At 34.1% G+C, this 288,358-nt stretch overlaps 3 protein-coding genes and 1 long non-coding RNA gene across 12 annotated transcripts; 3 read left to right on the forward strand and 1 right to left on the reverse strand.

Moving 5' to 3' along the window:
- Positions 1-25,296: 25,296 nt before the first annotated feature.
- Positions 25,297-121,556, forward strand: LOC143226329 (myelin regulatory factor-like). 2 transcript variants are annotated; one of them, XM_076457147.1, is made up of 24 exons: positions 25,297-26,063; positions 55,091-55,178; positions 95,550-95,852; positions 96,245-96,309; positions 97,670-97,863; positions 99,514-99,713; positions 105,631-105,764; positions 106,180-106,363; positions 107,394-107,589; positions 108,749-108,825; positions 109,610-109,811; positions 110,383-110,463; positions 110,696-110,815; positions 111,067-111,291; positions 111,629-111,795; positions 112,425-112,562; positions 112,879-112,959; positions 114,384-114,514; positions 115,929-116,126; positions 116,646-117,068; positions 118,123-118,291; positions 119,445-119,568; positions 119,736-119,819; positions 120,096-121,556. In XM_076457147.1, exons 1-24 carry the CDS (start codon positions 26,051-26,053, stop codon positions 120,174-120,176), a joined length of 3,678 nt encoding a protein of 1,225 aa, XP_076313262.1. In that variant the 5' UTR covers positions 25,297-26,050; the 3' UTR covers positions 120,177-121,556. The 2 variants fall into 2 exon arrangements, with proteins under 2 accessions (XP_076313262.1, XP_076313263.1); XM_076457148.1 differs by lacking the exons at positions 25,297-26,063; positions 55,091-55,178 and adding an exon at positions 81,593-81,750.
- LOC143226333 (uncharacterized) lies at positions 110,997-126,324 on the reverse strand. The gene is made up of 3 exons (XR_013014549.1): positions 126,183-126,324; positions 115,927-116,030; positions 110,997-111,220 (listed from the first exon to the last, which is right to left on the reverse strand). It is a non-coding gene; the product is annotated as an uncharacterized LOC143226333 (long non-coding RNA).
- A 100-nt stretch (positions 126,325-126,424) lies between these two features.
- On the forward strand, positions 126,425-191,256 carry LOC143226331 (uncharacterized). Of its 5 annotated transcripts, none has more exons than XM_076457151.1 (2): positions 126,425-126,498; positions 190,560-191,256. In XM_076457151.1, the coding sequence occupies exon 2, from the start codon at positions 190,587-190,589 to the stop codon at positions 191,019-191,021; it is 435 nt and encodes a 144-aa protein (XP_076313266.1). In that variant the 5' UTR covers positions 126,425-126,498; positions 190,560-190,586; the 3' UTR covers positions 191,022-191,256. The 5 variants fall into 5 exon arrangements, with proteins under 5 accessions (XP_076313266.1, XP_076313268.1, XP_076313264.1 ...); XM_076457153.1 differs by lacking the exon at positions 126,425-126,498 and adding an exon at positions 141,674-141,748; XM_076457149.1 differs by lacking the exon at positions 126,425-126,498 and adding an exon at positions 141,994-142,292.
- Positions 191,257-226,303: 35,047 nt separating this feature from the next.
- On the forward strand, positions 226,304-268,778 carry LOC143226334 (LIM domain only protein 3-like). 4 transcript variants are annotated; one of them, XM_076457158.1, is made up of 4 exons: positions 226,304-226,409; positions 260,586-260,822; positions 265,063-265,188; positions 267,837-268,778. In XM_076457158.1, the coding sequence occupies exons 2-4, from the start codon at positions 260,605-260,607 to the stop codon at positions 268,039-268,041; spliced, it is 549 nt and encodes a 182-aa protein (XP_076313273.1). In that variant the 5' UTR covers positions 226,304-226,409; positions 260,586-260,604; the 3' UTR covers positions 268,042-268,778. The 4 variants fall into 4 exon arrangements, with proteins under 4 accessions (XP_076313273.1, XP_076313272.1, XP_076313270.1 ...); XM_076457157.1 differs by lacking the exon at positions 226,304-226,409 and adding an exon at positions 236,507-236,701; XM_076457155.1 differs by lacking the exon at positions 226,304-226,409 and adding an exon at positions 249,749-250,035 and having other exon boundaries at positions 267,837-268,548.
- The last annotated feature ends 19,580 nt before the right edge of the window (positions 268,779-288,358 follow it).

The following is a 288,358-nucleotide window of genomic DNA, read 5'->3' on the forward strand; positions in this document are numbered from 1 at the left end:
TGCCTGTTATGAGTGAAAACCCTTTTGTTTTAGCCGCGGTATAGTGCCTCAAAGAATTGCTGTGAATTCTTCAAGTAGAAACGATTAGCTCACAGATTCATAATCTCGTAATGGATTTCAGATATAATTACAGTTTTGTACTCAGGATGTCAGATTCTTTCAACTTCTGTATTCAACCACGCCCAATGGCTTATGGAATAATTTACTATGATCCTGCCTAAAATAATTTCAACTTGAGGGTCGGCTGATAAAGGTCCTGATGAATAATGACATCAAACCGGTAACATCCCCCCACCCTACATTTGGTATTACTGACGCAAAAATATATAATTAGTAAAAAGTAAAACAAGTCTCACAGAGTAATTTACAGATTTCAAGGATTTCCTCTTGTATTTAGTCCTTTAGGTTCTGAGAGGTGCACATATCATCTTTGTTATGAATTGTGACGAACTCTTTTTTGTTTTTTCATTCTTGTACAGGGGGGGGGGTCGCAACCATGAAAGCCCGTTCGTGGGAATCTTTTGGTAAATCCTGTTGGGAAACACTGATTTAAGAGATAACAATGGTTTTGCACTCGTGCTAAAGGTTTCCACAAAAATTCGTCGAAATGTGTTTATGCGAATTGATGAAGCAAATAGGGACCCGGCATGTCCAGGTGCTTAAGGCACTCGACTCGTAATCTGAGGGTCCCGCTTTCAAATCATCATCACATCAAACATGCTCGCCCTTTCAGCCGTAAGGGCATTATAATCTGAAACTGAATCCCACTATTCATTGGTAAAATAAAAACCCAAGAGTTGACGGTGGTTGGTGATGACTAGCTGCCTTCCTTCTAGTCTGCACTGCTAAATTAGAGACGGCTAGCGCAGATAGCCCTTGAGTAGCTTTGCGCGAAATTGAAAATAAACGAACAAACAAAGCTAATAGTTCGTAGTTACTGTTTCTTTAGTTAAGTTATATTTATGAGTTCCTAAATAGTTTGAAAATTTCTGTATTTTTTTTTTTCTGGAAGAAGAAATTGTTTTATAAAATACGTGTTATGTTCAAATATTTCACCTTAGGAACAATTTAACTAATTACAAGACGATAAACACTAGTTGTGTTTCAATTCACCTCAACTAGTCATACGACTTCTTCAGTTACGTGAGTTTTATATACGATTGCGGTATGAACGTTACCGATGTAATTGTAAAGCCTGTTTCACTTTGGTTCATTCTATTCATAAAGTACAGCAGAACCCGTGATAAGCCTATATGCGTATTAATAGAGTGAGCTACGTAACAAATCTAAATAACACGTTCATACACCAAACTGTGATATAAAATTGTGTTAGGTTGTCTAGGAATAAACTAACTCTATAGCAAGCGGAAAGAAATATATGCACATTTAACGTGCTTTTATGTCACTTAATTCTTGTACGACTACAAGATCTCACTAAATGTGTGCATGAATAACAAAACAACTAGAACCTACACGAATATTAAGCTGGAAGTAAAAGCGATAAGTTATCGACCCTTGTTAAGCATGTGGGACGCAAGGCCTACGAAGGCCATTGTTTTCGCGTGTTTCTCTTTCTTTTCTAAAAACATTTGTACCATGGATATCGAGTACCATGAAAAGAAGTTGGGCTATATTCTAAAACTGGTCATACTGCACGAGGGAAGATTGACATGATATACTGCGACAAGGCACTTGTCCTTTCAAGCCTACAAGTCGTCAACCATGAATTTCTGTGAAACACCTATTTATTCTAGACTGTGCTAACTCACGAGAGAAACCCGGTTATTTTTGTCACACTGCGTAAGAAAGAAGAAATGTTTTGTCAAACTTGTGTAGAGCAGGCCTCAGTATGCAGGTGTTTAACGCATGAATGCCTTTGTTGGAAAACAGGGTGCGAAAAAAAACAAAAAAAACAAAGCCAATCTGAGAGAGTTGTTAATAATAGCGTATGCACAATAACTAAAAAAGTTGGGAGGGAGTCATTGTTTTACATGACAAACTGTGTGAAATTCTTTTTTTGTGTGTAAGCACAATGGTATAATAATTTTTTTTTACTTGTGAGATTTGATAGTTTTATTTGTTTGTTTTGGTTTGCTTTGAATTTCGCGTTAAGCTACTCGAGGGCTATCTGCGCTAGCCGTCTCTAATTTAGCAGTGCAGACTAGAAGGAAGGCAACTAGTTATCACCACCCACCGCCAACTCTTCGGCTACTCTTTTACCAACGAATAGAGGGAATGATCGTGACATAATAACGCTCCAACAACTGAAAGGGCGAGCATGTTTGGTGTGACGGGTGGAATTGAAAGACATTGCTCAGGATTAACTTTGGGTTTTATACACGCTGTCCAAAGTAGTCTCATATTTTTTGTAATTCGTGGGTAAAATGTAACATTTTATACCTTATTTTTATTTGTCATGTAGGAGAATTACTGAATGTCCCCCGCTAGTATAGCGGTGTGTCTCCGGATTTGCAACGCTAAAATCAGGGGTTTGATTCCTGGCGGTGGGCTCAGCAGATACCCCAACGTGACTTTGCTATAAGAAAACACACACACAGAATTACTGAATCGAACTCTGTTTATATGCTTTAAATTAATTTTGTCAAAAGGTTCAAACTTTAAAAATGTATAATTTACCTAAGTGCCATCTAGTGGTCAAATTCTTTGTAGTGATGATTGACTGATTAAAGTTATATAAAATTTCAAGATCTTTAACTACTGAATTTTTAATATTAACAAACCGTTCACTCACGTAACACCTACTTTTAAGCACTTTTTTTTAATTTTACATTACCTTAGAGTTTAGACCATTGAAGGTTTTGAAGGTTTATTGAAGGTTTCATTAGCACTGGCCCGTGCTATGGTGATAAACCTTGAAATGGCGAGTTAAAAGGATTTTTTTTGGCTCAAAGCTACACAACGGACTACCTGTGTTTTGTTCACCTTGAAAAACTTCATCCTAGGTCTAAGCGTTGCAAGTCTACAAACTTATCTTCTCGGGAAACGAATTATTGATTTGAAGATGGAGAAATTCATTGAGAACTGAACTTTTTAAAAACGAATCAGATGAAGTATTTTTTACAGGAAATGTCTAGAAATACTCATTTAACCTGTTATTAAAATTCGGTAAATATTTTTGTGTCCTTTAATAATTAAACTTTTATCAAACTGTACAGTTATTTTTAATTTTTAAAATGCTGTGTTACAACACATCACAGTGGTTCAGCGGAAAATCTTAGGGTTCATGCTGCTGTGAGCCGAGTTTCGATGCTCAAGGAAGTTTGGTTCTTTATTTGTTTAAAATTGAGTATAAAGCTACACAATGGGCTATCTGTGTTCTGCCTACCACAGGTATCGAAACCCGGTTTCTAATGGTGTGATTCCGCAGACATAACACTGTGCCACTGGGGGATACTCAAGGTGGTCAAAGTGCTACACAATGGGCTCTCTGTGCCCTGCCCACCACAGGTATCGAAACCCGGTTTCTAGTGGTGTGATTCCGAAGACATACCACTGTGCCACTGGGGGATACTCAAGGTGGTCAAAGTGCTACACAATGGGCTCTCTGTGCCCTGTCCACCACAGGTATCGAAACCCGGTTTCTAGTGGTGTGATTCCGCAGACATACCACTGTGCCACTGGGGGATACTCAAGGTGGTCAAAGTGCAGATAGCCCGTTGTAGAGTTTATTTTGCTTAACACTAAGCAAGCAAATAGACTATATTACGACGGCCGTGAAAGTTATTAAACGAAAGCCTACACAATCTACATACAGTAAAATAGATATATTTAATTTTAAAATCAATAAAAGGCACGTTATTTATATAAACGTAACTTAGTATTTCTTTATAAACTACTTCAAATGTACTGGTGAAACAAACGTCGTAATATTATGTGTACTTTTACTGTCATTATGTATTAGGGTTTCTTCTGCTAAACGTCAGATGGAGTATTTCCTGAGGTTATGTGAAATGTTAAAAATGTCCACTTAACAATAGCAACCGAACGCAAAAACAATAATTTTATACAGGCATTCATTGTATAAACGTAAAGACTCATACAGTTGAGTAAGTTAAGTATATTTTACACTTGAAAGTGTAAAACGTTGTGATGTAAACACTGTTGGGTGTATATTAATGTAATCATCGGCTAGTTAGCACCTTTGTTTTATAATGAAATATATGCTATATAAAGCCTAAAATCCATAAATACCCGATATAGCTGGAGCAGTTTGTTACTCGGGCATATGATGTGATAATCCCTATAAAAGCCTTTCTTGTAAGAGTATTCCCAACCCAGAGAAGCATAGTGTTGTATTTAAAGATGTAGTAACTAAATTAGTTATACCTGTTTGTTTAAGTTAAATCCATGCCAGCTTTCATGGCAGCTCGTACATCAAGTCTGTATTCAGTAATATTCAGGCATGATATAGTACGTGATATACTTGGCTCAGAGGCAAGTCTGAGAGATTATGATGCTAAAAGTGGAGTTTAGATATCTGCAGTGAAGAGACCACAGATAGTCCATTGTATAGCTTTTTGCTTAACAGCAAACAAACGTATCGTAACACAGAGACGATTATTTTAAATATGATGTTGGTGAAAATCACCTATAAATTGTATAGTTAATTTTATTAGGTTTACAGACTATTAAGTTTCAGGATTTTAAATGCCTATAAATAAAAATCACATGGATAAAATATTATGTTATATTATTATTAATAGTGATCGCTTATTTTTCTCTCTTTTTAGTAAAAGTCATTTCGAAGTGTGATTTAACAACCATGTTATTATTGTTAAAACAGTAAAGTTTTGAAGTTTGTGTGGATAAAAGCAGTTTTAAATTTTTCTTTCCCTAATTGGTAAGTTAACTATTGCGTACTGTGTGACGTAAAAATCCTTTGAACTTACAGCCCGGTGAGAATAGTTTAATCTGTGTTGACAGTTTTATTCTCAGTGGGCCTGGCATGACCAGGTGGTTAAGGTGTTCGACTCGTAATCCGAGGGTCGCAGGTTCGAATCCCCGTCACACCAAACATGCTCGCCCTTTCAGCCCTGTGAGCGTTATAGCGTCACGGTCAACCCCACTATTCGTTGGTAAAAGAGTATCTCAAGAGTTGGCGGTGAGTGGTGATGACTAGCTGCCTTCCCTCTAGTCTTACACTGCTAAATTAGGGATGACTAACGCGGATATATAGATGCAAAAATGGCTCGTTTGGGTTGAGAAAATATTTTACAAAGAAGAGCGAACAACGTTTCGACCTTCTTCGGTCATCGTCAGGCTCACAAAGAAAGAAAGAGGTAACTGACCGGAAGCTGACCACATGTTTGGAAGGGGTTGTGTAACTGAGTGTCGGAATGTAGAGGGCGGTGTTAGATGTTTGAATATATAATTTTATTTATTTTATTATATTAATATAGGTATAAAGGCGTTCCTTTATATTGGTTTATTTTGGGTTTACGTTGTTGTATAAGTAAGGCTTCTTTAATTTTGCGTTTGTTTATGTTTGTTTCTTTATTTAGTATTTGAGTGTTTTCTATGGTTATGTTGTGTTTATTTGACTTGCAGTGTTCGAAAACGTGTGAAGGTGACTTTTTATGTTTTTTGAATCTTGTTTCCATTTTTCTACTTGTTTCTCCAATATAGAAGTCGTGGCAGTTATCACATTGTATTTTATAAATAATGTTGGTGTGGTGTTTGTCATTGTGGTTTTTACATAGTATAGACCTCAGTTTTGTGCCTGGTTTTTAAATAAATTTGGTATTAACTGGAATGTCATATTTTGTTACTAGTTTTTGCCAAATGTTGGTTATTTGCCTGCTGATGTCGGGAATATATGGTATGCAGCAGTTAATACCAAATTTATTCAAAAACCAGGCACAAAACTGAGGTCTATACTATGTAAAAACTACAATGACAAACACCACACCAACATTATTTATAAAATACAATGTGATAACTGCCACGACTTCTATATTGAGAAACAAGTAGAAAAATGGAAACCAGATTCAAAGAACATAAAAAATCACCTTCACACGTTTTCGAACACTGCAAGTCAAATAAACACAACATAACCATAGAAAACACTCAAATACTAAATAAAGAAACGCAAAATTAAAGAAGCCTTACTTATACAACAACTTAAACCCAAAATAAACCAATATAAAGGAACGTCTTTATACCCATATTAATATAATAAAATAAATAAAATTATATATTCAAACATCTAACACCGCCCTCTACATTCCGACACTCAGCTACACAACCCCTTCCAAACATGTGGTCAGCTTCCGGTCAGTTACCTCTTTCTTTTTTTGTGAACCTGACGATGACCGAAGAAGGTCGAAACGTTGTTCTTTTGTGAACCTGACGATGACCGAAGAAGGTCGAAACGTTGTTCGCTCTTCTATGTAATCCTTCCTTTTGATTTTGTTTTATCTTACTTGACGGCCCAGCATGGTCAGATGGTTAGGGCACTCGACTCGTAATTTGAGGGTCGCGGGTTCGAATGCCCATCGCTGTTTCAGCCGTGGGAGCGTTATATTGTCACGGTCAATCCCACTATTCGTTGGTAAAAGAGTAGCTCAAGAGTTGGCGGTGAATGGTGATGACTAGGTGCTTTCCGTCTTGTCTTACACTTCTAAGTTAGGGAGGGCTAGTGCACACAGCCCTTGCGTAGCTGTGCGCGAAATTAAAAAACAAAACAATTATTCTTAACGCACATTTCGAAATTTGCACTGTCCACGGACAAGATATATTTTATTTAAAAATTAATGTTAAAAAACAAAATCAGATATTTTTTATCGTTAGAAATGTAACAGAATATTTTTTTATGGGCACTGTCTTTAATCACTTCACAGTAGAGCAGCTGAAATTTTTATTGGACATTTTCCACTGACTGTAATTATCTGAATGGCTTTTTTATATAACAACACAGGTACATACTCACCCATGCAGCACGTGATATGATGTGGAAAGCTCCTCGTGTCTAGTAATTTTTAATATTCTTCTTCTCTTAGTATGGATTGCGTTTTCGTTTTCTCTTTTTCTATTCGGCTGGATTGGTTGCGCGGTCTTTTAAGTACTTATGAAGAAAGCTAAAGTTGAGAAGAATGAATGCAGGAAAAAACAAACACAAAACAAGCAAAATGAATAACACATTGAATGGTTACTTTGAAATTGGCACAAGACGTTATGACCATCGTAACCCCGGAAATTTACATCGCGTTTATTGTTTATGGAGGTTGAGTAGAGGGAAACGTCTTCGTAAAAACGCTGAAAGCGTGGAGGTGTTAAGTTGGACCGAGCGCTGTCAAGTGGTTAGTGTGACGGACTGTGAATCTGAGGTTACCTATTTTGCGCCCCTTTCCCACGAAAAAAATGGGGAATAGCACTTTTTTATATTCTGGAACCGTGGTTGCATTATAAGAGCGATGGTTAAATATCACTATCTGATTACAGTAGCCCACGAGTTAGCTGTGGGTGTTTTAATTAGCTGCCATCTCTTTGTTCCGCCACTTCAAAATTAAAGACGGCTAACGTACATATTCCTGATGGAGTTTTGCGCGAAATTCAACCTTTGTAATACACATATATGTAATAAAGTAAAGACCATTTGGTGAATTTCCTAAAATATATCAAGAAGCCCAGTTGAACTGATTACTTATAGTTTCACCTGTAGCATCTTATAGTGTTTTCGATGATATGATGTAAGGTTTGGAACACTCAAAACTGAAAAATAACCAGAATTATTCCTGTTAAATAACTCTATCAGTTAATAATTATTAACTGATTTTTTTTTATTATCACCCTTACTTAGATGAATGGATTCAGTTTTGTTTTTTTTTTTTCTGTGAAGGCAACAGTCCTTAAAGATAGTTAATTTGTGTCTGTTTTATTTGCTTTGGTGGTATTTATTTAATAGATGAACAACTTGTTTAATTAATCACACGAAACACTGGGGAACGAAAATAAGAGGCACATGTGGAAGCAGGTTACAGAAAGCACCAGGCCCGGTATGGTCAGGTGGGTTAAGGCATGCGACTCGTAATCTGAAGGTCGCGGGTTCGAATCCCCATCGCACCAAACATGCTCACCCTTTTAGCCGTGGGGGCGTTATAATGTAACGATCAATCCTACTATTCGTTGATAAAAGAGTGATGACTAGCTACCTTCCCTCTTGTCTTACACTGCTAAATTAGGGATGGCTAACGCACATAGCCCTCGTGTAGCTTTGCGCGAAATTAAAAAACAAACAAACAAAAACAAACAGAAAGCACCCTTATCGTCACTAATTTTCCACTACCTCTTCCTACAAAGTCACCCTGTCCATCGTACATGTATACCATGTTTTAAGTACATACATACTTAGTTCTTAAAATTTATACGAAACTGTTGAAGTAATAATGAACACTGTAATAATAAGCTATGTTATAAATTGAGTTAGGATTTTTGTTTTGTTTATCATAGCATCCACCCACACATAACCCGAACAAAAGACTTGTACCTCAAATTCTCTTCTTTGTTTTATAACTATTGTTTGTTTTTGAATTTCGCGCAAAGCTACTAGAGGGCTATCTGCGCTAGCCGTCCATAATTTAGTAATGTAAGACTAGAGGGAAGGCAGCTAGTGATCACCACCCACTGCCAACTCTTTGGCTATTCTTTTACCAACGAATAGTGGGATTGACCGTAACGTTATAACGCCCCCACGGCTGAAAGGGCGAGCATGTTTGGCGCGACGGGGATGCGAACCCGCGACCCTCAGATTACGAGTCGCACGCCTTAACTCACCTGGCCATGCCGGGCGTTTTTTTTAATCACAAACTCCTGTTTGTTTAGTTTTCAGTGTTTCGTATCATTAATCCCTGTTTGTTTTATTTTTTTAGATTTTGTCTAGGTAACTCCTGTTTGTTTGTTTTTCCTGGTTTTCGACGTAAGTAATACCTGTTTGTTTGCTCTTTTTAAATTTTTATCTATCTAGATGTAGTTTTTTTATTTCGTGTTTCATATGGATAACAACTTTTATTTGCCGTGTTTCATCTTGGTATCTTCTATTTGTTTTATTTTATAGAATTCATTTGGGTAATTCATATGTGTTAGATTTTGTATCTTTTATATCTGGGTAAAGTTTGTATTTTTCGATATTTCCTGTGTTTACCTGGATAACGCGTGCTTGCTTTACATTCTGTGTTTATCTGGGCAACTTCTGTTTACTTTATTTTCTGTGTTTATCCAGGTGATTTCTGTTTTATTTATCTTCTATATTTACTCCGTTTAGTTTCGGTTTGTTTAGGTTTTGTGTAGACAACCCCTGTTTATGTTTCGCTTGGATAAATCTTGTTTTTTTATTTTTCGTATTACATCTGGGTAATTACTTTTTGTTTTTTGCTCTTTTTCAGCTGTTTAGCTTCTGATTTTTTATTTGCCAAATTTCAAATGAATAACTCCTGTTTATTTTGTTTACTAGTCTTCATTTGTGTAACTGTCATTTTTATATTTTCTGTATTTTATCTTAGTAATATTACTGTTTGGTTTTATCTTCTGTTTTACATCTGGGTAACTTCTGTCTGTTGTATTCTATATATTGCATCTGGATAATTTCTGTTGATTTTATTTTCTAGTTGTGGTGCTCTTAACTCTTGTTTGTTTTATTTTCTGTATTACATCTGGGTAACTTATGTGTGTTGTATTCTATATATTACATCTGGATAATTTCTGTTGATTTTATTTTCTAGTTATGGTGCTCTTAACTCTTGTTTGTTTTATTTTCTGTATTACGTCTGGGTAACTTCTGTCTGTTGTATTCTGCATACTACATCTGGATAATTTCTCTTGATTTTATTTTCTAGTTGTGGTGCTCTTAACTCTTGTTTGTTTTATTTTCTGTATTACATCTGGGTAACTTATGTTTGTTGTGTTCTATATATTACATCTGGATAATTTCTGTTGATTTTTTCTTCTAGTTGTGGTGCTCTTAACTCTTGTTTGTTTTATTTTCTGTATTACCTCTGGATAACTTCTGTTTCTTTTATTTACATTTTTGTGTCTGAGTAACTCATATTCGTTTTTTTTTTTGGTATGTTTCATTTTTGTGACTCCAGTTGCTTTTATTTTCAATGTTTCATGCAGGTAACTTTTGTTTTTATTTTGTATGTATGTTTTATATAGTTAACTCTTGCATGTATTATTTTCTGCATTTTGGTAGAGCGGTTAACACCTGTTTGGTCTTCTGTTGCTTTACAAACGAACTTCTAATTCATTTGTGTTATATGTTTATGAATTCTTGTTAACTTTGTTAGCAGAACAGCAAACAACCAAAGTTATGATGGCATGGACAAAAAATAGGTATTTTGTTGAGTTTCTTTTTATGTATAATATTAACTAGATTCAAAAGAAATCAGCTTGTGATAACAACGCAGAAAAATCCTATGTAAATTACATTACCACTGCTTATCCATTTTTATGTTAAATGTGGTTGTTGCTAATTTCTTCACAAAAATATATTTTACAGAAACGCTACAAATAATGATACTGTATATGAATTAGGACTAGCGAAGTTAAGAAACATTTAAATAAGTTTGGTAGCTAGTTATATCGTATCAATGACCTGTTTGATTCAAAGGAAAAAAATTGTTAAATAAGTGGCCAATTACTCCACGATTTACAACTATAATAACACGTCTGGTTACGATTGTGGAAGAGTTTGAATGGATGTTCGGCTGTCTGGTTGTGCAGCCTATGACAATCAAAGAAACACTTATCAATGTATCATGTTATACAGTTACACTTGATAGGTTCTTATTTTATCTTCACAACCGCATTAAACGATTATGTCATTTATAGACACTGAATGTGTGTCGACGATTAATGTGAGAAACATGAATGTGTTCACACTCGACAACTGTTGGTCGCAACAAATCATTGCATCTATTTTACAAGTTCCTGTTCAACAACAATAAGCGAATTAATACAGAAATGTACAGATCCATTCTTCAACTTTAACATTGTGCTGTTGTGACTAGAATTACAGATCATTGAGTAAAATATTAGGGAAATTTTCTGTCTGTTATATAAATGTGTATAACCCAATATCAGTCTAACTTGAAACATGTGACACACAGACCTCGTTCAGCAAGTGAGTCAGTAACACTAGACAGAGAGAATAAATGAAAAAAAAACACATGAAACTATTAGAATTCGTTTTTACTGAATAAATAAAAAGTATATGTGGTTCGCTAGTGTATCTAGTGCATACCTAGAATATTTTTTTACATTGAATATATTTTACCTGCTCAGACTGAAGCGAATTTTATTATAAGAAATGCAACATACAGTGTAATTGCTATGTTATATGTGTCTTTGTGATTGTTTCCAAAACGTTAGACGTTATGTGTTAAATACTTTCACGTGTGGTTATGCACTTTGTCGAAGGTTGTTGTTCGCTCTATTTAAAATGTATACTTCTCCAACTTTAAACGTGTACGTGAGTTATTGTTTAACACGTACAAAAATAACTGTTAATTTAATTGGCCATAAATATCCGCGTCTCATTTGTAGCAGCAGATACACTGAAAGTAGAAAACGTTTTTGTTTTTTTGCTGCTAATAATAATATGAAATATTATCATTAGTAGAAGTTAAATATATGCATTGTAAAAGTTGCTGTATGTGCAAAATCTATATTCTGAAAAATGAGGTGGAGCAGGGTTCAAACCCAGGTATATATGGATATTATTTAAGTACCAATGACTTTATTCATTTCTTAGTATAAGCCAGGTTTGAAGCAGTCGCAAAATAAAGTCGAAGTTGATATTATAATTCATATTATTTTTTGGTTTTAATAAAAATTGGACTTATTCATATGTTTTTTTACAGATTTAATTTATTCATATGAATGTGTTTTTTACAGATTTAACTTATTCATATGTTTGTGTTTTTACAGATTTAACTTATTCATATGTTTGTGTTTTTTACAGATTTAACTTATTCATATGTTTGTGTTTTACAGATTTAACTTATTCATATGAATGTGTTTTTTACAGATATAACTTATTCATATGTTTGTGGTTTTTACAGATTTAACATATTCATATGTTTGTGTTTTTTACAGATTTACATATGAACAGACTATTAGCCCATAGGGAACGAGAAGAGTTTATATTAATGTTTACTATCTCCACTGTATATTTTAGTTAAATTTTATTATAAAAAGTAAGAAAACATGAACTTAACAAACATAAATGTGTCTGACCAATCATGGCGAAGTGGTCAAGGTACTTGACTCCTATTCCGAGAGTCGCGGGTTCGAATCTTTGTCATGCCAAACATTCTCGCCCTTTCAGCTGTTGGGGCGTTATAATGTGACGGTCAATCCCACTATTTGTTGGTAAAAGAGAAGCCCAAGAATTGGCGGTGGGTGGTGACGATTAGCTGCTTTCCATCTAGTCTTACATTGCTAAATTAGGGACGCATAGCGCAGAAACAACCAAACCAATATTGTCATTGAAACGAGCAAGAAGGCGGAAGTAAAGTCTATACTTGAAAGTAATTTCACCGATGAAATTTTTAATTCGAATATATTTTCATAAAGAAAAGTCTAACATTCGTTTAATGGTAGGTTAGGTGTAATGAATTTGCTTTACGATCAATTTCAGAGTTCGTGATTCGATTTTTCAGAAATAGTGAGTTGATAGAACACAGAAAAAACGTTGTGTGACCTTCAATTAAAAAGAATCACTCAAAGTTATAAGAAATAAGTTCACCTTTAAAACTTTGGGCCAAAAATAGTTTCGACTTTTTTCTTACAATGTGAAGAGGAAATGAAATATTGGTGACTTTCAACAATAATAAAAACATTTTCACAAGAATACTTCATTGTTGATCAGCAATAATGTCCGAAAAGTGTAACTATGGGAAGATCTTTGTTCAATCTCAACATTATCATGATTTATTTCGGTTCCAAGATTTTAAATTTGTATTGTCATTGTATAATTTTTTGTGGTTTAGTCTCTATATTTTAATGCAATCTACTATCATGTATTTTCCAAAAGTTTGTAATTTTGTACCACAAAATATACACAAAACTTGTTCATTGTGGACATAGAAATTCTTAGTTATCTGACAGAAGTAGGAAACCCACTCATTTTTTCATTGTAGTAACTCAACTAGAGTTATCAGACATACATTTTATTTAATGTACCAATTCAAATGTGTTACAGAAGTAAAATTTACTGTTTTATTATAGTTGTACAAACCTAAAATATTTATCATCCAAGTTGAAAACCCAGTCCTATCCTGGCGGGAGAAAATTGTACTTCATTATCAAAAATATTAAACGATATCCTCTATATTTATATTAAAAGCATTTTTCATTTCTTCTGCAAAGTGTATGAAACAGTTGTTCTATTATACAATTTAGCAACCTGTAGCTCTGTTACTAAAGTAGAACACTGTAGTTTGATTCTATAAAGTGCACTAAACAATTGTTCTGTTACATAACTTAGGAACCTGTAGCTGTATTATAAAATTAAACAATTTAGTTTTATTGTACAAAATGGACTAAACAGTTGTTTTGTTACATAACTTGCAGCTGTATTATAAAAGTGGAACAATTTACTTTCATTCTGCAAAGTGGACTAAACAGTTGTTTTGTTACATGACTTATAGTTGTATTATAATTTTAGAACATTTAGTTTCATTCTGGAAAATGGACTAAACAGTTGTTCTGTTACATAACTTAGGAACTTGTAGCTCTATTATAAAAATAGAACAATTTAGTTTCATTCTACAAAGTGTACTAAACAGTTTTGTTACATAACTTAGGAACTTGTAGCTCTATTATAAAAATAGAACCATTTAGTTTCATTTTACAAAGTGTACTAAACAGTTGTTTTATTACATAACTTAGGAACCTGTAGTTCTATTATAAAAATAGAACACTTTTAGTTTTATTCTACAAAGTGTACTAAACAGTTGTTTTGTAACATAACATAGGAACCTGTAGCTATGTTATAAAAGCAGAATACTTTTAGTTTCATTCTACAAAGTGTACTAAACAGTTGTTTTGTAACATAACATAGGAACCTGTAGCTCTGTTATAAAAGCAGAATACTTTTAGTTTTATTCTACAAAGTGTACCAAACAGTTGTTTTGTAACATAACATAGGAACCTGTAGCTCTGTTATAAAAGCAGAACACTTTTATTTTTATTGTACAAAGTGTAATAAACAGTTGTTTTGTAACATAACATAGGAACCTGTAGCTCTGTCATAAAAGCAGAACACTTATTTTTATTGTACAAAGTGTAATAAACAGTTGTTTTGTTACATAACTTTGAAACCTGTAGCTCTGTTATAAAAGTATATATCTTTTTAGTTGTTGTTTTTTTCTGGAAAGTACGATTTTCTATCATATAATTTAGGAATTCTTAGTTACATCGTACATAGAAATAAAACTTCTAGTTTTGTAATGCTGGTATAAGGAGTCTTTCGTAATAATAATATAGTATAATGTAATTGCGCATATAGTGTAAAGAACGTGAGTTTGAGCTGGGTGGTATATAAAAAAAAAATGGTTGAATTTTGTGTGTAACTCTTATTCGTACTGCGATGTGGTTTATGTGTATGAAATGTTTAGATGATACCAGCTGTATTGAGCACCGTTAAAACGTTAACCACATGGTGTCTTACTCGTCGCATCTACTTACACTGTTTGAGGACTGGTTTTTTGTTACACTAAGGTATCAAAACATGATACTAGAGAAAAATGATTTTAAACAGCTGCGTGTTTTGTACAGGACCAGGTTTTTTTTTTTAGTATTAAATAAGAACAGTTCTAAATAGATTGGCTGATACAAGTATCACCATAACCATTCGAGATAGTACCAGGAGTTTATTATATTGTATTCTTTCAGCTGCTTAGTGGGATGGCACAAGTACTTTAACGTCTGTTTTATGAGATTATCGGATAGGCCTTCTTACGCGTTAACTGTCAACTTTCCCTCTATGACTTATATATATAAATTGTATATGTGAACTCGGTACTCTCTATTTTTGTTTGTTTTATAATTCATTCCAATGTTATAAAATCGGGATTACTTTTAAAAACACAATGATTAATGATATTTTTTATGAGAATGTAAAATGAGGAATTAAAAATTCAAGAAATTTGGAAATTAAAAACATTTGTTTTGCTGCTACTACATATATGTTAGAAAATGGACGGAACATAACGTGATCCCAAACTTGATTGTAAGTTTCTCAGAAGCCAGAGAATCCTAAAATGGTTTCACTTTTGTTTTGGTTTTTTGAGGTCTATATACGCTCGACTGTTATCGTAAATTGGTATTTAACCTTTTATGACATCCACAAAATAAAGTACAATAAGTGCAGGTGAGGGTCGATAAATGTAGAAAATATTCTCGTTACTACTGTGGTTTGGACATCATTTCTTCATCTTCTAATTAAATAAAATGTTCTTTTCTTCCCCCATTTGGTTAGCGTTGTAACATTGAATGATGTTTCGGTTCACTTCACATACATTAGAGCGAAACTGTGAAAGCCTATTGTTATGGTGTGATGCTTATTCGTTACCTATCTGGGTCTGCGAGTATCATGAACATATACCAGCCACGTGGAAGACACAATTATTTTTTTAAGTTACGAAGAATGATTTTTTTACTTTAAAGTCTTAATTATTACCATATGTTATTTTTAACTACTTGCAACCATAAGTAGGCTATGATATGACAATATGTATTTATAGTATCACGTTTTCTATGAAATAATGGATATTTCTTCTTATCAATTTTGTAGAACGTACTTGTTGAAAATTACAAATAAATGATCTAGGTAGCTAATGTTTTTAGGTTATTGTGAAATATTTTTTTCTCCTTTTTAATAGTTATTGATTTTTACTGTACTGGTCTGTTTCAGTCAGTCACTTGCGTTAATAAATGATGTTCAATCTGACAACACTAATTATTGTGTTAGTTAGTGTTACATATCGAAATAACTGGATATATTAAACCTTTAATATTATTAGGATTTATTTCATTTGTGCCATAAACGTGATGAACGGATAAACTAACATTTTGGTTTGGTGATAAGCGAAAATCCTTAGATTAAATGTAAGCTTACCCTTAACATACATTTACGGTATTGTCGTAGACAAAAATAAATAAAAAATATAACATTAGAAATTACGATTAAGCAGTCTGTTTTTGTATGTTTTAGATATCATTTGTAATTAAGGACTATGTTTCTTCAAAATTAAGCAGTCTGTTTTAGATATCATTTGTAATTAAGGACTATGTTTCTTCAAACATTTCTACTTCTTTGTTCTCAATTATGACGTAAATCACGATCGTATGACGTCATGCGACCTGTCCGAGTTTTAAAGCTTTTGTTATTTTAGAATGTATTATGATCTGTTTAGTTGAGTCACCATATATAATTACGTTATGTGGAGATCTATTCACAGTATAAATATATATTTATTTTAGCATACTATGTACTTAAATTTCTAATAGTGGTGATTGAAAGTACACGTCGAATTTCTAATGTGAACTCTGTGGCCAATTTTTACTGACTTACTTGATTTCTGATAAGCTAAATTGGCACCACACCTTTTCCTTATATGTTTTAATAATCCTTTTATCTGAAATCGCCTTCCTCTTTTCGCAGCTTTGATAAAAGGCTTATAATTTTAAATGAATCTGCCGTGCTCACAATACCATAAGTTCAAGATTTTAATCTTTTGGTTACACCTAGTTGTGCTAGGCAACATTATACGGTAACTGTTTTGAGTCTCTGCGGCTAAGCCATTCATTTTCTGTGTTCATAGTTTCTTTCGTCAAGTTGTGTTTGTGTTTTCTTACACCAAAGCCACATCGGGCTATCTGCTGAGTGTCAAGTTGTAGTAACACGGCAATCAGTAGATGCATCAATACATGCAGCATTTATAGGTGTATCACAGCTTTGTTTGAGTGTTTGGATATAATTAAAGTTAAAAATTTTGCAATTGTTGATTAAACCTACTTTCGTTACTAACCTCAATTAAGGTTTTTCATTTTTCTTCGAATCTCCGTCACACCAAACATGCTCGCCCTTTCACCCGTGGAGACGTTATAATATTATGGTTAATCCCACTATTCGTTGGTAAAGGAATAGTCCAGTTGGCGGTGGGTGGTGATGGCTAGCTACCTTCCCTCTAGTCTTACACTACTAAATTAGGGACGGCTAGCACAGATTGTCCTCGTGTAGCTTTGCGCGAAATTCAAAACATTTTTTTCTTCAGTCTTTACATAAACTTACGTACATAGGTCTATTGGAGCAAACCCATACCTCATTTGATTTTGATTTTTTTTCATTTTTTGTAAGGAATATTAGAACTGTTCAAGAACTGGCAGTGGGTGATATTGACTAGCTGCCTTCCCTGTATCATTCAAAATTATGAGCAGCTAGTGCAGATAGCCTTAATGTATCTAGGTGTGAAATTGACACATAAACAAATCACAATCTTTTAATGATTCTATGTGTCACAAATATTGAATTAAATTGGTATTTGCAAGAGTAATACTTTATTTTATACATTTTAATTCATCTCATTTATTACGGGCATGGCGTGGCCGAGTGGTTAGAGCGCTCGGTTCGTTATCTGAGGGTCGCAGGTCATTCCCACTATTCGTTGGTAAAAGAGTAGCCCAAGAGTTGGCGGTGGGTGATGATGACTAACTGCCTTCCCTCTAGTCTTACATTGCTAAATTAGGGACGGCTAGCTCACGAAATCCAAAGCAAACAAACTAATTTAGTACACTTTACGGAAACGTTCACAAAATCCATCTTTGACAGTATGATTCCTCCAGTTTGACAAATACATAGAAAATAAATGGTAATGTTTTAATAGTTTTGACTGCTCACTTAACGTCCTAAATGTTAATTTTGTCATTAATAACGAAAAAAAAAAAGATATAAATATCAGTGTTAGCAAGAGCTTACGTCTGACTTTGTAATACATGGTGGAAAGTGTACATGCATAGAAAATGTACGTATTAAATATATAACGTATCTACTTGTAACACGTATCTTGTCTTAGGTAAATGTAACTTATAACTACCTTTAGTATTGCTGTATGTGCATGCGTATTTTTGCTACATAAACTGTAGTTATTGATCATCAAACTAAACAGAACTAACGCAATCAGCTCAAATGATGTTACTTCGTATAGATGATCTTAATGAGTCAATCAAAGTATGTTTGGTATTTCGTGATGACAAATAATGTCACCTAACGACATCTGGAAATGTTCTGGATATTATAACGGCCTGATGGAGCAGTTTTCCATTTATTTTAATGCCTGTCATTTAGGAATTATATACAGTAGAATTTAGATTAATGAAATCCATATTTTTTTTGCGTTATGAGCATGACTAATAGAAAAAAAACATTTAGCTGAAATTTTAAAATGAAACTCACTTATCTAGAATCCATTGGTAAGTACTGTAATATTTTTGTAGACATTAAAAACTGGTTATTAATATGATTTTGTTGATCTAAAATGTCTCCACTAACTTCGATCGTCAAAAAGCTAACTTGTTTATACTGCAATATTGCTAATTTAATTTGATAGGCTCTTAACTTCTCTTCTGTGTAAATATACTTGAAGGTTTTTTTGTTTGTTTGTTTTTTGTAGTGGTGATCTAGCCTGAAGTCATATTCGTTAAATTCAGGTATTTAAAGAATGAACGATGATGTTTCAACTATAGGTATCAGTATCAAATTAGCTATTCGAACTGCACGTGGCATCCGTTCGTAAGGTGTAAGGTGTTCGTAAAGTAAGGTGTTCTGTTTACAAGGCCATATGCATTTTATTGTCTTTATAGATGTATTTTACGCTTGAATATTAATTACTCGGAAAAAATACGAGAAGATACCGAAAGAAATTTAACAAGTAACTATTTAGTTTTATTTGTAAAACTTCTAGGACTTTCTATTGGAGAAATAAAACGCTTTTGTAATTTTGGTACTACTGATTTATCTGATTTGAATTATTTTTTTGTTAATGTTGCTAAATCTACTTGCTCCAATCCTAAATTTTGTTCTCAGGGCATGCCTCCTGCTCCTTCTTCTTCTTGTTACCTATATCCTGTTACTGTATCTGAAACTATGAATAATATTTTCTCCTTATCAAATTCAGCTTCTAATGGTGTAGATGGTGTTTCGGTTAAGATTTTGAAAGCTAATGCTAATCTTTTTGCACCAATTTTGACTTTTTTAATTAATTTATCTTTTACTCAAGGGAAGTTTCCTAATGCTTTAAAGTTATCATTGGTCATTCCTATTTATAAATCTGGTAATATTTCTGATTTTACGAATTATAGACCTATTTCCTTATTAATACATTTCTCTAAACTATTTGAAAAATCTATGAAGATTAGAATTTTATCATTTCTTGATAGACATTCAGTTTTGTCTCCTTCTCAATTTGGCTTTCGGCCTGAGCTTGGAACGGAGGTTGCTGTTGCTAAACTTGTGGGAAGTATTACAGAAGCTTTGGATTCTGATCTTCATCCAATTGCTGTTTTTCTTGACTTAGCCAAAGCTTTTGATTCTGTTAATCATAAAATATTGTTAAATAAATTATCTTATTATGGTTTTAGAGGCATTGTTTTTGATTGGTTTTTTCTTACTTTCACAATAGAAAGCAATCGGTTTGTATCCATAATAATTATAGTGATTGGCTTACAATTAATGTTGGAGTACCACAAGGTTCTGTTCTGGGCCCTTTATTATTTCTCATTTATATAAATGATATTCTTTACCAACAGTTTTTGGAGATATCCAAGCCTATGCCGATGATATTGCTGTTGTTTATAGTAAGCCAAATCTAATTAATGAAGCCATTATTTCTAGTGATCTTAATAAAATTAAAATTGGCTTTTCTGTAATGACTTATCCTTAAATATATCTAAATCTTTTCTTCTTCAGTTTAACCTTTATGGTGTCATTCCAGCTTTTCCTTCTATTTTTATCATTCTAGTGATTGTTATACTTACCCTAATTGTAAGTGTCCCAAATTGACTCAAGTTTCCTCTGTTAAATATTTAGGAATTATTTTAGATCGAAAATTAAATTGGCAATTTCATATTAATTCTTTAGTTAATAAATTAAAATATAGTTCTATGCTAATTTTTGAACTTAGTCATTGTGCTCCTTATCATATTTTGTTAAGTGTATATTATGCTCTCTTTCAATCTTTCTTACAATATTGTATTTCAATTTGGGGTGGCACATATAAGACTTTTTAATTCCTATTCACAAGTTGCAAAAGTGTTTTCTCTCTTATTTTTACTCATAGGCTTGATACCGATTTCAGTAAATTTAACTCCCTCTTTCATATGATAAACTTTATTTATATTTTTAGCTTTATCTACACTGCATGTTTCTTTTAATAGGCCTTTTAAAGTCACTTCATATTTTACACGACTTCAATCTTTTTTTCCAATTAATGTACCCACACCACGTAAAACAGTTACACTTCATCAATATCTTTATTTGGCACCTCGTATTCATAATTTTATTCCTTATAGTATAAGATCTTCTATTAATCGTGTTAATCAAAAGAAATACTTAAAACAATGGATCTTAAATACTGATGATAATATTCTGGGAACTTTATATTGATTTTGTAAGTTTTTATTTTACTTTATTATGTGTTTAACCATCACAGGACGAGTTAACTCTTTGTTGATGGTTTTATATTGATATTTGATTTTTTGTGTCTAATTTATTGCTTAATAAATTTATTATTATTATTATTATTATTATTTCCATTTAGTAATACCGGCTGGATTTTACGTCATTGTTTTTACTAAATAATAATAAAAAAACATACCTGCTCAACGATAGAAATCATTACAACAATATTATTGATTTTATAAAACGTCTTTTTTTGTTGTTATACCAGTCGTAAGTGTTTCAGAATTTATATTGATTTCGCATAACCAAACATTCAGCCGCAAAAAAAAAAAAAAGATAAAAGCTGTCCTAAGTTTAGGAGGCAAGTCTATTCAAATTTGATAACTGTCTTCGTGATTCATATTTTTGGTGTAAGTATCGACAAACAGATTTTGCTGTTACAATGAAAATTCGAAGTTCGTTTTGTCATTTTACGTTATTTAGTAATAATTCAACATTTGATAACAATCTGTGTAGCAGTCTTTAGATAAACACCACAAATATAACGTGTTATTCACCTAACAGCAAGGTGTTTAAAAATATATTTTGGAGAAGTGGTCCTTTTTATCTCAGAGAGTAAATACGATTTTTCGAAAACTTGTTGCACGTTTATGTTCTGAAACATAACGTAAACATTTGAGAACTTACACTATTGTCACACAAAATAAAAAGGACAAACGTTAAATTTGAAAAATATTGTATTATAAATGTGAAGTTTATTTTACCCCCTTATTGAAACCACTACTCTGTGCAAAACTGTTATGATTGTTTGTTTGTTTTTGAATTTCACACGAAGCTAGACGAGGGCTATCTGCGCTAGTCGTCCCTAATTTAACAATGTAAGACGAGAGGGAAGGCAGCTAGTCATCACTGCTCACCGATAACTCTTGGACTACTTTTTTAACAACGAATAGTGGGATTGAACGTCTCATTATAACGTCCTCACAGCTGAAAGGGCGAGTTTGTTTGGTGTGACAAGGATTCGAACCCGCGCCCGTCAGATTAAAAGTGGAGCGCCTTAACCACCTGGCCATGCCGAGCCAAACTGTTATGAAAAAATTGTGTAATATGTTATGGCAGATTAACGTTTTTACAAATGACTCTCACCTTCAGTTTTATGTCATTTAGTTTATCATAGCTAATAATTTGATTATTATTACTTGTATTTGTTAGTTTGTGCATTTTCATGGATACATAATGCTTAGTTCTGTGTTTCTTTTTCAAGGCATCAAATATTCTCCGTGCTTGCTCGTGTTACAGTCTCTGTATGAGATGGTTAACTTTTACTTACGATTCTGCTGTTAGGGCTTCTACCTGTATGATATATAGAGACTTTACGTCATGCCTTTATAATATATTGATGTGTTATAGCGTATACTTTCACGGCGTACCATGCGTTGTTTGGTTCTTTAAGTTTTATTTTTGACATAAAACAGTTTGATGTGCTTGAGTTGGAAATGCCAAATCAACCGTGATGTTGTAAAGCATTGACTGAAGAAATTAGAACAATACGTTTCCATATATGACTTAAGAACACGGTGATGAACTTTCAGACGTTGAGATGAAGTAGTTTCAGATGAAATGAAGTGTTTCGTTTCATATTGTCTCTTTTTATCTTGCCATTTGTTCTTAGTTCTTGTAAGTACATGTGAAAGTACAAAGAGCTTTGTTCTATTGGGTTGAGGAATAATTCGTGAGAGTTTTTTCAAGTTAAAAAATATATTCATTTATGAATATCTAATTCATTTATGAATTATCTACCAAATGACATGAAATATTTTGCTCTAATAGATGGTGCGTTTGATTTTCATATGTCTTTAATTTTTGCTATCATTTTCAGCTCATTAAATGGAATGTCAAGTGGACAAAATCGAGCATTTTCGACACCATCTGCTTTTCACATTTAATTTCTTGCAATTTCGTTTAAAACAATGCATACTATATACCTAGGTATTACATGAAATAAAGTATCATAATAAATGTTTTGGGTGTAATGTGTTCATGCATTGAAGTATTGTATAGTCTTGCATGTAATGCTTGAATGAAATTATTTAAAAACGCTCACGAATTATTCCTCAATCTAATATGTACATACGTTCATACATGTTGTCCAAAGAACATAGTATTACAAACGTTGGTAGCACCTTGTACAATAGGCACCCGTGACATGACTTATAGAGTAATAGGTGTTTATAGTTAATGTATTAACGTTTTTAACAGGGGCGGTGTGAAAATAGTAGTTGTTTTTCATTTATATGGATCAAAATGTATTCATGTTTTATGTTGTTGTAAGGACGCTTTTTGTTTGTTTGTTTTACTCTCATATACTTTTTTCTTGAGTGCTTGTATTTGTACTGATTGTTTAAGATGTCGAATATTAATCAGCAAGTTTCAGATTAGACAAAAAAAAAACACCAAAATGTAATTTTACTTTAAGAAACATTGTTGGTCAAGAAATACGTTACTATTAAAAAGTTTTGTCAACACACTGAGTGTTAGAAAGCATTCTTTATTCTTTGACAGTGATATGTTTAAAGGATTTCATAGCAAGTTTACACAGAGAAACAACAATAATGTGTCAGAATAATGACTACGGCTAAGTCATCCTTTACTACCCAACAAACACATACACACAGCTAGAGATGTTGGTGTTTGGTAGATGCGTTTTTGATTATATTAATTAAAGCCAATCTAACGAAAATTTTCTATATCATACACGTTTCCATTATTTGCCTATCGAAACGTAACAAAAGTTTGCGTAATATTTTTTACCCTTATGCCTATTATAGTGTATTCCATGTATACCAATATAGTTGAATATTTATACATTAAAATTAAAGAATAGAAATACAAACTCATACAAACTTTTTAAACTTATGATGCCATTCGAAACATCAGTCAAAATTCAAAATTTTAAAATTAAACTGGCGAACATGAACATACATCGAATATTTTTTTTTTTTTTTATTAAAATAACATTTGATTGGATCAGTTTTTCGTTCAATTTTACTATCTGCTAAACATAAAGGATATAATAATTTAATTCATCACAACAATCTTTCTTAAATCATAAATTATCTTAAAACAATCTATTCTTCGGTCAAGGCCCTAAGAGTTTTATATTTTTATTACCATCAAGACGTCGTGTTTTATGTAATATGTTCAAATACGTAATGTCTGTGTGTTTGGTATTATATTGCTATTGAAATACGTTATTAGTGTCTGAACTTTGGTTTGGGGCATAGTCCAAAGTGCATTATGAACGTGTTTCTGTTTATATATTGTGTTCACTTATTGTAGTAATGTTTTATTAACATCAATAATAGGTAATTGCTACGTTCGTAAACATTTTTGTGTGTGTCTGTTCGTTCATCAGATGTTTGGTATTTCTGTAAATCGACTTGTCTAAAGACTACGTATTATGAACTTATATTCTGCTAGTCTTTTGTGTTTAGGCTATAGCTGAAAAGCAGTTACTTATATGTGGTTAGGGTTGTTATATAATTCTGGTAGCCTTGTAGATTAAACAACAAAACTCTAGGTTTATAAAGTTTATGATATTTTCTATTTCAAATATAAATTTTGTCGTTGTTGTTTTGAATTAAGCACAAAACTACATAATGGGCTATCTGTGCTCTACCCACCACGGGTATTGAAACCCGGTTTTTAGCGTTGTAAGTCCGCAGACATACCGCTGAGCCACTGGGGGCCTCAAATATAAATAATCATATTCATTGTTTAGTTAACCTAAATATGTTTTAGTTTAATATAGATAAGTCACATGTAATTCAATTGTTTCTTTGTGGTTTATATAATTTTTATCCCATTTTTATACCTTTCAAGAGTTGGGTAATTATTTATGATAAAAGTGATTTGGAAATGGTACTTCTAGGACACAGTATTTTGTTATGCATAATGAAATCGGTTTGTCTATTTATTTCTATTCATCTACTCAAAATGTTCGTGGAATTAGAAGAATTCTGAGTTTAAGAGACTTTTATAAAGACATTCCCACTGTGTAAATGTTTGTAATATACTGCATAACGTAGCGTTGTGTTTGCGTATGCTGTTTAAAAGCTTGTTTACAACTTTTGCGTGAACAACGTTATTGCTTACACTGAAGTCGGCTACCTGGTCTTTTATCACTTGTCGCGTGGTTTCACTTGGACGAGTTTCATAATTCAACAGCCAAGTTGTCACTTCGTAATTCATGCTGTGAATAAGTAGTGTTGTCATGGTCACGTTTGTGTTCTTCCAAGTTGACTTGGAGCGCGAAAATCATGTCATCAAATACAAGACGAATATTTTCGAGTAGTTCCGGTTTTCCTTCCATTGTAAGATGCAGTTGTACACATGGAAATCTATACTGCGTACGCATTCGGTTCACCTATTAAATTGATTGGCTGATCTAGTTCCTATGGTAACTAATTCAGCCTCTACAGTGGAGGAAAGGTGCTCCGCCCATATAACGGTTTTACCCAGCTGAAAGCCGCAGGCGGTGATATACAAGTTGTTCCCCTTACAGTTTAAACTTCACAAACTCCGAAAAGTAGGACGGTTAAGAATTTCTGCTTTCTTGGACAGATCGGGTGCGCGGACGTGTAAAGAAACTGAAACCGATATCTGACTTTGTGTGAGCACGTGTATATATAGTTACGTATACTATAATTTACATAGACTGTGCCTTATTTCAAAGCTAATCGAAGAACAATCAGTAAATCCAGTTTTCGAACTGTCTGTAATCTGGGAATGCTTATTAACTTACGTTCAACACGTGCTTTGCAATATAAATATGTAACTGTGAATATTTTCTATTTAATTCGAGCTTTTGTGTTGTAATATTTGGTATAGCATTTGTAGTCTCACAGAAAGCTTGTTTGCATCAAGCCTCTTTAAAATATATAAACTATAAAATATATAGAACTATAAACTCAGAACACAAAAAAGTTAGAGGTAACTCAGCGTTCTTTTATCGCGTATTCTCAGAAACTTTCGCAGCTACCACGGATTGAAATCAAGAATATTCTCCTGACAAATTCCAGTTAAATAAATAGCTACTTGAACGTTTGAAAGTGTATAGAACACAGAAGGACGATCGTAGATGACAATTTATGCAGTTTGGTTAATTTTGGTTTTTTGTACTGTAATGGAAGAAGGAACAATACGATATTAACAGTTTACTTGTTGTTTATACCAGTAGAAGAAACGTTAGTGAGCGAGCCAGGACAACCTTTATTTCCCGCTCTTTACCGTGGTTAGTTTGCCTTTTATCCACTTGCCGCACTCCCTGAGAGCTTGGGAGGATGACCTGATATGTCTTGTCCGGGTACGTACTTATTTCTTAACGAAAGATTATCTATGTTTACATGTACACAGTTTAACAGATGATTACGGTATCTCCTATAATAAAAAAAATCCCAAAACTAGGTTGTTGTTTTTTAACATAAAAGCCTTGGTTGAGAGCGTAAGTTTACAATTAATAATTTAATGTAGTGATTAAATGAGTACAAGTCTGGTCAGAGATGAGAACGTAAGTTTACAGTTATTTATAATTGTCGGTCGGGTGTTGATCGGATAGAAATTTGGTTGAGATTGGCACTGAGTTTTACAGCCATTTATAGCTAGGTGTCGGATTGTATGTAATAGTTCTTAGGTGAGGTGTTAAACGGGAAGACGTTCGGTTGTAGGTGACAGTGTAACTTGACCGTCATTAATAGTTTAGTGTGGGGTTGAGCAAGTACAGAGTAAATTACGATTTCGCCTCAACAATAACCCCATTAAAAATAAAAAAAGAGGGCGAGAGCTTCGCGTTTTTGTGCTATACCTCATTAGGGTTGAGTCAGGGGTTGTTGACGAGGTAACTGGGAGAGTAATGTTGAGAAAGAGTTCCTATTCACTGTTGACACTTAAAATAAATCACAAGATCTTACTTTTTATTTTATTACTTACAAGCTTAATTTTAACTAACACTACACGCTCACGAGCATATGTGGAGAGATGTAAACCAGGGTTGTAGAGGTCAGTGACCAAAATCCTGTGTCAGAGTTGTGTGTCATTGAGAACGAAACACTGAAGGTTTCAGTTTTGTCTGGAAAGGATTATGATGTTATAAAACCATTTTAATATGTTTCACCACTCGAACTATAAGAACATTTCTGTTTAGAATTGATTCTTTTTCAATACTTTGACCTTTTATTAGAGTATTTCTGAAAAACAAACAGAAAACTACCGTTACTGTAAAGTAAACGGGAAATATAAACATCAATTGTTTCGTCATTTACTAAACGCCAAATCTACAGATTTAAGCGTTTGAACTGGTTTTAACAGAAAAATGTCATGTCCTATGTTTTCCAGTAGTAGTTTCTATTATATATTATTTCTATTATATACTATTTCGAAAAATTAAAGTATTCAAATGGAATAATATTCTACCCGAATTTTTTTCATTGGTAGGGCTATTAAATATATTATAAACTGACTTTTTATGTAACAACCGTCTTATTTACATCTGTAAAAAAAAAAAAAAGCTTTTGTATACAAAGTTTAAAAGCTGAGATTTTGTTCGTCTTGATCACACTGACTTCAAATTGTTGTCAAAAAATTCAATTTATTAAAAGTATTTTAATGAGATATTACTTGAATAACAACTTGGACATACACTGATGTTGCCCAGTCCTTTTTTGTTGTTGTTTCTTTCTAATACCAATTGAACTCTTAAAGTAACGTTTATAAACAGTATAATAATTAACATTATATGTATACATGTAGAGTTAAAGATGAGTGAGACGTTATTAGCTTTAAAATCGCGGATTTGATCACAATCTCCTTTAGTAACTGTATAGCGTTCATATGTGAGTGTGTTTTGGATTATTTAGTTATTTGTCTAATTCTCAGATGTTAGAGTCCTCTGTGTTGTTTATCTGTCCTATCTTTACTATAGTTATGGCTACAATTATACATACTACGGAAAAAGATGAGGTGTGTGGAATAACACGTGTGATTTTGAAGCTTATTGGACACAAACTTTATAACGAGTTCTTTTATTTGCAAATAGAAACAAAACTGAAGCTATACCAAACATGTATATAGTCCTACGTTGTAAGTTATGCTGTAGGATTAGCAGACATGGTTACCACATGGTCACAAACATACATTCAGCTGCAGGTTAAAAGAAAAGAAACCTGATTGGTATTTGATATACCCCGGTAGACTAGAGTCAGGTGAGTTTGTTTCCACGTCAGATACTGTTACTAGAGGCGTGTTACTTATTCAGTAGTTCTGTTAGAATAAATATTCTGAGAAGTGGAATTGATGACGTAAAAACTGTTTTTCACATTATAAATTAGAGACGCAGAGCTTGTCTTCGAGAATAACGGACTTTGAGGTCTTGTACCAGAACTAAATTTTATCTGCAACATTGTTACATGTGTTTACTGAACAGCAGTACGCACACTTCTTGCCTAAATACCAGTCTGTTAAGTGAATATTTGAAACGCCTCTAAGGCACTTGTTTGTTGGTTTTTTTTACTCTTTTTAAGAAAAGGAAAAAAGACAAAATACTTACTTTGCTTCCTGTTTCCACTAAAGTCGGTTTTATTTTTTGATTATAAACAAAAACAAAAATCATTGAAATAAGTATCACAAAGGTTATTAGCCTGTATATATATATAAACATATATATTTATAAGTAGTGAAAGTAATGGTATCGGTTACAGAATATGTAGAAATGATATGACATTAAGTTTGAGTATATTTGTAATATTTTAGGAACAGCTAGGTTAAAATATAATTTATTATCTTTACTGATATTGAAGTATATGATATGTAGTCAGGCGCTGAAGTGGTATAATCTAGAAGTTCGGTAACATGCTGCTAGGTGTCACTAGAGTCTATTGTCGCAATGCTGTTAACAAATGACGGACACTGGCTAATGAGAAAATTATGTAAGGTAAATATTTCTGTGTAATAGCGAAACAAGCAATACCAGAAAAAATAAGATCCAATCAAAAATACGCGTAAAATTATTGAATTGGAAACTTACTTCTTTTTAGCGTGGATTTTTTTTTTACAGTTAAATGTAATTTTATTACATTATGTCATCCCAAATACTTCATTTCATTTTCCACTTTCTGTAAAACATTAAGGAAATATCACATCACTCGAATCCCCCAGCATGGCAAAGTGGTTAAGGCACTCGGCGCGTAATCCGAGGGTCACGGGTTCGAATCCCCATTACCCCAAGCATATTCACCCTTTCAGCCGTGGGACGTTATAATGTGACGGTCAATACCACTGTTCGTTGGTAAAAGAGTAGCCCAAGAGTTAGCAGTGGGTGGTGATAACTAACTGCCTTCCGTCTAGCTTTACACTTCTAAATTAGGGACGGCTAGCGCAGATAGTACTCGAGTAACTTTGCGCGAAATTCAAAACAAACAAAAGAAACCTGTTCTGTAATGCCTGTTCTTTATACTATAGAAGTGAAACCTACTATGATGATACGTTGCAGTGTTCCTTTAGCCAACTTCGGTCTTTTTATCACAGTGATTTCGTAAAATATTCTGCCTTGGTATTTTCACATTCTAATTGAATGCATTAAATAAATACACTGTCGTTTTTTCTTTTTTTGCTGTATTTTATGCTAATTTTGAATGTATGGCTCAGAAGCATAAGTTCTGAGTTAATCTGACATACCTAGTACCCCAGTGGTTCAGCGGTAAGTCTGCAGGCTTACGACACTAAAAACAGGGCTTCGATAATCGTGTAGATCTGCTCTTAAAAAAAAAACAAACAAACCTAGAAACACCTAATTTTTTATTTATTTTATCGTAAATATGGAAAGTGAGCAAACCAAGGAGAGGAAGAAAAGTTTACGTTTATTTTTGCTTTGTTTAGTAAAATTGGGAGAGGTCAATTTTATCTTAGTTCGACAAGTTTGGCTTATCTCTATTTATATTTAATAAAACTGGAATCAAGCATTAAGAGGTGCACGTGCAAGTGCACCATCTTGGTTTATGACGAGTCCCTAGCATGTGATAAAGTCGAGTAAACGATCCCAGCAGCTTATTTTAACACAGTCAGTCTCTTTTGGCACATCTCTTTCTGTTTTCGCTTGGTAAAATTGGGAGTGATTAGCCAAGAGGTGCAAGTTTTAACATATTTAATATAATTTTATGCAGTTTTTTTCAATAAAGCTGTGAATGGAAAATATACAATTTGCCCTCTTCCGTCTGTCGGCATAACAAAGATGTGAGTGTTTGTTTGTTTTTGAATTTCTCCCAAAGCTACACGACGGCTATCTGCTCTAGCCATCCATAATTTTGCAGTGTAAGACTAGATAGAAGGCAGCGAGTCATCAACACCCACTGCCAACTCTTGGGCTACTCTTTTACCAACAAATAGTGGAATTGATCGTTACATTATAACGCCCCTACGGCTTAAAGGGCAGCATGTTTGGTGTGACGGAGATTCGAACCTGCGACTCTCAGATTACGAGTCGAAAGGCTTAACCACCTGAGATGCAATGTTAATACATTTTTATTTGGCAAATATTTTGCCTTTATTTATTAAAATTGAGAAAGAATAATTCAGAAGTGTGATGTTAATATGCTGCGATTCGGTGATCCTCTTTGTGTCTGTTCTATACTTAATAAACGCGAAAATAAAAAACCCTGGGGTGTGATGGTAAGACTTGATGTATTTTGATTAGCTAGAATGTTTCTACCTGTACATAATAAAGACTATGAGAAACTCTGTTTTTCTCTTTAAGTGCGGTCGTTCTAGTTTTTAGATATGGTTCTACATAGTAATTGGTGATGTGTTACTTTTATTTAAACACCTACTGTGGGAGAGGGCTATACAGCTGATAAAAACACTTCTGAGCATATTCTGGGTTAGTTCATAGTTGTGTATAATATATGGTACACACTCATCTCGTTGAGCTGAAAAAAACAACAACAAAACAAACAGGCAATTATATAAATTTGTAATCGACCTTGCCGTTTATATAAGATGAAGACAACTAAGGACAATATTTTAATGACAATGTGCGAGCTTTGCACAGTAGTAATTACAGTCTTGTTTCTACATCAAAACTCGTCGTCCTTGTCAGCGCTGACTTGTTATGTGAAACCAGACTTGAGGTAGTTGTTTCTAATATTTGCGCTAAAAGTATTCTTGATAATTCCTTACCTTCATTTATTCGATCACAATTCCTTAAGAATATGTCAGTTATTCACCCAGTTTTGTCTGTCTTTTCCTAAACTACTTCCGTTCGTTCATTTCGTTCCCTGACATTTGAAGTATTTATAGTTGTTTTGTTCCCGATTCTGTATTTATAGCCACTAAAATGTACGTTCAATCTCTGCTTAAACTCGTTTTGGTAGTATTCTGCTATTCGCTTAAAGCTGTATTGATGGTATTCTGATGTTCGGTTAAAGCTGTATTGATGGTATTCTGCTCTCGCTTAAAACCGTATTAATAGTATTCTGCTGTTCACTTAAAGCTGTATTGATAGTATTCTGGTGTTCGCTTAAAGCTGTATTGATGGTATTCTGGTGTTCGCTTAAAGCGGTATTGATAGTATTCTGTTGTTCGCTTAAAACCGTATTGATAGTATTCTGCTGTTCACTTAAAGCTGTATTGATAGTATTCTGGTGTTCGCTTAAAGCTGTATTGATGGTATTCTGCTGTTCGCTTAAAGCTGTATTGACAGTATTCTGATATTCGCTTAAAGCTATATTGATGGTATTCTGTTTTCTCTTAAATCCGTATTTAAAGTGTTCTGCTATTCGCTTAAAGCTGTATTGATAGTATTCTATTGTTCGCTTAAATCTGTATTTGTAGTATTCTGCTGTCGCTTAAATCTGTATTGGTAGTATTCTGATGTTCGCTTAGAGCTGTAGTGATGGTATTCTGTTGTTCGCTTGAAGCTGTATTGATGGTATTCTGCTGTTCGCTTAGAGCTTTATTGATGGTATTCTGCTGTTCTCTTAAATCTGTATTGGTAGTGTTCTGATGTTTGCTTAAAGCTGTATTTATAGTAGGATGTTGAACTGGTCTTCATTTTTATGCATTTATGGCTCAGCAATGAGTTTGAGAGCTTATAAGGCTAAAATCGGGTTTTGATACCCGCGGTGTGCAAAGCATAGATACAACATAGTCGTCAGTTAAATCCACACTAAAGATCATGATGATTTTTCGTTGTGCAGCGTTTTGGTTAAGTCTTTTGTGCGTGTGTGTATGTTTTCTTAGAACAAAGCCACATCCGTGTATCTGCTGAGTCCAGCGAGGGAAATTGAACTCTTGATTTTAGGGTCGTAATTCCGAAGACTAGCCGCTATACCAGCGGAAGACTAAGTTGTTTTTTTTTGTATTATAAATAAATATTTGTTCCGGCATGACCAGGTGGGTTAAGGCGTGCGACTCGTAATCTGAGGTCACGGGTTCGCATCCCTGTCGCACCAAACATGCTCGCCTTTTCAGCCATCGGGGCGTTATAATGTGACGATCAATCCCATTATTCGTTGGTAAAAGAGTACCCAAAGAGTTGGCGGTGGGTGGTGATCACTAGCTGCCTTCCCTCTAGTCTTACATTATTAAATTAGGGACGGCTAGCGCAGATAGCTCTCGAGTAGCTTTGCGCGAGATTCATAAAACAAACAAACAAATAAATATTTATTTATAGATATGTATTTATATATAAGGAATACTCATCAGTTTTCTAAGAATCCTAAAAGAAGTTATTATTTTTCCCTGATTATTTTTTTGGATAATTTTAAGGTGAAGGAAAGTAAAAATGTAATTTTGTTGTTCTTATTTGCTCCAGTGGTCGAGGTAAATATCGTAATACGTTTGTTTTTTTTTAGCATTACCTAGTCGATTTAATGGACCATGTTTAACAGGTAATATAGCAAATGTATGGCAACAAAACGAAACAAAACTTGTGTACTTTGATAACTCACGCTTGTCGAAAACGAAACACTCGGTAAACGAAATTTAAGCCAGAGACGCGAATAGTCAATGTTATTCATAGTCACTTTGTCTTTTTGTCCATATTGTAGTTGTGTTTTGTTTTGTTTTTTCCTTTTCTCTCTCTCCCTATGAATTCCGACTTATTATTTTTATCACTGGAAGACGTTTTGTAGAAAGTTGTAATAGCTCAGTAACTGTTATGAAAACTTGATTCAACTTTTTAATATGCTCACTTTCAAGTGTGTATAGAATTCATATAACTATATCATAATTAATTATGTTTAATATATTATAAGAGTTGACATGTTAGATAAAGGTCGATATATTCATATGTGGGTCTTATTGTGCCTTTCTAATTGATGTTACATCTGTTATGTGTGGCTCTAGTTTTATATAAGAGCGATGTTGTAATATGATGTGATATTATAAACGAGTTAAACATTTTTATGTGTTGTACGCGTGGTTGTAGTTTTGTATCGAAATGGTGTTGTAATATGATATGGTATTATAAATGAGTTAAAATTTTCCACATATGTCCCATATAACTGTAATTTTTTTAATTTAAAACTTACTCCTTACTATCTTGAAATTTTACGCAAAAGAAATGAAAAAAACTCTCAAGTGTACTTTTATAAACCTAATACTCATCAGTCAGAAAAACTATGCTACCGTTTTGATTTAAAATGCATGATTTAAAAGAACGCTTTAAAATATTATGCATCTCCAAGACATCTCGTGGTTTCCAAATGCCAGACTGTTATAGACGCGTTACCCGTTTTTTTTCCGCATGGAACGGTGGTCCTTGTCAAATCGCCAGGATTTCTTCAGTCGATAAATCGTAATAAGGCTGAACGAATTTTATGTATTGTTTAAATAGTGCGTGTTACCTAGAGGCTCCTTTGTATGTCCAACTAATCCTTCAGTTTAATACACTTAGAAATACTTATTTCAGTATTAAGTGATTCAACAAATACAGACTAAGACATCTGGCGAGGACAGTGACATTGTACGACAGCTTCTTCATGTATGAATTGTGCTGAGACGTGTTTCTTAGAAACTTAAAGGACACCTGCTAACTTCTGTTACATAATAAAGAAGGTTATCAACCCAACTAAACCAAGTTTGGAAAGTATCTGGTTGTGTAATCATAGTCGTGGTAATTAGTTAAATAATAAAAAGCCTGCATTGCGTTACACTAACGATCCAGATGTAGAACAGCAACCTAAACTGACTGTAATTTACACCCTTGTGCAAATTAATTGAAACAAGACGGAAAATTACAATTTATTTTCATTTTTTTGCGTTTTATTTCTGAGAATCCAAAGATTACTCATAAATTAATACATGATATGACCACCTTTATTTTTCAGAAGATCATTAATCCGCTTTGGCATCGAGTCCACGAGTTGACTGCAATCTTTACTAATTTTTGGATCGCTGTACCACACCTCAATTAGCTTATCTTTCGTAGTACAGTCTTTTCCCCGAAGTCTTTCTTTACAAATCGCCCAAAGATTTTCAATAGGATTTAAGTTCGGAGAGTTTCCAGACCAGTCCAGCACCTTTATTCGCGTTGTAGTCATAAAATTCTTCACAAGTTTCGATGTGTGGCACGGAGCTAGATCTTGCTGAAAAATGCCAGATCCATCTGGAAATCTCTTTTTTAATTTTGGTACGACTCTTCTTTGCAAAACTTTGATGTACTGTGGTCCTCGCATCATACCTTCTACGATACGTAAGCCTCCGACGCCATAGTAGCTGAAAAAGCCCCAAAACATTTTCTTCAAGGGATCTTTTACGAACTTATTGATGTGAGATTCTCGAAGTTCCTCACCTGGAAATCTGCGAACATGCAAACTTCTTTGACCCTGTACGAAGAAATGAGTCTCGTCACTGAATAACACCTTCTTCCATTGTTCTTGCGTCCAGTTCTTATATTTCAGACCCCATTGATACCGTTTTTTCCTTATTGAGTTGGTAAGAAGTTGTTTTTTGACTGGTCTTCTTGCCCTTCTAACGCAATTTCAGATGATGTAATATTCCTCAAAATTTCGTCATATATCCCAAAAATAGGTCGACCGTACTGCAAAACACAGCTAATGACGCCGTCTGTGTGAAAAAATGACTATTAAAGGAAATAAGTGGGTCCAGCGACCTTACACCGGCCGTGATGCTGAAAATATTGTAAGATGACCATTTGTTTCAATTAATTTGCACAAGGGTGTATATATAGTTTATATTATACATCTTAAATATTGATATCCTGCTTACTTATAATCGTGAACCAGTTGCCTTAACTGGGATCAATAAAGTCCGCCTTATGTTGAACGTTGAATATAACTACTGTAGAAAAAAAATACTTGTTGGATGGTGGCATATACACAGTTTCAAACATGGCTTCTCTAGGATTCTAATGGAGGTCAGAAACACAAACTCCAATGTTAGATTTGGGTCCAGCGACCCTGAGAAACCTATGCTTAGCTTATATCATGCCTGGGTGACTTTCTAGGTGGTGGAACTGCACTGTATACACTCTGGCCACCCGTCGTCCTTCTGCCAAGGTTGCTCTTGCTATTGGGAGTAGTTAGCTGGACATACAAATACAAATAAACTTGATTATATTGACCACAGCTCTCTGTAACTAACGTGAACAAATTTAAAAATATCCTCTTTAGTTTTCGTTTTACATTGGCAGTGTTACTCTTATTACTTTAGTTAATCGTTCACCAACAGTTGTCATCTCCCTGTGTGTGTTAGATTGCACTTATACTTTGGTTTTTGGTGTTGAACTGATGTTTGTTGGTTGGTGAAGATTAATGATATTTTATAAGAACAGTGTCTCCTTGGAAACAGTTACTCCATCGTCAATCGTATACATGATGACGTATTTCTGTCTGATATGACAATTTTTACTGTAAAAACATCTTTTTGAAAGGGTAAGATTAATCATAGACTATACATCTTAAAACATGCTCCACTCTGCGTGTACATCGGTTTCCAATGCCATATTGGCCCGGCATGGCCAGGGGGTGAAGGCGTTTAACTCATAATCTGAGGGTCGCGGGTTCGAATCCTCGTCGCACCAAACGTGCTCGCTCTTTCAGCCGTAGGGACGTTATAATGTGATGATCAATCCACTATTCGTTGGTAAAAGAATAGTCTAAGAACTGGCTGTGGGTGGTGATGACTAGCTGTCTTCCCTCTAGTCTTACACTGCTAAATTAGGGACGGCTAGCGCAGATAGCCCTTGTGTAGCTTTGCGCGAAATTTAAACCAAACCAAACCTGAATGTTCTACACGTTAAACGAATTTTTTTTCTGGAAATTATTGAAAACTTATTTTTCGAAATGCTCTGTACAACTGATCTTTCTCGGAGATAACAGCGACATAAAACTTCCAGATATAATTTTAAGTTGTTCGAAAAATAGTGGCGGATTTTAAATTTTAATTTTAATAAGAAATACAAAAAATCAAGAGCATTTTTATTAATCACAACAGGAACCTGGTGAATCTACACACTTTTGTCAAGGGGAAACAAGATTATTTATGTCATAACAATAAAACTCTGAAGCCTTAGAACTCAGTAATTCTTTAAAGCCATTCTCTGCTACTGGTCTGTTGTTGAATCATTTGTCCTGTAAAAAGTTGTCCAAATGTTTGAAAAAGCCTGGGGAGTAAAGAGGATGAGGCAATGTTTTATAGCTCAATTAGTTGAGCTTCTGGAGCATCAGTTGAGTAACGTGTAGCCGAGCATTACCATGAAGCAAGATTGGTCCTTTTCAACTGACTAATGCTGGCATTTCTTCATACAACTTTCTATGCATTACTTCCAATTCTTGACAGTATACCTTCGCAGTGATATTGTGGCGCAGGATGAGTGAGCTGTAATGGATAATACCAGCTGCAAAGCGCCATACAGTGACCATAATCTTCTGTTGGTGCAACTTCGGCTTTGGGAAGTGTTTTCAAGCTTCTTTACCATTGACGGCTAGCACAGATAGCCCTCGAGTAGATTTGTGCGAAACTCAAAAAACAAACAAACAAATGGAATGGTCAGAAAGTTGCCGTGAACCAAATATATGGGAACTGCATATGTTATCCGTAGTGCTAAGTTTGCATCGTCAGCGATACGCCACCCAATTAAAATATACAAATTCTTCTTGTAACCTTTTGTAAAGATAACTATTGTTCTTACTTCTAGAAGTCACACTTTTCTACAGGTTTTATCCAACAGGTGGCGCATCTATTAACAAACTTTTTTAAAAGACTGTTTATGGAATGGCTGTTAATCTTGCATGACACTTTCATTTCATAAACACTATTTGTTAATTATATTCAGAGATAATTAAACAGAACCTTTTTCTCCATTTTTAAACTTAAGTAGAAGCAATATATGACTTATGATTTTAGTTTATTAACTTTTTATTTTGCGAAGTTACGGCAACGTACAGTGAAGTAATGAAGTGTGTTTGCCAGTTTCCCAAGTAATAACAATGATATTAATTTGTTATACAAGAAAAATTATATCTAATTAAGTTGACGTATAAGAACGCTGGACATACATTCCATGATCTGGAAAATTCATGCCCGTTTTAAGCACATCAAATATCTATCTTGAATAGTATCGGACACAATAATAATTCCTGCAAATGCTTGCCTTTCATGGGAAACAAACAAAGTCAGATTTCATTAAAAGGTTCTCTGGACAGTCAGTATTGCATGTGACACCACTTGAAGTTTTTTTTTTCTCCTTCACGTGTGTTGAAAACAGGAAGGAACAATGAAGTCGTTCGTTGTCCAAATGGAACAAACACCTCACGAAAAGCCAAAACTTGGCATTTTTCCAAGTAAAATAGAGTAGAAGACGTTAAAAGTTGTTGAAGGTAGAGCCACTTCAGAACCGTTTTATCACCAAAATAAGACACGTGCCGTTCTCTAAAGGCACATTATCACGAATGTCAACTAATTATTGATGCTGTCAATGTTAAGTAGAAGCGCATTATATCCTATTGCTTGGCTTGAAACTGATTTGTAGAAATAAACACACGAATTGTTACCGTTTGACCATTTTTTCACCAAAACCTTACTAGGATTTGTCTTTAAATACTCTGATGTATTTGTACCATAATTGCAAAAATTATTTTTGTTGCTTTAATGATGACAAATTCATGGATATACTATATTATTGTCACTCATGCGTAAATGTAATGAAAGTTTCTTTAGTAAACGTATTTTCTCAGCCCAAGTCATGAATATTAAAATCAAGTTTACTTCATAGGGTTTAGGGTTCTAAACCCATATTACTCTAATTATAATCGCTCTATTCCAGACACCACAGAATCGTATGGTTCTAAACTTGATATTTGGTTTATCAGGTGTTATCACAAACTTTCTATTGTTAGCTGGAGATAAGTTTTTTATAACCTGAGGCATCTATGAGTCTCGACAAATATAGGGCAGTCCTGAAGAATCATAACGTATGAACGTTATGAGACCTCATTCATATGCTTTATATGTATTTAAAGTGACCATATTATTATGGTGGTTATAAGATCACACATTTGGAATAGATTTTAAGTGATCATAACCTCTGGTGGTTATGAAAACGGTAGGTTTAGATTTTGTTTCGAAATCCGATTAATTCAAGCCATAGAAGTGATCATAACCTGTGATGCCTGTAAGACCTGATGCATTTATGATAGATATTAAGTGTTAATAGTCTGTGATGCCTGTAAGACCTGATACTTTTATGATAGATATTAAGTATTAATAGCCTGTGATGCCTGTAAGACCTGATACATTTATGATGGATATTAAGTATTAATAGCCTGTGATGCCTGTAAAACCTGATACATTTATGATAGATATTAAATATTAATAGCCTGTGATGCTTGTAAGACCTGATACATTTATGATAGATATTAAGTATTAATAGTCTGTGATGCCTGTAGGACCTGATACATTTATGATAGATATTAAGTATTAATAGTCTGTGATGCCTGTAGGACCTGATACATTTATGATAGATATTAAGTATTAATAGCCTGTGATGCCTGTAAGACCTGATACATTTATGATAGATATTAAGTATTAATAGTCTGTGATGCCTGTAAGACCTGATACATTTATGATAGATATTAAGTATTAATAGCCTGTGATGCCTGTAAGACCTGATACATTTATGATAGATATTAAGTATTAATAGCCTGTGATACCTGTAAGACCTGACACATTTATGATAGATATTAAGTATTAACAGCCTGTGATACCTGTAGGACCTGATACATTTATGATAGATGTTATGTATTTATAACATGTGATGACTGTGAGACCTGTTAAGTATTTATGACGTGTGATGTCTAAAAGACCTAATATATTTATGATAGATGTTAATTATTCGTAATCTGTAGTAATTATCAGACACTACGCCTGGAAAATAAACGTTAAGTATTATAACATGTGGAGAATGTAATCCTGATGAACGATTACTAGACAAATGACCTTTGTAAGGTTCGACATATGTAGAGTTGGCGTCAACTGGTCATAACATGTTTTTCACCAAATAACTCGTCTTTATTTTCCTCTGTTGAAGCTGGGCTGATTACAACACTTTAGTACGGATTTATTTTATATTAAGTAACACCTTTTCGATAATTTATTATATTTTATGACATTCTTTACTATAGCGTTTTCTGTAAATAATAATCCCAAAGAAACGTGTATATATATAAACACACACGCGCGCTAAAGACTGTCTTTCTAATTTCTCTGCAGACGTATAAATTTCACAACAAATTATTGAATAATGTTTCGATAAGAATCTCAGAGTCTGTCTTATTGAACTGTTAAGTTCTTTTTCATCTCTTCGATTCTTATAATGATACTAATTACGTACAGGCGGCACTTAGAGGGCATTAGCCCTTTTCATGATAAGCTCTTCTTCGAGAATTATATTTATTTTGAAGTTCTGACCTAGTTTTATTTATTATTTGTTTGTTTTAAGAATTTATTTTCCGAAGCAGTAACCATCCTTCCCTGCTACTATTTATTGTCGCCAGCAGTCTCGAGTTCAAGTCAGTGTTCCTTGTGTAACTTTTGGGTGAATAAATTGTATAACAGAATACCACAAACTTGGATGAATACCAAACGCAGAAAGGTGTAACGAAGAGGGAAGAAACCTATATGTTATTTAGTCACGAAGTGTGAACACAAACTACGAGAATGTAGAAAATGCTACATATTTGCATATAATAAGCAACTTTTTTTTTCTACTCCACAAATTTTGGGTAACTTACGCATATTTCTGAATTTTTGCCTTACTGCTGTATAACAGTTTTATTGATACATCAAAACATCTTATCCCCCTATGAACCAGATTGGTGGGGGTTTCTATTCAGCACAAATGTGACATGAAAGTGATTTCTGAGAGGTAACTGTCCAATTGACCAGTCAGTCACCACTGAACTCTAATATGAAAAGTTTGCATGTTGCTACTGACTTTAACCGAGAACATGTAGCATACATCTGCATTAATATCCTCAGTTATATTATGTATTTAAACATAGTTCTGTTTTAGTGTATTTTACCTGCAGGAGTCACATGATAACCGTAATTTACGCTCCTGAGTCAAAATATTTAAACCAAACAAGATGTATTAAGCCTAACCATCTTTGGAGGCCCGTCTTGTTTGAACCACTTGATAGCAATGTTTGTATTTGATGTCGTATATTAGATCTCCTGATCTGTGCTTGCAGAATAAAACTATATTCTCCAAACCAGCTGAAGAGATCGAAACTCGTGTATATGTAGCTTGTTGAAAAAAAAAATTCCGTTTGATATTTTTGAAATAAATTAAATATATTATTCATTAAATTTTGCTTGTACAGTAGTTTCACTTCACGAGAAGAAATCGAAGGCTTAAAAGTCCATTGTGTTGTTTACAAAAACATGACTAATAGAGGAAGAATGATTAAGTTGCGTCTACTATTAGTTTATGTTCCCGGCGCAGATAGCCTTCAAGTTGATTTGCGGGAAATTCAAAACAAACAAACAATCAAAGAGTTTATGTTCCCGTATTTATAAGGCCGATATGACGAAATGGTTAAGTTTGCTCGACTCGCAACCTGAGGGACACTGGTTCAAATACACATCCCTCCATACGTGCTCGCCCTCTCAGCCATTGGGGCGTTATGATGTGACGGTCAATCCCCTTACTCGTTAGTAAAAGAGTTGCCCAAGATTTTGTAGTGGTTGTGATGATTAATTGCCTTCCCACTAGTCTTACATTGGTAAATTAAGGTCGGCTAACGCAAATAGCTCTTGTGTAGATTTGCGCGAAATTCAAACCAATACCATGTATCACATCGAGAGACGTGCAAAATTGTCAGTTTTCTCTCTTTTTCTGTTATTAAAGATTTATTGGCATGATTTTGGTTTCTGAGCTGATTTTGATAACTACTTTGGATCGTGCATGAATACTTTTCTAAACTTTACAACTTAAAAATATCCAAATGTTTTGAAAGAAATATTTGTTTTTGTTAAGTTAAACAGTTTTTACCCTCGTGGTTCTATTAGATTTTCATTGAAAAGCCAAAGTATCAGTTATTAGTTACCTCTGTGAAATAAACATCTCAGACATCATATCTTCAGAAAGAAAATAAAGTGAATGTTAACCAGAGTATTTATAAAGTAATATCCGATGTAGTATTATAAGACGTTAGTAGTTATTATGAATCACATTATTTACAATACTTTAAATGAACGTTTCATTTCCTCTCATGTCTCGTCGTATTTTCTTTTCCCTGTTGCATTGTTGAATAATGTTGAAACATGAAACATCGAAATTGTTTGTGTTTGAAGTTCAATCGTGGGGGTGTTATTATGTTTTGGTCAATTCCACTATTCGTTGGTAAAAGACTAGCCCAAGTTTTACACTGCTAAATTAGGGACGGCTAGCGCAGATAGCCCTCGTGTAGCTTTGTGCGAAATTCAAAACAAACAAACCCACCACGGGTATCGAAAATCGGTTTCTAGCGTTGTAGTCTGCAGAAGTACCACTATGACACTGGGGGAAAATATCTAAATGCTATTATTTTATGTTAAACTTACTGTTGGATTGTTAATAAAAGTTAAAGTTCTGTACATTCTCTGTATTGTGGTCTTACTAAGGTTATACTATTAAAACAACATGATTTCTGTCTTACTAAATTTAAGGCGTGCGACTCGTGATCCGAGGGTCGCGGGTTCGCGCCCGCGTCGCGCTGAACATGCTCGCCCTCCCAGCCGTGGGGGTGTATAATGTGACGATCAATCCCACTATTCGTTGGTAAAGAGTAGCCCAAGAGTTGGCGGTGGGTGGTGATGACTAGCTGCCTTCCCTCTAGTCTTACACTGCTAAATTAGGGACGGCTAGCACAGATAGCCCTCGAGTAGCTTTGTGTGAAATTCCCAAACAAACTTACTAAATTTATACTAGTGTGACACGAATAAAGTCCTGATAAATTTATACTAGTGTGAAATGAACAGTTCAACCTTTCGGTTTTTGTTTGTTGAAATTTCGAGTACACTTACCCGAGATATATCTGCACTACCTAACCCTTATTTTGAAGCCATAGACTTACGGGAAGGCAACTAATCAACAATACCAACCGCCAACGATTCCGACTACTCCAGCTGAATAGTGGGATTTGGCCGTCATTCTTATAACGTGTCCACGTCTTAAAAGTGTGGTGTATGACTTTTTTGTTGTTTTTTGTGGCAACGGGATGCAACCCAAGGATCCTCGGATCAACAGACCTGCACGCTAACCGATGGGTTGCGTTGGCTCTCAACACCTCAGTTATGTATATATATCTGTACTGGTTTGATACGTTTTTAAGATACAACTCGGTAATTATTAATATTAAAATTAGTTTTATTGTTAAAGTACTTGAATTGATACATAAATAAACTGCTTTATTCTTTTTAAATTTAATCTACATGTATTTCAAATTAGATCACACGTATAATTTTCAGTTCATGCCCTCAGGCTTGGTGGTTGGAGCTGATAAACGTGAATCTACGTGAATGTATCTCTCTCTCTATATATATATATATATATGCGGGAACAACTGAAAGTACGTAGTCTACATAATGTTAAAGATTGCATATCTGCGTAAACTTAACCATCTTCATAACACCTTGGAAACCTGATGGGCAACTGTTGTTTTATATATAAACACGTCATCGGCGACGTAGATGTTGCCCGTTTAAACTCTTAATGTATTTCACTGCATACACAGACTGTCCAATGCAGTTATTCACGTAAGTAAAACTTAATATAGTTTATATTTATCCTGCAGTCGCAAAGCCTACATTTTACAACACGAATTACATGAACGTGTTTAATTGTGTGAGAAAAAAACACAAAAACTCACCTACTTACACAGACAAATTTAACCGACATTTTTGCCTTTACAGTTTATAGGCATTCGTATAATTGCGGGAATATAATTTCTCTTATTTGATGATTGTAAGTGGGCACGCTAAGAATTATATGTACATCAAAAACCTGTCGTCCTTGTCTTCGAGATCTAAAATGAGCCGAGGTCTGACGCCTCTGTCGGTATCCTTGACAATGACAAACGTTCGCATATCATTCTTTTCCATTTCGCAATATATTTGTGTGTGTGTGTACACATTTGTTTGTATTATCCAGAATTGTTTGTTTCTGCTTAGAAGTTATATGTTAAGAGCAAAGGGAGAACTCTATGGTTTAAATATTTCTTGAGGTCGTCGCATACGTACATATTAATGGACTTGAAACTTTAAACTTCTTTAAGAACAACACCTACGTTATAATGCAAAATATTTGTACAAATTACATGTATTTGTATTTCTGTTTGTAGGGCCCGGCATAGCCAGGTGGGTTAAGGCGTTCGATTCGCAATCTGAGGGTCGCGGGTTCGAATTCCTGTCGCACCAAACATGCTCGCCCTTTCAGCCGTGGAGGCATTATAATGTAACGGTCAATCCCAGTGTTCGTTGGTAAAAGAGTAGCCCAAGACTTGGCGGTGGGTGGTGATGACCTGCTGCCTTTCCTCTAGTCTTACACTGCTAAATTAGGAACAGCTAGCGCAGATAGCCCTTGAATAGCTTTGCGAGAAATTCAAACAAACAAACAATCTGTTTGTAGTTATGTGCGAAGTTACACAGTGGAATGGATATCTGTGCTCTGCCTATCGCAAATAATGAAACCCGGTTTTTCGCACTGTCAGTCTGCAGCTATGCCGCTGTGTCCCTGGGGGGGGGGGCAGGACAAATTATAATTAACATGAAGATACTAGTAGAGATAGAAATGTTTCGCTTTAAACAACAATGTTCAGTTGTTGAATTAGGTTTATATTGGAAATCATATTTAAGTTTGGAAACTGTGCATTATCACGGATTACAGTATTTAATGTAGATAAAAAGCTGTTACTGAGGTTAACGCTAATTTTACAACTTAGTGTTGTCATTAGGAAATAACAGGCAAGAGTTAACTTAAATACACTTTAAAGGCCCGGTATGGCCAGGTGGTTAGGGCGCTTGACTCACAATCTGAGAGTCGCGGGTTCAAATCCCCGTCGCATTATCTACAATACTTTAAATGAACGTTTCATTTCCTCTCATGTCCCGTTGTATTTTCTTTTCCCTGTTGCATTGGTGAATAATGTTGAACAATGAAACATCGAAATTGTTTGTGTTTGAAGTTCAGCACAATGCTACACAATGGGCTATCTCTGCTCTGCCCACTACGGGTTGCGGGTTCGAATCCCTGTCACACTAAACATGCTCGCCCTTTCAGCCGTGGGAGCGTTATAAAGTTACGGTCAATCCCACTATTTGTCGGTAAAAGAGTAGCCCAATAGTTGGCGGTGGGTGGTGATGACTAGCTGCCTTTCCTCTAGTCTTACACTGCTAAACTAGAGACGGTTAGCGCCAGTAACTCTCGTGTAGCTTTGCGCGAAATTCAAAACAAACAAGTAAACACTTTGAACAACAAGGTGAACTTTTAAAGTTAATTTGTTCTCGTAGCCAAATAAGAGAATTGCCATTTCACAAGAATCTGAGCCACTCCATATCTGATCAGACAGTACAGTATGGATTAGTGAATACACTAACTTTAAATTTAACTGATTAATTCCAGAAGAATTTGCAGAACAGTTGCGCTCTGCACTTTTGAGTCGTGAGTGTATTTATTAGGTTGATGGTCAAATCCCATTGTACCGCCAGTCAAGAGTAGCCCAATAGTTGGTGATAGTTTCTATTGACTACCTGTCTTTATTTACTCTAGTCTTATCAGTTTAAAATTAGGGATCGTTAGCGCAGTAAAACCTGGAGTAGTTTTATAGCTAAAGATTTATTTAAAAATTATTAATGTTGTACTCAATCAATAAAATTTGATGAGGTATAATAATTCATTGCATAGTGTTATGTGTGTATGAGATATATATAATATTGTCAGTAATGTAATATATATGTTTGGTTTATTAGATGAAGGTCGATGTATTGTTATCTAGGTTATTGTGATATAGTGACTTTCAGAGTGATATTGTAATATGTTGTGTTATTTATAAATTATTTAAAGATTTTCACGTGAGCTACGTAAGGCCTTTATTTCTACCAAAAACCTCCCATTATTGATACGTAACACCTTGTACCGCTCACAGCAATTAAACACACTTTTAGTCTAAAATTTCTATACAGAAAAAGATGTGTACTTTTTGAAATCAGACGCTCATCTGTTACAAAAACTCTTCTCCGTTTGGTTTCAAATTCTTCGATATAAAGAAGCCGGAACATTTTATGTGGCTTACAGCACAGCGTGCTTGTGCTACGCGATAACACGTAGACGTGTTACTTGTTTGTTCCGCATGGAACGGTGGACCCTGTCAAATTGCCAGAATTTCTTCAATGAGTAAACCATAATTAGGCTGAACTAACTTTTGTGTTTTGTGTTATAAATAATAGTTACCTAGAAACTCTTTGTGTACTAAGTTAATCCCGTGCAACGTCAATCAGTTATAAGATATTTCATTCGATATTCAATTTTTAACAATACTTCAGAAAGATTTCAAATTCAGGTTATATAGAAAGGACAATGACATTGTCCAACGACCTCCACCTATTTGGCTAGAATCGCGATTGGTGTATCTTAAAACGTTTTCTTTTTCAAGTTTATTACGGGTAAACTAGTGAGAAAGATCGTCAACCTATTTATATAAATGATTTCTTTAGAAATTCCTGTTTCTTCCTGCAGAGGACGTAATGAAAGCCTTGGTATTAAGTTACAGAGAAACAATACAAGTATTTGAATGTCGAGTTAGACAGTTTAAAATGTGCTTTGTCATCTGCGTCGATCTGATATTTTACCCCCGCCTAAAAACTGAAAATCTTCGTCCTCTTGCGCGAAATTGCTATGCCATAAAGCTCTAGAACACCTCTATATATTGTATATACTTGTATATAAATCACGGTTTCATTTTGATATTGGATAAATTGAATTGGAATAGATTAACAAAGTACAAGATATTTTATATGGAGTACATTGGGAATTGTCTTATTTTTGTAGCGTGGTTTGTTTGTATTCGAATCGTAATCTGAGTATCACGTATTTGAATCCCCATTACACCAAACATGTTCGCCCTTTCATCCGTGGAAGCGTTATAATGTGACGGTCAATCCCACTATTCGTTGGTAAAAGAGTAGCCCTAGAGTTGGCGGGGGATGGTGGTGACTAGCTGCCTTCCCTCTAGTCTTACACTGCTAAATTAGGGACGGCTAGAGCAGATAACCTTCGAGAAGCTTTGCGCGAAATTCAAAACAAAAGCCAAACTAAGGCCAGAAATGTTAAGCAAACTGATGCAGGATTTAGTTTACAGTCGTAGGAAATAATAATGGTTATAGTGTTATCTGATATAAAGGTATAACAAGACGATAGTGAAAACAGTATTTCTCAATTTCCCGAAATTAATGTATTTTTGTAACATGAAGACAACGACTGGTTGTGGATTTTTTTTTTCTCCGTTACTGGACATGACGTACTGAAAAGGTTGTAGAATAAGGTGTGTTATTTAACACCTAAAAGGAACAACTGCAACAGGCTGACGTGAATGTACTACTTCTGTAATAGAAATTGTTAATAAAACACAATAATATTATATCCAGCGTAGGTTATGCCATGGATGCTTACAGACGTACTCTGGGACTACTAGGGTTATGAATTGTGTTCCTGTTTTTAGAACGTATGTATATATACGAATACGTATTCATTACTTTACTGCTACGGATTATAGTAAATTACTTTGTGAATGTTTTAGAAATTCGCACTTTCTAGCTCCCCATGTTTGATATAAAACACCATTGACCACGTGAAATTAGCAGACGTGTAATGTAATATACCACTCCTTATTTACCATCAAAATACAGAACAGTTATTCTATACTTTAAAGAATGTTTATAATATTTTGTCTTCTTCCTTATCCAACAGTGCGCGCACTCACACGTGTATACACAGAGGCACGATTAATGATTAACCTCCAGTGTATTTAGTATTTGAGATTTGGGTGACATTGTCACATCGATGAAGGATCGTCATATCTCTGATCCATACTCGCAAGACATCACTTATAAAAAGCAACGTGCTGTGTGTGTCGATATATGTTTTGTATTTAAAAATTACTACAATAATGCTTGGCACGAGGAGTTGTAAAGACTCCTCACTGGAATTCGTATCGTCGAAGGTCTGGAGATTGAAATGAACTTGGTCACGTGAAACAGATATTACGAGACACTGAAGTATACATAACCTTAAAAAATAATATATGCAGATTTTATGATTCAGATATTAAGATCTCCAGTGCTTTTTTTTCCCTTCGTCTTTTATACAAATAATGTGTTTTTCATGCACTAGATGGCTAGTGTAGAAAATGATCAATATTTATATGCTCTGTTGAGTCTCCTGGCGAAAAATAACCCTTTGCACTATTCTGTATTCTGCTTATTCTATAAACTGTACGTGGTGTTTCCAATGTGTGTGCCAGTTTCGTTTTAAAACAGTCCTGGGTGAGCCTATATGGAGTAAGATGTTTCACATGTGAGATGGATATACAGGAAAGTTCTGTTTTTATGAGGCGGAACGAATTGGCGTCTCGAGTTATTTTAAGAATTGTTTCTGTATGTTTTGTATAATCGTTCAAAACTTGCACATGAATAGTATACAATGTTTTATCCTGTTATCTATGATGAACATTCTTTGTTAATCTCTTACGTTCAGAGTGTTTGAGATTGGTTATCGTGTTATTTGTGTAATTTATTTTGAAAGCAGAATATCAGGATTTGTATACATATGTTATTCTCCACTATAGGTAAGTATGTTACGTTTTGTTGTTATTTTAGTGTTGTATGTGATAGCACGTAGTGTATAATTATAAATCATTCGTCAATTTCTTCTTGCCTTTAATTTTATATCCACCCTTCCTACTAGTGATTTTATGTTGACATTCTAGTATTGTATCTCTGGGTGATAGTATGTAGTATATAATTATAAATCATTCGTCAATTTCTTCTTGCCTTTAATTTTATATCCACCCTTCCTACTAGTGATCTTATGTTGACATTTTAGTATTGTATCTCTTGGTGATAGTATGTAGTATATAATTATAAATCATTCGTCTATTTCTTCTTGCCTTTAATTTTATATCCACCCTTCCTACTAGTGATTTTATGTTGACATTCTAGTATTGTATCTCTGGGTGATAGTATGTAGTATATAATTATAAATCATTCGTCTATTTCTTCTTGCCTTTAATTTTATATCCACCCTTCCTACTAGTGATTTTATGTTGACATTCTAGTATTGTATCTCTGGGTGATAGTATGTAGTATATAATTATAAATCATTCGTCTATTTCTTCTTGCCTTTAATTTTATATCCACCCTTCCTACTAGTGATTTTATGTTGACATTCTAGTATTGTATCTCTGGGTGATAGTATGTAGTATATAATTATAAATCATTCGTCTATTTCTTCTTGCCTTTAATTTTATATCCACCCTTCCTACTAGTGATTTTATGTTGACATTCTAGTATTGTATCTCTGGGTGATAGTATGTAGTATATAATTATAAATCATTCGTCTATTTCTTCTTGCCTTTAATTTTATACTCACCCTTCCTACCAGTGATTTTATGTTGACATTCTACGAACACTGGACATCAGTACTATATAGAAATGGTGTTAATATTCTTAATGTAAAATAGCTTATTTTATAGTTCACTACAATGTTTTCTGAGCTATCGCATCACCACCACTGTGATATTTGGTTGCTTCATAGTGAAATGAACAAACAGTATTGAAGCAGCGTTTATCACACACATAAAGGTTGTGTTTAATATTCTTCAACGATCTGGGATAACCGAAAGATTTGTTTCATCGGTAAACATAAGCGAAAGAAAAACATCTGGTTGCCCATTTGCTCTATAATTATTACAGATTCGTCAGCTTTATACCTATGTTCATTGTCAGGCCAAAGTTTTCACGTGTTATGCTATTTGTACTTCTATGTCACATATAGTAAGTATTTTCAGTTATGGTTTGTTTGTTTATTTTTAGAATTAAGAACAAAGCTACACAATGGACTATTTGTGCTCTGCCCATCACGGGTATCGAAACCTGGTTTTAATGGTGTGAGTCCGCAGACTTATCGCTATGCCAATGGGGGATTGCTTACGGTTGGTTAGAGCAAAAAATATAGGCGTGTCAACTGTTAAAACTGAACATGTTTTAAAAGTCTCATGTCATATCTGTACTATAAAAGTGTTTTGAAAGACTGATATCATTTCTTCGCTTTAAAACATGTTTTAAAAGTCTCATGTCATACCTGTACTATAAAAGTGTTTTAAAAGCCTGGTGAAATACCTTCTTTAAGAAGTGGGTTTTAAAATTCTTCTGACAAACCTTCGTTATAAAATCATGTTTTAAACGTCTTCTGACATACTTTGTTTAGAAAATCATGTCTTAAAAGTCTGGTGACATACCTTTGCTACTAAAGTATGTTTTACAATTTTGCTGACATACTTTCTTTATAAAATCGTGTTTTGAAAGCCTGATGATATACCTTTGCTATAGATGATTGTTTTTAAAGCTTGGTGACATATCTACAATATAAAAGCATACTTTTAAGACCTGTGTCATACTTTTACAATGAAATGATGTTTTCAAACACTGATTTCAAAGAGGATTTCCAATGTAAAGTGCGTGACTTCTCAAGACGGGATTTTTTGTATCGTTGGATTATATTTGTGTCACGTATGCAACATAAAACATAACAGAATATGAACCGTGAATTAAACATTAGATGGAGGAATGGACTTGAAGTGACGTATAAATAACTGATATTTGGGTTATCAGTCTCTGAACAGTTTTTTTTTAGTGAAACAATTCTGATTTATGTTGGTTCGCTAATTAAGGATGCTGAATGTTGCGGTAACCCAATATTTTCTTTCTGAAAATATCCACTGTTCAGATATTGGTTCAAGTTTTGATTAAAACTTTGATTTGTACAGATACACTTCTGTTCCTTCTTTCAAGTATTGAGAGGTGTTTCAAAAACTACCTTTAAATGTGTTCAACCACTGTGCAACATATCTGTATGTGTTTCTCAACAGAAGCTTTGTGCTAATGTAAGTAAATAGAACTGCAAACAAGGTGCCTCGTTGTGACACGTAGAGAGTCTGTTCTGAATATATCAGGCATAATGTTTGTTTACACTGTGAAAATGGTTTTATTTTTACGTAAAACTACAGTGACAATATGGCGCTTGTAAACTGTAAAGGCTTTTGTTAACAATAGGTTTCGCATATTCTTCTCTGTTCTCGCATATCAAATCGAGATTCCACCCTAATTATGGTGCATAATAACATCTTTTCTGTGCTTCACACCCGACGAGGTCCCCAGAAACTCTTGCTTTCGTGTGTAATTTTTCTAGCAAAAACTATACAGCACGACCTATGACCACCCATCTGTGGTTATTTGGTCGAGTGAGTCTGGAGAAGACAAAAATGTCCTTACCTTATCTTAACGTGTTAGCACCAACTTTACAAGTTAGGTGTTATAACATGCTGGTTGTTTTATTTTGAATATTGCACAAAGCTACTCGATGAGTTTCTTCGCTAGCTGTCTCGAATTTACCTGAGATAGACTGGAGAGAAAGCAGCTAGTCAATATCACCCACAGCCAACTCTTAGAGTGCTCTTTTACCAACGATTTGTTGGATTGACCATTACTTGTAACGTCCTCACGGATGAAAGGGCGAACATGTTTGGTGATGGGGATTAGAACCCGCATCCCACAAATTGCGAGTTTCCTAATCACCAGGCTCTTTTTGGTATTATGGATCCTGAAAAACATAGTTTTTGACGTGAACATAAAGGCAGTTAATATTAAATTATGGCCACCGATAAAAGTACACATTATTTAGAAAGTTAAAGAGTTAGGTGAATAATAGAATGATGGATAGATGGCGCAAATAAATTTAATATTGTTTTGCATAAGAGGCATTATGAAAATTACTATAGTTTGTGTAGAATTACTAAAAGCAACATATTTACTGATTATGAGGCGAATTTTTATAATAGGTTTAAGGATGCAAATTGGTGTAACATAACCGTAAGTGCCATATGCAACATATATTTTAAGAGCAAATAAAGTATTTCGAAACAAACTACAGGTTGATTACGTTTTATTAAAGAAATTTCGAAAATTCAAATTAACAACTTACGTGACAATCACAGTCGATGTAGAGTTACGGTGGAACAGAAGTGCTATGTGACATTATTTGATGTCATGTAGATAATGTGATCTTACCGAAAATTGATGGCTTGTTGGAAAGGCACGTAACAAACCATTCCGAAACATGATATTTATACACTCAAATCATAAAGATGTGTTCAGATCGGGGATTTAGATTTTTCAGAAAGAGGTATTTTTTTATTTAGTAGCATTAAAAAAGCAAAGGAATATGGCTCAGCTATAGGAACTAGGACGATCCAGAAAAGGACCTGCAACATGCTGGGCCCCAACCAGCAAAGTACTGTATCTTATAATAGGTGAGAATCCACAACACAAAGACCAGTAATAAAAACCGTCCACTTGTCCCAGGGAACGGTGCCCAAAATAATAAAAAAAGTTTTCCGTATGGAAAAGCAACATGAGACAAGTATACAAAGGTTGGTTATACGTCATTCGTTCGATTCTCGCATAACTAAATAACTAGATAATGGGCTAGATATTCATGTTATTGTCATACAATTTAAGCCATCAAACACAGCACCTGTAGAATTTTTTGCGATTGGAATGTTGAAATTGGAGCTTATAAATTGCCATTCTCATACAACAGATGGATTATAGAAAGCATGCATGGGGGGGGGGCTTTATATGTTGAAGTCTTAAATACGGAGCTGTTTGCAATAGAAACCAAGGTGAAGAGATATTGCTATAATGCACGGTCGTCTGATAGATCCCGGACTTGGCGTTATAGACTGTAACGACGTGGTAAAGCTCTAAAACCGTTCTAATATGACGTATTAACCCTCTGTGTTGCAATAACAAACCTTAAGCTCATCCTATGCTTAGTCTCCTTTATATACAAACATTATTATATATCAAGCAAGATGTAATATCAGTACATCGAATAATCTTGGTAAAAATAACAACAGGCTACAAATGTTGTTTTTTTCTTGTGTTTTTTAATTAGTCCATTACGGATTTTAAATTAGAGGCGCGTATAACTTGCCAACTTTTGACTATTAAAACCATAAAGAAGATTAATATGACACCAGTTTTATGAAAAAAATAACTGTTTATTTTGTAAAACAAATCGGATAACAAGCCAGTTGTGGTTCTTCGTGCAAATATCTAACAAGTATAATCAAGTCAGGAGCAATCATTCTAAACACGTTCCGTTTGAGGTTTATTTCCACAATCGATGATCTGTTTTTATCAAGTGAATGAATAATGTGTATGTAGTAACTTGTGCGAGTTAACACTAATTGTCACTATAATAACAAAAGATGATTCTTACTTTTTGTAAGGAAGGTGTGTGTATATGGACCCTTGCGTGTTGATGTAAGTACTGTTAAATTTGATAACCTGAAGTGAAGAGTTATATTACGTTGGAGTTTTTACAGTGTCAAGAACCAATCAGCTGAATGTACTTCAGAAATCAAATTAGTTATACAATTAGTAAGAATCTGAACAGTGAAGTGACTGTTGTGTGCTTCTGTGTGTGTGTGTTTTCTTGTAGCAAAGCCACATCGAGCTATCTGCTGAGCCCACCGAAAGGAATCAAAACCCTGACTTTGGCGTTGTAAGTCCGTAGACTTGCCGCTGTACTAGCGGGGGGCTTCTCTGTAGGACAGCTATAAGCGTTTCGGATTTGCAACACTATAATAAAGGGTTCGATTCCCCTCAGCGAACACAACAGATATTTCGATGTGGTTTTGCTATAAAACAACACACGCACTTTCTTTTATCTGTATTTTTTTCCTTCTAGTATAGTTTAAAGACATAAAAATGTACAGTTATGTGGAAATCTAAAGACAAAATATATTTAAAAAAAAGATGTTTTGTTAATTGTTTATAACAGTAGTTAAAGACATATAAAGTGACTTTTGTATTTGAGCTGTAAATGGTTAAATTATTTGTATTATATAATACGTTTGGAAGCATGATTATGACAATCTTTCTTCATGGAAAGAAACAACTGTATAAGGTAGACTTACGTATCAGGTCATACGAGTATTGTACAACGCTTAATCCAAACCGTTTCGTCGTGACTTGGATTCGCCAGGTCTGCAGAAAGAAAATTTTCAAAAACAGATATTTTAATCTTTCCTTTCGCTTGATTAATTCAGTTGTAACGAGCACACTAACAAAGAGGTTTTAAGGGTTTTTCTTTCATTGCAGCAAACAATTCGTTGTAAGTATATTAGATCAACCGGACGAAAACATTTGTACAAGCAGCTTGCTTTGGGGTTTTAGTTTGAGACAATGCAGTTGTAATGTACAAACACCAGATCCTAACGATAAAACCATTCAAAGAAAATAAAAATGTTTAGGCTTTTGTTTGAATGGAACAATTACGTCGTAAGGTATGCTTACCAGATTCGGAAAATAAAAGTGCTCGAACGGTTTTAAGATTTTTCCTTTTCATTGAAATAGTTTATTTGTAACTCGGCCGTGTCAAACCCACTGGTTGAGACTGTAAAATAGACAAGTTAAGAAATTTTACTATTAGAAATAGTTGGTTTGTTTTTTGTTGTTGTTTTTCTAATTCCGCGCAAAGTTACAGGAGGGCTATCTGCGCTAGCCGTCCCTAATTTAGCAGTGTAAAACTAGAGGGAAGGCACCTAGTCATCACCACCCACCCCCAACTCTTGGGCTACTTTTTTTACCAACGAATAGTGGGATTCACCATCACATTATAACGCCCCCACGGCTGAAAGGACGAGCATGTTTGGTGTGACGTGGATTCGAACCCGCGACCCTCAGATTACGAGTCGAACGTTTGAACCTACCTGGCCGTGCCGGGCCGTATTTAGAAATAATAGTTTAATCATATCGTCAGATCCTAGACTAGACAGAGATGTAATAAGGTAAAATTTTACTTGTTTGGTTTAACCGTAACGATGAACTATCGCACCTGCAGGTTGAATACATGCAAGAAAGTTAAGCAATTAAGTTTTAACATGGTTTATACAAAACTGGTTGATAGATAAGAAGAAGAAAAGTTATTTACAGGACATTCCTTCTCGTGCAATGTCACCGGTTTTGTGGTGTGACCGTGTATAATCAGCACTCGTGTGTGTGTTTAGTCGCAAAAGAGACGAAATTGCAGGATGGGCCTATTTCTTATCTACGTAATTAACCTTATGATTGTATTACTGTTATTAAGAAAACACTGCGTGTGCAGACATGCCCATCTCCACTCTTTCTTGCACATCCTTCTATTGAAGCGGGAACTTAGTAAGTACGTATATATATATATACACACACACACATACATCAATCGGGATACTGATAGCATCTGTCAGTTGGTCAGTCAGTATATATGTAGACTTCACCAAGAGCTAGCACTTAACAGACTGTCTACTGGTTGCTTTATCTGCGTATATTTTCACTCACTGTTACTGACCCTGATGTAGATATAATTGATCACACCTAGATGTCTTTGGCAAAAATTTGTATCTGTGATAATGTACAACTTAAAAAAGAGTAAGAGATATCTAGTGAAGAATTATGACTCGATCCCCGCTTCTTAAATAAATCTCTTCAATCTTAATGGTTTTATTTTCGTTTTTCTAGGGCTTGGCGACTTTGGAGGAATTGACAACGAGGCACTTGACTTCAGTCAGTTGGAATATTATATTAATGATGGAGAGGAATCCACCTTGTAAGTCGATTTTCATTTTTATCTGTTGCCGTAGCAACAATTAGGAAAACGATGCACCATAGTTTTAGAGAATTAATGTTTCACTGTTGTTTTCGTTCTCTTTTATCCATTTACTGTGTATCGTAATGTAAGTATCTAATATAGACTCATTAAGGACTTTGGCATGGCGTGGTGGTTAAGGTGTTCGACTCGCAAGGGTCTTGGGATTGAAATACGGTACTGAATATTCCCCCCCCCTTTCAATGTACCAATCAATCTCACTATTCAAAGAGTAGCCGAAGAGTTTGCGTGAGGTGTTGTCGACTCAGTTGCCTTATCGTTAATCTAACACTTCACAATAAGGGACGAGTACCGCAGATAATCCTCGAGTAACTTTACGCGAAATTCAACAAACAACGAACTAATTGAGATGAACTCGAAACATATTTAGCAGTTTTAATGAGCGAAACCGAAAGTGGACAAAATAAACTCTTTTTGAACTTATTTAAAATACTACATTTAGTTATGTAACAAGATGTACTATAATTTTACAATTAAATTGAATTTGGAATTTTTAAACATGTTAAGATTTTATGTAATTAAAATATAAAAAATAAATATATGTTTAATGCGTTCGATAAATACATATGGAAAATTGGAGGTAGGTACATCTAAGTCCTTCTCTGGTACAGCGGCAAGTCTACGGACTTACAACCCTAAAATCAGAGGTTCAATTCCCCTCGACGAACTCAGCAGAAAGCTCAATGTGGCTTTACTGTAAGAAAGCGCATGCACACGTACATCTAATAATGTAATAATAATGTAACAAACATATTCTGTTGTTATATAGGCCCCGGCATGGCCAGCTGGTTAGGGCGCATGACTCGTAATCTGAGGTTTACGGGTTCGAATCCCCTTAATTCGTGGAGGCGTTATAGTGTGACCGTCAATCCCACTATTCGTTGGTAAAAGAATAGTCCAAGAGTTGGCGGTGAGTGGTGATAACTAACTGCCTTTCATCTCGTCTTATACTGCTAAATTAAGGAAGGCTAGCGCAGATAGCCCTCGTGTAGCCTTGGGGCAAATTCAAAAAACAAACAGACAATTATTATATGAGTAAAAGAATTACATAATCATGTCTTTGGTATTCACATATGTATGTTTGCTACTTCTATGTTATCGCATGCGTAACACTTTTATACCCTAATCTGAAATCATTATGCATCCACGTACATAATTTTATAAATATTAACTTGTATCAGAATTAAACACACACACAAGGCATGGTGTACAGGGCCGTTCAATTATGTAAAATATGTAAATATGTACTTGTGAGTTAGGATATTGTAATATATATATTTATATGATTTATTATATCGCTTGTGAAGTAGGAAATCACAACACAAGCATTTATCATCCTACCCTTTCAGCACCTTAATAAAACGATATTCCGAATGTATAGTTTCCTTAGAAACATTTATGTTTTGATAATTTGCTGTTTATTAAAAGATAATTTCGAATGCAAAATGTAAAGGAAACTAAGTGGTGTGTGTGTTTTCTTATAGCAAAGCCACATCAGGCTTTCGAACCCCTGATTTTAGCGTTGTAAATCCGGAGACTTGCCGCTGTGCTAGCGGGGGGAAACTAAGTGGTGAGATAAAATCGCCTTGAGATCTTATTTTTGCGGTCAGTACAATTCCAACAGGGACTACTTGATAGATTTATATCTTGCCATTTCAAATTTTTTAACTTGTCTTTGTAAAACAAAGCTTTAACTCTCTAAATCTTCAAAAACTTGATATTTTAAATATATATCCACAAGAAAAACGAATATTCAGAACTCTTATTGACTTTTATACAAAATATCGTTTTTATTCTAAATCCTTTTGTGGTTCTTTAAAGAAAATATTAACATTTAACTTTAATTCTTTTAGTGTCCTCTAAAAAAACTTTAACTTCCAACTCTTGTGGCCTAGCATGGTCCGGTGGTTAAGTCACTAGATTCATAATCTAAGGACCACGGGATCGAGTCCCCTTCGCACCAAACATGCTCGTCCTTTCAGTCGTGGGGGTTATAATGTGACAGTCAATCCCACTACTCGTTGGTAAAAGAGTAGCCCAAGAGTTGGTGGTGGGTGATGATGACTAACTGCCTTCCTTCTAGTCTTACACTGCTAAATTAGGGACTGCTAGCGCAGATAGCCCTCGTGTGAATTTGAGCGAATTTTAGAAACAAAACAATTATTGTAGCATTGAAAAAACAAACTCTTTTACCCTTCTTGTATGTTCAAGATATGTGTACGTCTGTTAAGATTTGGATCATATTGACCCTATACAATCCTAAATAATTTTAAACAGCCTTAAATTGATAAAATATTTTTTTAGCTAGCTTTTACTCTTTGATATTAAATATAAGAAGTTGATGTATATTTTTGTTATAATGAATTTAAATATATATTTGAGTTTATTATAATGTCACGGAAACCAGTGACGGGTCAAATAGACCCGAAGTATAATAGGAAGGTTAAATCGTTTTTGCCCTTTCAGACAGCTATCTTTATTTCTTGTTTTAATTTAATTGAAAATCATTTAATAATTCTTGAAAATGTTTAATCCAAATGAAGCAAACGTTTCAGAAACTCAAAATGCCTGAATGAGAACTAATCCCGAGAAAACTGGGCGTTTCTTTCGTTAAATTGTAATTAACGCCCGCCTGCTACAAGAGCCACCCAGTATCTTGATTTGGATAAAAAGAAAAATCATTCTGGAAAGGGTTGGGTTGTTTTGATTAGACAAGAAGACGACGTTTGGTGCTAATTTCGAGGTCTAGGTCACTGGACCAGAACCGTGATCTGATTCAAAATTATGAAAGCCATAGATAAGTTAACTTAAATATAAAGAAGAAAACAGTGTAGCAATGAAACATGCTTAAAATATTCTAGATGTGACTGTGTATGTGATGGTTTACGTGTTGCGATTAACTAAACTGTGGGTGCAAGACTGACGAGGGAAGAACTTATTGAAAGATATCCCTATTGACTTGACACACCAGCTGAATCGTAGATAAACCTGTTAATTATTGTATGTGCAGCAAAACGTAAATCAACGGGCAGAGTCGTGCTGTTATCTTGGATTTGAATTATATATAACAAATCATTAATTTTAATATCTTGCAAAACTAACCTTACAGTAAAAACTAAAAATACAGTGTCGAAGTTGAAACAGATGCACAGAAGCAAGATGATTTCTCTGGAGATTCTCAAATTAAAAATACCTTTTGTGTAATGAACAGTAAATATAATACCCAGTCTGGTACTACCATAGTGTAATCCACATAGGTTTAATCGTGCCACATTTTCATTAGTATTTAGTTTCTTTTTTGTTCTAGAAATAACCATAGATTATTGGTTTCCGAAATGACCCCTGTTTTTGATCATTTTTGGCCCAATACTAGAAGATGCTGGACTGGGTCGTGTGGCAGGTGTTGAGTAGAAGCAGAATGTCTGTGTGTGTGTGTGTATATATATATACATATTTATTTATTTATCATCATGTTGGTAATGTTTATGGTATATTTAGCTAATAACACTTCCGCTTTTTTAAATGGTTATTGAAACATGAAAATCGGCTATAAAGATCGTTTAATATATTTTAATAAAGCTCTTCTCCTGGGGTATTAACGTAGTTATCAAATACTATAGGAAATGACTCGTAACTAACACTTAATAACCGGACTTACACCACGTTAAAGCATTGACAACTTTCAACTCTTATAAAGACAGCATTAAGCTCAATGATACCATGGTGGGTGGAATTGTGTTAGTTTGTATATATTTAGTTATTGGTTTTACACATTTTGTTAACGAATCTGTGTGAAGGATTGAGATTGGTGTTTAATGTGAACAGCACTGTCTTTCTACAGGCGCAAGGTTATTTCAACAGCTTAAAAATTGTCTACATTACAGCGATTCTAAAACTTTAGTAACCGGAGGACCTCCTTGTTAATTTTTTGTTTATTTGCAAGAACCCCTAAACATGTCGATGTTTTTGTTTTGAAAAAAAAAAATATATATATATACATGAAAAGCTGTATTCCAAAATCAGATGCTTTAATTCATATAGATTTGAATATTTGTTTGCTAAGAATCATTTGTTTAAACTTTTTTTTTTTTATCAAACATCGGGAACCCAGTTTGAGAAACTCTGGTCTAGGACGTTGCATCTTCAAAGCTGTAGGCGGATTGTACTTGGCAAAAAACGATGCTAAACGATGCATGCACACCAAACATGCCTGCTCTTTCAGCCGTAGGGGCGTTATAATGTGACGATCAATCCCACTATTCGTTGGTAAAAGAGTAGCCCAAGAATGGCGATGGGTGGCGATGACTAGCTGCCATCTATCTAGTCTTACACTGCTAAATTAGGGATGGCTATCGCAGATGGCCTTCGTGTAGCTTTGCGTGAAATTCAAAACAAACAAACCAAACTAACAGTGAAGAAGAATAGTGCAATCGCATTAGTCAAATGTTGGTAAATTTCTTTGCGAGCCAATCAAAACTAAGATCATTCATGAAATGCATTCTTGGCTAATTCATGGAATAACTATGAAAGTTATTGTTAGGTTAACAACTTGTAATATATAGAAAATCTAGTGCGTTTTGTTAAATACTGCGCTCCAGCAGTTGCTTTTATGTCGTTGCATAGTAACAAATTATTACCTAATATTGTTATTAGTTTGTTTACTGAAAATATAAAATGAAATGTATAGTCAATGAAACTAGAAGAATATTTGACTTTTTAATTTAGAGTATTCGTTAATTGTAGTGACAACCGTTTTAGTGATAAACGTTGATGATATTACAGAAAATAGCTTTATGCAACATCGATTTAAGTTTAAAACCGAATCGATAAATCTCATGATAAATTTGATGCATTTGGCTCTAGGCTAAGTGATTCAACGCTACGTATTTAACTTAGTGCTTATTATACCAATGCTCACTACACTTACAAGGTTTCACGACACGCACATCCCTTTTGGCCCTCTTGCACCTTCTAAGTCCTAAGAGGCAGACAGTAATCGAACTGTTTTATCTGTATAAATGCATTTTTTGCTTTAATGACTCCTATTTTAATCGCGACGTGACGTACACTGGTTAGATGGGTATGTGTATATCGGTATTTTCAATCTAAGTTGTACCTCATAAGACTTATGAGCAAAATAGCCAATCAGGAACACCACGATTCAACCAGAAACATTTTTAATTCAATATCTTTGATTAGAAGAAAGTAAACAACTGATAGATTTTATCGTGTGCGCAACTACTTTAATCGAATAGCTCCATTCACTGTCATTTTTATAACGTGCTCACTGATCAATGGGCGGAGCATGTTCAGCGACATATTGCGGTTTCAATCATTGGACCATCTTGTCCTTAGCCCAGAAGGATGCTCCCTCAATAGGGTAAGACTTATAACGCTGAAAACTAATTTCGATACCTGTAGAGACCGAAATGAGGCGAAATAACTGAGCTTCACTTAAACAACATTTTGCAAAACTCGGACGCACTAAAGTGATCAAGTGCTAATGCGATAATAAGACAAGATAAGAATGTGATAGTTCAAAACAAATAAACAAAACCATTATCAACCTTGTTAAAGAATTGTTGTAAACTTGGCTACGGACCTTATTGTATGGTATTTCGCTTTATGTTGTTAATATAATTTATGTATCTAGAAGCTTGTTTTTAGTACTTTCCGAATGAATTTAACTTCGTAATATACTTCAATTAAAGAAGTGTTTTGCCAAATCTCTAGTATTTGTCTTTTTTTCGCTTATTAAATGAGTTGTGGCGACGAGTAACGTTTGTTGCAAACTCCTTGAATTCACCCACCATAATCCAGCTACTGTCGTTGTAATTAACGTCACTGTCGCCGCAAGGGCGTATGCCCTTATCAGTTAGTTGGCCACAGAGTATTTGTTATTCATTACCTTAACATAAGTAAGCCGTTACTTTACCGTTACCGTAACATTACGGTAAAGCACATAATCAGATTGTAGATAAAGTGCAAAGTCCAGCGTGGCCAGGTGGTTAAGGCGCTCAACTCGTAGTTTTAGGGTAACGGGTTCCAATCCCAGTCACACCAAACATGCTCGTCTTTTCAACCGTAAAATGCTTTATAATGTGATGGTTAATTCTACTATTCGTTGGTTAAAAGAGCAGCTTTAGAGTTGGACTGTAATAACTAGTTGCCTTCTCTCTAGTCTTACACTGCTAAATTAAGGGCGGCTAAAGCAGATAGACCTCGTGTAGCTTTGCGCGAAATTCACAAACAAACAAATATAAAGTGCGACTTATTTTAATTAGTAAAAACCTGGATTCGTGATGTAGTCGTTATTTGATTAGCTTTTAATGGTTCATATTTTCTCTACTCGACGACTTCAAGAAAAAAAAAACTTCATTCATGAAAACCACTACTTTTGCGAGTTATGTTATACTTTATTTTTGAAGCAAAGTGAGCTTATGTAACTAATTATTCACGTTTACGTGAAATGCATTCAAATCTTAAGCGAAACGTCTTCAGCTCTACAAATGTCCAAAGATATGCGGTAAAGCTTAACGACGTTTCTTTGTATCTTTTCTAGAACTTACGAGAGATAAAGTATACTTTATAATAATGAGTTCTTCAGGAATCGTGCGGCCACGGAAAGCAGCAATCTATATTGTCGATTTCTGTATCAAGGACTTTGCATGCAGTTATATGGAACAGTCACGAAATTCGCTATTTTCAGTTGGAAGCAATGATATAAACTGTATTTAGAAAACAATCTTTGGGTGTGTCTATCGTTCTCGAATAATATGAATAAAATCATGCTGGTGTCGTAAAGAGTACTATGATTTTAAGAAATTAGGCCTAACAATAGGAAAGAATGGATAGTGTATTCGACGTTCCAGCCCAAGTTCTCTGACCTTTCTCACCCAAATTAGGCTCTTACTCATGATAAGGGAGGAACGTCAGAAAATGCGTAGGTGCTTGTTCATTTAGAAGGGTTACTGGCTTGAATTTTTAAGATAATACGTGCTCAGATTTGGGATTGGGTCAGTTAAAAAGACTGTTTGGAGCAGAATGGTGGTGGGTGGGAGATTTTTTACGTAAATGTTACGGAAAAGTAATGTTTTAAACTATGTTTAACTGGTTATGTTTATGCACTTTAATTCTTATAATAACTGTGGTGGGTTTTGTTACTAAACTTCTCTCTTATAACTACGTACATAACATGTCAAGTAAATATTGCCGAAACAAATCAGTACTTAAAATGAAAGTGGATTTTAAACAATCGAGGGTTCCAGACACTGTATATATGTATATACAGGGTGGCCCGTACGTTCCTACCCATCCATATATCATTTGTATCCAGTGTATCTGTGTGCTGTCCCTCATTCTCGCTACATAATATTATGCGACGCCATGTTCTGCGAGACATTTTCCTCAACACAGCAAGGGTTATTGTTCCAAATGTTTGGTGTGACGAGGATTTGAACCCACGTCCCTCAGATTACCAGTTGAGTGCTTTAATCACCTGGCCATGCCGGGGCCTCATAGAATGCTTTGAGTTTTTTTTTTTTTTCTTCTTCTTCAAGTACAGACTTTTAGCTCATAGCTCCGTAATCTCTTAACCGATTTCAGATCTAATTATAGTCTTGGACTCAGGAGGTCATGTCCTTTCGATTGTTGCATTTAACTATGACCAAGGTCTCATAGATTACTCTAATTCTGTCTAAAAGGATTTCAAGTGTCGCGGCTATGGAGAATTCCGTCTTATTCTACGTGGTCTTTAAACCATTTTTAACTATTCTGACAAGTGTCTACGGAACGTCGCACTTTCGATTGTTTTTGTGTTTTCCTTGGCTAGCTGAAGCTTGGTGGCTTTTTCCAGATTAATGGCTCAACATTCACATCAGGATCCACAGCTTTAGAGAGTTTATAATCAGTTTAACTAAAAAAAGAAGTAATTTGACTTCTTATGTTATATTATTAGTCAGACTATTTTAAATATTAGAGAGAAAGTTGAGTTGTATTTGAATCTTTCCGAGAGGGTCGCGGGCTTGAACCACTGTCACACCAAACATGCTCGCCTTTTCAGCCGTGGGGGAATTATAATGTGACGGTCAATCCCACTATTCGTTCGTCAAAGAGTAGCCCAAGAGTTGGCAGTGGGTGGTGGTGACTAGCTGCCTTTCCTCTTGTCTTACACTGCTAAATTATGGAAGCGCAGATAGCCCTCGTGTAGTTTTGCGCGAAATTAAAAAAAAAACTTTCTGAGATGAGATAGCAAAGCTCCTTTAGTTTAGTCTGTGTTGTGAGTTTGTGTGTATTTGTTTCTCGAATCTTTAGTTATTGTGGTAATTTAATTTACCTTGTCCTTTTGTAAGAAGGATTAATTTAACAGAACGTTATTTTTAGTTTTTTGGGCCCAAAGTAGGTATTTTATTGTAATATATAGTTTTTATTTGGTCGTCTCACTTGTATCTTTAACATAATCAATTTTCTAAAAGTATATGATACTTTCTATCTTATCCTTGAAGACGTAACTCTTTCATAACAGACATTGCGTGAATGAGGTAAATTAGCACTGGTCCTTGGAGCTTTTATATAGTTAAAATCTAAAGAAAAAGCTCTTCAATTTTCTACTACTTTTATATAGTTAAAATCTAAAGAAAAAGCTCTTCAATTTTTCTACTAAAACTCATTTGTTGGTTGCACATTTCTTTCTTATATCTGAAACCACGATTTTAGTTATTCACATTTTTAATGGATTTGTTAGGTGGAACTTTCTTTTAGTATTATTATTTTTCATCCGCTCGTGATCGTAGAATGCCAGCGTCATGTGGGATTGAGCAAGTTGTACATTTTTCATATACTAGTTCGAGTTCTTGTGATTATCCACTCTGGTGATCTTCCGAGTATTTTACGAACATCGTTGAGTAATCCAAAAGCTGTCTTTAGATGTGGCAGGACAAGAAAAATGCCTTCATATTCTTTGTGATTAGTTAGGTTCGTATCAATGAAGAAACCAGAAACAGAGGTAAAACTCAGTAACGAATTGGAGCTATTTATTTTGCATTGTTAGATTTATATAGTATTCATGAAGTAGAACGCAGTGTTATATTACTGCATGTTATCTTTAAAGCTTGAATCTCTTCACTGTAACGATTTTATAATAAATCCGTTCTACCTTTACAAACAGAATTTTATAGCTGGCTAAGCCTGCATAGCTAACAAAATAAAGAATAAAATATTTTATTTTGTATGAAGAAGTATGTCAGATAATTGAATAATGGAAGGAAATATGGTAATGTGTCAAAGCTTGCATGTAATTACTTGGTAAAATTTTTACACGACCACGTAATGAGGACTGATTACTTGTAATATAAGATATTCTTGGTATTCCACGCAGTGACCAGTATATTGTAAATGAACTTAAGGTGAAAACATAGCACAAAGAAAGAAAGAAAAACATTATAAACACCTGAAATATAGACAGAATTTAATGTCAGAAAAGTGTTGGGAACTTTGAAAGCACAGCTGTTACAGAACTTTACCATAATCTTAAAGAACTGTTGAAAACACACTGTATACTCTTACATGCATTTTTACACAATAAAATTGTAGGATCTCACAAACAGGAGGTGGGGGTGTGAGGGCGTTACAGGTAGTTATAAGAATAACTGGAACTTTTCAAGCATGGTGAGATAGACAGTGAAGTAACATTTCTATATAAAAAGTAAACATTGAATCGTGCGAGATCTTAATTAAAATATATCTGTTTTAATAATAATAATTTTTCTTTATAGTTAATTTCAGGTTAACGTCTCTAAAACAAGTTTTGTTTGTACAAGCTCAAATATAAGAATGTGCTGGTTAATGTTAAAGTAATGGAAATTTCTGTTGTAACGTTTAATTCAGAGGAAAGTCTGCTTGAAATTACATTTCTGTACATAGTTCAGGGAACTGCTTCAAAAGTTAAATGTTATAAATATGAACCGACATGACTGTTTGCCGTAAAGAAAAAATGTTTGTAGAATAGTGCATAGCGGTTTATGTATTTGTACAAGGTGTCAGAAGGAAGTATTAGAAGAACTTATTCAATAAGCCATGCCAGTCAGGAGTAAGTTATCCGACGTAGATGAACTGTGATTCCCAAACAGAGCTAAATGTACCAAGTTTTACGGTACGACTGCCACCTAAAAACGTCCATTTGATTTTTCATTTTTATCACTTATGTTTCGATAATAATGTAACAGTTTTATGTACTCGTAACAAGCGATGTTTATTCAACTATTAATCGTCTATCAACAAGAAAACAGTAGTTGTAGTTCTTCCACCATGTTACTAACCTTACGACGATTTGTAGTTTAGCGTGAACTGAAACTGCTTAGTTCAATTAGTCGAAGTCAAATGCATTCGAAACACTATGGTTTGAGGGCGTATGTATATATACATACAGTAACATATTATATTCCAGCAACCAAAGCGCCACGTGAGCTGTGTTTGCTAAGAAACGAGTTATTAGACGAATTGCACCTGCATTATTTGTGCCACCCACAAGTTGGGCCTTTTGTCCAGTTTCACTGATCAAACGTATAACAAAATCATGCTTTCATTTTACATTTACTTACTGATTGTCTAGTTTTATCATTCCCTATTAGAAAACTTGTCAGAATAGGTTAATATACTGTACTTGTTTACTAATTTTACAGTAAGAACTTTAATGCGTAGTTTTGTAAGTACCAATACCTGAAAGATCTCGTCACGAATTTGTTTGTGAGATTTCAACTGAAGCTATATATATCGATGTGTGTCTTTGTAGCATATTTTAGATAAATTAAATAATTACATTTAAATGAAGTTAAATAAGTAAACAAAACCATGAGGAAGGACTGCATTAGAAGCAGCAAATCCCAACCTCTGATTAATTATATTATAACCATAGGTTTTAAGCCTTAAACAAAACACATTAAAATCAAACGAAATATGCTGCATATTTTTAAAACGATCCTAGGGTGCAAGCGTATTTTCTTTAATGTTAATGTGTTTTGTTTATGGCTTAAAAATTATTGTTATAATATATTTGTAGTATATACATAATAAATGTTGTATATCTATTTTTGCCACAGATTCAAATAGTTGTTTATAAATATTATATTCAGTTGTTGGATACCGATAACATTTTTCATCTTTTATTGTTCTAGCAGCTCCCATAATCCTTAAAATTCATCACAAAGATTTATTTGTGTGAGATGCATTTATTCAAAGTACTAATAGTAAGGTTCTAATAATTTACTCAGATGAAGTAATTTACACCTAAGCAGTTTACACAATAAACAATTAATAAGACGTATTCATCTCATAATTGAAATAAAAACGTAAAAACAAAACTTCTGTCCAAAATTAATTTCTCAAAAATGTACTTACGATACAATAAATTGATAAATAAACAAAGAAATAGTCATTTACATGGTGAGTGCTATGATACCAATCGTATGTTTAATCGTTGAAGGATAAAAACGTGCACTAGAGGCGTCAAATTAAAAGTATATTACAAGCAAGTAGCATTGAAAAGTATACATTAAACTAGAGTGCAATAACTATACAGAACATGTAAACTCATTAACTGACATCGTGAATACACTATGTAACGAGTATCCGGGTAATTAGATTTCCTAGATTTTAGTATCACTCAAAGCACTGAAGTGGAAATTTGTAATTCTGAAGTCAACAACTGGTAAAAACCCATAAGAAAAGTCATGCGTGTGATGTGAAGCCATATACTGGTTCACATATATCAAAATCAGCCGTTTTTAAAATCATTTTGTAGAAGACTTTTTAATTGACGTTTTTGTATGGAAAATGTTTAATTTTCGAAATTTCTTTTATCGGTTAAAAATGGCTAGTTATTTGCTTGGTTCACTTGTATTTCTAGAGCGTATATGTGTGCATTTCACTGCTGTATTTCCTTTTAATGGCTGTTTCCTTCAAATGAAATTTGCTGGTTGTTGACTATTTTTAGCACTTTCGTATAACTTGTATTTACAAAAAGAAAATCTAGTGGTGAATTTCTCAAAGTAATTGCATGTAGAATGTAAAGTACGTTTTGATTTACTACTAAGTGTATATACACAGTGAAAAGAAAATTACATATTAACGACAGGTCGACGTCAAAACAGTTACGAGTTAAAAACAGGATAAAAAGACTAAATTTCTTTTTTAATCATTATAGTCTTGACAATAAAACAAACTCAGCATAAGCTAAATCATTCATTTGTTATATTCCATTAGTTTTATCAGACCAGATCATTCATTTGTTATATTCCATTAGTTTTATCAACCCAAATCATTCATTTGTTATATTCCATTAGTTTCATCAGACCAAATCATTCATTTGTTATATTCCATTAGTTTTATCAACCCAAATCATTCATTTGTTATATTCCATTAGTTTCATCAGACCAAATCATTCATTTGTTATATTCCATTAGTTTTATCAGACCACATCATTCATTTGTTATATTCCATTAGTTTTATCAGACCACATCATTCATTTGTTATATTCCATTAGTTTTATCAGACCAGATCATTCATTTGTTATTTTCCATTAGTTTTATCAACCCAGATCATTTGTTATATTCCATTGGTTTTCTTTATCAGGCCAGATCATTCACTTGTTATATTCCATTAGTTTTATCAGACCAAATCATTCACTTGTTATTTTCCATTAGTTTAATCAACCCAGATCATTCGTTTGTTATATTCCATTGGTTTAATCAGACCAGATAATTCACTTGTTATATTCCATTAGTTTTATGAGACCAGATCATTTATTTGTTATATTTCATTAGATTTATCAACCCAGATCATTTATTTGTTATATTCCATTAGTTTTATCAGACCAGATCATTCATTTGTTATATTCCATTAGTTTTATCAACCCAAATCATTCATTTGTTATATTCCATTAGTTTCATCAGACCAAATCATTCATTTGTTATATTCCATTAGTTTTATCAACCCAAATCATTCATTTGTTATATTCCATTAGTTTTATCAGACCAAATCATTCATTTGTTATATTGCATTAGCTTTATCAACCCAGATCGTCCATTCGTTATATGCCATTAGTTTTATGAGACCAGATCATTCATTTGTTATATTCCATTAGTTTTATCAACCCATATCATTCACTTGTTATATGCATTAGTTTTATCAACCCAGATCATTCATTTTTTATATTCCACTTGTTTTATCAACCCAGATCATTCATTTGTTATATTCCATTAGTTTTATCAACCCAGATCATTCATTTGTTATATTCCATTAGTTTTCTTTATCAGCCAGATAATTCACTTGTTATATTCCGTTAGTTTTCTTTATCAGACCAGATCATTCGTTTTTTATATTCTATTAGTTTTATCAGACCAGATCATTCATTTGTTATATTCCATTAGTTTTATCAGACCAGATCATTCATTTGTTATATTCCAATAGTTTTATCAGACCAGATCATTCATTTGTTATATTTCATTAGTTTTATCAGACCAGATCATTCGTTTTTTTATATTCCATTAGTTTAATCAGACCAGTTAATTTATTTGTTATATTCCATTAGTTTTATCAACCCAGATCATTCATTTGTTATATTCCATTAGTTTTATTAAACCAGATCTTTTATTTGTTATATTCCATTAGTTTTCTTTATCAGGCAGATAATTCACTTGTTATATTCCGTTAGTTTTCTTTATCAGACCAGATCATTCGTTTTTTATATTCTATTAGTTTTATCAGACCAGATCATTCATTTGTTATATTCCAATAGTTTTATCAGACCAGATCATTCATTTTTATATTTCATTAGTTTTATCAGACCAGATCATTCGTTTTTTTATATTCCATTAGTTTTATCAGCCCATATCATTCATTTGTTATATTCCATTAGTTTTATTAACCCAGATCTTTCATTTGTTATATTCCATTAGTTTTCTTTATCAGGCAGATAATTCACTTGTTATATTCCGTTAGTTCTTTTTTATCAGACCAGGTCATTCGTTTTTTATATTCTATTAGTTTTATCAGACCAGATCATTCATTTGTTATATTCCATTAGTTTTATCAGACCAGATCATTCATTTGTTATATTCCAATAGTTTTATCAGACCAGATCATTCATTTGTTATATTTCATTAGCTTTATAAGACCAGATCATTCGTTTTTTATATTCCATTAGTTTAATCAGACCAGATCATTCGTTTTTTATATTCCATTTGTTTTATCAGACCAGATCATTCATTTGTTATATTCCATTAGTTTTATCAGACCAAATCATTTATTTGTTATATTCCATTAGTTTTATCAACCCAGATGATTCATTTGTTATATTCCATTAGTTTTATTAAATCCAGATCTTTTATTTGTTATATTCCATTAGTTTTCTTTATCAGGCAGATAATTCACTTGTTATATTCCGTTAGTTTTCTTTATCAGACCAGATCATTCGTTTTTTATATTCTATTAGTTTTATCAGACCAGATCATTCATTTGTTATATTCCATTAGTTTTATCAGACCAGATCATTCATTTGTTATATTCCAATAGTTTTATCAGACCAGATCATTCATTTTTATATTTCATTAGTTTTATCAGACCAGATTATTCGTTTTTTTATATTCCATTAGTTTTATCAGCCCATATCATTCATTTGTTATATTCCATTAGTTTTATTAACCCAGATCTTTCATTTGTTATATTCCATTAGTTTTCTTTATCAGGCAGATAATTCACTTGTTATATTCCGTTAGTTTTTTTTATCAGACCAGGTCATTCGTTTTTTATATTCTATTAGTTTTATCAGACCAGATCATTCATTTTTATATTCCATTCGTTTTATCAACACAGATCATTCACTTGTTCTATTCGATTAGTTTTAATTAGACCAAATCATTTATTTGTTATATTCCATTAGTTTTATCAACCCAGATCGTCCATTCGTTATATTCCATTAGTTTTATGAGACCAGATCATTCATTTGTTATATTCCATTAGTTTTATCAACCCATATCATTCACTTGTTATATTCCATTAGTTTTATCAACCCAGATCATTCATTTTTTATATTCCATTGTTTTATCAACCCAGATCATTCATTTGTTATATTCCATTAGTTTTATCAACCCAGATCATTCATTTGTTATATTCCATTAGTTTAATCACACCAGATCATTCATTTGTTATATTCCATTAGTTTTATCATCCCAGAGCATTCATTTGTTATATTCCATTAGTTTTATCAACCCAGATCATTCATTTGTTATATTCCATTAGTTTTATCAACCCAGATCATTCATTTGTTATATTCCATTAGTTTAATCAGACCAGGTCATTCATTTGTTATATTCGATTATTTTTATCAGACAAAATCATTCATTTGTTATATTCCATTAGTTTTATCAACCCAGATCATTCATTTGTTATATTCCATTAGTTTAATCACACCAGATCATTCATTTGTTATATTCCATTAGTTTTATCATCCCAGAGCATTCATTTGTTATATTCCATTAGTTTTATCAACCCAGATCATTCATTTGTTATATTCCATTAGTTTCATCAACCCAGAACGTCCATTTCTTATATTTCCATTAGTTTTATCAGACGAAATCATTCATTTGTTATATTCCATTAGTTTTCTTTATCACGCCAGATAATTCACTTGTTATATTCCGTTAATTTTTTTATCAGACCAGATCATTCATTTGTTATATTTCATTAGTTTAATCAGACCAGATCATTCATTTGTTATATTCCATTAGTTTTATCAACCCAGATCATTCATTTGTTATATTCAATTAGGTTTATCAACCCAGATGATTCATTTGTGATATTCCATTAGTTTAATCAGACCAGATCATTCATTTGTTATATTCCATTAGTTTTATCAACCCAGATCATTCATTTGTGATATTCCATTAGTATTGTCAGACCAGATCATTCATTTGTTATATTTCATTAGCTTTATCAACCCAGATCATTCATTTGTTATATTCCAGTACTTTTATCAGACCAGGTCATTCATTTGTTATATTCCATTAGTTTTATCATACCAGATCATTCATTTGTTATATTCCATTAGTTTTATCAGACCAGATCATTCGTTTTTTTATATTCCATTAGTTGTATCAGACCAGGTCATTCATTTGTTATATTCCATTAGTTTTATCAACCCAGATCATTCATTTGTTATATTCCATTAGTTTTATTAACCCAGATCTTTCATTTGTTATATTCCATTAGTTTTATGAGACAAGATCATTCATTTGTTATATTCCATTAGTTTTATTAACCCAGATCTTTCATTTGTTATATTCCATTAATTTTATCAGACCTAACCTTTGATTTGTTATATTCCATTAGTTTTCTTTATCAAGCCAGATCATTCATTTGTTCTATTCGATTAGTTTTAATTAGACCAAATCATTCATTTGTTATATTCCATTAGTTTTATCAACCCAGATCTTTCATTTGTTATATTTCATTAATTTAATCAACCCAGATCGTCTATTTGTTATATTCCATTAGATTTGTGAGACCAAATCATTCATTTGTTATATTCCATTAGTTTTCTTTATAACAAGTGATCATTCACTTGTTATATTCCGTTAATTTTCTTTATCAGACCAGATCATTCATTTGTTATATTCCATTAGTTTTATCAGACCAAATCATTCACTTCTTATATTCCATTAGTTTTATCAACCCAGGTCATTCATTTGTTATATTCCATTAGTTTTATCAACCCAGATCATTCATTTGTTATATTCCATTAGTTTTATTAACCCAGATCTTTCATTTGTTATATTCCATTAGTTTTATCAGACCAAATCATTCATTTGTTATATTCCATTAGTTTTCTTTATCAGCCAGATAATTCACTTGTTATATTCCGTTAGTTTTCTTTATCAGACCAGATCATTCGTTTTTTATATTCTATTAGTTTTATCAGACCAGATCATTCATTTGTTATATTCCATTAGTTTTATCAGACCAGATCATTCATTTGTTATATTCCAATAGTTTTATCAGACCAGATCATTCATTTGTTATATTCCATTAGTTTTATCAGACCAGATCATTCGTTTTTTTATATTCCATTAGTTTAATCAGACCAGTTCATTTATTTGTTATATTCCATTAGTTTTATCGACCCAGATCATTCATTTGTCATATTCCATTAGTTTTATTAAACCAGATTTTTTATTTGTTATATTCCATTAGTTTTCTTTATCAGGCAGATAATTCACTTGTTATATTCCGTTAGTTTTCTTTATCAGACCAGATCATTCGTTTTTTATATTCTATTAGTTTTATCAGACCAGATCATTCATTTGTTATATTCCATTAGTTTTATGAGACCAGATCATTCATTTGTTATATTCCAATAGTTTTATCAGACCAGATCATTCATTTTTATATTTCATTAGTTTTATCAGACCAGATCATTCGTTTTTTTATATTCCATTAGTTTTATCAGCCCATATCATTCATTTGTTATATTCCATTAGTTTTATCAACCGAGATCATTCATTTGTTATATTCCATTAGTTTTATTAACCCAGATCTTTCATTTGTTATATTCCATTAGTTTTCTTTATCAGGCAGATAATTCACTTGTTATATTTCGTTAGTTTTTTTTTTATCAGACCAGGTCATTCGTTTTTTATATTCTATTAGTTTTATCAGACCAGATCATTCATTTTTATATTCCATTCGTTTTATCAACACAGATCATTCACTTGTTCTATTCGATTAGTTTTAATTAGACCAAATCATTTATTTGTTATATTCCGTTAGTTTTATCAACCCAGATCGTCCATTCGTTATATTCCATTAGTTTTATGAGACCAGATCATTCATTTGTTATATTCCATTAGTTTTATGAGACCAGATCATTCATTTGTTATATTCCATTAGTTTTATCAACCCAGATCATTCATTTGTTATATTCCATTAGTTTAATCACACCAGATCATTCATTTGTTATATTCCATTAGTTTTATCATCCCAGAGCATTCATTTGTTATATTCCATTAGTTTTATCAACCCAGATCATTCATTTGTTATATTCCATTAGTTTTATCAACCCAGATCATTCATTTGTTATATTCCATTAGTTTTATCACCCTAGATCATTCCTTTTTTGATATTCCATTAGTTTAATCAGACCAGGTCATTCATTTGTTATATTCGATTATTTTTATCAGACAAAATCATTCATTTGTGATATTTCATTAGTTTCATCAACCCAGAACGTCCATTTCTTATATTTCCATTAGTTTTATCAGACGAAATCATTCATTTGTTATATTCCATTAGTTTTCTTTATCACGCCAGATAATTCACTTGTTATATTCCGTTAATTTTTTTATCAGACCAGATCATTCATTTGTTATATTTCATTAGATTTATCAGACCAAGTCATTCACTGGTTATATTCCATTAGTTTTATCAACCCAGATCATTCATTTGTTATATTCAATTAGGTTTATCAACCCAGATGATTCATTTGTGATATTCCATTAGTTTAATCAGACCAGATCATTCATTTGTTATATTCCATTAGTTTTATCAACCCAGATCATTCATTTGTGATATTCCATTAGTATTGTCAGACCAGATCATTCATTTGTTATATTCCAGTACTTTTATCAGACCAGGTCATTCATTTGTTATATTCCATTAGTTTTATCATACCAGATCATTCATTTGTTATATTCCATTAGTTTTATCAGACCAGATCATTCGTTTTTTTATATTCCATTAGTTGTATCAGACCAGATCATTCATTTGTTATATTCCATTAGTTTTATCAACCCAGATCATTCATTTGTTATATTCCATTAGTTTTATTAACCCAGATCTTTCATTTGTTATATTCCATTAGTTTTATGAGACAAGATCATTCATTTGTTATATTCCATTAGTTTTATGAGAACATATCATTCATTTGTTGTATTCCATTAGTTTTATCAGACCTAACCATTGATTTGTTATATTCCATTAGTTTTCTTTATCAAGCCAGATCATTCATTTGTTCTATTCGATTAGTTTTAATTAGACCAAATCATTCATTTGTTATATTCCATTAGTGTTATCAACCCAGATCTTTCATTTGTTATATTTCATTAATTTAATCAACCCAGATCGTCCATTTGTTATATTCCATTAGATTTGTGAAACCAAATCATTCATTTGTTATATTCCATTAGTTTTCTTTATCAGGCCAGATCATTCACTTGTTATATTCCGTTAATTTTTTTTATCAGACCAGATCATTCATTTGTGATATTCCATTAGTTTAATCAGACCAGATCATTCATTTGTTATATTCCATTAGTTTTATCAACCCAGATCATTCATTTGTGATATTCCATTAGTTTTATCAACCCAGATCATTCATTTGTTATATTCCATTAGTTTTATCAGACCAAATCATTCATTTGTTATATTCCAGTACTTTTATCAGACCAGGTCATTCATTTGTTATATTCCATTAGTTTTATCATACCAGATCATTCATTTGTTATATTCCATTAGTTTTATCAGACCAGATCATTCGTTTTTTATATTCCATTAGTTGTATCAGACCAGATCATTCATTTGTTATATTCCATTAGTTTTATCAACCCAGATCATTCATTTGTTATATTCCATTAGTTTTATTAACCCAGATCTTTCATTTGTTATATTCCATTAGTTTTATGAGACAAGATCATTCATTTGTTATATTCCATTAGTTTTATGAGAACATATCATTCATTTGTTGTATTCCATTAGTTTTATCAGACCTAACCATTGATTTGTTATATTCCATTAGTTTTCTTTATCAAGCCAGATCATTCATTTGTTCTATTCGATTAGTTTTAATTAGACCAAATCATTCATTTGTTATATTCCATTAGTGTTATCAACCCAGATCTTTCATTTGTTATATTTCATTAATTTAATCAACCCAGATCGTCCATTTGTTATATTTCATTAATTTAATCAACCCAGATCGTCCATTTGTTATATTCCATTAGATTTGTGAAACCAAATCATTCATTTGTTATATTCCATTAGTTTTCTTTATCAGGCCAGATCATTCACTTGTTATATTCCGTTAATTTTTTTTATCAGACCAGATCATTCATTTGTGATATTCCATTAGTTTAATCAGACCAGATCATTCATTTGTTATATTCCATTAGTTTTATCAACCCAGATCATTCATTTGTGATATTCCATTAGTTTTATCAACCCAGATCATTCATTTGTTATATTCCATTAGTTTTATCAGACCAAATCATTCATTTGTTATATTCCATTAGTTTTCTTTATCAGGCAGATAATTCACTTGTTATATTCCGTTAGTTTTCTTTATCAGACCAGATCATTCGTTTTTTATATTCTATTAGTTTTATCAGACCAGATCATTCATTTGTTATATTCCATTAGTTTTATCAGACCAGATCATTCATTTGTTATATTCCATTAGTTTTATCAACCCAGATCATTCATTTGTGATATTCCATTAGTTTTATCAACCCAGATCATTCATTTGTTATATTCCATTAGTTTTATTAACCCAGATCTTTCATTTGTTATATTCCATTAGTTTTATCAGACCAAATCATTCATTTGTTATATTCCATTAGTTTTCTTTATCAGGCAGATAATTCACTTGTTATATTCCGTTAGTTTTCTTTATCAGACCAGATCATTCGTTTTTTATATTATATTAGTTTTATCAGACCAGATCATTCATTTGTTATATTTCATTAGTTTTATCAGACCAGATCATTCGTTTTTTTATATTCCATTAGTTTAATCAGACCAGTTAATTCATTTGTTATATTCCATTAGTTTTATCAACCCAGATCATTCATTTGTTATATTCCATTAGTTTTATCAGCCCATATCATTCATTTGTTATATTTCATTAGTTTTATTAACCCAGATCTTTCATTTGTTATATTTCATTAGTTTTATCAGACCAAATCATTCATTTGTTATATTCCACGGGCTTTCTTCAGGCCAGAGTATTGAATTGTTATATTTCATGAGTTTTTAATCAGGCCATATCATTCAGTTGTTATATTTCACGAGTGTTTATCAGTTCAGATCATTTATTTGTTGTATTTCATTAATTTTACATCAGACCAGATCATTCAACATATTAACCTCGAATGAGAAAACCTGCTCTGTTTCTTACGACATATGCTGGAGCAGCTAGAAATACAGAAAATAATTTGTTTATAATTTGGTGAAAAAAACTACTTTGTGATAAAAATAAATTATGACGCTGGGTGTGTTGACGAGTTGCCTTCTCATAATCCATCAATATAAAATGAGGTATGGCTAGCGCACCAGTAACTTTTGTGTAGCTTTGTGAGAAAGTCAGAAACTTGAGTAGCTCAGTATTCAAAACAGTAAAGTTCTAGTCTGGTCTGACATAGTCTGGTGGTCATGGTTCGAATCCTCAACACTGAACAAGCGTACCTTTTCAGCTATGGGTCGCTGTAATGTTACATCAATCCAACTGTTTGCTGGCAAAACATTAGCGAAGGAGATGACTGGGGATGATGTTTATTTAGTAGCTGTCTTCCTTCTAGTCTTTCACTGCTATGTGAGGGACGGCTATCTTTCCGGAAATCATTGATTTATATGTTTATATAATTCAGGCAGTATTATACGTGAGAATTTAAATATTGTAGGAATTGAATGGTTAGTGCGCATGTAGTCAAAATATATACGTAAGTCACGTGCCAATGACCAAACTTTTGAATTTCGCCGATGACATGGCAAACTGATGGCTCACTAGCTTTTCGCTCACATTTACGTTGCTGAACGTAATTATACTTGCAGGACCGATTATGAAATTGGAAGATTGGAATATAGTTTAGAATCATTAATCGGGAGTAACTTAAGAGGAAGTCCGCTTATTCACCTTTTCCAAATAATGGTTAGAATATAAATTGTTTCCAGTTTCCCCACTACCACAGACGGGCTTTGTTTTAGATTCGTTCTTTAGCTCAACTTATACATTCCTTATATTAATATGCATTGTTCGTATCAGGTTTCTTCTTTTTGTATGTTCATTGAAAATCCACGATTACTGAATATTTGTTTTCCTTACAAATTTTCTACTGTGTTAATAAAGGAGCGATGAACAAAGTTTGAATAACGTAGTACCGTTAATTCTCACTGGCATCCGAAGACTAGATTCGTGTGTGTCCTCACGATAAACTTGCTATGCTAACGACGAGAGCTAGAATGTTTTTTCCAATTCACACTTCTGAATATGCGCACAAAACATATATAGTTTTCAACAACTCTTCCATATAGATATGTTTAAAACTCGTTGCTATAATTAATTTTTTCACACAGAAGTGCTAGTGCAGTATACATGCAAACAGATGTTAATTAAAGAAACATCCATATTTTTTGTCTTTTATTGCTAAAGCATGGAAAAGTATTATTTCAAGACCACCTTGTTTTGTTATTTTTCTCATAAAGACAAATAGAATGGGGCTGTCCAACTTTTTAAATAGTTCAGGCTAAAGGTTAGAATTTTAATGTAAGAGTAAGGTGAATTTCTATATATGAAAGTAACATGTTTTGAGTAACTACAAATGTAATAGTTAATTCGAAATAGTTGAATATTCCAATTTAAAGTTAGCTTCCGAGATAGAAGTTACATTCCTGTATAGTCTAAGAAAATGACGTTTTATCGAGTCCACGATTCGAGTTCATTCTGTTTCAACATGAACACTGGCCATGTATAACATTATCTTATTACACTACGTTATCATTATAATTTAATCATACACTGGTACTGTAGGTTTCCGTAACGACAGTTTGTGTATCTGATTATACCAGTTCAACATAGCAACTAAATATTAGTGTATTAGATGTTGTAATAACTACCGTATATGTACTACTTTATCACTCTAATCATGGTTTTGGAGGGATTGTCTGTTTTGTAACAGTTATCACAGCTGCAGTATTATTAATAGTCATTTATCCTTGTTTTCTAGAGCCTACTTTTTCAATATAAAAATATTTACGTGATAAATAGGTCCGTAAAATAAACACCTGTAAATAACTAAAAGTATATGAAACTAGTATTTCTACAATAAATACACTGCAGAAAGCTAGTAGTTCTACAAAACAACTTACAAAACTAGTATTTTTACAATACATACACTGCAGAAAGCTAGTAGTTCCAAAAAACAACTTACAAAACTGGTATTTTTACAATACATACACTGCAGAAAGCTAGTAGTTCTACTAAACAAATTACAAAACTGGTATTTCTACAATACATACACTGCAGAAAGCTAGTAGTTCTACTAAACAAATTACAAAACTGGTATTTCTACAATACATACACTGCAGAAAGCTAGTAGTTATGCTAAACAAATTACAAAACTGGTATTTTTTCAATACATATGATGCAAAAAGCTAGTAATTCTACTAAACAACTTATAAAGCTGGTATTTCTACAATACATACACTGCAGAAAGCTAGTAGTTCTACCAAACAACTTACAAAACTGGTATTTCTACAATACATACACTGCAGAAAGCTAGTAGTTCTACTAAACAACTTACAAAACTGGTATTTCTACAATACATACACTGCAGAAAGCTAGTAGTTCTACTAAACAACTTACAAAACTGGTATTTCTACAATACATACACTGCAGAAAGCTAGTAGTTCTACTAAACAACTTACAAAACTGGTATTTTTTATAATACATACACTGCAGAAAGCTTATAGTTATACAAAACAAATTACAAAACTGGTATTTCTATCATACATGCACTGAAGAAAGTAGTTCTACAAAACAAATTACAAAACTGGTATTACTATAATACATGCACTGTAGGAAGCTAGTAGTTCTACTACACAGCTTACAAAACTGATGAGAGCCAGCAGGGAGTGACCTAACACGTCAGTTGTTAACGTTTTTATACAAAATATTTTATTACGTATTTATTTATAACTTCTAATCTGTTATTTTACTCGTCTGATTTTTGAAGACGGCGTCTTCATCGAACTTATTACGCCTGTGTAGACCTTAAACTAATCATTATTACACTGAAAGAAATTTGGTAAACTCCATGTTTTTGTGGTCAGTTCTGTGAGTTTTTCTTCCAATAATTTTGTGTATAAAGTCAATGTAAAACGCGAACTAAACAACAGAAGTTCAGTTTTGTAATAAACTTGAAATACGTGTTTCTTATGAGTTTTCATGCAAGACGGTGTTCAAGTGAACAAATATATTTGTTTCCTCAGTATATACATTTCGACCCCACAGTATACAGTTATTTAGATATTTGTTTGTTTATTACTTCTAGACAAAGCCATAGGAGAGAATCGAACCCCGGATTTTAGAGTTACAAAACTGCAAAGGAAAAGAAAGGGAAAAACTGTGAAACATCTTTTTAAGTTACTTTAAGTTTCAATATTTGCGTTCTTTAAAGCGATAAAAGTGTTTATGTTTTTTTTTTACAAGACATAATATAATTGTTATTTGGTTAACTAGTTTTTATTACGTATAAGATTAGTAGTTTGGCATGAAAATTTTGCTGTAGTCTGTACATTTCCCTCTTATTTATGTAATACTCGTTTCGTGCAATTATATAGTTGTTTATATAATTGTAACATAATTTGATAATAAAAGTATAAATAGCGCGCATTAATAAGAAATCTCAAACTATTATTGGAAGGATATTGACCGTGAGTTTTGTAAAACTTGTATTTGTTCTAGCCATGCATAAAGTGCGTGAAAACCTTTCAATCTAGGTTGGGCGTGGCGCTAAGGTTAGCGAGCTGAGCTGTTTATCGGAGGGTTTTTTTCGTTTACTTCTCGTTGCCGCAATATCACATTTTCACTTTGGGGCAACAGCTGCATTATAAGAGTGACAGACAAATTTTACTATTCGATTAGAGTAGCGCAAGAGTTGTTGGCAGGTGCTTTTGAAAAGTTACCTTTTCCTCGAGTGTATCCATTTAAAAAAATGTGGACTGCTTGTGCAGATAGATCACGTGTAGAACTGCAGACATATTGTATGACACCCAGTAACAATGCTTGCATGATCTGGTGGCTATGACACTCTTCTCGCAATCTGCAAGTGGCGGATTCGAATGTCCGTCACTGAACGTGCTCACTCTGATAGCGACGGAGACTTTACAATGTACGATCAATCCCACTATTCATTGGTAAAAAAAGTAGTTCAAGAGTAGGCGGTGAATAATGTTTGGCTAGTTGACATCCCTCTTGTCTAGCATTGTTAAATTAGAGACGGCTAACGCAGATATCCCTCGTGTATCTTTACGCGAAATTAAAACAACAACAACAAAACACAATCCCAATAACAATCTGCTACGTTTATGTTAAGTTTGTTGAATGATTATCTCTTAAGTAAAATTAGCAAGTGAAGCTAATAATAACTGCATTCGTCCAGTAAATCTCGTGAACTACAAAACATTCTGTTTAAAACTGGCGAGTCGAATAAGGAACGTGAAGTGGAGACCTGGACGCGAAAAAAATTAGTTTCTATACATAGCAGTGTTGATATTTCTATTTACAATCAATTATATAGACAAACAGGCGTAATTAAATTGATCTAATAGAAACTGAAGGATGCTCACTAAGTCCCGTTAGCAGTAGAAACTATCATTTATTTATTGTAATTTTCACTCTACTATCTATCCGCCCCCGCTGGTACAGCGGTAAGTCTATGGATTTACAGTGCTAAAATCGGGGGCTCGATTCCCCGCGGTGAACTCAGCAGATGGCCCGACGTGGCTTTGCTATAAGAAAAAAAACACACACACACTATCTATCTTAAAATAAAGATAAAAGTATGCTGTCTCTTTTCTTGTGTGTGATTACGAGACATCGGACGAGCTAATGTCATTCGTTCATTTATTTCCACTTCACGCCTAATGTATTTTACAATAGGCATACGTTGAACAAATGAAAAATATTTTACGGCGATTGTACTGAACACACGACAAGAATAAGAAACAAACAAACAATAAAAAGCCTCTTCTACTGCCAATGACCTGTTATCAAAAATTACAGCCATCAGCAATAATGTACCTTATGTAGCCAATAAAGTTAAATACAAACTTTTAAGTTACCGTTAAAAAAAATACGGACATTGTTACAAAGCGTTCTTCCGTTGTGTAATAGGTATTGCTTTTCTCGTTAACCTACTTTTATGAGGCATTTGACCCGATTCAGTAGTCCTGTGTTTATTTAATTTTCTTAGCTCTCTGTATGTGAAGGAGCTCAGTTACTTTGTGTTCCGCTCTAAGGAAGGACCTGTGTATGATTCTGTTCTTAGTGTTGAATTTCACTCGTTCTTTACGAAACATGTGTATTTCATGTCGCTGTTAATGTGGAAAGTTTTGTGGTTTAAATGGAGCTTGAAGAAATAGATTCTATGTTCAGTTCGTCAGTCACATACCCAATGACTGGATATTGTGTGTAAGAATATCTTTATTTTTATCTCTAATTTCATAGTTTAGGAAATTAACTAATTATCCGTTTTATTAATTTAAATGTAGATAAAGTGCATAACTTGTGGTAGGTAGGTAGATAAACAAGTATATTGTAATAAGTGTATTAATTAATAAATTATCTCACCTTAAAATCTTTGGCAGTCGAATAAACTTCAGTTAACTGATTCGTTGTTAATAACGACTTCTAAGGATCTCTAATAAGAGAATAATTTTCAATTACTGATTTATTAAGAGAAAGTTTGGTCTGAAAATCTGTGGTATCGTTCTAAGTTCGGTTAATTGACTAGTTACTAGAAAATATTTTATGAAGATTTGCAACATCATGATAAACTCAGATTAACTGTGATTACCAGAAGATGTCAACTACCACATGCAACATCACAATTAATTTACATTAAGTTATTGATTGCAAATAAACGTGACCTGAAGTGCTGTGACAAAAGCACGAACCTTGTTATGTGAAACAAGGGGTCAGATTGGTTATGTAGGGTTTTGTTAAGAATTCATGGTATTTATTCCAAACCCTGATTTTAGAGACATTTAAGTCTCAAGTAGGAGGTATAAGGCAGATGAATTCTCATGATATTCGAGAGTAATTTACGAGATGGAATTTTCTCTTGAGATATTTTATTTGAAATATTTTTGTACGATTATTTTATAAATAGTATACAAAATGTTATTAGCTACTTGATAGTTGTAAATACAGTTTAACAACCTTTGCAAATCTATTGTTAATTCTATCTTTATAACAATATTTATAACACTACGTAATGAACCGTTTTTATTTCAAACAAATCAGCGCTGAAAGAGTTAAACTCAGCCAAGTGTCATGAAGCTTTATAATATAATAAATATATTTTTTTTAACAACAAGTTTGGTTTCCTTACTTCTAAGATATGCTATTGTAATAATGTTTTGTCGAGGTAAATATTTAGAGACCTGATAATTCATCATAATTTAACCTTTTTAAATAATTTTCGTATTTGTTATTACTTTCACAACAACTTTCTGATCAGTTACGCAAGATCTGTGTAATTAAAGGCAGCTAGCAAACGATACGGTACCACCCACCATCCAGAATTACACTGTAACTTCTATAACGCAGTTACAGCTTAAAGTACGGGGAAGTGTTTTTGTTATCGCAAGAAGTCGAACCCAGATCTCTGGGTTTGAAATTCAAGGCTCTGAGACAGGATCAACTGGATCTCTATGTCAGTATGGATAAAGATATATGCGGAGTGGTTGATTTAGAAATAAAATAACAATTTTGTTAATAAGGTTCACTTCTCTGTATAAACTATCCAGCTTACAGATGTATTACTTGTTAGTTGTACCTCAGAAAACATCACCAGCTATAACTGTTTTAAAGTATTCATGTTTGTAAATATCGTGTCACACTGGTTATAACTGTTTTCATTATAGTGTCACACTGGTTGTAAATGTTTTGATTATAGTGTGATATTGTTTCTGACTGTTTTGAGCGTAGTGTGATATTCGTTGTGACTGTTTTGAGTATAATCTGATATTAGTTGTATTTTGTTTTTAATTATAGTACGATATTAGTTGTGACTGTTCTGAGTTTAGTGTGATGTTAGTTGTGAATGTTTTAAGTGAAGTTTGGTATTGATTGTGAACATTTTAAAATGTCGTTTGATATTGTTGTCACTGTTTGTTTTAGCTTCCTTTTATAATTACGGTTTATCACGTTTTCGCGTGTTTATGTAAATCAAATATGGTAGAATATCACTAAATTGGATCTAAATGTTTATATATATATATATATACATGTGTGCAATGAATAAATAAAGGTTAACGAAGATTTCAATGTTATTTTGCGTAGGTTATTGGTAATGATACTTATATATATGCATATATGGTGATATTGAAGCATATCTGTTTTTGCTTTATATTATCCAATTATATATTTGTTTTCAAACGTACTTCCTTATATCAGTGTTTTCTTTTACACCTTTATAGGATGTGTACGATTTTTTAAAATATATAAATATACACACATAAATACGCTGTTATATTGAATAGCAAATGTATCAGATTTCGGGGAATTGGCGGAACTGGTTTTCCATGCATTTGTATGTTATGAATGTGTGTGAGATGATAAAAAAATAGACCATGTCTGAGACTTCATTCGGTAGGAAACCGGATTGTGTGTTGTGCTTAGAAAAAAAAAAGATTTTAGAAGATTACTGACCTCTGTAGATTGTGCGAAGAGTAGATTATACTTAAATAAAATACATTCGGCACATACACTTGTGAGGTGTATACTTACGTACGTACGTAGGATTACGGTGCATGATTTTTGTTTTTAATTCAGTAGTTTACTGTATTTATTTGGCGTGTATCGATTAAACTTGCTTACTTTACTGAATAGTATATAATTTGGTTGTTATTAAATACGAAACTGCACAATGCCCTACCTGTGATGTGCCCACCACGAGTGTCAAAACCTAATTTGTAACTTATAAGTCCTCAGATTTACCACTAAGCCACTGAGAGGATAACATTTGGTTATTTCTGTACCGTTACGTTTTAAGGTTGTTATTCTAGTCTTTGTGCTACCTGTGTTATATAACTAGAGGAATGCGTCTTTAAAGGCCGAGCACAAACAGAGAAAAGCATGGCCAAATGTTATGTCGAATAATTAAACCTTATTGTTGTTTTTAATACATCAGTACTTTGAAATATGAAAGGATTCGTTATGTCAGTTCTGCATAAAAGATTTGGATTGTGTTTTGTTGATGAAACACATATTTAACAATGGCCACTGCTTTTGAAACTGAAACAATCGGAGTTCGTGACTGTTTCATGTTTTTCTTCATCAAAATATTTAAAAACTTTGCTACGAAATTACTTAATCAATTTAGGACTAGAAATCAAAGGTCGTGGTTTGGGGAATAATAATGGGATTAATGCGTGAATCTTTTCGGCAGTTTTAAACAAGAAATAATATATTCCTGTTGTGCTAAGTTAATTTTGAGGGCCGATACTTTGGCAGGCAATTGGAAGATCGCAAGCAACTGTAAGAAATACATTCTCCTCAACTTGTATAACCCCAGTGACAGTTACGATATTGGAAAATAAATGGACTGATTTAATGAATCATTTTGTGAATATAAGCATAGGGGTCATCATTATAAATGAATTTAATGCCCAGAGCCTTATCTGACTAGACACTAGCTTATATGTGAACGGAAAACTGTTGATGGAGGAATTTCAAGACATGAGCTGTATTGTATTTATTAAAGATACCCCCACAGTAATAGGAAAGACGCAAAGAGGATGAGACTTTGACTTATCCCATTGTTTGTTGACTTTCGCGCAAAGCTACATGAGGACAATTTGCGCTAGCCGTCCCTAATTTAAAAGTTATAGACTAGAAGGATGGTAACACCCACCACCAACTCTTTGGCTACTCTTTACCAAAAAAAATGGTTTACACAGCTAGGTAAACACGTTTGGTGACGGATTTAAATCTTCAGATTGCGCGACGTGCGCCATAACCATGAGGCGGCCATGCCACACCCACCTAACCATATGCATAACTTCATTACACATGGTACCTTTTTGGAGCTGTAATTGTAACTATTACCTTATCGTTAAACAAAATATGAACGTAAGAGCACAAATTATTAAATGTTGCAGAATAACAGAATCACACCTTCAGGTTATCGCCTTTAATAGAAAGCTACCACAAGTCAAGAAAGAACAGCCTCAAGAAACCTATTTGAACTGTATTATTTCAGTAGAAACAGTATCTAAGTTCATTGTAATAATTGCAATACTGAGGTAAGGAAGTAAGGAATGAGTAGGGAAAGTAAATGTGGTAGTTTCAATAAATACTTATGGGTAAGTGGAACAAGCTCCGTACAGAGAGGAGTGAGGTTAGTGAACCATACTCTAGAACCATCGTGTAATAAGGTGGAAGATGAAATTAAGCAGAAGAGAGTAGAATTCATCAAATCTATCCCAGAATTCTCGCAAAAAACATTGAGAAGTAGGCAAGCAGTATGAGATAGTTTCCGTCAGCACTGTGATCCAACAGACATCAGCATATGAAATCAATTTTAGAAACTGATAACAACTGTGAAAAGAGTATCAAATGTATGTATGGTGAGACCACAGGAGATAATAGGGCTGAACGGAGAATGCATTACAACTGGTGAATAAAAGATGATCCTTCTTAAAGGGGTATATGAGACAACAATGAAACGAATAGACCTCTGTGAGCTGGGCATGACACAAAATAAATGAAAGGATTCAACGGGAATCTAATCTACGATAGGAAGTGCCAGTGACTGTGAAGAAAGTCGAAAAAATTCATCTAACGACAAAGAAGCCCATGTGGTATGAGATACTCAAGTCAAAGCCCTCTTCACTGAAAAGAAAGCAGAGCTGAGCTTGATAAAATAATTAATTTATCAGTGATGGAAGGATTGAGGGAGGGGAGTGAAACAGAGAAAGATGACAGAGACTGATCAGTGGCAATGGTGCCCGAACCATCATACATTGAAATAAAATAGACTCATACTAATGTGAAATGTATGGGTAAAAGTAATGGAAAGGTAGAAGAAAAACACTTGTGCATACACAGCATCTCGGTCTGAAATTGTTTGAAATCAGCTCTGATTTGTTGCAATGATCACGAGAAGTCCTCTTCATGGTACATACAAATGATCAGGTAAATGCACTGGAAAACTCAAGAATGGCGCAATATACATATGTTGACTATGCAATTGTTGTAAGTACCTTACACACCTCAATGGGAATGGTGAAAAATGTGCAAGAAGTGAGCAAAAAAAAAAACTCTTCTAGTGGATTGTGGGTAAAAAAAGAAAAGTGCGTCCAACCAGATAAAGCTTAGTGGATATTGGCGCAGAAACCTCTCTCCATGCTAACTGACGTATGTTGGTATAAGAGTTTCACATAAGGGTAAATTTTTTTGTTGTTACAACGAACCACAAAACGACTATGTCTTCATGTATTGATTGTCTGAAAGCAAAATTAGTCAAAAAAACCATACTCTTCTTAAATATGCCGCAAAGGAACCTCATCATATAGGCACTTGGGATAAAAGGTATTTTTCTTGATGACAATAAATCCACTTGAAATAAAAATGTATCTCAGAACGGCTAGTATGGGTATTAACACTTTTATTGATATAAACAGAGAACAACATTTCGACCTTCCTAGGTCATCTTCAGGTTAATCTGAATCTTTGATAAATGGTTTAAGTGCATTTAAAATGTAAAATGTTGTGATCACAATATATATATATATATATACACACACACACTGTTTAAATATAGTCACATTCGGAAAAATTTGTTTTTGTAGTTACTCGAATATATAAGCTTCCAATACCCTGATGTACAACTTAATGTGACATCTGTGTTGATAAGGTAGATGGAATTGGTATGGTGATTAGGCCACGTGAACTTGTGTTTTTATACTAAGGTGTTTTAATATAAAACGAAATACATTTCGATGGCAGGGGAAGATACTTAAGTGGAGAAAACGTGAAGGTGCTACTTAGATTAAATTGAATTAGGCATTATTTCCAGAAGGGCTTAGTAAAAAAGCTTAGATATAGAACATGTGCCTAATCTGGCATCAAACCTTCAATTCTATAACAGTAAGATAGGTAATATAATTAAAGTCATTTTCTCTGTATATGTCATGTTAAAATAAATAAATATATAAAACTTATATGTTAAAACATAATACACAGTAATTAATTAAAGTTGTTTCTATCAGTCAGTTGCCTCCCTAGGCCCCCAGTAGCACAGCGGTATTTCGGCGATCTTACAACGCTAGAAACCGGGTTTCGATACCGGTCGTAGGTAGAGCACAGATAGTTCATTGTGTTGCTTTGTGTCTAATTACAAACAAACAGTTTCTTCTCTGTTGGTGGTGATGTTTCGGAAATATGGATGGTGTCATCATACATGGACTGCTCACTGAGAAATATACTGCGATAGGATTTCTCAGCTGGGAGGAGGAAAGCCTGTGCTTTGCTGGCATTAAACTTCTCTAGTGGTTAAATAAAACATCATCATTAGTATAATGGATAAACTGATCTCATTGGTTAAACAAGAAAAGTGTGTTTATTGTAATTTTATTTATTTCACAGTCTGTGCGCGTTATTTATTAAACTTGTCATATTTTCATTTCCAATCATACAGATTCTAGCAGCGAGTTATCTAATTAGAATATTTTTAAAATAATTTATTTATACAAACCAGCTTTTGGAAAGTATATGCCGTATTTTCTGAAATAGTACGTTTATTCAGTTTCTAATAGTTATTTTAAAAAGCTTTTTTTTTTTAATCCAGCATTTGTTAAACTATGCTGTGACTTCTGTCAAACGATTTTGTTGGTACTTGTTGTCGCTTTTATTTCATTAGACACATCAAAAGCTATAAAAATAAGCTGTCTACATTACTTTACAAAATTATCTGCTTCCAGTGTTTAACTCGAAAATTATTTGCAATCAAACCTCGTGAATATATGTGTTAATATTTATAGGATTTCGGGAAACTTTGTTTTCGTGGTTACTCGAATATGTAAGCTTCCAATACCGTGATGTACATCTGTGTTGATAAAATAGATGGAACTGGTATTCTGATTAGGTCACATGAACTTGTGTTTTTATACTAGGGTGTTTTAATTTAAAACGAAATACATTCGATGGCAGTTATGTTTGTAGTAACATGTAATTATTTAAACTACTTGTTTCATCGATAATTCATCAAAATGTCAGCGGTGAATTACACTGTGTTTAACGTACTGAGTCAGCCACTAACATTCAGCCAATCAAACAAAACTAGAATACAGAGCTGGGTGTGTAAGCCTAAAGAAATGTAACCATGTCGTACGATATAAAGTTCATTGATTCACCACTCGGTGATGCCTTGAAATTCATGTTGAAAAAATTAAAAACAAACGGCCTACAGGTAATAGATTAAGTTATTAATTACATGCTTAGATTGTAGCTCACATTACTTGACGACCGTTCAGTTTCTTGTGTTTTAGGCTTGAATGAGCGTTGAAATAACACACCGGAACGACAACCATGACAATAGACAAGTTTGTTAGGGCACGTCTTACCAGTAAACCTAATGGAACACAACTCGGTCGTGCTCAGCTGTTTTCTTAGCTAATAGTCTGTGCTTTTATGCTGGAAATGATTTCCAAACTAGTTTATTTATGTGTTATTTATAAGATGCTCACATTTCTAATCTCTAGTTACTATGGTGATCTAAACTAATATGGAACTGCTCTGAATATTAAAATACTCTCGGCGTCAGTATGACGACGAACTGTGAAATGTACTGTAATTCTATTTAGTGTTTATAGTGTTTAGGCCCGGCATGACCAGGTGGGTTAAAGCGTTCGGCTCCTCCTCTGAGGGTCGCGGGTTCGAATCCACGTCGCACCAAACTTGTTCGTTATGTATGTTATGGTCAATCCCCACTATTCGTTGGTAAAAGAGTAGCCCAAGAGTTGGCGGTGGGTGGTGATGAGTAGCTGTCTTCCCTCTAATCTTACACTGCAAAGTAGAGACGGCTAGTGTTTAATATGTAGCTGTCTTCCCTCTAATCTTACACTGCCGAAGTAGAGACGGCTAGTGTTTAATATAATTTTAGCTCTCAGTTGGAGCGCTAACTGGAAAAGTGTCCGTTTTCCGAGTTTCTTTCATTTGTTTAGCTTTTTTTTTTTATTTCATGCGAAAAAGGGGACACTGGGAGGAAAATGAGTATAGTAAGGTCTATCTATTTAAACAATGTATATATATATAAATGTTGTGAGGATAGCATTTTAAACCAATAGTAAACTTGTCTGTGTGCGTAGTCCGTTTATTAATACCAAAATAAAGTGAATAACCAATGGTTTTTTCTTCACACTGTTCTGTCACGATATGTGATTTTTTTTCTCTTTATTTATGAAGATGCCACTAAAATCGGAAGCTATATAAAACATTTGTCGCATAGGGTTAGCCGCTGTAGCAGAGGTCATTGCTAGGTCATATGCTTAGGTCACTTATAACAAAGGTCAGATTGGTTACGTCAAAATTTATGGTCATTTGTATACAACAGCTGTATATAATTAAATCAAAGTTATAAAACACTGAAATCCAATATACCGTGTAAGTTTAAACTAAAGAAACTATTTTGATTATATCATTCCTATTGTTTGAACTAAAGAAACTATTTTGATTATATCATTCCTATTTCTAGGAGATTAACGGTTGTCCTCGTTTTCATCAAAGCAAAATGAAAGCGCGTTTGAAATCTTTAAAATAACGGAGATGTTTTTGTTTTGTAATTGACACTTTTTGTCAATTGAAATAAGAATTGTTATACTGCATAGTTACAATGAAAACAAAGCCAATATATATATATATAAAGAGAGAGAGGATATACTCCAATATGTTTCATATAGATACTTGGTCAGATTCTGTTTCTCAGTGGGGTTGCTATGTTCTGTTGTGGTCACCTTGCGTGGCTAAATTACAGGAAATATCTGACAGTTGGTTTAGGCAACATGAGGGTTGAATTGTAGGTGTGTTCTGACACAGTTTGATATCATTCCATAATTAAATGTGGATTTGTTCAGTGCACGTCGTTTCATAGCTAATGAAACAGAACGAGCAGCCAAACTACGTGATCAAGTAATTAAGCATTCTAACTCGTACAAAGTTTATTATTATTATTATTTATTGAAACTATAATAAGAAGTTTTAAGGGATAATAATCTCACGGTATACATTTATTTATTCTTAAAAAATTTATCTAATATCTTGGAAAATATAAATATTTTTGGTTCTAAATTTATACATCGAATAAGATAAGAAAGGTTAGATTTATTTTAAGGAGTTCGAATGTGAAACAGTGCATGACGTATTCACACTGCTCGCGACTAAGTGTAACCGTGTAAACAAGTTGGTCTTATATCGAGATTACTTTAACACTTAAAAAAACAACAAAGTAATATCGTATTATTTAAAATAATGTGGACATTTTGGTGTATAGTTAGTTATCACCATTAGATTCCATCTGGGAACATAGGGCCGCAATCGCTTGCGGATTCTTCAACAAGTATTTAAGTGAGTAGGTTGTTAGCCCACTGCACCGAATCGTCCCTAATTTAGCAGTGTAAGACTAGAGGGAAGGCAGCTAGTCATCACCACTCACCGCCAACTCTTGGGCTACTCTTTTACCAACGAATAGTGGGATTGACCATCACATTATAACGCCCTCACGGCTGGGAGGGCGAGCATGTTTGGCGCGACGCGGGCGCGAACCCGCGACCCTCAGATTACGAGTCGCACGCCTTACGCGCTTGGCCATGCCAGGCCATTTTGGTGTATGGATGAATATATCAGTGTTATATCAGCGGACTTAGACATAATTGGCTGATATCAGATATCAACCTCTTATACTTTGCTATTTTCAAGAGGTTTGTCACAACATTGCCTGAAATGTCAGATTTCAACGTATTGTTTATTTTACCGTTGCTGTTTTCACTCGTTATTTTACCGGTTTCATATTACACGGGTATAATAAGTTTGACCTTGTAATATCAGCAGAAATTTCAAGATTTTAGTTAAAGTATTTGACCGTAAAAAATAATTAGTTTTGCTTGGAATTTTATTTGTTGTCAAGCGCAAAGCTACAAAAAGGGTTGTCTACGTTCTGTCTACCACGAGAAATCGAACCCCGGATTTTAGCATTGTTTCCAGTTCCTACGCGAAAGCTCGCTGGTAGCTCATGGTACGTCTGAGGTCATGTGACGCAGAAATTAGGATTACAATACAACGTTATTACGTGCAGAGCACCTTGCTCACTTGATCATTTGTGGTTTAGGTCACCTCCTATAGTTCCCCGCTGGTACGGCGCTAAGTCTACGGATCTACAACGCTAAAATTAGGGGTTTGATTCCCCTCGAGGGACACAGCAGATAGCCCGATGTGGTCTTGCTATAAGAAACACACCCACACACTCGTATCCACTACGTCAATATTTATTTTTACAACTTGTAAATTCGTTTCAGTCAGATTAATACCAGGTGTTTAGAGACTATTGAAAGAGCATTAGACGATGAGAAATAAATCATCGAAATCAATGTGACACGTAAAACGTAATTTAAGAATACGCTCAATTGATTATAAATTTGTGTAATTATGCAGGTGATCCCCCTGCTGATTGGGTACTAAAAGTAACATGATTATTTTATTTGAAGCTCAGTTAAAAGAGTCCCGGATGCCCTCAAGACTGTGTATCAAACCACAGAGGTAGCAAATCATTTTAAACGTTTTTAAAGAGTGCACAGTTATCCTTCGTGTGAATTTTAGGTATGGAAACAAACGTTTGTGTGTTAGAGCGAGTAAAGTTTAAGCCTTAATGTGTGTGAGACGGAAGATGGGCAATGTACCTTTTAACAGCAAGAGGGACATCTTTTTAATAAACACTTGTAACAGTATGAGTTTAAACATTTTTTGTCAACGAATTTTGCGCAGAATTTTCATAATCAGAATAAAAATTCCGAAAGGAATCTAAGAATCAACAGTTAGGACTAAAATTTCGATTTGTTTTAATTATTTTAGCTCATCCCAAACAAATGTTGATGGAAAAGAAAGTATCAACATTTCAATTCTAATATTTTATGTTGTATGAAACATTTTTCCAAAGATGATATCATATGGCGCACATTTCTTTTAATGACTGTGTATATGATCATACGATGGACGACTGAGAAGTGTATCACATATTTACTGTATTTGGGGTACTGTTGGATAGACAGAAAAATACTAAGCAAATAAACTTGATTTCATGATTTACGACGTGCTATGTGGACCACAGGGTATCCAGAAAGGTAGCTATCATAGACTGAATGTCTGTGCACGTGTGCCGAATGTGTTCAAAATGTTCATCCACAAATAGCGTACTGTTGACGTTCAAATCGGATTACCTTCACGCCAGAAAATAATATCTAACATTCTCTTTGTTACAATGGCATCGACTTCTGGGACACCGTTTACAAACGCCGTGATCTTATGTGTATGATGCACACGCAAAACAAACCTTAAAGAATATAAGAAGAAATAATTACTACAATGAGGTTATTTTGTGACTCGTTAAATTAATAACATTTTAAAAACACGTCAACTGATAATGAATTCGGAAATCTTCCGTTTTAGATTATTAGTATTTTTTCCGTTTTACGGTTAAAAATCCTAGAGAGGATAACGACAATTATGAATATTATTAAATATGGGGAACTTGATAGGTGGAATTCAAGAAGTCAAAACGACATTTTAACAATGTGCATTGGAGCGTACACTTCTTTAAAACAATACAAAATATTATATGACTTGAGTAATAAAGGTTTTAATAGGGCATGCATGAGGAACTTGAGATATAAGTGGCTGCGTTCATGAAACACAATCGCTACGAGTTAACACTATATCAAAAATGGTGGACGAGTCACTAAGCGCCACCTGTTTGTCAGTACCACGACTACATTTCATTGCACGACAGTATATTCCGTGCTATTGATAAGAATAAACAAATGAGCAGAACGTATATGATGCACCAAACGTCAAAACTATCACTCGTCACATAAAATTATATTGTGATTATAAGATTTAAATCTTTGGACTGTGTTGTTCGAGAAATATTTATTTTGAATCATATAAATGTTGCTTAACACAAAAAAAGACAAACAAGAATTAAAACTATGCTGTTGTTTTTCTTTCCTTTGCTGATTTTGACGTATTTACGGCTCATAAATTGTTCTTAAAGTAAAAAATATTTAAAGTTAGACCAAAAACAAATGGGATGGATGTGGCCAGGAAGTAAGCATAGCGACTGTGGCTCCGAAAATCTAGTTTGTGTTCCTTTACCACATAAAAAACCAATATAATTTGAAGCCAAAAGTGCGTTATTCAGGTGATAATCAAATCACTCGGCCCGGCATGGCCAGGTGGGTTAAGGCACTTGACTCGTAATCCGAGGGTCGCAGGTTCGAATCTCCGTCGCACCAAACATGCTCGCCCTTTCAGTCTTGGGGACGTTATAATGTGACGGTCAATCCCACTATTCATTGGTAAAAGAGTAGCACAAGACTTGGCAGTGGGTGGTGATGACTAGCTGCCTTCACTCTAGTCTTACACTGCTAAATTAGGGACGTCTAGCACAGACCACCCTCGAATAGCTTTGCGCGAAATTCAAAACAAACAATCAAATCACACTCTTCGGTCAGACAAATGTTTTTGAAATGTTTGCCTTATCATATAATTATGCATAATTAATCTTGTTGCCGTTTCTGTTTTTTTATGTACTCTCGTGTTTATACGTAATTGTTTTATGTAATTTTATCAAGTTCATCTTACGGATGTAAATAAAATGCAGCTAGACTAAATCGACAGACAACTGCTTTAACGTCTAGTTATCAGATGCCTTGATTAAATTTCGCATCATGCTCTTAGGCGTAATGCACTTCATATCTTGTCGTGTGAAAGCCCACCTATCGAAACCTTATTCATATAATGGCATGTAAAAGCACGTTTCTTGATAACACTAGAGCTGATGAAAGAACATTTTCTGATATTCCATACGTATTTATAGTTTAGGTATGTGAAATCATGAAGCTCTTAGAGTGTAGTGGGCATTACTAGGTCAATCGTTGGAGCTACTCTATTCAACAGTTTAAGTTACCAAATCGAAAGACTCAAAATGGAGGGGTATAAGCACTGGAGATACAGTTTGTATAAGACCATGAGTAGCTTTCTAAAGTTACAAAATTTTGTTGTGTGATTTGTATACTTGAAGTGACCGTTATGGCTAGGTGGTTAGGGCGCTCAATTAGTAATAAATAAGGGTGACGGTTTCGAGTCCCTGTTCCACCAAACATGCTCGCCCTTTCAGCTGTGGGCCGTTAAAATGTCACGGTCAATCCCACTATTCGTTGATAAAAAGAGTAGTTCAAGAGTTCACTGTGGGTGGTGATCATACACTGCTAAATTAGGGATGGCTAACACAGATAGCCCTCATGTAACTATGTGCGAAGTTCAAAAACAAACAAGAATCCTTGAAGTGATATTTAAAGAATTTAAGTATATTTTTATCTCTAGCCCATTTACTATTAATTTATCAAAGTAACTGTTGAATTTTATCATATACAATTGGATATATTTTGTTACACAGTTCAATTATTGAATTTATGACAATCAAGTGAAAGCGTGTGTTTTTTGTTAGTAAACAATGTAAATCAGTTAGTCTTTTTCCAAAGATTTGTTTTTTTAATTTAGTAAAGACGTATATTCAGTTGTGATTAAACACAGCCAGGTTTGTATTTCTTGGGAGTATGTTCTATTATGAGTAATTACAGCCAGGTTTCTTTTTTGGGAATGTTTGTTCCACTTTGTCAAGGAGTATGTTCGATGAGTAACAACAACCAGATGTGCCATTTTGGAAGGATGTTACCTGTGGTTTATATGTGTGGGTACACATTTTATTATTAATAAACACTGTGAAATGCCGTACATATTTGTTTGATATCTTGGCAATAGGAGGGTCCAGAAATTAAAAAAATGTAAATAGGTTAGCCTCTGAGTGTTGTGATATATTTCCATGTATGTGTGTTTAATTGCATTTCTTGTAAGCCTACATTCATTTTGTATTATACATATTGAACTATGGCTAATTCTAAATGCAACTGAAAGATGAAATGTTTGGTTTTCAGTGATTTTCCCGATGCCTTGGTTAAAAGTGATCTAAAATTATCAGAAACTTCTGTGGTTAAGTCCTCAACATCCAGCCAACCGACTTTTCATACTGCACCAGTTTATTCAGGGGTCACTACAAGTGCTTGCAACAGCTTCTCAGTCACTCAGCAAATTGCAGATACTACATGTGAAAGTCCAGCTTCAACTTCAGATTTGTATGTGACTGGGACGTTTGTGCCATCTAGTGATCATCCAGTGGAAGTTGACAGTAGCATCAAGAAACAGAAAACCATAACTAACATCACTACTTTTTCACAAAGGTTGGATATATAATTTTCAATGCTTTAGCTTGTTTATTTGTAAAATAATAAGTTGTTTATAATTAGGCATATTTCAGGAAACATACCACAAGTAAACAAAGTTTGTGTACTAGTTATTAGCTGAGCATGAAAATGGTTATGCACTTTTCATTTAATTATGTGTGGCTACTTCTGATATAGTGTGAGTTAGGCTGTTTGGGAGTTGTCATATTCAATATAGATATCTAGCATTTTTTTTTACAAATTTACAGTCACTTTTTTAACATTTGTTTAAAAAGCTGTTCTGTTTTAGTTTTATTTGGCTTGTGTACATTATAAAAGTAGATTGAATTTGGCAATAATTAAAAACTACAAGAAAACCTACAGTTTGACTTAAGTTACTTATATTGTAGTCATCAGCTTCCTGATAGTCCACCAGATTCTGGATCTGAACCACCTTTTTCTCCACCAAATGAGGGTAAGTAATTTTTTAAAATATGTTTTTCAATCATAAGAGTCCACCAGATTGATGATCAGAAACACAATTTTCTGCAACAAATGATGATTAAATTATTTATTAATTTAAATTAATTTCCATCCAGACAGTTAATTCCAGATCCAGGATCAGAACTGCCTTTTATTATTCCAAAAGATGCCTAACTTTTTTCTTTCTCTTTTTACAAATATAATTTTCTCTCCAGATCTTTCTTCAGATCCAGGATCAGAAAGTTTAATTGAAAAGTACAAAGATAAAATCTGAACAAAAGTGTAGTTTAGCTAGCTTGATATATATGATTATAGAACTAGTTATTACAAATAGATTTAGCTAGTAAATTCCAAAATATAGAACATACCAATAAAGGCAGGAATGTCGAGAGCCACCACAGACCCCAGGGATCCCCCCTCTCTCTCTCTTTTTCAACATTTTTAAGAACTTATTCCTAAATTAGGACAACAATGAATTCATAAACAATATAAAATCATAGCAGTAGACATTAATAAAGTAACAACAAATATATATCAAATATATAAAGTAATAAATATGTATTAATTATTACTCAAATTATTATTTCAATCATTCTTAATGTGCCAATCATCTAGGTGCAAAGAAAAGACAAAATTGTGTTTTTTTATGATTAAATGAAGATATAGTCTAAAGGTGCTTAGTGGGCTTTACAGCATAAACAGGCCCAGCCCCTAAGCAGTTGCTCCCTTGGCCCCCCACCTTCTGTTGGTAGGCCTTAATGGAGGCAAATCTCAAACTTTTAATATAGTACATCATTTTACAAGACCTCACTTAAAAAATTAATAGATGAAGCTAATACTAATGAAATACTTTTACAAGACATTCTTCTGGGACCTTTTGTCATTAGAAATATAGTTAGATTACTTCAAAATACAGTTGCATGCAATTTAAAAAATTTTGGATAAAAATGACATGTAACACATAATGTTCATTGAGGTAAGAATTTGCTTTAATGTTTTTAATTGGAAAAAAAACAAGTATTGATGATATTCCCAGAACTTAATAGAGTTAGGTTTTCTTGTGTGTTTTTCAATCTATTAAACATTAATCAAATTTCATAACCTCTGTCAGAATTCCCTGTCAAGATATTATTGTATAATATTTTGTATAACAAATTTTCTAATACAATTAAAGTTTGCATTATATTTTAAACCTGTTTTGTGTTTTAAATGTTTTTAATAGTTTACTAAAAATGAATAACCTGTACATTATATGTGAATGTAGCTCAATGCCATGTTTTGAATCTACAGAATATTAACATTTTGCATGAAAATGGTTGTTTGTTCTTTGCATTTGTTATATTTATTTTCAGACCCTAAGCTCAGTATAAGCAGCAGGAGAACCGTACAGAACGAGATGATGCAATCACAGCAAGAAAGTTTGAAACACTTCATAAACTACAGTAATACTCAGCCCCTCAAACACCTGCCTCCAGAAACTAGCCTGACCATAACCCCTCCTCACCAACATTCAGTGAGCCCAACATATGTTCAAGCCAACTGTAAGGTATGTCTTGAAACTGTTAGTTAAAAACACTTAGCTGACAAACTACTATAGCTTTTGAAGCATTCTTTGCTTATATTCCATCACTGTGTAAGGCCTACTTTGTCTCACTCTTCCAAACAGCACTTATTAGCTATGAATTTGGCAAAACTAGTCCTCTAAATTTAAGCCTCTATGTAAGGTACTTCTCTCTTCTTTACTTAAACTTACTTTATGGTGAAGAAAAGAAATTAAAATATAAATAAACATTATATTTAAAACAGAAAGAAATCAGAAAATATAGAATGAATGACATAAAAGTTTGTGCTTATCATAGAGTATTAAGATAATTCTTTGAGAGGATGTTTACAAAGAAAATGCAAATGGTTAAAAAAAATATATGGATAGATAAGTTCCACAGAAGATATACTGACAAAAATTAATTCATTTTTTTAAGTGCTGCTGATCAAGCAGTTTCAGTAGGTAATACATATTTTCAGAAAATACTTTAAGTACTTTGAGTTGCTTGTCTCATAAGTGAATTTATGATTGAAATACTTGCACTATTTTTCTTACATCATCAGGTGCAGTGTTTGCTTTTACATGGTTTCTTTATGATATTAATTTTTAAAACATTCAAATAAGGTTAGGTAACAGAAGTGAAAGTTTTATAGCAATCACAGGCAAGCCATGTGGCTACAGAAGCTATGCCATCAAGACATGTATGTAGAGGCCCCACACTTTAAACAGAAAAGTTGAAAAAACACATTCTGCTCCTTGAGGAAAAGTGAAAATACATAGTTAGTGGTTTGCCTCATAATGTATGTTTATAACTCTATCCTTACCAATTAAGATATCAAACAGACATATATGACCAATATGCTCACATTGTTTTAGTTTTATTGTTCTGGAAACACTTGCTAAAGATAAGTGACTTATACTTTATATAATATATTAGAATGTGTCATTACTAATTAAATAGTATTTTTTGTGAAATAAAATGTGGCTGTGTAATATACCCATGCCAATAAATGTCTATTATCAAACATATATAGTTATGTTCTTTAGTATACCAATTTTTGAATATGTTCAAATTTCCACACATTTTCATGTAGCTGGCTTATTCCAACGTATTAGACATTCTCACTAAAAAGAAGTACTACACAGTAAACCCAGTATGTGAGTGGCAGCTATTTTTTTTAAATAAACTTAAACCTACTTAGTAGCATTTCTACAGATATACCAGAATTTATTTTGTTCTGGTTTATGTAGATTTAAGGTGAAAGTAATAACAATAATAATCCTTCATTTCAGAAAAAAAGTTTGAATCATACAATTTTTCTTCATTAGAAGAACTTGATTTTCAGAAGTTGAGATACATTTTTGTTTTTGTTGGAATATTGAGGCTTAGAAGGTTTTTAACTTTATTATACTATCTATAAGCACAACAAATAACCATTAGTATTGTGACTTAAATTTGTAATGAAGATATTAAAATTTAGAGAATAATAACAATATTGGGAAACTTGGTAATGGTTGTCTAGGAAAATTCCAAAAAAAACAATATTCTTACTTTTTTCATGCAAGAGGGATATTGATTCTACATTTTTTTATATTTATTTATTTAGCAAAACATACAGAAAGAATTTATTTGAGTTCTGTTATTTCTTCCAGCCACAGCAGGTCAACCATACACCACTACCAGCACACACAGGAAACCACTTAGGTCATCTTCCTGTTCACACAAGTACTCATTCACTGCTCAGCCAACTGCCACAGCCAATAACAAACCCTATTACACTAGGACTGCAGCAACAGCAACCTCCTTGTTCCCTTATCCCTCCAGTTAATCACTTAACAACCTTGTATAATAGGTATGTTATTAGTGACCTTTTTCAATTGTTTGTTCTTTTTTTTTTAATATTCTGTCAAAACCTCTGTAGAATTTAGTGAGTTACTTAAAGCCTTCTTGTTCCAGTATCAACCCAGATGTCCATGTACTTACTTAAATGAATGTGGAACAGAGAGTTGTATATAATTGTCATGGAAAAAGTCTCTGTTTTGGTTTCTAATTCAATTGTCATGATTAATATAGTACTTCCACCACCTATAGTTTACCTTAGATTTAATTCAGAAGTTTAGGTTGTTTCAATAGTTTAAACTTGGCTAAATTTGATTAACAATGAACATAATTCTTCAAGCTTGCTCTACGATGAAAACAAGTAGGTGAAACTGTACCTAACTCTGGGATTAGAGAAGCTAAAACTACATAAATAGTTTTAATATAAGGTGTTTTTTTTATTTCAATTTATTTATTTTATTTCAGTGTTTTCAAATAGATACTCCAATTGATATTATTGTTTTTAAGAGAAAGACATTTGAGCTTTTACAAATACTTAGATAACTTAGTATTACGATACCGTACTTACCACTCTCACAAAATTAGCAGTTATCATTCACTTCTGCCCTCTATATGTGAATTTTTCTTTGTGCATGCCACAAGCCTTCCTCTCCCCCCTCACAATAATGAGGTTCCTTGTTACCTATTTAGAGGACAGTTCCTGAACCAAATGCTAGTCTTACTCATGCCCAATATTCAATATTCTTGGCTGCATCTTACCACGACCACTCTCTTACGGTATTTTTCTTCCATACATCTCCTATCTGAAGTTCTTTACAGAAGTTCTCTCCTCCACTTTAGCACAGATTCCATCTTCATCTCTTGTGTTACATATGAGGTTTCTTTGTTGTTAGGACCTTGTAGGTCAGGATGCACTTTTGGCTCAGATTAATTTACCCTCAACAATCTTGGGGATTTATGTCTGGCACCTTTTCTATGTTGATAAAGTTTCTGAAACTATCAAGTCTTGAGCAACATTTGTCCACTAAAAATCCACCCTTATGACTTTTGTAGCCAATTTGTCTCAATCACAACCTCATATGCCTCCCGTTCCCACTTTCCATCCCTTTCTCTTTCCAGTTCTTATTTTTCCTTCTAATCAGGGTACTCTTTTTCGTTTTCCTCAGTGACATACCCTCCATCACCATCATTACCAGTTACTACCCTATGGGTTTGGCTGTTCGAGTTTATTCCTTGCTGGTGTCCCTTTGTCAATGATAAATGGGTGGAATGAGTTCTGTGAGAATTATTTGTTATCCAGTTTCTTTCCCCAACTTTCTGTTTCTCCTTGCTTTGTTTCATTTCCTCCTCTTCCTTGAGATTCTCTGACTTTCCATCATCTGTCAGCAGCAGATCGACAATTGATTTTGCAGTGGTCAGTTTAACTGGTTCTAGTTTTTCCTGGGGATTTTATTCTGGACTTTTTTTGTCTCTACAAAAACTGGAATTTATGGCAGGTAATCAGTTTATCCTGCTTCAACCATTTTATTTCACTACCTATGTTCACCAAAAAGTATTTTCTCATCCTGAGATTGGGATTTTCCACAGGGTTGTGGATGACAAAAATGGATGTCTCCAACACTTACACATTCTGATAGCAGATAAGTCTCACCCTTACTTTCAGTTTGTCCATCTTTGTGTGGTTCATCAGTTTCAGGTATTTCCTTGTGGATTTGTCAAATAATCTGGGCTTTTGTGCATCATCTCCAAGCTCTGTGGCTGAAAGTTCATTATTCCTTGGATGATTGGCTCCTTCTGGACCATTCTGAGAAGGAATTAATTACTCATACTCACCAACACCTTTATGTGGTGATTCAAATTAGAGAAGTCATTCCTTCAACCCACTCAATATATGGTTCAGTTAGAGGTCTTTTTAACAGGAATATCAGTCAAAAATCAGTCACTGCCTTCTCCTTTATGACTTCATTCAATGGAACTTTTGGTTCATCATATCCTCTCAGCTCAGTGTCACTTATTGCTCACAAGGTTCTATTGTGAGAATATAGTCCTCCATGATTGCAGTAGTCCCTCTCAGTCATGCCCATACAAGATCCATTCAGTGGGCCCCTTATGAATGATGGAAACTAGCTTGGTATCTTATCTATACCTCTATTTCCCTTCCTCCTTCTCTGGGAGATGATCTGCAATGGTTTCTGGACAAAGCTCATACATCATCAGACTTGTCTCTTCCTTCCCCATGTCTGGATCTCATGGAAACATCCATTCAGGGTTGGGAGGCATGGGTCAATCACCAGGAAGCTTAGAACTCTTGGTCTGCAGACAAACCATCTTGCATATCAACATTTTTGAACTTTCTTCTGGTTGACTGTAATTTTTTGGTGATGGTTCATTCAAACAGTACTATGGTGGTGGCACATATCAACTTTCAAGGGGCATTCAGTCTAGATATCTAGGTTTTTTTATGTTAGATATAATATACTGGGCCCACACACATTACATTCATCTTATAGCATGTCATCTGCTGAGTGATTTCAACCTAGTTATGGATCGCCTTTTGTGCCACAACCAGATCTATACAACAGTGAGGGTATTAGATCCACTTGTTTCTAGGGATCTTTGCTGTTGGTGGGTGGATGCCTTTGACACAGGCCTCAAAACAAAATTGCTCTTCTTTTTGTCACTGGTACCACATCTGCAGGCTTTGATGGTTGATGCCTTCAGCTAAAATTGGTCACACAATTATTTTTTTGTGTACTCTCCCATCAAATTACTTCATTGATTGATTTTTCTTGTCCATTAAACTACTGGTCGGGTCCTCCTTGTTGTTCCCTATTAACCAGCTCAACCTTGGTTTCCAAGGCTACAACATTTGCCACTATCCTTTACTTATCTCTCTTCCTCCTTCTCCCTCCCTTCTTCACCTACCTCGATTCCATATTCTCATTCCAACCTACATATCCTGCATCTTCATGCTTGGCTTTTGTCTGGTTTTTGGTGAGACTTTCTGGTTTCCCACTTCATTGTTAGTTAGTTCCATATGGCTGTCTTCCATGGAAATATACCAACACAAGTGGAAAATCTTTCACTGTTGGTCTACTAACAGGAGGTTTCCTGCTCAAAAACCTATGGTGGCTCTTTGGTCTCTTCACTTTCCAGATATTAGATATGTTTCTTTTTCTCTTATACTATAGAGTTTTTACTTCCCCTGTTCTTACTGTGCTCATGCATTTCTGCCAGTTACATTGTCCTCACAAGCATCCTGCACTTCTGGATTGGGACATTAATGTGGTCCTACATTCCCTCGTTTTACTTCTATTTTCTTCTTCTTTTAGTCTGTTGACATCAACAGTTGGATTTGTTTGCCATTGATGTTTCAAATACCCTTTATCACCCCACCTATCACCTTCTTCTTTATCAAGATTGTTCTCCCAAAAATCTCAGCAACTTGGGAGGATTGTTCCTCCTTTTTTCATATGTCCCTTCCTTCTATATCTCATCTTTACCTGCACCCAGATTTGGATAAGCTTTTGTCTGGTCACAGCCTTTTGTTGTTATATAGCCCATATTGCAGCTTTTCAAGGTATACATTCCTGACAGAGTTCCTTTCTTCTTGAACTTTACCTTCCACCCTCACCAGTTGTGTCTTTCCTTTGGTTCAATTGGTCTATTCTTCCTTACCTTCTTCCTCCAGTACCTTGTTTCATGTTTTTTCTTGTCAAATCTGACACTACACTTTTCCCAGCTTCTCATCTTCATTTCTCATCATCAAAAAAATTTCACTGTATGGAATGTGCTCCATTTCAAGTATGTTCATATCCCTTTATTTTAATCATATCTTGGTTTCCTCTTCTTTTGGGTTTCATCTACCACTTGTGACCATTCTACAGACTTTGTTGTGATTCTATCTGGTAATTTTTTTTATACTTTCTTTTTTTCAGGGACCATTTTAATCTCTTTCTTCCATGGATTCCAGTTAGTGGCAAGTGTTGTCTGAACAGGTATCTTTTAACTCTAAATCCAGATTGTACAGCTGTGTTGACTTGCACTTTATCTTCCATGGCTTTGCAACATTCACTGTGAAGATTAGGTGTTCCTCATAATTGCTTTGTGGTGAATAGTTTGTTTCATAAACATGCTTGATCAACATTGTGTCACTCATGATCTGCATGGATAAAGCAGAAGGGGACTGCTGCCCTCCTTGCCATGCCTTGAATGAATAATTTGGTGTGGTAATCTTTTTAAAATAAGATTTAATTGTTACCCATATCACTATCTCTGGTGGTGATGTTCCTCTAGAAACTCCACCACATTGTCACCTTCCTTTCATTAATTGCAGGATAAGAGTTGTTACCATTTTCCAATTCCAAGCTGCTGCAGTAGTTGATTGTGGAGGCACCCTCCTGAATGGTTCCACATAAAAGATGACAATATCCATTCAGTCAAGAATAGTGTGATGGTGTTCTACTGGTGTAGATGAGATTTGGCCTCCAGAGGAGCTGCACTATCACCTTGCTAGATGATGTGGTCTACTGATACCAATTTGCATAACCATTGGATTTGAGCCATTACCTTACTGGATGCCATGGCTTCCTGATACAATTTACACAACTACTGGAGTTGAGTTGTCACCATGCTGGATGACATTGCCTCCTGATATCATTTACATTGAAGTCGATCCATTAAAATTGCAGTTCACCCCTTTGATTGGGAGTCATCATTGTACCCTCATGTGGATGTTGGTAACCCATGGGGAGGTTTTGGATTACAGTGAACTGATCATCAGAAATCTTCACATGAGTTTGGGTTGTCTGTGTTCCTCTCCAAGTTACTTGGTCTATATTGCAAATCACATAGGTAATTTTCGGGATTGTTATGGTTCTATCCTTGTCCGTCCCTAATTCTCTTCTTCTGGGGATTTTATTGTCTTTGGATGGACCTAGCCTATGTCATGGCAGGGAGAGTTGATTCCATGCAATAAACACTCTTTTGATACTAGATGTTGATTTCTGGATCAATACGTCAGAGATAAAACCAGGAATCTTTATGAGTCTTAATTCCCAATTCTTTGGTTTGAGGTAAACACAGTATGATCCTTACCCTACCCTCATTTCAGTATCATTACCCCATGAGGAGAATTTGATCATAGTTGACTTACTGAGTATGACCTGCCACACCTTAGTCATTCTACACCCATGGACACATTCTTGTTTACCCACTTTTCTTCAGTGGGATTATGCTACCTTTACTTGCTCTGATTAGGATAACTTTCTTATCAAATTTTCTCCCATTTAGACATGCTCTTACCAATATTTGCCTTTATGTCTTACAGATTCCACACATTGGTGAAGAGTATACTTGGCTCAGAAGTGGTGTAATGCTTCTCTTCTGATATTTGTATCAATACCTCATTTTCAGGGGGTATCTTTAGATGCTTTCAGGGATACAGTTTTTTAGTTCCCAGCCATTGGTTATTCCTCCTCCTCAATGTAGGATCTAAGCTAATCATGGGAATGGAGGTAATTACTGTATTGGAAATTGTAATTTTCCAATACTGAACATGTATTTTCAATAGATACCTACCTCCTCTCACATTTCACACTCTTCCTCACCATTCATTCAGTTTTGACACCTTCTGCCAAATTTCAAAGTAATGGTTCAGTACAGAAGTGTAGAGAGAGTCTCATGCGTCATGTGGCTAAGATATGACACATGATGATTTCCATGAGGGACACGGTAATTGCAACAGGGGAGATCAGAAGGCTTGTAACATGCATAAGGAAAACATTTGTATACAGAGAGCAGCACTGAATGAAAGTAGCTAATTTTGTGAGAGGTGGTAACTAATGGAAATGCACTTTAAGTATACAAAAATTATAACTTCCTCATGTTTAGTATCTAATAGTTTTCATTTTGCACCTATTCCTCATCAGTGAAGACTTTCTGTCTGAAAACCTTGGTAGTCCCAGTCCCAATTTGTCCAGAAAGCGAAAATTATCAGACTCTTCAAAACATTCCATCACTGGCAGCCTACTTAATGGACTAGTCAGTATCAAACAGGAACCAAGTAAGATTTTCTCTTGATATCTTATCAAAAGTGTTTGCTTTAACAATGTGCTTTGTTACCTATGAATATCAATTGATCTATACCATGGGGATAATAACCTAACTTACAGAATTATTACAGTATATTTGAATTAATATTTGCAATTGCTCTTATGCAAAAGTTTGGTTGTATTAGTTTTGCATTACACAATCTTGACAGTAATTGTAGTATATCAAATATTTATACTAAACTAAAAGATGCTAATGAATGTTATATAATATGCAGATATAATATTAAAAAAAACTTAAAGTGTGTATCACAAATAATAAAATTTCCCTTTTGTAAAAGAGACAAATAATAAAATTGATAAGCATTTTTCTCCTGTTATCTCAATTTTTGCATCTTGTATTTAAAATAAATACCACCAATTTTCCAGGTGGATTGTCACCAGATCATCAGGGGGAAACTCCTCTACCAGGCACTGATGATGAGTATAGTTTTGACTTTAGCAGTCCTGACAACACTGCAGTATTTCTAGATGCTGTATATCAGTGTATTCGTTTCCAGCCGTTTCAACAGACTACGTGGCATATTCTTTGTGATGCTACCCTTAAAGAACTGTAAGTGAAGCATCTATACTGTAGCCTTTATAAAGAGCCTTCTTGTTTCTCCAGTTAACTCTCATATAGTCTGTTGTTATGCATGAAAAAAAACTAAACCCTGTTTTCTTGTCAATCTCTACACGGATAATCATCAAATATCTTGTTTTAACATGAGGGAGATTTTTTCTCTAAATAAGATTATAATTCATTTTCATTCCAATATTCATTTCTCTCTGTTTTTCGTTATAAGTTACCACAAAACACATTAACTTGTTTATCTGTTAAACTAAATTGTATTGTCTACATGTAATTTATCACCCCATTTAGCTGAACAGTACAAACTTGTATCATACAGTCTGCAGTGAGTAACTTAAAAATAGGTCCATTAAAAACGTATTTCTAAATTGAAATAATACTGTTGCCACAGATTAACCAATTCTGCTGGTCTAGATCCATTAGACTTACCTTGTACTGGAGAAGGAATGTTGTCTATAATTCTGAACTTACTACGTCTATCCACATCAAGTGTGACAAGCTTTGAAAAAAAATTTATAAGTCTGTTGTACAATAAAAATAAGATAAGCTCAAGGGTATACGTGGACATCTCTGTGAATTGATGACCTTAGTCTGACTCTCACTTTGACAAGTTGATGTTCTTGTGAATAATAAAAATACCTTTATCCATTATACAGTTTGCATATCCCATTTGTATAACCTCATGCATATACAACATCCATATATACAGCTTTTTAAGTATCTCAGCATTTTGTATCTGGTATTTACTTTTCTTTACCATGAACTTTCGATAAATCAGCACTGTAGGGAAAAATGAGTAGTTGATAACACTGACATCAAATGGTTTGTTGAATGGCACTCTGTAAAGATCATGACTGGCTTGCACATTTTAACCCCTACCCATTATCATGGGTATTCCTATACATATAACCTATGAGTATAGGAATAAAGTAGTTTTCTGACATTTATAGCTATAAACATCATGAAGTGGAAACTTAACTTTTATTAAAACTACTTGTTTTTACACCTCCAGGCCTCCTCCAAACTATAGGGTGGATGCTGACAAAGGCTTTAATTTTAGTAATGCTGATGATGCCTTTGTGTGTCAGAAGAAAAACCATTTCCAGGTCACAGTACATGTACAGTCAGTTGGAAATCCACAATTTGTAAAGACAGCAGAAGGTCTAAAGAAGATTGAAAGCTTCTTTCTTCACTTTCAAGGAGTAAAGGCATGTCTATATTCATAATATTTTCTATTTCATGCCATTAAACCTTTTTCAGTTAGGTTGTGTTAATATATAATAATTAAACAAGTTATTTTCAACACATAAATACATCATACTTTATACAGTAAAATAGTATTTAAATACTTCACAAAAAACTTAGTTTGGTCCTTAAAATGAAAATTCCTTCAAGCTTTATATAATTTTATGCTTTTGACCTGCAGTATAAGTTTACAAGAAGGCCTCAGCTAATATTAGACTGATGTGTGTGTGTGTTAAAAAGTCATGTATAACATTCACATTTTACATAAGACACTGTAGCAGACAAATTTCCAATCATCAATTTCAAGTCACTAGGCTTAAGATAAAATGGAATTGTTTCTATTCTGTTATCTGTTGGAAAAAATTTTTATGTGTGGAATAGCTTTATCATGAAGAAACTAGACATTGGAGAAAGAAGCAACCTATGATTTTATCTAATCTTATTAATAAGTATTTACTGTCAACAATAATGAGAAAATGCATTTCCCTAAGAACTAACTGCACTAGTATTACTTGTCGTTGTTGATTTTCCAAATCATATTCAAGTGAGACAAAACAAAAACAGATTAATATTTTATTATTAAAATATAGGTTTTTGTGTGTTTTTTTTTTATTCTGGGAGTTTAGTGGTGAAGTTGACCAAGTGCTACATGGAAACCTGCCTGAATAAGTTGATTATATGCCAACTTTTTGTCTAACTTTTGTTTTCATCATATTCAAAATCACGGTGTTGTTCTGAACTGATGTTTTGTTTTTATTCTGTTTTCAAATTTGTTGCAATAAATATTTGTTCAGTAATAAAAAATATTAAGTTATTTCTTGTATTATATTAAATTATAACTTGGACCAAAGAGGTACTAAGTTTTTATTATGAGACCTATTGCAAGGCCATTTTCTATTTAATAGTTCAGTAAAAAATCTTAGCAACATATTAGTAGATTTGGTTAGACTTTGATTAGATAACTTTTCAATTTCAAGGAATGTGATTCAGTGTAAAGCATGCTTAGATAACTGGCAAATACGACATTAATACAAATCATTATTTTATTAGGCTTAACAGTTTCAGAGATTTACAATTTTGTTAGCGTTTTTTAATGTATCTATTTAAACTGGTGCCTTGCAGGTTGAGTCTCCAACTCAGATAATCAAAATTGAACAATCCCAGTCAGACCGTAGCAAAAGACCATTCCATCCTGTCCTGTAAGTCTGTGTATAACACCATTTCTTCTTGTCCTATAAGTTTGTGTTTCTTTTCATGTATTTGTATAGATAAGATAAGATGCTGTTATTATTTTTGAGCCATCATTAAAAAGTGTAGAATGTAATTTATGCATGAAATGGCCACCAACAAATTTAAACACATATCTTTATCTCTGTAGATAAATAAACATACAGATTTTTAAGCACAAAATGTTTAAAAGCAAAAGCAGCACAAACATACGTATATTGGTACAGAGATTGCAGAAAATTCATATTAATTGTTTGTTTGTTTTGAATTTCGCGCAAAGCTACATGAGATCTATTTGCACTAGCCGTCCCTAATTTAGTAGTGTAAGACTAAACGAAAGGCAGCTAGTCATCACCACCCACCACCAACTCTTGGGCTACTCTTTTACCAACAAATAGAATTGACTGTCACATTATAATGCCCCCACGGCTGAAAGAGCAAACGAGCATGTTTGGTGTTAGGGGAATTCAAACCCGCAACCCTCGGATTACGAGTCGAACGCCTTAACCTACCTGGCCATGCTGGGCCTAATTCATATAAAAGTAAAAACAGTAATACTCATATGTGGAAAATGATTGATTCAAATGTTTAAAGTCATTCAGATTCAATTCAGACAACTAAATAGAATTTCATTGGCAGTATTCAATACTCTTTTGAAGTTAATTAAAATTATAAACAAAATTTACAGAAATGAAAAAGTTATTTTTTGACTCATAGTTAACTATAAAATTATTAAATGTCTTCCTGGTTTTACAGTATTGAAATTTCACCCGAACAAGTCACTAAGACCACTATTGGAAGACTTCACTTCAGTGAAACTACAACCAATAACATGAGGAAAAAGGGAAAGCCAAATCCTGATCAACGATATTTTTACTTGGTTGTCAGTCTCTGTGCACACAGTGGAGAACAAGCTTACCCAGTGGTAGCTCATGCTTCTGAAAGAATCATTGTGCGAGTGAGTTCAGATAACTTTCTTTCAGCTTTCAAGTAATTATTAGATAAGTAGAGCACATTCCTTGCTTTTAATAATTTTCATTATCATACAATTTTTTGTTCCATACTGGGACAGTAGTAAATCAATAGACTTACAACAACATTAAGATTCACAGTTCAATTCCACATGGTGATGTGCCAGATAGACCAACATGACTTAGCTCTATAACAAACAAGTTATACAATTTCCAGCAGATGAGCTGATTTTGGAAGATTTTAATGTATATATTTTTAAGCTAGTTGTTTTCATGTGTCCAGGTACTCATTTATACAGATATATTTTATATTTTAGGTTGTGTAAAAATAAAGAAATGAACAATTATATTTAACATTTTTTATGCCCAAATTCTAGTAGAGTTTATTATTGCATATTCAAATTAATAATAAGTTGACAAATTGGTTTGAAACCATTTTTCATAGTGGAACTTAGAATTGGGAAAGACTACAGTGTAGTTTAATAAGTTAGGAATTTCAGTGGATTAAAATAAACGTAAGTTACATCTTTGATTTCACAGAGACTAATATCTTTCCAGGCGTCCAATCCTGGTCAGTTTGAGAATGATATGGAATTGTCATGGCAGAAAGGCCACAACCCTGATACAGTATACCATGTTGTAAGTATATTCTATGCTTCTGATTTTAGTAAAAGTAGAAAGAGAGTATTTCTGTTGTTATTGTTTTTGAAATATTACATGCATAGTTTGAAAAGTTAGCAAATATGTATATATATATTTAATAATATTTACTACTTATGATCAGTTATTTCATTTTGAGCCTAAGTTTACTGGTTAGATTTGTTAAGTTTTCAATACTAAATACAAGAATCAGATTTCTTCTTTTTTATAGGGTCGAGTAGGAATCAATACAGATAGACCTGATGAATCTCTGGTTGTTCATGGTAATGTCAAGATTACCGGTCACATTGTACAACCCTCTGATGCTAGGGTGAAAAGTGAAACTGTAGAGGTAAACATTGAAACCTACCATTTCAAACTAACCTGATTGACACATACTAATAATTACAAACACTTTTTTTCCTTAAGAAATTCTAACTAAGTTAATTATTTACATGAAAAATAAATGAAAAAATATAAGTAACCTTTTTTGAAATAATAATACATCCAGACAATTAAAAAGATAACAGAAAAGCTTGTAAAACATTTTATTGTGTTATGTGATCATTAGATTTATGGTTACTTGGATTTGTTTTTTAATAGGTTGATACCAGGGAACAGCTGAAGAACGTAGCTAACATGAGAATTGTGAAGTATCAATACCTCCCTGAATTTGCTCAACAAGTTGGAATGTCAGAAGATCAACTGTCAGACATGGGTGTTGTAGCCCAGGAGGTACGGACCATCCTTCCTGATGCTGTAAGGGAAGCAGGAGATATTGTACTTCCTAGCGGTCAAAGGATCGAGAACTTCTTGGTTGTTAATAAGGTTTGTATACAATTTTTATCAGTACACATGATTTATTCATGAAATAAGTTCTAAATTGTGTTCATAAATTTTAAGAAAGTTTATTTCTTAGGGTTGGTGTTTTATTATAACAAATCAGAAATTGAATGCAAACAAATGACAGAGAATATTATTCTTTATTCTCAGCAAAAATCAGTCACTAAACTTACCAGTGTGTATGAATGATATTTTTGATGTTACTGTTAGTAATTATTTCATTTTATTCTTTCATATACAGTTCTTAAGGTAGCTCCGTAAAGTAGTGAAACTACAGAAATATCATGTAAATGAATGTTTAATATCTTTTATTCTTATATAGGAACGTATCTTTATGGAAAATGTTGGAGCTGTCAAGGAGTTGTGTAAGGTTACAGACAAATTAGAAACTCGGATAGACGAGTTGGAACGTATAAACCATAAGTTAAGCAAACTGAAACGACTGGACAGTCTGAAGTCTTCCTCAAGTGGAAGTGGTACCATTACCAGGTAGGGAACTTGAACTAAAACTTTAGATAAGTGATTCCAAAACTTCATTCACTAGTGACACCCTGACCCACTTACCCTGATTTGTAATACACCCCTGCTGCCACATGCAGTTTTTTTATGTATACTTTTCTTCTTATGTTATTAATTATTCTTTGTTTGGTGAAGTTCTTACAAAAACCAAAGCAGTTTAACACACTGTTTGGAAAACACTACTTTGCATGTTGATACTTTTACTTTATAGTTAATATTATAAAATTCATAAATCTCCACCTGATTACTGCAATATTTATTTTCATTTGTTAAATTAGATCTCTTTCGAGAATGTGCTTTTGTAAATAGTGGCTTATTTATACTTACAATACAAATAATTTATGGGCATCCTTGTGATATACTGGTAACAATATTTGAAGGTGGTGCATTAATCATTTCATTGCAAAAAAACTGCATAAAGCTATTGAACATTTTGTTTATGTAGTGAAAACAAAATACAGTGTCTTGTTATGTATTTTTGCTCAAAAATTTACAGATGAAATATTACAAAGATAAGTACAAATAGTCATTAAATAATTTAAAATGAAGATCTTAATAAATTTAACTACCAACTAGTAACTTCATATTGTATTAACTAGTCGATGCAGTAGCATAAGGAATTCAAGAAAATCTATTAGACCTCGATGCCAAAGACACAAAGAGGAGGATAAAAGACTGTGTACCAGCCAGTTTGTCCAAGGCACTGTTATCACTTTAGTGCTAATCATGGCTTTCTGGTGAGTTAATGTTTTATTACATACATCAAGTTAAGCCAAAGTATATTTATATATAGACACCATTGTAATGTTTTGTTTAATTTTTGTAGTTAAATCACTATATTTGTTAAGAATTAATACTTTCTTCTGTCTTATTTTATTCTGTTTAAGAATTTGTTTTTAATTTGGAATTGTATTTCTTTCATCATTATGGAATGATGTTTGATAACTGCAAAAGTTTTCATTAGACTAAAATTAAATTTCAAAATTTATTAGTGCAGATGCCTTTTAGAAATTTTTTTGATTGATAAAACGTAAAATCTTAACATATTCACAGTCTTGTTGCCATGGGAACCTTGTATATCCTTGACTGGCATAAGAGATACACCTCTTCAGAAACAGAAGTGGAAATATCAGCGTAAGTTTAACACCAGATTAAGAAGTAGAACACAGATTCCCAACATTTTATTAATCCACAAAAATCTTAAGAACTGTTAGAAATAAATATTCCTGTAACAAGTCAACTATGGATGTGTTTTATCGACACATTCTCTTAATTTGTCTTTTGCATCTGAACGTGAGAGGTGTAAAAAAATAGTACACAAGTTGCAATGAGTATATTAAGAAGGGTGTAGGAAAAAGACCATCTCATTTTAACTTGTTTTTTTATAACAGTTTCACATCTATTGGTTTTACAATATTTTGCTAACTTTTGACATTTAAATCATAAACCTATAGTTTTACTTTCTAAATTAGCTTTTGTAAGAAATTTTGAGATCAAGTACAAGCATTTTTATTTGTCATTGGATGACTTTTTAGATCAGCACTGGTTTATGGTCTTATGGTTGGAAACCACTTAATTAGAATACTTTAATCTGGCAAAGTATATTGACTTCATCCACTTAGATTAGTAAAGCAATAACTTGTAGGGGTTGGTTATTGTCAACTATTATATCCTAGTGGGTCTTAAGGAGCTTTAACAATAAGTGTAAAGTATAGTCCTGAACACCAGTCATTTATCACTCAGCACCATGCTAATATATGATTCTATCTAACATCAAACGCCTTGTTATTTCCCATTACTAAAGTGGTATTAATATATTACTGTAGAACGTCAAGTGCCTTGTTATATCCCATTACTAGTCTTAAGTACTTGTGAAGAAGTTGTTATGTGATGTAACCTGTTTCTAATTAGTTAAGTTTTAATCTGTATTTAGTTTCATTGTAAGCATACAGAATAGTAATCTGAATTGTTTAATTTAATTTTGATTATTTCCACAATGTTCTATTACTGCACATAGAGTATTTAGAATAGTATCCCAAACTATGACTCTGTTAAAATTTTTGTGATATAAAGAAGCTAAATGTGTTTATTGTTTTAGTTACACACATGGCACATTGTTAAAATTTTTGTGATATAAAGAAGCTAAATGTGTTTATTGTTTTAGTTACACACATGGCACACTGTTAAAATTTTTGTGATATAAAGAAGCTAAATGTGTTTATTGTTTTAGTTACACATATGGCACACTGTTAAAATTTTTGTGATATAAAGAAGCTAAATGTGTTTATTGTTTTAGTTACACACATGGCACACTGTTAAAATTTTGTGATATAAAGAAGCTAAATGTGTTTATTGTTTTAGTTACACATATGGCACACTGTTAAAATTTTGTGATATAAAGAAGCTAAATGTGTTTATTGTTTTAGTTACACATATGGCACACTGTTAAAATTTTTGTGATATAAAGAAGCTAAATGTGTTTATTGTTTTAGTTACACACATGGCACACTGTTAAAATTTTTGTGACATAAAGAAGCTAAATGTGTTTATTGTTTTAGTTACACACATGGCACACTGTTAAAAACACAGACCTTCTTTTCTAAAATGCCCTACACCATCAGTATTGAACCAACTTCAGAAAAATCACCAATATCTCAAGAACCCAAGAGGAAAAGTACTTCAATTCAAGGTAAGTATTAAAATATTTTATTAGACACATACAAACAAAACTACCTAAGCTGTACACTAGGTATAATTTTTCACACAGTTTTAGTTTGTGATTAAAATGAAAACATATAAATAAAACTAAGAGCTTTAAAGATTTAAAATTCTACACATTTTATGTCCCTGAGGAAGAACAGATGTGCCATGTAAAACATGAAATATTATACCTGATGTTTGTTCCATTCACATTATTACTAAAGGTGGAGTATAAATAAAGTCACTGTTGTTTGTTATACTTTATTTTGTTTTTATAACTCGTATGTTATGTGAATAAAGAAAATGTAACAACCTAAATATGATGTGAAAATTAAATTAATTTAGTAATCAATACATTTGGAGGAAAATGAAGTGTCACAATAAAAAGGATAACAATAATTTAAAAAGACGACAATTAATTGTTTATTTACAACAGAAGGGAACACAGATGAACATTGAGGAACTTTAATTAAATATATAATTTACTGTTACTGCTCCCAAATTAATTTCAGATTAGATTCCAAACTCACATCATGCATAGAGGATTTTTTCTATACTAAAGATCTTCACCTGATATCTCTCTGTTCGTGGCCTGTATATCTTTACATGCGAACAGACTGTATACTATAGTGTTCCTATAATGGCAAAAACCAAAAGCCATCTTTTAGTTAGAGCCAATGAACATATGGGAATTCCCATGAAAAACACAAAACAAGTTGAGTAACCCCTGTTGCACCTTCTTATACTAACATAGTCAAGAAGAAGGATATTAATTTAACTTATCAAACCTCATTATTTATTCCTAGGCCCACACTGATCTGGAATTGCTGATTAACAAATTCCTCCACATCAAACAACATTGAATAACATAACATGCACTCTTCTTTTAAAATTTTGTAATATGTACAGTCTTTTTCTTTAGTACTCTTTTGCTTTGTCTGTGTTTTAGTTTTGATTAAATTATCATTATTGTAGCAATATAGTGTAGTTATTTATCTAGGAACGATGAAATTCTTTGATTTTGCTTTATATGATGATGGTGGAATTCAAAATGTTTTTCTGCGTCCCATTCTGTTATAAGTAATGTTGTTCATCTTAAGTATCATTATCCATTTTATTGTGAATTAATTTATCAGTGAATAACCAAAGATTTAGTTAATTAACTTCAATGCACGTTAAATTTTCAGGTGGTTTAATAATAGCTATCCTGTAAAAGGTTTAAGCACTATATCATATCTACTAATAAAATTCCTAATCTAGTATGCACACAACTCAAATGTAATTTTGTGAAAAAAACTTCTGTTTTTTTTTATTATTATTATGGTATTAAAATAAAATTTTCCTGAAATTACCACAGCTAAAGCTTGAAAATTTTCTAAATAAAAACACCTTTTTACTCACAGCTTCACAGCATACCAGTCGTGAGCCTATTGGGATACCACTTGAATGCTCAAAGCTTAATGCTTCAGATGTTCCCTGTCCTGTATTTTGTTGTGCTTCTGGGTCTGAAACAGAAGAAACCTTCATGAGAATAAGAACTAGGGACAAAGATTTAAACCATACCAAAAGTCACAGCAGAAATGGTGAAGCTCGATCTCTGAGTAAGTACAGAAAAAAAAAGGATTTTTATGATATTGTGTTGCAAGAATTATGAGACTTTAAAAGTCTGTTAGTTTCTTCCTTCATGCATTAATTTATTTGCCAAAAAAAGTAAATAATTACATAAGGAAAATAATAAAAATGTTTCATTAACCATATTTGGAAATACACATATTTAAAAAAAAAAGCTAATGTAAGAAAAGAGTGTTTGTGTGTTTTATATCACATGCATTTGGACAATGGAAGTAGTGTATTCAAATTGAGAAGAAACAAAAATTTATAAAGTAGTAATATATTTCCAATAGTTTAATATAAAATCATCAAGTTTCAAATGTAGAATATCAGTGTTCACAAAATGTACCATACCTACTTAATACAAAAATATCAGGATTTCAAATTTGAAATTATTGATCATTTTTGGGTCTCTTATAACATTTGAAATAGTATTTCTGTTCCAGTTGTTTAATTGCATGTGCGTTGAAATAAACTTATACATCTGATTCTGTCATTTACTTTATAAGATCTGAGTATGGTAGCATCTTCAGAAGGTCCTGGTTTGAATATCACTACCCTTGGTACTGCTATTCCTCTTCAGAGCCAGATGAATGAAGAAAGGGCATCCAACTCTTATTACCAATCCTCAAAACAACACAGCATGAGTTCTTCTGGATTTCCACAAGATGGTGTAGTGAACAATGAGTTGTCTAGTGGCCCAGCTGATCAAACAAGTAATAGCAGTACCTCTGTAGCTTATGGCAAGACTTTAACAAATGAGAGCTATCCTGAAGAAAACTCCAGTCTCAACAAAAAATTACCAACAATTAGTCCATTGATATGGAAGCAAAATGCCAAACAACAAGAATCTTTGGATGTTGCCAGTCTTTTGAGACAACAAAGAGATGTTGAATCTGGAGGTAGCAACATAAAATCTTTCTCTCGAAAAGGTACTTATTTGTCTCACTATCATGATTGTTGGAGAAAAAAACATACCCAGTCATAGAAACAGCAAGAATGCTGAAAAAAATAAATAATTGTGTATTTTTTTAAATAATTTTTCATTTTTTTTTAGAGTATGGAGATATTGATGATGTCCTCTTAGATATTCTGCCAAGTATATTGTAAAATTTTGAAATTAAAAATTAAACTTTTGAGTTCTAGTATATGTGTGGATAACATTGTAACAAGAACTGAAAAATAAATAATTGTATATTTTTTTGAAAATAATTTTTAATTTTTATGAGAGTATGGAGATATTGATGATGTCCTCTGTGGCATTCTGCCAAGTATATTATAAAATTTTGAAATTAAAAATTAAACTTTTAAATTCTAGTATATGTGTGGATAACATTGTAACAAGAACTGAAAAAAATAAATAATTGTGTAGTTTTTAATAGACTTGGTTATTTTTTTGAGAGTATGGAGATATTGATGATGTCCTCTTAAACATTATTCATTATATTTATAATTTTTAATAAATTTGAGATTTGAATAAAATAACAAGCAGTATATACTTTATTTATCAAAGGAGATGAAACTTTGTCTTAACCTTTGTATTTACAAGAAATATTAACAGCATTGTCCTGTCTTATAATGTTGTCATATTGACATATATTCTCATTACTTTGAGATCTGCTAAAATGAAACAAAAATTCATACAAATTTTACAGTATGACACCAAAAGGATCCATTATAAGAAAAGAGTAAATGTACAGTGAGAAGTAGAATCTAGTGTAGAGTTTCTTAGTCTCTTACACATTAAAACCCACTTTGTTATTTGATGGAGCATTAAAGGTCCACATATGTAATTTGTAACTCATTAGTTTAGGCAATAATATTTGTCCCAGTTTATGGTGGCCCATAACTGGGCATTTTGTGGACTATTGGGTGAGAATCAGTGATTTTAGTTTATATATTTTGTTTCTTGAATCAAAACACATCCAGACAGTCCACAAAACATTCAGTGATTTTTTTTTATTTTTTTCACTTGATAACTTGTAGCAAATGCACCAGAGCTACAACATCCAGTTGATTCCATCAAGCTTTTGGAACTGAACACCATTATTGGGAAGGAATACTGCATAAACGAATGTGCTCAAGGCCCATGGTTTTATTATAATATTCCCATCTCTAAATACATGGCTCTGGACTATATAACTCTCCAGTTCAAGTAGGTTCACTAGTGTTTTTTGTGAATATTAACTAGACTTGTGTAGTTTAACAGTTTTGCAAAAATGGTTAACCATTATGCTTACAATATTGAGTAAAAAAAGGCAAAATTACTTAGACCAAACTTAATCTATCTTTAGCCCTAGTAGTCTCAAAACTTTTCAAATCAAGGGAAGAGATGCACTAGAATCATAACAGATGTTTTTGTTATTCAGGACTGTAACTTAAGTAAAAAAAAACAAACCCCTCTCGCATTGAAAACCTACTTGTACGGATATGACCTAATTAAACTTACAAAAATACTTAATTTATTATGTGTAATTTAACTAGTCCTTTTGTCTTGGTTAGCAAATAATTTTGAACATTTGTTTTTTTTTAAATAAACATCAGTTAAGTTTCTAAACATTTTAAAATTTCAATTTTTATGTTTTACATTTATTGCACATATAGAATAAGTTTCAATGAGTTAATAGTAACAGCTTTTAAAGAACTTCCTCTGAAATTATGTGGTATCCTGCTAAATATATTTTTTTTTTAAATTAAAAATTAAACTTGTAAGTTCTAGTATATGTGTGGATAACATCGTAACAAGAGCTGGGCAGGGTGATATATACAACTTTTATTTTTACTTTAATCTTTAATTATTATCAGCTCTACTGAAATGTAATATCATGTGGTTACTACTAAAATGTCATACCCTGTCAGCTAAAGCTTTTGTTCTAATAGATGAAACTTGTCTCCTGTCTGAAAAATATTTCAAAATGTTGAGTAATGATACTAAGAAGAAAAAAAAAAACAATGATTGAAATGTGCAAAGATATGATTTTTATCTGTTTTAAACATCTTCAAGATAAATATCATTGTTTGAAAGCTTTGGATGCTGACCTTTATAAGAAAATCTTTTCTATGTTCTGTATTAATTTGTGTCTTGTCTTTAGTAATGAAAACAATCTTACATGGTACTTGCTTTGCACATCTCTAAAAAATCGTTAATTTTAATTATAGTTATTTTGTGACCTCATTTTATCCATTTTCACAGAAAATATAAAACAATATTAAAAACCTATATATATTTTAAATTAATATAGCTTAATAGTATATGAGAAATATCTTAACTATTTAATATAAGAAAGTAATATTGGATTTGGTTTCAGTTTGACACAGGCACTTCAGATGAAATTATGTGATACAGAGGAAAAGCCATTTGACTGTCCTCTCAGTGGTCAGAGGACTGAAGATGGACGAAATCAGTCACTTAACAGATTACATGATACTCTGGTTAGTTGGTGATTGATATATTTTATATGTGTGTGAAGAAGTTAAACTGGCTAGCAGATATGCTTTGTATCATTAAGATCTTAATACACGTAAGCTAGGAATTTGTAGAAAAGATGACATGATGAAGGTTCATTTATAAAATGTTTCAGTGTTCCTCTTTTCTACAGGAAAATCCTTCATGGCATCTTCCTGTTGGACTTCATCTTAGAAGCTCATACAGATTTCGAATATTTGTGAAAGGAGTTGACAGGGTGAGCAACACTTTTTAAACTAATTTAATATTTTTTTCTAATTAATTCAGTGTAAAATTTTTATTTTAGAGAAAATCCTGACCTTTGTCAATTCCTAGTTGTTTAGCATTTTTTGGGTTTTTTTTTTTGTATATTTCTATTGTTCTTAAGTAATCATATTAAATGTCAAAATTCACAACATCAAAAACTTGGCTGTATAATTCTATATAATAAATACTATTTCCTTGTTTTCTTTTCTACATATTAATTATCTCACTAACTTTATTATGATACCAGGCCTGTTCTATTCCTGTGCATGAAGCTGGTCACCAGTTTGTGGAGTATAAGCTTATGTTTCACAGAGATTGCAACAAGTGAAACAACAGTGGTGTTTGAGGATAGAAACTAGTGCAATTAAACAAAAAAGCTGAAAATACTGTTGAACCTTGTGAATATATAATCAAACTTATGAAAATTCTGGCTATGGACTTTGCTGAAATCTGTTTCTGCATGAAATGGAAAATAGATTGACTCTATGGAGATGTCATACTGCAATATAATGTTAAGTAGCAAGTTGATCATCCTATATGTGTTTGTTTGATATTTTCTGATATTATATTTTTTCATCTGCCATCATATCTCACTCCTTCATGGCCAAATTTTCCAACATTGAAGATAAACAGGAAGAAAAGAATTTGTTTGCTGACAGCTTGGTATTTCTACAAAAATAGCTAAATACACTCAGTGATAATTCCTCCTCATTCCTACAAGAGGGTCTATTTTTTTCCAAATCTGGTGGTCTACAATACCTCATGTGCTATTGTGCCTTTACAATTTTATCACACACCTACTTGATGGTAGGATTCAGATCCTCATGGTGTGCATTGAAAGCTCTAATTTTGACCATATTCATAGATTATTGATCTGAGTGCATATTCATATGGACTTAATTCAATTTTATACAGTTCAGATATGATAAAGTCCACCAATTCACTTTTAAAAGTTTAATCTTTGGGGACACTACCATTCATAACATCCATGGAGGAGTGTTTTTCTTTTGAGGACCATCATAAGTTATCCATATTTTAGTGATATAAACGTTATACAAGTTTTCGTCAAAGAGTAACGTTCATGGTTCCTGCACCACAATGTACCATGTCCCAGAAACTCGTCAGTATGGTTAGCTGATCAAACTGCAATATGGTATGTACTGATGAAAAATATAAAAAACATTCAACAAATGAAGTAGCACCCTAATAGACCCTTTATATTTTATTTAAACTGTATCAATGAAGATTATCGTCAACCAAACACTTCAAAGATATCATTGCAGGTTACCTATCATCTTGTAACCTGAACAGTCAGTAGGTTGTCTTTTTCCATAACTGCAATATAAATTTTACAGAAATATTTTGCCCTGAGCTAAAGTTTAGTAGGAAATGTAGTAATACTTTATGATGTATGTTATCGCATGGTTCAACAGACATCTATTCTGTAAAAACATAGTTTATGTTGTAGTCTATGTAAAGTACTTATTCCAGTAGTTAAAATACATAATTAAACTTAAAGAAATCGGTTAGATGGTATTGCTAAGGTTGGAAATTTTGTTTTTAAGTAAATTAAGGGTTAGTTTTTGTGAATAAAATATATATCCTAGAGCAGCTTGATCAATTTAAACATCTACTCAAACAACCAGTGTTATTTACTTAAAATTCCATCACTGAACAAGAAATGACAATAAAAGATATCTTAAGACAGTATCTTTTTTTTTTCACAGTTTCTCTAATTTTAACTGTTTGGTTTCAAGTATATGATAGTGTAGTAGAAAAGCACCATGAAGAAGTGTTTAGTGACCTTTGATTTTTTTTTTTTTTTTTTGTCAAGTGTAGATGAGAGGTCAAACAGTAAAATCATGAGATTTTGTAAGTTGAAGAGGTTTAATATTAAAAGCCTATAAGTCACATCTGTAGGGTGAGCAAACTTTAGGCTGATTTCCTCTCACATATCACGTTTTAGTAACTGCTGGTAATTACTTAAAAAGCAAGACATCATGTAGGTATGGTATAATTTCTACCAAGCTGTATAGAAAGTTCTTAGCAGTAGTTTAAGAAAAATATGAAACACTGAACTTCAGTATGCAATTTGGGTTATGGTTATAAAGATGGAAAACTTACAAGATATACCCAGTTCTGATAATTAGTGAGGCAGAAAGGGTGCTACATTTAAATTAACAGTGATTTTACAATGTCACCCAAAGTATTGCTTAGATACAGTTCTATCTGTAGACAAACAACAATGAATTAGTTTCAAAAACAGAACATTGTACAATACAACATGACTTGTGAATATTCTTTCAGGAAAAGTAATTGCTAAAATTATTACTGTGATGCTGGATTTGGAAAACATAAATGTAAAACAGCCTTTCTCTAATCAAATCCATGAGTTTTATAGAACTCAGATTATCTTTTTTAAAGTAAAATACTGTTTAGTACTCACATTGGTGTATCATTTGAACTGTAAGAATATGCAATGTTGGTAATTATTAAAGGCATGCTATTGTAATTACTGTTAATGATCAACAGTTTAACAGAATTTTTAATATATTCCTGTAACATTCATGAGAGTATAGTTACAAAGTGTTACCTTTAATGCAAGAAGAACTGAATCCATTTAAGAAATTATTTTCTGTGGTATGTAAATGGAAAAAGGCATTTTAGAGTTACAGATACTAAACTATCTGCAGATAGCATTCTTTTTATGTTGTGGATTTTTGTTATAGCAGAGATTAATGATGGCCACATATAAAGTCTAAAATATTTTTTTGTAAATTTTATAGTGTTGTATTGTGTTTCATAGTTTAAAATTGCATTGCTTTTTGTGTTTCACATATATGTATATTTTTAAGAATGTTAGATGAGTTATTTTTAAGATTCAACTTAAAAACAGTAATGAAATAAACTTGTTTTGTTTAGTTAATGCAGGAAGGACACTTGTAGCCTTGATGCTTGTCATACTGCATAGATTCAACATTTTTCTATCACATTGAGATTTTATAATCACTTGGTTGTGTATAGTTTTGGACTATAGTTTATGAAGGAAATCTTCACGTTCTACTTAACCAGGTTCACTGATGCTCAACTTAAGAAAGAATTTTTACAGTTGTCCATTTATTACATTTCATAATGTTGGTCTGTTTTTATTGTTAATAGTATAAGTGAAAATTTAGTGAAGATTTCACAATAGTCCAGAACTTTGTGGTGTGTTATATAAATCCATATTCAGAGATTTCATGTTGCAGTAACATTCTTATTATACATGTGATACCAATAACTAAACAAACAAAACAATACAGGAACAATAATGTCATGCCAATGAAGTTATTAGTTTATTATTTGGATGATTTGATACTCATAGTTAATTAATGCCAGGAAGCACTAGGATTTGGCATTCTAGTAAAGTTTGAAATGGGTTAGTCTTGAACAAGCTATTTTTGATAACCCAAATGATTACTTAAACGAGTCTCCTAAATATATATATGCAGATGAATGGATAAGAATTTTTTTAGTATCTGTAGAAAACATTTTTATTTTGTTAAAAGAACTTATTTGGGAGTATGGATAGATTTTTATTCCATCTTTAACACTGTTGTTTCTCTTAAAGCACCAACATAATATAATAAGTGAAAATGAATAAAGCAACTTTTTCTTTCTTTAAAGACCTTTGCTTTTTGTAATTGTAGAACATCCACAGTTTGTACTCGTATCTGATTTGTGTTTATGGTTACGAAAATCTTGCTCAGTTGTTGGATGTTGTAATATTTCTAAACATAATGATAGTCTTACAGAAATAATGTATTTGATACTGTTATCTTATTTTGTGATGTAATGGTCTACTAAACAAATGAGTTGTTAAAAATAATCACCTTAAACTTGATACCGTCCATTAGAGTCCATCCTCACTAATGTCATTAAATTGGCTAGCCAAGTTTATTGTAGTATATAAAAGGTGATAATACATTATGAACTTTTTTTATCCTGTTGGTAAAACCACTTGTAGATTTTTGTAAAAGTCGGGCTTAATAATCTTAACATGATAGCCACATAATTTGTCTTAGCTCTCATTCTGCTTACTTATGTAATTATAATATTGCAAACAATTTTTGATCTCTTTATTTTTAATTAGTCCTCACGTAAGAGTTTCTGTATACTTAAACAGTATTACAAAGTGTTTTGTGGAAAAATGTATTTCTATTTTTCTGTAAGTGTAACTGAATAGTTTACACAGAAGTATTTTGTTGCTTTTAGGATTTAAAGATAATTAGTATATTGTGTATTTTTATTCATACGTTTTAAATTTTATTTACATATATATCTTTTCAAATTTTGAGATTTGAACTATCTTTACAATCCAATTATTTGAAAAAAATCACATATTACTGAATTTTAATTTAAACTTGTTACAGTACACTGAGATACAAGAAATGTTATTTGAGAAAAACCATATCATTATATTTTTGTGCAATAATCTGTCTAGAAATCACTTTAAATATTTCCCTTGTGTCTTTGTTTCTCTTGTCAACTGGAATGTAAAATTAACTGTTTGCTTGGTATTTGATTATTTACATGCTGGGTTCTAAGAAATCTTGTATACAAGTAGAGATGTGAATAACTGTAGTAAACACTTCAAGTTATTCTTGTTTAAACTTACATTCCAGTAGCCAAAATAAGGATTATACCTCCAAGTTTGGAGTTTTAACAACTTGAACATTCCATTAAGATGAACCTATAGTGGGAAATTTCACTAGCAATGGGGGCAAGAAGTGAAGAAAATTTCCTACAGAGAAAGCTAGTTTGAACAACATTAACAATCCAAAAGCTAGTACATTAAATAAAATTTACATTTCCAAAGCTAATATGGGAACTATAATGAACAGAAAAAAGCCAGCAGGATAAACAAAATGTACATTCCATTAACTAGTATGAAAATTGTAATAAACAGTGAAAGTTAGCAGCATGAACAAAACATACATTCCATTAACTAGTATAAAAATTGTAATAAGCAGTGAAAGCTAGCAGCATGAACAAAATGTACATTCCAGAAGCTCATGTATGGAGTGCAATGAATACTGAAATTTTGCAACTTGAAAATCATGTACATTCCAAAAGCTGATATAGGACTATAATAATTAGTGAAAGTTAGCAGTTTGATCAAAATTTACATTCCAAAAGCTGAAGTGGAGACTGTAATATACAGTAAAATCTTGCAGTCTGGATGTAATTCACATTCCAAAAGCTGATGTAGAGACTGTAGTAAACAGTAAAATGTAGCAACTTCAGAAACTTACATTCCAGTAATTAAGATTGAGAACACTAGACTTGAACAGCTTGTGTAGGTAATTAAAAGTATCAGTTAGAATGTTCTGAACTCAGGATTAAAAAATAAATTCCAAAAATGTCCCCTTCTTCCTTTCATTTCTGATATGTTATTGTTATGTGTAAAAGAACTCTGATTGTTCCAACTGAGATTTATATGAAGTAAAAGGATTATGTTAGTAAATGAATGTTATATATGAATATGAGTAAATACAAAGAACCTGAATAGACTAAGGTTAACATAGTTTTGCAGTTTAAGTAATATATATATACCTCATCATTACTGTGAATGAAACAAATACATACACATTTCATGTTGACATCTATAGAGCTGTAAACCGACATATACATGTACATCAGTGTTGTAACCCATATTACTAAACATCTGAAAATGAAAAGACATTTACTTCCATGACATCCTGTCATCAGGAATTATTCTTCTACAAAAACCTATTATAAACTCATTAAACTTAAAGAGTAAGTTCTGTGCCCAACAAAACTAAGTAGGACTTCAATATTCTTTGTTTCATATGAAGGTTACTATCTTACAGCATTACCCATGTGTTTACGTTTTGATTCCTGAGTTTACCTTTGTACAAAAAAAAACGTTTTTGCTCATGTTCTTTTTTCAATGAAAGTACATGTAATGAAAAAATAGTGTTCAAAAATTGGTAAAAGGTGTCTATAACAAAAACTTTATCATTATTTGCAACGTTTTGGACAAAAGCCCTTCGTCGGGCAGTTTAAACTGTTGAGGGGTTATAACATAAAAGATTCTAAATTACTAACGTACTCTGTGAACTACTTTAACAGAAATACTGTTAGAAGAAACGTTTCTGAAGCGGTTCTATACACCGTTTGAAAATGCAAGTCAATTATTAAAGAGATAGAAGTTGCAACTAATAATAAAGGATTTTATAGCATTTGTTTTACGAACTTTAAAACACTTTTTTCTCATTATTTTTTCATGTCTTGCGGTCTTTTCTGCTGACAGTATACGTAATGTACTCACCACAGTCAGCTTAGGAGTATATATTTTTGGCGTTTATGTACAGAAATTCATCTCCATAGAAACAGTCGGTTTAACTAAAGGTACTCTTCTTATACAAATGTTTTCTCTAGTTAACATTTTCCAATTTTGATTTGTACCACAAAGTTAATCGTAACTACATTCCAAGTTGGCAACATTTCACACCTCGGTTTCACTTAGGCTTAACAGTTGATACCATACTGATTATTCTAGACAATTCAAGTGGCGGGAATTGGAGTGTGTTTAGTGTACTAGAATCACTACTGTGGTGATTGGTGATATCTGTTTTGCATATTATGTAAGTAAAGAAAAATACACGTATTAATGATGCAGGTATGTAAGTATTACTTATTTTTGTTAGCTCAGACGCTCCTTGAGAACTGCATATAATTGGTTATGGATCCGATGCAATGACTCCTTTTTAGAAAACGCCAAGTGACATTTCATGTCTTTTTTTAACTTTAAAATTTACGCTTTGTATTGAAGCTTACTGCTTATAACACACACACACACATATTCTCCCGCTTAGGTAATCCACCTTAATGTAGTAAAAAGGGTGTGTTTTTTTGTTTGGTGTGGTCACTTCACGGCAGATGTTATATGTAATTGCAATTGATTTATTGTTAACTATTTTTACAAAACACTATGTAGAGTGATTTTTTTGATGTGGAGTTGGTTTTAAAACTAATGTTTTCGTAATATTTAATATGTATATTACCAAGATAAACGATTAATTAACATACACAACAAATCTGTATTTTGGTAGAATAGAAAAATTGAGCTGAGAGCCTCGTGTGTTGATGATAACGAAATATCAACTAATAACGGATCTCTTAACTGGTAATTTTTTCTAGCTAATGGATATATATATAAGTCGTACAAATTGTACAATAGATTCAGAATCATAAGGTGATTTCCTTCATTGTTTAAAATGATTTGTTGAATTTTCCTGTATGTATTATTGTAAATAGAATCACACATTCATCACTAAGAGTTTGCAAAACCAAGACGATTAATGTGCATCAGTACTTATATCTTTGTACAATAAACAAAGAATGTGTGACATCATTGTGATGTTAAGGATTTGCACATTGTTCCGCTGATGCTGAAATTAGTCTACGAAACGTGTGACGTGTAGTGCTTTCAAACCAATGATAAAAACCCGTCCATTACCACGTGGCAATGCGATAAGCTTAGGGTGCTTAGATGTAGAAAGGAAAAAAAAAAAAAATGTTGTCCAAAAATTTGTTTGCTGAATTGTAATATGTAAGAAATAAAAGCATCTTATAAAACAATGGTGTTTGTGACTGTGTTTGGACTTACTTCTGAAGAAAAGCACAAAAATATTATTAATCTCTCTTCAGGCTATTTTTTTTCCTCGAAAAACAAAATTAATTCCAATAGAAAATTTTAAGATACGTGGAAATAATTTTTCAGTTAAACATATAAAGTTATAAAGTTTGTACCTGAATGACCCCAGTGGCACAGCAGTATGTTTGCGGACTTATAACGGTAGAATCCATGTTTCGATGCCCGTGGTGGGCAGAGCACAGATAGCCCATTGTGTAGCTTTGTGTTTAATTACAAACAACAACTTCAATACCTCAAGACAAATATAACTACACTAAAAATACAAAAACAATAAGGCTAATTTGTTAGGCCTAATGTAAGTTCGACAGTGTACAGGAAAAATGAAGCTAACTTGTTAGAACTGTTCTTAATTCGACAGTATACGGGAATCACAAGACTGTTTACAAATGATGCTGATTCAACTGTTTTACAGAAACAATAAGGATAGAGTGTCACCTCAAATGTTAATTTGACAGTGTACAGAAACGATAAGGCTAAGTTGTCATATCTAACGCTCATTCGACTGTTTTACAGGAATAATAGACTGACTTGTTAAGTTAATGTTAGTTCGAAAGCATATTTGATTCATCACTTTCATTTATGACTTCACGTAAAGCATCATAATAAAAGCTTTTCTAAATATGCAACATTTGAAATTGGAAATAAATAATTCTGATGCTAAACGCAGTTTTTAATTTAACGCACTCCTTGAATCCTTTGTTTTGTTTTATGCATGCATAAAGTACAATTTATGCTATATTCACCATAGGTATCGAAACTCGATTTTTAGCGTGAGCAGCCATCAGATTTATCTCTGATCCATTGGAGTCGCACATGTTCTTTACAAATGTATTTAGAAGTTTATAATATGTATTATTTCTTAGAGATTACATGATGGTTATAAGGAAAATGAAACAGTGAATATTTGAAAAGTTATGTTGTTGTTATAAACGTTTGACTGGCAAAATACAGTCCCAAGGTTTTCATTACATAGAACAGTGGTTCCCAACAAAGGGTGCTCGCACCCCTTGGGGGTGCGAGATAGCGTTCCAGGGGGTGCGAGATAACATTTGTTTTGGCCACCTTCACCTTTATTCTTAAATAAATAATTACTGTGAGGGGTGCGAGAACATAATAAAATTTTTTAGGGGTGCGGGGCATAAAAAAGTTTGGGAACCACTGACATAGAATGTTCTAGAGCATATCGTACATCCTTGATGCTGTAGTTTCTTGAACACATACTTTCTTAAAAAATATTTGTGACTTTGAAATAATTGTGAATTTTATAACCAAGATTACATTGTATAGTGAGTTGGTTAGATGTCAAGAACATCTTTGCAGGTTCTATATCGTCAAAATAGGAGAAGTAACTAAATGGTTCTTCTTTTCATTAATTACACAAAAAAGAATCATTCCCTAATTTCTTTTTAACACAGTTATGCTAGCTTCCAGAGGTTGTATATGTTACTTTAAAACAATTTGAGGGTCTCACCACGTCCTGTCATACTCTTTTTTTTTTTTTTTACTGTGTATCTTTATAATAAGCCAGGAGCTCAATTTCTGTTTCGAAGGGCTATATTATAAAGGTGTCATTTCTAAGCCACGTCCTTTCTTCTAGATTTTCCATAATCCATCTAATGTACAAGGACGACGGTTCTCCAGTGTCCGTTTCAACAGTCCAGTCGCATAGAGTCCCATGTAACTTGGCCAGTATGTCTTCATATGATATAACGTGAATTATTATTTCACTACCAAGCTGCTTTATGTTTGTGATGGTTGAACGGATAAGTTATGAAGCAACTTGTGCACACGTGACTTATATTGCCTTACCTAACAGAGACCTTTCTGATTGTGTTGTACAGCGTTACTTGGAATGCATAACTATTTTTGCCACTTGCTTTTGGGTTTTCATCTATTACAAAACATCACACTTTACTTACCACAGTTAGGGGTACGATTTTAATAGGTACTTTTCTGGATGATTCTGATGGCTCAAATTGATTCATATTCTTTCGTTTTAGAATGTCATTAAGTGTAAGTGATATCTGCGTCTTGGAAATGTACAAACTAAGTTTATTAATATTTCGAGTCAAAAAGGGCTATTACTACCTTTTCCAAAACCAAGAAAGCTAAACAAGGCCAAATTGTGGTTCTGATACATTTCATACCAATACAACTTTATATTGGTTGTAATTGTCACGTAATTTCTGACGTACTCAACCATTTGAATAATTTAACTAAAGAGTGATTTTCGTTTTTTGTTTGTAAAATCAGTAACTCTATAACAACCATATTTGTTTTAATTTGGCATCCTAATTGATTTGTTATTGTAACATCAAAGGGAATAAGAAACTGTTTTATAAATTACCACCAGAGGAGCGATATTGATTTATGATGTGACTAACATTAAAATCTTAAATACTAACTTACTTTATATATGAATTAAAAGTATTTGACATATATTTTTGATATTTAAAAGTATTAATAATTATCATTGGTATTCGTATTTTCACTTTAAATAGAAACGTATGCGACACACGAGTAAACAAAAAAAAGAAGTCAAATACTCCAAGGTTCCACCATAACTGTCTATAACTTAAATGTGATGTAGAGGAAGAACATCCAGCTAATAACACCAGCCGATTAAACTTCTACTGTCTACAAGGTAGTGGGATCAACTGTCGTTTGTTTTTTTAACATGCCCACAGCACACTAACTCTAGATCACACTTGCTTCGTGAATGATTACAAATAAATATCATTAAAATATAGGTATGAATAACAATAATAAATATCAAACATAGAAGGAAACTTGGCCAAATGTAATGACAAATATGTTATATTTCTTGCATGTTATATTCTTGCCTCGTCATAATTTTCCAAATGGCAGCCATTATTGTTTGTGGACCTAAATATTAATCAGAGTAATCCTTCTGCATTTGCCCCCCTTCAGTGGCTCAGCGGTATGTCTACGGACTTACAACGCTAAAAACCGGGTTTCGATACCCGTGGTAGACAGAGCACAGATAGCTTGTTGTGTAGCTTTGTGCTTAATTCAAAACAACAACCTTATGCATTTATCACCCGTATAAAAGTTACAAAAAAAAAGTGTTCCATATTTCGTAACAAATCCTTTAATATAACCAACCCCTACAGTCATACTTGAGGTCACGTTTCTTTACGATAGAATTAGCACCCAAAATATCGGTATTACCTGCGGATTGCATGATGTATATTTAAAACAAAACTTATTTTCACATACTCTTCTATGGATACGGGAACGAATATTAAGATTTACCTCTTGCGTCATCGTCGTCAATAATTAGCAGCATGCTGGTTCTGTTATTGTGCATCATGTACGTTTTGTTTAGGTAGTAACGAAAGAAGGGTGACGACTGAAATATAAGAGACATAAAACATATGCAACATGGTCAAAACATACCACTGTTCTAGCTCATAAACAACACTGTAACCAACTAGTGCAATGTCGTGGAAGATACGTATAGAGCAGGCCTTTAATGTCACATGTCATACCGGAGTTTATATTGTATATTATTGACATACTTCTAAACTAGCATTACAGACCTTTTAGTGTGTATTTAACATGTTCCAGGAAAGATATAGTTTTGCATCTTTGGATTTATAAATGACAATAGTTAAACCACAATAGTAAAACCATGAAAAGGTATAGGGGAAGTTATGTAATGTATCAGAAATAAAGTATGTTCTAAGGTTAGCGTTTTGAATTTGATCAGAACGTAAATGATTGTTTTCTGTATAAGCCTCTTTTCTTCCTCTTTGTATGTTGTACAGTGTCAGCAAAATACGTTTGTAAGATGTGCAAACAGTCTTTTTGCAATTTTAAATGAAGCAAATCACGAATATTTTTATCGAAGATTATCTATTTCCAACTCTTAATAGAATCAACGGCTCACTGGCCACATTCATCATTCTGAAATGATTTACGTCGTTATTAGATGATACTTGGGCTTTCGGTAATCTGGCATTTTCGCGTTAAAATCCACTTCCTGAAAGAATTCTGTATATCACGGAACTTCGTTTAGCATCATATCTCCCTTTTAAAGCTATTTCTTAAGCTAAAATTTGCATGTGCTTTCAAACTTGTAGCAGTTTTATGGAACAGCTTTTTGGTGAATACAGAGATATTGTAAAAGTTCATATTACCAAAAGCTTCAAGGACTGTCAAAATTTAGGCCACGTTATAGCAACTGCAATAGGCCTCTTCTATTAAACTGTATTTAGCAGATTTCTTGCGCGTGTTGTATGTATTTATTTACACCTAATTTCGGGTAGCATGATAATTATGTGTTTATAAACACAGATAATTGTGTATCTTTACTAACAGTCATCACCAGACTGCATCTTTTAATGTTATGTAGTAAACATTTGTCATAGATAACCACAGTTTGAGGTTCGGAGGCTGAACACAGAAGAACCAGGTAAATGTAGATTAGTACATTTTTTACTTTAAATAGAGGTCTTTCTATCTTATCTCATTTAGAGTTTCTGCTGCTATGAAAGACCAGTCTTGTCCACATTATACGATGTCTTTTGCTTCCACTTTTCCTTCTTATTTGTTCACATGTGTCACAACGTTAAGATTTGTGCGTTCGATAGTACTTTGTTTTATTTATAAGTATATCCTGGTGGATTTAATAGTATCTTATCAATAGATAATTTGCAATAATTATTTTACGTTTCACTGAAAAGAAGATTTATCCAAGAAATTATAGTCATTGTCATGGTTAACAGCGAATAAGAAAAACAAATTCTAATTATCAATTTATAAATGCTTTTTAACAATAGATGCCAATTAATTTTGATTTTACAATTAGGCTACTACCTTGATTCTAGGCCCGACATGGCCAAATGGCACTCGACTCGTAACATGGTAGACACGGATTCGAATTTCCGTCACTCCAAACATGCTCGCCCTTTCAGCCGTAGAAGTGTGATAATGTGAGGGTCAATCCCACTATTCGTTGGTAAAAGAGTAGCCCAAGAGTTGGCGGTGGGTGGTGATGACTAGTTGCCTTCCCTCTAGTCTTACACTGCTAAATTAGGGACGGCTATCGCAGGTAGCCCTCGTGTAACTTTGCAAGAAATTCGAAACAAACAAACAAATCTTGATTCTCTCTTCATGACAGTGTTCTCTACTTGATTCTGGGTCTTAGTAGAATTCTGGTGCATTGTTCGTACGACTAACCGGCTGAATGTTTTTAAGAGAGGTTTCAGGTTTTTTTTTAATTTCTTGCTATTTTCATTTTGTCTTGTCAGCTAGAATGGTGAAAGGGCTCTTTTTATATTTCTTTTTGCAGTGTGGTTCATATCCATTATTTCTGAATTATTCCAGTTTATAGTATGGTCTTCTCTGACATGACTGGCTATTTCAGAGAGATTGGTGTTTCCGAGTCTTGTATACTCACTACGCTCCCGAATTCTAACTTTTGTCGGTCTTTTGTTTCTTAAGTGTATCGAAATACACATTTGTAGGAAATTCTGTAAATGGCATTTCTCCTTACTATTAGGTCTTTAAATGGTTTTGTGTGTTGTGTCATCGTGTTGTTTCTTCTAAGTACTATTTTCACGTTTATTTTGTTTCCACATCGTCTGTATGTTTTCATAGCGACCTCTGACAGACAAAACGTCCAACACAGAAAGTAGTCCTTTTCAGGACTTCCCTAAATCCTGCAGCAGATTCGTAGTCAAAACGTAGGATTAAAACTAATTAGCAGTTAGAATCCAGTTATATACAGAAAATTACAAATTAATTTAAATAATTAATTAGTTAGACTTAAATAATTACCATGACGATGATTAATAACCAATCATCACAATGAGTATCTAGAATTGATTGATTGTTTGTAAACAAACATAAAGTTATATAATGGTCTAACTGTGCTCTGCCTACCACTTGTATCGAAACCCGGTTTCTAGTGGTGCGAATCCGTCGACTTGTTGCTGTGTCACTGGGGAACCCTTTAGTTTGACTGACTGAGTTGTCTTAGGTCAAATAAAACATCAGACAATCCAGACAGAACCATATTGCTTTTATACTCGAGGCGCGTATGAAAACTATATTCACTCTCCAGGTTCAAACCTTTTCCCTCCTAAACTGCCTTGTACTAACATATCTTTGACGTCGGGTGAATCTACTAATATGCTATATTAAACAATTCACATATTTCTGTGAACACTGTATCTAGCTGCTCTGGGTAGAGGGCCACATGTTACATCTATGGAGAAGTATATTTCACGTTGAAACTCGAGCAACTCATTTTTCCTTTGTTGGCCTACAAGCCATCATGTTGCATGTTAGATGTTTATTCCAATCATACTGGCCATAATTCATACGTTTCTCAAACATATGCTTAACAGTTTAGATATCTTGTTTAGCCAAACTTTCACACTAGGGATGGTGCGCTGAAGTATGTCTTTACAAAACATAACAATTAACACAGCTTAACCAGAAAATAACTATTTGAATTTGTTCCCTATTCAGTGAGAATCTTTGATCTAAATCTCATCATCTATTTGTGTTTCAAAACGGCTGGTATGGATATTAACACTATTATTGATAAGCAGAGAACCTTCCTTGGTCATGTTCAAGTTAACAAAGAGGGAGTTTACAACTGACCTTTGCCAGGCACATGTCTTAGGGACGAGAGCATAAACGGATAAGGGATTGTAGGGGGCGTTGCAGTTATATGTTAGGTTATTAATTAGTATAGGTATAAAGGTGTTATTTTACATTGGTTTATTTTGGTTAAACGACCACTAGCTGCACTTCATATTGTGCACAGAAGTATTGTAATTTATAGCAGTATTACAGCAGGCGAAACTATACTATTAAGTATTCATACAAGTGCCACAGGTTTTGTATGTTTGTTCTGCATTTTACAATCTCAAAAGGCCATATTTCATCTTTCAGAAGACAAGTGCTGCGAAAGCTAGATTTAATTAATTTGATTGTTTATGAAACAACTAGGTTATTAAACACTAGAGTTCACCTACCCGTGAAATAAGTATTACTATGCTGCTACTGTGAATAATGTTGTACAATAAAGTTGTACTGTTGTAACATTATGTGAAATCAAATGTCCACTCAGGTTTGTGACTAGAAGCAGCTGAAGTTCTACTAATTTAAACTAGTTAGTGCAGCAGCAGTAAAACCTACCTTTGTCCATCATGTTATTTCTTGATAGCTAACTAGATAGCTAACTTGCAGAATGAAATACTTCTTATCTTATAATCAGATATCAGAAGCGGAATCTCCATCCATATCTGTGAAGTTCCAGTTATTTACTATTGACAATTGTTGCCGTGTCATAACGGTATATTTCATGGTCTATTCTTAGTATATAACACAGGTCAAGATAAATACCAAGTATTTTTCATTTTGGTTACTCATGGGATGCAGTGGTTAGCGAAGCTCAATGTAGGATGATTGATTCTATGAATGGAAGCAGTTGTCTGTTTTGATGATGATCTGTGTGATTACTAAAGGATATTAAAAACTTGTTAATATAAGTGTATCACTCCGTCGCATGAATGATGTGTGCACCTAGGGATAAAACTTTGTACAAATTGTTTTCCTTTGTTTAAGATAGGCTAAATTTCATATATATAGATTGCGTTTTGATAACTTTCTGAGATTTAATGTTACACTGCATTGATTGCTTTGCAAAGGTTCTTTGAGATTATTTGTTTAACATATACTTTAGACATATACAAGTGTATTGACATAAATTTTATTTATCACAGCTTTGGATTCCAACTCTAGCGTAATAAAGTTATAAGTACCTTAGTGAAAGACTATAAATAGAGTCCACAAGTAGTTGTTAAAGTATTAAATAAACTCTGTTTTTGTCTTGAATAAAGCTTGTATTTTTTTTACAAATTTATATCCAGTTTTTTTCTTTGCTGTAAAGAGTCAATGAAAGACACAGAAATATGCAGGAAATTCTCTGCAATATGTGATGAATTCTTTTGAAATTTCATTTCCTGTAGGTAATTCTTGGAGAAATCAAATCAATCTGAGAATACAACAAAGTAGGTAAGAAAAAATAAATTTTGGTATTATGACCATGGATACCGCTATTGCTGAGGTCTGTTTCCTCTGAACGAGTGTCTTCTGTTCAATGATTTGTACCACTGAGCTGAAACTTTGCTAGGAAATGGTATTTTACAAATAATGAAAGAATTGTAAAACAGGATGTCCAACAAACTTCTCTTTTACAAACTGGACTTTAGTAGATGTGGCAAAAATCTCTGATGCAGCCCTAGGGATGAAGGATTGTTGGTGTCTGGAACACCTACATAAATTGAGTAAGTGTTCCCCTTGAGGTTTGACCTTGGCATGGCTGGGGAGCATTACAGTGTTTTATAATGTGGTGGGTCCGAACTATTGGGGTGGAGTGATTGATCAGGGATGGCATTGGTAGAAGAATGTACCAAATGGAGCTGTTTTGCTAGTAGGTGAAAAACAGCAAATACTAAAGGTGAAGATGGTGAGAAAGGAAGCCTACTGCCAAGACAACCAAGGGCTACAAAGGAGACTGGAGTCGTGCTAAACTATTTGATGAGAAACTTCCAGTGTCCTGGTATTGAAGTTTGAATACATAAGCTTCTACACCATCCCAATAGTCAGAATGGCTCCATCTGACATAAGCCAAGAGTTTGAAGTTGTGTTGCTTATTCCAAATTCACAAGCATTTGTGAGGATGATGAAGCAGATAGAACCTCTGATTTTTAAAAGAATGGCAAATAAGGGCTTTGATCATTTTATCTGACAGGTTATTGGTAAAAAAAATAGTCTCAGGATCAAAAAATGTAATACTTGACTTTGAGTTTAAATGGTTCAACCATCAGCACAACCACACACTTGAGTGAGGCTCCACTTCAAGAATGGAACACAGCTTTGAACTGTGCTGAGACGTTGGCTTGATGAACATCAAATCATCCATCAAGTAAATGTCAAGGCTCAAAGAAAATGTCCTTGAAAAACTTGGGTACTCATATTGACAATCTGTAACAGCTGTTCAAGAATTCTTACCCATCAATGGTCTCTGCAAATTTTAGAGATATCTTGGTGGATATTATCATAGAGGGAATACTAATAAAAAATGTATAGTACCCCATTGAAGAGATAGACATTTCATCTTCAATGAGGCATTGTCTATTAAGAAGATGCTCGAAATGAAAACTTCTAGAAGTCGTAAGAAGACAAGTCTCTTGACCAGACCATTCTGTACAAATGTGTGTCATGAGTCAATCTAAACACATCTTAGCTATTGAATGAACTGTCGGTAACTTGCTACGTAAAAGAAAAAAAGGTGTTGCTTAACTGCACCAGAAATGAGCAGTAGTTGCTGCAACTTCCTCCATGAAAATCTAACAGGGCCTAAATAGGGTTCAACACTGACATCTGAAAGTTAACCAGAGAACTTGAACCACAGAATGTAATATTCAACTTGGTTCTGGCGGGGCTGGATGGATTTTAGTATGGGCCTATCATTATATAAAGGTAAGTTATGAAATTCCTGATTGATGTAGGAGCTGCCAGGACACAGGTAGACACTGCTGGGTATCAAGCACTCTGAATAAAACCACAACTCTGGCCAGTTAACACTGAATTAATCAAGGCTAGATATAACTAGAGAAGCATGTCTCCAACTACATTGAGTTACATGAATCACAGAAGCAGGTATAGCAGACCTAAATTCTGACAGAGAAATTCTAGGAATGGATGTACCTTGGAAGTTGGCTATAAAATAGGAGGACTAAACTTCCACAGAAAAACCTTACAGTGCTGTGTGTGTTTTCTTATAGCAAAGCCACATCGGGCTATCTGCTGAGCCCACCGAGGGGAATCGAACCCCTGATTTTAGCGTTGTAAGTCCGTAGACTTACCGCTGTACTAGCGGTGGGCCCTTACAGTGCTACTGACTAGACATCCATAAACAATTTACAGCACATCCCAAGTATACAATGAGGAGGGAATCAAAATACCACTGAATATACAGGTTATTTTCTGTGATTTACCGACGATGATACTGCGTCTGTTGATGATATGCAATGCAACTGTAGAGCCAAAGTATGAGGAGAACTGTTTCTTGTCCAGAAAACAGGTAGTGTTAATTCAGACAGTAATTTGTTCAGGTGAAGATATACTATTGATGGTCGTCTACAATTATGAGCAGCTGGTTATCCAGCTTCCTGCTGGAATGGTCATTTGACTATGAGTAATTGGCTGAAGCCTGAGGAGTCAGAGGATGATGAAAATACATCATCATATAATCTTAGGTCAGCTAGAAGTAGAAAGAGAAGATACTTCTCTGGATATGGAGGTATTTAAAGAAGAGTCATCAGTTCTGATGCTAAAATGTTAATCAGATAATGAATTTTCATATAAAAAGATACGAGCAGTTTTAGACTCTTGTTATGGCAGTAATAAAACATATTTTGGCCTACTGCCTTGCTAGTAGTAGCAAATAACATTCAATGTGAATTGAGTTGGATTGTTTGTGTGAGTTGAAATTCACAAAGAATAGTAGGTTAATGCAAAAGTTAAACTTAATATACTAAATATTTTATTTGATTGTGATTACAGATTGAAATATTCTTGAAAAATGCTGGGTTTTTTTTCTATATCTTTGACATTTCAATACAAGATATAATTACAATACATGAGAATAACAGAGGCAAGTAACACCCATGTGGTTTGCTTTGTGGTTGTTTTTAACTCGGTTAAATCGTATGTAAAAGAACTAATTAAGGGAAACAAGATGTTGGCGTTAATTAATTTTTATGATCAGAGAGCCTGCATGATAGTTGATGTAGTTTTGGTTAATTATGCAGTAACTAGAGCTTGCTAGACCAGTTGTGAAAGAAATGTAGCTAGGCAACTGCTAATCATCATTATAGCAACAAAGCTACATGGTGGTCAAGCATGAGAGCCAAAAAAGTCTGAATGAATTGAGATATCCAAATATGTTAAGGGTATCTTGTCTACATGTGATATATGCATAATCACACGTAAGTTGTATAAATGTCACTAAACATAGAAATGGTTAATCTAGCCTTACGTTTTCAAACCAGGTTCTGATTTAGTTTTCATCTCAACATAGCCCGTGGATTAAGGGGCATTACTGGATGTTGTATTAGATATGAGAAATCTGCCTGAGGACACCATTGTGCTTGCCATAAAGTCTTAGGGTCACTGATGGAAATCTGGGAAACAACATCCATCAATGTATCACCATAGGGCTCACTTGGAATATCTTCCTCCTCATTGTTCAACCATCAAAACCAGAGATAGAACCTAAGTTCTGAGAGATATCCAATAACAATAAAAAAGCTACGATTATTCACTTCAACTTTCAGCATTAAAAAGTCCAAGAAACTTGTCTTATGTCTTCACCTTCATGCTAATCACCCCATCTTACACCCACAAAGGACTTTCTTGGAACTAACTAAAGTTGCCTACGAGGAAGAAAGTATCTAAACACCAGAACAGTCCATTCACATAATCTACTAATAAGAAGCATGTACTATAATTACGAGATATATAACACAGGCCTATGGTGGTTTTATTGTTTTGAAATTTTTATGTGTTCTACGGTAATTTCTGTATCCGCAAATGATATTCATTTCTCTTCATCACGTGCAAATTTTCCATAACAAAATATATGTACTTTCACATAACCGGATCGTTTTCATTGAAAAATATTATGCTTAAAATATTGTTAACTGCTGGCTGTGGATTTCTCTAAACCAGTTGCGACGTGAGAGTTCTATCGATCGTTCTAGAAATACACATAATAATAAAAAATGTTCATAGTGATAAACAAAATAATATGACCAAGGTAAGAGTGTTTCTTTTTTTTAACTTTAAAAAAATGTTTAACATGACAGAAAGAAATGAATATTATTTTCGAAATTTGCGTTGGTGGAGTAAGGAAAATCCGTTATTAAAATCAAAACAACTTTTGTGAAGTTTAAATTCTAAGACCTGTGTAATCTGTTGAAAAATAGAGAAATATCATCATAGTTTGAAGAAGTGTGGGAATTAGGTGATAATATGGGTAAAAGTCAAAAGGTATTTATTAAGGCCCAAGATATCCTTCACCAGACCATCATGAATATCAATAATTCATCAGTGAACGATTCTTCTTTTCATGATAATTTGCACAACATGTAAACTGTTCCAATTGACTTATTTATTTATCCTTCTCAAACAGTGTACAAATGCATATTTAAACAAGTGATTTGTATATACGTAAGCATTACAGTTGATTACAGCTTTATATATTTAAACCGATAATATTATTTTATGTATGTTTCTGAAGTTTTCATTATATGTTACCATGTTGGTGATATACTGTGCGAAGAGTTTTGTTTTTAATTTTAATTTGATCATATTTGTCTCTTTCTTGAATAGTTTCATTTTTTGTTTGCATTTTCTTGTTGAAGAGTCATTATAATTTGTATGAACTATTGCTGAAGGGTTAATTTTACTTTGTGTGAAGCCTTCCTTTCTTAAGGGGATCGATTTTGTATCATCTCAGTAACATATTGTTGATGAGTTCCTTTGAAACCTTTAACGTATAGCTTATTTTTTATGTGCGTGCTGTGGTTTTAAATATTGAGGATCTTTATTTGATGAAATTTCTCTGGTAATTAATTCATTAACTTTCATTTATCGTAAACGTTTTGTTTTAATGTGCAGTCCTTTGTGTTTATGTAAAGTTATTGTTTTTTTAACACTGTAAGATAAGTGCTTCTATAGAGAAAATAACAGGTTATTTTGATTTATTGAACGGTTAACGATTTAAATTTTAATTGATTTTAGTTTTTTTAAGTTCTGGATGAAAAGGAGAGAGAAGTTTGATATGTAGAATCAACATGCATTTTCTAACTCCTTAAATGCTTTTTAAAAAAATCAGTGTATGTATTCATGATTTATTTTAGCATAAAAGGTGGTCATAGGAGCTACTAAATTGTTTGGTTATTCACGGGACTGAATGAACCATTGAGATAATCACTTTTGTTTTCTATTGGAGGAGATCACCATAGAAGATCCATGAACCATGGATCCTTCACCAGATTTTACTACTTGGGATGATTCTGTGAAGCAACATCTGAAAGCGAATTTACGACTGTTGGCACTTCTGAATGAAGTTGCTATTTCATTACTCTGCAAGCAACGAAGATGTAACACATTAATTGTTGTCTGATTATGCTTGTGATTTCATCCTGGTGACTGACGTAGTTCTCCACCAGGTCAAAAGGTACGCAATAATAGACTACAACTGTAATTCAGTCCCTAAATAACTTTTAACTCAGATACTCAGTAGAGCAAATCATTGGACCATCCAGACTCAAAATCAAGTGTTTCATCCTATCTTTTTTAGTCTAGCCGTTTTATTTTGTTATTAACGGAACCTTTTGGTCACAGAAAAAAGCGTCAAAATAGCTATTTATGATAGTTTTCAATGTTTAGTATATAAATGGTGTAACTTAAACAAAATATATCAAAACGAACGACCTCTTACGTTTATTTTTCTAGTATACAAACGCTATCACTTTATCAAACAATGTACAAGGTGTTCGGAAAGTCACTGTGCACTTATATATTTATTAACAGACATGTTTCAATATAGAATACAGGAGGTAAATATGAATGACAATTATAAACAATGTTGAAAGTGATCCCTGTTGGCATCAATACAGGCCTGGATTCTTCTTATTTTGTTTCTAAACACTGCTATCAGCTGCTGGCTTGAAATAGACCGAATAAAATATTATTATAAAACTTCACGGTGACTTTCCGAACACCCTGTAGAATGCACTTACTAGAAAGCATTCAATTGTTTCTTTGTTTTATTTGTAATTAAGCACAAAGCTACATAATGGGCTATTTCTGCTCTGCCCTAAAAGGGCATCGAAACCCGATTTCTAATATATTGTAAGTCGAAAGATACACCGGTGTACCACAGGGCGTGTTTCTTTATATTCTTATCAGCAAATCAAAACATTGTTTACCTTTCAGTGCAAAGCTACGCAATAAGCTGTCTATGCTATGTTTAGTGAGAATGTTGAACATCTATTTTTAGCATTATAAACCTTTGTGCTTACTATTGAAAGGAAACAGAAATGGTTGCAGACAACCCGTAAGTAAGTCGATAAATATACGTGTTTTATATCTGTTAACTTAAATCTTAAACGTAGCCTTATAATGAAAAAGTAAAATCATTGATATAAAATTAAACTGGCTTAACTGTTTTGTTTTGTTCAAAGGACCAGGGTGTTTCCAACGACAACAACCACTACACATTTCATGAGTAAGTAATATAAATAAGGGTTTTAACGTTAGAAGAAGTGTGTGTGTTTCTTACAGCAAAGCCACCTCGGGCTATCTGCTAAGTCCACCAAAGTGAATCGAACTCCTGATTTTACCGTTGTAAATCCGAAGACTTACAACTGTCCCAGCGGGGGATCGTTAGAAGAAAAAACTATGTTTACAAAGACTTTTACCAAATTGGATTAATGGCGAATACCGTTGTCGAAAAGATAACTCACCACGCTTCCATGCAAAATTCACAGGTTCAAATCCTAACACAGAAACAGTTTCTCAGGTCGTCCCTGAACACGAGAGTACATAAGCAACTGCACGTTAGCTATGACAAATAACTATTCTACCTTCCTTCATAAATGTCAGGTAAGTAATATTAACTTACCTCTGAGCACCGTCACAATGGAAATAACTTAATAAAGCCATGCTTCAATATAGGATCAAATATCACCATATAAATAAACATAAAATAAATACTAACTATTATAACACCACCCTAACTATAAAACTGCCCTCTCAAATGTAAATAGTAAAAATCGGACGGAGTTGATGTTAATATTCGACAATGGTGTACACGCAGTCGCCACAAGCTAGTAAATATTCGGCATGAACTTTGCTAAATATAGATCTTTGAACTTGTGACAGCTCTGAAAAGCTATTTCTTGAAATATTTCAGTCTATAGAGAAAAGAAATTATTTCCTTGCATAAAACTATGAGGAGGAAAAACAGTGTAGCCTAAAGTTATTTATGTAAATATTAAGACGAAAAGTTTTCATAACCTTAAACAAGGGTTAGTGCTTTTAGCTGTTAGCATAAGGTAGTTAATATTTATACATTAGTATTCTCTGATGAGACGGAGCATGAAAGAAATGTCATAAATATGGAGATATAGCATGCCATTCGATACATCAGATTAAAGACTTCTCCTCTGTTCAGCAGGTTATAGATGGCTATTTTCTGAAGTTTTCAAAAGGCGTTGTTACATAAGTGACATACGAAAAGAGTTTACTCGATACTGATCAAGACGATATGTTAATTATTGTGTAATTAGTAATCCCAGAATAATGTTTCTTTAAAATCCCACCTACTCGACTCATGAATTTTTCAATAGCCTCCTGCTATCAGTTGGACTTAACCACATTAAAAGAGACATATTCATGAACAATATTAAATATTGATGACGTAAGTTTTTTTCTTTGTCGACATGCGCTAACCACCCACATGAAGAAGTTAATTCTTCAGCCTTAACAGAGTAATATATAGATGCAGATTTTTATAAGAAAAACTTATACACATTTTCAATACAGTTTCATTTAGTATCCTATCTCAAATCAAGGGTTGAATAAATAAGAAAACTATGAAATGTTACATAAACACTTCCTTATTTATTTATTTTAAATTCATGTATACAGATACGTTTTTTAATATGATGTCCTGAAGATATAGTGTTTGCTTTTTTGTAAAAAAAAAATATTTCGGTACAATACTAGCCTCGCCGTTTGCATACTTTTGTAGAACCGTATGATGCATAAAATACATAACAATAGAACTAAATATTCTAAAATAATGTTTTTTATTTACTCAGAATGCATACTGTGTGTGCGTGTGTGTTTTCTTAGAGCAAAGCCACATCGGACTATCTTCTAAGTCCACCGAGGGGAATCGAGCCCCTGATTTTAGTGTTGTAAATCCTTAGAATTACCGCTGTACTAGCGGGGGACTGAATACATATTCTAACAAGTGTCGTGAGATGACTGGTAAAAGCTGGGACAAAAATAGTTTTAACCTTTGGTCAACAGTTGTTACGATAACCAGGTTCAATATATGCAAGTTCCTAAGTTTTCTGGAGAAAAGCATTTAGCGGCAAATATCTTTGTGTCTGCCATATTTATAGAAATCTACCTCTTAGTTACACTGGATTCTGTTTACGAGATGCACAACCACACCGTATTTGACCACTTTTTAAAGTAAACCTTAGCAAGACACATTCCTTGATCTCTACAAAGAAAGAAGAACTTAGGGAAACGTACTTAGATGTTTATGGGTGATTTAATTTTGAGGTTTTTAGCTGTTGAAGTTTGCAAAAGCATGGTACAAACAGATGACTGTGTGCATTACATACCACACGTTTAATACACATAATATAATCTTTTTTTTCTATCTAAAACATGTACAACGAGGGTTTATTTGTGTTGTTTTTCTTAATTTCGCGAAAAGTTATACAAGGGATATCTGCTCTAGCCTGCTCTAATTTAGCAATATAAGGCTAGATGGAATACAGGTAATCATCGTCGCTCACCGCTGACTCTTGAGCTACTTTTTTACCAACGAATAGTTGAAGTGACCCTTCATTATAACGACCCTAAAGCTTAAAGGGTAAGCATGTTTAGTGTGACGGAGATTCAAACCCGCGACCTTCAGATAACCTGTTGAGCACTCTAACCACCTGGCCACGTCTGGTTTTTGCAATAAAGGTACTCTTCCATATTAGCTATATATTCTTAAATACCGACTTGCTCCACAAACTGAATGTGAAAACATTCACAAAGTACACGAGTGTGTTTGTAGCAATTGAGTGTTTTACTAGTACAAATCTTTGTTTAAGTGCTGCTCTTAATTAACTTTCCTAGACGAATGTTTAAATTTTTAATGTCACTTAAAATAAGTTAGTAATAAACAGAATTCACAATTGTAATAATATTCATGTTTGATTTTTATCTTTCTTGAAAATGGGCGAGTAATTGTAAACATTGTTATTGTTTTATGAGAAGACATCCGTCTATTCTCTTAGGAATCCTTCTCATACTTCAACGAAAATCTATAACATTTGTAAACAAGATTACACAACGGATAATCACACGACAGTTTTGTTTTATCCCATTCATTGATATATTTAATTTTATCAAATTACTTAATTAGATGTGTTTTTTTTCAAATATATTTTCTCTACATTATATATATTGTAAATAATTGGTATAATGTATTTCTGTTACTTTCTTGATTTGAAGGCAAGATAGTAAAACAAACTGTTCAAACATGCCTGTTTATTAAATTGTATCCACGACATCTTTCAAATTATTAACAAATCGTCTGGTTTCAAATTCTGGGTTGAAACATAAAATCAACAAATTCATATTCATCAAGCCTGTGAAAATACATTTCAGGTTCTAAATATGATTTGAGTTGCTTACAGTTTCTTCAGTTCTTATTGTAGTAGTTGATCTTCTTGATAAAGGCTGGTCCATAACAGCTCTTTAAGTATTTTTTGATAGATTGTTCAGGCAGAAGACTTTCGAAACGTTGTTCTCTACACTTGTGTCTCCACAACAGTCAGTTGCCGTCCACTCTACAAAGTTTCTGTTTTTTCTTGTGTGTTTTATCTTATAGCAAAGTCACATCGGGCTATCTGCTGAGCCCACCGAGAGGAATTGAACCCCTGATTTTAGCGTTGTAAATCCGGAGACATACCGCTGTACTAGCGGGGAGCCTACAAAGTTTCATCATGAATACTCTGCCTAAACAATCTATCAAAGAATTTATTAAGTTGATCGAACTAGTTTAGTGTGTTTGGTAATAAATACCCCTTCCTTTGAATTCACGTTGCTTCATTTCTTATATTTTAATAAGTTCAGTCTATAGGTGAAAAGAAGTTGTCAGACATTAAAACAACCAAGTTGTTTCTTTCATACTTAGTTGAAGTTTGTTTTACAATCACTGCTATTTATAGCGTTTCATATTATTCTAAAAAACGTCTGAACAATAATAATTTGTAATAGAATTATAACTTAATAGCTCTCTATTTCGGCTATATAAGTTAAAATAGACACAGTACAATTGAGTTATTAGTTACTTATAAGTTGTTTCGCATAATGATCCAGTAAAATCCCAAAGAGTACAGAGAAAAGCGAATGAAGAATGAGAGTTATGTAATGATAAATTCAAAAATATTTAGACATATATTTAAACAACATCAGCTATTTATAACTATTATACTATGTGCAAAGCTCAATCAGAATTATTAACACTTTTCCAACAGGTTTTGAGGAAATGTAAAGAGATTATCTGGTAAACAAAATGAGCGGAATATTATATTAAGGTTAGGTTGACTTCAGTATTTTCAGGCATTCTTCATAATCACCAATGACGCATCTAATTTGTTTATATATCAATAACAAAATCTATTTGTTTAGGAAGTAATAAACAATGCTTAGATAAAAGAACAAAACAAAAGATTCAATAGCTTACAAAAGATTTACCAACCAAAACAAACGCTGAGAATGTTAAAGTTAACAAGAGATACGACTTCACAAAGTGTTCGGTGATCTCTTTAATTTGTTTCTAAACAGAGTACGATTCCCTAAGCAGTGTGGCAAAGCAATTATTTCCCATTACACAACAAAGCTCCAGGTTGTAAAGGAATTACATATAAGATGTTGAAGTTAACATGTGAGACGATTTCTCGTGTTCGGTGATCGCTTTAATTCGATTTTAAACTGTAGACAATTCCCTACTCAGCAAGTCGTAGTAATTATTTGCACGTTATATGAGAAAGATGGAAATTTCATACTGCAGATAAATTTTACTTCAAAGTAGTGTGGATTTTTTCAGTGTTAAATCAGGGTTAAGTAGGAGAACATAAATGAATACAAAACTTCAAGAAAAGGAGTGCGTGTGTGTATGTGTTTTCTTATAGGAAAGCCACAACGGGCTATCTGCTGAGTTCACCGAGAGGAATCGAATCCTTGATTTTAGCGTTGTAAATCCCTAGACCAAGAAAAGGAGTGAAAGCCTGTTATGAAAAAAAGGTACGAAACACCAGTGATCATAGTTGTACTTTAAAATATCCTGTAACTGAATATTTATCAAAGAGAAAAGGTTAGTTTGCATTTGTTGATTGGCTTTACTAAAGCATTTGATTCCACGTAATAAAAGACGTGCGTAATAAATTAATTAATATTTAAAAAATTGGTAACATATTACCTAATGTATTTGCATCAAAACCCGGTTAGCAGTAATATAAATGTGAAATGCCAAGCATCTTTAACGTGACAGAGTTTCGAACCTGCCATCACCAGTTTACGAGTCGAATGCCTTGACCTCCTGGCCTGGAGAGAGTTATTGAGAAAGTAGGACATTTGGGGTCATAACAGTAGGTGAATTATTTATTAGAATGTAAATATATAATCTGTACATAACTTACTGACAGTTTTTCTACTATTAGCACAATGTATAGGTTCAATCCACATAGAAATACTTTTCAATAAAGATAACCAAAAATAATTTAGCCTTTGCTTAGTGACAGAAACTAATGAAACCAATCAACAGAAATTATTTTACTGTTAGCTTTTTAATAGTTCTTTCTGAATTAAAATATTAAAATAGAATCTAGCATCAACTTATTGATAACTACTTCTGTATCAGTGTATAATATTTGTTTGTTTCTTTCAAAGAAAGCATAACATAAAACAATGGGCTATCTGTGTTCTGCCCATCACCAGTATAAAAACTTCGTTTCTAGCGGGCCCGGTATGGCCAGGTGGGTTAAGGCGTTCGACTCGTAATTTGAGGGTCGCGGGTCCGAATCTCCGTCGCACCAAACATGCTCACCCTTTCAGCTGTGGGGGCGTTACAATGTGCGGTTAATCCTATTATTCGTTGGTAAAAGAGTAGCCTAAGAGTTGGCGGTGGGTGATGATGACTAGCTGCTTTCCCTCTAGTCTTACACTGCTAAATTAGGGACGGCTAACGCAGATGGCCCTCGAGTAGCTTTGCGCGAAATTCAAAGCAAACAAACAAAGAAACAATCGTTTCTATCGTTGTAAGTCCGCAGATATTCTGTTGTGCCACTAGTGGACAAGAGTGTGATTTTCTGGCATGGCCTAGCGCGTTAAGGCGTGCGCTTCGTAATCCGAGGGTCGCGGGTTCGCGCCCGAGTCGCGCCAAACATGCTCGCCCTCCCAGCCGTGGGGGCGTTATAAAGTGACAGTCAATCCCATTATTCGTTGGTAAAAGACTAGCCCAAGAGTTGGCGGTGGGTGGTGATGACTAGCTGCCTTCCCTCTAGTCTTACACTGCTAAATTAGGGACGGCTAGCACAGATAGCCCTCGAGTTGCTTTGTGCGAAATTCCAAAACAAACAAACAAACTGTTACTTTAATGATAATTACTCCTGGATCAAAGTTATAGATATAATTTATTGTTACAGTGCTTCCTCTGCTACTGTTACATTAAGTGTAGTGCAGTTCCCTTGAAAACCCAGTGTTATACAGCCTTCAGGGGTTACCTCCACACCTACAGTAATGATTGTAAGGAAGAAAAAGAGGGATTCAATATTCTAAGTGGACTTTGGGTGTACAGACATAGTCATATGTACGAATGTTGTTGTTTTACAAACATGTTAATGACTGGATACACTAAAAGACACCCATTGTCTCAACATGCTGAACCTAGTTACTAGCACGTTTAATTAAATGAAAAGAATAGAACTAAAACTGTGATGTCGAGAAAACCCACTTGTAGAGAAATATATATGCAAAAACGGCTCGTTTGGGTTGAGAAAATATTTTACATAGAAGAGCGAACAACGTTTCGACCTTCTTCGGTCATCGTCAGGTTCACAAAGAAAAAGGTAACTGACCGGAAGCTGACCACATGTTTGAAAGGGGTTGTGTAACTGAGTGTCGGAATGTAGAGGGCGGTATTACCAAATTTATTCAAAAACCAGGCACAAAACTGAGGTCTATACTATGTAAAAACTACACTGACAAACACCACACCAACATTATATATAAAATACAATGTGATAACTGCCACGACTTCTATATTGGAGAAACAAGTAAAAAAATGGAAACCAGATTTAAAGAACATAAAAAGTCACCTTCACACGTTTTCGAACACTGCAAGTCAAATAAACACAACATGACCATAAAAAACACTCAAATACTAAATAAAGAAACAAACATAAACAAACGCAAAATTAAAGAAGCCTTACCTATACAACAACTTAAACCCAAAATAAACCAATATAAAGGAACGCCTTTATACCTATATTAATATAATAAAATAAATAAAATTATATATTCAAACATCTAACACCGCCCTCTACATTCCGACACTCAGTTACACAACCCCTTTCAAACATGTGGTCAGCTTCCGGTCAGTTACCTCTTTCTTTCTTTGTGAACCTGACGATGACCGAAGAAGGTCGAAACGTTGTTCGCTCTTCTATGTAAAATATTTTCTCAACGCAAACGAGCCGTTTTTGCATATATAGAATTAAAACTGGTTTTATCACAAAAGGTGGTTCCTATAAACTTATTTCCATGCCATTTAACCTATTTAATGAATATATCTCATTCAGGAAGCTGACGGAGGGGTGCAATGGGAAAAATATCACATCTGTTTAGCTAATATTCTTGTGTTAGGTTCACGTTACAGTCTCTTGTAGACAATGCAAGAATGTATTTTCAGCAACCGAGAAAGGTATTCTTGAAATTTAAATAGGAAAGTGCATTTATGTGTCTATGCGTTTCTTTGGTTACGCGAACTAACCATAGCATGTTACTGCAGCTAAGCCTGAAAACTTCTAGGTTTTGTGTTATGTTATGAACATTTTGTGGCTAGCTTCTCCCTGACAGCGAAACAGATATCTGCTTTGATTGAGAGAAATAAATATTCCAGATGAAGACAGTGAATACGCGTTTCAATTGATGAAATGGGTTTTAAGTGAAACTTAACTTATTGTTGGAATTGTTCGCACTGAAAACTAAAGCAAGTGTTAATAGTACAGAAGGGTACTGAGCATGTTAAAATAAATGTTAATTCACTGTTCAATATTTCAGCAAAGACTACCACTTATAAATAAGCTGAAAAATGAATAGTATATTATCAGACATATGAATAGATTCACAAAGGTCAAGGAATCTAACTTCACAAAGGTCAAGGAATCTAACTTCAACAAGTTTTGTAACGTGTTTGGTGTAGCGAACAAAACTACTAAAACATTCTCATTCTGATGGTTTATCTAAACAGATTATCACCACAGCTAAGTTTGTACTCTGAAAGTTCGCGATTTCTAACCAAATTAACTCAAGTATATCATGATGGTATGTAGAGCAAATGTTAACTGTTTGTTTTTGCCATACTCACTGACTTTTGTACTTGAATCACAGCTTCCACTTAACATGATGTATGTTCCTCCTCCCACTTCAAATGTGTCACAATACTTAAAGGAACATAAGCTATATATTGGGTTGAGGAGTAATTCGTGAGCGTTTTTTCAATTTAAAAAAATATATTCATAAATGAAACGCTTTCGCAAAATATTTCATGTCATTTGGTAGATAATTTTTTGCTCTAATAGATGGTGTGTTTGATTTTCATATGTCTTTAATTTTTTGCTTTCATTTTCAGCTCATTAAATGGAATGTCAAGTGGACAAAATCGAGCATTTTCGACACCATCTGGTTTTCGCATTTAATTTCTTGCAATTTCGTTTAAAACAATGCATACTATATACCTAGGTATTACATGAAATAAAGTGTAATGTGTACATGCATTGAAGTATTGTATAGTCTTGCATGTAATGCTTGAATGAAATTATTTAAAAAACGCTCACGAATTATTCCTCAACCTAATATTATGTATTTTAATTACTTACAAGGGGTTCCCAGTATGACAAGTTTTGTTTAATTACTCCCTATTGCAGAAGTTCCCAAAGTCTGCAGACATACATGGAGTGGTGGGTGGTTATGGTTTACCCAAGATCCAGATGTTCATGATATTTCTGGTGGGTGGTTATGGTTTACTCCAGATTCAGATGTTCATGATATTTCTGGTGGGTGGTTATGGTTTACCCCAGATTCAGATGTTCATGCTATTTCTGGTGGGTAGTTATGGTTTATCTCAGATTCAGATGTTCATGATATTTCTGGTGAGTAATTATGGTTTACCCCAGATTAAGATGTTCATGATATTTCTGGTGGGTAGTTATGGTTTACCCCAGATTCAGATGTTCATGCTATTTCTGGTGGGTAGTTATGGTTTATCCCAGATTCAGATGTTCATGATATTTCTGGTGAGTAATTATGGTTTACCCCAGATTAAGATGTTCATGATATTTCTGGTGGGTAGTTATGGTTTACCCCAGATTCAGATGTTCATGATATTTCTGGTGGGTAGTTATGGTTTACCCCAGATTCAGATGTTCATGATATTTCTGGTGGGTAGTTATGGTTTACCCCAGATTCAGATGTTCATGATATTTCTGGTGGGTATTTATGGTTTACCCCAGATTCAGATGTTCATGATATTTCTGGTGGGTCATTATGGTTTACCCCAGATTCAGATGTTCATGATGTTTCTGGTGGGTGGTTATGGTTTACCCTAGATTCAGATGTTCATCATATTTCTGGTGCGTAGTTATGGTTTACCCCAGATTCAGATGTTCGTGATATTTCTGGTGGGTAGTTATGGCTTATCCCAGATTCAGATGTTTATGATATTTCTGGTGGGTAATTATGGTTTACCCCAGATTCAGATGTTCATGATGTTTCTGGTGGGTGGTTATGGTTTACCCCAGATTCAGATGTTCATCATATTTCTGGTGGGTAGTTATGGTTTACCCCAGATTCAGATGTTCATGATATTTCTGGTGGGTGGTTATGGTTTACCCCAGATTCAGATGTTCATGATATTTCTGGTGGGTAGTTATGGTTTATCCCAGATTCAGATGTTCATGATATTTCTGGTGAGTAATTATGGTTTACCCCAGATTAAGATGTTTATGATATTTCTGGTGGGTAGTTATGGTTTACCCCAGATTCAGATGTTCATGATATTTCTGGTGGGTAGTTATGGTTTACCCCAGATTCAGATGTTCATGATATTTCTGGTGGGTAGTTATGGTTTACCCCAGATTCAGATGTTCATGATATTTCTGGTGGGTATTTATGGTTTACCCCAGATTCAGATGTTCATGATATTTCTGGTGGGTCATTATGGTTTACCCCAGATTCAGATGTTCATGATGTTTCTGGTGGGTGGTTATGGTTTACCCCAGATTCAGATGTTCATGATATTTCTGGTGGGTCATTATGGTTTACCCCAGATTCAGATGTTCATGATGTTTCTGGTGGGTGGTTATGGTTTATCCCAGATTCAGATGTTCATCATATTTCTGGTGGGTAGTTATGGTTTACCCCAGATTCAGATGTTCGTGATATTTCTGGTGAGTAGTTATGGCTTATCCCAGATTCAGATGTTTATGATATTTCTGGTGGGTCATTATGGTTTACCCCAGATTCAGATGTTCATGATGTTTCTGGTGGGTGGTTATGGTTTATCCCAGATTCAGATGTTCATCATATTTCTGGTGGGTAGTTATGGTTTACCCCAGATTCAGATGTTCGTGATATTTCTGGTGGGTAGTTATGGCTTATCCCAGATTCAGATGTTTATGATATTTCTGGTGGGTAATTATGGTTTACCCCAGATTCAGATGTTCATGATATTTCTGGTGGGTAGTTATGGTTTACCCCAGATTCAGATGTTCATGATATTTCTGGTGGGTAGTTATGGTTTACCCCAGATTCAGATGTTCGTGATATTTCTGGTGGGTAGTTATGGCTTATCCCAGATTCAGATGTTTATGATATTTCTGGTGGGTAATTATGGTTTACCCCAGATTCAGATGTTCATGATATTTCTGGTGGGTAGTTATGGTTTACCCCAGATTCAGATGTTCATGATATTTCTGGTGGGTAGTTATGGTTTACCCCAGATTCAGATGTTCATGATATTTCTGGTGGGTAGTTATGGTTTACCCCAGATTCAGATGTTCATGATATTTCTGGTGGGTAGTTATGGTTTACCCCAGATTCAGATGTTCATGATATTTCAGGTGAACTGATGAATAAAGAAGGCATATATAACAAAGATAACTTATGATGAGGAATATAAATTTGAGTCTAGTCTCTGGTTAAGACTTTGTCATCAAGTGCAGTGTCTAAACAACTCAAATTTGACTGAAATGGTCCATATATTATTCTTGAAGAAATCAATCCACCAAATATAGGTCTACAGTATCCACATAATTTGTAAAAGTGCATTAAGACGCTGACAAGCTAAAGCTATATATCACTGACAAATTTTCATGCTTTGGTTGAACCACGAATCATAATTTGAGGAGACTGATGAGACAATAAACATTGATATCACTTATAATTTTGACGTGGCTGACGATTAAGATGCTGTTCGTATTATATTGGTATTTATGACAAGTCATAATAGGAAGAACTAATAGTAGAAAACTTCGCCTATTTTGAGAATTGGTAATGTCGTGAATACATGTATTCCGAATTGATATTACGATATTGAAAGCAATCAAGAGCGTAATTACAAAGTAATTGTGGGTTATATCAATATAATATTACTTTGAATTTAAAAATAAGTCAGGCATAGTATTATTTTGCTGTATTTATACTATTTTAACTTGTGACAGAAGCAACTTGGTGATAAACGATTAGTCTTACATTAACTGAAAACTTTTTTTTTTAAATTTCGCGCAAAGCTACACGAGGGCTATGTGCGTTAGCTGTCCCTAAGTTAGGGATGTAAAACCAGAGGGAAGGCAGCTAGTCATCACCACCCACCGCCAACTCTTGGGCTACTCTTTTATCAACGAATAGTGGGATTGATTGTAACATTATAACGCTCCCACGACTGAAAGGACGGGCATGTTTGGCGCGACGGGGATGCGAACCCGCGACCTTCAGATTACGAGTCGCACGCCTTAACACGCTTGGCCATGCCGGGTCTAAGTAAAAACGAAGCAACATATTAATTTTCCTCAGTCCCCATGTGGATACTACTCTAGTAGTTTCTATATATCACTGGTCCTGACGCTCTGCCATGACATCCAATGGTGGAGAATTTTACATGTGTACGAGTTAGTGAATATGGCAGACTGCATATTATTGTTTATAAGTAATGATCTGGTATGGAACCTTGAAATCGAGAGGGCTGTGTTTATCTTTTTGAAATTATGAATTTGAATGCGTATTCAGAAGTGTTAGGATGGTATTTTTATAGAGTAATGTGTCTACTCCATTACAAGGGAAATAACATCCGCTTTTATTAGCCAATAATTTGTTTCAGAGTCTCCTTCAAACATACTATGTAGCAATCAATGGGTTTGTTTTTAACCCTGTGTTACTGACTGAAATTTTGACCTATCAGTGATCAAGATGAGGTGACTTTTTTCGGTTATTGCTTTTCCTATATTGCATTTTTTGTTTTTAAGTAGGCAGCAAATCCGCTTGTTATGTTACAACCAAAATGAAATAACTTTTAATGCTCTCTTTCAACTGATTTAGTAATTATATTGTCAAAAAAGAATTCGATAAGTAATTCACATATTGATGTTAATGGAAAGAAAGATGCCACCCAATATGATGTCAAAACCAACTGCCCCCAAATGGCTCAGCGGTATGTCTGCGAACTTACAACGCTAAAATCCGGGTTTCGATACCCGTGGTGGGCAGAGCACAGATAGCCCATTGTGTAGCTTTGTGCTTTATTCAAAACAAGAACAACAAACCCAGCTTTAACCATTAAATTAATGGCACATTATTTCTTGTCATCATTGGACGCCATTATAACAGACCAGCAGCCAATAATTATCGACAGTGGTGTAGTACTTTTTGCAATCCATTATATTACGTTATTTGGAACAAAGACAAGAACCATAAAATGTAGGATGGAAGTTATTGCGTCATCTAACCACAGAAACACATCTCATCATGTGAAAATAAACCACAAAATAATTAAACTTAAAAACGTCATCCCAAGAATAGATAAGGGTAAATGTAAACATTTTATAACAGAGCGCTATGAAACACTTATTTGAGAAGAGTGAAGTGCTTCCAGCCACCATGTTGGAAGTGGTTCTGGTTAGTTTGTAACATATTAAATTTGAAGCATCACTATCAAGACAACGTCATGCGGCATACTGTGTCAACGTAATATATTTGTTGAAGAACTGCAACAAGCTGTGTTATGTCTTCTATGTAAAATCATGGTGCATGACGCAGGCAAGGTGTTGTGACATCAAGCATGAACGTTACTAGTGTTAAGAATTAAGAATGACATGAGGATAATAAATAATGGAGTGATTGTTTAGAAACACTGTGGCTTTAATACTTTTATCAGTTAGGGAACTGAAATACATTTTTAAAGATATACTCAGTATCTTTTTCAGTGATTAATGTTCATTCTTAGACGAAAGACAGGAGAAACAGGATGTATCCTGCTGAAAATTGGGTAAGATATAGTCCTCTATGCTTAGTGTGTTTGGATAGATAGGATGTATTCTGTTGAAAGTTAGGCTACTTGTTTTTTGTTTTTTTAAGGTCAATCGCTTTGCTGTATCACCCTCCACCAAATATACTCGCCCTTTTATCCGTTGGGACGTTATAACATTACGGCCAATCGCATTATTCGTTGATAAAAGAATAGCCTAAGAGTTGTTGATGGGTGATGGTAAATAGCTGTCTTCCCTCTAGTCTTTCACTGGTAAATAAAGGACGGCTAGTGCAAATAATCCTCGTGTCGCTTTGCAGAAATTTATAGCAAACCAAACTGCTTTACTGTTGGTAAACAATTTTACCAATGATCATTGCACTTATGATATATTAATGATTTTTCTCGCGTTCTAGTCATATACATAGATAGAAACGCTGTAAATGCAGTTTTCCCTTTTTAAAAAAAGTCATTACTGTAACATGAGTATCGTTGACATTCAGGGTGTGCTGATATACCTCAAATTATATTATTTAAGAATCATCTAGATTCAATTTACTAAGAGTTCTGACGGAATCAAAATATATCGAGTATAATCTAGAGTTAATTTACGGCCGAATCATTTTAAACTATCATAAAACAATCTGAGTATAATGTGTTATAGCTTGAGCACAATTATTTCATGGTCTGTGTAATTATAGTCTAGCGTTATAATATATAACTTTCTATATTATTTGTGCAGTTGTTTTCCTCTCAATTTATGTATGTAGATGTGAAGCGTTTTTGCCTTCACCTGGAAGAATATATTTGACTTTTGCAATGGCATTATCATATTCAGTTCCGAATATCTGTTGTCCACAGTTGAAAACCCTACTTTGCCAATAAGTTTAATAATTCAAAATAAATGTTTAGTTTAATTGCAATTAAGTTTGTTTGTTTTAGAGCAAAGCCACATTGGACTATTTGAAGTGTCCACTACTGTCAGAGTTTTATGTATATATGAATTGAGGATTCTTCTACAGTAGGTGTATGTGACTTGTTTATGAAAAATATTTTTAATTGATATAGTTCGAATCAGCATCGTGCCAGTAAATGTGTGATTGAGCATATTAAATTTTGTTTGCTGTTATATATTTATTTAAGTTCAATTTACACACCTCCACGGGTACATAATCTTTGTGTATTACTGTTATGGTAACGTTTCACTTCGTGATATGTACAGAACACTTTTTGTAGAACTTTTTACGTCCGCAGCAGATAATTATATTTTACAACATTTATAAAACAATTTATGTCCATATCTGTTAAACCCGGGATGAATGTCTTATTTCCACGAAATTATAAATACTTTCGCGAGCGCATTTAGCCGGGAATTTATGCCCAATTGGACATGTTTTTTTAATTTAAATATCCTTGCATACTTAATTCTTTAGATAACCCTACAACCTATAAAATATTAATAATAGCAAAATTCTAGAACGAAAACCATTCCTATTGCAATGTGCCGCCCACTATATTTTTTCGCGCATGGCCTCCTACCTGTGGTTACCAAGGTAACAAACCAACAGCTACTTTCCACTTGTCATGTTTTCCACCTTACGTTGGAATTTTGTTGTAATCATTAGTATATTTTATATATGATATATTTCTTTAAAAATGTATACAAATGATAATAATAGCAACCAAATATCACAAAAACTACTAACTAATGAACATATCAGATGCCTATGAATTTACTCAACACATCTGTCAAAGATTACAAAATGACCTGAAGTTATAAGTAATCATAAGTAGTTAATATGGTGGTGATATAACACATAGCAGATAATATCATTACAACTTGTATGTATTTACGACAGAGAGTTAGTTCTGAGGAATCCGGTTTCTTTATTTGTTTTTTAAACTTTTATAAACATATGAATAATTAAAACTTGTATCCTATCGTCTTTACAAGCTCCAGCAAACTTCCAAAGAACTTAATAAGTCACATTTCAAGGACGGTAGTTTTAAAACTGTGTATCGCGAGAATTTCATCTACCGAAGAGTAATTCAGAACATAAAAAGAGCTCTAGAGAAAAACTGAAATAAGTAACATGGGTATTGTGCCAATCAAGATAAGTAGGATAGGATATCGTCAGTGAAAAATCGTTTTGAAACTACTGTTATAAGGTATACAAGACTGCCAAAAAAACGTCCCTAATATTTAAAAAAATGAAACTATTCTTTACCTTCCAAATTTGTATTTACACTAAACATTCAAGATCTCTTCTTCTGCCACTTAAAAAACTTAGTCACTTTAAGTTTAAAATATTCCTAACTCATATAGCAAGAGAATTTGAATATTTAGTGTAAACAAGTTTAAAGGGTAAAAAAGGCAGATCTTCTTTTCTCGAAACTTTAAAAAAATATTATTTCATTCACAGGCTCGTGTGAGCATGTGGTTAGGGTATTCGATTCCTCATCTGAGGATCGCGGGTCCGAATCCACGTCACACCAAAAATTTCAGCCCTTTCAGCCGTGGAGGCTTATTATATGGCGGTTAATCCCTGTATTCGTTGGTAAAAGAGTATCCCAAGAGTTGGTGGTGATGACTAGTAACCTTCTCTCTAGTCTTACACTATTAAATTAGAGAAGACTAGTGCAGATGGCCCTCGTGTAGCTTTGCAGAATATTCAAAACGAACACTTCGTTCACTTTTATGATTACGTGAATTTTAAACCAGTCCTTTTCACTTTTCAAATAATGAAGCAAATGTTTCACATTCCTCCTTCTCTTATTAAATTATGCTCTTTACAAATTGTGAGCCGTGCAGTTAATTCATAAATTAGAAGTTTCACACCGATACGTTAGATAGTTTGTTTAGACTTAATTTTGAAGTGATAAATGAGAAGAAAGGCAGTTAATCAACACCATCCACTGATCCAACTCTTATCAGACTGGATAGTGGGATCTGAATATCACTCTTATAACGCACCCTCGACCAGAAAGTGCTATGTGCGGTGATTTTTGTTTATAGTAATGGCAAAAAACGAACTATTGGGCCTCGAGCCAATAATCTGGCTTTCTAATCACTGGGACACCCAATGGCTAAGGTAGTTTGAATTGCTTTCCAAGACGATTTTGTGGTCTAAATTAGAGCTTAGATTAATTGGTGTATAATATTCTTGTGTATGTGGAGGAAATTAAAAGTGTGTTTCTAATACTTCAAAACTATACCTATTGTCTAATCTGTTTATTTTACACAACACGAAAAGACTGGTAGCATCTTTGATTAATCGGGTATGCGTTGAAAAACATCTAATCAAACGGTACTAAAGACTCGTAGCTAACAGTTACGGAGTTTGAGGTTGAAGAACGGTTAAAGACGACATTAATATCTTAACATATATATGTGCTGTACGACTGTCATAGGATCAGAAAGAATAGAAGTATCTATTGTGTCAGATATACATCTGATTTCATAAAAGCCTTGAAACAAATATTTCCTGAAAAGAAACCCGAAGAAGGTAGGGAAAGTTATTATAAATTAAATTCGCTTTATACTAAAATATCTAAAGGTGAAAGAATACCCATTGTGATGGAATAATTTGATTTACGACAACCCATCGTAGGCAAAGATGATAGATAGCTTTCCACGATTATTTCGTCTGTGGGTCCAGAGATACTTGATGTAGTAGATCCGAAATCGAAATACCTGTTCCTCCTTGGACATGTGTTTCCAAAGGTAACGTGTGTTCCTGAATTGTTTCTGATCAACTCTGCCATTTTCATTCTTCGGTCTCCTGTTTCCATCGTACGGTTTCAAAATGCTTGGATGCTAGCAACAGATGTCTCCTCCATGTAAGACGATGGGGGGTAACAGTCTCACAGGAGTTTTTATCGATATTACACTTCTTTATGTTGGTATTAAGGATATTTTTCAAGCTCTTTTTTTCTATCCTTCTCTTCACTTCACGTCAACTCTGATCCAATAGAAGAAGACTTGGTTCGAGGGTCTAGATGACGTAGTCAGTCCAGCAAAATTGTGTCGGAAGATCATCACATCAATACTCGCAATGTTTGCTTGCAAGAGGACGTTAATGTTGGTACGTCTACTTTCAAGGACTTGGTCATGGTTAGAGAAAAATTCTCCTTGATTTCAATGTCTGCATCGATAATCAAGGCATACACTCAGATGACAGAGATGCTGATATCATACGCCAGTGATGACTTCAATATCCTGCTAATGTTGGATGGAACAGCTATAACAGAGGTAAAATATAATCTGTATTTTAATTTTAAACTCAGTAATATTTGGAGCCTTTCTTTTTATAGTAAATAGTAAACAAGAGTTATTTTAGGTTCTGAAGCTATTAGTTTCATCCTTCTAAGAAAACTCCTAGGGCAGTAGATTAGCTTGTTCCCTAACCATTATTTTTATTCACCAATTCAAATCGAGAATAATTTTTCAATTAATGTTGACACTTACCTTGTAGGAAAGTTACGTTGATAATACATCTGTCTAGGACCTAGATACACAATACTGCGAACTTTATTTCATTAATGAGTTCTATTAACCCATCAAAATGGCAATAAAAATATCAAACCCATACATAACATCTGTTATACTCCCGTGGGGTGTGAGTTAGAGCCACACTTGGTATTATTAAAGTATTATCCAATATTGCATGGTTCTGATGAATAGTTTGGTTTTCTGCAAGCTCACAAAGGTTGCGTGCACAACGTTTTGGTGGGTGGTGATGACCGCTTGCCTTCCCTCTAGTCTTACACTGCTAAATTAGAAACAGATTGCCCTCATGTAGCTTTACGCGACATTCAAACCAAACAGTCTACAGCTAACTCTTTTAGTCTTGATAGCTGGCATTATAGTTCATCTCCAGAGCTGAGCTAGCTTTTATTCATGACTTTTGTTGTTGTTTTCAAGCATTATTTACCTCGCTAAAAATATTGTTATTCAGCTCAAACCGAAGCACGCGCAGTTAAAAGACGATGACCGTTATAATCTTAGTAAGAAGTAACAAACAAGAGTTAATCTTCAAACCACACGGTAATATATTTTTAAAAACAGAGCGAGTTAGTTAAAACATACCCTTAAATACGCCCCACCCACCGATGGATCAGCAGAAAGTCTGAGATCTTATAACGTTGAAAATCATATTAAGATATTTTCAGTGGCCTTAATACATAAACCACTAAATAATAAACCTAACATTTACATTATTTTAGCATAGATTTATTTTATAATCTTTCCCTTACTGTTATTTTAACGTTTCGTATTGTTGATTGGTTGTTTTCTGGATAATGCACAACAAGAAAAACTTTTTACTTCTTCAGGTTTCAAAAACAATTGTTGAAATAAAAATACCAGGTATTGCCCTCGGATTTTGCTTTGTTTGTTTTGAATTTTTACGCGAAGGTACACGAGGGCTATCTGTGCTAGCCGTCCCTAAATTAGCAATGTAAGATTAGAGGGAAGGCAGCTAGTCATCACCATCTACCGCCAACTCTTGGGCTACTCTTTTACCAAAGAATAGTGGGATTGACCGTAACATTAAAACGTCCTCACGGCTGAAAGGGCGAACATGTTTCGTGTGACGGGGATTCGAACCCGTGACCCTCGGGGTACGAGCCGAGCGCCTTAACCACTTGCTCATGCTGGGCCTTCCACCTCGGATTACAGTGTTTTTATTACGTATCATCTTTAGGGGCAAACATAGCAGTCTTTTATCTGCTGGCATAAACTCTCAGAACGGCCAGCAATGCATTCCACACTCTGAAAATAGTTACTTCCTTCTACCTTCCCTTAAACTTAGTCATTGATTAACGACTTCCTTGCTCATTACAATGACTTCCTCACACCAATATCTGTCAACGTTCAGTAGGAACCAAGCGTCAAATTACTCAATTACAACAGAAAACAAGTATTCCTCACTGAGAAACAGACAAAATATTATCAACATGCCAAGCCGGTAGTGCATAACATAAGAAGAGAAACATATCTCATTGCCTCCAACTAAAAGCACCATTAACAATAGGAGTACGTGATTATAACTTATGCAACAAATGGTAGCAGATCTTTGAAAACGCCACCTAAGAACTCATGAATATCACCAAAACCTTCTGTCGATATTCTGAACAAGGAAATTTTCCACTATTATCACCTATAAAACTCTTCGCTTGAAGAAAAAGAATTTACAAAAATTTACGAATAAAACTGATACGTTTTTTCTTTAAAAAATAACAAAATTCAACTTTCTTCCAAACATCCCAGTTTGCCCCTGAAGAAGAAAGGTCCACCTTTTAAAGGTGCTTGGGTCATAGTGTTTCTATTTCATTTCTATCAAGACTTCTTGAACCTAACCTATGAGTTTTTCTAATATCATGAATTTATTACCTATCTTTAGGCGTGAACAACAACTGTGTCATCATTTCAGACAAACTGGTAATCTGTTCTCTAGATTTATTGCAGCTCAAAGTGCTTGTTAAAGGTGAAGTTTCTGAAAAAACGCCAAATATTTTAATAATTTTTTTCAAAATGGCGTTACTTGTCGGACATGGCAGATGATTAATAAACAAATGGGTAGGACCAAAGATAAAGAAACATTAGAAATATTTATAAGAACTTAGAACTCGTAGTTACTGATCCCATTAATACTGAAATAGAAACCCTTATCACCCTTTTAACGATTATTTCTCAATACAAAGTACTACAACTAATAATATCAAATGTATCTCGGAAGCTTTATATTTCCCATGTAACCACAACTGAAATTTGTGCAGCCATAAAGGCATTAACAAGTGACTCCTCAGCTGGTTCGGATGATGTATAAAATCTAAAATGATAAAATCTACCTGCGAACCCATCAATGACCCGTTAACTGTACATGTAAATAATGTATGCGCTACTGGAAAATTTCTATATGCTATAAAAATTGCAAGAATCGCACCTATCCACAAAAGTGGTGATCCTGACATGGTCAACAATTATTGCCTTACTTCTGTTGTTTCTGCATTTACTCGTATCTTCAAACGTATTTTGTATTATCACGCTTTTTCAAACATGCAGGGTTATAAAGAAATTTGTAATTTTGTTTTATCAAAAATCAGTCTACCGAAAAACGTCTATCGACAATCATTACAAAGATTAGTAAGGCTTATGAAGCAAAGAGATCTGTTCTAATTTGTGGCCTAGATGTTAAAAGATTGTTCAATATTGCTCTGTAAATGTTCTCGTTATGGCTTACGAGGCAATATATATATAATATTTTAAAAACATATTTATATAACAGGCAATGCTACATCAAAATTAATGGAACAAAATCAGTTCTCAGTAGCCTTCACTATGGAGTTCCCACTTCTTGGTTTGCTTTACTTATATAAACGATTTACTCAGTATATCCTAGTGGAACTTGTTATTAGTATGTCAATGATACGACTTTCATTATTGAGTCATATCATTTTGTAGATTGTTTTAGAATTGGAAACAACATATTGATGTTTATTAAAACTTGGCTTTATACCAGCTGTCTTGCTTTAAATATTAGTAAACTACAATATATGATTATATCTAGAGAACCGATAACTTAAGGATTTGAGTGATTACTGAAAGAAACATTAGATGGGATAAATAAATTTTAATGATTTCAAATATCTTACAAAAACTATTTATGTCATGGAGACATATAAGTTATTTTTATTCCATGACTTATTGTTTAAGATCCATATGAATGTTACAAAAGCTGATTTTGAGGCTCATACCGGGGCCTCCTTACGGTGCAACTGTTATAAAGAAATTCAATGAATATAGTCTTTTCTCCATTTACCAGACCTATGTCTACCGAATCTTTTGTGTTACCAAAGGCATCATAACTTTTAATCCCGAACTCAACTGTCAGTTCTTTCTAGAGAAAGCCCTTTACTCCTTACGATACCACCACATATTCTGAAAATGACCTAGGAAGGTCGAAACGTTGTTCTCTGCTTTATTAATAAAAGTGTTAATACCCATACCAACCGTTCTGAGATACGTTATTACTACCATACACTGTTCTGTCCAAGAAGTACATCAGATCTGAGTTTAAATTGCTTTTACTACTTAGCTCCTGCTATTTTAAATGGAATGAACCTAAACATTTGGACTACTCCTAGTTTCAGATTATTCAAACCAAAAGTTTTCAAATATGTTTATGCATTTGGATTAATGATTATGTAAACATTTTGTGTGTGTGTGTTTTGGTTATTTATCTTACATGGCTGTTACCTTGTAAAACAAATAAAGAATAAAAATAACACATAATTTCGCGTCGTTGAATTTGTATCTAGAAGAAAGAATGCGTCTTTCTTTACACCAAATTTTTTAGTTGAAAATAACTTTCCGTCACACCTCCTGTTCTGCGATATAGTTTGTACTCAGTTACAGTACGATTTATGTTCAATGATGAGAAGCTGTCCTCGTCCACTTAAATTATTTCGCTTTAAGTTAATCTAATCGTTTTTGTTGAATGATATCACAATAATCGAAGTTCATCGCTTTCGTACTGTTTATATTTTTACGAATTAAATCTATTATAGACCCAGCCGGCTATTAGAGATGTTAAACAGGGATGCGACGTAACACACACCCTTAATCGAAAAAAATGTTAATAAAGATATTTTATTTAACTGTGCAATTGTATGATATTCTTCCTTCAACGCAAGATATAAAATTTTCTGGATGACGAGTTAGTCATGTTATATAGCGATATTTCATTTCATCTCTATTTCATTCAGTTAGAGAAATAATGAACCTTTCTTATACTTAAAGTTACATCTGTTTTAATACTGATATTTTTATGTAAATAAAATGGCTGGCTGTTTTGTTTAATGTTTATGTTCTATAAAAATATTGGTGAAATTAAAGATATGTTGTATTGTTGAGCATTTAATAAACAATTTTAAGTGTATTAAGTTTCAACTGCATTACAGTTGTTCCGTGTAAGCATATCACTCAATTGAGAGTACAGAATATACATTTCGAATTTTTAAATTGTACCTGTAAAATTATTTTATTTGAATCATCCTGATATATATTTCCAAGGGATGTTTCTAAGCTTTCCTGTCCTCCATCGGCATGTCTGCGGACTTACAACACTAAAAATCGAGTTTCAATGCCCGTGATGGGCAAAGCACTGATATCTCTTTGTGTTGCTTTGCGCTTACTTAAAAACAACAACTTAAATTTACTTATAAATACGTTAATTTTAGAAGTTCTATCAAAAATAGAAAATCATTTTCTGCCAAAAAGTATGTTCAAGCTCGTGCACTATGTAATTTTGACATTGTCTCTGAAAATAAAACTAGAAAATCAAATGTAATAAATTTTGTGAGATGGATTTTTAACCAATCATTTCGTTTATCTCATGCTAGTTATGGTTTAAATGTTTACAATGTATCATCTTCTGAAACTTTCTTGAGGTCTAATAGCTTAGTAAGAGATACAGTAATAAATATTATGTCGAATAATGTAATTATAGACATTAATAAGGCTTATCCTCCCCATATAAACTGTCCACCACAGGGTATTATTACTGAAGGATGCATGTTACAAGTATTATTCAAGGATCGGTTACATTAAGTTTTTTAAATACGGTGCTTCAGTTTTGTCTCAAATTCCTTTTATAACAGAACCGTTGTTCGCTTTCTTCTGATTTTGTTTGATTGTTTTAAATTTCGTGCAAAGCTACACGAGGGCTATCTGCGCTAGCCGTCCCTAATTTTGCAATGTTAGACTAGAGGGAAGGCTACTAGTCATTACCGACCACCGCCAACTCTTGGGCTATTCTTTTACCAACGAATAGTGGGATTGACCGTAATTTTATAATGCTCCACGGCTGAAAGGGCGACCATGTTTGGTGCGACGGGAATTCGAACCCGCGACCCTCGGATTAGGAGTCGAATGCCTTAACCCACCTGGCCATGCCAGGCCCGATTTTGTTTGATCACATCTAAGTTTAACTATATATATATATATATATATATATATGTAAAAATATTTCACAAATAAATCTTCACTTCTATCGAACTATAAAATATCACATTTACCACTAACTTTTACCAGTTATAATCTCTAATCTCTTTTATTTTCTATTTTATTCTAAAATAATGTATTATAAAAATACTACAAAATTTTGATTCATTTCTTGTATTCGTTTAAAACTTATTTCGATAATTAATAATTGTACATATTAAGTACAACAACCCAACTGGTGTGCGTGTGTAATTAAACATTTTACTACATCTAAGAACAGAATCTAAAATGTAAATATTGTTGTAGCTCCGTTTATTTCAGCGAAGGAAATCATAAACTATTCTCCTGTTTAAATTTCAAAAGATATACGTTATCATTTAACAAACGAAAGTTCTCAAAATTTCAAGAAATAGAAGTGAAGAAGGTTAATTTTCAGACACAAAATTTGGAAAATCATCAAAAACAAAACTTGATGTGTGTACAATGCTAGAGAAAATGGATTCCGATGTAAGGGGTTACAAGATAGGTAGATTATATTTCTGGTCCTCACGTGATTGCAAGACAGATATACTTCAGTTCTAATTGTCATGTGGTTACGAAACAGGTAAGCTGTAGTTTAGGTCCTCGTGTGATAACAATACACGCAGACTATAGTTTTAATTATCGTGTGGTTACAATTCAGTTATACTGTACTTTTGGTCCTCGTGTGGTTATACGATAGGTAGACTATAATTGTGATTATAATGGATTACAAAACAGGTAAACTATATTTCCGGTCCTCATGTGATTACAATATAAACAATTGTTTCGGTCCTAATAAACACGAAAAATAAACGATCTTCCCATGCGAAATGTTTATTTTTTGTTTATAACACATCATATTTCTGGCAAATATATAACAAGTTTAATTCCTCCCTGCTAACAAGTCCGAAAATGAAACCGATTTTTCTTTGTGTTTCTTTTTTCAACTAAACAAACTCATCTAAAATCAAACACAACGTAAATACCTAATATTATGCTTCCCTCAGAGTATTTCATCCGTTGGGAATGTCCAAGTGAAACTTAATGCCTACCATACATTTTTGGGCGTGAGCACTTAATGAATAGGAATTGTCTGCTAGTCTGTTATCGAATTTGTTCTAAATCTCGTTTATTTTGTGTGTGTTTTAGTGTGGTACACGCTCAGCGTGTAATTCACTAAGGTTCATTAATATCATCCTATTAACCTAATCGTGGTTTCCTCGATGTACTGGTATGTCATGAGCTTCAATAGGTCAGTTTCAAACACATAAAAATGGGAAACAATATGCATTAAAAAAATATATACAGACTTAAAGTACGCAAGTATGATTTTTGTTACTGTACGGTTTGTGACACAGATAAGGTTTGTTTTGAATTCCGGGCAAAGCCACTCGAGGGCTATCTGCGCTTGCCGTCCCTAATTTTGCAGTGTAAGGCTAGAGGGAAGGCGGCTAGTCATCATCAACCACCGCCAACTCTTGGGCTATTCTGTTACCAACGAATAGTGGGATTAACCGTCACGTTATAACGTTCCCACGGCTGAAAGGGCAAGCATGTTTTGTGTGACGGGGATTCGAGCCCGCGGACACATATAAGATTCAGCAATCGAATTTCTATCGGTTTCAAAACGGCTAATTTAAACCGTTTTAAAATACTTTAGACGAAATATATTATGGTTTCGGTAAGAGAAAGGTAACGTTATCAAATTTAAAATCTTCAATAAGTCATAACGTGTTCTATCTAGTAGGTAATCCAAAATGATTTTAGACTGCGCAGAGCTCAAGTTCTTTGTTTGTTTTTGGAATTTCGCACAAAGCTACTCGAGGGCTATCTGTGCTAGCCGTCCCTAATTTAGCAATGTAAGACTAGAGGGAAGGCAGCTAGTCATCACCACCCACCGCCAACTCTTGGGCTACTCTTTTACCAACGAAAAGTGGGATTGACCATCACTATATAACGCCCCCACGGCTGGAAGGGCGAGCATGTTTGGCGCGACTCGGGCGCGAATCCGCGACCCTCAGATTGCGAAGCGCACGCCTTAACACGCTAGGCCATGCCAGGCCTCTCAAGTTCTCAGTTCATCACAATAACAGTTCTGTCTTGTGTCTGATTCACAGCGATATGTTTTTGATTGCACTCTAAATTACATAATAAGCAGGTTGATAACTCACCTTGTGTATTGTCTCTGTAAACACTTTCACGTAGAAATGAGCAGCAGTTTTATTTCAATCACTATTTAGATTATACAGTAATATCCTAAAATAATTAGTTTATAAACTTTACAAAAAAAAATGTAATGCAATTTTTTTATCAATTTGGTCTACTAAATACTCCACCAAAAATAAAGAGAGAAACTATAATTACGTAACGCGAATTAGCATAGAAATATAAATTACGAAGCGAACCAAATATAATTATACTTTAGTTTCTTCGACAGTTTATTTAGACATTCACTTTTTTCGTCCATTAACGTTCAACACACGTGGGAATTTTTATGAGACATTATATAAAATATGTAAAACATGAATTTCCAAATTAGTTTATCATCTCATTTCGAACCAACAAATTAACTAAAATATGCAAGTTCACGATGTTATGTGCGTGTAAGGTACATTAATATATTTATGAAATAGAACATAGGTGTCGTTTTGTCTGTTCTTTACAAATTAACGAATTATGTTTACAACGTAACTGACTTCCAGAACGTGGTTAGTATTCTTGTGTACAGATATAGAGCAAAGCTTCAATTTTTGTGCTGAAATCTGTTTGCTAGAATGATTACCACATTTAAGCTGCTGATTCGTATAAGCGGAACCTTACCCCCGTGAGAGGGTTTCACTTTGAAATAGCCGAATGGGTTAATCACGCGCTGATACTGGAGAAATATGTCACTTTATTATTCTTACTCTTCTGATTTTACTCTTTAAACGAAAATAATTATATACATATATATATGTTTTAATCTTAATAGTATTATAAATTATTGTAGACAAATATAGACAACTCGTACGATATTCCATCAAATTGTTTTTAATACCATAAATTTCAGCTACTAAATCATAATAAACACGAAGTCCTGATATAAGAACATACACTAAGGAAACCAACTCGCCAAATTTTTTGTGCTACTGTGGATTTACTGATATCAAGATCGTGAAATTGTCAGTACTGATGTGAAATGTATTTTGTGTAATATTACTGAGAAATTTTTAATAAGGGTATCAATTGAAATCAAGGGTACGCTAAAGCTATTCTCAGACTGATGTTTTTATTTAGCGTACTGTTGATTTCAATAGATACCCTTATTAAAAATTTGTCAGTGATATTACACAAAATACATTTCATTTCTTTTTTTAATTTACGAGTACATTATTTGAGTGTTTCACAATACTAAAGCCTAAATAATTTTAAGAGAAATCCAGTGTATAGCGTAGGTTGTTTCAGAAATGGAAAGTTATTATAAAAATATGAGATTTATTTTTTAAATTTTCAAAACAACCTGCAGTTACTGTCACACGCAGAAATATGTAACATAAAAAATATTATACATATATGTATATACACTGGATTTCTCTTAAATTTATTTAGGCTTTAGTATTCTGAAACACTCAAATAATTTATTCGTAAATTTAAAAACAAAACAAGGAAAGACGAAAAAACAAATTTCCAGTGAAACTGAACCAGAGTCGAAGGTATTGTCGTATATATGAGTGTGTGATGAGAGTGCTGGTTACTCTATAAAACGTCCCGCGGGAAGTCTGTACTACAGTTACTTACTCGGTTGTATATTATCTACCCTGTCACGCATAGAGTTAATACAAATTCAATTTTCTAATGAGCGCCTGTGTTTGAGAGGGGGGAACAGCCCGTTCATTCTCAGAAAGATAATACCGCCATGTGAAAATGAAGCGAGTGGAAGATGCAAACGGATTTTATCAGTATGTACTTCCAATAACACATGTCTGTGCCATGGTAACAGCACTTAATGGAAACTAAATGTACAGCCTGCTCAGAAACTATAGTTGCCTGTACAGATACTTAAAGCCGATTAGGTTTCAGATCTCAAAGGCTTCAGGAAAACACGAAGAGTTTATTTTACTTCAGGTGTAAATGTTTAATAAGAGGTGTCTGAAGTTAAGAATAGTTATTTAATACCACATGTTATATGCATGTATAAATAATCCATTACTAATTGCGTGAGCCCGGCATGGCCAAGTGTGTTAAGGCGTTCGACTCGTAATCCGAGGGTCGCGGGTTCGAATCCCGGTCGCACTAAACATGCTCTCCCTTTCAGCCGTGGGAGCGTTATAATGTGACGTTTAATCCTACTATTCGTTGGTAAAAGAGTAGCCCAAGAGTTGGCGGTGGGTGGTGATGACTAGCTGCCTTCCCTCTAGTCTTACACTGCTAAATTAGGGACGGCTAGCACAGATAGCCCTCGAGTAGCTTTGTACGAAATTCAAAACAAAGAAACAAACTAATTGCGTGAACATGACTTACTGCGTTTGAAACATATATACAACCACGTTTAATAAAAATAAGGTAAACACACTTCTGTATTTCATTATAACTCCTATCTCTGAGCATGCACATTTATAAACTATATCAGCTCTAGGTCAGCATTATTCGAAAATGATGGCGAAGTTTACCAATGGACAAACGTTTTGTATTATAAGTGTTGCCTCCTTCCCACACTTCTTGCTCGCGTTTCATAACTATCTCAACCTTTGTCGGATGTTGACCAATCAGGAAAGACTTGGAGGTTGTGCTGACACCTGTAGCAAAAGCCACGTCGTATTTGCGTAAATGTGACATCAAACTAGACTTTACGATTCGAATTTTTCCTATATAATTCTTGGAAACCTATCACTCGTCCACCCAATAACGCTACTATAAAATTACAACGCACACAGATTCGAAGTCACAGCTGCACAGGCGGAGTATTCACCCAGCAAACCTACTCATTCTAAGACACACAGGTAAGTCTTCTAACTCTACAGTTATAAGAATTTAGGACTGGGTACTACAATTAACAAATAAGTAATGGTTTACAGCAGCACTATTCTACGATTTATGTATCACAAACGAACCAATTTTTCACCCTTCTCATCTTGGAACTATATTCAAGTAACATTATAAGCACAAATTCCGTCAGTCATTTATGTATTAAAAACACAACAACACTAGAATTAGAACTGGGAATATAAAACTTGAGTTTGCTATGTGTCCTGCACACAAATTATTAATGTTTTATAAAAATTACCAAAACGTTTTTGTCGTTGTTGTTGTTATTAACTTACAACTTTTATTTTCTACCGTTTCTTGACAGAAATTGCAACATCATAGGTAAAATTAAATATTCTAATAAACCAACTGGTCTACTCTCGAGCATCACTCGGTGGCCCGGCATGGCCAAGCATGTTAAGGCGTGCGACTCGTAATCTGAAGGTCGTGGGTTCGCATCCCCGTCGCGCCAAACATGCTCGCCCTTTCAGCCGTGGCGACGTTATAATGTTACGGTCAATCCCACTATTCGTTGGTAAAAGAGTAGCCCAAGAGATGGCGGTGGGTGGTAATGACTAGCTGCCTTCCCTCTAGTCTTACACTGCTAAATTAGGGACGGCTAGCGCAGATAGCTCTCGAGTAGCTTTTTGCGAAATTAAAAATAACAAACAAACAAACAAGCATTACTCGAGTGTCGTAGCTGGGTGTGACCTAATTATTAGCGTGTTTGGACGATATCCCAGGACTTACAATTCGCTACTTGTTGCAGAGTAAAATGCGCCTCGTACTTTTAAGCTGGGTTTGTGGTATAAAATGATCGTCAAATAAACTAGTTGGTCAGAAAAAAGGCTGAAAAGTTGAAGTTGGACGCTATATTTAGTTAGATTTCTTCTCCCTAAATTATTTGTTCAAAATTAAAGACAATTATGCACACCGACACCTCTTTGTAGCTTAGCGCAAAACTTTGAAAAATGAAGTTTCGTGTGTTTTCAGTGTTTGCAAGCTAACAAACTCCTAGCATTTTGTCCAAAGAGATTGGACGCTGTTACTCGTTGACTATATTTTTAATCACACAGATCAAACCGTTTGGTATTATAACATGAAATATCACAATGTATTTGCCGTCAAGACTTTTTATCTACTAAATAATCGAAAGCTTGGATTACATATAAGGAAAAGTGCGAATACTTTGAATTATTCTAACGAGTTTTAAGAGAAGTCGATGACAATTAGATGTTGCAGATAGAATAAAACAAAGTAACAAAAACCAACAATGCGTCTGCTGTTACATGTAACTAATATTCTGGAATCATCTGTTGTATTAATTAAGTACTGACCTACCGTACTTCAGTTCTTATGTTTAAGTACTGACCTACCGTACTTCTGTTCTTATATTTAAGTACTGGCCTACCATACTTCTGTTCTTATGTTTAAGTATTGACCTACCATACTTCTGTTCTTATGTTTAAGTACTGGCCTACCATACTTCTGTTCTTATGTTTAAGTACTGGCCTACCATACTTCTGTTCTTATGTTTAAGTATTCACCTACCACACTCCTGTTCTTATGTTAAGTATTGACCAACAATACTTCCGGTTTTACGTAATAACTGAAGTGGAGAGTATTTATATCACAGTTTTCGTCTTGGATACAATAACAACTTCTCTATGATGTTTTTTGCCAACAACTACAACATTATTTTTCATTTAAGTTCCCTCCATCAAACACTGGGCGCGAATAGGACTTATTTTAGCAAATCTCGATTCAAATAAACTGCTGCTTACTTCTTATAACGACAATTTCGTCTTTCTTTAACGAAAACAAAAGTATAAACATTTTAAAACACCTTTATATTTTTATGTCCAGAATTACTACAAGATCCTTATAACACTAAAGCTTTATAAACAATTTATGCATCAAACTGTATCTCAGAACAAGTGGTATGAGTATTAACACTTTTACTAACAATGCAGATAACACCGTTTCCACCTTTCTAGGCCATCCTTAGGTTAACAAAGAGAGCATAACTGTATCACCAGTCTTCAAGCTAGGTCTTCCAGACAGGCTTCCATTTCGACGAATGCAACATTTCTAGGTGTGACTGCGAACTTGAGTTCTTTTTTTGAGTAGATGAATCTCTTCATTGCTTAATTGTCGGTCGGATCTGTTAATTACGAGGTTTGTTGGTGGTTCGTCGTGGTGGTATCTTTTGTGTTGTTGGCGCCTTAGTTTATCTAGTTTTTTGTTGTGACGGACCTTCTTTTGCTTGTTTTTCATACTATTGAGTTGATTTATGTTGCGTTGTATGAGTCTTTATATGTTTGGTTGAATGCAGCGGGCCAGTTGATGGACTAGATTCATTTTGTGTTTTTGCAAGTCACTTAGTTCTAAATATTTCGAGTTTAACATGGCTTTTAGAAGTTGTTTTTTTCTGTAAATTATAGATAATGTTGTATATACTGGTTAAAATGCGTGGATAGTTTTATCTTTACAAAGTTAGGGATTAGTTTTTCTTTCTTCACTGTTGGATGAAGTAAATGTCATTTCTTCTATTGATGATTTTTTGGTTTAAGTTTCTTAGCTTCGTTAGGACCACACGAGTGTGTACGGTTAACAATAGCGTAATGGAGGTACACCCTTGTGCAAATTAATTGAAACAAGATGGAAAATTACGATTTTTTCAATTTTTTTGCGTTTTATTTCTGAGAATCCATAAATTACTCATAAATTAATACATGATATGACAGCCTTTATTTTTCAGAAGATCATTAATCCGCTTTGGCATCGAGTTCACGAGTTGACTGCAGTCTTTATTAATTTTTGGATCGCGATACCAAACCTCAGTTATGGCCTCAATTAGCTTATCTTTCGTACTACAGTCTTTTCCCCGAAGTCTTTCTTTACAAATTGCTTAAAGATTTTCAATAGGATTTAAGTCCGGAGAGTTTCCAGACCAGTCCAGCACCTTTATTCGCGTTGTAGTCATAACATTTTTCACAAGTTTCGATGTGTAGCACAGAGCCAGATCCATCTGGAAATCTCTTTTTTAATTCTGAAACGACTCTTCTTTGCAAAACTTTGATGTACTGTGGTCCTCGCATCATACCTTCTACGATACGTAAGCCTCCGGCGCCATAGTAGCTGAAAAAGCCCCAAAACATTTTCTTCAAGGGATCTTTTACGAACTGACTGATATGAGATTCTCGAAGTTTCTCACCTGGAGATCTGCGAACATGCAAACTTCTTTGACCCTGTACGAGAAATGAGTCTCGTCACTGAATAACACCTTCCTCCATTGTTCTTGCGTCCAGTCCTTGTATTTTAGACCCCATTGATACCGTTTTTTCTTCATTGAGTTGGTAAAAAGTTGTTTTTTGACTGGTCTCCTTGCACTTCTAACACAATTTCGAATGACGTAATATATCCCAAAAATAGATCGACCGTACTGCAAAACACAGTTAATGACGCCGTCTGTGTGAAAAAATGACTATTAAAGAAAATCAGCGGGTCCAACGAGCCTACACTGGCCGCCATGCTGAAAATATTGTAAAATGACCATTTGTTTCAATTAATTTGCACAAGGGTGTAACTTCAGGCACAATGGAGTTTAAATAGATAACACGGTACACAAAGAAACACGAAAGACTTACACTTCTCGTATAATCGCCATGGTGAAGTAATTCTTGATGACGAGAAACCCACTTGAAATTAAAATGTATCTCAGAACGGTTGGTATGGGTATTAACACTTTTATTAATAAAACAGAGAACAACGTTTCGACCTTCCTAGGCCATCTTCAGGTTTACCTAAATTAGGGACGGCTAGTGCAGATAGCCCTCGTATAACTTTGCGCGAAACTCAGAAACAAACAAGCAAACTGAAATTTGTATAAACTCAGGATGCAGGAATCAACTGAAATGTGTATAAACTCCTAAGCAGGAATCAACTGAAATGTGTTTTAACTCCTTAGCAGGAATCAACTGAAATGTGTATAAACTCCTTAGCAGGAATCAACTGAAATGTGTATAAACTCCTTAGCAGGAATCAATGTGCTTCTTGTTTATAAACTTAGCAACTAAATTCAAGTTAAATTGTGAGTAAACTCCAAAACTGGAATCAAACTGAAATGTGTATAATTTGAGAAAAAGGAATACTCTGGTTTTTTTGTTTTCTTCTGTAAACGCAAGATTAGAAATAAAACTGAATTTTGTGTATAGAACTTGGTTTCCCAGTTTGCATGAATGATAGTTAATTACTGGGCGTCTTTTGCGCCCCATACCCAGTAGCTCAGTAACAAGTGTGTAGATTGATAACTATAAAAATTGGGTTTTGATACCCTATGTGGGAACAGCGCAGATAGTCCGTTGTATAAGTTTGTGCTTGAGAGTAACAACAAGCAAAAGATTCACGTCTTTAGGGTTATAGAGTGTTTTCAACACTTTGCGTTGATAGCTCTGCATCAGAAAGTTGAGAGTACACCCTGTTACCCCTCCCCTACTTGAAAATTTAACTTTTGTGAAAAATGCAATCCATATTAGATTAAAAGTATTCTGAGCTGACACGTGTTTGTTAAAGACTAAGTTTAGTAGTTATTTTTCTACTTTAAGACAAATTGGTAAGTTAAATCATATCAAAGTTTTCAATTAAAATCTGCTTAGAGGTTTCTCAGGTAACTAATAGGCCAGATAAATGTTAAAACAGTATTAAGTGCTAAGTCTTGTTAAAACAGTATTAAGTGCTAAGTCTTGTTAAAACAATATTAGGAGCTAAGTCTTGTTAAAACAATATTAAGAGCTGTATATCGTTAAAACTATTAAGTGCTAAGTCTTGTTAAGACAGTATTGAGTACTGAGTCTTAAACATAACCAACAGGCTTTGTAATGGTATTTATAAATATAATTCTAACATATCCAAAGGTCCTGATGATGCTACTATTGTATAATGAAAAAATCGGTTGACATTCTCCGTCTCTCTTTCTTTTCCTTTACGTCTAATAGTGACTTGTATTACTTAAATTTTCAGTTCTAGCATTTCTCCTGAAACGTCACTTGAATATTAATATCTGTTATTTTGTTCAATACAATAAATGGCACAATATCCAAAGCACAAATACATACGTAGTGATATTGAGTTAGAAGACAATAAGAAATGAACATTTGTTTAAACAACATGGAAAAATACCATCTTTCATAAAATCGAGATAAATGCTTAGGGCGAGACACCTGCGTAAATAATATTCAACCCAAATGTAATGTTAGATTGACTTATTACTGAAAGAATGCTGACGTTACGTCTTCTCAACCATGTCAAATTTATTATTTCTCTGTACTATAAAGCTAGAATAGAATCAATCAGCTTCTAAATCAATATCATTATGTGTGCATTTGTGCTTATATCTTCTAACATTTCTTGAATATTCTGCAGTAATCAGTACTGGAAGTCTCATATTCTGCAGTAATCAGTACCAGAAGTTTCATGTTCTACAGTAATCAGTACTAGAAGTTTCATGTTCTACAGTAATCAGTACTAGAAGTTTCATGTTCTACAGTAATCAGTACTAGAAGTCTCATGTTCTACAGTAATCAGTACTAGAAGTCTCATGTTCTACAGTAATCAGTACTAGAAGTTTCATGTTCTACAGTAAAAAAATTAATGAATATTTCAATAAAATTTATTTAAATTTTTAGTGTGATTTTTAGCTGTGGTGTTGAAGACGTGAGAATACTGTTTGTTTTTAGAACGGAAAATGTACGTGTTTGTTCACAATCCAAAGTTGTTTTTGTTTTATTTAATATAAAACTATCTGTGCTGTGGTCATCACGACAATTGAAATCCGGTTTTTAATTTTATAAGCCTTCAAACGTAACGCTGAGCCACTAGGGAGAAGCAGTTTTTATATTATAAAATAATGATGACTGTAAAATTGTATTTATTGCAAAATAAATATTTATTACGAGAACAAATATCTTAATTGGAATTTTTCTCTGCGACCTTGACGCTTGTATGACACAACTGACCAGCAAACAAATTACTGACTTCTTTCTACACCTTCCAACGTACTGAAAAATTTTATGTTTTTCTGTTATGATGGTCAATGTAAATTTCGTTTGTTTGTCCACCTGACCGACACCCTATGCACACAATGGCTCAACAAGAGACTCCTAGGTTTCGGATATAGCGATCTCAGTCAGTAAGATTGAACTGTAATTAAAAGGAAATCAACTTTTAACAACAAAACGGGACTGATTTCCCTCTTATAACGCACCCACAGTTGAAAATGTGGAGCGTGCCCTAGTGGTTACCAAACCTAACTAGAAGAACAAGAATCTCTGACTTGAGAAGTGACGTTACCGAGCATGTTTGGTGGGACGGGGATGCAAACTCGCGACCCTCAGATTACGAGTCGCACACCTTACGTTTTAATCTCAAGTGTGTTTCTCGTCATCAAGAATTATGCATCAAACTGCTTATGAGTTTGGGGTTGCAGGTTTGCATCCCCGTCGCACCAAACATGCTCGCCCTTTCAGCCGTGGGGGCGTTATAATGTTACGGTCAATCCCACTATTCGTTGGTAAAAGAGTAGCCCAAGAGTTGGCGGTGGGTGGTGATGACTAGGTGCCTTCCCTCTGGTCTTACACTGCTAAATTAGGGACGGCTAGCGCAGATAGCTCTCGAGTAGCTTTGCGCGAAATTAAAAAAAAACAAAAAAAACAAACAAACCGTGTCTCGATTTTATTGTTCGTAATTAGTATCCCCACGTGTTATTTTTAAGTATTTGCAGACAACAATATATCTCTGTCTGAATTTTGAAAATTTTCGGCAAAGGTATAAAGGTATGCCTGTCCTTGTTTTGAAATGTCTCTTTATCTCAGATTTGAAGATTTGCAAACAACGCTACTTGTGTATTTCAGTTTGCAACATTTGCAAACAACGTTATTTGTCCATTTCAGTTTCCAACGTTTGCAGACCACGTTTGCAGCATAAAGATGAACGTCGTTTTCATGTTTTTCGCAACGTTCCTTATTTTTATTAACGAAATTAATTCGTGTAAACTGGATTTTAATGATATTTAACGTTTCGTATTTAACAAGCTCACCGTTAGTACAGCGGAATGTCCATGGATTTACAACGTTATAATCAGGGGTTCGATATGGCTTTGCTATAAGAAAAACACACATATTTAACATTTTTCCAGTTTGTTAGCATTTCTAGTCAACAACTAATCGTGAAGTTATGTTTTAAAAATTGGTTAGCTCGATCATGCAGTAAACCAAATAAACGTGAACTTGTTTACTTAAATATTTTACCATGTGGTAAATGAATTTCTTGCTCATTTAATCGCGTGGGCCAGCTCCTTTATCCGCAAGCTATGTTTGTATATAACATAACTATGTTGCTCATGGAAACAAGATACCGTAATGAACATTGGCGTACAAATAACTCCTTTCTTTTTTTGTTTAGGGCACTTTTCCCGTACTTACATAATTAATGTCGACTTTCCTGGGTAAAGTTTAATAATTATACGGTTGTAGAAACAGTTTGTTTGTTTTTGAAATTTCGCATAAAGCTACTCGAGGGCTATCTGTGGTAGCCGTCCCTAATTTAGCAGTGTAAGACTAGAGGGAAGGCAGCTAGCCATCACCACCTACCGCCAACTCTTGGGCTATTCTTTTACCAACGAATAGTGGGATTGACCGCACATTATAACGCTCCCACGGCTGGGAGGGCGAGCATGTTTGGCGCGACGCGGGCGCGAACCCACGACCCTCGAATGAGTCGTACGCCTTACGCGCTTGGCCATGCCAGGCCAAAGATAAGTTGATAGTTCCACTAAGAAACGTACATAGTGTGTGTGTGTTTTTCGTATTGCAAAGCCACAAAGGGCTATCAGCTCAGCCCACCGAGGGGAATCGAACCCCTGATTTTAGCGTTGTAAATCCGGAGACATACCGCTGTACTGTAGAAACAGAGCCATTAATCTGATAGAAACTATTTAATTTACATTGTTTATTTTCTGTAGTAATAGAAAGTATCATTGTTATTCTCACTAACACTGGTCTATCTTTTATAATAACAAAAAATGATGCAGTGTTCATTGTTTCTAGTCTACCTCCTATATTAATAAAACGTTATTTTTGCTATTTGTATTACTATAGTAATAAAAATACACTGTAGTAATATAATATAATTTTTTAAATTTTCACCAAAGGTAAAATTGACATTATTAAGTATTGTTGTGTTTGATATTGTTGTCTATAGTAGCTGAAACTATGGTTGAAATAATATCTTCATTGTCTAGTTCACAAAGTAAAGTAGTGTTGTACAAATACTTATTTATTGTAATGTAAGCTATGGATTGGCTTCACAAGTAGTGGTGGCCAGGCATGGCCTAGCGCGTTAAGGCGTGCGCTTCGTAATCTGAGGGTCGCGGGTTCGCGCCCGACTCGCGCCAAACATGCTCGCCCTCCCAGCCGTGGGGTGTTATAATGTGACGGTCAATCCCACTTTTCGTTGGTAAAAGAGTAGCCCAAGAGTTGGTGGTGGGTGGTGATGACTATCTGCCTTCCCCTTGGTCTTACACTGCTAAATTAGGGACGGCTAGCACAGATAGCCCTTGAGTAGCTTTGTGCGAAATTCCAAAAAAACCAAAAACTCCTACAAGCTACATGTCTTGTAAAAAACAAAATTTTCTACTTCCTGTAACTATATAGTATTTAGAAGTGTTCAAAATTGTTTTACTTCTATCGGTTTGATATTATTTAAGAACGGTTTTATCAGTTACCTCTCCCTCAAGAATGCCAAAATACTTCCTAATTCGACAAGATACCTATTTTTAAGAGATTACAATTCCGTGTTCTATCATATACCAATTAATTTAAGAATATGCAAGAGCTTCTTAATTTTACTAACTGCCTACTTTTTAAGAATGACCAAAAGCTTTAGTTCTAACGACTATTTGTTTTTTAAAACGACCAAAGCTTTAATTATACCGTCTATCTATTCTTGAAGAATGACTTAAAGCTTTGATTCTACTAGCTATGTGTTTTTAAGAGCAACCAAAAGCTTTAGTTATACTGACTATCTATATTTTTTAAGAACGAGCGAAAGCTTTAATTCTACCGATTACACTATGTAACAAATTTTTACTTTTTCTTGTTCCTGGGCAGAAACTGTTATTTCCCAATTTTTTATGCCTAAAATAAATGGAAAAGACCTACTTTTCTCTTCAAACTTTGTGACCTGGGTAATGAAATTTTCAAATTTACCCATTTTCCAGAACATTCCAGGTAGATTCAGTGCTGAGTAGCTGACAGAGAATTTTCTCGAAACTACAAGAACTTCAAGAACTTTTTAGAATTTTCTAGAACTTTCTATAGTAATATATATATACAGGGGCTCACCACTCACCACTTCAGTTTACTTCTAGCTACCTTAGTGAACACATAAGTTTATCTGATTTTATGAGAGATGGCATCAAGAAGCTGCAAATATTCTCCAGACGCATTCTGCTATGTATGTGGCCAATTTGTCAAAACAAGAGCGAAAACGTACTCTGTGACAGCATCTACTAAAATGTGTGAAGCCTACAAGGCATATTTCGGCATGCCTGTCGGGGATCAAAACACACTCTGGGTCCCTCATTTTACCTGCGAGAACTGCAAAAAAAACTGTAGAAGGTAAGACGGACAATTTTTGCTTGCTTGAATAGTAAGATTTTATATTATACACATTTTAGACCTTTTAAAATTCGGTGCGCCTCAAAGAGGAATACAACAGCATCAAGACCTTGCTATAAGTCTTGAAGTATGGTGATTATGGCTGGGAGGTTATCGGAGACTTCAAAATGATGGCATTCCTGATGGGTCTCCAAGGAGGCTTTACCAAGTTTCCACTGTCAAGTGTGAGCCACTAGTGGACCTCCAGAAGGTGTTGTTCCCACTACTGCACATAAAATTGGGTCTTATGAAACAGTTTGTCACAGCTCTTGATAAGGAATCTGCAGCCTTCAAGTATCTTCGAGACTTCTTCCCTAAGTTGTCTGAGGCAAGGGCAAAGTTGGTGTCTTCGATGGACCACAAATAAAGATGATCCTGGAGTACACAGAATTCCCCAAGAAGCTCAGTAGGAAGGAAAAAAGCTTGGGGCAGCTTTGTCGCAGCGGTTCGGGGCTTCTTGTGCAATCACAAGGCCGAAAATTATGTGTAACTGGTTAAGCCTCTGGTGAAGAACTACGGTAAAATGTGCTGCAGGATGTCTCTGAAAGTCCATATCTTTGACTTTCATCTTAATAAATTCAAGGAGAACATGGGAGCATAGCTAGAGAAGCAAGGCGAGCGCTTCCACCAAGATATATTGGACTTTGAACGCTGCTACCAAGGAGGGTATTACGAAAACACGATGGAAGACTACATTTGGGGGGCTAATATGTGTAAGTGATTTACATTACAGTTCCAAATCTGAAAACTACTGACTTCTAAACATTTTTGTTCATCTGTGTATAACTTTAATATAAATACATGTAAATCTTGACTCATATGTTGTTAATTAGAATGCGCAAATTTGCCCGTTTTTACATATAAAATAGGTTAATTTCTAAATCTCATTATCCAGGTCACAAAAGCAAAGTTTGAAAGAAATAATGGACATTTTCTGTACTTTTACAACATAAGCAATTAAGAAATAACACATACTATCCAGGTACAACTTTTGTGTTACATTGTGTTATCTGTTCTTTAAGAACGACCAAAAGCTTTAATTCTATTGACTACCTGTTCCTTAATAATGCTCAAACTCTTTCTAGTTTTGTATGAACTGAATATTTATATTTCTTCAACGTTTCCAACCAAATATTATTTGAGTTTATCATCAATATTGAAAGATTAAATTTCAAAGAACTTTTTGAGAATCTCATTTATGTCAGAGATGTAATAACAAAGAAAATTTGGTGATAAAATATAACCTATGGATTCCAGTTCCCTCTAGGACTGTCCTTGTAGACATAACATTGGGGAAAAATTTAAACCCATCTTTTACACATCAGTTAAGTGTTGACTGTCACTACTGTTCGCAGCAAATCTCTCCATGCATCAAACACTCTGTAAGAGAACTAAACCTGCTTTAAATGAAGCCTCACCTATCTTTCTAAATCTTAAACCTATGTCTTCTCATCATATCACCTCACAAATAAAACAAAAGGAACTTAGAATCCTTTAACCTAACGATCTCCCATAAAGTCTAGTAAGCTGTTGTTTATTTGTTTATAATGACAACCCCTGAAGGAGTGTTGTTTAGTTCTTTATAATGACAAGCCCTGTAGGACTGTTGTTTAGTTGTTTATAATGACAAGCCTTGTAGGACTGTTGTTTAGTTGTTTATAATGACAAGCCCTGTACGACTCTTGTTTAGTTTTTATAATGACAAACCCTGTAGGACTGTTGTTTAGTTTTTATAATCACAAATCCTGAAGGTGTGTTGTTTAGTTGTTTATAATGACAAGCCATGTACGACTCTTGTTTAGCTGTTTATAATGACAAACTCTGTAGGACTGATGTTTAGTTGTTTATAATGACAAGCCATGTAGGACTGTTGTTTAACTGTTTATAATGACAAGCCCTGTACGACTCTTGTTTAGTTTTTATAATGACAAACCCTGTAGGACTGTTGTTTAGTTGTTTATAATGACAAGCCCTGTACGGCTGTTGTTTAGTTTTTATAATGACAAGCCCTGTAGGACTGTTGTTTAGTTGTTTATAATGACAAGCCCTGTACGGCTGTTGTTTAGTTTTTATAATGACAAGCCCTGTACTACTGTTGTTTAGTTTTTATAATCACAAATCCTGAAGGTGTGTTGTTTAGTTGTTTATAATGACAAGCCATGTACGACTCTTGTTTAGTTGTTTATAATGACAAACTCTGTAGGACTGATGTTTAGTTGTTTATAATGACAAGCCCTGTAGGACTGTTGTTTAGTTGTTTATAATGACAAGCCATGTAGGACTGTTGTTTAACTGTTTATAATGACAAGCCCTGTACGGCTGTTGTTTAGTTGTTTATAATGACAAGCCCTGTACGGCTGTTGTTTAGTTGTTTATAATGACAAGCCCTGTACGGCTGTTGTTTAGTTTTTATAATGACAAGCCCTGTAGGACTGTTGTTTAGTTGTTTATAATGACAAGCCCTGTACGGCTGTTGTTTAGTTTTATAATGACAAGCCCTGTACTACTGTTGTTTAGTTTTATAATCACAAATCCTGAAGGTGTGTTGTTTAGTTGTTTATAATGACAAGCCATGTACGACTCTTGTTTAGTTGTTTATAATGACAAACTCTGTAGGACTGATGTTTAGTTGTTTATAATGACAAGCCATGTAGGACTGTTGTTTAACTGTTTATAATGACAAGCCCTGTACGGCTGTTGTTTAGTTTTTATAATGACAAGCCCTGTAGGACTGTTGTTTACTTGTTTATAATGACAAGCCCTGTACTACTGTTGTTTAGTTTTTATAATCACAAATCCTGAAGGTGTGTTGTTTAGTTGTTTATAATGACAAGCCATGTACGACTCTTGTTTAGTTGTTTATAATGACAAACTCTGTAGGACTGATGTTTAGTTGTTTATAATGACAAGCCATGTAGGACTTTTGTTTAGTTGTTTATAATGACAAGCCCTGTAGGACTGTTGTTTAATTGTTTATAATAATAAGGCCTGTAGGACTGTTGTTTAGTTGTTTATAATGGCAAGCCCTGTACGGCTGTTGTTTAGTTGTTTATAATGACAAGCCCTGTAGGACTGTTGTTTAGTTGTTTATAATGACAAGCCCTGTAGGACTGTTGTTTAGTTGTTTATAATGACAAGCCCTGTACGGTTGTTGTTTGGTTGTTTATAATAATAAGGCCTGTAGGACTGTTGTTTAGTTGTTTATAATGACAAGCCCTGTAGAACTGTTGTTTATTTGTTTATAATGACAAGCCATGTAGGACTTTGTTTAGTTGTTTATAATGACAAGCCCTGTAGGACTGTTGTTTAATTGTTTATAATAATAAGGCCTGTAGGACTGTTGTTTAGTTGTTTATAATGGCAAGCCCTGTACGGCTGTTGTTTAGTTGTTTATAATGACAAGCCCTGTAGGACTGTTGTTTAGTTGTTTATAATGACAAGCCCTGTAGGACTGTTGTTTAGTTGTTTATAATGACAAGCCCTGTAGGACTGTTGTTTAGTTGTTTATAATGACAAGCCCTGTAGGACTGTTGTTTAGTTGTTTATAATGACAAGCCCTGTAGGACTGTTGTTTAGTTGTTTATAATGACAAGCCCTGTAGGACTGTTGTTTAGTTGTTTATAATGACAAGCCCTGTAGGACTGTTGTTTAGTTTTTATAATGACAAGCCCTGTAGGACTGTTGTTTAGTTTTTATAATGACAAGCCCTGTACGGTTGTTGTTTGGTTGTTTATAATAATAAGGCCTGTAGGACTGTTGTTTAGTTGTTTATAATGACAAGCCATGTACGACTCTTGTTTAGTTGTTTATAATGACAAACTCTGTAGGACTGTTGTTTAGTTTTTATAATGACAAGCCCTGTACGGTTGTTGTTTTGTTGTTTATAATGACAAGCCATGTACAGTCCCACATTTATTATTAACAAATAAAAATCAAATAATCTTCAATTGTGTGGCCCTCTTTTATTTTAGGTGTGTTCAAAGTTTCACCGAATGTATGAAGTTGCTTGTTTTGCACATATACGAAAACATACCGCTGTGAAACGATTCGCAAGAGTAAGGTTAAAAGACAGAAATTTCGATTTTCAAAAGAGTAAACTTGAAAAGCATTACTCGATTTCATTAGCTCCTAGCTCTTGGCTCTTTGTGAATGAGATTACACTTAAACAGTGAATTTATTTTAAAAGAAATTAGATAAAACACTAATTACTGATTTTTTTCAAACACACATGCGCTAACAACTGTTTTATTTGCTATCACACACTCATAAAGTTTGCTTTGAGTGTGCAATTCAACAGGCTGCCTGAACCAGCGCGAAAGTCAATTTTAATAAAATCAATATTTTTAGTATGCAAGGGACCGTGCTATAATATTTATTTACAAAGAAGTTACTCACTGTTAATGAATTAAAATAACTCTCTTCAAATCATCTACGGAACTTTTTTCAGTGCTTTCGCGCTTTGAATTTGTAGTCTGATGATTGTGAGTCGGAGGCAGACATGCGTTATATTAATGTGTCCTTGAGCAAGACAACTATTTTAATCTACTTAGCTGTATGATGGAAACCAGCTGTTAACCTGCGATGGACTGGATACCGCCAGGGGTTTGGTTCATCATTCTCATCCGTTTATGCCGTTTGAAACCGGAGTTCGAAAGCATTGGCCTTATGTGTCTTGCAAAGGCATTGCACGGATTTATTTTTTTTATTAATCTTTGGGAAGCTATGAACAGGCTAATACGCGTTATCACCTCAAAATAAACCTAACATAAATAACCGAACGTGGTCAAACGGCTAGCCTGCTGGACTCGAAGTCAGGGGCTTTGTGAATCGTGCTCCGTTCTAGTCTAGTTCTTAATCTGGTTCGACAATCGACTGGTGTCTTGCCGGACAACCTGTCGAATCCTCCTGCTCAACGCCGGCGAAATTTTCTTGGGTCGACCACTTGAAATTCTCGTTCCGTATCCCTCAGGGTTTTTAAAGAAATTTGCAATAGCAATTTTACTACGCCCAATCTCACCAGCGATGGCACGTTGAGAGAGACCTTGCTTTTGCAGCTCGACAATTCTGCCACGTTCAATCTCTGTCACCTTTTTAGCCTTTGCTATGTTTTTACCCAATGTAACGCAGGAGATGTCAGTGGGAGGTGTTGACAACGCTAATGCTTGAACACAAATGACTAAATTTCGTTACGTGTTTACGAAATAACGCTTCGTTTCAGTATGATCTTAAACTTTTGACCAGCTAGTATTTAGGCTAATTTCATAGTGTTCACAATTTATCTATTAAATGCTAAAAAAGTTTTTTATTTCTATTTTCCCTTTTCTTATTTTCATCTTTCGAAGCTCTACTCAAATAAATGGTCGAGTCTAACAACGCAAAATGCATATTTTTTCTTTACGTTCATTGGCCTTAAGATTTTGGCCAGCAGTGTATGTTTACCAGTGGGTCAGCAGATAGTTTAGGGACAGAGTGTAGATAACCCTTTGTCTAGCTCTGTACACATAAAAAAACGACTAGACAATAATAAGGTTAAATAGATATTTTGAACACCCTCGGTATATCAAGCCTTTAACGTTCTCTAAATTATATTAATAGCATAGTTTTATTAAAATAATCTCTTTTATTTTACAAAAATTCCAAAATAGAAATAATTGGAAAATTGTTAAGATAGAATAGTATATTCTTCTGTGCAGCTATATTCATTTTTAACATGAGATGCTCATTAAATTGCTTTTAAACAACATGTTGCTCTTTCCCCAAAATATATTTGTTTACAGAAATTACAAAATAATACATAAAACACGTTACATGAATCGTAACTAAATCTAGAGCTCCTGAGAAATGTATTCTTCTCTGCAAAGTTTATAATTTCCCTGAAAGGCGTCAACTATACAGTAGCGTATTGTCTGTCAGTCAGTAGACAATAAAATTACTTCATATAAGGAACGCTTAACGTAGCAATTTGTACTGTCATGACATCAGTAAAATGTGCGCACGCCATGAATTACGAGAATAATTATACACTCTACACTGTAGAGTCTACAGGTTACAAAACAGCACAACGTAAGAAATTCAGAAGGAAGAAATTAAGATGTCTATTACTCTTACTTGGGTTTTATTCGAAACAGAACACCTTAGGGGACCTTTTACAAGTATATCTAGTACATATACGTTTTGTAAATCAGTCCATCCCAATAAATATATATTTATGTATATACACACATTGTGATTTTTGTAAGGTCCTCGAAGGTGTTATAATTCAAGAGTAACTAAAACCTAATTAAGAGTTACAAAAACTTTTATTTCTTACGTTTGTTTGTTTGTCTGTTTTGAATTTCGCGCAAAGCTACTCGAGAGCTATCTGCGCTAGCCGTCCCTAATTTAGCAATGTAAGACTAGAGAGAAGGCAGCTAGTCTTCACCACCCACCACCAACTCTTGGGCTACTCTTTAACCAACGAATAGTGGGATTGACCGTCCCATTATAACTCCTCCACGGCTGAAAGGGTGAGCTTGTTTGGTGCGATCGGGATTCGAACCCGCGACAGTTGGATTACGAGTCGAACGCTTTAACACGCTTGGCCATGCCGGGCCAGAAGTTCATATATTATGCTGTGTTATAGTCTACGGTGCGCATTATTTTTCTTCTGATTCATGGCGTACGCGCGTTTTATTGACGTCACGATAGTACAAATTGCAGTGTTAAGCGGTCCTCATGTGATGTCAGTTTAGTGTATACTAACAGACATACAACACACTACTGTACAGTGATGCATATATATATATATCCTTGTAAACCCTCTAAACCTCCACATTACGATATTTTCTTTATAATTCTTCAACCAAAAAATAACATCATTTACGTAAACAAAAGGGAAAGGCTTTTAGAGTAATCTCTGCTAGTGTAAAATAAGTTTGTTTTTTTTTCTATGAATCATTAATCAACTTTAGCAAGCTCCAAAGTAAGAAAGATAAAGCCGGGACTAAAGTATTTGATATGCTACTTAATAAAAGAAAAACAATCATTATAAGATTAACATCGAAACCAGTTTAAGTTAGAAATTACGATCCACGTTTGGAGAATTTTTCTCTCAAATACCGTTACAGATCTTCCTTCTGAAATACCCCTGTGTCAGATTCTGATAAGCAGTGAATACGAAATTACTGCTTTGAGCCATCTTACTGATCACGTGACTGTGATGAAATTTATTTTATTATCAGAGAACTACATACGGTTGGAGCAGCCGGGGAAGCTGCCCCAGGGATCCGCATGAACAAACTCGTGAAAGATCCACTTGGGAGGAGATATATATATATATACAATGAATATATTTTAATACTCAGCCCCAGTTCGCATGACCTTACTTTTTTTATGTTACATGAAATTAATGCTTCTAGAACCTCGTGGCTCACTCACGTAACACATGGATGTAACTCGTTATTTTTTGTTTATTTCGCATTTGCGTTTTTATTATGATAATTGTTTTCCATTGTTGGTTCAAGATATGGATTCATCTAGATATCTAGGCATTCTACAATGGCAGAACTTCGTGACATCTTTTTGATGAGTATGTTCGAATATATATATAGATAATAACACTATGTAACACAAATTATATTTCTGGATAGTATGTCTTACTTCTTAATCGCTTATGTTGTAAAAGTACAAAAAATGGCCATTATTCCTTTCAAATTTTGCTTTTGTGATCTAGATAATGAAATTTAGAAATTAACCTAGTTTCTATGTAAAAACGGGCAAATTTGCACATTTTCGTTTACATGAGGTTTGAATGAAACAACAAATAAATCAAGATTTACATGTATTTATAGTAAAGTTACAGAAAAATGAACAAAAATGTTTAGAAGTGAGTAGTTTTTTCGAGATTAGCGACTGTAACGTAAATCACTTTCACGTATCAGACCCCAAATATAGTCTCCCATGATGTTTGCGTTATACGCTCCCAGGTCACAAAAGCAAAGTTTGAAGAGAAAAATAGGTCTTTTTCCATATACTTTAGGCATAAGGAATTGGGAAATAACACTTTCAGTCCAGGAACAAGAAAAAGTGAAATTTTTGTTACATAGTGTAATGAGTGTACCCATTTCATGAATTAATATCTTCCAATCATTTTAAGTTATTGTTGTTGTTGTTTTTTCCTTTATGTCAGCGTATACTTTTAATTCAACTGGTGTACTGAATTAAGTACATTACTCATTGGGTTAATTTTTACTTCTGAATTATGTTTTGACCAGTAGTTGTTCATAATCACAAACACTAAGCATTGATTTCCAAACGAATATATCACATCATTAAGATGTTTTTCAGTAAATAGATAAAATTACGTAGACTTGGGCCTTAACACCAAGTTAACACCAGTTTAATTTAAAGTACATTTAATAATTAAAAATGCAAAATACACAGGTTAAAATTATTAGTCGAAAAATACGCCAAATGTCAGTAGATAAAACATTTTGATAACAAATCACTAATGATATTATGCTCACCAGTTCTATTCGATAGTTTTGATTGGTACCGATTACAACATTCCATCTAACATCAGCATTATGAGCATTTCAGAAGTTACCTTTCAGATTCGTGAACAGGGATCTGGTGTTTTCTGCTCCCAAAGCTACACAATGGGCTATCTGTGGTCTGCCCACCACGGGTATCGAAACCCGGTTTTTAGCGTTGTAAGTCCGTAGACATACCGCTGAGCCACTGGGGGGTTCTATATATAACAGTACTGTCTGTTGTCTGTCCATTTAACTACTTCGCAGGATGTAAATGGATCTTCACCTAGATTGGTACGGAGGTACATTAGGTCCATGTAGCGGTAGTTACACATTTTCACTTCTGCATTTTTCGTTTTTTATTGGTGTTTTTTACCACTAACACACCTCCTATCAATGGACCTTCACCAAATTTTCTATGGAGGTTCATTGGGTCCATGAGGAGATACATACAAATTTTCAGTTTTGTATTTTTCGTGTTTTTTTATGGGCGAGTTTTACCACTATTTCTCCCCTTATTGATGGATCCTCACCAAATTTGGCAAGAAGGTTTTTTTGGGTCTATGCAAAGATACATACGAATACAGTTTGATGGACGTTTTTTACAATTATACTTAAGAGAGGAATTTTTTATGTCTTAAAATAACCTTTCACTAATGATGGATTTACATAACTTCCGTCCAGTGGACGAATACTCCAGTTAGTATATAATAAGTTTTAATAACCAGACTCCTAAGCTGTCAGAGAACATTCTGGCTGCTTGGGATCTCCCACATTCACTGGTAGAGCTCTATTGTCCAGCACACACGTTGTCACTCTCCCTTAGGAGATGGCGTTAGGCACCATGCGAGGTCCTACTGAAGAGTAGATGTTAGACCGTTAAATGAGAGAAATGTTTTTGTATATGTCACGTGATTATTAAGAACGTGGTATAACAAGACTTAATAAAATACATTTTTAAAAGACCGAAGCCTAGCATAGGCTGCTGGTTAAAGCACTCGATTCGTAGTCCAGGTCGCAAGTACCTTGTTATCAAGTATGACTGCCGTTTCAGTTTAGTATTAAATACAAGAAGTCTGAAATGATTAGGTTTTAAATACGTGGCCTTTATCACAAGGTGAAGTTATACGTCTGACAAATTTTGACAGGGCTCCGCCTCTATAGAATTTAACACAGTACCAATTGGCGATATCGAATAACACGAGAAATAACAAAGTTTGTATTTCCACACATAAATGAAACCTACAACTTCACTTTGGTTAACACACGTAATTTTAGACACGTAAAAGAAAAACAAACTAAACACTCGCTCTTGTACAGCCAATCAGTACGTGAAATGGCACAAACGCTCTACAAGTTTGTATCCATGAGGGATGATGAAACACGTGTAGTTTCTTTTAAAAAAATATTGGGACACATTTAGGTTTATCATACTTTTCAGAATTTTCCTTTATTTTAATAAGATTTAGCGCGAAATGACCACAATAATTAAATATGTGAAAAACTTGTTTTCTCTCATACAAACATGTACGTTTATTTGTTTAAAAAATACCTGTGATTATAAGAAAAAAAAAACAATGACAAATGTTTATGTTCTACGTCCTGATCGATTTAACAGTTTGTAGAATTCCAGTTATTAGAAATATTAGAAACATCATTCCTAGCTCTACGGATGGATTGAAACAACCACTGCAACCGAAACAGAAAATGTTTTATATATTTTACTTTTGATAACAATAAATAAATATAAATAAAACTGTCTTTTAAATGATCCGTTACCCAACTTTTGTCTATTTTAATTAGGCTAGGATAATTGTATATAGCTAGATGTTGAAATAAATAGGTAGAATTTTTGTCCTTCACAATACGATTATAATATAATGCGGAATAAAAATACACATTATTTCATACATTAATATACTTATCATTATATCCATAGAATTTTGCTCACAAAAGAAGCAATTCAGACATATATAAATATAATGAAAGAAACTGACCCCGATGTGCCACTATAAAACCATTTTATAAAAATATATTTTAATATTTTGTTTATTTGTTGCCGTTGTCTTATTTCAGGATACAGTTGTAGCGCTAACCAGGATAATGCACGATATCGAACCCCTGTCTGTAAAACGGTTCAGTCTCCTGCTTGTGTTACTCTATGTGGTCTTTGTGGAGTTCTCATCAGGAAAATATTTGAATTGTCTTGCTCAGTGCCAAACAAAGAAGGATTGCAGGCAGTGCCACCTCAGACTGCCTCTACGATTTGGGAAAAGAAACGACGACAAAATCAGAGTTCCAATGCGTTTCGGCAAACGTGGCAACTTAGTCACAGAAGAGCACCCTGATGATGTAAATTCATTATACTTAATCCAGGATAAAGCTTCGGATGAGACTCTTGCTGTTGATAATATTAACGACCCTGGTATCAAAAGAAAGTTAGAGCTACTTCGTGAGGAAGCACAACTGCTTTCCAAGCTACTTGGAAGTTTCATGGAGGATCTTCTGGACGCTGAGGAGGAATGGAAAAATAAATAGAGTTACGAGTGGATTTTGTTACATGTTTTTTAGGCGTGTCTTAATCGATAATCAAGGCTTGTCCTGCTCAATATTTAGCTTAAGATGTGATTTTAGTCTCTGAATAGTAACGTAACTCAACACCAACAGATGAAACAAGTGTGAATTACATTATTTCTTGTTTCTTTACCGTCATATTTCTGTTGCTATTTCTTTGCATCACCGCTATGTGAATAAAATTATTACGTTATCTGCCTTTTCTGGTTAAAATATTCAGTTTTCTTATCCAGAAAAATTAAACATGCAGTAATTAAAATAAGAACATTGGAACAAGTATAAACACATTTACGTTTTAATTTCTCGGTATTGTCGTTTCTTCCTCACTACACATTCATAAAGCTATGAAATATGGCACACGCTATAAAATATATGTCTTCTTTGACAGTGGCGGCCCGGCATGGCCAGGTGGGTTAAGGCGTTCGACTTGTAACCTGAGGGTTGCGGGTTCGAATCCCCGTCGTACCAACATGCTCGCCCTTTCAGCCGTGGGAGCGTTATAATGTGAGATCAATCCTACTATTCGTTGGTAAAAGAGTAACCCAAGAGTTGGCAGTGAGCTAGTCTTACAGTGCTAAATTAGGTGGCTAGCGCAGATAGCCATCGTGTAGCTTTGTGCGAAATTCAAAACAAACCAAACTTTGACAGTGTCATACACTTAAAGACCAGACACCAATTGCTACATTCAACAAAACCGATAATAGTTTCTGCCTATAGGAAAAAAAGATTTTTCTCTGACAATGTCATTACACCTAACGATAGACTAAATAGCAACAGAAACCTTCAACAAAAACAAAGGTTTTTCTTTGTTTTCACACTTAACGTTAGACCAAAGACTAACAGCTATTTTTAGCAAAACCCGTAGTAGTTCTTTGTCTATAAGAAAGCTGTAAAATAATAAATATCAGTACATTTTCAAATGCATAAATATTTTGAAAGTAAACTTAATAATTGTACCCAACGACAAAATATTAAAAGTAGGCCTAGAAAATATTGTTTCATGGTGCCACCAATAGGTGACGAGAATAGAGTTAAGTAGCCGACGAAATAAACAAACAAAAGTCAAACTTAACAACGTGGGAGTTATTATTACTTTCACTCGCTTGTGGGAAAGTTGGATTCGCTTATTTTGAATTTTGCATAAAGCTACACGAGGGCTATCTTTTCTAGCCGTCTCTAATTTAGCTGTATAAGGCTAAAGGGAAGGCAACTAGTCATCACTGCCTACTCTTGGGCTACTATTTTACCAATGAGTAGTGGGATTTACCGCCGCATTATAACGCTCCCACGGCTGAAAGGGCAAGCATGTTTGATGTGACAGATTCTCGAACTCGCGACCCTCAGATTACGAGTCGAGTGCCTTAACCACATGGCCATGCCGGACCCGTTTGGAAGGGGAAATTTCATATCGGTTTCTCATAATAAGATGTATTGGAAGGTGTGAAAAAATACTGTATTGACTGGCGAACCGGCAAGCTTTTATGGTAATCAGTAGTATTTATAACTATTATATCATATTTCATAAAACTTCATGCCAATCAAATAGCAATAAAGAAGACGATAACAAAACCAAATTGCTTATACGTAGTCCATTTGTAAAAGTGTTATTAGATATGATGGTTAAAAGAGAAGGAAATGGCTACTTATTGACTTTCAACCATTTTTGTTTCAATGTAATTTTCTTTTCACCCTGTTTATAAATACATTGTTTAATCTTTTACGATTCTGCTTACAAATCCTGACCTAGGCAGTTTTTTTTTAGTTTTTAAACTAATTTTATTATGTTCCAAATGTGCATGAAAACTGAGTAGTTTGTCATTATTTTACTTGTATTCTTCAGGTTTTGGATTAAACTTATAAACAGAAGATTAAAACCGTAAAACAACTTGTTTCTCCAACATCTTACAAAACTTAATTTTCACATATTTCAGAAGCTTGAATATATTTATTGCAGGTCGAAAATCTACAATAAAAATAAAGTTAACTCTAAATGTTTCATTTTTTTATATACATTCATTTTGTTACGTCCTAGTTTTTATTCAGAATAAGAGGTGTGGGTATAAGGAGCATTTCAGATCTATCTTTTGTCTTCCATAAGTCACTAAGCCTTTCGTGCAACACTATAACTTGTCGTCTGAAACATTATTTATATGTACAGTATAATACTACCTTATTTATTTCGTCATACATTTTAACACACCAACTTAACTTTAAATTAAGGTGGACAGATAAACGGACACAGTGTCTACAGTAATATTTATTACAACTAGTAAATTCTGCGGACACCTTTCGTGTTCATTTTCGCAACAGTTCGTGTTTGCGCACTTGATGGACGTCAAATAAGCTTTATATATCTACTAATGAGTAACAGTATGTTTGTTGTAAACCACAGAGCTACACAATAGGCTGTGCTCTGTTCGCATCAAGTATCAAAACCCGATTTTTAGCGCTATAAGTTCTCAGACGTACTTTGTGTCACCGGGAATTTTGAGCACGAGAAACGGATACGTAATAGTTTCGTCATCAAACAAAGCATTAAGTGATAGGTTTTACGTCTTTTTTCAACCAACTCATTTTCTAATCAACTATGGGAAGAGATGAATTTTATTCTGTTTATTTTTAGGCCTTAGTGTTGTATATATTTTTACATGACAAACTAATTTATAAAATTAAATGTCCATAATGATATACGTCGTACACAGAACGGCTACACGGGCTTCGAAACGTTATTATTACTTTAATATCTTGCACTCCAATATCTAAAAGCATTTCGTATTAACTGTAGATCATCAAATCAACAACAATGTCAAGTGACAAACCCATTTACAACCTCCCGTAGCGAGTTTAGTTTTCTTTAGTCATTTCCTCATTAGGTGGCGCCCTACAAGTCTTTTTAATAAAATAGAAACATATAAAACTATTTAGTTAATTAAATATATAAAAAGAGGCTTTCACAATACTATATAAACTGAACTGAAAATATCTTAAATATACAAAGCATTTTTAAACAAAACTGGTATTGGAAGGTGTGAAAGGTCGTTGTTGTTACAGCACAACCCTACACAATGGGCTTTCTTCGTTCTATTCACCGTGAGAAATCGAACCTCGAATGTCCGTGAGGTGGCCGCTTACCCATAATGGTGAACCTTTTGCGATTGAGGAACAACACTTGATAATTAAATAAAGTAAACACTATATGAATACTTTAATAGTTCGTTTCTCTTTTTAAGTACATTTCTTTCTAATAGCACAGACCCGCAAAACATACACAGCTGGCGAAAATCTTAAGGCCAATGAACATAAAGAAAAAAAATGCATTTTGCTTTGTTAGATTCAACCACTTATTTGAGTAGAGCTTCGAAAGATGAAAATAACAAAAGGGAAAATAGAAAAAAAACGTTTTAGCATTTAATAGGGAAAATGTTTTACCAACGAATAGTGAGATTGACCGTCACATTATAACGCCCCCACAGCTGAAAGATTGAGCAAGTTTGGTGAGACGATGATTTCAACCCGCGACCCTCGGATTACGAGTCGAATGCCTTAACCATCTGGCCATGCCGGGCCTCTGTAAGAGAATCAAAACCCACTATTTGGTCACAGTCGACGCAGGAAGCTGTTAACTAGCTAGCTTCCTTCAATTTTAGTAAGTCTATAAATTCAAAATTAAAGTCCTTGCGTTACTTGACGTGAAAATCTAAAACACTCGTGGTTCATGACTATTGAAAACGTAGAGAAAATGTTATGACTTTGAACCAAATAGTTTGATGTTGTTGAAGTAATCACTGCCATGTTTACTTACATTAAAAGTAGTTTAAACTTGGATAATTCCTGCCAGCTCTTTGTCACACAAATATACATGTATTGTTAAGTTAATTATTTAAGCTATATCAAAAAACAAATAGAGAAAGCCACTTCCCATTGAAAAAGATGGCCAAGTGGTTAGGACTCTAGACTCACAATCTGAGAGTTGAGTGTTCGAATCCCCGTGCAACCAAATATAGTCGTCCTTTCAACCGTGGGAGCATTATAATGTGTCGATTAATTCCACTATTCGATGATAAAAGAGTAGTCCAAGAGTTGGCAGAGGGTGGTGATGGCTATCTGCGTTCCATCTAGCTTTCACTCCTATATTACGGACGGTTAGCACAGTAGCTTTGTTGACATGCCAACAAAGATTACAAGAGACCGCATTTAATGGAAATATACTTCTTATTTAATTATCTAGGACATATTCCTCTTTTTTAATTATTTAGGACATATACGTTTTGTTTAATTATCTAGGACGTACTAAAATACGGCGGAAATTATTACTCATCCAAGTGCGTTAAAGAACCAAATGCATTACACCAGTGAAACAAATGTAATATAGATGTCGTATTTATTCTTTGATTCTATTTGCACTACAATGAACTAGTTTCTTTGAAGTAATCGCTCATCATTGCTGCTTGGAAGAGCAAAAGAAAATTAATGATTTCTAGACTAATCTGAGTTGAAGAATTCAAGCAAAGTCACCTGAAGTTTTAAAGTGGCCACCTAGTTGGTCTCATGCAGTAGTTTCAGTTGCTAAGATTTAGTTTTCAATTTTTAGCTTATATCTAACATGAAAAATGCCAAACTGTATTGTAGGAAATTGTATCAATAGATCAAGAGCTGATTTTATGACATTTCGATAATAATTGTATCAATAGATCAAGAGCTGATTTTATGACGTTTCGATAATAATTGTATCAATAGATCAAGAGCTGATTTTATGACATTTCGATAATAATTGTATCAATAGATCAAGAGCTGATTTTATGACGTTTCGATAATAATTGTATCAATAGATCAAGAGCTGATTTTATGACGTTTCGATAATAATTGTATCAATAGATCAAGAGCTGATTTTATGACGTTTCGGTGATAAGTTCACGCTTTATTTTATTTCATTTTTCCCCATAGATAAATTAATATGAATAATTGGTCAGTGCCATATTACAGTGGTAAATATAGCAACTTTACTTAAATGAGGTAGACATTGACTTTTTAGAATAAGTTACTTTGGATTTTATGCTCGGAATTTTCCCTCAGTTTTATTATTATATGGTACTTATTAACTCTATCTATTTCATTCATTTCAGAATTTTAATCAGTTTTTCCATGAAGGCAACTTGAGCTGTTGAAAAAAAAATGGATTGTAGAGAGATAAATAGTGCCTAACAAACGTCTTCCGATTGTGCTCTAAGCACTTTTATAAAATAGATCAAAATGTTCTTTAGAAGGAATATGTTTTTGTTTCCTCAACGCCTTTAAAAGGTATGCAATCATTTCGACTTTGAAATATCTTGTTCCAATTATCCAAGTATTTCTTTAAGTAGTTATATTTTGGATTAAGTGTTTAATCTGATAACATTTCTGTTGATGTTCAACTGTTTACAGTTTTGTTTGAAGTTATTATTACATAGTTATAAATTGTTAGTATTTTGTTAGATGAAGTTTAATAAATTAACATCACACTTACATCTACAGGATTATCAAGAAACCAGCCAACATGCAATAGGTAGCGAATTTGAATCTAAATAATAATAGTAAACTATTCTTCACCTGATTAAAAAACACAGTAAAGAAATGTGGTTATGATACCATTGTTATTTTAAAGATCACATGGAAGCCAAGATAATGGTGCTCGTTTGTATACAGTCATGTGAAAAAGTTTGGACAACCTATGAAAGCCTATGTATTTGTGTAACATTTTTGGATATATAGATATTTAATCTCAATTTGAACAATACTGAGAGATTATAGTAATATAACTAAACAATTAAAACTGAAGAAAAGACTTTTCAAGATCTTCTGTAAATGTAATTCTACAAAAATAAATCATATTGTAACTGAGGAAAAAGTTAGGACACCCTACCCCCTAATAGCTAGTGTTACCCCCTTTGGCTGAAATAACTGCAGTGAGACGCTTCTTGTAGCCATCTACCAGTCTCTGACATCGGTCTGAAGAAAGTTTTCTCCACTCCTCAATGCAGAATTCTTTCAGCTGTGAGATGTTTGAGGGGTTTCTTGCATGTACAGCCCGTTTCAAGTCACCCCACAGCATCTCAATGGGATTAAGATTTGAGCTTTGACTCTCAATTTCTCAATTTCCTAGTTTTCAGCCAGTTCTTGGTGGATTTACTGGTATGTTTTGGGTCATTGTCGTGTTGCAGGATCCAGTTCCGCTTCAGCTTTAATTTTCTTACAGATGGAGTCACATGTTTCTCAAGCACCCTCTGATACACAGTAGAATGCGTGGTGGATTCTATGATTGTGAGCTGTCCAGGTCCTGCTGCAGCAAAATAGCCGCAAACCATGACACCTCCATGCTTCATAGTTGGTATGAGGTTCTTTTCCTGGAATGCTGTATTTGGTTTACGCCAAATATGTCCTCTGTTATGGTGTCCAAATAATTCAATTTTGGACTCATCTGTCCAAAGAACATTATTTCAGAAGTCCTGATCTTTGTCCACATTCTCTCTGGCAAACTTCAGTCTGGCCTTGATGTTCCTCTTAGAGAACAAAGGTTTCCTCCTTGCACACCTCCCATGCAAGTAAAACTTGTGCAGTCTCTTTCTGATTGTAGAGGCATGCACTTTCACATCAATAGTAGCCAGAGCCTGCTGTAGGTCCCGTGATGACATGTTAGGGTGTTTGGAGACCTCTTTTAGCATCTTGAGGTCTGCTCTCGGGGTGAACTTGCTTGGACGACCAGACCTGGGCATGTTGGCAGTTGTTTTGAAAGCCCTTCACTTGTTGACTATTTTCCAGACAGTGGAATGGCTGATTTCAAAATTTTTGTGATCTTTTTAAATCCCTTACCAGACTCATAAGCTGTTACAATTTTCTTTCTGAAGGCCTCAGACAGCTTTTTTGCTCTCACTGGTGCTCACTCTCACATGGTGTTCACTCTCATTTTAACAGTCAGGAGCACAGCAAACTAAATGTCTGAGGTTTAAATAGGGCAAGCCTCATTCAAAATGCTGAGTAACGATCTTCTAATCATGTGCACCTGGTGTGATACACCTGTGTGAGAGTTGAGCCATTTTAAATGGGAATAAATGTGGGGATGTCCTAACTTTTTCTCAGTTAGAATATGCATTTTTTGTAGAATTACATTTACAGAAGATCTTGAAAAGTCTTTTCTTCAGTTTTAATTGTTTAGTTATATTCCTATAATCTCTCGGTATTGTTAAAATTGAGATTAAATATCTATATATCCAAAAATGTTACAAAAATACACAGGCTCTCATAGGGTGTCCTAACTTTTTCACATGACTGTATTTGCAGGCACAGGCTGTAATTTTCTTCTTGAGTGGCAGTAGAGCATTTCTGTAGAAATTACACTCAATACGGAATATTATAATAATTATAATATTTAAGCAATAAAGCAAGTTATCCATGTAATGGAGTATTTATTTAGAAAAATAATAAATGGATTTAATCAAAAACAGGTATTTGGAAAATGAGCTGTTACCTTATTAAAGGTGGCCGTACAAGGTCTGAAAAAACCAAAAACAAATTAGATATTTACCGGTGAATTTCATATGCTGAACAGCGCCTTTTCTGATACAATTTTCGAAATTTTTAAAAGGACACTGTTATTCACAAGAAAAATTAATTTAGTCGCAAAGCATGCCAGTCTCTGCTGTTATAGTGCAGTTTTATTTCATTAAAGCCAATAATTTTGTATAACATACTCTCAATCTTGCTTTTCCACCTTCATTTCTTATTCGTCAGATCAAAACATTTATGGAGCACCAGGCTTTTCACGAGAGGCATTTGATGTATTACAAAAAAAGTGATACAAAAAAGGAAAGAACAAACCAGTAAAGTTATTTTTTCTTTAATGTTAGATGAAGTGGTCGTGAGAAAACATATGGATTAAGCTGTAAAACAGAAATTATTCGCGATGTTGATGTTGTTACAGGGACAGTAGACAATAAAAATGTATCTTAGGACGGCTGGTATGGGTATTAACACTTTTAATGACAAGCAGAGAACAACGTTTCGACCTTCCTAGGTTATCTTCAGGTTAAGTTCTCTTCATCAAGAGTAGACAATACAACTCCTCTTGTCAGCGACGAATTCGTGTTTGTTTCTCTAAACAAAAAATAGAAGGTACTTGTTGGTTATTTCTTTATTAATGGCATAACCGGGCAAAAACAAGCAAATCTGATGAAAATATGCCAAACAAAACTGTCAGATGTTGAGATTACAACCGTGTAACTTGTTCGTTATTGTTCAAGTTGCCACTTCTTGAAAGACCTCAGTGCTAATCAACGTCATCCTTTCCAGACCTCAAGTGCTCCATAAACCAGCTATGAAGGCTCTTCACTACGTTTGTTATTCTGCCCTTTCCTCAACCTTTATTGCGTCTTTATTTCTCATACCTATCTATGTTGTTATGCCATGTATCTTTTGATCTTTATTTCAACTGGCTCCAGTATATTGTTCATCTTGACAGACTATTCTCTTTCATTTCTTCTCTATAATTTAATGGGGTCCATTTCTCTCCCTCTTAAGGTTTAGACTCGTAATCTGAGGGCTGCAGTTTCGGATCTCTGTCCTGCCAAACATGCTCACTCTTTCAGTCATGGGAGCGTTATAATGTAACGATCAATCCCACTATTTGTTGGTAAAAGCGTAGCTCAGTAGTTGGTTGTGGATGGTGATGACTAACTGCCTTTCCTTTAGTCTTTTGATGCTAAATGACGGACGACTACCGCAGATAATTCTCGTGGAGCTTTGCGCGAAATTCAAAACAAAGAAGTAAACTTGATATATCTTTACTTGTTCATCAAATAATAACTTTATATATCTTTACTTATTCATCAAATAATAACTTGAGATATCTTTACTTGTTCATCAAATAATAACTTGATATATCTTTACTTGTTCATCAAATAATAACTTTATATATCTTTACTTATTCATCAAATAATAACTTGATATATCTTTACTTGTTCATCAAATAATAACTTTATATATCTTTACTTGTTCATCAAATAATAACTTTATATATCTTTACTTGTTCATCAAATAATAACTTTATATATCTTTACTTATTCATCAAATAATAACTTGATATATCTTTACTTGTTCATCAAATAATAACTTTATATATCTTTACTTATTCATCAAATAATAACTTGAGATATCTTTACTTATTCATCAAATAATAACTTGATATATCTTTACTTATTCATCAAATAATATGCTTTAACCTCATCGTCTCTGTTCTACCAGTATTAACAGTTAAGCCAGTCTTCTGAGCTTCATGTACTAATGTTTCAGTCATTCTCGCCATTATTTGTGTCATGACAAAACAAACATGCATGATCAGTCTTTCAAAATAGTGTTATTTTGCCCTCCAGTATTACCATTTGTATGATCAACTTTCCTCGTAACTCAATCCATGACAACAGAGTTCTTGACCAACCTTCATAGAACTTTCAGGTCTCTCTTGTAGCACACTTATCATATTAATTATTTTTATTAGAATCCGTGGATTCTAACTATACTACATATTGACGGTATAATTTCAGAATCGAAGGCCGTTTTAAAATCAATAAATTTCAAAAACAGGATTTTCTTTTGCTATTCCTTACATTGCTTATGATATAACAGAACAAAAAACAAACTGCTCAACATGTCTTCTACCATTTCTGGAACTTGCCTGTTGATCTCTCAAGGAAGCTCTGAACACCATTTTTATCAAAACAATGCTCAAAACCTTTCCTTGTACAGATGATAATGTAATTCTTTTCCAGTGACTATATAACGGCAAATTTCCTTTCGTAGGTATTTTAACAATTATTTATTAATTTCTACAATCAGTGGAACAGCTTAATTGGATCATGAAACCTTGTTAAACTGATATATTTTTTCCAATGTTTTTAATGTTTCTACAGTTATCATATCATTACCCGGATTTGTTATTATTCTTAAGCCTATTAACTGCCTCAAGGACTTCTTCACTATATATACGTATTAATAGGTAGTTTATGTGATTATTCTGGAAAATATGATTTTCTCCTTTTAAATTGTTCTTCGTCCATTTTTTAATTTGCCGCTCCCCAGTAGTTCCGTGGTAAGTATGAAGACTTATAACGCCACCTACTGGGCTTTGATATACGTGGAGATCACAACAGAGACTGTCTATTGTGTACCTTTGTGCTTACAACAATAAAACAAAACTTTTTTCAATATATTGCTATGCTCTTCCTTACTTACATCATTCGTATTTTTTCGTATTTGTTATCTCCTAGTTGTTTAACTAATTTAGACTTTTCGATTATCTCCTCTGTTGGTAATATTTACGTTTGTCTCATCTAACTTTTCTTCGAACTTCCGTTGCAGATCTTTGTTAAACATGTTTCTTCTGTTTAAATGAGTGTAACTTACCATTTCAATATCCTGTTGCTTTTTCTCTCCTCTAGCAATCTCCATAAATCATTATTGATCCATTACTTTCTTGGTTTTCTATGATAATCCAAGATTTCTCTGGCAGTAATTACATAAGTTTACGTAAATTCCGCCCATTTTTATTACATACCTAGTTCATAACTTACGATATCTAATATGTGAAACCTCTTTTGTAAATCAAACTGAAATTTACCTATTACTTAAAGTATTTTAGCCGGGCGACATCAAAAGGTACAGACATTCTTTACACAGTTTCATTTTTATCTTTGCAATGGCCAAATAGAGACGAATATTTCCTATGCCTGCACCTTTAATGTCCCGATATCGTGCAAAATTAATTTATCCGTGCAAGGTACAACCATGTGGTCTATTTGATGTATAATTAAATTATCAAGGCTTCTTCATATTTCTTTATGGATGTCTCGGTGTGAAAGCAGTTGCACCATCAACACTTAAACCATTCCTTTCGCAGCATTCCACATATCATATCTGAAGCCATTATTATTCTGTGTCCACATTACAAATCTTCAAGAACAATTCCAGAATTAACATCCGCTTTAACATTGATATCTTCCATTAATATTTTAGTATCTCATTATGGAATGGTATTAAATACATCTTGCAGTTTAAGTGAGAAATAGTATTTTATCAATTATCTTGAACCTTTTGTGGGGCATATGAGAATACATTCACCATATTTTGATTTAAAATGTGCAGAAAGTAGTCTTTCTAATATATGTTCCAATGTCAACAAACTCGCTGCTGCCCCTGGAATAGAACAAATCTACTCCATTTGAAGGTATGCCATTTCGACCTGATAATAAAACAATGTTATTTTCAATTTTGAACTGACCTTTTCCAATGTATCTACATTTAGGAACCCCCAAGAACATGCAAATCGTATGTGTAAATTTCTTTCACAAGTTTGACTATAATCAAAAATGTATAATGATAAATAAAGCATAATCAACAAAGTATAATAATCAATAAAGTATAATCAATAAACTATAATCAATAAAGAATAATCAACAAAGTATAATCAATAAAGTATAATAATCGATAAAATATAATCAATAAAGTATAATAATCAATAAAGTATAATCAATAAAGTAAAATCAATAAAGTATAATCAACAAAGTATATTAATCAACAAAGTATAATCAATAAAGTATAATCAACAAAGTATAATCAATAAAGTATAATAATCAATAAAGTATAATCTATAAAGTATATTAATCAACAAAGTATAATCAATAAAGTATAATCAACAAAGTATAATCAATAAAGTTTAATCAATAAAATATAATAATCAATAAAGTATAATCAACAAAGTATAATCAATAGAGTATAATAATCAATAAAGTATAATCAACAAAGTATATTAATCAACAAAGTATAATCAATAAAGTATAATCAACAAAGTATAGTCATTAAAGCATAATAATCAATAAAGTACAATCAATAAAGTATATTAATCAACAAAGTATAATCAATAAAGTATAATCAACAAAGTATAATCAATAAAGTATAATCAATAAAATATAATAATCAATAAAGTATAATCAACAATGTATAATCAATAAAATATAATAATCAATAAAATATAATAATCAATAAAGTATAATCAACAATGTATAATCAATAAAATATAATAATCAATAAAGTATAAAAATCAATAAAATATAATCAATAAAGTATAATAATCAATAAAGTATATTAATCAACAAAGTATAATCAATAAAGTATAATCAACAAAGTATAATCAATAAAGTATAATAATCAATAAAGTATAATCAACATAAAGTATAATAATCAATAAAGTATAATCAACAAAGTATAATCAATAAAGTATAATAATCAATAAAATATAATCAATAAAGTATAATCAACAAAGTATAATCAATAGAGTATAATAATCAATAAAGTATAATCAACAAAGTATAATCAATAAGGTATAATAATCAACAAAGTACAATAATCAATAAAATATAATAATCAACAAAGTATAATAATCAATAAAGTATAATCAATAAAATATAATAATCAATAAAGTATAATAGTCAATAAAGTATAATAATCAACAAAGTATAATAATCAATAAAGTATAATCAATAAAGTATAATCGATAAAGTATAATAATCAATAAAGTATAATAATCAATAAAGTATAATAATCAATAAAGTATAATAGTCAATAAAGTATAATCAACAAAGTATAATAATAAATAAAGTATAAAAATCAGTAAAGCATAATAATCAATAAAGTATAGTCAATAAAATATAATAATCAATAAAGTATAATCAACAAAGTATAATCAATAAAGTATAATCAACAAAGTATAATAAACAAAGTATAATCAATAAAATATAATTATCAATAAAGTATAATAATCAATAAAGTATAATAATCAATAAAGTATAATCAACAAAGTATAATAATCAATAAAGTATAATCAATAAAGAATAATCAACAAAGTATAATCAATAAAGTATAATCAATACTAATTCATTGGTGGAAGCCAAAGTTGAAAGTTAACTTTGATGCACAAACGTAAAGTTCAAATGTGGTAGATGCTACATAATTTTCCAAGGAAGACTAAAACGTACCTAAGTTTAAGAAATGTAAGCCTACAGTGTATAAGAACATTTGATTAACTCTTTGGTGTACTCGGCTCCAGAAATCTATTAATCAAGTGAAAATTGCACTATGTCAGCGAGAATTCCTAGTGAGATATTTTGGAAACGTATACTAATAGAAAGATAAAACCCCGTACTGGCTCGCCGATAAGTTTGCAGACTTAAAACGATAAACATTGGGCTTCGATAATACATTGTGTATCTTTTTGCTTAATAGCAATCAAACTATCCCAAGAAGTAAAAAAAATATATGATTTTAAACTAATAAATATCACTGAATAAATAGTGTATTCAACTCAACACAAAATATCATTTACTGGGTTTCTAAGTGCAATCAAATATGTGCAGCACTTATGTGAAACCCTTACATGATTTTTTCACTCTTCTATACACATAAAATAAGACGAACTCAACTGAAACTTTTGTTGTTTTATAAACTGCTATTAGGTCACCTTGTGGTTTTAATAAAAACAGTTACACAGTTCACAGCTGCATGTAAAAGGCTGCTCGTACGTATTGAAATAAAACCATCAGGAAATTGTACTTTCCAGGATGAAACATCAATTTTCCATTTCACAGAATATTACATGACATTTCTTAGTGGTTCTGCAGACGCGTGTGTTAAATGTATGTGAGACTTTGGAGCACTTGAGCCCAAAGTGCTTTATTAATGTGACAGTGACGATACATCAAACGTAACACCATTTCTTCTAATAAGGAAACAACAATAGGATGCATTGCTCGTTGTGGAGTCAAGATTGGACAAAGAGAGAATATATTGAACAGCTTGATAAAAGACCGTAAAAGATAAAAATTCTAGACACTTACCAGTTTTATAGCAAAGACAAGGAGAAATAGTTTGGTAAAGAAATTCATCAGCAAGTGTTGTCAAAGTGAATACAAAATACGGCTTGAAAAGGTGATGACAAGTGAATACAAAATACGGCTTGAAAAGATGATGACAAGTGAATTAGCCTTCATACAGTGGTTTCAATACCCGTGGTTGGCAGAGCACAATATGCAGCTTTGTGCTTATTTAGAAACAATATACCAATTATCATAATTCAGATTACAACACAATTTTAATAAGGTGATGCCTAGATTTGTTTTTACATATTTGCTTTGCTAATTGCTTCATTTAAATTTGTTTTTACATATTTTCTTTGCTAATTGCTTCATTTAACACAAGAAATCCAAAGTATGAAACAACAAACATTGAATGCGTCAGGCATTAGTGATTATAATCCCTTCGGTTTCGCACCGGCATAGCCAGGTGGGTTAAGCGTTCGACTCCCCGTCACACCAAACATGCTCGTCCTTTAATCAGTAGGGGCGTTATAATGCTACGGTCAATCCCACTATTCGCTGGTAAAAGAATAACCCAAGAGTTGGCGGTGGGTGGTGATGACTAGCTGCCTTCCCTCTAGTCTTACACTGCTAAATTAGGGACGTCTAGCGCAGATAGCCCTCGTGTAGCTTTGTGCGAAATTCCAAAACAAACAAACCCTTCGGTTTCAACCTCAACTTCTCTATCATTCAACACAACTGGTTCGACATACACAGCTGGATTTATTTTAACTCCCCGTGATCTTTAATTTCTGATTATTCTGACGATCTGTCTTAATCATTTTCACCGTGTACGACGTCAAAACTGTCATTAACTTCACTAATATTATTATTACTGTACATTCGGATACTTATTTCACCCTTTTTGACGTCAAGACGCCAGTATTTTTTAATAAATAGTGCTTTGATCAGTCGTTATTTGGGAATAGTGTCCTTATTAGTGTCCTTTTTTTAAGACGAATTAATTATAAATCAATTAGTTTTAAGCGTCCTTTTCATAATAATTTAATTAATTAATTATATTATTGTTAAGGTATGTATGAGCCACGGCCACTTGTCATGGCGGCCTAAAAACACGTTCTCTACTTTGTGGCATAATCATCCATCATGGCCGTATGTCTGGCATCAAACTATATATATGTGTCTGGCGTAAGTTAGTTTCATCTTCTGGTAACAGAAGAACTATGGGAACTGAGAACTTAATTGAACTATGGGATCATGTTCACCTGCTATAGCGGCCTAGAAATGCGACCCTGACGACACACCCTCTAATGGCAACGTTTGGAACTATTGTCTCGTCATCTTTGATGTCATCGTCCACCCTCCTCCTCCTCTGACACAACCAATCAGCGTGAGGCGATAGTGCGGCCCTTACTATTCCTGAGATAATATCCCTGATTACGATTAAATATATCTGGTAGCCTTATAATAACGCAACAGTATGCAACATCTTGGTTACATTAGTTGTATATTTCATATTCAAAGCCTTAATCTTAATATTAATTTACCGAGAAGACAAGTGCAGATTTTTGACATAGTTTCTTCTGTGAGCGCCGTAATTTTAAAAAGTCAGAACACAAAACATATTCATAAATAAAACAAAAAATCGACAATATGAACAAAGTCTATAGTTCATCGTGATTAACAAAGTTAGTTTGTATTTAATTAACATTCTACTTTAGCCAAAATAAGAAAGAACTATCCTACTTTTAATTGTTTATCTTTTCTTATGCTTTCACAACCCTAAAAATAAAAACTATCGCAACGTATAATATTTATATATTCTTATTCTCTCACCCCAAAGAGTTATCTAGCCCTAAATATCCCAAACTACCAGTTTGTTCTCTAGCCCTGAATATCACAAACTACCAGTTTGTTTTCTAGCCCTGATATCGCAAGCTACTAGTTTGTTCTCTAGCCCTGAATATCACAAACTACCAGCTTGTTTTATAGCCCTGATATCGCAAGCTGCTAGTTTGTTCTCTAGCCCTGAATATCACAAACTACCAGTTTGTTTTCTAACCCTGATATCGCAAGCTGCTAGTTTGTTCACTGGACCTGAATATTACAAACTACCAGTTTCTTTTCTAGCCCTGAATATCACTAACTGTCATTTTGTTTTTCAGCCCTGAATATCACAAGCTGCTCAATTTCTACTGTTAACTCCAAATCCTAAACATTAGTGCAATTTCTACTCTAATCCTTGATAATACAAACTACCCCACTTTTCGGGAATGAAAATATTCTAAATTGTAAAAATAAAAACACTTTCCATTATTTATGTATTATAATGCTCGCACTCCGAATAGTAAAAGCTATCGCATTTTCTACCCAAACCCTAAACAGTACAAAGTACTGCAACTTCTGCACTAACCCAAATAGTAGAAAACTACGAAAGAGTCTGGTATTAAAGTATTTTTTATATACACTAGCACCCCAAAGATACCGCAGTTTCTAATATAACCTCAAACATTAAAACCTAAATCATTTTCTGGTATTTCGCCTGGTGGTTAGGTGAGACTCGCAACCTGCAGGTCGTGGGCTCGAACCCTATCACTGTACATGGCGTCGTTATAAAGCGAATATCAATTCCACTAACGCCATATGATTGGAGTTCTCTAAGTTCCTGTTGTTCACGTTTTACACTCAAACACATTGAATTTTAAAAATTATACCAGTGTCTGGAATTCTTGTATTATCATCTCTGACACTTCGAGGAATAAAAAGTACCAGCGTTTCATGTATTCAAGTGCTTTTATACTTATATAAATGAAAACTAAGTTTTAAACGCGATATTTCCGAAACTATTCTCAGAGTAATTCCCTAAGAAAATTCGAAGTTCATTTGTGCTTTGTAGCACAGTAGATTTATCACTAATCATTGCTCCAGTGTTTCCTAAAACGTGAAGCGCACCTTCATGGGGCGCAAATGATCTCTTGATGGTTTGTTCGTTTGTTCTCGAATTTCGCGAAAAGCTACACGAGGGCTATCTGCACTACCCGTCCCTAATTTAGCAGTGTAAGACTAGGGAAAAGATAGCTAGTCATCACCACCCACCGCCAACTCTTGGGCTACTCTTTTACCAACGAATAGTGGGATTGACTGTCACATTATAACGCCCCCAAGGCTAGAAGAGCGAGCATGTTTGGCGCGACGGGGATTCAAACCTACGATCTTCAGATTACGAGTCGAGCGCCTTGCCCACCTAACCATGCCAGGCGCCATCTCTTGAGGGAGGAACGAGCAATTGGGGTAAAGTTAATAATGCGATACAGTAGGATCAAGCGTTTAAATATATTATCTATTCATAAGAGTGATAAGTAATTACTATTACACATATAGCACATTAGTGTAACTGTGTATTATATCTCGTCACTTAACTCACTCTTTTACTCATTAAAAAAAGAAAAAGTGAAAAGGGAGCGTAAGAAATTGTAATTATTAAACGGGAGGCGTGAGTGTCAGAAGCTTCCGAATCACTGCATTACACGACATTTTTGTTGCTCTATAGAATACTATAGTGTTCTCACTACCTATTCAATTGCAGCTTTTTTGCATGATATCAATAGTTTTATTCTATACTGAAGTATGTGGAATTATAACATTAAAATCCGGGTTCAGTCACTACGATGGTACATTACAGAACCCATTGTCACGTCAATTATTTACACTCTTAATTTATTTTAAAACTAAGCTAAAACATCTGACAGAAAATAGTTAAAAATGGTTTTGTAGTTTTAACGTTTAGCATGTTTTTCAATTGCACAGCCAGATCCCGGTATATTGCTTTGCGCTTAACTACAACGTACATCAATTTAACGTTTTACTTTCTTTATTTTAGAACTACAATACATGTGACACGATACATTTGAAAATGTTTCTCAGTTGTAATATTAGACTAAATGCTTTTTGTGCCTTTTGCAAGAATTCAAAAGTGAATTTTAGCATTATTAGCCTTCAAGTTTAGGTTAATCTCTTAAAAAACGCATCGGTATATTTTATGGGAGACAAAACTCATTTACTTTAATTACATAATATTGTTTTAGTGTTTATAATTTTACATCTATCTTTTTAAAATATTATAAAACAATAATAATTACATTTGCAACTAAAACGTCAGAATCAAATAATTTATTAGTCAATTATTTTGAAATTCTGTTTTAATACTGTTATACCACCAGCCTGGAATATTGAAACATAAATCGGGTATAAAATCGGGTACAACCACAACCTTTAGCATTCGTTTTATATAAGAAAAAAGCCCTGTTCTAAATATATTCAAAGATCTTTATAATGCTTTACTATTTGTACTCAGTAAGACCAGAAAGCTCAAGGAAAATTTCATCTAATATGAAATAGCATGCCATCTAGTAACCATGTAGCAAACTAAAATTGCCTGATAAGGAAGTTAGAAAAAATAAACCTAATTTTATTTTACTCACCATTATCTGTATAAACAACACTATTGAGTCTTGCAGTTTTAAAATAATTAATTTAACACGTCATATAAATTCATTGTTATAAACAAATTATTATAAGAACTAATTATATTAGGCTCTTGCATATGAAATGTCGAATTCTCATGTTCAAATTTAAAACACGATTTCTAGTGGCTGATAAAGAGGTATTGTTCTCAGAATAATATAGTATATTGTCTTGTTCATTTCAAGTGTACTTAAATTTTCTTATTTGAGAAACTAAATCATTAATGAGGAAGAATCAAAGGTCTTACTTGAATCCGATACCCGCCAAATCGTGAAAGAACTTGCCAACAAACTTAATGTTTATTATTCAATAGTTTCCCGACATCTTGAGGTAATTAGCATGGGTAACTCACGAACTGACTGGTTTGTTTTGAATTCCGCACAAAGCTACACGATGGCTATCTGCGCTAGCCTTCTAATTTAGCAGTGTGAGACTAGCCCGCCTAAAAGGCAGCTAGTCATCACCGTTCACTGCCAACTGAAAGAGTGAGAGCGTTTGGTGTGACAGGGGTTCGATCCCGCAACTCTCTGATTACGAGTCAAGTGCCTTAGCCACCTGGCCATGTCGGGCCACGAATTGCCTGAGAACCATCAAACAAGACGAGATGAAATTTGTTCTTCACTCGTTACTCGCAACAAAAACGTTTACCTGTTACTTTATAGAATTGTTACCTGTGATGAAAAATGGATTATTGATGACAATCCGGACACTGGCTTGACTATGAAAAAGCACCAAAACCAGTTCTTTGCTCCAAGAAGCTTATAGTGAGTGTTTGATGGTCATCAGCAGGTGTGATCCATTATTCATTATTAAACCCAGGAGAAAGAATGACAGCAGAGAAATATTTTTGTGAGCTTCAAATTATGCATCAAAAGTTGTCAAAAGACATCCAGTAATAATCAATCGTAGCAAACCCATACTGCTTCATGACAATGTTCGACGTGTTACTGTCCAAAAAATAAACGATGTCCATTATGAAACTTTACCTCATACTCTCCAGATATTTATCGTATAGATTATCACTTTTTAAACATTTGGACGTTTTTTCAAAGGGGAAAGAAAAACATTTTGCAAACCAAAGACCAATTCAAAGTGCCCTCGAAGATGTCATTGCGTCAAAGGACGTTCAGTTCTTTAAAAATGGCATTTATAAACTTACAACTTGTTGGCAGATGTGTATTGGGTCTAAGGGAGCTTATTTTGATTAAATAAATTAAATAAAAAAATGATGTACTTAAACTCCGACATTTCACATGCAACAGCCTAATATTTCATATCCATTAGCTTCTCCAGTGGCTCAGCGGTATGTCTGCGGACTTAGAACGCTAAAAACCTGGTTTCGATATCCCTGGTGGGCAGAGCACAGATAGCCCATTGTGTAGCTTTGTGCTTAATTCAAAATAACATGTCCTTAAATCTGGAAATATAATCTCTCTACATACAAGTTTAAAATTAAGCGATCAGGTACAGCTGTTAAAAATTAATATATAGTTCTTTACCTTTTTATTGAAATTGAAAAAAAATCAAATCTATGGCAGTAACTTCTTATCATAAAAGTAATATTTTTATATTTAAGAGAAACATTTCATTATGCAAAATATGTGCCATTTCGTTTGTATATAATAGTATATATTTTACACAATATAAAATATCGTAAGAAATACCCTGTCAATTCACTTGTGTAAAACTTAATCTGCTTTATGAGATACAATGTCAAATCACCATATTTTGAGTTGTATACAACACCATGCTTCGTTTAAAGCGCTAGGTAAATTCAGATGTATCAATAGTATCTATTGTTTGAAAAAGCAACATTAATTCGTTTGTACACAGCATAATCTACTGTACAAAATATCCCTACCTAGTCAGTTGTACGTGATAAAATTTATCCAATAAGACACCATATAATTTCACTTGTATACATTTATACAATAGAATCTATTGCACAAAATGCCCTGCCATTTAAGTTGTACATAATACAATATATTGCCCAGTCACTTAAGTTGCATATAGTAATGGAATATTTTATAAAAAAACTCTGTTGTTTTTTTTTTAATTTCACGCAAAGCTATTCGAGGACTATCTGCGCTAGCCGTCCCTAATTTTGCAGTGTAAGACTAAAGGGAAGGCAGATAGTCATCACCGCCCACCGCCAACTCTTGGACTAATCTCTTACCAACGAATAATGGGATTGATCGACACATTATAACGCCCCCACGGCTGAAAGGGCATGCATGTTTCGTGCGACCGTGGTTCGAACCCAGGACCCTCAAATTAGGAGTTGAATGCTTTAACTCAACTGGCCATGCCGGACCAAAGAACTGTAACCAAAGTAGTTGCAAACAATATTATCAATTTTTCAAAATATATTTTTAGCTGAAATATATACAGTTTTATCGGCTAGATAAAATGCCCTGTTAATTAGCCAAGTACAATAAATACATATTACATAATATCCTTAATTTGAAGGATACATAAATTAAGTTTTCTAGCATATATACTCTTATCTCAACCATAAACAATAAATCCATTTTAAATAATATCCTATTAGAATGTTGCTTACAATTTAATGTATTGTAAAAATACCCTGTCACTTTAGTTTTATTACGCTGTAATTCTTTATGTTGAATACCCCGTCAAATTTGACAATGAGGAAACAACTTTGTAATAAAGAGAGAATCCTCAATAGCCACGGCACTTGAAATTCTTTTATATAGGAATAAATTAAACTAATATTTGTGGCCTTTTCTTCCTTTCTATTAGCTAAATTTCTGTGCTCAACTAATACCAAGCGTGGAGCGGATTTGTATCCGATTCGGTTTTATTACTTATCAGGATCTCTATCAGCCTGCCCTCAAATTGAAATTCATTTAAACAAGATTAAAGTAAACTAATCCATGAGAGTTGGGGTTGGTCAAATATATTAATTTGATCGTCAAAGCTGACGAGGCAATGAGCTAAAAGTTTGTATTTGTAAAACTCAAAAACCATTCCATGAGTCGTTATGCCGCGACTGAAAATAGAGTTTGGAGACCGCTTGAATGGGTAGTGGAATAAAACTTATTACAGATGTACTAGGTTTGGACAAGGTTATGTCCTGATGCTGACAAGAGTTGTCGAAACGTTGTACACTTTTAATAAGGTTTATTTCGATATCCATTCGAGCCGTTTCCAAACTTTATAATATTTAGCTTAGTTATATACAGTAGAATAGTGCGTTTTACTTTTGTAGACTGTATCTTCTTACTAAAGTGTGTGATTATAAATAATGTACATTCTTCATTATTAAATCCTAGCAGTTTCTTCCAAGAAGTTTTATTCGCAAAAAATTTAGGTACTGTGCAGTATATAATGTGAATTTCTGTATAAAGCTATTTCAAGAATCATGTGTTCTGGGAACATCCATTAATTCATGTAAAGTCCTGTTCACTGGCACTCAATCCTGTCTTGTTGAATGACGGAGAGAAATAAAAGAAATACTAGCTTACGAGAGTAACGAGTTAGATGCATTATGTGTGGTTTTGAATCCCTTTACGGTGTACATACTTCCTGGCTAAGATTCATGTACTTCTGATACTAGTATTTCTTTCAAGATGTATCAATTTTAAATATATGATTTTCTTTATAATCAATGCTTTCCAGTGGCACCACGGTATGTCTGCGGACTTATAACGCTTTAAACGTGATTTCGATACTAGTATGGGACAGAAAACCCCTTATGTAGCTTTGTGCATAACTGAAAACAAACTTTACAATCACGGTGCATTCTTTTTTTTTTTTATGTATTGTTCACTAACTTTCTGCTTTGTAACTTCGATTGTGTGTTTTCTTATAGTAAAGCTACATCGGGCTATCTGCTGTGTCCACCGAGAAGTTTGATTTGTTTTGAATTTCGCGCAAAGCTACTCGAGGGCTATCTGTGCCCACCGAGAAGAATCGAAACCCTGAGTTTTGCGTTGCAAATCCGAAGAGTTACCGCTGTCCCAGCGAGGTACCTTCAGATGTGTCTCATGACTTTAGTTTACATGACTCAATTTTACTATTCTTCTTTACTTTGCTAAAGAATGCTTATTATATATACAGTCGGTCTTCTTTTTTTGTAAAGCGCAAAACTGCGCAATACGCTATGTGTGCAGAGCCCATCGCGGAGATCGAATCCAAAATGCTAGCATCATAATATCTCAAGCTTACAGTTGAGCCACCAAAGCAGCCATTCTAAAAATAAATACGTGGATAATATACGGGTCAAGAGTTGTAATTAACAGTTTTTACACTCAGGCGCCAAATTCACCCCGATTTTTAATACCCGATAACAACAAAGCACTGACTCAGAACTAGATCTATGATAACACATTGAAGAACAGTTTGTTTGTTTGTTTTTCACATGGACCTCTGCATTCATATATAACTAGCTATATTTAAACTTTATTTAATCCTGTATTATTACTTTCCATCGTAGCAATAGGGAAATTCTATTTTACTATTTTAATGCTGACTTTATTTCCTGAGCAATCACGTCAAGTTTTCATTCAGATTTAGAAAACCCTATATCCTTCAGCCAATTCCAATTTTAATGTTATGTACGCTGTCACCCGGCTCACTTTCGATGTCGATAGAACTGATTGCGACACAGCACGTGCAGAGGTAATAACGCTTTTCTAGATCCAATTTTATGCATAGTGCAATGCCAAAGCGCTGAAGAGTGAGGCATAGTTATATGTTATATAAATGCGAATTTAATAACCCTTATATTACGTGGGTCGACGAAACTGCCAAGGGCCTGTGTGTTTTCTACTTATGAAAAGCCCCCTGGTATCCTCTAGAAGATGGCTTTTTGATTACCGGGATTGCAGAAACACCTTCGCTAATTCTTGTGAAGCTTTGGTGCCTCCGTCTTCTTTATGAACGAACAATCTGCGTGATGAGCCACTCGAAAAATTTAGATTGAGGGGTGATAAGGGTTATCCTTTTATATATCTTATTGCAGGCCTTGAATTCTAACGAATCCAACCGTATTTAAATAGTGAAGCATTATATGTTCGTAAAATACTTAAAGTGATCTGTATTTGTGTTCCTGTTTGAACAGATAATTTTGTGGGTAATAATCTATTGTTGTTAAAGAAAATCGGCTGTATCTGGAATCATCACTTACATTTTGTAAGTTTCAAGTATTTAATTTCTTTCTAGTAAATATAGTCTGATGGCAACAATATTCAGTCAAAAATCATACAAATGAAACAGTCCAGATGTTCTACTTATTTTGGTTAATTGACCTACTGGTTCCTTGTTTGTACTTTTGTAATAAACAAAATAAAATTAAAATTATTACAAAACTTTTGTGGGAATTTCTGAAAAAAAATGTTTAAGATTTAACGATCGTCTGTATTATTGTATTAGAACTATATAAATATCTAATGTATATTTCATATAGAATTATATTACTAAATACAGTATTGACAAAGAAACTGCAATATACTAAACCGATCTCTTTCTTTTGTTTGTTTGTTTTTGAATTTCTTGCAAAGTTACACGAGGGCTATCTGCGTTAGCCGTTTCTAATTTAGCAGTGTAAGACTAGACTAGAGGGAAGACAGCAAGTCATCATCACCCAACGCCCCCACGGCTGAAAGGGCGAGCATGTTTGATGTGAGAGGGGTTAGAAGTGGGTGTACAAAATTCAAACCTAGATCTATACGTGCCTATAAAATCTGAAATTAACTTTTAAAATAATGTGCGTTTCCCTGTGGCCCGGCATGGTCAAGCGTGTTAAGGCGTGCGATTCTGAGTGAGGGTCGCGGGTTCGCATCCCCGTCGCGCCAAACATGCTCGCCCTGTCAGCCGTGGGGGCGTTATAATGTGACGGTCAATCCCACTATTCGTTGGTAAAAGAGTAGCCCAAGAGTTGACGGTGGATGGTGGTGACTAGCTGCCTTCCCTCTAGTCTTACTCCGCTAAATTAGGAACGGCTAGCACAGATAGCCCTCGAGTTGCTTGCGAAATTCAAAACTCTTCTCTTGGGCACCGTCAACTCTTGGGCTACTCTTTTACCAACGAATAGTGGGATTGACCGTCACATTATAACGCCCCCACGGCTGGGAGGGCGAGCATGTTTTGTCGCGACTCGGGCGCGAGCCCGCGACCCTCAGACTACGAAGCGCACGCCTTAACTGGCTAGGCCATGCCAGGCCAAGTTTGACCTTAAAGTATGGTGTAAACATATTCTACGAAATGAGACGTTTCTTTCTCCTACACGTTCTGATTTCACAATACACCCGTATTTATTAATAAGGATTTTCTATATTGTGAAATAGATGTTATCTGGTATCTAACAGTTATTATTACTACAAAACGAGCTTTTTAAGAGACTAAACGTGGAGATTGCAGTTTAAACTTTCAGTATTTTTCCGTTTCGAATATGTATTTTAAGTACGATAGTACTTTAGCAGAGACGACAAGATTTCAAGTAATCCACGCGCGCTGAGAAATCATATAGCAGTACGCTTTCATAGCAGGACCCATATTTTACTTTAAAATTCAATTTTTTTTTTGTCTAACCTATATAAAAGCTAGTGTGTCACGTCGAGCTTGATTTCTCGAAATAGCAGGAGTGGTAAAAGCTAAAATGTGTTTATCAAGATAGAATAAATCGATCACTGTCTGTCCATTACAATTTTAGTGACAAGAGTGCAAGGAGACTGTGAGGCTGGATGCCGTAAAACCTTATAAGTGTAGTGAGTGTTGGTATAATAAGCCTAAAGTGAAGACGTAGTGTGGGATCATCTAAAATTTATTATGAAAGTAAAAACATCGGTTCAATTTTAAACGTAACTAGTTTCTGGATTAAGCTATTTTCTGTTATATGACCAACATTTTTAATAATGAAAAAAATTTCTTTAATCAACAGACTGTAAAGTAAGAAATCAAAAAGTGTTTTTTTTCAAATTTTGTTGTCCATACAATTCTTTTTACGCTTTCAATACATACAGGGTGGCCCGTAAGTCCCTACCCATCCATATATCTTATGTATCCAGTGTATCTGTGTGCTGTCCCTCAATCTCGCTGCATAATATTATGCGATGCCATGTTCTGTGAGACATTTTCCTCAACATAGTTATTGTTCCAAATGCCGCGGTAACAGAAACAAGTTTATAATACATTAATAATTGAATATAACGTAATAACATATGGATGGGTAGGGACTTACGGGCCACCCTGTAGATTAACATGTTGCTAAGTAACATGACATAAAAGCCATTGTTGAAAAGTAGTGTTACAAAAACACACTGGTTTTTCTATGTATTAGAAGTGATTAATCTGATTTTTACCAATAATTATATGAATACGCCACGTATTCGTTTCATATCTTAATTTTGATTGGCTAACAAAGGAATTTACTGATATTTAACTGCTTCGACTGCAATTTTCTGCCTCTGTTGGTCAATCTTGATTTCGTAAAATTCATTTGTTGCAGTTGGCTATGAAATATAAGGTTTGGTATACTCGGGTGGTGTAGCAGTACTTGCTCCGTGTACATGTATTTCAAGTCGACAAAGTTCTATCATGACGTTTGTTAGTTTGGGTATGTTTCCTATAGCAAAGACGCATCGGGCTACCTGCTGTGTCCACCGAGGGGAATCGAACTCCTGATTTTAGCGTTGTAAATCCGAAGACTTACCGCTGTCCCAGCGGGTGACTGGCATTTCTTACACCATGTATAAAAGAATAAAATCGAAAATAATTTAAAGTCTTAAAGACTTGGTGAAAATTGAGACATTTATGTTTTTTTAGGCGTGTTTCGTTATCAGGTTATAATCGCGAGTTCATTACAACTCTAAATATTGATTTATACTTCCGCCTTCATGAAAATAAAGGGTTTTATTAATCATGCTTCTCATGCAAGTAATAACTAAGTGAAAGTACGACTATTGATTTGTTGTTGAACAGTTCCTTCTTACACCTGGGCCAGATGTCAACCATTGTTTAGTGCGTCAAGCTTAACCCAAGGTTCATGGCTCGCGGTCCGTTGCCGTAAACACATACTATGTACTTTGGGACCATAGGTGCACTATAAGAGTGGTGACAAAGTTTCACTATTAGATCAGACAAGAGTAGCCCAAGAGTTTGCTGTAGATGCTATTGACTATTTACGTTTCATTTAATTTATCGCTTTCAAAACTGGGACGGATATGCGCAGATGGCCTTTTGTGTTTCATTGCGCGAAATTCTGAAACCTTCTTTACCAATGATTAAAGAAAAAAAAATCAAATTTCATCGTGTAGGACAAATTATAAGCTATATTTTTAACTGTCTATTATATCACCTTTGATGTTTAAGACAACTGCAAGTTCGATAGAAACTACGTAGAAAATTGAGAAGTTGCGAATATTGGAGGTGTCTTTTTAGTTTCGGCCACTTCCAGCAGAGGTCGCTTTGTTTCATTGGATTCTTCTTTTACCGATATTCTCTGCCATCGCTTTTACGTAGACTTCAGAAAAAGTGTGGCGTCGTCCACTATCGCAAACTAATGCAATATTTGTATTTGTATTTTGAATTTCGCACAAAGCTACTCGAGGGCTATCTGTGCTAGCCGTCCCTAATTTAGCAGTGTAAAACTAGAAGGAAGGCAGTTAGTCATCACCACCCACCGCCATTTCATGGGCCACTCTTTTACCAACGAATAGTAGGATTGAATGTCAGATTATAACGCCCCCACGGCTGAAAGGGTGAACATGTTTGGCGCGACGGTGATGCGAACCCGCGACCCTCAGATTACGAGTCGCACGCCTTAACACGCTTGGCCATGCCGGGCCCACCAATGCAATAACTTTGATGAAAGATTTCCTATTTAATAATGATTACTGTTGCCAAAAGTATGCATATATAAACAAAATAATAAAGTTTAACAAATTACAATGCACCGATTAAAGCTTAATAATATACTTGGAATATTTTTGCTTTATTTTCTATTGCTGTGACCAAAGAAGATGGTTCTAATGCAGAGCAGGCAACATTCTTCACCCTCAAAACATAAATAATCCACTGAAAACTAAAACAAATTTATCATTATTCCATCCTCGCAGTTTCGTCGAGTTATCCGTCATTTTGATCTTTAAAACCTCGCGTTTTTTGTTCTCCTTTTCTCGGTAGAAATATTCCTCTTGTGACAAGGTTTGATGGAATCCAAAAAAGAAACAGCTACAGTTCCTTCCCTACCACCCAACGAGCCATAGTTGGCTGCTTGAGATATCCCTAGTGGAGAATTCGTACATAACTCTAAATATTTTGTCAATTTTAAGTTGAACGATTACCTCTAGCTGGCTTTATCATGCATAATTTGAGCGAATGTTTAATGGAGTATTTAAATACGAAATTATATTTATAAAATTAATATAGAATAAGTAAACAACGATTAAAGAGACTATCAGATAAAAACAACAATACTCAGCTCATAAATATACAGTAACCGGAGTGAGTGTGTGTGTTTTCTTATAACAAAGCAACGTCGGGCTATCTTCTGAGCCCACTGACGGGAATCAAACCCCTGATTTTAGCGTTGTAAATCCGTAGACTTACCACTGTACTAGCGGGGGGCAACTGGGGTGCAAAATAGTGCGTATTATAAACAAAAACTAAAACCATTGTTTAAAGATATTTAATCAATGCACGTGTTCCTTGTTGAAGCAAATAACTTAAGGCCCATGGAAGTTAAACTAATTATTTTATATCATGAACGAATATATTTATTTATTTAATGTGTTTTCATAACACAAAAATGACACAACTCAATGAATGTTTCGAAAACTCTAATCGTAACACTTTTTTTTTTTTTGTAAATATTAAGAATATCATTGGTAAGGATGAGCAAGTAAGGTATGATTAAGTAATTCCAAATGATATAAAACATGGTTCTGTTATGTCATTACTCATCACAAATATCACTAGTACGTACTTACCATGATACGTGCGAATAACGTAATCTGGAGCTTAACTTGCCAGACTACGAATTTGAGGTTCGTGTCCCACTGCCGTAAAAATTCCACTATTCGATTAGAGTGTCTCAAAAGCTGGTAGATGGTGCTGTAGTCTGCCTGTTTTCATCAGATTAATTTAGCCGCCTTACACAACAGATGAGTTTAGCATCAGTCAGAGCACAGACTTGTTTCTCTCCAGTTATGGGATTTCATCGCAACACGTTTGTCAGATGTGCATTGGCGGCATTGCGTCCAAATCCCGAAACATCGACCACAAGCTGACAACTGACCAGTAGCAATCACTTTAACTTTTCAGTTTATGATTATGGTTTTCTCTTTCTTTTTTTAATTTTATATTCACACCAAATGCATGATTTAATTAAGATTATTTTACTATTACTTCTGTAGTTTTTATAGAATTATGGGTTTTGGAAGACTTACAAGTGCAAAATATGAATAAATCTTGGTTAAAGAAACTATATATTGTCTACTATAGATTTTAATAAAAAATAAGTACTAATCAATATCAAGTTCTGTGTATGGTTGTGGATGACCTACTTTAGGCTTAAGTAATGATAAAACAAATACATACATAAATGATGTTTCTTTGAAGTGAAGCACAAAAGTACATTGAGGGTCATGTAAATGTGTGTGCGTTTTTTTCTTATAGCAAAACCACATCAGGCTACCTGCTGAGTCCACATAGGGCCATGTAAATGTGTGTGCGTTTTTTTCTTATAGCAAAGCCACATCAGGCTACCTGCTGAGTCCACATAGGGCCATGTAAATGTGTGTGCGTTTTTTTCTTTAGCAAAGCCACATCAGGCTACCTGCTGAGTCCACATAGGGCCATGTAAATGTGTGTGCGTTTTTTTTCTTATAGCAAAGCCACGTCAGGCTACCTGCTGAGTCCACATAGGACCATGTAAATGTGTGTGCGTTTTTTTCTTATAGCAAAGCCACATCAGGCTACCTGCTGAGCCCACATAGGACCATGTAAATGTGTGTGCGTTTTTTCTTATAGCAAAGCCACATCAGGCTACCTGCTGAGCCCACATAGGACCATGTAAATGTGTGTGCGTTTTTTTCTTATAGCAAAGCCACATCAGGCTACCTGCTGAGTCCACATAGGGCCATGTAAATGTGTGTGCGTTTTTTTCTTATAGCAAAGCCACATCAGGCTACCTGCTGAGCCCACATAGGACCATGAAAATGTGTGTGCGTTTTTAGCTTATAGCAAAGCCACATCAGGCTATCTGCTGAGTCCACATAGGGCCATGTAAATGTGTGTGTTTTTTTTTATAGCAAAGCTTTTGAGCCCACATAGCAAAACCACATCAGGCTACCTGCTGAGTCCACATAGGGCCATGTAAATGTGTGTGCGTTTTTTTTTATTTAGCAAGCAAAGCCACATCAGGCTACCTGCTGAGTCCACATAGGGCCATGTAAATGTGTGTGCGTTTTTTTTCTTATAGCTTATAGCAAAGCCACGTCAGGCTACCTGCTGAGTCCACATAGGACCATGTAAATGTGTGTGTGTTTTTTTCTTATAGCAAAGCCACATCAGGCTACCTGCTGAGTCCACATAGGACCATGTAAATGTGTGTGTGTTTTTTTCTTATAGCAAAACCACATAAGGCTATCTGCTGAGTCCACATAGGGCCATGTAAATGTGTGTGCGTTTTTTTCTTTTAGCAAAGCCACATCAGGCTACCTGCTGAGTCCACATAGGACCATGTAAATGAAGTATTTTTGTATTCCGATATTCCTTTTTACTTCTTTCTTGTTTCCACTTATATTTCCAAAAAATACCCTTTACCTAATAGTGGTAAAATGGTGAGACTATTATTAACAATAATTTTCTTCTGAATTTTAAATCTGGGAAGCATTTAGTTGAATATAAATTAAAATGCCTCAATACAGATTTTGGCTGGTTTGTTTGTCGAGCACCCTAACAACCTAGCCCACAGAGTTTGGAACGTCCACTGTAAATTTGCAAAACACTCATATTGTCAAACCTGATTTTCTGATATTACTTTTAGTTACCTGAAAGTTTAGTTCTATAATTTGAAATAAATAGTCATAACTTACAACCTTCTACAACGACTAATGGTCTGTAGGCCTAACAGTAACCTTTTGCTTGCGAATATTTGCTCTCTTCACTAATATTAATACGATCCTTAAATAACGCAAACTGGAAGAGCTCCTATAATGCCTTTCAATCCCACCTCCAGTTTATCAGTTGAAAATTAGGAACGACCGACCAATACAGGTAGTCGTTATGTAGTTCTGCATGAATATTCAAAACAAACAAAAACCTACGACAAGCGAGAGTTGATTCATTTCAAATTAAGCACAAAGTTACACTATGAATTATCAATGCTCTGCCCATCACGGGCATCAAAACCGGTTTCTAGCGGTGTGAGTTTGCAGGTTATTGTTTCATTGTAATCATCACTTATTTAATTCAAGATAAAAAAATGTTTATCGTATTTCAATAGTTTATGAAGTTGTTTTTATAAACGTTATTATTGTTTTGGAATTTTGGCTTGGATTTAAACCATACAGACATTATAGCATTGTGATGATGAAACTTTAAGTATTAGTTTAACAGTATTTCACAGCAAATGTAAAGTCGCAAAAGTAAGTATAGAAATACTGATAAAAAAGATATTCTTAAAAGAATTCAGAAAAGAGATGTTACATTATCAATAAAATTTTAAAACATAAAACTGAAATTCTTCTAAAAAGCCATGTCACACATGCAAGCTGATTTTAATTTATTCTAAAAATATTATATTTTTAATATCACAGTAATCGTGTGTGTGTGTGTGTGTTTTTGTAGCAAAGCCACATCGGGCTATCTGTTGAGTCCACTGAGAGGAATCAAACCCCTGATTTTAGCGTTGTAAATCCGTAAACTTACCACAGTAATCGTAGAATAATATTAAAGTGAGTGAGTTTATTGGCAATTATTTGTTGTAAAATACAATTTCCATTAATTTCTTATTTGTTTTGAACTTCGTGCAAAGTTGCTCGCGGCCTATCTGCGCTAGCCGTTCCTAATTTAGCAGAGTAAGACTAGAGGGAAGGCAGCTAGTCATCACCACCCACCGCCAAATCTTGGGGTACTCTTTTACCAACGAATAATGGGATTGACCGCCACTTTATAATAATGCCCTCACGGCTGAAATAGCTAGCATGTTTGGTGCGACGGATTCCGAGTTGAGTGCCTTAACCACCTGGCCATGCCAGGCCTCCATGACTTTCTATTCCGTTGAGATATTCACACCTTTATATATATATATATATATACATAGGAGGAGTATGAAGTTTTGTTTGTTCTAAACTTACACTTTTAAGTGTGTGAATTCTCACATTGTCAACGATCACTAGTGTGTTTGTTCAAATCACACTTTTTTTTCTTAGTTCAAGCGAAACTACACAACAACCTTTCAGCAACTCTAACTATCAAATTCTTCTGGTCTCACGAACAAGGCCTGTCCATAGGCCTCATTTCAGGTTCATGGGGTACTAGCACTAAGTTTTGCGTACCTAAAACTGAATGATAAACAATCAACTGTTAAATGTTTTTTTTAAAAAAAATAGAAGCAAAAAACGTACTTTAATTAAACGTACACTTTAATTAATTAATTCCATATGTTGTTTAACCCTTCCTTGAAGGTGTGCGGGGTGTTATTTTCTTATGGGTTTTTTTTGAAAACGTCTACTGATAAGCTTAATTTTTCGATTGGTGATGCAAATTTTAACACGTATAAAAATGCATGCATATTAGCAGAATCACGTATAAAATATATATATATACATATATTAATATACTATCTTTAAAAATAATAAATTTTCAACATGTCCTTTTTCAACAAGATTCAAAATGTGCGAAATGTTTCTTCACAAGTTTGACTAACTGATCATTCCAGCTATTCAAAACACCGTTTAGTTACTACCACTATCATTTTGACCTATAAGTCAATCTGTTTATTAGCAGTAAGCTTGCTTCAATAGTCAATATTTATGTAGTTCCTACACAGTGCCCTGAATTTTCCGTTTGTTAAATCGAATTTACATCAATAAGTTGAAATCGACCAGTATTTCAACATGCATGTATAAAAGACAAAATCAGGAATATTTCTGGCCAGTAAAAATCGATTTAGTACCAAATAGATCTATTTCAATTATACGTTAATCTTTCGGACCTGGGAGAAGCTTTCCAAACTTTACGATTTCTCTAAATGCTACCGCCAAAAACCTGACAGAGCAACATCCGTCAGACGTCCCACCACGCCACTTTGAACCATTTGTTCGACGAAATTCAAGGAGGCGAAATAAATGGATTCTGCTTGTAACTTGAGTGGAGAAACGGCTTTCACGTTTGTTCATTTTTATTTATATCTTTGTCCTTTTCCATAATGTTTTACTTAGAAAAAAATGTACATCACTTGCTTCGTAAAAAGATAGAAGCTTTCGTTAGTGATTTTTTTTTCTGTCAGCAGCAGGCCTAAGACTAACATCAAGTAGCAAAAAGAAGTGATACTTTCTCTAATTACTCATTAGAATGTTATACGTATTTTAAAGAGATTAGGGTTAATTAAACATATTAAATTTGTCCTTGCGAACAACGTGTTTTTATTATGAGTTTCTCTGAAAACCTTTCGTAAATGCAGATATCTGACAAATTTAACTTGCATGTTGTGAAATTGTTGAAAAACGAGAAAGATTCTTCATTTAACTTTAAAAAGATCTTCTTCTTGTGACCCGGATGTGACTAGTGGTTGGCTTTCCGGACTATAAATCCGCAAAATCGCTCTCCGCACTTTGGTGCAGTTGGTACTTTAAGAAAGTAATAATTAAATTCTATTATTTGGTCCAACAAGAGTTGGTGGTGAGTGTTCTTGATCAACTTCGTTCCCTTTAGTCTACCATATCTAAATTACGGATGGCTAAAACATAACCTAAAATGTAGTTTTGTATGAAATTTTTGAAGCAAACTATTTACTTCAATAACAACAACATGCTTTATGATGATAAATAACTACAAAGTAGCAGATCCTATTGTTTTGTACCCCGCTGGTACAAAGGTAAGTCTGTGGATTTACAACGCTAACATTAGTGGTTCGATTCCCCTCAGTGGAGCACAGATAGCCCTAGTGTAACTTTGCGCGAAATCCAAAACAAACCAAACCCCTCAGTGGACTTAGCAGGTGACCAGATGTGGCTTTACTATAAGAAAACACACAGACACCTAACGTTTTTCATCAATTGTTTTTTGAGACAAGTTTCAAGACTGTAATATCTCTAACTGTCCATTACTCTTTCTGATTTTTGGTTTCAAGATTAGTTGGCATTCGTTGCCTATATGTATGTTGCTTAAACACTGGTTGAATAATTTGTTTTACTCTAGCCTAATAAAAACTTACATATAATTCGACAGAACTTTATATTTAATCATAAAATAGATCGAATGCTTTATGTTCAGTAACGAAAGACAGACGAGCGGCAAGACGTTTTGGAACAACGATAAATCGTTTAAAGTCATAGATAAATTGGCTCGTCAGCAAGTAACTATGTTAGTGTGTAGCTTAGAACAGCTGATTATTACACGTTACTTGTTTGCATTTCTCAATATAATGCCAAGTTTATGTTTCTAAGTAAATCAGCGAGTTAATCCAAAGTATTACTTTAGTAAGTCCCGTTGACAAATTTAAAATTTTTCGCAAATCAATAGGTAAAAAATATTCAAAATGTTCCATTTTTATAAACAACACAAACATTCACATTGAGATCTTATGTTTTTTTAACCACTGTATTACACTGTCTTAAAAAATCTCTTTAATACAAAATACGTGAATGTGAACGTTGTATTTAAGGTATTTTGTTTTTATGATGTAGAATTTTGCAACAAATTAACATCCTTCTCGCAAAATTTCAGTTTCATGTGATAAGTTTGAAACGCTGAAACTCTGTCTAGTCGACACACGTGATAATTAAGTCTAATATGAAATCTCTCTTCCTAATGAAGGCCCGGCATGACCAGGTGGGTTAAGGCGTTCGACTCCTAATCTGAGGGTCGCGGGTTCGAATTACCGTCGTACCAAACGTACTCGCCCTTTTAGCCGTAGAGGCGTTATAATGTGCGGTCAATCCCACTTTCGTTGGTAAAAGAGTAGCCCAAGAGATGGCGGTGGGTAGTGACGAGTAGCTGCCTTCCCTCTAGTCTTACACTGCAAAATTAGGGACGGCTAGAGTAGAGAGCCCTCGTGAAGCTTTGTGCGAAAAATAAAAAAAACAGACAAAAAATCTTCATAATGGTGAGATTTTGTTATCCAAACCTCGTTTCTATTGTGCTGTTTTACATATGATAGCTAATGTTATTTAGTGTTAGAGTGCATACGCTTATTATATTTAACTTGTGTTGTTTGTTCTGGTATTACATGAGAGCTGGAACACAACAATAGCACAAACCAATTCATTGCGTCTCTACCCACACTTCACCAAAATAATTCTAATACAGTCCTTCCTAATGCGCTTTCATTCAACAGTACCATTTCCTTAGAATCGTAACTTGCATAATAATTTTGTCCGTTATTTTTTCTTGACTTGAGATGTGTTCAAAGCTTTCCAAAAGGGCTCCAGATAGTTAAATGTGTAATGATATTGAGATCAACTGAACCGAAACATCAGCTAGAAACATATTATTTTGTCATGAAACCAGTTAAAAATACAAACTTCGAAACAGTCAGATATTATAGTGTTATTATTTTCAAGAAGTTGCATCTATTCCAGTAGTTTAATTACATTTATTTATAAATTTTATACCACTAGATGGCACTGTTTACAATGTTTTCAGGAGCGAGTTTATTCATTTCGGGAAGACTAACTCCAGCACAACAACAATTTAAACGTTCCTTATTATTGGTAAACACATGCGAGCCTTTAGAAAAAAGGTATGAAAGGTTAATTATTACTATTATCTTTAATTAGTTATTAAATAAAATATCATTATGAATAATTCACGTAACTGAATTCATAAATACTTAACGCACGTGCACGTTTCCACAAACTTGTGGTTGATAATGATTCCCGAAGGTAAGTATGTAAATTTCTCTGTATAGTATTTTGTGATTAAACGCAAGAACTGGAAACCCTTCCATTACAAATGTACTATGTTAGATTGTTGTGTATCCCACTTCTGTTTATAAACAAGTACCATAGAAAGACACTCCAGTGCATTTTCTTTGTGCATAAATTTCCAAAAGGCTCCAAACAGAGAGCTTACTGAAATTATATGTATAATATTATAAGAAAAAGAGATAGGCTATTATTATTGTAATACTTCATCGTGACTTGTGTAACTTGCGTCACACAGGCTACTTCACCTAACTTATAAATTATAATATAACCCTTTCTTACCATTTTCTCTCATAAACCGACATAATTTTTCAAGGATTGTAAGTTTGATTTTTGTTTCTTCAAACGTCAGCTAAGCTATAATAGATATGCCCATGTGACGAACTACTAATTGTATAAAGCAAAAATAATTTGTCAACATTGAACGTTAATTTTGTGAGGTATTCACAACTGATTCAGTCCCTCTCTCACAAATACATATAAAAAAGCTATAAACATCGTAAAGTATCCGGAGAAAAACCTCAAACTGTGTTGAGGTTCACGTCTCAACGCGATTGCCTATGTAAACTACGAAAGTAAAGCTTTGAGTTCTGCTGTGCAAGACTGGCAACGAACTTCTCAAGCGACCTTTAACTTCTATCCTTAAAACTAGCTGAAGTTATGGGGTTTGCAGACCATCAAACGTCGTGATGAAAAGTTACTTTAACGGAAACGTTCGAACCTTCGTGAGGTTTATGTTTGTATTTTAGGATTATTAGCATAACTTTCTAAGATGGCGAACACATCAAAGTGTGAGGTAGTGTCGCCCCACTAAAATTTATTACGGGAATTTTATATAGCTGTAATATGACTTAAGATCTTTCAAACTGAAAGTATGAAGAAATTGCTTACACCAGAGTACACCATATTCATGTTTTTGTCACTTAAGCAAGTTTCGGAGTGTTAGTCGTAATAGAGCCTCTATCATCTCCCTACTAACTTCAATTGTACTTATCCCATTTTATGGATGATACTTCTGAAATAATTATTAAATATTTGTTGTCCCACTTTATGGATGATACTTCTGAAATAATTATTAAATATTTGTTGTCCCACTTTATGGATGATACTTCTGAAATAATTATTAAATATTTGTTGTCCCACTTTATGGATGATACTTCTGAAATAATTATTAAATATTTGTTGTCCCACTTTATGGATGATACTTCTGAAATAATTATTAAATATTTGTTGTCCCACTTTATGGATGATACTTCTGAAATATATTTTTTTTAATATTTGACGCAATAATGTCTATAATATTTATTCATAAACTATAATAGTTTGTTGTTGTTTTACTAAAAAGAGTTCAACCACATGGTATAAAGTTAGAACAATAGGTTTTAATGAGTTAAATTAGTATTTCTAACGGAGCAAAAATAACCAGTAAGACGTAACGTTTTGAAAAGTTTAATAGTTGACATAGTTCATCGAACAATGACGTCTTCTATATTACCTAATTTTCAAAGACAGGGGGTGTTTATTAATACTAAGAATAACATCCCTTATCAACAACTGGTGGTTTTATAATTTGTGTTCACTTTTTTTTTCACTTTAAAACGGGCCCAACACATCTGAATACTTTGTTCTGTATTGAAGTCTCATAATAGTGATATCAGCCAAAAAATAAAACTGTTGAGAAGTGTGATTAGAGGACCTTTCGCCTTTATTATTTTATTTGTTCTCAGAAAAGAAGAAAACTCGATTTTTACCTAATACAGCACGTACAGAGAGTCATAAGACAAGTAAAACCAATATATTAACCCTATACACCTGTAGTGGAAAAGTTGTTTTATCTAAACTTTTTTTTTATCAAAACATGAAATATTTCATAAAGAACAGACTATAAGACAGGAGGTACAGATCAGGTCATAGGACAGGTAATATACAGTAGTCCATAAGACAAACAGTAAAGGAAAGATCATAAGACAGGTAAGCTCGATCAGACAATAAGATAGTAATAAAAAATAGACCATAAGAAATGCAACACAGAGCAGACCACAACACAGGAAATTTAGAATACACCATGAGAGGTTAATACAGAATAAATCATAAAACAAGTAAAACAGATAAACATTAATAAGTAAAACTGGTAAGTATAATTAAATTGTGTCCTCAATTATCCATGTATCAAGTTACAGGAATCATTTTCACCATTATATTTACAATTACTGTAAAATCCTGTATAAGTTACGCGTGCGTAAAGAATGCCATGTGACGTTGTAGTTCAATCACAGTCCTCGGTTTATTGAAAAATTACTATCAAGAACCGTCCTGTATGAATCCAGGATTGATTTTATAACAAAATCTTATTAAGACCCCTTGTGGCTTTTATTGATCTAATTGATCTTACAAGAAATTGTAAAATATGAAACAATATTCATTGCAAAGAAAAGTCCATCATAAACTGTTTAGTAAAGTGTAATACCAAGAATATTACAATCGTAAAATGATATTAAAAACAGCAACTGATAAATGAACTCTACGAGATACAGTTGAATAGCTAAGTGAAGCTATTGAAATATTGACAAATGGAGTTTCAACGTAAAGCAGGTCAGTTGCCAAATCAGGTTAGTTAAATATTAGAAAATATGATTTGAGCGTGAAACGACTGAGATACTAAGTCAGCTTACTGAAGTATTGATAAACTGGGTTTGAGCATGATATAGTTGAGTGGCAAAGTCATCTTATTGAAATATTAGCAAACTGGGTTTAAGCATGATATAGTTGAGTGGCCAAGTCATCTTATTGAAATATTAGCAAACTGGGTTTGAGCATGATACGCTTGAGTTGGTAAGACTACTTACTAAATAACAGACAGATGGAATTTTAGTAAATGTGCTAAGTGTAATTTTAGGTTAACTTTATTACATTACTTCTTTCAACCAGAAGTGTTTTTTTTCTTTTCCAAACCAGAAATAAGAGATATCTTCAAATAAATATATGTTTACAAAGTTTTCTTTCAGCAAAACAACAACTTTTCCCAGCAAAAAAAATAAAAAATTAGTTATTTACAAAATAACAAAATTTGTAAAGTACCTTAACCATATCTGAAAATTTACTTTTCCAAAAGGAAACATACAGTTAAACTATGCAAAATTGTTTTATTTTTAACGTATTATATGAACGCTTTGATGGGTTGAATTATGTTATTTCAAAAATCTGCTAAGTCAAATGCAATAACAATACGCATTTTCTCGTAATAATGTATATATATTTTTACAGATTCTGACATTAGAATCTAGGGTTATTGGTTGTTAATATGAAATATGTGGTACCTTTGGTAGATACACGAAAATTGCATATAATAATATTGTGCTAATCTCAAACAAGCGAGCAGATAGACAGAGGAAGATAGATAGATAGTTAATTATTATGGTCCAATTATCTTTTTACAATTAGCTATTCTAGATGGTGGCTGAAACCTATAGAAAGTAATTTAACTTGGTATGTGTGCTTTATACGGGCATATATGATTGAATGTCAAGTTTTAATAGCATTAGGGCCTCACTGAAATTACTTCTGTAGACATACTTGGGCAATTATCAATTTCTTTCTCGGATTTATTTCAAAATGCAATTAATTCATGTCAGTGACAAAGCTTGCGCCGAGTGGGATTAATTCCCGTAAGTGGAAGTGTGCTGTTATGTGTAACGTTGAGAGCATCGTGTGGCTTCCCGATAACGAAGTCTGTGCTCGGCTTCCTGTTACCCCTCAACAGATTCCGTAGTTTGGTCTCATAATACTCGATTAGGAAACCTGGATAAAGCACTCAGATTAATGAGGTTTTAATTAATATGCTTCGGTTTAGAGTAGAACGCATGACGTTGTTGCGGGAAACTAGTCATTCCTCAATCACAATCCATGTGTTCTAGTGCAGCTTAAAACAAGAAAAATATTCAACTCAGCCATGTATTAAATTGTTGGGAACAATTAGATTTAGAAAATGGGCTTTTAAGGCTTCGATGCAATTCGAACCTGTCCTAGTGCATCGGAGCATGATATATGTTTGCTGCTGAATTTATTCTCTATTAAACGTAGATGCATTAGGCAAATTTGAAACCTAAGAGTGGGCAATGTCTCACACGTGAATGACGTCACGCTTTGCTTAAATGCCGAATGGATCATATCTGATATTATACTTCCATTTAAAACTAGAAGTGGAGCTATCCTACTTAGTTAACGATGTGATACGATTCCAGACGTAAAATCTATTATCCACCAATTGCCTTTCTCTTTTAATGTATAATAAGTCTAATGCTATGCGTGAGCTTCCTACACGCGTGAAGTACAAAGCAAATGAATAAATCAGCACTAATTTAGAAATATAAGCTGAAATATGAAAATTATAGCGAAAATGGTTTGTCTTTATTATTACATTTCTATTCAACCAAACGAACACTAGGAACTAGATTGGGGTATATTTTAAAATAGGGATTTATTTGCACAATATAATTAACTCTTTTAATATAATATAATATAAATGTGAGTTTGGAATTTTATACCATGAAGTAGAAAGTTTGTTTTGTTTGTTTTTTGAATTTTGCATAAAGCTACTCGAGGGCTATCTGCGCTAGCCGTCCATAATTTAGTAGTGTAAGACTAGAGGGAAGGCAGCTAGTCATCACCAACTCTTGGGCTACTCTTTTACCAACGAATAGTGAGATTGACCGTCACATTATAACGCCCCCACGACTGAAAGGGCGAGCATGTTTGGTGCGACCGGGATTCGAATCCTCGACCCTCAGATGACGAGTCGAATGCCTTAACCCACCTGGCTATGCCGGACCTCAAGTAGAAAGAGCGTTCCACTTCAAACTTTTTTACCTGTTGTGTGCCTTAAAAATACAACTAGCACTGATAGTATTGTTTATCAGGAAACGTGACAGTGAAAGTGTTAACGAACCCGTAGTATCGACGTTAGTTACAAACCATAGAATATAAATACCCCCACATTCAAAAGAGTTAGAGTCGAAAAGACTAAACTTATTTGAAATAATTATATATGGTAAAAATGGATCCTCATTAACGAGTACGAGCCTCTAGGACAGATATAGTTTCTTCATGTTGGTGCATGTTTATCATTAGTTGGTGTTCAAGAAACTGGTTTATGGCATTTTTGTTGGCTATTCCACGTTATTTATGGTTTATTGTTAATGGAAACTCAACATAGTGTTGATGGTAGAACACTGGGCATTATCCTTCGTCTGTACAAAGTTTGATCTGATTGCAAATATTCACAGAACTGGGTCCGGTTCATCGTCAATATATCGTTAACACAGTATGTCCATTTACACTGACACCTCTTCACATCCCAACTGATTTGCAACTTATTTAACGATGATGCATTGAGAATGTCATCCAATTCATTCACCTGTGGTTATGCCACCTGTGAAGAGTACAGTTACCAAATTTTGTTGCTGCTAAATCTTATTTCCACAGAAGTCTAAACAAACTTTGTGAGGGCCCAGGCATGGCCAGGTGGTTAAATCACTCGACTCGTAATCCGATAGTTGTGGGTTCGAATACCCGTCACACTAAACATACTCGCCCTTTCAGGTGTGGGGGCATTATAATGGTCGGTCAATCCCTCTATTTGTTGGTAAAAGAGTAACCCAAGAGCTGGCGGTGGGTGGTGATGACCAACTGCCTTCCCTCTAGTCTTACACCGATAAATTAAGAACTGCTAGTGTTGGTAGCTCTGGTGTAGCTTTGTGTGAAATTAAAAAACACCAAACTTTAAGGGCGAAGGAAGAATTAGGATTGAAGCAAATAATTCTCCCTGAAGCCGGAATTGTGAAATATGTTTGTTCATTGAGAGATACTTAAGTTGATACCATAAAGTCCACATTGGCGAATTTTAACATGTTATACAAATAATAGTCACTAATGGGGTAGTTGAACTTCCATGACCTTGCCCAGACCACCAAGTGTACAGGCCACACTGATATCGTGTTTACAACATTCCTACCACAGATCTGCATAGGCCGACAAAAGCTGAACCTTATGCCTGCTTCCTTTATCTGAACAGCTTTAATAATCTGTACTTCCATCACATGTGTTTGTATCAGCAGCAGATAACACTTCTAAGTGCTTATAAAGGATCAACAATCAAAACAATAAGTGGTCAAGTCTGAAGGCCTGGGGAAGAACTAGATTACAGTATTTTAGTGTAGGCACAGCTGTCGTGCAAAATGCACTGAATATCCATGCATTCTCATAAAAGGACACGACATACAAGTACGTAACTAACGAAATCAAGTGTGAGCTTTTTATCCATAGAGAAAGAAAGAGTTTCTGATGAAGGGTTGATAACGCATGTAAAAAACTAATATTCTTGAACAAACTGGGATGTGGTATATGGTTTAACCACCATACAGAGGGTTATGGTGGACTGAATATTTCGGTTTTATACATTACTGGCCCAGCATGGCCAGATGGTTAAGACACTCGACTCGTAATCTGATGATCGTGAGTTCGAATCCCCGTCACACCAAATATGCTGGCCTTTTCAGCCGTGGGGACGTTATAATGTAAAGGACAATCCCACTATTCGTTGGTAAAATAGTAGTCCAAGAGTTGGCGGTAGGTGATGAAGACTAGCTGCCTTCCTTCTAGTCTTAAACTGCTAAATTAGGGACAGCTAGCGCAGATAGCCCTCGTGTAGCTTTGCGCGAAAATTCAAAACAAAGAAACAAAGTTTTCATGGTATGGTGAAGTTTTAAATTTCAACATTAAAGTACTCCATGCAATTATGTACACATCCAAGAAATCCTCTGAACATACTTTATATAATTATTCATACATAACAAAAAAGAAAGTAAATTATTTTTACTCTAACTTTATCACTTCTAGTGTTCTATTGCGACTAACATTCCGTTTATTAACACGCGCTATTTAGTTGATTTCAATTTTGAAAACACATTTATAGATTTCTCTCAGAAGTTTGAACTTTTAACTCCTATTATTTTGCATCTGTGTTATTTCCTTAGTATAATGTATTCGTTTGTCGACTCTTCATGGTAAAATTTGGAGATGACCCATTGTATAGCTTTACACCAAACAAAACAAAACTATAATTACAATATATAAGAAGTCTCAAATAACCTATTGGTTAACGCGGTCAGACAGCGAACCTGTTAACGAAAAATGAAAAAGCTCTTGGCATTTAGTTTATTTGTAATTAAGCACAAAGATATACAATCGGCCATCTGTGCTCTGCTCACAATGGGTATCGAAACCCAAATTTTAACGATGTAAGTCCACAGACATACCGCTGTATCTTCGCATTTAGAGCCATGGATGCGCTATATACGAAAGACGACCAAATCTTTCTCTCCCATCAAATGAAGGTGACCCAAGAGTTGTTGTTAGGTGCTGTTGACTAGCTGCCTTCCCTCTAATCTGTCATTTCAGAATTACTCTTTGTTAGGTGCAGATAGTCGTTTCGTAGATTTACGTGAACTCCTGGAAGAAACGAATGAAGTACGTGTCGAGGAAACACATGTAGAGATAAAATGGTTAAATTGGATAAACGAAATCTCTTTGTGGGCTCTACTTGGGTAAATACCTATGCCACTAATGTTTTATTATTCTCACAATACAGTTAGATACCGAGTTTCATCCCTCTAATGCTTGAAACCTGGTTTCGATATTCGTGGTGGGCAAAACACAGGTAGACTTCTGTGTAGCTTTGTGCTTAACTCCAAACAAACAAACAAAGTTTTATGTGAAATGCCTTTGTTTTTCTAGTGGTGCCTAAATAGTTATATTAAAATAACTCCACTGGTTTTATGTCAATTACTCTAGTTGTGGTAATGAACATATTGTTGTACAATCTCTTAACGAAGATTCAAGTTTTATTGTTATTTTATTCAATGAAGTCGTCACTCATGAGAAGTACTAACCTTACAATAAGGTTTGACAAAAACACTGCTCGTTATGGACTTATTTTTCATTGGTGATTGTGGGAAGAGAGGTTATAAAAATAGGAAAATAGCTCATGGATATTAAGTAAAGTTGAAAGTTAAAAGAAAACAATTTGTAATTTACATCTATTCCGTGCGAGAACGTGTGGTTGCGTAATTTTATCTCATTTTATAACAGGAAAAATCAAGATTTTTTTTCCAGAAAAGCCTGTTCTCTATAATATAATTCACTATCTCTTTCGCCTGCACCGAGTGTCCATAATCTGTACAAAATTCTGTTCTTTATATGAAATCTTTCGAAAAACAAAGCGAGTATTGGTGAACTGATTTAAAAGTAATCATAACATACTATTAATTACTTGATTCAGAAACTACCCCTCATAATACTCAGACAAGAATTTTTAGAGCAGTTTCAAGACTTCTTCTAACACTTTATCTAAGTTTCATTTTATTATTGGTTTGGTCTGTTTTGAATTTCGCGCAAAGCTGCACGAGGGCTACCTGCGCTAACCGTCCCTAATTTAGCAGTGTAAGACTAGAAGGAAGGCAGCTAACTATCACCATCCACCGCCAACTCTTGGGCTACTCTTTAACAACGAATAGTGTCACATTATAACGCCCCTACGGCTGAAAGGGCGAGCGTAGTTGGTGCGACAGGGATTCGAACCCGGAACCCTCAGATTACGAGCAGGTTATTTCATTATTATTCACAAACACTAATACTAGTTCTCTACCAAAGTTACGTTATTAACTGCTCAAGAAAAGCCCTTGAAATTGTCTTTCTTACCTTTCAGTTAATCAGCAAACATATTGTAAATCATGGACATGACCCTTCATTTCATGTGCAGTCCTATCCACTATTATATCGTTATGCATGGAAGTGGTCATATTCTTTACAAAATTTTAAAAGCCAACAGTCTCAACAACACATCTGTAACACTTCACTTATATCCTCACTACAAACTGGTTTAATAAAGTCAGCCAGCTGCCTCAAAAAACAATATATCTGTGTGTAACGGGTAGAAAACTACTATACTTTACCCCTTCACATCATACAAAAATAAATGTTGTCTTTTTACTTAGGTTTACTTACGGTATTATTTTTCACAATTTTCGTACAGATTTTCAGTACCTAGCTCACTCTCTTGTGAACACAGTGTGAATAGTTCAAAAGTTGCATTTATTTGTTTTGTCACTTCTCTTGGTCTGTGTTACACGCAAGTGGAGGGGTGGTACGAAGATTGTTCTCAACAGTAGTCGATAAGATACGTATATAGAAAGTGAAGTTTTAACAACAGTTTGCTTATCAATAAAAGTGCTAATTACCCATACCAGTCGTTCTGAGGTACGAAGGTTAGTTCACGTTAGTTTGATATTGAGTAAATCTCCCCTTGAATAACAAAAACGATGGTTGACAAAAGAAACTAGGCTTAACAGTGTGATACAATCCTTCTTGCAGTACCTTCTCTGGTGAAAACGGTATGTACTCTCTCTGCTCCATTAGATATATTGTTTTAACAGTTAAGAAGCTAACCAGCTATATCTGATAACACAGGCCTGCGTTAGTTTTATTGTCTTGAAATTTTTGCATGTTTTACACCAATTTCTGTACGCTGTGTCTGAAAATGTAATCTATTTTATTGAACTAATTACAGATTTTTCATAAAACGTCGTATGTACTTTTACAAAAAATGAATCATTTTCATAAAAATGTTGTCAATCATTAGCTATAGACTTCTTTAGACCAATCACAACGTAACAGTATTATCGATCGTTTTAGAACCCATGACAATCACACCGCTAGTATATAAACGATTAACAAGGCGCATGACGTGTCACTTCTGAATAGTATTTGTTTTGCGTGCACTTTGACATTGTTTTTCTTTTCAATATTATCTATTCGTTGCTATGGAAACAAGAGATTGTGTAAATGCTCCAAACATATTATGTTACATGTGTAGAAAATGTGTTGTAAACGTGACCTACGTAAGAGTTCTTTTTATTTCCCGATTTCTAAAAAATACTTACGTGTGATAGAGAAAACTGAAGATTATTTTCGAAATTTGCGCAGCTGAATTATGGAAAATCGGTTACTAAAAGCAAAACAACTTTTGTAAACTTGAAAGTGGACTGTGCAATTGGTGAGTGTGTTAACTAAACATTTTGCTATTACTTGTTCAATCTTTAGGTACATTATTTTTTGTCATTGTTTTAATTATTATTTGTAAAGTATTTCCTGTCTATTACGGGTTTAATCAATGTTTCTGTTTTAAATGTGATTATTTTACTATTTTGCTCTATGATTATGTAGTTATAGTCATGGAAGGAAACTTCCTAAGATCACGTACAACTTTTAGTGGAGATAACCAAAAACACTTGTCAGTCTAGGTAAGAGCAGTATTGTATTTAAGATTCATTCTCAGGACTGAGAAATGATTAATTGGTTAATAAAAACATTGGTTTGCTAAAACCCAAAATCTGCCATAGTGTTGAAGCATTGCAGAAACTACATAGCATACTAACCTACATAATGTTCCAGCAACTTCTTCCATGGTATAGTTGCACCAAAGCGGAATGGCTTATAAGACTAAGTAGCTATGTTAGTTGGGAGTTATATGCACTTACGATGTCTTTAATGTTAAACTTATACATATGGCCATATACGCAATTTTGTGTATCTGTCTTTTTTATCATTTTTGGTTAATGAAAAGTATTCCCCTGTTTAAACTAAAAGAAAAGAAACATATGACGTCATTTGCTTACTATAAGTTTAATCTGGCCACCGATTCAGATAAATAAAATAGCGGTTAGTTTATAACCAATATTATTGCATTTTTTTCAATAAACTATGGACTTAAAATCATATTGAGTATACCATAGTTATAAGAATATAAAATACTGAGTTTCTTATGAGTGTCTAGTTAGAGGCTAATAATAATTACGTTGTGATGAGTAGGATGTCTCAATTTTATTACTGAAATTTAATTTTTAGTTCTTGTTTTAGGGCACAACCAAAAATCTACGAAAATTGTATTTCAATCAATATATACGTTGTAGGCTCGAAAGTGAAGCTAGGAAGACGTGCACACATTCGTACGTACAATATTATAATTTTTCCAATTATGCAGTAGGCGTAGATATAACTACTGATGCTGTAAAAAATTAGTAACCAAGAACTGAACTCAACCTGATACCAATGAAAATACCACAACTTTATATATATATATATATGTGTGTGTGTGTGTGTGTGTGGTGGGGTTTGTGGTCATTTTCCCAAGTCTGCATTGAGTATGACTGATATGTTAATTGTGTGGACAAGTAAATGGGAGAGAGAATTTTAGTCCTTAAAACGTACTCTGGTTGAAAGAACAGTGTTGGTCAGTGTCAAGATGATCTGTTCATCATGACCACTGACAACAGTAATAATAGAATTGAAGTTGTTTTGCAACAGATGCCAAGTAGTGCATACAATATATTCTCCAACAGTTCTTGAATGTTACTATTTTATGAGAAAGAACAAACTACTTGCAGATGCATTGTTTATCAAGCATTATCAATTAACAATGATAACCTAACATCTAACTGCGACGCCCCCTATATTATTGTACCCGTTCACACTCTCGTCTCCAAGGTCACCGTTGTTACGTACTTTATTTTGATTACTTTTTTTAATATCCAAACCAGTCGTCTTAAAAATACATTTTTACTTCAAGTGGGTTTCTTGTCATCATGAAACAGATGTCTTGTTCTCTGCTTCTCCTGATGTTTAGGCGAAACTTACAAGTTTCATTGGATCTGTTGTATGAACTTTCACACGGTTCAGATGTATTCATAGTACATAGGAATATCTATCTGAAGTTTCTGCGTATGGAAATAGTTTATTCGTATAGATTTGAAGGTTAACAAAGCAGGCATACGTCAAAAGAGATGAGTCTCTTACAGGCAATAACAGTCCCTCAATGGCAAAAGAGGTATGCTGGCGGAATTATATCTCTAAAAACCAGGTTTCAATACTCGTGGTGGGCAGAGCACCCTTTGTGTAGCTTTGTTTTTAATAACAAACAACATGTAGGTGATAAATGGTTTATAAAACATTTCACTCGACGTGTGTTTTGAAAGTACGGAAAACCGCGTATCGTCACATAAGTATGAAATTTCAAGTGCCTTTGTTGAACAAGCTGAAATTCCGAGGGGTTACTTGGTTAAATAAAACAAATGGTCCAATCAAGTATTGAAATGCAAAATAAGTTTGCTTCCACTACATATCCTACAGCTTGAAGCATGGCAAAATATCACGTTTTCTTGGAGCAACTTGTGATGTGATAAACGTGAAATTGCCCGTTATTTCTTCGTGAGACAGCTGGTTGCTCAGTAAAACTCACGCTGGTAATGCCGTAACAACGTGGCTGAACAACGGAAGTGCCGTAAAAAATGTTTGCACGTCATCAAGATGAAGTTTGTTTGTCATCTGACTGACTTCCCTTTTATTATGTTTCAGGTGATGATTTGAAAAATGTGCATGCGTACGAATCAGGATCTGGATTTCTCTTCAGCAGGAAGCAGTCACTGTTTTATTCGTGTTTTCTTTCACTCCTGTCGTAACAGTATCAGTCTTTTATCGCAAACAATTCTACCCAAACGCATGTATATTAAACCTAAGTATAATGAATGGCTCCTGAAGCAATCAAATAGAGTGCCTGAGGAACTCCAACAACTTATGAAATTCTTCCAATGATATGTTAGGCCTGAGTATACGGAGAGTGGAAGAAACGGTTATATTGTTCCATATATCAATCAAACAATTCTCTTTGATAACAGCAATGAAAACTAGTTCAAGTTTCTTTTATACATTCTTTTAAAATACTGGTTTACACGTAAGTTTCATTGATCCAATAAGTATCGACTCTTCCGAATGAACAATTTGTAAAATCGACAATTTAATTTGATATAAGAATGATATAACTTTAAAGTTTCTCTTCCTCTCCACTATTCTTATGTTGCCTTCGATAATAAATTATAGTTTTAGAATAAAATTATAAAACTGTGCGTCCCATGTTCCTGACGACAGTCTCTTTGTCTCGATACGCGTTCAACCACTCTCAATGATGTGAAAACAGGGCAAAACAAATGAATAACGGAGAAAAACGAGTCAAGCAACATTACACTTAAAATGTTAACATATTAAATGATAAAGTAAATTGAGTTGATACAACTAAAATAACTCTGGCGTCTTTCTGCAAAAACACAAACTATTTACCAATATTCGTTTTTACACAGTACATTTTTAATATTCGGGCCAGGCTTCGGATTGTTCAGTGCTGACTGCATGTTATTCCTCAGTCAGTGGTATAAATTAGATAGTTGGCTATACTCGTATATTGGGTTACCTTATTTGGCCATTTATCCAATGCTTGTGTACGATGATGCGCAGACTGAATGTACTTACTATACTTTAATGAACACATTTCTCATTTGTTTATTTTGAATTTCGTGGAAAGCTACACGAGGACTATCTGCGCTAACCGTCCCCAGTTTTAGCAGTGTAAGACCAGAGGGAAGGCAGCTAGTCATCACCACCCACCGCTAACTCTTGGGCTACTCTTTCACCAACGAATAGTATGATTGACCGCACATGATAACGCCCCCACGGCTGAAAGGACGAGCATGTTTGTTGTGATTACGAGTCGAGCGCCCTAACTACCTGGCCATAGCGGGCCTCACATTTCTCATTCCTGGATTTTGTTTTCCATAGTTGTTTGTTTCTATGCATCCACATGGAGGATATTCAGTTCTCAATTAGCTGCAACGTGTTCTTTTTTTATTATTATTATTCTGTGATTTAAAAGGGTTTACAATTCTCGTTGATAGACACGTTGGAAGAAGATAACTGATAAACTGAATAAATTCGTTAAACTAAGCTTGTAACTCGTTAAGAAATTAATTTTGCGATTAAATTAAACGTTGTTTAAAATTTTTTGACATCAGAAGTTGTCGAACTCTCGTATCTACATAACTTAAAAGTTCAGACATTTTAATATTAGCTATATAGATGTAAAATACACACACAGACTCGAAGTAAACTTTTACAAATGGATTGGTTTATAGAGAGAACAATAAAACATGCAGCAATAATCTGTAAATAAAAGACATTCAGATACAAGTGAAACGGCTTTCCGAAGATCTAAGGCTACACTACACTGCTGGGACGACACAGGAAACAGCACACAAGTTCTGAAGATTACGTGGTGGTGCTAATGGATTGGAACAAAGAACTTGCCAGAGATTGAAGGTGGATTTAAAGGTATTCATTAGTTAAGTGTTGTCCTACACAAACAGTGCAGTACGACAGTCTCAGTGCTGTTGTCATGTCGTGTACTTTGTAGCTTGTGAACTCGCTTCGAAAGAATTTGTTGAAATATAGCAAAACGTAAGTTATTATTTGACTACATATTGTTTGTTTTTAAAAATAGAACATTCCTTTATATTTGCACATGTGTATGGAGAAATAATTTTCGTTTGGGGCTCGTAAATGCTTCCAAAAGTTTGTTTCAAACTTGGCGTGCTATATACCGTCCACTATCAGCCCAAATACAGCTCCTGTATAGAATGATTAATTTTACCAAGGCCATTTAGGTACCTTGGGTACCTAGGCTGTTAGTTAGGTATTAAGATTATTTGGGAAATTGTATATGGAAACCCAAATTATAAAGGTCTAAGATACAGGCGTGGAGAAGTAGAACAACATTATATACCTGTACCGGCTTACTGTGTTTTGTTTGAGCCTAAAAGAAATTCTTCAACAGGTTTATTCAAAATCAAACGTAACGTAGCCTATAAACTGTAGAAAAGTTTTATTATTGAAGAAGTTACGTATTATGATTTCTGTCCATTTTACTTTTATTCATCTCGAGCTCTGTGTTGCTGATGTTAACTCAGATATAAATAAAACAACAACGTTTCAACGCCCAGAGATATTGTTGTCTTTATACAGAGATACATGCTGGGCTATCTGTGCTCTGTCCATAGCGGGAAATCAGTTGTTAAGAGAGTCTGAGGTCGAAGTCCTCAGCATGGTCCTTGGAGCAGAAACCCTAGTGGGGACAACCAATCTACACTTTATTTTAGGCCTATTACGTGGTATGTAGTAGTATGTGAAAATAGCAACTGTTATTTAACAGCCAAGTAATCAGGAGCCATGAACAAATGTTATGCTGTGTACTCGATTTTATCAAACATTACAATTGGATAAAGGGTAGAAAAGTTGTGTATTTGATTCGTAATATAGAATCAAACTTTAGTCCATAAGTTCACTAATTTTAAAATATAATTAATTAAAGTTGCTTAAGCTGTAAAATAATTCGAATAAAATTAGTAAAGGTAAATATTTTTCCTCTAAACTTTTAACTTTTTTTTTCTTTTGAGGGGTTAAAATATAGTGAAGAAAATGACAACGCCCGCACCTCAGTTAACAACACTTGACACGCGACGACTCCCCAGTGACACAGCGTTGTGTTTGTGGACTTATACTGCTAAAAACCAGGTTTTGGATACCAGTGGGGGCAGAGCACAAAAAAATCTTTTTGTAGCTTTGTGATTAATAGCAAGCAACACTTCAGTTAACTTTCTTCTTTTCGTGAAAATACGTTAGTTTGAGAGACCATAAAAACTAAATGAATAATTAAACAGTGCACGTGACATTAATTAATATCTGATTTAGTGTAACATATGTAAATTATTCAATTTTTTATAGTTTCCAGAACATTTTAACATAAAACCTGTAAAAGGACTGTACCAATTAAAAAAAAAAACACTTTAAAAATTGTAAATTTAAAATTCCAACCGGATCCATCGATCCGGTCAGCCTACACTAGTGGCTGACCCACTGGGGTCACGCTTGAACCTCTAAATTGCATCCGACCGGAATTATCTGTCCGGATTCGGATTTGGGTCTATTTTGACCTATTGGTGAGGTCTAGAAGTAACGGTCAAAGAAGGCGCCTAAATTATCCAAGTAATGGACTGTCTTGTCGACCAGGATTTTTCATTTCTCTCAGATTTCGAAATTTTCACGTCTACTTTTAGGTCGTTGATTGACGATGAATTCCATTCGGTGTCGCCTAACATTGAGGTTAATACTGAAATCCATACACCAAAATGGCCTGGCATGGCCAAGCGCGTAAGGCGCGCGACTCGTAATCTGAGGGTCGCGGATTCGCATCCCGGTCGCGCCAAACATGCTTGCCCTCCCAGACGTGGGGGCGTTATAATGTGATGGTCAATCCCACTATTCGTTGGTAAAAGAGTAGCCCAAGAGTTGGCGGTGGGTGGTGATGACTAGCTGTCGTCCCTCTACTTTTACACTGCTAAATTAGGGACGGCTAGCACAGATAGCCCTCGAGTAGCTTTGTGCGAAATTCAAAAAACAAACAAACTCTCTTTGTGTATATATATATGTGTGTGTGTGTGTGAGTATGCACGCATGTATTTATCAGTCAAGGCCTAGTTTCACCCAAACCTTTTAAGATCTTAAGTACTTGCCATGTCAGTATCTAAGATATTTTATATGTTATATTGCGAAGCTCTCTTAAGAAATCTCATGATTCTGAAATATTTAAGAAGTATCTTTTTGTTTGTTTGTTTTTTGAATTTCGCGCAAAGCTACACGAGGGATATTTGCGCTCGCCGTCCCTAATTTAGCAGTGTAAGACTAGAGGGAAGGTAACTAGTCATCACCACCCACCGCCAACTCTTGGACTACTCTTTTACCAACGAATAGTGGGATTGAACGTAACTTTATAATGCCCCCGCGGCTGAAAGGGCGAGCATGTTTGGTGCGACGGGTCAAACGCCTTAACCCACCTGGCCATGCCGGGCCTGAGAAGCAGCTTAAGAAAGCAATGTAATGAGAACAAACATATTTTAAATCAAATTGGATATTCATATACGTTAAGTAGATTCCGTACAAACTACCCTAATGTTTTATTAATCATTATTTGGTTTTATCTTTCATATACATAAAACATTCTTCTTTCATTAATTTTAATGTCTTTTTGTCTGTCTTAATGTCTGTCGTTTAGTCAGAAATAATAATCTGAAACACTACGAGTCCTAAAATAGTTTTTTTCAGGTCACTTCCCCTTGTTTTTTCTTAGTTTCAAAAATATTTTGCTTTTTTTGTTAAACAGATATTCATACATTTTGTGTTAAAATAAAATTATTTCAGGTTTCTGAAAATAACTGACGAAAAACCACAACTATTTATCTGGTCCTAAAGTGAATAATTTAAATACGATAAAACAGACATAATATTAATTATTGATTCAAGTAAAGTTTTTGTTGTTTTTTATGATTTTACTGGATGGGAGTAAGTCTGAGGCGGTCGCGTGACAATAGCAAATTTTAGGATATTGTCAGGATCAAATGAAGTCAGTCTCGAACGTTTGGGTGAGGCTAGAACACAGGAAACACGCGATTTTGCGCGCCAGATAAAAGTAGAATACAAACAGGTGTTTTGACTGTTGGCTCATATGAAAGAGAATTGTTCGTTTCTTGAGAACACGACTACAGGAGCTTTCTCACTATTTGCTATCATGTAAATTATTACGAACTGTTAAGAGACTCAAGAAATTAGAATAACAGCCAAATGTGTGCTAGGCTAATTATCAAACTTGATTGTTTGTGTTTCTTACAGCAAAGCCACATAGGGCTATCTGCTCAGCCCACCGAGGGGAATCGAACCCCTGATTTTAGCGTTGTAAATCCGAAGACATACCGCTGTACAATTATCAAACTACAAATGACTTTAATCTGGTTAAAGTGAACCAAACTGAATGATATAACTAACCTATAGCGTTTACTTTTCTACTTTATAACCTAATAAAAGGTAAGTTCGATCAGAACTAGTAAAATCACCCTGAAATTTATCATACCCTCACACGTCATGTAAACGATACCACGTGACTGAACCGACTTTTTGTGTTTTTTTACTTCCTGCTTTTACATTCTTTCTTCGTCTCTTCGATCCTCAGCTCGGGTCTGTTTTCTTTTTTTATCAAAGCCTGTCTTTCAACCTGAACAATTTTTACCTGCCCACTTCATTTTTTCCAAACTATTTTCGTACTTTAACCATATTTTATTTGTTTCCAATCTTCTGCTAAGCTATTCCAGTTTCTAATTTTGTGATATTTTGAAAGTGAATAATGGATCATAACAAAGAGCTCTGAACATGTAGATTTCCTCCAAACAATAGCGTCTTTTCCATCCTTTTCTATGCTACACTATATATATATTTGTGTGTGTGTATAGATAGATAAATAGCTTTCAAACTATTTATTATATTAATAGTTGATAAACAATTGAATCAGCACTATAGAACAGTAATTAATTATTGTTGCCAACTTATCGTCACAGCAGACAACGTCTGTGGCAGTAGCACCCAAATGCGTTGGGAATATCCCACCTATCAGACAACGTCTGTGGCAGTAGCACCGAAATGTGTTGGGAATCCCACCTATCAGACAACGTCTGTGGCCCACCTATCAGACAACGTCTGTGGCAGTAGCACCCAAATGTGTTGGGAAATGTGTTGGGAATATCCCACCTTATCAGACAACGTCTGTGTGGTAGTAGCACCCAAATGTGTTGGGAATATCCCACCTATCAGACAACGTCTGTGGCAGTAGCACCCAAATGTGTTGGGAATATCCCACCTATCAGACAACGTCTGTGGCAGTAGCACCCAAATGTGTTGGGAATATCCCACCTATCAGACAACGTCTGTGGCAGTAGCACCGAAATGTGTTGGGAATATCCTACTTATCAGACAACGTGTTGGGAATATCCCATCTATCAGACAAAGTCTGTGGCAGTAGCACCCAAATGTGTTGGGAATATCCCACCTATCAGACAACGTCTGTGGCAGCACCCAAATCTAATATCCCATCTATCAGACACCCAAATGTGTTGGGAATATCCCATCTATCAGACAAAGTCTGTGGCAGTAGCACCCAAATGTGTTGGGAATATCCCGCCTATCAGACAACGTCTGTGGCAGTAGCACCGAAATGTGTTGGGAATATCCTACTTATCAGACAACGTCTGTGGCAGTAGCACCCAAATGTGTTGGGAATATCCCATCTATCAGACAAAGTCTGTGGCAGTAGCACCCAAATGTGTTGGGAATATCCCACCTATCAGACAACGTCTGTGGCAGTAGCACCGAAATGTGTTGGGAATATCCTACTTATCAGACAACGTCTGTGGTAGTAGCACCCAAATGTGTTGGGAATATCCCACCTATCAGACAACGTCTGTGGCAGTAGCACCCAAATGTGTTGGGAATATCCCACCTATCAGACAACGTCTGTGGCAGTAGCACCCAAATGTGTTGGGAATATCCCATCTATCAGACAAAGTCTGTGGCAGTAGCACCCAAATGTGTTGGGAATATCCCACGTATCAGACAAAATCCAAACGCTGATGTTAATATAGTCAGCCATCAATCAAATAAATCTATGAAAGCTTACACTCACAACGTCCCTCCTTCTAGACTGTCTTTTACTGTTTAGGGCCAGTTGTGGGAAGACACTTACCCCTAAATTTCTTAAAGTAGACATGAAACTACTCTAATATACATGTGACTTTACCACACTCTATATTTAAATAAACCTAAAAGTTTTGATCATGGTTTTCAAATATGTCAAACCTGTATATGTTATTTTATGAAAACTCACGAAGTAGACTTTAAATCATAAGTTATCCATTTATACTTTCTGTAACATAGATTATTTAATGTCCATAAATAATATGAATTTTACACTAAAACTAATATATCCAACAAAACTTACAATAGAAAAAGTAATAATAATAATGAGGTTTATGAATTGGACATAACTTTTACAGAAGGTCCAGTGAGGTTGACAAATGAAGATAACATAATTTCCTCGTTCTTGGTGCACTCACAACTAACAATGTTATTCTGTGTCTGCGGACTTAGAATGCCACAAACCGAGTTTCGATACCCGTGGTAAACAGCACAGATAGTCTTTTGTGTAACTATGTACTTAACTATAAACAACAACAACTAAACTAAAATGTTTCTAATAGTTTCTACTAATTTTTTTTCCTGGATAATGTTCTACTATTAAAAAATAAACTGAAAGACAATGGCTATAAAGACAATAAATTGACGAAATACCACAAATTATTGTTTAATAAATGCAAAAATATTTTAGAAACTAAACTATCGATTAAGGAAAATACCTTATAAAACTAAACTAAAATAAAGAGGGCATTAGTTACTTTGATTTAAGTGTAACTAATAACAATATTTCAAATAATTTTATTCAGTATACTAGAACCCCATCACACCACCCAGTGGCACAGTGGTATGTTTGCGGATTTATAATGCTAAAATCCGAGTTTCGATACCCGTAGTGAGCAGAGAACGGATAGCCCATTGTGTAGCTTTGTGCTTAATTCAAAACAGTAAGAACAACATCGGTATACTGGGATGAAAAGATAAACCACAAGTAGTTGCGCTGGTCTCCGAGTTCCACTGTTGTAACTGAATATATCTTCAAGAGAAAGAGAACTGTAAAAAAGCTTTTAAGGTAATGTTTATAGCACTGTTTAATATCTTATAATTCTATTTAATATTTTTTGTAACGGTGAAGGATTTAAGTTTAATTTGTAGAAATGCTAGATGATTTCAAAAAATTTAAAGGTGTCTTCCCACAACTGGCTATTGACAGTAAAAGGCAGTCTAGAGCAGGGACGTTGTGGGTGTAAGCTTTTAGCTTCGTCCCCTACTTTTACTTTTGTACATTTATTTGAATTTCCATAATGGCTGACTAGATTAGCATCAACGTTTGGATTTTGTCTGATGGATGAGATATTCCCAACATATTTGGATGCTATTGCCACAGGCGTTATCCGCTATGACAAAAAGTTGACATCCTGGATCTACGACGGTATTGTGACATATATATATATAAATAGCAACTGGTGAATTATGCTTTCTAATTAACATTAAATTCTCGTGTTTTGTTTTATTATTCCTGCCTGACCTTTTAAATTCCTCTTGCACAGTACTTCTGTTATTCTGTCCTTCAAGACACACACATACAGTAGCTTTTAAAAACCATAAAATTCTCTGTAGCCTACACTCCATAAAGGATTACAAATGTCGTTCGTTTCGCAAAAGTGATACTTTACTAAATAAATTGTGAGAACACACACACACTACATTTGTAGAAATTCAATAATATGTATTTATTCTTTGATTCTGATGAGTTGTGGAATTTAATTTTAAAAAGATATTGATAATCTGAGAAGTTTTTAAAATATCTGTACTGATGGCCTAATTATTATGTGAATATATACATATAAACAGCTTAGGATTCTCCATTAGTAAAAATTGCTTATATAATGTGATAAGAAAGAATTATAATAACAATATTATATAGAAGCTTTAAGGGTATTAATATTATTACTTCTGTTCCATTATTTTATTCTAATGTACTTTCGTTCTCCCTATATATATATATGTGTGTGTGTGTGTGTGTGTGTGTGTGTTTTTGATTTCGAATTTGGCGTAAACTCCATCAGGGCTATCTGCGCTAGCAGTCCCTAATTTAGTAGTGTATGACTAGATGAAAGGCAGCCAATTATCACCACCCACCTCCAACTCTTGGACTACTATTTTATCAACGAATGCTGGGATTGGCCGCCACATTATAACGCTCCCATGGCTTAAGGGATGAGCATGTTTGGTGTGACGGGGATTCAAACTCCCGACCTTTGGATTACGAGTAGAGCGCCCCAACCATCTGACTATGCAGGGCCATATATGTATATCTGTGTATGTTGTGTTTAGTCTTCTGGATTCGATAAGGATTTGGAACAAGCAATGACCTTCAGCGTTTTCCAGTTACGTTCAAAATGTTTTGGATAACTGGTGTAAGTGCCATATCTTACCTAAATCCTAATTAATGAAATACCTGAAAAGTGTTACTTCCTATCGAAGTGTCAAACGTAAGTGAAGAAAACAATCTCCAATTAACAGAATAAACTATCAGCAAACTTAATTATAAAAAGACAACGTGATACTGGAAAGGACAAACTAGTTTATCCTAAGTTCATTTTGATAGCTTGTTCCTGTGTTGTTGTTGTTTTTCACTTGTTTTGAGGCATCCCCGTCGCACCAAACATACTCGTCTTTTCAGCCGTGGGGGCGTTATAATGTTACGGTCAATCCCACTATTCGTTGGTAAAAGAGTAGCCCAAGAGTTGGCTGTGGGTGGTGATGACTAGCTGTCTTCCCTCTACTCTTACATTGCTAAATTAGGCGGCTAGCGCAGATAGCCATCGTGTAGCTTTGCGCGAAATTAAAAAACAAACAAACAAACACTTGTTTTATAAACAGCCCCAGGTCGTCAAAGGATCTTAGGTCAGGGGGAGGTAACTTTTATGTTATAGTTATACGTTCAAAGGTGTAAGCTGTACGTTACAATTTGAAAAACATTAAAAGATCTCATCAAAAATTATATACTACAATTTGGAAAACATAATGAATCTCATTGTAACTTACGTATTTTACCTTCACTACGTCGCTTTCTTTTTATATTATTATTATTATAGTATTATATATTATTATATTTTTATTATAGTACTTCATGAATTCTAGTCTTTAAAATATTGAAAATAAATTATACGCTGATATTTTGCTATAAAAGTTTTATTAATTAACCTAGAGCACACCACGTATTAGCCTAATTTATCATTGTGGTTACAAATATTGAGTGTATTACTAGGATTTCTATCTGTAAAATTGTCTTTTCGTTGTAAGAGAAAAAAAAATCGTGCTTCTCTTTGATAATTTTCAAGCGCAATTTTTTTTTCTTTGTATAGATTTTCCGTAACTTTAAAATCTGATTTCTCAATGTATGTGTTTTATATAATAATAAATTTTTACATCCATAGTCGTCATTAGTGTAGGGGCTAGTGTAATTTACCGACAAATGACAGTTTTGGTGTTTGAAGTGCCCTTATTTTGATATCAGTTATATATTACTCCTGAGATCCTAATTATAACACAGCGATATCAGGTTTTGCGAGTGAATGCGAAAGCCAAGCTCTCGTCTGCAATTTTCCTTTTTGCACGTGTGCAGAAAATCTGACGTCAGAGGCGCAGCCGCACTGTAGCGTTGCGGGACACGTGCTACTTACTCACCGCGCCCTTTAACTCAAAAGCTTGCGGACTGTCGGCGGGTGCAGTAGTATTCTGTGTATTCCTCTAGACTTTGCAACTAAATGTCATGTGCAGCACAAGACTTTATGAAAGCTCAATGTTTTTATCAGTGTTATCATGTTAGTCACGTGCTCAAACTAGCATGTGATCATCATGTTGACAGGTTCTACGGGACAGTGTCAAAATCAACTCTTGTTTGTTATTGGAAACTAAAGTAGGAAGCAGGTTAGTGTCGTACTTATTAACGTAAGTTAATAAAAAAACTCTACGTGGTCAACGATGCTGAGCGTTTAGCTAGTTTACTTACATGTGTGGAATCTATTTTTAAAAGTCAAAGTTAGTTTTTAGTCAGAAGATTGTATGTTTAACTGACAAAAAGCTATGTGTATTAAATAATATAGAGATTTCAGTATTTATTTTTCAGATTATTTCAGCTAGACCATTAAAAAACATCAAGTTAAACGCCCGGTTGTGTAGTTATGTATATAACTTAGGTATTGAAAGAATTGATATAATACATTATCTTATGGTCATATTTTTGACCAAATCGACAATTGTATAGATAGTATCTTAAATGTTCATCTCTAGTTTATCTTAGAACTTAAATGTGTGATTAAAATGGTATTTGCATGTTTCTAGTTGAAACTATTATTGTAAAAATAAAAAGAATAACTACAATGCTAGTCTGTACACGTCTAGTTAAACCTAGGACTATAAAACAGAATGATTAAAACGTAACTATGCGTGTTCCTAATTGGATTTAGGCTGTTATAAATATATGTATAAAATATTACTTTCGCATGCTTCTGTTTGGCAGGAAGGATGTTGATATGGTGTTACTCGTGTGTTGTGGTAGTCACACTAAGTTTTACCATAGGGATTCTGATACCAGAACTTACCAGAGTTTTAAAAAAACTACAACAAATTTTTAAGTCACTTCACGTGGCTTAAATTTTCAATTTGATCAGAAATATTTTAAATGAAATAATAACTAACACATTTCTGGAACTTAATGTTCTTTTTTTAAAAGATTTGCCACTGCAAGAGTAGTTATAACACGTATACTTCTAATTTCATATCACAAGAACCTTATGAAATCAAAGAGCGGTGCCAAAAATGAAAGAATACGTTAATTTTAAAATTTGATGTTTTTTCAGAATAATCTAAACGTAAGTGTATGGCTCCTGACTTGTGCGTGTTGTATGTACAGCTCATTTATTTACGATATAATGGCATCTCTATAATAGCTTTGCTCTAATGGTCATTTGGTTGACCATCAGCCATCTTAATTCCTTCCAAAGAGGACCACGCGTCGGTCGGTACACGTGGAAAGAGCATATGGTAAATTATGACCTGCAGTCTGTTAAGTAGTTCCATAAAAGTCGTTAAAAGATACAATGAAGAAAGCAGGAATGATGAGGGTTTATCTAGTGGCCCATTAATTTTATCACTGATATAGAACGTAATCTCATTAGAAAAATAACAGCTGAACCGACAATACTGTCATTACTTTATGTTCTAGATCACATTTCCTCTCTCTCACATTCAAGTGAGAACTTCCAAGTGGCTAAAAATTAAGAGTAATGTCCAATTTCTGCAGTGGATGTATGGCCTATGAAGCTAGTTCTATGAAAACGAAAAATGCTCATGTTAGCAACACATTGTATATAACAATCTACCAAACGTACAATGTGCTAGTCCTCTGAGTTTGGGTTAATCAGTGCTACTGATACTTTAGGTAAGACTGAGGTTTGGCCAGATGTATCGATCCTAAACAGCGTCATTGTTAATGATGGAGAAAGGATGTGACAAAATCTGACTTCAGTTAGAGGTGTCTGAAAGTTTAGAAACAGCTAAAAGCATCCCACAGAAGAACTTTCATTACTAGTTTGGATCCTCAGATATTTCTACTCACATCAGTTACGCAAGCTCATCAGTAAAAGATTTTACCAATCATTCTTGAGAGTTCAAACTAAGAACAATTTGAGATTGGTTTATTTTCATTCTATACATCATCGTATGAGATGGTTTTTAAAGAAACTAGGAATTATTTTGATCAGAGATGTTACTTCAACAAAGAAAGGAGTGATTTTGGTAACACTGGATTTATTACGTTAGCACCAGAAATGGGTTATTTCAACAGAGTCAGAAAAGGTTTGATAACATGAGTTGTTTTTAAACGTTAAAGGTTGTTTTGGTAATAATTATTTGTGAAAATGATGAAAGTCATTTTAACCTCAGAAATAGGTTTTTAAAGTAATTAGGAACAAATAGTGTAACAGAACCATTTCCGGTGCTGGAACTAATGCAAAGCCCAAAATATTTTTGGTAGTATCACGTATGTCACTCGTATATATAAAACGGATTTAATCTTATCAAAATGTGTGACTAAATTTTATAAGTAAGGATGATTAGAATACTGATTTACGGGTTCGAATTCCCGTCGTACCAAATGTGTTCGTCCTTTCAGTCGTGAGGGCGTTATAATGTTATAGTCAACCCCACTATTCGTAGGTAAATGAGTAGCCCTATAGCCCAAGACTAGGCGATGGGTGGTGATGATTGGCTGCCTTCCATCTAGTGTTACACTGCTAAATTAGGGACGGCTAGCTCAGCTAGTCCTCGTGTAGCTTTGCCCGAAATTCAAAACATACCAAACCAAACTGATTTACGTGATCAGTACAATCGACGACGAAGTTTATGTCATCATTAAGACTTTTTGAAAGTTTGTACAAAATATTTTTACTTGCAGTATTATACAAAGTTGTCCTTGCAATATAGTACGTTTTGAATTTCGCATAAATCTACACTAACCGTTCCTAATACAGCAGTGTAAGACTAGAAGGAAGGGGGCTTGTCATCACCACCTACCAACAAATCTTGAGCTACTCTTTTACTAAACGAACAGTCGGATTTATCGCCCCCATGGCTGAAAAGGCGAGCATATTTGGTGTAATGGGTATTTGAACCCACGACTCAGAGATTGCGACCCGAGCCCCCTAACCACCTGGCCATATAGTAAAATAAAAAATGTGGGTGATAGTGGTTGTTATTATCTATTTGTTTATTGTTTTGTTTTTAATTTTGCGCAAAGCTACTCGAGGGCTATCTGCGTTAGCCGTCCCTAATTTAGCAGTGTAAGACTAGAGGGAAGGCATCTAGTCATCACCACTCACCGCCAACTTTTAGGCTACTCTTTTACCAATGAATAGTGGGATTGACCGTTACATTATAACGCCCCCACGGCTGAAAGGGCGAGCACATTTGGTACGGGAATTCGAACCCGCGACCCTCAAATTACGAGTCGAAAGCCTTAACCCATCCAGCCATGCCGGTCCTTTTGTTTATTTCTCTAAATTGTCAATACATAAAAACTTGGATACTTCAGGATAAAACATTTCACGTAATTTCTCAGAGAATTTGCAGAAACGAATGTGTCATTAATAGTTGTTCGTATAAGCTGGTATCCAGTGGGAAGGATTAAAGTTTTGTTGGTTGTTGGCACTAAGCTCGTTTTTTTTGAAATTTGACATTTCAGTTAAATTTAACCATTCGCATTAAAAATGTTTTTATTAAATTTGGCATTACCATGTGTTTTGACAAATGGAAAAAGTTGAAATTTGAGACCATATTCTTCTTGGTTTCTTAGTGAAAAAGCCGATATCTGTCCCTAACCACGTTTTTCTAGTAATCTAATGACTCAATTCATTTCTTTGAGTTGGCGTTTATTTCTCAGGCGTCTGTGGCCCGGCATGGCCAGGTAAGGGGTTAAGGCGCTCGATTCACAATCTGAGTGTCGCAGGTTCGAGTCCCCGTCACATTACACACGCTCGCCCTTTCAGCCGGGGGGGGCGTTATAATGGGACAGTTAGCCCCACTATTCGTTGGTAAAAAGAGTAGCCCAAGAGTTGGCGGTGGGTGGTGATGTCTAGCTGTCTTCCCTCTAATTTTACACTGCTAAGTTAGGGACGGCTAACGCAGGTAGCCCCCGCGTAGCTTAGCGCGAAATTCAAAAACAAATCCATACTTTTGTAAAATTTAGATGTATATTATTTCAAGCTTCAGGTATTAAGAATTAAGGTTGGCAGGTGTGAATCATGATGTAAAACAGTATTCATATTAAATATTACTTTATTGATGACTAAATAGTTTACAGAGGATTCATGACAATTTCCACTAAATAATAATAATACACATTTCATGATGAGGATGGGGTCGTCATTCACACTGGTTTTGGAATGCCGAACCAGCAAGTTTACTCTGTGACACCTGTTAACGTTGCTGTTTCCACAATGTAGTGGTACAAAGCTGTTGTGTTTGGGTTCGAAGATATTAGCATAAACTGAGTGTTTGAATTATAGTACCAATATGTTTTGTAAATAATGGTGCCGTGAAAGAAATGTGACCAAGAAATGCTTAAATCTCGGAATATAAACGTATTATTTACATGTTACTCAAACTTGTCTGGTTGGCTGTTACCTATCAGTGCTGCTACTAAAAGACAAAGAAGAAGAGGAAGTCAGAAAATGACGTAAAGCATTCTTTCCGTTATATTCTAGCTACGAGTTGACGTGTTCTAAGGAGAAGCCATATTTCTGAAATTTATTTATTAGCTGAAATTTTGACAGAACTGATTTTCTAGCACATAGCTGAATAATGGGTTAGGTGCCCATTCACTGTTTATCGTAAGAAACTGCACCCAGATTTTAACGTTGTAAATCTAAAAACTTATCTCTGACCCCCCACACCAAGGTTTGGGAATAAATCTTGAACTTCAATGAATTTGGTTTTAATTTTGTCCTTCAGAACATATTTTTGAAGCAGTAACAACATCGAAAGTTTGGTAAAATACTGCCCTAATGAAATACGAAACCTTAAAGAGAATCAAAATATCGACAACGAATAAATTGTGCATATATATATTGAATAAAATAACGTGGTATTTCGCGAAAAGCTGCAGTTTGGTTAATATTGAAAATTACAAATTATAGAAAATAAAAATACTGACAATGAATAATGTTGCTTGAGAGATAATTTGGGAAAAAATGTATTGCAAACGCCCGTCTTGAATTTGTTTTAATCTCTTACTCCCCGTGGTGTGGAGCACAGCTTCATCAGTCCAAAAGTACAACCATCTGCTGTTCATTTCAACAAGGCAAGCGAATATCACGTGACAAAAGGATACATGACGTCAGGCGCGGGACTTAGTTGGAATCAACCGTCTGACAAATGACGACAGTTGTCTTAAAGTCTGTTTACTGCACAGAAGGCAAGTATTTGTTTGGGAAGTTCCTAGATTACAGTGCACGATGGCTGCCTTCTCAACGTGGTTGGACGGTTGAAGGATACGATAACCATGTCTTTAGCTATATGCTTGATTTTCCAGCTGCTCTTAAGTATCATACCTTCTGGAAGAACAAACTAACCAACCGAGGGTTATCGCTTGAGTGACATACCGTGTTTGTCGAGTTGCACTGTCTTGATGATTCTGCCAGCTTTATTTCGGAGTCGCCTTTTTAGACAAATGAAATAATGCACAGTTGATATTATTAGGCTAAGCACCAGTTCAAAGATAGACATGTGGTAATTTTCACCAAGGACTTCTGCTTCTTTCGAATAACTAAAAAAAAAATTCATAAGCCAAGTCGTTCGTCAACGAATTTACGTAAGTTAGTTTGTCTTCTCTTAGTTACCGACGATTCCCGTCACACCAAACATGTTCGCTCTATCAGCCGTGGGAGCATTATAATGTAACGATCAATCCCACTATTCGTTGGTAAAAGAGTAGCCCAAGAGTTGGCGGTGGATGGTGATGACAAGCTGCCTTCCCTCTAGTCTTACACTGTTAAGTTAGTGACGGCTAGCGCAGATAGCCCTCGTGTAGCTTTGCGCGAAATTCAAAAAACAAACAGTTGCCGACGAAAAGCTGTTGTGCGCAGGTTCCCTCATCAAATATCGCCACACTAATGCTTTTCTTTAACTATAAAACACCAGTGAATTCGTGAGTTGTGAAGATGTTTGTGAGGAATGTTTTCTTTTGAATAATGAATTACTCTTTCCAAGCACTTTTACTTTATGAACTTGTACAGTTCCATTTATTTAATTTTTTAAATAAACTGAGAAGGTAACAAAATGACATTAAACTAATCGTATTGAAACTTTATTCAGAGTGAGGACGGATTTGGCACGTAATGTGTCACCAAAATCATCAAACTGAATGACCTAAGTTTTTTATTTGAAAGGATTTCGTGAATAACACTGCAGATTTGCTTACGCAAGCATTGCCTACAAACCATATCCTGTCTACATGTGGTTTTATATCATATTTCTTGTACGTGACGTTACTTGTGTATATCTGATACTTTAAAAAATTACAATATTACATTATGACGATTGTTTGGTTGTTTGTAATTAAACACAATGGGCTATCTGCTCTGCCCATCACGGGTATCGAAACCCGGTTTCTACCGTTGTAAGTCCGCAGTCATTCCACTGTGTCACTAGGAAGGGGGTGAACGTTAAGGTAAACTAAACTGATTGTGTTGTAAATCTAATGAGAACAACTGACAGCTCTTCTAGTTTATAAGGCCTAGAAAAACTGGTCTTTATGACATATCACATAAAACTAAACTGATTGTGTTGTAAATTTAATGAGAACAACTGACAGCTCTTCTAGTTTATAAAGACTAGAAAAACTGGTCTTTATGACATATCACATAAAACTAAACTGATTGTGTTGTAAATCTAATGAGAACAACTGACAGCTCTTCTAGTTTATAAGGCCTAGAAAAACTGGTCTTTATGACATATCACATAAAACTAAACTGCTTACTAGAAAAGGTCTTTATGACATATCACATAAAACTAAACTGATTGTTCTAATGAGAACAACTGACAGCTCTTCTAGTTTATAAGGACTGATTACAGCGTTCTAGAAGATTTTGAAAACCTCAGAGTCAATACATACGAGATACACCAGTCACCAACATCTGGTCCGAACCCAAACCACTTCTCATTGACCAGACTTGGTCAACTACACAAATAATAAAAAATATGGGTATTGGAACATTGTTTCTTGTTTGTTTGTTTTTAATTCATCAAACTACTGTGGAATAACAGTGACTCCTATTATAAGTAGATCTCAATACGTGTAAGGATTGCTCCATTACTAAAGCATTGGTACATACAAACAAACATAATAAACATTGCCCTAAGGGGACTACAATCATACATCAACAATTACATTTGGGTTTTTGAGCCTGGCTAAACAAAATTCATCGTAATCTAGAACCTGTAATTTATTCCCGCGAATAATTAATCATGTCTAACATCTGTACTATTCTAACGTAATATACTCATTTCTAAGTGGTGTTTTTCGTATACAAACGTTCATAAGTTGATTATGTCTTTTTGTTGTTTTTGTTTTGAATTATGCACAAAGCTACACAATGGATTATCTGTGCTCTGCCCACCACGGGTATCGATTCTCGGATTTTAGTGTTTTAAGTCCGCAGACATACCGCTGAGCCACTAGGGGGGCTATGCGTTTTTACGTACCGTTGTATGATTTACTATCTACTATTTAGCTGGCTTGAATAACCTACGTATTGTTTAGATGGAGGTAAAATATATTTGGTACGTGATTAGGAACAAAATCACATAAAACCCGGCAGTGATTGAATAAGCAAGTTTGCGTGCTATTGAATAGGTTTGCCACCACACATACGTGATCTTGAGAGGAAAATACAGATTCTTATTCGTTATTCTACGAAGTAAAACCGTTTCAAATATTATACTTGCGTTGTGTAATCGTTAGCCGAATTTCAAGAAAACAAGCTACGCAGCTCTTATCTGAAAACGCCATTTCTTTTCCGCACACAAAAAAAATTCTCAAAACATTCGAGCAGATTAAAGACTGACGGTTATTTCTTCGGAATACGCTTATATAGATTTTTTAAAACTCAAAGCCCTATAGAGATCAGTGGACGACTAGGTAATGAGTCTTAAGTGTAATGCTTGCCCCGATTCTACTTGGGTCCAGACTGAAAATAAGGTCTAACCAGGCAAGTATACCAGCCTCTTGATAAAGAGTAAGTTCACTTTATTCTGATAGCCTCTTGCATAGATGCTACCATTCATCTTCACTTAAGTGCCTGTCGGAATTGCTGCTTTACTGCCTAATCCAAGGCTTTTATGTCGAGCGCTTTGAATCCTCGACTCAATAGGTTCTTTTGATGCAGATGTATTACTTGGCAGAGGGTAGGTAGAAGCGTCTCTATTTAAAACTAGATTAGATGGAAAACCATTGCTATTTCCTCCAAAGCCTGATGAAAAGAATCGTAAACACCTCTGACGTATACCTCTATTGAGTTAAAAAAGCAGGCCTTTACTTTATTTTTATATCCAAGCTGAACAGACATATTTAAACAATTTCGAAGTGAGGCATTGTTTGAAATGTAAGATGATTCGTGTGAGGTGCAATGAAAAGCATTAGTTTTCAGTACGATGTGTGTGTCTATGGTAAGACAGTCTTTCAGGTAAAACACCATCTTCGAGTGACAAAGAAAAGTTGACACTACAAATGTAATACAGCTGAGCCTGTGTAGGCCTGGCGGCACTTATTACATTCTTGTTTTGCACAATAAGCACTAGCGTAGGTTGATGCCTTTAAAAAAATTGTGTTATGACCCTGGCTAAGGTCAATTATAAATACATTAAACTATGCACAAAGTGTTTAAATCAGAAGTTTTATTCTTACTGTCATGATAGACACTTTGCTAGAAAGATTTTTTTCTTGTACATTGGGTAGTTGGTTTGTTTTATCGTAAAACTATACAAGAGGCTATCTGTACTCTGTCCACTGCAAAGAATCGAACCTCAATGACCTGTTTGTTTATTTTGGATATTCACGGTGAGTTACATAAGGTATAACAATGCTAGTAGCCCCATTTTAGAATTGATAGACTAGACGAAAGGCAGCCGATAAACTGCGCCCACCGCAATTTCTTAAGTTACTCTAATCGAACACTATAATTTGACTTCCCCTCTTACAGTGCATCACTCACACTAAACTGCGATTTTTGCAAGAACTGGACGCGATCCAAGGACCCTCTATTTCCTAGCCCAGCATGTAAACAATGTTGAGATAAATAAACAAAAAAATTAACGCACCGAATTTTACGTTTAGCGAAGAGCTTGTTATTTAAGTGAATCAAATGTGAGGAAGCAATACAAAACAACAGCAGTTGGAATAAGAACACAATAAAATGACCGTATAATAATTTTCTTACTATTTAGGCTTCCCACTGACACGTCCCCCGCTGGTACAGGGGTAAATATTAGAATTTCCAACTCTAAAATCAGGGGTTCGGTTCCTCTCGGAGGACTCAGCAGTAGCCCGATGTGGCTTTGCTATAAGAAAACAAACAAGCCCATTGACATAACAGTATGTCTACGGATTCGCACTGCTAGGAACCGGGTTTCGATACCCGTGGTGGGTAGAGCACAGATAACCCATTGTGTGGCTTTGTGCTTCAGTCAATCAATCAATCAATCAATGAACTTACTATTTAGTGTTGTACCTTCTGTGTTTTTATTTATAAGGAAAGCTGAAACCTATAAAAACAGATATAAGGTTACAGAATTGTTTAGAAATGTTACAGGTTTACATTCATCAAGAAACTTTCTATTCATCAGAAGGTCGCGGGTTCGAATCCCCGTCACACCAATTATGCTTGCCCTTTCCTTGGGGACGTTATAATGTGACGGTCAATCGTTGGTTAAAGAGTAGCCCAAGCGTTGGCAGTGGGTGGTGATGACTAACTGCCTTCCCTCTAGTCTTACACTGCTAAATTAGGGACGGCTAGTGCAGATTACCCTCTTGTAGCTTTGCGCGAAATTCAAAAACAAACAAATTTTGAATTACGATGCTATTTCTATAATGCGTATATGAGAAGTACACCGTGCAGATAAAACGAGAAATATTTTAGTAGGTACTGTGTGAAATATAAATAGTGAATTACTCTACTATTTCTATTTTATCATATGGAGTAAACAATACAGGATAGAATAGAGACGAATAGCAGCAGATCTATTTGTTTGTAGATGTGTAAAAAAATTAAATACCGAATTACAATGTTATTTCTATGGTGTGTGTACGAAGTAAATGAGAGGAGCTGCAAATACAACCGAAACGTTTGATTATTTTAAATGAATATTGAGTTACTGTCATCGTGTGTGTAGGTCAAGTGGTAAGAAATCAAATAGTTTCAGGTTCTGTTAAGTGTTCATTGGTTCAGATACTTGTACACTGAAATAATTGTTGTAACGAAGGTCGTTCACAGATTGGCGAGGTGTGTGTGGTAAGTGTCAATTATTGTTCTACTCTTGTGTCTGCACCTGTTGTCAATAGTATCAACTTGCGTGTATGTATTATAAACTGGGATGTGTGTATCTTTCCATGCTATTATTATAATATCGTGATCATATGCTCAGCAGGCGGCCACGATACAGGTCGGTAATGATAAATTTATAAAAACAACATTCGTTTTTCCAGTGTTGCTGGTTTTTTTTGTTTGATTGTTTTTGTAAAGCATTAATCGTTTATGACAACAATAAATTTTCTCCTAAAGGTACACCATATATTTCTTTTGTTTTGTATAAAGCAGAGAAATTTAACAAAGATTACTTTAATGGTCAGTTACGTTTTTAAACCTTTAAGTTAAGTTTCTTAACATTCTGACAACTAAAGTAATAAGATTTAGGATTTTATCTAGTCACTTGTCTAGTAAGAGAATGAATGGAATGCAAGAGTCGTCAGCATCAGTGCCAGAAACACCAGAGTGCGCTGGCTGTAGGAAACCGATCAAAGAGAGGTACCTTCTGAAAGCCCTGGACCAATTCTGGCACGAGGACTGTCTAAAGTGCACGTGCTGCAACTGTAGACTAGGAGAGGTCGGTTCATCCCTTTTTACAAAGGCTAACCTCATTCTGTGTAGGAGAGATTATCTCAGGTGGGTTCTTCCGTTTGGTATAAGTCAACATTTGTCTCTCGACTCCTGATATGTGTTCAGGAAGTTATTTATCACTTTCAAACACTAATATAAATATGTGTAGAAAAGAGTGAATATTTTAAGTTGATTAATATAGAAAATTACACAAACGTACAGCCACATTTAACTGCCGTTTTACCAAAATACTTAAGTGTGTGTTAGAGCCGAGGATATCGCAAACAGCGAGGGTACCCAACAAACGAAACAAGCCTAAGTAAGAACGATATAAAACTATGTTCATCACTGGGTTAAATTTTATTTTTAATCTATGTAGTTAACTTGCTTTGAATAGCAAATATTAATCCATTGATATCTTACAGTTTTAACACTTCGTTCGTTATTCAAGTCTATAAGAAGTAGCAATAGCGGATTTCTTGAAGGACACTAATTATTAATCTGAACACGTTAACAGTAGGTTTCCTAAAACCTTATACTTTATTCAACATGTTAATAACGCGTTTCTAGAAGAACAGTGACTAGTCTCAACACGTTAATAATGGGTTTCCTGACATACACTGAACTAGACTGAACACGTTAATAATGGGTTTTTTGACATACACTGAACTAGACTGAACACGTTAATAATGGGTTTTTTTCACATACACTGAACTGGACTGAACATACCAATAATGGATACCTTGACAAACACTGACAAGCCTGAACACCTTAATAATGAATTTCAGTATAGATTCGAACTAGTCGAAACACTGAAATGTATGTTTCACAAGAAACATTAACATAAAAAGACACTTCATGCTCAAATTAATGTGAAGAAAGAAAAAAATGTTTGTGTGCCCTTTAACAAGACATCTTACCCTTCAGTCTATCCACCTGAGAGATGGGTACCAGGCTAATAGATGGGCGTTTAACTTGCAGTGGACTGCCATCCAGTTCAGAGGTGCTATTAATAACAACATTGACACTCGCATGTGCTGCAGGCAACTGACTTTAAAATCTCGTTGTTGTGTCTTTAATACACATTAATTAACTTAAACACACCGATAACATTTATCGTGAAAAATAGTAACAAACTTAGTTCCATTAGAGATACTAACATGACTTACACTTTAATAACGAATTTATGGAATACATTAACTTATTTCTATTAAAGATACTAACATAACCATACACTTTAATAACGGGCTTTACGAAATACATTAACTAACCTAGCTCTATTAAAGTCGCTAACATTACTATACACTTTAATGACGGGTTCCATGAAAAACGTTATCTTAGTCATTTGAATATTGAGTTCTGATGTTGCTTAAGCCAGTAATTTTTACATTGGGTCCCAAGAGAACGAGATAAGCGGTTTGGATGGGAAACAGTTCATGTAAAAGTGTGCATTATAAACCTTCTGACATTTAAGGGAGTATTTTATTTATTGTAGCAAATATAACAACAGAACATTGTTTGTTTGTTTTGTTCGAATGTGTTCCGAGCGGTTAGTATTTAAGTTTTCCATTAATCTATTAGGTAGAAATCCTCAATCACAAAGTATACTGGGAGACCTCGAGTTAAAAAGGTTGTGAACCTTGGACTGCCTTGACAGGAGATGTTTCAGGAAATATTAATTATTTCCTTGTTCCATTATTGCGCACCGTTACTTTTCGGTGTAGGTCCGGCATAGCCACGTGGTTAAGGTACTTGACTCGTAATCTGAGGGTCGCGGGTTCGAATCCCCGTCACACCAGACATGCTCGCCCTTTCGGCCACGGGAGCGTTATAATGTGACAGTTAATCCCACTATTCGTTGGTAAAAGAGTAGCTCAAGAGTTGGTTCACTGCCTTCCCTCTAGTCTTATGATGCAATATTAGTGACGTCTAACGCAGATAGCCCTCGTGTAGTTTTGCGCGAAATTAAAAAACAAACAAACTTTTCGGTGTTGTGTTTAACTCAGTTTAACACGTGTATACAACTCTGCAAAAATCGGAATAATGTGAGCATTAAGTTCATTTTCCATTAAAAAATTATGAAGCAGCAGTGAACCCTAAATTATCAGCTGAGAATGGAAGCGAATTGCTACTGATTGCATACACACTCGTATCTTAAACAATTGTGTTCAAAAGCGCTAATTTCCCAACTTTAAATATATTTAGTAATCGTAATAATTCTCAACTATTTATAAACTAAAATATTCCAAGGATATTCCTGTTGTCATATTGGCATCTGCAAGTTGTTATTATTTCTAAGGCCCGGTATGGCTATGTGGTTAAGGCACTCGACTCGTAATCCAAGGGTCGCGTTTTGAATCCCCGTCACACTAAACATACTCGCTATTTCAGCCGTGGGGGCGTTATAATGTCACGGTCAATCTCACTGTTCCTCGGTAAAAGAGTAGCCCAAGAGTTGGCGGTGGGTGGTGATGATTAGCTGCCTTCCCTCTAGTCTTACACTGCTAGATTAGGGACGGCTAGCCCAGAAAGCCCTCGTGTAGCTTTGCGCAAAATTCAAAAACAAACAAACAAACATTATTTCTAAAGTTGTAGCATGGAATAGGAGAGTTTGGTAAATATATTTGGTAACAAAAATAATAGCTTAGCACCAGAAGACACGTGTCACGTGATCACTGTGGTTAGAATAGTTTCATTTCGGTTACAGTTAAAATACACCACTTGTCGAATCATGAGGTGGAGGGGATTTTGATCCGTTTTTATGAAATTATTTCAGCTTCGACACATAATTTTTTGGTTAAGAAGGAATCTGATAAGCTTATAGTTCATTAAAACTTAATTGTTTAACTGAACAAATGCCATAAAAGTTAACTTTGATTTTACAAGTGTCATAAAAGGTGTAAAGTGACACATTTACTCACGATATACGTTTTGTCTATTGACTTAAAATGTACAAATGTATCTCGTCAACACGAATGTGTATTGACTTGTACGCGACATACACTTTATTTTGGTGCTTAAAATAAATACACAATATGAAATTTCAACGAAAGGATTTTGTAATTTATAAGAACTACTATACATCTATTAATCTTACGCAGTTTTAAATTTGAAACATGAGTTGTAATGTGCATTATGAAAATCACATGGCATTAAACATTCTAAACTTAGTAGGCTGTCGTTTGGATTCCATGCGTGTTCGCCCACACATCATTCCAGGGGGCTCTTTAAGGAGAACACCATTTTGTCAGTAATTATTAGTTACCAATTTGTGAAATCAATTCCAAACTAAAATTACCTCTTGACTCGCCCAGAGATAATCTGGTAATTACTAAGTGAAATACGCTTAGAAGTGGACCAGTTCGGAATTCCCTACCAGAGGGTTAAATTTCCTGGCAATTTCCAAGTTAATTATAGAAAGAGCTTCGTCAGTTTTTAGATTAAAACTTAAATATTTTCCTAAAACTGTTTTGTCGTGGGAATATTTTTGGTAACATCTTAGACTTTCGGTAATATATCAGTTTTTAATATTTTTCTTACCTTTGAATTCAAAAATTGTTTAATATTGTTCTTTTGATTACTATTATTTTTGTATCTCTGATTATTGTATATTCGTCTTTTACAATAAGCAATTTTTTTATTTTACGATTAAAGTGTAAGTTGTCAACAGTTGTAAACAGAGACACTAGAAATGTCTCCCGCCAGTACAGTGGTATGTCTTCGGATTTACAACGCTAAAATCAGGGGTTCGATTCCCCTCGGTGGGCTGAGCAGATAGCCCTTTGTGGCTTTGCTATAGGAAAAACACGACACTAGAAATATTTTATTAATACTTCATACATTTTGTATGTTTATTTTATGTAGTTATAACGATACCTTATTATGTAAAACATTACATATTCACTAATTTCAAGTATCGCCTGATGTACCATTAGCCATAACATGGTAAATAACTCCGTGGTTTGTTTTCGAATATGGAAAAGGTAAATGTACTCCTACTAAAGGTTAGTAAAAAGAAAAAGTCACCGTGAAAGGTTACAATCTTGTCATATACGTTAGGCCTAATAAACGAATTATGTACCTAAACTCTAGATTTAGTTAAACTATGGAAACACTTAAAGGGAAAGCAACTGCTGATTTGTCAGCCATGTACCATTAACCACTACGGGGCTGAACCATTACGCTTTGCACCCCTTTGGAAGAGAGACCCTTCCGATAATAACAGAAGTAATAAAATTATTGATGTACAAATCGCTATCGTAATTATAATTCACAATCAAATTAATTTTGTCTTTGGGATCTTTAGGTTATTCGGGATATCAGGAGTGTGTTCTGCGTGTAATAAAACAATCCCAGCTTTTGAACTAGTTATGAAAGCAAAAGGAAACGTCTATCATTTGGAATGCTTTGCTTGTCAGACCTGCAATCACAGGTAAGTCTTATTTTAGTAAATTGTATCATTTCAAAGAGGCCCGACATGGCCAGGTGGGTTAAGGCATTCGACTCGTAATCTGAGGGTCGCGGGTTCGAATCTCCGTCGCACTAAACATGCTCGCCCTTTCAACCATGGGGGCATTTTAATGTTACAGTCAATCCCACTATTCGTTGGTAAAAAAAAGTAGCCAAAGAGTTGGCAGTTGGTGGAGATGACTAGCTGCTTTCCCTCTAGTCTTACACAGTTAAATTAAGGACGGTTAGCGTAGATAGTTCTCGAGTAGCTTTGCGCGAAATTAAAAAAACAAACAAACACTTCAAAGGGCAACAGCCGTTTATTAGACTTCCAATAATACGTCTTAACTAAATGAATTGTCTGGCATGAAATAACTGCAACAGTAGTTGAGTGGCTTGTTAGAAGTTTTACGGAAAACAGACAAGAATCATGAACACAAGTTCAAGTCTTAAGTGACACACGGACTTGTTGTGATAAGTATAGTCGTAAATGAGGCAGTTCGTGTATGCCACAAAAAAATCTTTCACCAGTTGTTCAGCTACTTCTGTAAGTAGGTTTCTGAATGCCTTGTCTGCAACAGAAGACAATCTTCGTTGTTCGAAAAACAACAACAGTGTTTAATACGATTTTATATTAACTGTTTCATTGGTCAGTTAACAATGATGTTTTTACGAAATGAGATTAAAACTTATAATAGTCTATAGATTTATACAACAGATTTTACATTAAAATATTTTTTGCCACAAACATAACAAGATATTTAAGTTTTATCAAATTTAATTTGCTTTCATTAACAGGTCTAGGCCCGGCATGACCAGGTGGTTAAGGCACTTGACTCGTATTTCACGGTCGCGGGTTTGAATACCCATCGCACCAAATATGCTCGCCCTTTCAGCCGTGGGGACGTTATAATGTGACGGTTAATCTCACTATTCGTTGGTAAAAGAGTAACCCAAGAGTTGGCGGTGGGTGGTGATGACTTAAACTGTTGAATTAGGGATGGCTAGTGCAGGTTGCTCTTGTGTAGCTTTGTGCGAAATTCAAAACAAACAAACAAACATTAACTGACCTCTCTCGGGCCAGTAGGGGACATTTTGATTGAAAAAGAAGACGCCTCCCAATCCGATTTTTCAGAACGTGAACTAAACTTTTTTTGATATATTTATTGGCTAAAAGAAGACATTTCCCACATTTTTATAGTGTTGTGATTGGAAAAGTGAAGTTTTGTTAGGTGACTGAAATCCGTCAGCGCATCACGAGTTTGGTTTGTTTTGAATTTCGCACAAAGCTACACAACAACTATCTTCGCTACCCGTCCCTAATTTAGCAGTGTAAGACTAGAGGGAAAGCAGCTAGTCATCACTACCAACCGCCAACTCTTGGGTTACTTTTTTACCCACGAATAGTAGGACTGACCGTAACATTATAATGCCTTCACGGCTGAACATGTTTGTAACGGCAATTCGAACCCACGACCCTTGGATTACGAATCGAGTGCCTTAACCACCTGGCCATACCGGGCCTTAAAAATAATAATAACTTGCAGATGGCAATATGACAACAGGAATATTTTAGTTTATAAATAGTTGAGAATTTTTCCGATTACTAAATATATTTAAAGTTTGGAAATTAGCGCTTTTGAACACAATTGTTCAAAATACGGGTGTGTATGCGTTGAGTAGCAATTCGATTTCATCCTCAGCTTAACTTGTATTTTATCTCAGTTAAAAGCTTAAATATAAAAAAGTGATAACAAAAGCTTAACATCTTGGCAACTGCTTAAATAAATACGCTGATAATGTGGCTTTATTGGTATATACAGAATTTATTCCCTTAGTAGGCTATAGTATTATGTAATATAGAGACTTGAGGATGTAATGTTTCGCTAAGAAATTTATCAGTTAGTAAAAAAAACTTGCTTCATAAACATGCACTCAAAACAACCACTTTTTTTATGAATGTCCGTTCTGAACTTTTCATACTCACAATACAAATGCTGGTGTAAAGACATCTCTTGGCTCTTGGAGGACGTGTTAAAATTGTTTCAGGCAAGTTGTAGAATCTTTAAAACTGCAAAATTATTAATAGTTTGGATATTGAATATTTTAACTAGTTCTTAACCAATCAGTTTCATGTTCTTTGGTTCTGTTAATCTCCTTTTGTTTCTGCGGTTTTAAATAATTTAGTTATGCTACAAATATCTCGTAAATAAAAAAATTGTTTTCCTTTTCTCCATACTCGACTTATTTCTTTGCGTGTTAGAGTATTCAAAATTCAAATTTTCTTTGAAATAACATTTCAAAATTAGAGTGTGGTTTATTAATTAGATTATTAATAATTCAGTGTTGACATATCCATTTTTGAGGATTTCGGAAAATGCTTTTTAATAATATATAGTGAATAAACAGCAACCAAGAAGCAATAGCGTTCAGGAGAAACGTACCTTGATTCGATATTTACCCTTGTTGTATACCAGGTAAGTGAAGGAAACATGAGGGAGTCATATTTTTATGTATACAAAATGTTTTTAGAACATGCAAGTTATTTGAAGAGTTTTGTTTTGACTTATACTAGTTTTCAGCTATTAAACTGTTAACTTGTAGAATGTCTATTTGTTGATATGTTTTCAGGTTCTGTGTTGGAGACAGGTTTTACCTGCACGAGAACAAAGTCTTGTGTGAATATGATTATGAAGAGAAAATGGTATTTGCCAACATGACCCATGAAAGTGTTGATGCCCAGCTGAAACGACAACCCAACAGACAAACATTTCGTGTGCAAGATGATGGTTCCAAAAACTATCGTTATGTCGAGTCCTCAGTAGAACGAAAATGAAAGTTTTTAAAGTGTAAAATTAGTGTTGAGTAACTACAAATTTCATGACAAGAAAGAACACGGATAATATTTTGATTTATTACAAATTGTATAGTGAGTGAGAATGTACTGGTTTTTCAACGTCGATTCACTTAACTTCAAATGTTCTAGAGTATATTTAACTGATCTGAAGTAACAAAGTACCTGATGTTGCTAAATGTAGATATAATTGGTTTAGACTTTTGGTGAACTCCAACGATGGGAAGATGGCGTCTTGTGATAAACTTTTCAATGGTATAAACAAGACAAGCGTAAACGGGTATTCATGGAACCATAAGAAGAGCGTCACCACTTGAAAGAACCATTTATTTGTCTATATGTATGTTTTCTTACACTTTCTGTTAAATACCTTGAAGTTTATTGAATAGACTTCTTTTAATTTTACGATACTGGAATTAAATGTATACGAAAAAAACGTTCCTTATTTTGATGCCCTCTTGTGGCAAATAAACAAAATTATGTGAACTTTACCATTTTGCACACGCATTGTTTATATAAAATAGATATTAAGTCATCAACTAATGTTGTTCTGAATCTATAAGTATGTTATTCCAGTTTAAACAAGTGTTGTAGTTAGTTTAAGATTTGAAAATAGTATTTATTTGTTTTATAAATTACGTACCATGTCAAGTTTCAAGTGTAATGCCGTATTGCCTAATAAAAGGCTATTTAACCACTGCACCTCAATACACACATTACTACTATATATCTGAAATTTATTTCTCTCTTTAGTTTGATCATTCTAACATTTTAAATCTTAAGCCTATTAATGATAAACTTAAAACCGCTTTTACAGTGAGCTTTGAACGTGATCTTCCCCCCACGTTCAAAGCTCAGTGACAGCTACAGAAATGTAATACTCTGTTAGCGAGTGTAATTAGGCCTAACACTAATGTTTCATTACCATGGCTCCTACTCATAAAGTATTTCTTAGAAACTTAAAATTATTAATTTCAAGAATTTCTGATATTGATAGTGCAACGAACTCTAATGCTGTGGTTATAACTCAATTTAATCGTCCCATTCTCTGCGGGGACTTGTACGATTAGTGCACTATAAAACTGTCAGGCCTTGCATAAAATTAAATATGATGCCACTATTAGTAACTCGTAAATCTGAACAGTACATATCTTCTGAATATAAATGTCTGTCAGATAAAGTATATGCTGAGTTGATGAATGATAAAATATATCAGATATAAAACTTTTATTAGATATAAAACTTCAAACTAAACAGTGAAAGAATGCTTTAAGTATATGCCATTTCTTATTATTGTCTTAATGTTTTACTAAGGCATCGAAATAGTTGTTTCATTTATCAACAAAGAACATTTTGTTGTTTTTTCTAAATTTATACTTTGAAATATTATAATATTCAGGCGTAAATGTAACACGATTCGTTTAATTTCATTTATCACAAATTTGTCTGTTTATGTATTTTGGTACCATGACCCTTTCATAGTAAAATCTCATTAAATTGACATTGAAAACAAATGCTAAACTTTTTTTTTATTATTTTCGGCAGGGAAACTGAAGTAAATGCGGTTTTCCTACAGTTCAGATGAATGATTTTGAAAACAGATTTTTTTTTTCTTAATGCATATTCTTGTTAATATAAAATATTTACAATTACATGACGGACTCGTAAAAATGTATCAACTTCATTATTTTACTAGAGAACGCATTTCTGATGCCATGTGAATGATTGGATATCTATTTACCATCGCGGATTTTTATAATTATCAGATATACCAAAACTGTAGAACAAATTGTTCTTAAGCTATCGCCAACATAAGATTTGTATCGATTTTACGAGTTCAGTTTTAGTACCTGTCGTAAATAGAAATATAAATGAAACAAAAAAAGCATCGAGTAAACGTTTTCTGACGTATTTGTTTCGGTTTGAAAAAGTAAGGGTAGTAAAAGCCTAAACTTTTGTGTTGATATTTTTAGATTTTGTTGGACAGCCTCGAATTTGATTTTTGGTCTTCTACACAGATTTAAAAAATGCTGTGTATCTACACAAAAGTTTGGTACTATAAATAATGTAATAAAAACCATCCGTTTGTTTAATAATCACTTTACTAAAACTAACCCACCCACAACCAACTGAACAAAACGGCACTTAGCAGTTTTAATAATTCTTTGATGCTTGAAGATTACCACCCACTCCCTCTCAGTCAAGAAAAAAAAAATTATTACTTCTAACTTCCAAACATTATGGACCCGGCCTGGCCACGTGGTTAGGACGCTCGACTGGCAATCTGAGGATCGCGGGTTCGAATCCCCATCACATAAACATGCTCGCTTTTCCGGCCATGGGGACGCTATAATGTTGCGGTCAATCCCACTATTCATTAGTAAAAGAGTAGCCCAAGAGTTGGTGATGACTATCTGCCTCTCCTCTAGTTTTACACTTCTAAATTAGGGATGGTTAGCGTAGATAGCCCTTGTTTAGTTTTGCGCGAATTCGAAACAAATCCAAACATTAAAAATAAGATTAAGGTTTACGTAAGATTATGGTTTACAAGTGTAGCAAAGAAAATAAATCCAAATATCTGTGTAAATATATAATTCGTTTAAGATTTGTCATTTGTGAAAGACCCGAGTTTTTTTTCTCCAGATATTTTAACCACATCGAAAGAAAACTTAATTTCGCATTCTTCCGAAAAAAACCAAAAAACTCTTTGTTGTTTTTCGAGGTCCGTTAAGGATATCGAATGAAACTCGACTTTCTAGTCTGTGTTATGATACTTGAAAACTTCATGAAATGTTGTTATACATTACCATAGATATTTTTTATTACTCATCTTGAAGTTTACTGAGTTAATTGGCAATCACTGGACACAAACCAAACCACAAGCCATGATTGATTTTGATACAAATATGCAGAGGTAGACGGATGTTATTAAAAGTTAAATACATACATATAATTAGAAAGTAACTCATTTCGTCATAAAACCAAACAAAAGGTTAACTGAATAATTAACTTTTAGGGTAAAACTTAATTTCTAACAAAAACTTAAAAAGATAATCTTTTTTTAAAGGTTGTTAATCTATCTTCCGGCAAGAAACATGTTCATGTGATAAAAAATATTGATTTTCCTAGCCTTCATAAACCATAAATGCAAGACAAATAACTTTGTTTCTGGTGAAGGTTTTACTACAATAAATACTTGAGGCCAAAACCTTCATAAATAACTGGAATAATAAGATAAATGATGATTGATAACTATTATTATAACATTTGATATTAAAGAAATATTGCATACTTTAACAACGTAAAAACTCAATTTACTTTATTATATAGGTATTTATTTTTAAATATAAATTGTTTACGTGAATGCTCATCAATTTTTAAATTCAATACAAAGTCTATTATTAGGCACAAAGGCACATCTGTATTTCTGCTAACTGTAGATATGGAAACATGATCTGCCTCGCTATTTGTGCTCAGTTACCCTAAGCTACGGGGGGGCTTAATACCAAATTAAAACAAGCTTTTACCTTTTTATTACATATAATAATTTCTAGACGAAAAGTTTCAAACGTTAGAGTACTAGTAATCAAAAGTTATTTATATAATATTACATTAAACAGACATGGGATTTATATATTTATATTTTTATTGATGGCAAATGTATAATGTGAAAATATCTTGCATATTTCGATGGTATAATTTTTATTACTCACACGGAACATGATTTTTGCTACACCATATATTACCTATTCTATAATAATTGAGCCTCTAAGGTCATTAAAGGTTTACGCAGCATGACATATTTAAAAAACAACTAAATCATGTCTGATTTTGGTAAACATTCTTCTGGCTTCTTTCTTTTTCTTTTATTTTTTGTACCAGGTCATTCAGATACACTGTTTATAATTCTCTTTAACTAGTTTTTATATGTTTATTTACGAACTTCAATCCTTTTTTTTTTTCGGAATAATGCCGCAAAAATAACACGGCCTTAGAAGTCGTTTCAACAGTTGTTTACACTTCACAGCTTCACAAGTCAGAATTCTCAGCTGCTGTTTAAACACAACTTCACATGTCAACAACTGTTTAAACACAACCTTACATGTCAACGTTCTCAACAGCTATTTAAACGAGATCTCACTTGCTAACTTTATCAAACACGTAAATAAAAACAGGAGATATAGACTTGAATAAGTTAATAATTGTTAAAAAAAATTTCATAATGTTTTTCCTATATTAACAAGTTTTTACGTAATGTCCTACAAGACGTGGCGCAAGCCCAATGGTTTAAAGACTTCATACATTTGGTTCATTCGACGAGACAAAACAGATTTTAAATAGCTTTGTTAAAACGGCTGTACTACTTGTCACTAGAGGTCCATATATATATATATACACACATGTACACACTAATACATCACACAGTTACGACAGAAAGTGTTCGTACCCCTGCGTCGTGAGTTTTTTCCTCATAACTTAAAAAAGTATCACGATTAAGATAATGAAAGTATAGTATATTATAAATATTATACTAACACACATCTACATAATTTTTTATGTAAATTGAACGACAAATAAACGGTTTATAAACAAATAACCAAACATAGGAGGGGCAGAAAATGTTCGCATGTCTAGTTTAACGGTCAGTTGTGTAGCCTTTCAGGTGAATCACTTGGCGCAATCTCTCCTTATAGCCCTCCATGATCGTTTGACAGTACTCGACTGGTATTTTTTCCCATTCTTCTTTACAGAAGGCTTCCAACTCTTGCAAGTTTTTCGGATGACCGTGGTGAACCCTGGTCTTCAACTCATGCCAAACGTTTTCATTGGGTTGAGATCAGGTGACTGCAATGGCCACTCCAAAATGCTTATATGGTTCCTCCACAACCAGGATTGCACATATTTTGATGTGTGCTTAGGGTCATTGTCGTGCTGGAAGATCCAACAACGCCCAAGCCGCAAGTTCCGAGTATCATTCTTGATACAAGTGCCTGATATATCAAAGTACTTTTCCTTTTTCATGATTCCGTTGACGCGGTGAATGTTGACTACACCAGAAGAGCTGAAGGAACCCCATAGCATGATCAAGCTACCTCCGTGTTTAACTGTAGGGACGGTGTCCTTTGGAAGATTTCGTTTTTCCTTCTTACGGAAAACATAGAGAACATTATTGTGGCCGAAAAGCTCGATTTTAGTCTCGTCTGACCAAAGAATACTCTTCCAATAGGTAAAGGGTTTATCTACATGCTTTCTTGCATACCTCAATCGTGCTTCTAAGTGAACAGGCTTTAAATATAGAGTTCTACGAGGACGGCGTGCTTTGAACCCAGAAGAGCGTAACATGTTCGTAACTGTAGAGATGCTTACTTCAACCCCAGTTTCCCTTACCAGTTTCTGTATGTCATTACGTGTTAAACGAGGGTTCCTACTAACTTCTCTGAGAACCTTTTCTTCTTGGTTCTCTCTGGAATTTTGGTGGGGCGTCCGGAACGAGGGAGGTTAGCAGTTGATCCTGTAAGCTTAAACTTGGCAATTATGCTTTGAACAGTAGATTTCAGTACATTAAGTTGTGTAGCAATACCGGAAAGAGACACACGAGTCTTGTATTTTAGAATAATTCGGTTTTTTAAATCACTGAACGGTTGTTTCCTATTCGCTATGATGACCAAGCAGACAACGACGGAGACGGCGCTAAATTTCCGGAAGTACATTTTTTGCTGGCTAAATTCCAATAATTATGAATCCAGTGTCTGGTTCTGGAATGGTATAATGTAGTTTATTCGTCAAACTAAACAAAATTTTTAGGGGAATATCAGTTTTTTCACACGTTCTGAACTGTACGAACACTTTCTGCTCCTCCTATTTTTGGTTATTTGTTTATAAACAGTTTATTTGCCGTTTAATTTACATAAAAATTAATGTAGATGTGTGTTAGTATAATATTTATATTGTATTTCTATGAGCCTAATCGTGATACTTTTTAAGTTATGAGCAAAAAAACACTCCAGACGCAGGGGTACGAACACTTTCTGTCGTAACTGTGTATTATGTCAGAATGTAGCATTACGAAAGTTTCCAAGATTTGATTATGTAATTGAGATTCGAACCCAAAATTTGAAATTACCAGTTTGACGATTCATACAAAACATTAAGCACACAGAATACTCAGGCTTCTAAATAAACGAGGAGAGGGAGTTTAGAACAGGGGCGTCATTTCTCCCAGACCATAGAGGCAAAAAAACCATCTACAAAAACTAATATTTTTGTCAAGGAAACTAAAACTAACAACATTATTAGTCAATTACAGCTTATTATATTATCACGTAACTTTAAAAGACTCATTCTGTCAATATATTTAATACAATATAAAATATTTAAAAAGCTTTTCGACAAATTTTGCGTCGACGTAATTCAACAATATTAAAATTACTCTATTTAAAGAAATAAAAAATCGATAAAAAATAAGGACACTGATGACAGTGGAAATCTGACAATCAATAAACATTCTCTGATTTTAATTGTATTTTATTATCAGAGTAGAATATTTAATTTACTATTTACCAAAGTGCAATAACGATACCAAATAACACAATTCTTACATTTAGCCTTTTGTTGCTTATTTGGTTGTTGATAAGCAAAAATTTGAACATTGAGCTGTCTATACTCTTGTCACCGTGGGTATGAAAACCCGATTTTTCTAGCATTATAAGTCATCAGACTAATAGGCGAACCATTGAACCTATTATGTCACTGTCTATCTCAACACAATAGATATACATTTCCAGTTATCAAGTAACGGCTATATAATAATAAGAAAAATCTAAAGCCTGGAAAATTAATAAATTAAAAGTTGTGACTTTTAGAGCTATTGAGAAGTGTATGAATGGTAAAAGTACGACACTTGGTAGCCAACATATAAATACCTTTTTGTGAAGGTGTAGCCACGTGTTGTATATAAATGCGAATAGTTTGATCCAATAGATGTTTGTTGTAGTATGCAGTTGTTCTAAGAGGATCGCAATCAATACTTTGGATCCGAAATATAATTTTAAGAGTTGCAGTTGTGACAAATAATTAACACTCTTGGGTTAAACAGAAATGGTATATATTGATCTCAACGATCGTAAAATACAGAGTAAGAGTGCCTCTCTCAAGCAAATAGAATTGGCGGTTCGGTTTCAACACTCTGTAACGTAATGGAAACTTCTGTCAATAAAATTACATCGGAGATTCGATACTAATATTTTTAATGTAACGTAAGGAAAACTCCTGGCAATCAAATAAAGTTATATTATTTTGCCCTTATGAATGAAGGTCATGAGATTTTGAACTAGACCCGTGACCTTGGTCACATGTCAGTTTTAGAATAAATAGCACGGTTTATACAGTACAGAAAAGTCATTAAATTCGAAAAGCAAAAAACCCAAACCCAACATTATCAAACTCCTTGAATGCTGTACTGAATCATTAAATATAATAACGTAGCTTCGGCAGTTACAACATTAAAACAGTCGGCATAATTATATATATATGATTAAGTTTCATGGACGTGTATTCCGTTTCAAGAAATACGAAAATCTGTGAGAGGAGTTGAACTAACTTCTCATGATTTCTATCAAATTGCCACTATCTTCTAAATGTGTATTTTATTACAGTCGTGATTAGCAGTCTGCGATGTCTTTTAACAGTTCAGTTGGCAGAAAATACGTATTATGCGTGTGGAGATTAGAAAGCATGTCTGTACACGGAAAATTCGGTTTCGAAATTCATAGTTTTGATAAACTCTATCCCTATTTTTTTCAACAAATACTCGGGTCCTCCTCAAAAGGTCGTTAAGTTTCCTATGAAGTTTAAACTTTTCTCTGCTTTGAACAAAATAGAATGAGCAGGTAGCCGTGTGTTACCTCGAGGAAGTACATGGTCGGCATTGAGATGTGACTACGTGTAAAAAACGTAATATTAAAATGCTGACAAATAAAAAATCAAGAAGTATTTATCAAACTTAAATGAGCATGATGTTGTAGGATGATTAGATTTTGTTTAATATCTATATAGTTTCAAACTGAAAGCTTGTATATTTACTTCCTGAATTTAAAGGATATTTCCCGAGAAACACGAAACGTTACATTAAAACCAATCTCGAATAGATGATAGACTTTGTTATGTAAAAAGTGGAACTGGTTATGAATTTCGCATTATAGCACAACTGACATCTTGTATCAAAACTACTACTACACTTGAGTAATTAGGAAAGTTTTTCTTAAGCGATTCTTATTATTTTTTATGCAACATAAAATCTAACTTCATGGTAATGTGATATCAACAAACAGAAAAGGAAGAAACAGAATATTTTTTAAATCATCTATGGAAATAAAAAGATAGAAACTTTATTATAAGGCTTCAGTTGTTTATTTCTAAATTTTCGTTCGTTTGTTCTAATTATTAACGCAAACCTCCGTTAAGTTTTGGTTTGGTTTGTTTTGAATTTCGCACAAAGCTACACGAGGGCTATCTCGTCCCTTATTTAGCAATGTAAGACCAGAGGGAAAGCAGCTAATCATCACCACTCACCGCCAACTCTTGGTCTACTCTTTCATCAACAAATAGTGGGATTGACTGTAACATTATAACGCCCCCACAGCTGAAAGGGCGAGTATGTTTGGTGTGACAGCGATTCGAACCCGCGACCCTCGGATTATGAGTCGAGTGCCTTAACCACCTGGTCATGCCGGGCCCCTCCGTTAGGGCTATCTGCGCTGGCTGTCACCTATTTAAGACTGACAGACGAAAGAGAAATCGTCTGGTCAACAGTACCTACTACTAACTCTTGATCTACCTTAACAGAACATGCACTCATAGCCCCATAGTGAGGAGTACGATTTTGTGGTAACGGAACATGAACCTTGGACTCTCGAATTCACAGTTCGACACTCTAGCAAGTAGGCTATGCCTGACTCTTAATATTGTTAGAATCAGAGCCAGAGATTTCATATGAACAGTAGAAATCTAGAAACATTGTCATCTGACCATTTCATGTTATATTTTTCAATTTTTTATGTTTTAACGTTATTTCTCGAATTGCAAAAAAAATGCCGTTTCGTACAAAATTTCCATAAGTTGGATGAAACAGAAATCACTGAAGAAATGCTAGTTATATTTTCCGCCTTAGCTTAATGAAATACGATACACTGCTATGTTTTTCTCTTCATGACGAGAAACCTGCTTAAAATAAAATTGTATTTCAGAACGGCTGGTATGGATATTAACACTTTTATTGATAAGCAGGGAACAATGTTTCGAACTTCTAGGTCATCTTCAGATTAACATTGGCATCATGTTAACATTCAGGTTAACCTGAAGATGACCTAGGAAGGTCGAAAAGTGGTTCTCTGCTTATCAATAAAAGTGTTAATGCCAACACCAGCCGTTCTGAGATACATCAGTATTTTTTTCAATTTCAAAGTGGCCCGGCATGGCCAGGTGGATTAAGGTGTTCGACTCGTAATCTGTAGGTCGCGGGTTTGAATCCCATGCACATCAAACATGCTCGCCCTTGCAGCCGTTGGTAAAAGAGTAACCCAAGAGCTGGCGTTAGGTGGTGATAACTAGCTGCTTTCCCTCTAGTTTTACACTGCTAAATTAGGGGCGGCTAGCGCAGATAGCCCTCGTGTAGCTTTGCGCGAAATTCAAAACAAACTATCAATGTTATTGTTCCACTCTAAAATTCCCTGCTATATCACAAACTAAGTCTGGATGTGTACATGACCAATTACATTCATTTCTTCGTGTTGCGTCAGTAGAAAATGTCTTGATTCGAGAATAACGATTTGTTATGAAAACATGACTTGAATTTTCAAAGTTTTCACACATATTTGTATATAAATACGAATAATGCGTAAAGAAATCCTCATATAAAACATCCCTTGACTCATAAAAAAAAACATATCCATCGCGTGGCTGTTCGTTATAGTTGTCGGTTCATATATTTTTTTTCACACGGTTCACAGAAAAAAGAAAAGAAAGAAGTAGAACCAGTCAAAGTCTACACTATAACTCAGTTGATATTATAAGTTGATATCATAAGGTACTCTCGTCTAAGTGGTATTTTGCAACCGATCTTAGACAAATAAATAAGTCAATAACGCATCATTGGTGAACGAGTCCTAACTTGGTGGGATTTAGTGGGCATCTGTGATATGACCTTCAATGGTTGTTTGAAAGAACTTCACCCACTGGTTAAATGGTAAACCAAGTGTAAATGGGAAGCAATTATATATATATATATATATACATATATACATACATACATTATAGCGTGATTAGTGTTGACCGTTCTAATAATTCTAATATAAAACATAGACTAGTAAAGTAAACAGTTGAACAAAATGATGTGGGGAACATAATAATGCCGTATAACAATTAAACTTCTCAAAGAACATTGGTATTAAGCCTATTATATTTTGTAACGCTTTAAACTTTGTTCGGTCCCTTAGTGTCTTTCAAGAAGAGAAGAACACGGTTGCATTCAGTCGGAACACTATTTATATAAGCTATATGTTAAAACAATAAACGTTATTTTGTACCTCATCCGCAGTTAAGAGTTTTGCATATAGTGAAATGAAATATGCAGTAGCCACAGTACGGTTGAAATACTGTTATACTTGAAAGACCCCGAGGTACTGGATACACAATGTAATGTTTAAAATATTATAGGCCTAATGCTAATCTCCTCTAACAAATATAATTAATACGAAGCTTACTTCGCCAGCTTAGAAAAAGTTTTCAGATTATAACAATGTCGTATCAAAAATCGTCTAAACAAATCTGGTGTATGTTCTTTTGAACAACGTTTCGACGCAAAATGAGCAAAAACATCAGAAAAACTCCATACAAAACTCAATACACATGAATCAGATCCAATCGGTCTATTCAATCTTTTACTAATTTGACATAATTGATGTAAGTTTGTTTGTTTGTTTTGGAATTTCGCACAAAGCTACTCGAGGGCTATCTGTGCTAGCCGTCCCTAATTTAGCAGTGTAAGACTAGAGGGAAGGCAGCTAGTCATCACCACCCACCGCCAACTCTTGGGCCACTCTTCCACCAACGAATAGTGGGATTGACCGTCACATTATACACCCTCACGGCTGGGAGGGCGAGCATGTTTAGCGCGACGCGGGCGCGAACCCGCGGCCTTCGGATTACGAGTCGCACGCCTTACGCGCTTGGCCATGCCAGGCCGATTGATGTAAGAGATAAGGTGATATAAAAACTAAAATTCAATGTTACAAATCAAAATATAATTCCAGTTAATGTTCGGAGTACATATAACACGAAATACACTATAAACAAATTAATACACAGCAAACAACGAAGTACAAATAGAACTCAGGTCATCTACTGTTGTTTTCGTCATGTAAAACTACCTACACTTTGTTCACTGTGGCGAATAACCGGAAACTTATCGTTACTTCACTACCTGTTCGACAAATTGAAACGAGGTTCATCTTACGTCCTGTTATTCTTGATTGTTTATTTTGTTTACATTAGAAGGTTCAATACTTTTCAGTTTTCCTATCTTTTTTTTTTTTTAACTTAACTATATTTTGGTTAAATATCGTATTACTATACCATCCGTTTTCTCTTTCTATTAAAATCAAATTGTTCTTTTTTTTTTTTTCAATTTCGCGCAAAGCTACACGAGGGTTATCTGCACTAGCCGTCCCTAATTTAGCAGTGTAAGACTAGAGGGAAGGCAGATAGTCATCACCACCCACCGCCAATTCTTAGGCTACTCTTTTACCATCGAATAGTGGGAATGACCGTTACATTATAACGCCCCCACGGTTGAAAGGGCGAGCACATTTGGTGCGACGGGAATTCGAACCCGCGACCCTCAAATTACGAGTCAAACGGCTTAACCCACCTGGTCATGGCGGGCCAAATAGTTCTCTAAATCAGGTAATTAAAACGGTTTCACTCATTCTATATTCTTAGCGCCATCTGTTGTTTAAGTGATACACTTTCCTGAGAGTAGATATATGAAATCGATAGAATGAGTTGATTTTCACTTCACCAGTAAACATTTTTCCCTTATATAGCTCAACCATTTCTATTATGGTAGCATTTCTACAGGATGTTGTTGCTGTTTACTCTTTTATTGTTCATTAGACCCTTTTATCTATAAATAGTAATATTCTGATTACGTGTGTACGACTTTGGTAAGTTATTGTGTAAATTTATTTTATTCTTACTAAATATTTTACGTTATTTTCTTAATTATTAACTCTACATTTATAAAAAACATACACACACAAACAGATATATGGAGACGTATGTTTTCTATAAACATTGTACCGAAGATCCCATTTCTCTGTATGTTGTACCATTATCAGTTGCTGATTTACGGTTGTGTGGGCCCTATATCCTGTGCAATTTTTACATAGAATAAAACTATCAATGGGTCCCTATTAAGACCATGAGCCCTGAGGCTGAGCCTTTTCTAGCTCCTACATAAGTACGAAACTTGCCATCATCTAATCACTTTTAATTTTTATTCTCTGGTGGCTCAAAAGTATATTTGAGAGATCAGAATATTGGGCATCAGATTACAATATTCGCGGTGAACGAAGTACGAATTGAGTGGTTTTGTGTTTGATAATAAACAAAGAGTTTAAAACGGTTTCTGTTTACGGCACCTGGAAAAGTTCTAGTGAGTTAAAGTGCAATATAAGTAATATTAGAAGTCACTAAGCACAAGAAATGTTGGTAACTAGAAAAACGTACAGTGATAAAAATATAGTCAACAAAATACTATTGTGGCAAGATCAAGTTGAACTCTCAATAGCAATGTGGACAAAGGTAAATCACAGTATTCAAATGTAAAATTAATCTTATAGTTTATACATATGAAGTGGATGTATAGTATGTTCCATTTTTAGCTCGAAACAAAGGTTATCAAAACTTACGAACTTGCTAATTCATGAATCACAGTTGATGGTAGCGGAAATACATGTTCACTGGTATTGTCTTGTCACATTGCGAGTCGATTATTCTATAAGAGCCTAAAGTTTTGAAATAACCATCTCTGGTATTATAGTTTGAATTGTGACCAAATTTTCCAGGTTCGAAAGTCAGATATATAATATATCTTTTTTCATGTTTCCACCATGATTCAAAAGGTTATATAACCAAATGTTGATAATCCTAGTTGGAATTAAGTTATATATTGTGAAACGACACAAACTTTTTTAAGGAAAGTGAAGTGAAAGAAAAACATCAAATGAACATTATTTTGACTAGAGCCCTTTCAGTCTATGATCTGTAACTGAAGTCGATCATCTTGTACAACTGATTTCTACCTTCTAGCTGTAACAGCAGGAGAATCTAGGAGCGGATATCTGAGAATATGCAGATCCTTCTCGTTGTATATTCTATTCATGTCATCCTCCTAACTTACCCATGTTTGTTCAAACACCATAATACAGATTTAAGACCACAGTCACGCTACTGTACAGCTGCTCGATTCTGCACTGACAATGCATCACTTAAGACGGCTTGGTGGCTATTGCCATATGCATCAAAGATTCCTCTGCCTACCTCGATATTGGCGTCGCTAGGAGAGTAAACAACACTTGTCCAGAATATTTCAAACTGAAATATGCATTATGGGATGCTGTTCGTAAGGTGAATTATGTAAAATGGGATGAATTATTACACAGACTTAACATCTTATAGGAAGAACATGTTGTTGTCGTTGCTTTTTTTTTTAAAGTTTAAGTAAAATAAGTAGACAAAATATTCGGACAAGTTAAAAAACAAACAAACTCTATTCAAGAAATCGTATAAGCACAATCAACTAATTTGTAATAAACAATGTAAATTAGAAATGGATCACCACATTGGATTTTATTTAATTTGATGTTTTAACGCACCAAGCAAGAAGAAATATTGACAACCCACATGAAAATATTGGTCACAAATGAGCCGCTCTAGAACTTTTCGATTACATGTCTTTTTATAGTAGGGCCCGGCATGGCCAAGCGCGTTAAGGCGTGCGACTCGTAATCTGAGGGTCGCGGGTTCGCATCCCCGTCGCGCCAAACATGCTCGCCCTTTCAGCCGTGGGGGCGTTATAAAGTGACAGCCAATCCCACTATTCGTTGGTAAAAGAGTAGCCCAAGAGTTGGCGGTGGGTGGTGATGACTAGCTGCCTTTCCTCTAGTCTTACACTACTAAATTAGGGACGGTTAGCGTAGATAGCCCTCGAGTAGCTTTGTGCGAAATTAAAAAAAACAACAAACTTTTTATAGCATGCTCTCTAACGGTAAGCAATGGACGTACAGTGAGACAGAAAACAGAAATATCAGTTGGAAAGTGAAACAACTGAACGCTACTTTGCAATAATAATAATCGAATTCTAGCTATTTCCTGACAATTAGGATATGAAAGTAATTGGTCTACAAAACGGTCATGCTCAGTTGGCACTTGTATTGGAATACTGACGGTAATAAAGGTCCTGTTTATTTCACTACCAACATACCAAGAATGACTTAGTGAATATTACCAGAAAAACTGTTAGAGCACTTCATCCCCATGAAAGAAGTGCTTTTGAAGCACTGAAGATGTCATTCTTACGTGTATTCTTTTAAATTAATTTATCAAATTACGGGCTTCTACTTAAAACAATTATTTTTCAGTGACTAAATGTCTTTAATTTCCTGATACGTAGTGAGTTCTACTTGAATACTGAGACGAAAAATAAAACAATAAACTTATTTCCTAAAAGAGATATTATTTTAGTGCCATGAACTTGAAATTGGTAAATGCAAGTTTAACGTCCTTAAACCGATTCGCAATTCAACAACGAATAATACAAGAAACACTACTTTCAACTGACAAACTGAACTTGCTAACACTCAATACAAACCATGTATTCTCACTATAATTAAAATAAAGTACAGAACAATGTTTCGACCTTATTAGGTCATCTTCAGGTTAACAAAGAGAGTGCATTGTTCTGTACTTTATTTTAATTAAAGTTTTAATACCCATACCATTTGTCTTGAGAATACATATTTACTTCAAATGGGTTTCTCGTCATCACGTAATACGAACCATATTCTACCTTACACTTAGATAATATCTCAGCTGGGATAGAAAACCTTTCCAGGGCGCGAGTGCACATTTGACATCATCTAGCCACTAGCTGTTATCTGTCTGTTTCTACAGTATCGTGTTTAACAGAGAGGAAACTTCCATTGGGCGTGTAATGAAATAAATTTATATTAAAACAGATAACTGTTTGAAGCCTCATTGATCAATAACATAAAAACATGTAAAACAAGTGCTACGCAGATAAGAAAGAAAATGATTGTCCAGGAAGATACCAAATATATACAGAATGTGTTTTCTACCAATCATATTTGTTTTATTTGTTTGTTTGTTTTTTAATTTCGCACAAAGCTACACGAGGGCTATCTGCTCCAGCCGTCCCTAATTTAGATGTAAGACTAGAGGAGGGCAGTTAGTCATCACCACCCACTGTCAATTTTTGGGCTACTCTTTTACCAACTAACAGTGGGATTGACCATCATATTATAATGCTACTACGGCTGAAAGGGAGAGCATGTTTGGTGTGACGGGGACTCGAACTCACGTCCCTGAGATTACGAGTCAAATGCCTTAACCACCTGGTCACGCCGGGCCACTACAAATTATGAGTTCCTTACTTTTCTAGAAATATAATTTTTATTTCCTTTCCGCACACACATAACATAGTGGGTATATAATAAATAAACCACGTATCAAATAAGTAAACTTTATTAACTATACCGTACTTCTAAAGTAATTAGCCACAGGCTATTAACCTGAATATAATTAATTAACGTTTTCTTTTTTACTCTACTTGTTGTCACTCTTCCACTGACATTGATAAGAACGGACGAAATTTCGGTAATCGATAGTTTTAACCAGGAAGGTCTTGAACACCAGATTTGGTTTTCTCAACATACTATCATGGGAATTAATTACTCTTCGAATCATAATTACATATTCACGCACGTGGCAGTATAAACCACAGAGCCTGGTTTTCACACGTTCTTTGTGTAAAATAAAGAACTCGCTTACATGATCTATCCAACATTATACGTTAAGAATAAGTCCCTCTCCGTATATGTATATATAATGAGGATAATATACTGAGAAGGTGATTAACTGTTTTCTAAATTTTTATTATAAAGATGCTTACATCATGTGTCACGTGCAGACGATATAGAATTGCAAATAAACTACAGCTGACTCTGGCGGGTTGATCGATTCCAGCCAATTGTTCAAAAACTTGAAAAAGAATTTTCTTTGTTGAGTAATTATCTATTAATAAACAAAAGAAGTCTAGTGACGTCATCTTTACATTGTGGTTCATGTTATTGTTTTTCCTGATGTTATCAGAATTCTTTAGCATGAATTTGTTTCAGTTTTCAGTCTATGGAAGCTAGTAAACTTATCCTTAAAAATTAGGATAAACCTTGAAAATGAGAAGGACAGTGCTGTTTTAACACTAAATAGTCATGAATATTCAATAGGTAATTAAGACCCCGTTCAAGCTTCTAAATGTTGAGATTTCTAATATTTTAACCTTGGATTAAATTACACAAAAGTAAAAAAACAAACAAACTTTACAATAGTTTTCATTACTAGTTAACTTTAGTTAAGATTAACATACTTATTTTTGTAGTTATATAAAAAGACATAATGTTCAGCTGTAAAACGTATTCCACATTTAGTAAAAAGTAAATTTCTATAACTATAGAAAAATTTTGTCACATGAAACAATATTAATCTCTTGTATCAACAAACCCACTTTTAATATAGATAAATAACTGAGTACAGTATACTATGAGTAATATTTGTTTGTTACAGTGTTATCCGAAAATGTCAAAACTGGCTACAGTTTGTAACTCATAAAACTTGATGCTAAATGCAACACACAAACAAATCATTGGCCAACTGAGTACCTCTCAACTGTGTAGGTAGTTATTAAACGACGTAAATTTTTATCGAAAAGTTTAAAAAACTATTACAGTTTGTATTATCATCCACAAGATTAACTCGAATGTAGATAACATTTTCTTAATAACGGTATAATATATAAATGCATTAATAATAACGAAACAACAAATATTGAAATACAGATGTACATATACATTAAAAATGTTTACTGTATAATAAATACAGTGTGTGCGCATACATTAGAATTTACTGTATAATAAATACAGTATGTGCGTATACATTAGAAATGTTTACTGTATAATAAATACAGTACGTGCGTATACATTAAAAATGTTTACTGTATAATAAATACAGTATGTGCGTATACATAGAAATGTTCACTGTATAATAAATACAGTATGTGCGATACGTTAGAAATGTTCACTGTATAATAAATACAGTATGTGCGATACGTTAGAAATGTTCACTGTATAATAAATACAGTATGTGCGATACGTTAGAAATGTTCACTGTATAATAAATACAGTATGCACGCATATATTAGAAATGTTTACAATATAATAAATGATATTTTTAAGTTTTCATGAAGCTTGCTTTAATTATTCATAAAGTAGTGTTTTCATTTTGGGTATATACGATGTACAGATGATGTACGTTCATAAATATTATTTGTCCATTTCTTTCATTAAATACACATTTAATGTGTATTACTTCTGTAAAAAGTTAACATTTTATTTGCAATAATATTATAACTTTATGGATCCTGATACAAATACATTTTTAAATTTTTTTTTTTTTAGTTTAGGAATTTGTAAACCATCAGTATCTTCAGCCCTTGTTTCTTAGTTTGACATTATTTTCACCAGTTTCTTGTACCTTATCCACCGCTGGTACAGTGGTAAGTCTACGGATTTACAACGCTAAAATCAGGTGTTCGGTACCCCTCGGTGGGCTCAGCAGATAGCCTGATGTGGCTTTGGTGTAAGAAAACACCCACTCCTTATATCTTTACTGCCTTAGTTTGACATTTTAACCAGTTCCGTATGTCTTTACTATATATATATATCTGATTTTATAAATATACAGTTTAAGAGCGGTAAATTATCTAATTTTTTAAAATGTAAATTTATATTACCATAGATTTTGTGCAATTGTATTGTAGCCCACTTCTTGTAAAAAATACCTCCCCTTTCGAGTAGATTATATCATAGAGTTGGATAGAATCAAACTTGGCAGCACAATGGATATCTTTCATGACATTAAGACATAAGAAAATAAATAAGTTCTTACTGAAACATTTTGTTTTCGCTTACTTTCAGATCTGTTTTTCCATTAAATCTGTTCTTTTCCTTTGCCTATTTTGTTTTGCTGGTCCCATTATCAGCATTTCCTGTTTCATTGAAGTGTAAGTGGGTGTGTTTCATTCTACTTGATTGTACGAGCCAGTTATAGCTGTTTATCGGTTACATTCTGTGTGACTGAACGTATCATCGTAACTCATTCTCACTCGGTGATCATATTAGTTAAGTAACAGTGTATTTCATTATTTGGTTGTCTTACTAATAATACTTTTAAAAAACAGGCATGGCGACATGGTGAGGGCGCTCGACTCATAATCTGAGGATCGCGAGTTCGAATCCATGTTACACCAAACATGCTCGCCTTTTCAGCCGTGGGAGCGTTATGATGTGACGTTCAATCCCACTATTCGTTGGTAAAAGAGTAGCCCAAGAGTTAGCGGTGGGTGGTTATGACTAGCTGCCGTCCTTCTAGTCTTACATTGATAAATTAGGGACATCTAGCGCAGACAGCTCTTGTGTAGCATTGCACGAAATTAAAACAAACAAACATACTTTTACTATGATTGGCACAAAACCTGAAACTGTTTTAACAAAGGTGTACGATTTCTTGAAGAACAACATACAATTTTGGTAAAGTAACAATATGGGTTAATCTCCATAAATTTGTTACAATTTATATTTTAATATTAATAAATGTGTTAACTTTCTTTTATATAAGTACGTTGCATAAACTGAACTAAAGGATTTACATATTAAAAAAATTAAAAATTAAAACCATTAGGCACATTTCCCACGTTTTTTCAAGTTTAATGAATTCACTTACAAAATATTCAGTTATTTCTAGTATATACTTTTATGTTGGGCGTCTTAAAGTTTTAATGAACTATTACTGCGTTGAAAGTATCGATTTTGAAATATTTTAAGTTTATCTCAGCTATCAACTTTCCTTTTAACACCTTTGAGAAGATATGCAGCTTCTTTTGTTCAACAGTGAACCTTACCATTCAGGCAAAACCTACTATTCATGATAAATAATTATGTAAGTTAAACTGCTATTTTTTGTAATGAAAGCGAAAATGCGGAGCCGTTTTCAAATTGCCTTCTCCTTGCTCAGGGATAAGTTTAAAGATTTAGAACATTAAAAATATTGGTTCGACCCCTGCGATGGGCATAACTTCGATAGCCCATTGTGCAACTTTGCGCTTAAAACAACAAGCAAACAGCCGTTTTCGATTGGCACCCAATCGCCACAACCTAATACCGTAAGTACTTAACGAATAACATGCAAACTTGTAATATTTCGCATTCACAATCATGGTAAGGCCCGGCATGGCCAGGTGGGTTAAAGCGTTCGACTCGTAATCTGAGGGTCACGGGTTCGAACCCCGGTCGTACCAAACATGCTCGCCCTTTCAGCCGCATGGGGGCGTTATAATGTGATGGTCAATCCCACTATTCGTTGGTAAAAGAGTAGCCCAAGAGTTAGCGGTGGGTGGTGATGACTAGTTGCCTTCCATCTGGTCATACACTGCTAAATTAGGGACGGCTAGCACAGATAGCCTTCGAGTAGCTTTGTGCGAAATTCCAAAACAAACAAGCACAATCATGGTTTAGAAGGCGATTACGTTCTTACCTTTTATATGATACAGCTTCAACCTTTTGATATTTTGCAAAAAAAAATAAACGAACTAAAATGTCTTTTTTTTTCATAATTGCACCGTTTAAGAAAGTATCTTTTCACTAATTGATCGAAATAAAAAAGTAAGGATAATAAACACTTTATTGGCAAATAAAACTTTTATGTCACTATTCTCGTTATCACTGCGAATAAAGATACAAAAAAAAAAAGCACGCAACTTTCTTAATAACATTTTCCTATCTTCCAAAGAAAGGTACAAATCGATATAACCACGCAGTTGCTCTTTCGATAGTAGTTTCAATACGGCTTTATCACGAAATGTGAGAATTGTTAAGACTGGTACGTTTCA

Source organism: Tachypleus tridentatus, chromosome 9 (genome assembly GCF_004210375.1).
Source record: "Tachypleus tridentatus isolate NWPU-2018 chromosome 9, ASM421037v1, whole genome shotgun sequence".
Lineage (NCBI taxonomy): Eukaryota > Metazoa > Arthropoda > Merostomata > Xiphosura > Limulidae > Tachypleus > Tachypleus tridentatus.

What these genes read in the sequence shown, in the direction of transcription:
- LOC143226329 (XM_076457147.1), top strand. An exon ending in GATGCTACCCTTAAAGAACT is followed by an intron (nt 106,364 to 107,393) that starts GTAAGTGAAGCA and finishes TTACACCTCCAG; the next exon opens with GCCTCCTCCAAACTATAGGG. An exon ending in TGGTGAAGCTCGATCTCTGA is followed by an intron (nt 116,127 to 116,645) that starts GTAAGTACAGAA and finishes TTACTTTATAAG; the next exon opens with ATCTGAGTATGGTAGCATCT.
- LOC143226331 (XM_076457149.1), top strand. Translation starts at nt 142,254, where the DNA reads ATGACAAATAACTATTCTACCTTCCTTCATAAATGTCAG. An exon ending in CCTTCCTTCATAAATGTCAG is followed by an intron (nt 142,293 to 190,559) that starts GTAAGTAATATT and finishes GTCTTATTTCAG; the next exon opens with GATACAGTTGTAGCGCTAAC.
- LOC143226334 (XM_076457158.1), top strand. Translation starts at nt 260,605, where the DNA reads ATGAATGGAATGCAAGAGTCGTCAGCATCAGTGCCAGAAACACCAGAG. An exon ending in TGTAGGAGAGATTATCTCAG is followed by an intron (nt 260,823 to 265,062) that starts GTGGGTTCTTCC and finishes TGGGATCTTTAG; the next exon opens with GTTATTCGGGATATCAGGAG. An exon ending in TGTCAGACCTGCAATCACAG is followed by an intron (nt 265,189 to 267,836) that starts GTAAGTCTTATT and finishes ATATGTTTTCAG; the next exon opens with GTTCTGTGTTGGAGACAGGT.